A 277,107-nucleotide genomic window follows, 5' to 3' on the forward strand; every position below is an offset into this window, starting at 1 on the left:
CCAAACTAACCAAAAGGCAGAGAAAGAATATTCAAATTAACAAAATCAGGAATAAAAGGGGGACATAACAACAGACACAGAGGAAATTCAGAGAATCATCAGGTCATATTTCGAAAACCTGTACTCCACAAAATTGGAAAACTTAAAGGAAATGGACAACTTTCTTGATAAATATCACTTACCAAAATTAAATCTAGACAAGAAAAACAAATTAAATAGATCTATAACTGCTGAAGAAATAGAAACAGTCATAAAAAGTCTCCCAACCAAAAAAAAAAAAAAAAAAAAGCCCAGGACCAGATGCTTTCAGCTCAGAATTCTACAGGATTTTCAAAGAAGAACTAATACCAATACTCCTCAAATTATTCCATACAATAGAAACAGAAGGAACATTACCAAACTCTTTTTATGAGGCTACAATTATCCTGATACCCAAGCCACAGAAAGACATTACTAAGAAAGAGAATTACAATTTTACTCATAAACATTGATGCAAAAATATTCAATAAAATACTGACAAATCGAATCCAAGGAAATATCAAAAAAAGTCATCCACCATGATCAAGTTGGCTTCATCCTAGAGATGCAGGGATGGTTCAACATATGAAAATCTGTCAGTGTAATCCAGCATGTAAGCAAACTGAAAAATAAAAATCACATGATCATCTCATTAAATGCTAAAAAAGCCTTCAACAAAATACAACATCTCTTCATGATAAAGGTCTTGGAAACAGCAGAAATACAAGGAACATACCTAAACATAATAAAGGCAATATACAGCAAACCAACAGCCAACATCAAAGTAAATGGAGAGAAACTCAAAGGGATCCTACTGAAATCAGGAACAAGACAAGGTTGTCCACTCTCTACATATCTATCTATTCAACATAGTTCTTGAGGTCCTAGCTAGAGCCATAAGATAACAAAAGGAGATCAAAGGGATGTAAATTGGAAAAGAAGTCAAAGTCTCACTATTTGCTGATTGATGTGGGAGGGTCTTCTGTTTTGTATTGATTTCATTGGTTAATAAAGAAACTGCCTTGGCCATTTGATAGGCCAGCCCTTAGGTGAGTGGAGTAGACAGAACAGAATGCTGAGAGGAAGAGGGAAGTGAGGTAATCGCCATGCCTCTCCTCTCTGGGTCAGACGCAATGGAGGCAGCCGCCAGGTCAGACATGCTGAATCTTTCCCGGTAAGCCGCCACCTCATGGTGCTACACAGATTATTAGAAGTGGGTTAGTCAAGATGTGACAGTTAGCCAAGAAGATGCTGGAACTAATGGGCCAGGCAGTGTTTAAAAGAATACAGTTTCCGTGTAGTTATTTTGGGTAAAGCTAGCCCATGGCAGGGAGCTGGGAGGTGGGAAGCGGCCTGCAGCTCCTTTCTACAGCTGATGATATTATAGTTTACATAAGCGTCCCCAAAAATTCTACCAAGGAACTTCTACAGCTCATAAACACTTTCAGTAATGCAGCAGGATACAACATTAACTCAAATAATAATAATAATTTTACACAGATGGGCTGAGAAAGAAATCAGAGAATCAACACCCTTCACAATAGACTCAAATAGCACAAAGTATTTCAGAGTAACTCTAACCAAAGAAGTAGAAGACTTGTGTGACAAGAACTTTAAATCTTTGAAGAAAGAAATTGAAGAAGACACCAGAAAATGGAAAGATCTCCCATGCGCTTGGGTAGGTGGAATTAGCATAGTAAAAAATGGCAACCTTACCAAAAGCAATCTACAGATTCAATGCAATGCCCAGCAGAATTCTTCACAGACCTCAAAAGAATAGTACTCAACTTCATATGGAAAAGCAAAAAACCAGGATAGCCAAAACAATCCTGTACAATAAAGGAACTTTTGGAGGCATCACAATCCGTGACTTCAAACTCTATTATAGAGCTATAGTACTGCAAACAGCCCGGTATTGGCATAAAAACAGACAGGAGGACCAATGGAACCAAATCCAAGACCCAGATATTAATCCACACTCCTACAAACACCTGATCTTTGACAAAAAAGCAAAAAATATAAAATAGAAAAAAAGAAAGTATATTTAACAAATGATGCTGGCATAACTGAATATCAACATGTAGAAAAATGAAATGTATTTATATCTATCACCATGCACAAAACTCAAGTCCAAATGGATTAAAGACCTCAAACATAAAGCCAACCACACTGAACCTCATAGAAGATAAAGCAGGAAATACACTTGAACACATTGGCACAGGGAACCACTTCCTAAATATAACCCCAGCAGCACAGACACTGAGAGAAACAATTAATAAATGGGACCTCCTGAAACTGAAAAGCTTCTCTAAAGCAAAGGACACGGTCAACAAGACAGCCTACAGAATGGGAAAAGATCTTCACTAACCCCACATCAGACAGAGGTCTGATCTCCAAAATATACATAGAACTCAAAAATTTGGTCATCAAAAGAACAAATAATCCAATAAAAAAAAATGGGGCACACACCTAAACAGAGAACTCTCAACAGAGGAATCTAAAATGGCTGAAAGACACTTCAGGAAATGTTCAACATCCTTAGTCATCAGAGAAATGCAAATCAAAACAACTCTGAGATTCCATCTTACACCTGTAAGAATGGCCAAGATAAAAAACACTGATGATAGCCGGGCGGTGGTGGCGCACGCCTTTAATCCCAGCACTCGGGAGGCAGAGGCAGGCGGATCTCTGTGAGTTCGAGACCAGCCTGGTCTACAAGAGCTAGTTCCAGGACAGGCTCCAAAACCACAGAGAAACCCTGTCTCGAAAAACCAAAAAAAAAAAAAAAAAAAAAAAAAAAAAAAAAAAAAACACTGATGACAACTTATGCTGCAGAGGTTGTGGGGAAAAGGGAACACTTCTCCATTGCTGGTGGGAGGGCAAACTGGTACAGCCCCTTTGGATATCAGTATGGCGATTTCTCAGAAAATTAGGAAACAACCTTCCTCAAGACCCAGCAATACCACTTTTGGGCATATATCCAAAGGATGCTCAATTGTGCCACAAGGACATGTGTTCAACTATGTTCATAGCAGCATTGTTTGTCATAGTCAGAATCTGGAAACAACCTAAATGCCCCTTGCTTGAAGAATGGATAAGGAAAATGTGGTACATTTACACGATGGAGTACTACAGAGCAAAAAAAATAATGACATCTTGAACTTTTCAGGCAAATGGATGGATCTAGAAAACATCATATTGAGTGAGGTAACACAGACCCAGAAAGACAAATATATGTGCTCACTCACAAGTGGCTTTTAGACATAAAGCAAAGAAAACCAGCCTACAAATCACAATCCCAGAGAGTCTAGATAACAGTGAGGACCCTAAGAGAGACATACATGGATCTAATCTACATGGGCAGTAGAAAAAGACAAGATCTCCTGAGTAAATTGGGAGCATAGGGACCATGGGAGAGGGTTGAAGAGGAGGAGAGAGGAAAGGAAGGGAGCCGAGAAAAATATATAGCTCGATAAAACCAATAAAAAACCAAACCAAACAAACAAGAAACACTCTGATGGGCCAGCAAGATGTCTCAGTAGGGGGAGGTGCTTGCCACTGAAACTCCCAACTTGAGTTGAATCCCCAGGGCCTTGAAGGTGAAAGGAGAGAACCAATTCCCCAAAGTTGTCCTGGGACCTCCACATGTGTGTTATGGGAAGCTTTTAAGAATCCATATGGGTGGGCTGGAGAGACTGTCAGTCAATAAGACCGTTGCTGTGCCAGGTGACAGCCTTAGTTCAGAAGTCCAGGAACCCAATGAACACCTGTAACCCCAGTGTTTGGGCTAGGGACAGAAGGAACCCTGGGGCTGGCCAGTCACCAAGCCTCCCCCCAGGAGCTGCCCCTAAGAAAGAACTGCCCTCCATTGACAACATTTCCTGGCCCAGGACAGGAAAGATTAGAGGCTCCCACACCGGAACGCGGGCTGTCACAAAGCAGATTTGTAAGGTGAACTGAAGGCTGGGCTGACAGCGGTTCAGAGAACTTAGGAGCCCTGTACTAAAAGACACCATTGGTAACTGTGTCAAAGTCCCTTCAACCCAAGGCTCAGAGAGGGCGAGTAAGATTCCGGTGGCCACACAGTAACAGCAGGCGATGCAGGCCTCAGCCAAGGCCTGCTAGATACCAGGCTGTTCAGAGCCTCCATTTCAGACCAGACCATGGCTCTCCAAGTACTACCCTGCCTGAGTAAGCCTGTGAAGAAGAGGCCATTGCCTGGGATGGCCTGCCCTGTGTACCTCAGGAGGGGTGTGTTCTTCCTGCTATTCAAGGTCAGGACCTGGAGGGAGAGATGGCCTCAGAGTAGGGTGCCCAAGCCACAGCTGCCACAGAAGGACTGGGGCAGACCTTGAGGTGCCCAGGAAGTGTCACCCTCCTAGAACACGTTGTGAACATGCTTTAGGGTAGAGATGAAGATGTGCCACACGCAGATGCCCCCCAAAGCCGCCCCAGTTCCTAGTCCGGATGTTCAAGCTGCATGCCCTTAGGTAAGTTGCCTCACTATTTTGGACCTTGGTTTCCTTATTTATGAAACTATACAATAAAATGGACTGGGGGTAAGGGGTAAGGCTGGAGATAGTCCCAGCTGGTATAGGGCTTGCCTGACATGCTCAAAGCCATGGATTCGATCCCCAGCACAGCGTAAATCAGACCTGGTGGTCCCAGCACTTGGGGATGGAGGCAGGAGGATCAAGAGTTCAGGGCGGTCCTTTGCTAGAAGAGTTCCAGGCCAACTAGGGATACTTGAGATCATGCCTTAAACCACCCAAGGGCTGGCGATGGGGCTCAGAGGTTATTCTAGAAGATTCAAGTTAGGTTCCCAGCACAGATGCAACTCTTGTTGGTACGGGAGACTTGTCTGTATTCTGTCAATCATGTTATAAATAAATGCTAATTGGCCAGGCAGGAAATATAGGTGGAAAAACTAGACAGGAAGTAGAAATGATGTAAATGAGAACAGGAGAATTCTGGGAAGGAGGAAGTTGATTCCTCTGACTCCTGGCCCAGACCATCGAAGTAGCAGGATGTGATCTGCCCCACTGAAAAAAGGTACTGAGCCACATGGCTAACATAGATGAGAAAAATGGGTTAATCAAGATGTGAGATTTAGCCAGTGAGAAGCTAGAGCTAATGGGCCAATCAGTTTATAATTTATGGAGACCTATGTGTGATTTTCTTTGGGGCTAAACAGTTGCGGGGGACCTGGTGAGAGGACAGAAACCCCCAACAAGCAGGCCTGGCCCCCTTCATGTTACAGAATGACACCCAAACAAACAAGCTGGCTTGGTCATGTTACACCCTGTTACTGCAGCCTCAGGGAATACACCATTCTCTTCTGGCCTCCAGGGACATATGTAGCACACACACACAAAGAGAGAGAGGAGAGAGAGAGAGAGAGAGAGAGAGAGAGAGAGAGAGAGAGAGAGAGAGAGAGAGAGAGAGAGAGCGCAGTGATGCATGGCTTCAACCCCAGCACTCCAGATGCAGAGCCAGGTGATCTCTGTGAGTTCAAGGCTGGCCTGGTCTACAGAATGAGTTTGAGGACAGCCATAGCTACACAGGGACACCCTGTCTCGGGGGGAGGGGGGGAGTAAGATTCATCCTTTTTTGAATGTCCTGTGTCAAAGCTTTGCAGTCGGGTCACCAAATCCTCACAAATTCTGTGTGAGACGATGTCCTGGCTAGTTTTATGTTGACTTGATATGAGCTAGAGTCATCTGAAAGGAGCAACCCACAGCTGAAAAATATGTCTCCATAAGATGCAGCTGTAGAGCATTTTCTTAATTAGTAATTATTGTGGGAGGGCCCAGTCCATGTGGGCGGTGCCATCCCTGGGCTGGTGCTTCTGGGTTCTAGAAGAAGGCAGGCTGCCGGGCGGTGGTGGCGCACGCCTTTAATCCCAGCACTTGGAAGTCAGAGGCAGGGGGATCTCTGTGAGTTCGAGGCCAGATTGGTCTATAAAGTCAGGTCCAGGACAGCTAGGACTGTTACACAGAGAAACCCTGCCTCCAAAAACAAAAACAAACAAACAAAAAAAAAAACCAAAAACCCAAAAAACTTGAAGAAAAATAAAAAAGAGAGAAAGAAAAGAAAGTGAAATCTGAGCAAGCCATGAGGAGCAAGCCAGAAAGCAGCTGCCTTCATGGCCTCTGCCTCCAGGTTCCTGCGCTGCTCACGTTCCTGTCCTGACTTCTTTTAGTGTTGGGCTAAAATGTGGAAATGTAAGCACAATCAGCGCTCCCTCCTCAGCTCACTGCTGGTCATGGTGCTCCACGGCGGCCATAGTGACCCTGTGTAGGACAGGAAGGTGCTGTTCACTTCCTCATTTTATAGATAAGGAGATTGCGGCTTACAGAGGTCACGGACCCCAAGCTGCTTTCACAAGCCTGGGCTTTAGGGTCACCAGCTTCCAATGCTGACCTGTGTGTTCATGGCTGCTATAACGGTTTGTTCCTGCAGTGCTGAGGGTGAACCCAAGGCCCTGTTCTTACAAGGGGAGCACTGTAGTACTGGGCTGTACCCCGAGGCCTCAACACCAGGGGGGTACACAGTGGAATGGCGTGTGACACATGCTACAGCATGGGTGATCTCTGAAGAGAATGCAAATGGGCACGCAGAGGCTACGTGTGCCTCCGCGCCAAGTACCAGCCTCGTCCTGGGAACCTGAGGACTCAGAGAGAGAGAACACCAGCAAGTGAAGGGGTCCTGCATAAGAGACAAGGTGACCCTCCGTCAGGGAAAGCCACACCGCCAGGGAGCTAGGGCCATCTTGGGGGGGGCGGGGTATTGAAGGGTGTATAGGAGTTTACTGAGCAGAAGAAAGGGAGAGGGAACGGAAAGGATGGCAAAAAGTCTGGAAGAACGAGACAGGAGAAAAGTCCCTTGGCCAGGTCATGGGTGTTTTGTGGTTCCTGATGAAAGATGAGGTTGCTAAGGCTGAAGAAATAGGGAGCTATGGAAGGGTTTAGGGCATGTTCGGGGAGCACACCTGATTGTTGCCAAATAATTGATAATAACAATATAATAGCTGGGGGCTGGAGAGATGGCTCAGAGGTTAAGAGCATTGCCTGTTCTTCCAAAGGTCCTGAGTTCAATTCCCAGCAACCACATGGTGGCTCACAACCATCTGTTATGAGGTCTGGTGCTCTCTTCTGGCCTGCAGGCATACACACAGACAGAATATTGTATACATAATAAATAAATAAATATTTTTCAAAAAATATAATAGCCGCTATTGAGCACTTCCTGTGCAACAGACTTCCACATGAAATCTTTGGCTCAGTTGTCACTACAGCCCAATCAAGTACAGTTATTTACACATCTGTGCTTTTGCTCTGCTTTGGCAGGGTCTCACTGGGCTGTGCTGGGCTCACTGTGTAGACCAGGCTGGCCTCAAACTCACAGAGATCCACCTCCCTCTACCTTCTGAGTGCAGTGCAGGGATTAAAGTTGTACACCATCATGCTCAGTTTAGAGTTATTTTATTTTTCTTGGTTTTTCGAGATAGGGTTTCTCTGTGTAGTATTGGTTCCTGTCCTGGAACTCATTCTTGTAGACCAGGCTGGCATCGAACTCACGGAGATCCACCTGCCTCTGCCTAGTGCTGGGATTAAAGGCGTGTGCCATCACCGAATGGCTTATTATTTATTTGTTTGTTTGTTTATTTATTTATTTTAAATTAGAAAATGAAGGATAGAAGATCCTAAGTCGCTGGAGGCATGGCCCAGTGGTAGACTGCTTGCCTAGCCCATGCGAGACCCTGGAATCTATCCCTTCACTTTCCCCTCCAAAAAAATAAATAAAAGATAGGAGGGTACCAAATGATTGATTTTTTAAAAAACATCCCCCTAAGGGAGAAAGGCCAGCTTGAAACCCCTCGTCCTCCTCCTTGGTGGCGCTGCCGCCCCGAGGGGACCAAGTCTCTGGGCCTCAGGCTGCAGCTGCGCGGCCGCCCATGACCAGCAGGGGGCGCGTGAGCTTCGTGTCCGCTACTATCGCCAGACTCCAGCCCAGGAAGCGCGCGTGGATCCGGGAGGCAACCCGAGTCTCAGTCTCGGAGCTGTGGAGCAATTAGGGCCTTTAATTATCAGGGATTGGAAGTGGATGAGCCTCGCGGGGCCTCAGGGCACTGAGTCACTTCCCCAGTAACCAGATTCCCAGGGCTGGCGGAAGAGGGGGCGGCTGCGCTTCCCTGCGACCGGGCCGGGTGCTGGCCAAGACTGGGCAGAAGCCAAGACCAGAACCTTTTGGGACCAGTGAGGAGTAGGTTCCTGCTGGCCATTCCACCGCTCTGTGGGTCGTGGCCAGGACACCTGCGTCTCCGTGCCTCAGTTTCCTCCTCTGCCAAGTGGAACGAGGTAGCCCCTTTCTCCTACGTGGTTGTTGGCCAAGCAAATTGTGTTTGTGGAAAACCCTTAAAAATCGTTTCCACATGAACCAGACGAGATGCTCCATACTTGAAAACCCAGAAACTCAGACAGGAGGCTGCAAGTTCACAGCCAGCCTAGGCTAGTGAGTTGCAGGACAGCCTAGGCTACAGTCTCAAAACAAACAAAAACACATCATTTTTTCTCCTGTAACTGTCTTTATTTCCGGTGCTGGGTACAGTAGATGAGGGAGCCCTGGGCTCTGAAGTCACACACTGGTCAAGAGTCCAGACTGGCTGCTTCTGTCCCTCAGCTGTTATGACCTTTGTCCCAGCACTCGGGCTCCAGTTTCCCTCCTCATCCACACAGGGCAAATGAAGAAACGGCCCCTCCCTCATGGCAGGCATGGCCTTGGCTGGGCACACCGAATTCTGAGCACAAGGCCTGACTATACTTGTCTTGAGCAAGGACTGGTGGCAGTTTTTCACATGGAAGGGGCACAGAAAAGGGAACCCTAGCCCCAAAGAGGAAACAGAGGGAAAAGATAGTGCCAGGCCCCTGAGCTCAGCAGATCGGACCTACAGCTCAGAAATCCAGTTTGGGGGGATCCGAGTGCCTGGTAGATAGAGCCCCAGCTTTGCTGAATCCTTTGTATGGGGAACAGTTTAGATGAATACTCTGGGACCTTTTTTTTTTTTTCAAAAAAAAAAGATTTATTTATTTATTATATATACAATATTCTGCCTGCATGTATCTCTGTGGAACAGAAGAGGGCACCAGACCTCATTACAGATGGTTATGAGTAACCACGTGGTTGCTGGGAATTGAACTCAAGACCTCTGGAAGAGTAACCAGTGCTCTTATCCTCTGAGCCATCTCATCAGCGCCTCTGGGACATTCTTAAGCTAGCAACTGCTGGGTAACAACAACCCCACCCCACCCCCTGTGGTTCGCTAGATAACACTCCTTCACTGTCTCAAAGTTTTGATAATTCAGGTCCAGTTTGGTCAGCTGTGACTCAAGATCACGAAAGAGGTTGAAGTCTAAAAATAGAAACTGGACGTTGCCCATTACACTAGCATCTGGGGAGACTGACACAGGAGGACCAAGAGTTTTAAGTCAGCTTGGCTCCAGTTACACTCTGTCACAAAAAAACATTTAAATTTTACTTAAAAAAAATCTAACCCAGTGCAGTGGCACAAGCCTTTAATCCCAACACTCAGGAGGCAGGTGGATCTCTGTGAGTTTGAGGCCAGCCTGGTCTACGAAGTGAGTTTCAGGACAACCAAGGCTACATAGAGAAACCCTGTCTCAAACACACACACACACACACACAATGTTTACATTTATTTAGTATGTATGTGGAGTAACGGTGTCACGGCACTGTGTGGAGGTCAGAGAACAACATATGAGAGCCAATTGCTCCTTCCACTGTGAGTCTCAGAGATAGAACTCAGCTCATCAGCCTTGACAGCAAACACCCGCCCTGTTAAGCTTTCTTGCCAGCCCAAAATAAATATTTTTCAAGAGATTTTTATTTCATGTATACTAGTGTTTTACTTTCAGTAAGTTCATCACGTGTGTGTAGTGCCTGCAGAAGCCCGAAGGGTGTTGGATCCTCTGCAATTGGAGTTACAGGTTATGAGTGGCAATGTGGATGCTAGGTGCTGAACCCAGGTCTTCTACAAGAGTATCCAGTGCTCTTAATTGCTGAGTCATCTTCTCCAATCCCCATAAACATTTTCTTAATATTTAAAATGTTTTCTTTGAAAATATCATACATATATAATTTCTTTTCATTTTTTCTCTTTATAAATACTAATTTTTTAAAGATTTATTTATTATGTATACAACATTCTGCCTCCATGTATGACTGCACGCCAGAGGAGGGCACCAGATCTCATTACAGATGGTTGTGAGCCACCATGTGGTTGCTGGGAATTGATCTCAGGACCCCTGGAAGAGCAGCCAGTGTTCTTAATCTCTGAGCCAACTCCATCCCATAAATAGTAATTTTTAAAAGGGCTAGAAGTCAGGCATGGTAGCCTACACCTATAAAAACTAATATTTGGGGGGTTGAGGCAAGAGGATTATCACAAGCTTGAGGACAGCCTGGGCAACACAGCAAGACAACTTGAGAAAACAAAAACAAAAAAACAAAAGTAGGGGGCTGGAGAGATGGCTCAGAGGTTAAGAGCATTGCCTGCTCTTCCAAAGGTCCTGAGTTCAATTCCCAGCAACCACATGGTGGCTCACAACCATCTGTAATGGGATCTGGTGCCCTCTTCTGGCCTGCAGACATACATACATAAAGAATATTGTATACATAATAAATAAGTAAATATTAAAAAAAAAAGTAGGGGTTGTTGGCACAGCCTTTGGTGGGTCCTCTTACAGGGTCCGAGATGGCACCCTCCTGTCATTGCTACAGGCTATGGCCTCTTCATGAAGCAGCTGGACTGCCCACACTGAAGTGCTGTCTCTGCCCGCCTACTACTGGCATTGTAAGTGTGTGCCACCACACCAGCTGTATCAGAGTCTCACTGTGTAGCTATGACTGGCCTAGACCTCAGGGTGGTCCTCCTGCCTCTGCCTGCAGAGTGCTGAGCCATCAAGCTAGGTTGAGCTACATATTTTAATTAACATTAAAAATTATCAGTATCCCTGGAGGCATCACAATCCCTGACTTCAAACTCTACTACAGGGCTATAGTACTGAAAACAGCCTGGTATTGGCATAAGAACAGACAGGAGGACCAATGGAACCGAATAGAAGACCCGGATATCAATCCACACACCTTCGAACATCTGATCTTTGATAAAGAAGCAAAAAATATCAAATGGAAAAAAGAAAGCATATTTAACAAGTGGTGCTGGCATAACTGGATATCAACATGTAGAAGAATGAAAATAGACCCATATCTATCACCATGCATAAAACTCAAGTCCAAATGGATCAAAGACCTCAACATAAAGCCAGCCACACTGAACCTTATAGAAGAGAAAGTGGGAAGTACACTTGAACACATTGGCACAGGGAACCACTTCCTAAATATAACCCCAGCAGCACAGACACTGAGAGAAACAATTAATAAATGGGACCTCCTGAAACTGAAAAGCTTCTCTAAAGCAAAGGACATGGTCAACAAGAAAAAACGACAGCCTACAGAATGAAAAAGATCTTCACTAACCCCACATCAGACAGAGGTCTAATCTCCAAAATATACATAGAACTCAAGAAATTGTTCATCAAAAGGTCACATAATCTAATAAAAAAAAATGGAGTACAGACCTAAACAGAGAACTCTCAACAGAAGAATCTAAAATGGCTGAAAGACACTTCAGGAAATATTCAACATCCTTAGTCATCAGAGAAATGCAAATCAAAACAACTCTGAGATTCCATCTTACACCTGTAAGAATGGCCAAGATCAAAAACACTGATGACAACTTATGCTGCAGAGGTTGTGGGGAAAAGGGAACACTTCTGCATTGCTGGTGGGAATACAAGCTGGTACAACCCCTTTGGATAGCAGTGTGGCAATTTCTCAGAAAATTAGGAAACAACCTTCCTCAAGACCCAGCAATACCACTTTTGGGCATATATCCAAAGGATGCTCAATCGTGCCACAAGGACATGTGCTCAACTATGTTCATAGCAGCATTGTTTGTCATAGTCAGATCCTGGAAACAACCTAAATGCCCCTCGATCGAAGGATAAGAAAAATGTGGTACATTTACACAATGGAGTATTATACAGCAGAAAAAATAACAACAGCTTGAATTTTGCAGAAAAAATGGATAGAGCTAGAAAACATTATTTTGAGAGAGGTAACCCAGACACAGAAAGACAATTATCACATGTACTCACTCATAGGTGGTTTTAAACATAAAGCAAAGAAAGCCAGCCTACAAACCATAATCCCAGAGAACTTAGACAACAATGCGGACACTAAGAGAGACTTACATAGATATAATCTACATGGGAAGTAGAAAGTATAAAAAGACAAGATCTCCTGAGTAAATTGGGAGCATGGGGACCTTGGGGGAAGATTGAAGAGGGGAGGGGAGAGGCAGGGAGGGGAGCAGAGAAAAATGTTAGAGCTCTGTAAATATCAATAAAAAAATGGTATCAGGTGTGTTTGGAGGGTCACACTTATTAACCCTTAGTTCTGGAGAGGCGGAGGCTGGAGAATCACACGTTTGAGGCCACCTGGGCGATATGTCAAAACTCTGTCTTAAAACCCAAAAACAAAGCCAACCCTGGCAGTACAGCTAGCTACTCAGCTACTCAAGAGGGTGAGGCAGGAGGATTAAACATTCAAGGCTTTCCTGGGCTAAGTCTAAGGCTAGCCCAGGCAAATCAATGAATGAGAACTTGCCTCAGAATAAGTGAAAAGCAGGGTAGGGCTGCAGGACCCCGGTGGAAGCCCTGGGCCTGTGACCAGCGGGCGGGTGTCACTTCATTTTTCTTGATACAAGATCTCACTGTGTGGCTTTGGCTAGCCTGGAATTCACTATGTAGACCAGGCTGGCCTCAAATTCAGAGTTCTGCCTCTACGACCCACGTGCTGGGAGTAAAGGCACTGAACATACATGATGCTTTTCTTGTTTTTGTTCACTTTACTCATTTTTTTTGGGGGGGGGGAAAGAGTATCTCAGTAGACTAACCAGTTTGATGGGGTTACACTGGCTGACCTACAAGCTCCAGTGGTCCTTGCCTGGGTGCCGGGCCTTGAACTCAGGTCCTCATGCTTGCACACCAAGCACTTTACCTGTCGTGCCAACCCCCAGGTCTTATCTGGTCAATGTTTGCTGGTATTCATATTAACGATATGAACGGCTTGGATCGTTAACTTCCATTGGTATTGTTGGGTTTGATTTGAGAAGGTATCTCATGAAGCCCAGAAAGGCCTCCAACTCACTAGGTAGCCGAGACTGGCCTTGAACAGATCCTCCGGTCCCAGGCTCTAAAAGCTGTTCTGTCACACACCGCACCTGGCTGACGTTAAGGCGACTATTGTGTCACTGACCTAGTTGACTTAGAGAACCTGCTACACCAGGTTTGGACTCCTTCTGACCTGGTCATTTGGGTCCCTGGCAGGTGGACCTAGTGCTGCTGCCTGCCCTCAGCAGGAAGGAAGGGCGGATGGCCCGGCCCCTGGGAGTGGTCAGTCAGCTTCCGGCAGTCCCCCGCCAGCTGTGGGAACTGGCTTGTCGTGTCCGTCCCCCCCCCCACACACACACACTGGGTGGGAGGATCCGGGTCCCCAGGGGCGCAGAACCCAGAGTCGCTGCTGTCCCCGCAGGGTCTCATCGTGGGCGCAGCAGCAATGGCCTGGGAGCCCTTTGCTCTTCGAAGGAAAACTGTAAATAAATAGAAGACAGACAGCGCAGGGCTCCCAGGGAACCCGGACTAGGGCGGGCCCGCGGGGCGAGAAGAGACTGAGCGAGGAAGGAAACGGGTTTGGGCCTCGGAGAAATCTGGCAGGCAGGCTGGCCTGTGATTAAAAAGAGGAAGAACCACAAGTCCCCATTTAACTCAGCAGGGCTGCAGTCGGCTGCGAGAGGGAAAGTGCTTGCGGCTGGCAGATTGCAGCCACCATTTGGCAAAGGCTGCCAGTACCTGAAGATACACGCGCGCCTCCTGGCCACAGCGAGGCTGCAGTTACTGGGCATTTGCCCCAGGTGTTGTAAGGAGTGTGTTCCGGGCCAATCAGGCTAGACTTCACCGAAGCGCCCTCCTTCCTCCTCGGATGCTGCGTCCTTCAGTGGGACACTTCCGATCGGGGACACCAATCTGTGGCAGAACACAGCTGGGCCTTCTCTTCCTCAAAGTTCTTCATGGCTCACCGGTGCCCTCATAAGACAAACAAGCAAACAAAAATCCTCCCAAAAGCGGACTCCGCACCAAGACCTCAAGACACCACGTGTAAGCCAGCGTGTTCCTTCTTTTGTGGGTGGGGCCATTTCCACTTTCTACCAAGGCACCTCAGGGACTTTTGCATTGACCGGTCCTTTGGCGTGGAATGCCTTGGCTTCAAACCTCATCATGCCCAGACTCTTCTAGATCTCAACTTAAATATTACTCAACTATTTCTCTCCCCGAGTTCAAAGACAGCCACCCCACATCCACAAGAGGGCTGTCACCGGTGCTGTTTCCTAAGCAGCATGCCGCCTCCGCGAGGACACCAATTGGTGTCCATAAACACCTTACACAATGCCCATCACGTAGTGGGTACCGCCTTCGCACGTTTTTGTGGCTTTTCCCAAACCATTCTGCCCCCTGCTCCCACCCCCTACTCGCTGCCCTCCGACTGTCGTGGAAATCCCCACCTGTGGGGGAGTCCCTTCCTGGGGCTCCAACGGCAGGCCTGGGGACTGAAGCCGGTTAAGGTTAAACTGCTCCAATACGGTAACTCAGTCCTTCCAGTCCCCGAGTGGGTTGGGGACACGTGTTATTTCCATTTCATAGATGAAGAAACTGAGCTGCAGAGGCCAAGCACTTGGTCCCAGGCAGCAAGGGGGAGGTAGTGGGCTCTAGGGAGCCAGTGGCTCGTGGGAGCCTGTCGTCTGGGAAGGCTTGCAGTGGCCCCTCCAAACTGGGGGCGTGGGCGGTCTGTTTCCTGTTGGGGGAGGGGAAGGGGACAGGCATTCCTCTTGAGCCTCCCTCCCTAGTGTCGCGGGGAAGACTGGCGTGCAGTGACTCCACTTCAGAACAGGGGCACCCCACTGTTAGCCGCACCCCCATGAGGAGATAGAGAAGGTAAAGGGCTGAAGGGCGCGCAGACGTGGAAACCCAAAGGGCTCCGCTGCCTGGGGTGAGGAGTTCTTAGAGAAAGCTGCATCAAGTTAAAGAGCGGTCGGGCGGCCAGGTAGAAAATAGCCTCCTCGGCCCGTTCCGGGACTAGGCGGACCTTAGTCGGGGAGCGGAACCCGAATCGATGGAGCGGCTGAGGCAGGTCGGCTCTGAGCCGCCGATAGTGGGCCCAGTGCTGGGCTGGGCCCCCTCCTCCGGAGGTGATGAAAGCCGCGGTCGCAGTAGTTGGACGCGGCCGGGCGAACACAGATAAGGCCGGGCTTGAGGAGTCCGCTGGGGCGCGCCCCCACGAGGTCCAGAAGGTCGGGCGGCCCAGCCCAACCGTGCGCCAGGCCCCGCCCACCCCTTCCAGGGGCCCCGCCCCGCTGAGGTACGCGGCGATTGGCTGGCGCGAGAGGGTGGGGTCAAGCACCACTCCTCCCCTTGGCATTCCCTTTCCTTTAGGGGGCGCGGCACGACTTGGAGGTGGGGAGCGCGCCTTTGGGGGAGGGAACCGGAGGCGACTGCTCGGGAGGGCGGGGCCGAGATAGGCTCCGCCCCGGAGTAGCGGCTGGCTGTAGGAGGGGCGTGGCTCGTCATGGCTCCGCCCCCAAGCCGCCCTCCGCTGCCGCGCGCTGCTCGCGACCGGTTCCTCTTTACATAACGGCGCGGGGCGGCATGGGCTCGGGCCGTCGTCTCCTCCCAGCCGCCCGCCCGCCTAGACTGTCACGGGCCACGGGGTCCACAGGGGCGACAGCAGCAGCGTCCCGGGGGCGGCCCGGGGCCGCGTCCCTCCGCTGCTGTCAGGCGCTGGCGGCGGAAATGAGGCGCTGGCCGTTTTCCGAGCCGGGGTTTCCTGCCTGAGCGCCGAGAGGCCGTGCGACGCCATGGGCCGGCCGGGCCCCGACCCGCAGCTTGCGCGGTAAGCGCGGCCCGCCGAGCGCGTTGGAGGAACCGGGCGGCTGCCCGCGTCCCGCTTCTGTTTTCTGGCGTTTCCTCATTCTGTTTCTCTTCCCCAATCCCAGACCGCAGTGATGTGGGCGCGGAGGTCAGTGCTTGCAGCTGGGGCCTCCGGAGAGGGGCCTGGCGGGGCGCCGCGGGAGGAACCGAGAGCCGCCCCGGGGACACAGCGTGCTTGGTCCCTGCCGGGGGTGTGGGGGTATGGGGGGTGGACACATGTGTCACTGACCTGACAGGAGGAGCAAAAACGGCCCTGGTGATCTACAGGGGTGGCATACGGATGCCTCAAGGCGAAAGCAGTCAGAGGTCGTGGCGGGGCAGGCCCATGACAGGCCAGGGCCCACTGGGGAAGTTGCAAGGGTTTTAGATGCTTAGGACACTTTCTGAGCCTTCTCCCACAGGCCCCTCTGGGAGGGGCCTCCGTCTGGGCTGAGGGGTGAATACATTCTGGAACTTGTGCAGCCCCTGTGAGCCACGGCCCAGCTGGGAAGGGGCTGGCCCGAAGCAGCAGCAGCTGTGGTCCGGGGCCCTCAAGGGCTGGTCAGTGGCAGGGGAAGAAACAGAGGGTCCTAGAAAGCAGAACTTCTTCCTCCTCTGCTTTGTAAGCTACAGCCTCTGTTTCCCCGTTAAGTGAGTAAGAAGAGATTTGCGGTGCAGTTTTAATGAGGACTTGGTGTGTGGAAGGCACCTGCGCCTGGCCTGGCAGAAGATCTCATTTACAGGCTGTTTCACACTGCCCTGTTTTATGGACCCCTGCTGTGGGACCTTCCTTAGCTCTCCTGAGCACTGGCTGCTCTGGGGTTTCCTAAATCTTTGGGCAGGGAACTCTGAAGGACATGGGCAGAGTCAGATGTCAGCCCCTTCATGGTCAGGTTTCTTCAGTTGACACCTACTTGTGATGACCACCAGTGCACAGAATGGCTTGAGTCTGTTTTGTTGAGGTCATTTCTGTTCCTGTTCCTTCCTGACTCGGTGGCACCCAAGTCTGTCACCCAGTGCCTGGTCTTTCCTGTTCAAGAGACAATTGAGGTGCATTGAGCAGCTGGACTGTGCAGTCAGTTTGTGTACCTCAGGATATCTCATCCAGCTGGGCCATACCCAGGTTTCTTCCTCCTCTGGAATGGAGCTGGAGGTACTTTGGTACCTTTTTGGCTTCCAGAGTGTGCCTCTCTAGCATGAGTGATTGATAGAGAACTCCGGTGACCTCGCAGGGAACTAACTGCCTCCAGCCTGGACTTAAATGCTTTGTAGGGCAGGCCTTTGGGGTCTAGCCTACCTCTGAGGCTAGTTGGCTTCTGAATCTCCCATTGCTGTGACTCTTTGGGTGGTCACTTAACCTCTCTGAGGCAAAGAAGTCATCAGGAGTGGGAAGGGTTTTAACTGCTGTGGAGTTTGGCACACACAGAGATGGAGCAGATGGTATTATTGGAATAAGAGGCCTTTCTTTGGAGCAGCACACGTGAAGAGACTCAGGCCTTAGGCAAGGTACCTGACATCCCTCGAGACCTGCCCATTGTGAACCAAGTCTCTGCCCCCCTAGGGTGATTGTGTGCCATGTAGGAGCCTTTCAAGGGGAAGGCATTTGAACTAGATTGGCTGTAGTCATGCTGGCTCTGAGGTATTGGGCTTGTGTTTTACCATCTCTGAGCTCTGAAGTGGGGGTGCTGAAGGATAGAGTTCTGAAATCGGTATGAGGTTAGTGCTCAATATGTTCAAACTACTGCTATTAATCCAGGGATAGGGTGGCTGGCACTTAATTGCCAGGCTTCCTGGGAAAACGGTCCCTAGGGCCCCTGGTGTTGAGCATCTCTGGTTGGGTGGGGCAGGGCAGGAAGCAGCTTCCATATGGAGTGTCTGGAGGGGCTGCTTGCTCCTGCCAGGCCTGTTTCCAGCCACCACCCTCCCCAAGGAAACTGAGGCTGGCAGGCTGCCTAGAGGAAATGACTCAGTGGGGGTCACTGGCTGAGTCATGCCTAATTGGACCCAGGAGTCTGCACCCCAGCTCCCAACTTCCGGGGGCTTGAGGTCCCTCAGGGACTGGGTAGGTCTCAGGCCTGGCTGCATGTCCTTGGCCACTGTTCAGTACCACCTGCTTGAGCCCCACAATTTAGACAACCAGTGTCCCTTGGTCAGTATTTTGGGGTCCCACTGACCACCACTAGGCTGTCTAGCCCAGTGTCCCTCTTCTCGCTGGGACAAGAAACAGGTCCCTAAGGGACCTGATGGCCTGCCTGCCTGCCCCACCCTGGCCAGCCGCCGGAAACTCAGCAGCTGAGCAGATGGCTGAAAGATTTTTTCCTCCCACACAACCCTGTCAAGGGTCAGCAGGGGGGCCAGTTCTTGGTCTTCCTTGTGAGCCAGGCCTGGAGCCCCTTGGGGCCTGTCCGGATGTGCCCCCCAGCCGCTGTGGGGGTGTAGCTTGGTCCCCAGGGAAGCCTGGAGGAAGGAAGTGTGTGCCCTGCTTGTGGGGCTGACTCACGGCAGCTGATTGGGGGTGGGGCTAGACTTTGGGGTGAGGGCTCAGCGTGGCCTCTTGATGTAGGAGGTAGACCTACCTTTCAGACCCCCCACTGGTGGCATCTCCATAGAGTCCTAAGGACTCATGTGGGTGGGAAGGGGCACACAAAGGCCAGAGGCTGTCAGTGCATTCTCCTTAAAGTCCTAGACAGTTCAGGGGAGGCTCTCTCTGATAGTGGGGTGCTTCTTTTGCCACCACCTCTGCCACTGCCCGCTCTGAGGTTGGTGAAGGAAGCCTTGTCTGGTAAAGAGAGGTACACTTCTCTTGGGGGCTAGTCCCTTGCTCTCCCCACCTCTTGGAGCCTACTTGGGGTAGTGGCTGTCTGGAGTGTCAAGTTGCCAGGGGCAGGGTGCAAATGGTAGTTAGGGTATGTGCACTGGGTCTTTTCAGCTCTGCAGCATTGAGTCAGTTTGGAGACCTCCTTGGAGGAGGCCACCTTTAGAGGGTGGTATGGGGCTTCCTGTCCCAGCATCTAGGGGTGGGGTAGTCACAAATCTTGGGTACACACACACTGAGCAGCTCTCCCTGGCCTGGCAGGTGGAGTGCTCCAGGTTTCCTCTGCACCCGTGAGATGGGAGTGGTGGCCAAGCTGAGAGGCTGCTGAGCCATCTTTTCAGTCATAGGCTGGGTGGTCCCAGAGTCCCTTCCAGCAACCTTCCATCTTGCTGACTGGACAGGCCCTCTGTATCCTTGGGGTGGTTGTGCCTGAGCAAGAGCACCAGCCTGGCTGCAGCTTCTAGGGATCAGCACTGCCTGGCTGGGCTGCCTGTGGCTGTCTGGGATCAATGAGGGTGTTGAGATGCCACCTTGCTGACTGCAGGGAGCTAGCTGCCCTCTTGTTTGCCATGGAAACTGGGGATGGGGGTACTATCTCCCTAGGACACAGTCCTTCTCGTCATTGTGGCTGAGTCCAGGTGGAGGCTGTATCTTCTCTGTGGAGAAGGGCAGGAGAGGAGAGCCGTACTTACAGAGCCCATCATCCTGAGGCTGAGCTCTGCTCCTTCCTTCTCCCAGTTCTCCATCCTGTCCCAGGGTTGTCACAGTTGAGCAGCTGTGTTTCATCTCTTAGCACATGGAAAGTGTTCAGTTAGTCACTGGAGGGGACCATCTTCCTGCTGCCTTGCCCCCCTGCCATCTAGACTGGAGTCACCTTGGCCTGGGAGAGCCTGTGTCCCACAGTCATGCTACCCATGCTGTCTGACCCAGAACTGGGTTCCTCCTGAGGCTTGGGCTTTGCAAGTGGGTGGCCTGACTCACCTCCACTGCTCTTCTCAGTGTCAGGGACAAGCAACAGTTATTTTCTCCACCCTGTGCCCACCTACCACAGTTTTTAGAGTACCACTGGCAGGTACCTGTTAACACCTGTCTTCCTGTCCTGCTGCCTCCGGGTAGGGTGGGGTGGAGGTATCCCCAAGGGCTATGGGAGTAGAGCCCCAGGAGGTGCTCTTCTCCCCCCAGGAGGTGCTCTTCTCCCCCCAGGGGTGTTCTCAGTGTCCCATGTTGGAGCTGGGGTGGACAGGATGTGACCTGAGACTGGAGCACCAGCCTGCCTTGCTCAACTGCAGAGGTACCTGGGGCATTTGTTCTGAGTGGGCCATGGTGGTGGCAGGAGTACCTCAGCCTAGTAGAGATGGATGGTACAGTATTCCTGGCTCCAGCCTGTGCTTGTGAGCCGGCCGGATGGGTCTGTCCCCTCCAGTGCCTTAACCTGGGCCTAAGGACAGGACACCCAGCTAATGAAGATCCAGGGAGCCTAGAGTAGAGCCATACATTTTAATGCAAGTGGATATACTTTCTTTGTACACAGTTGGTAGGTTTGGGTAGTGATATAGATATGAATAATTTGCATTGGTATGGATTTTGCTTTATTAACACAAATTTAAGGTTAATTATGTTATATGTATATGTATTTCTGATCTTGATTAAGGTATTGTGTAGTTCATTTAAAAATGTAATGTATAATTAGGAAATATAGGTTGTTAATGGATAATCATCAATAATAGTCAAGCTTGTAGTCATGTTAGATTTTCTAGATATATAGAGATATATTTCAGTTAGATAGGCATTCTTCATATCTTTCAAAGACTACAGAATATGGCATTTAAAATATTTTAATAACTTAGGGTTTTTCATGACAATGAGACATGTCTGCTCCTGGCAGCACCAATCTACTTCAAGAGGAAGATGGGCATCGAAGAGGCTCCTTATGGAGTTGGTTAGCCATTTGGGCAAGAAACTGCTCTTGCCTGGACTGTTGCATAAACTGGACACAAAGAACCCACAGAGAGAGGACTGCTGAACTTGCCTAAAGGTGAGATGATCCTTCAGGGTTCCTGCTCCATAAAAGAGTCTGCGAGACATTCTACAGGACACACAAAAAGTGACTAAACTGTCTTTAAATTTTCCTGCTTCCTGGAAAAGTCTGCTGGATACTATGGGCCCGAAGTCTGAAGATGGATGCCCCAATGGTACAGAAAAATTTGGGTGACTGTCCAGGCAGTGAGATGTCTCTGTCATTTCTAGAGTTTTGGAAATTGTTTACTTCTTGTTTACTTAGGTAATATTATATCCTTCTGGAGTCTTTGATGGAGTTGAAGAATAGTTAGATAGTTATAGTTTTCCTTTGTTATTATAAAAGATAAAGTAGATATAAATATTGTAACTGTAATTCTTGCTTGATAACTGTTTTGTTATATGTAATTTTACTATGGTAAAGTGAAAGCCTTTCTTTTTGTTTAAACAGAAAAGGGAAAATGGTGTAGGAGGTCCTTCTGTATTTGTGTTGCTTTCGTTGGTTATTAAAGAAACTGCCTTGGCCTATTTGATAGGGAGGAACTCAGGTAGGTGGGGAAGACAGAACAGAAAGCTGGGAAGAAGAACAGGGTCAGGCAGGCGCCATGGTTCTCCTGCCCAAGATGGACGCTGGTTAGACTCATGCCAGTAAGTCACAGTCAAGTGGTGATACACGTTAATGGAGATAGGTTAAACTAATATGTGAGACTTAGCCAATAAGAGGCTAGAAATAATGGGCCAGGCAGTAATTTAATTAATACTATTCTGTGTGGCTATTTTGGGGGCTAAGCTAGCCAGGTGGCAGGACACAGCCAGCCCGCTCCTCCTGCTACAGGGTAGTGGCAGGGCTGCTGGTCACTTTCCACTTGCGCAGAGCTGAAACAGTCCTTCACGTTTCTACTCCATGGGACGAGGGAAGCACATTAGTTCTTGGGGCACATTTGGGCTCTTTGGAGTTCCCTCTGTGAGTGCTGTACTGGTCATCCTGTGGTTTCACTCCTGCACCCTAGGGATTCTGTGATGCCTAGAGTTTATCTTTGACCACCAAAGTGGTCAGAGCAGTGCTTAAGGGTGTTGGGTGCATAGCCAGTGTCACCTTTGTGAGGGGGCATTGGAGTGAGCGTACAGCTGGACCTGGCTAGCAAGAAGTGTGGAAGGTCCTGCCAGGGTTTGGCTCTGTAGTTGTGTTTCTAGATCCTGATATACACAGAGTGAATAGGCACAAGTTCCAGATGAAGGGACAGGTATGGACAGAGACTTGGGTACCCGAAAGGTAGGCTAGGCAATATGATGGCTAGTGGGTGATGCTGGTCACTAGGCATCTGTGTACCTGTGTTTATCCTTAGACTGGGGTGTAGATCAGTTGGTAGTGCCACTTTACATAGCATGTGGGAAGCCTGGGTTCCATCCCTAGGACCACAGAAACTTAGTATATTCTTGTAAACCCAGTTCTCAGAAAGTAGAGGCAGGAGGAGGCCAGCCTGAGCTACATGAGGCCATAAAGAAAGAATTCTTAGCCAGGCGATGGTGGTGCACACCTTTAATCCCAGCACTCGGGAGGCAGAGGCAGGCGGATCCCTGTGAGTTCGAGACCAGCCTGGTCTACAGAGCTAGTTCCAGGACAGGCTCCAAAGCCACAGAGAAACCCTGTCTCGAAAAAAAACAAAAAAAAAAACAAAAAAAAAAGAAAGAATTCTTTATTCATGCCAGGCCTGCAGAAGGATGATATTCACAAATCCAGTTTGGGCTGCATACTTGGATTTAAGTTTTTGTGTGTTTCATCAAACCCCTGCTGTGGTAGGAAGTGGAGGAAAGCAGGTGTGCCCTGGTCCAAGGGCCATAGTCTGGATGGCCACTGACAAATCCCCATTGCTGAGGACAGATTCAGGACTTGGTACTATTCTTCTTGTGGTGTTATGAAAACAGACAGGCCTAGGGAATTGATGCAAGACTGCAGCCCAGTGGCCCTTGCAGTCTGTGGATGGGGCCAGAGCTATGATGTGTGCACTCAACTTGTGGGTCATCCAGGCTATGAAGGCTGCGACTATCTCTCCTGTGTCAAAGTCTGGTGTGTGTGTGTGGGGGGGGGGGGATAGCTCTGATCAAGGCTCAAATCCCCCAGGCAAAAGGTGCTCCCTATGAGGAGGTGGGCAGAGTGAGATGGGCTTGGTCATATGTGGTCTATTCCTTTCTTCCTCCTGGCCTTTACTGCTTACGATGTGCATGGCATGCAAAGTGCTGACAGAGCAGAGTGCACCCCAGTGAGTGCAGAGTGTACCCCACTGAGTGCAGAGTGCACCCCAGTGAGTGCAGAGTGTACCCCACTGAGTGCAGAGTGCACCCCAGTGAGCGCACAGGAACTGAAGTGTCCCGTCAGGTGCTGGGATTGGCTGGCCACCCTTACTTATCTGTTCTGGGTCTTGCAGTACACAGGCCACAGCAGTAGGGATAGTAGAAAGAGCCCCATTTCTGGGCCAAGCTGTTCCCCTCTAGTCCTGGCAAACATTATTTGTTTATTTATTTTGGTTTTTTGAGACTTTTTTTTTCTGTTTTTTTGAGACAGTGTTTCTCAGTGAAACAGTTCAGTCCTGGCTGTCTTGGAACTTACTCTGTAGACCAGGCTGACCTTGAACACACAGAGATCCGCCTGCCTCTGCCTCCCAAATGCTGAGATTAAAGGTGTGCACCACCGCCGCCCAGATGGCAAACATTTTAAAAAATGATTTACTAATTTTATTTTATACACATTGGTGTTTTGCCTGCATTTATGTCTGTATGCGGGTGTCACATCACTTTGAGCTGATTACAGACAGTTGTGAGCTGCCATGTAGGTGCTGGGAATTGAAGCCAGGTCCTCTGGAAGAGTAGGCAGTGCTCTTTCTGCTAGGCCATCTCTCCAGCTTCCTAACAAACATTTAATGAGCTTGAAATTGGGGTTCAGAGAGATGCAGTCTGGTGTCAGTGGCCACACAGCCAGTGCCTGTTCCTCTTTGCATTGAGCTCTGGGGAAACAGGTTGGTTTGTTGTTTGGAGACTGGTCTAATGAAACCCAGGATGGCCTGGAGTTCACTGTGCAGCCAAGGATAATCTTGAATTTTTTTTTTTGTTGTTGCTTTTTTTGTTTTGTTTTTTTTTTTTTGGTTTTTCGAGACAGGGTTTCTCTGTGGTTTTGGAGCCTATCCTGGAACTAGCTCTTGTAGACCAGGCTGGTCTCGAACTCACAGAGATCCGCCTGCCTCTGCCTTCCGAGTGCTGGGATTAAAGGCGTGCGCCACCACCGCCCGGCTTTTGTTTTGTTTTTTTAAGACAGGGTTTTTCTGTAGCTTTGGAGCCTGTCCTGGGACTAGCTCTCGAGTGCTGGGATTAAAGGCGTGTGCCACCACCGCCGGGCCGATCTTGAACTCTTGATCTTCCCTGGTTGGGATTACAGGCACATGCCACCACACCAGCTAAGGTTTAAATATCTTGTCTGTTCCCTGGTGTATTCCTGGGGCCGACTGCAGTGCCAGGTACACAGTAGGCCCTCAGTATATTGTGTGGAATGACTGAGGGGGTGATGAATGATGGAGGTGAGTCTTGTAAACAGGTCCTTGCAGCTCGCCTATGACAGGCAAGCTAGGTGTTCACTCAGGCTGTGCTTCAGGGATGCGCCTGTGCCTGGCTCCTCCATGCTGATGTTGTTCAGGCACCAAGGACAGTACAGTGGTGATCCACTTGGACATCTTGATTGTCTTGTACCTGTGTCTGCCTAAATGACTCCTGCATCGGGCCTAGAGAAGCCTACATCACTGTGAGTCTGGCCAGTACAGGCTGCATTTCATCTTTAGTGTGGCCGTCATCATGCTTGCTGCAGCATTTAAATGAAGACTGCAGCCAACCACACTGAACTTTCCAGATTCTAGGCCATTCTCTTTTTTTTTTTTTTTTTTTTTTTTTTTGGTTTTTCGAGACAGGGTTTCTCTGTGGTTTTGGAGCCTGTCCTGGAACTAGCTCTTGTAGACCAGGCTGGTCTCGAACTCACAGAGATCCGCCTGCCTCTACCTCCCAAGTGCTGGGATTAAAGGCGTGTGCCACCACCGCCCGGCTCTAGGCCATTCTGAACTGAGTCTTTGTAATACTCTGAGGATGACTTCCCCTTTGACAGGGAAAGCTGAGGTGGAGAATCACTTGAGGTCACTCAGGATCAGATATAACTAGTAAAAGATGGGACTGGATTTTAGATGCAAGATTGAATCCATGTTCCCAACCATGCTTTCTAGAGATGGTAACTTATCTGGACTCCAAACCTGCCCCCACAGTCTGCTATTTCAGGATAGATCCGCTGGCTAGCCTTTCTTGACCACCATTAAATGTGTTACTGTGCCCATAAAAACTAGCTGGAGAGAGACATGTGAGCCTTGATTTGTGTACTGCATAAATAGGGTCAACAGGGTGGACTGTTAGGTTTGATTTTGGGGTGACCTTGGGGCTATAGGGCAGGCCTAGTGCCCTAGCCACCCCCCAGTTTTGCCTGTTTAGTCAGGGTTGCCAGCAACAGCAGGGAGCTGTAGTTAGGGCTCTACTTTGAAAACCTTTAGCTGTGGGGAAGGGGTCTGAAATTACTCTTGTCAAATTGCCCCTAAAGAAGTTGTATTGCTTCACAGAACCCACCACAGGTAATGAAGCGCCTGGGTTTTAGTCTTTAGCAGTCCTGGTATCACTGGTCAGTTTTTACTTTGGGTGTGCTGTAGTAGCTTGTTTTCTGGTGGGCAGTTCACTCCCCATGGTCAGCGAAGGCTTAAAAATACTAAATGGAAAATTCCGGAAAACCCCACGCAAGGCTCTGAGTGGTGCTGAGCTCTGGGAGCCCCTCTGGAGGAGGCAGCACCTCCCTAGTGCATCTCGCCGACCTACTGTCTCCACTTTGTATGCACCGCCCGCCTGCCCGCCTTCTGGTTTGCCGGTTTCCACGTGCGGGGTTCCCTGGGTGGCCGCGGGGGCGGGACGTTCCCTGGCTCACTGCCCTCTGTCCTGTTTTGCAGCTCGGCCGTCCCGCCTCGCTCTCCGCCATGAACGGGCCCACCGTGCAGCCGTCCCGCACGTCCTCTGCACCCGCGTCGCCGGCGTCCCCGCGCGGCTGGAGCGACTTCTGCGAGCGGCACGCAGCGGCGGCGGCGCGGGAGCTGGCCCGCCAGTACTGGCTGTTCGCGCGCGCGCATCCACAGCCGCTGCGCGCCGACCTGGTGTCGCTGCAGTTCGCCGAGCTTTTCCAGCGCCACTTTTGCCGCGAGGTGCGCGAGGGCCTCGCGGGTCCACCAGGCCGCGACTACCGCGCCACTGCCCCGCACCACCGCGCCGCGCTGCCCAAGGCACGCAGCTCTGAGGACCTGGGCCCGCGACCCTCCTGCGCCCTGCAGCACCTGCGCCGCGGCCTGCGCCAGCTATTCCGCCGTCGCTCGGCTGGGGAGCTGCCAGGGCCTGCCAGCGACACCAATGATACCGATAACGACAACTCCGCCACCAGCAGGCCAGGACCAGCCCGCAAGCTGCTACCCTGGAACCTGCGGGAGCCAGCAGCGGAGGCGCTCAAGGAGGCGGCGCTGCGTTACAGCCTGGCGGATGAGGCGGCCATGGACAGTGGTGCACGCTGGCAGCGGGGTCGCCTGGTGCTGCGGGCCCCGGGTCCAGGCCATGGCCGCCTGCTGCAGCTCTTCGACCCTCCCAAGGTGAGCGCCCTGTACTGTTTGCCCGTAGTTCGGCAGGCCTCTGTAACCCCGACTTATCCAGGGTAGTGAGTCAGCGACCATGGAGAGTTAAAGGCCGCCTTGGGCTCTGTTCACTCTGTCGGTAGGTTAGAGCAGATAGGTAAAAGTCTTTGAAAGTCCAGATCCAAATGACACTGACATAGGAGGTTTTAGGAAGTCCTTTTAGGCTGACCGGTACCCCTGCTGTGTCCACCTGTTGTCTCTTTTCTGAGAAGTTTGTTCTGTCTTGGCTGGTGGCCTGGGCTTTACTCTTACTCTGCCGGCAGGCAGGCAAGGCCCAGGGTATTAGTGCTGTGCTGCGGTGGTAGCCATCCCTTCTGCGTGGGTGTGCGAGGCCTGGCTGTCTGCCTTGATTTCCTCTCTGTTCTGTGATCCCATTCAGCATGACAGCCTGGCTATAGGGTGACAGTGATATGAGCCCAACCCCGAGGCACTGATGGTCATGTGGTGCAGACCAGTGGTCACTGGACAGATACTTATTAGCACCTACTGTATGCTAGGCACACATTAGGGACTGGGAAGGTGCCCTTTTAATGGGAGCTGTGGAAGGAGCGAGCAGGTCCCCAGTGAGCATACACTGGCATTGTGGCACAGGAAAGGCAGTTGAAGGGCCTTGAAAGACAATCTTCCCTACCAATGGCTGTCTGTGGTGCTGCTCTGAAGCTCTGAGTTCCATGTGTGCCTCTTAGTGACCAGAAGGACCTGCATTTCCCCACTCTCTGCCTTCTCTCTCCAGTGCAGAGTCTGGTTTTGTTTTTGAGATAGGGTCTTATCTAGCCTAGCCTAGTCTTGAAATAGCTATGTAGAGGATGATCTTGAAGTATGAGCCTCTTGTCGCCTACCTCCTGGATGCTGGGATTATAGGCATGCCCACTGGGTCTATTCCGTGTGGTGCTAGGGACTGAACCTGGGCGTTGTGCATGGTCAGCAGGACTCTACTCACTAAGCCATGGTCTCAGCCCCTATGTATTTGCTTATTTTTTAAGATTCACTCTTTTGAGTACATTGGGTTTCGCCTATATGTATGTCTATATGAGGACGCCAAATCCCCTGGAACTGTAGTTACAGACAGTTGTAAACGGCTATGTGGGTGCTGGGAATTGAATCCCGGTCCTTTAGAAGAGCAACCAGTGATCTTAACTGCTGAGCCACCTCTCCAGTCCCCTATAGTGAACTTTTGTGTTCTTTTCAGTGCAAGCACTAGCCCATAACTGGTTTAGCGATCACCTGTTGCTGAGTGGTTTGGTGGTTTCTACCTCAGTGCCTTCCCCACCCCTCATTTACTCCCCCCCCCCCCCCCCCCGGAGAGAAGGTCTTGCTGAGATCCTCTTGCATCAGCCTCCCAAGTGCTGGGACTACAAATATATGCTCCTATACTTGGCTTTTTGGGGATTTTTCTGAATAATGTCATAGTGACATTTGGATATAAGTTCTGCAGGGCATGTGTTTTTATTTCTGTTGGGTGTATTCCTGGAAATATTGCTTCCAGCACCATGGCTTTTTCCAAGTGGCTGTGCCAGGTGGTGGTGACTGAGGGACCCCTGCCTTTACAGCCTCACTTACTCTTGAACCTGGTCAGTTCCAGTGGACATGTCCTAGTGTCTCCTGATGACTGTAATTTATTCTTTTGTGAAGAGCCTGTTTTCTTTCTTTGTTTTAAATTTTGTCCTTTGTGTGTCTGCATCTGTATGTTTGGGTATGCATGTGTGCATGTATACATGCATGTGGAGGGCGGAGAATGACCTTGGGTGTCTTTGTTCTCCACCTTATTTTTATTTTTTTATTTTTATTTATTTTTTTATTTTTTTTTTTTTGGCTTTTCGAGACAGGGTTTCTCTGTAGCTTTGGTGCCTGTCCCAGAACTAGCTCTTGTAGACCAGGCTGGCCTCGAACTCCCAGAGATCCACCTGCCTCTGTCTCCCCAGTGCTGGGATTAAAGGCGTGCGCCACCGCCCGGCATCCACCTTATTTTTAAAGACAAGATGTTTGGACCTGGAGCTCATCAATTCAGCTAGCCCACCTGGCCAGGGAGTCCCAGGGATCTGTCTGTCTCTTTCCTCTGCTGGGCTGTGCCCAGCTATTTCCAGGATTGTTGGGAGTTCTCGTGTTTGTGGGTCATGCTTTTCCAGCTGAGCCATTCCCTTGGCCTGGGCTCCCTTTCTTAGGACTTCCCAGGCTTCAGTGTGGAGTGGCCCCTTCTGCTGCAGATGTCACGTCTCACAGTGAGGACTGCCTCTCTACCAACACACGTTCTCGCCTTTGATGTTGATCAGTCACTGTAATTTAGCCTGTGCAGGGATAGGAGTGTCGAGGTCAGGGAATAACTGGCAGGAGTCAGTTCTCTCCTTCCACCACCTGGGTCTCAGGGAATGGCTTAGTGGCAAGCACCTTCCTTTACTTGCTGAGTCATTTTGACAGATTATTTTTTTGAGACACCATCTCCCTATGTAGCTGAGGTTGGCCTTCAACTCTTCAATCTCCTGCCAAGCGTCCTAAGTGCTGGAATTAAAGGTGTGCACCACCACACTGGTTAAGAAGCTCCTCATTTCGTTGCTTTCTGTATCCTGCTGAAGAAATCTTGACCCACCCCAGGCTTTGTGGGCACTTTGTCTTTATTCCTGGAACTTTGCTGGAGGCCTTCACAATATGGCCATGGGCGGGGCTGAGTTTGTATATGGACTGAGGCGGGCTACCACATTCTGCCAATGGATATGCGGCTGTGTGCTGGGGAGACTTTCCTGTTAGTCCAAGGCCACTTGATGCTGAAGCGCCCATCTGTAGGGATGTGTTTCTGGAAGTCTTCTGTCCTGATGGCCAATATTCTGGCTTATGCCAACACCACTGTTTAATTTGCCAAAGTTTCCTTGCCTTTTCCCCCTCACCCTAGACAGGGCCTCACTTGGTGGCCTGGGTAGATCTGGAAATCATCATATAGCACAGGCTGGCCTTCAAATGAAGGCAGTTTTCCTTCTCTAGCTCCCTAAGTGACTCCTTGTGAATCTGGAGGGGAACCTGCTGACTGGCAGCAGAGGACAGCTGGCTAAAGGCCCCAAGGTGGAAGGTGTGGAGCATATTTGAAGGAAGAGTCGGGAAAGCTGCCAGGTTGGGTGGAGGCACCCTGAGGACTTAGTGCTGTGCTCCTAACAAGCACACGGGTGAGTGAACACTTTTCCTTATTCATAAGGAGCCCTGGAAGGGGAGAAAGCCTAGGTTTACCGTAATCTCCATCGATGGGAAACGAAGGTATTAGATCAAGGTCAGTCTTAGTCACATATCAAAATGGGGTAGGCCTGGGCCTCAACAACAGACAAAAACCTAAGGCTGGGCGTGATGGACACCCCCTCTCAAATTATCCCAGTACTCTGGAAGCTGGGGCAGGAGGATTAACTGTCCAAGTTGAGCCTAGGATACAAAGTAAGCCCATCTAAAAAAATAGAATCAGACATCTTGAGACTGTGACATAGGAGGGTCCCTGTACCTGGTCTTAACCTGTGTGGTCTAGTAGAGACCAGAGGACATCACTGGTTGAGTGGCCCTCTGTGCCGTCTCAGGGCAGTGGCTGGAGATGCTGTGTGGGTGTGGTAGACAGTCATATTTCAACAGTGCCCCAGCTGGAGGTGCCATTGTGGTACCATAGGGAGCCCCAGCCTTTGCACCTCGAAGGGGCTACCCCGAAGGTCCCTACCGCTTGGCCCAGTTGGTAGGGGTGGTTTCCGGGCCTGGTAACTTCCATGGCACCTGTGCTGTCCCTCTTAGCCCCTTAGAGCAACAGGTTAGACCAGGCTCATTCTCACTTTGAGACTGAAGGTCTAGTGTCACCACTCCCTGTGGCTTCTGTGGTGTCAGGAACAGGAGTGACTTCAGAGTTTGCCCTGGTCGGGCCTGCAGGAGCTGTTGCTTAGAAAGGTTTCACAGCTGGTGGTGGAGTGAGGTTTGGAGTACTGTAGGAAGGGAACGGGTGTAAGACATCCAATGCCAGGGGTCTCTTAAGTGTGGCTGTGTGGCCCGAAATAGGTGCTTCAGAAGAAGCTAGAGTGGTGATGATCAGGAGAGCCATGCACTTGCTGGGCACAAGGACAGGAGGCTAAGAGGCCTGAGGAGCCCAGGGTATACAGGGACCTTGCCTCCCTTCCTCCCTGCTGTGTGGGAAAGAGGAAGCAGAAAGAAAGGGCTGGCCACTGCCGGCCTGGCGGTTTCCTCTGGGCTGGGGAGGAGGTGGTGGGGAGGTGGCAGGAAGCCCTATTCTGTACCCACCAGCTCTGCTGGGTTCCAGGCTCTGTGGTCCCACAAGCCCCACCCCCACCTCCGCCCAGCCATGGGAAAGGCACTTGACCCTTGCAAGACAGGCCTGGCTTTGGACCTTTGCAGCTGCTGTCCCTGGTGCAGTGACTTTCCCCGTGACAAGCACTATAGCTGACCCAGCCATGGAGTCCTCCCAAAATCCCTTTGGGGGCCCATCATGACGTCAACTCCCATAGAAGAAGACTGGTCTAAGTCTAGAGGTGGAAGAGGCAGAAATGGGGTATTGTGTGAGCATATGGCAGGGGACATTAGGGTTGGGATTGTGTTTGAACCCCTAAATGTGCAGATGGCTTTCACGGCCACCACCTTCATGGAAGTTGGCCCTGTTGCTTTGTGGAAAGCCATCAAGGAGTCAAGAGCTATGGGCTCAGTGTTGGGATCATGGCTAAAGGCAGTGTGATGGACACTGGGGAAGGGGCACATCTGAGCTCATATTTTGGCTTATGTCTTTGGTGTGTAGCTCTGGGCTGACTTTCTGAGTCTCAGTTTTCTTGTATGGTAGACAGAGTGCATTGGTATATTACCATCTTGAGGTGCAGAAAAGACTCCTTGCATGAAAAACTCCAGACCCCAGAACTGGGTTTCCCAGGTGCCCTCCCCAGTTAGTAGCCTGATGGCCGCCACACTGGGAAAATCCCCAGCCCAGTGCTTTGTGAATGGAAAAGGAAGCAAAAGCTCCAGAAGGGGGCTCCAGCATGACTTCATGGGCAGAGGGACTTCTAGCCCTCCTTCTTCTCTCTCTTCTGGCTAAGGCTGGGATGAATGGACAGAGACCCTCCTGGAAGAGACAGGACTCCTGGCCCTGGCACCAACACAGCAAAACTCTTGCCTCTAGGCAGTTGTCTGGAAGGGGCCACATGGTCTCAGAATGCTGCCACCATTTAGGAACTGACAAGGATTGTCCAAAGAGACCAAATCACAGATGGATTCCCTAGACTCCCTCTGTCCCTGACATCTCAGTAAATGGCTTTATCTAACCATGTCTCCACCTGGCTTCCTCCAAGAGACTATCTCCTACTCTGCAGTGTGCTAGGTCCTGAAGCTGGCAGCTGGAGGCTTCCAAAATAGGGGACTTCAGCCCATGTGGTCCAGTGTCCATCACAAAGTGTCAGTATGGCAGGCATGTTCCAGCCCTGCGTCATGTGCACCCAGTTCAGGCACCTGTGATGTCTCCCCAGTGCAGTTGATTCTGCACTGAGCATTGCTTATCTGAGTGTCTCCTTGGATGGAGTTACCAGAGAGAGCAGTCTTGGGCCAATCTCCTCACCCCCAGGGTTCAGGGTCCATTGGAAAATGATCTGGCTACCAAGACATTCACTAGTTCAGAGTGGTGTGGTCATCACCACCCTCTCCTAGAATATTAGCCAAAGGACTCAAGCTGGAAATAGCCTTTGTATATCTGTATTGTATCCCTTAGGTTTCCAAGTTACATCCATAATCTTATTTCGTTTAATGGCCAAGTAATAAATATTCCCTTGTATGGTTTCCCTACCCCCAAATCATGAGTAAGTGGAAATTAGGCTGTTTCTACTTGGGGAGTTTTGGCAAATAATGCTTTGAACACCTGTTTGATGTGTCTAGTAGATTGTTCACTTCACAGTTAGCATTCTGATGAGCTGCAAAATTACAACATAATGTGGCGTCACAGACAGGCATCCTCACTTGCCTGGTCACCCCACATCTCCATATTAGCTTCAGCTGTCGGGGCCTGAACCAGACTGGACTTGGTTCTATAGCTAGCTAAGGGTGTCTCTCCCATGCTCAGTGACCATTCCAGTGTTTGCTGTATCCTTTACCCAGCGGCACCAGCACTATGCGTCACCTTGTCACCTCCTCCCCCCCTTTACACTATGTATCTCAAGCTAGCCTGGAACTTGTAATCATTTTGTCCCAGCTTATGGCTTTTATTATGTGTCTGTGCACATGTGTGCTCTGGTGCCTATAAAGATCAGAAAAAGGTGTTGGAGCCTTTGGCCATCAGGTAGGTGCCACAAATTGGACTTGGGTACTATAGACGAGAACAAAGTGCTTTTTTATTTATTTTTATTTTATGTGTATTGGTGTTTGACCTGTATGTCTTTGTGGAGCTGGAGTTACAGTTGTGAGCTGCCATGTGGATGTTGGGAATTGAACCCAGGTCCTTTGGGAGAGCAGCCACTGTGCTATCTCTAACTTCAATATAAAGTGCTCTTAACTGCAGAACTGTCTCTTCAGTCTCCAGCCTATTTCTTTTTGGTTATCTATTTTTATTTTCAAGACCTGGCTTCTCTGTGTAGACCAGGCCGGCCTCCAACACAGACCTTGCCTCTGCTTCCCAAGTGCTGGGATTAAAAAGGTGTGTGCCATCATGTCCAGCTGCCTTTCTCTTTGCAAAGTTTTATTCCTATACCATAAAATTTTCCTGCTTAAAGTGAACAATGCATTGTTGGTTTTTTTTAGCATATTTACACAATTGTACAGCTAATTGCAGAATATCTCACCTGAGAGGACTGTGCCTCTTTTAGCAGTCTATTCCCTATGGGCTATTCTGTGGATTCTGTTTCCCTGTTTTTTGGTCATTGGAGCTTCGGCCTGATGACGCATGCTGGGCAAGGATCTGTCACTGAGCTACACCCTAAACCTTCCCACTGCTTTAGGTCTCAGCAGGCCTTGACTTTGTTTCTCTGTTCCTGGTTTTTGTGGTGCTGGGGACTGAACTAGGGCTTTGTGCATGTGCGGCAACACTGCCAACCAAGCTACACGTTCAGCCTGTATCATGTCTGTGCTGCTGGTTTATATGTCATGGCCCTGGTCCTGTCACATGACAGCTCTCTGTCATGAGGTTCTTTAGGTCTCAGGGTTATTACTTCCTGTCCAGCCTAAATTTTTACCCCACAAAGGTTTCTTCTGAGGACTCCAACATCCACCTTGCCTTGACAGGCAGAGTTCTGGGCCTCCCTTATGCTTATGAAGCATTCCTGTGGATTCCCTATGCTGGAAGCAGTTTCTTGAGGGGCTCTTTTTAATAGGGGGATTCTCTCTACCACATATAAATATAGCCTTACATGATATCAAGGTGTGTGTGTGGGGGTCACTCTGGAACTTTCTTGCTCCTTGGTCCCACTGGGTCTTTCACTTCCACCATGACTTAAAAGTTTTGTTGTATTGCTAGCCTGCAAGTCCATTCCTTGGAAGCACTGTGCTGGGCAGCCTGTGTTCCAGTTCTGAGGCTGTCTTCTCTAGCCATAGCTGCTCTGGCTATTACGTGACCATTGCTTTTTGGCCTCTGGGGCTACTCTGGACCAGGCTGCCCACCCAGGGACTGCAGAGCTTTTGCCAAGGGGCCTTGGTGCTCAATCTTTGACCTGTAGGAAACCCTGGGGGGGGGGGGGAGGCTAGCAGGGCCAGTCTAAGCCCGACTGGCAGGTGCCATGAATCTGGAATTTGCAGACTTTCTTACTTGACCCTAAGTAGCCTAGAATGGGAATAAAGTCCAAGAAAGAGGATAGAGTCAGGAAGATGAATGGGTTTAACAGACTGCTGCTGGACTTGTCAGAGTCCCTCTTTGGACTGACTTCTTGTCTGCTTGGCTCCTAGATGTCTCTGTAATCTGACTGGAATCTGTTTGGAACAAAGTGGGGTATTTGTGTTTTTGTTTAGAAAAACAAGGCTTCTTATTATCTGGGGGTTAGCCTCTGTCTCCCTAGTGCAGTACCTGATGCAGGCTGGATTTTGATAGGATTGTCCCAACACTGGAGTGGGTGTTTTCCATCACACCGGGCTCTAGGATGGCATTGGGGGTAGGAGAAGGGAGTCACGAATGGCAGGACTCAGTTAGCCCAAAGCCTTCTCAGCTCTCTCCTAGACTAGTGAGTCCCTCCTCCTGTCCTCAGGTCAGAGGGTGGTAGGAGCCGGGCTCTAAACTGGGTGACTGCAGTGAGGCTGTGTCCTGTTATGACACTGGAGAGGTTCATTAGGCACTGTTTTGGAGGAAGGCTATTGTCATGGTCCCCCTGGCTCCCCTTTCCCTCAGGCTTCTACCTGTGTAGAAGTTCGTGGCTTTCTGAGGATTTCAAAGCAGCCACAGTCTCCTTTCTTGGGTAGGTGTGGCTTCCCTGGGCTATGTGCCTTCAGGTGCCCAAGGGGAAGCAGCAGTCTGCTGAAGATACTGTTGTGTACCAAGAAAGATCCTTGCTGTCCCTTGACGCATGAAACTGTGGCTTTAAGAGTGGCCAGGAATCATCAGTTCAAGGACCCAAGAGGAGGCTAGTGAGTCAGCCTCTCATTTCCCAGCAGGCTGGAGGTGCAGTGGCTGGTGGCAGGACTCCTGACCTCTGGCTCCTTCCTGTTGTATGATTGCTGGGGCTATAGACGGGCAACTGCAGTGTGCCATGGCCCATGCAGAGCTGCCATCCTGGAAACATCTCAGGCCTTTTCTCCCACCATCAGATCTACATTAGCGGTCAGGAATAGTTCGGAAAGGGCAGCTTGGGGATGTAGAGTAAGGGGCAGAGCAAAGTAGAAGGCCAAGATTCACTGTGGAAATGCAATTATCAGATTTGACTGAGTTCTTGGCTTGGAAGTAGACGGTATGGAACATAGTAGTTGGTGCCACTCTACTTCCACTGAGAAATCTCAGTGGGCTTGGTCACTTCAGTCCCACCCACAGCTATTCTGAGATGGGTCTGGGGAGAGCTGCTTATTGGGCAGGCTTGACCAGTGAAGCACATTGGTAAGGAAGACTCCAAGGCCTCCAAATGGCTTTTGGCTAGAGACTCACACCACCCCCGTCCCCTTAGTAGTCCAACCAGATGGGCCATAGGCCAGTACCTGTGTGCCCTGTCCCTGGCCTAGTACAGGTTCAGATACCCCACCCAGCAGGTAACTCACAATAGGCACTGTGGTGCTGATCCTATTAAAGCTTGCACTGGGAATTGGGAAGAACCCCAAGTCTGGTCGGCAGACAGCAATTGTGGACAGGTGTAGGAATCATGTCTTCCCCATTTGGCCCATCTCCAGCAGCTCCCCGTCACTCTTGTAACAGGCAGGTGACCAAGCTGATGGCACTGGGGTGGACTTTGTTTTAAGCTGGGGCAGGGCAAGAAGCAGAGTAAAAACCCAGGCTCTGATGTACTTGACCTGGTACTCTCTCCTGTCCTGGGACAAAAGCCATAAAGGGAGGGGAAGAGGCCTGTCAAGTCCTTTGTCCTTCCTTCTCTGGCTCTCCCAGTAGCTTATCTTAGATTCTGCTGGAAGCTGGTCCTCAGCCATCTCAGCAAGTAAGAACAATCTTATCACCAGAGGAAATAAGAACTAGAGGGCAGGCAAGGGGAGGGCTTCCCTCCTAGAAACAACTACCTGGTCTGGGTCCTAAGGTACCCTGGTCCTGAGCTTTGCCCTGGAAACTGGCATCTGTGCTGCCAGACAAACACATTAAGGTGGCATCTCCCAGGCATGTCGTGCAGCCAATTGCATTGACTCCTTCAACTGACTGTTCTGGGCTAGGCTGAATCTACTGGGCAGTAGGGTAGGGGAGGACAGGAGCTTCCTGATTGGAGAGAGCTAAGCTGTAGAAGGGTGTTCTGTGCCTCCTCCTTCTAGTAGTGAGAGACTGCAGACAACAACTTGAGAGGCCTGAGGTAGGGGAAAGCCTCCATGGGTTAACACTGAGTGACACCCCCCCCCCCCCCCCCCCGTTTTCCTAGAGCTCAAAGCCCAAGCTCCAAGAGGCCTGCTCCAAGATCCGGGAGGTCCGGCCATGTACACGCCTGGAGATGCCCGACAACCTCTATACCTTTGTGCTGAAGGTGAGTGCTGGGGCTATGGCTCCCTGGGAGATGCTGCTCTCTCCCCAGATGCAGAACTGTATGCTGCCTCTCTGCAGGTGCAGGACCAGACAGACATCATCTTCGAGGTGGGAGATGAACAGCAGCTGAACTCATGGCTAGCAGAGCTCAGAACTAGCACAGGCCAAGGGTGAGGCCTGCCCCTGCCCAGCCTAGCTAAGGTCCTCCCTGCTGGCTCCCTCCTCACCCAGCCTCTTCCCCTACAGGTCGGAGTGCACGAACACAGAGTTACCCCTTTCCTTTGTGGCAGAGCCTGGTCCAGCCAGCTCTCCAAGAGGAAGCACAGACTCCCTGGACCAAGGTATGTGCCAGACCCTTGGCCTCAGTTGTCTTGGACATGTGGCCCCGACACGTTACCACCACCATCTTTCTGCTAGGTGCTTCACCTGGAGCAGTGTTAGACCCAGCCTGCCAGAAAACAGATCACTTCCTGTCCTGCTACCCTTGGTTCCACGGCCCTATCTCCAGGGTGAAGGCTGCACAGCTGGTTCAGCTACAGGGCCCTGATGCCCATGGTGTGTTCCTGGTGCGGCAGAGTGAGTCCCGGAGAGGGGAGTATGTGCTCACATTCAACTTACAGGGCAGAGCCAAGGTAGGGTCAGGAACGTGGTGGGCTGGGATGGGAGGAATGCAGCCTGGGCAGCAGGCTGACCTCCACCTCTTTTCGTAGCACCTCCGCCTGGTGCTCACAGAACGTGGACAGTGCCGTGTGCAGCACCTGCACTTTCCCTCGGTGGTGGACATGCTCCGTCACTTCCAGCGGTCCCCCATCCCACTTGAGTGTGGAGCAGCTTGTGATGTCCGGCTCTCCAGCTATGTGGTAGTTGTCTCCCAAGCACCAGGTAGGAACCCCAAAGTTTTTGTCAAGGGGTGGTATCACAGAAGTACGCAAAGCTTGTCTGGTGCATTTTCTTCACTGTTGAGACTCATCCATGTCACCTCTCCAGGTTCCTCCAACACAGTCCTCTTCCCTTTTTCCCTTCCTCACTGGGACTCGGAGCTGGGTCTTTCCCACCTCAACTCTTCTGGCATCCCCCCAAGCCTTGGCGCAGAGGCTCTACCCGGCCGAGTGACACCCCCAGAGCAAATCTTCCACTTGGTGCCTTCTCCTGAGGAACTGGCCAACAGTCTGCGGCACCTGGAACTGGAGCCTGTGAGCAGTGCCCGGGACTCAGACTATGGGATGGACTCCTCTTCACGGAGCCACCTTCGGGCCATTGATAACCAGTACACCCCTCTCTCACAGCTGTGCAGGGACGCAAACTTGTGAATGTAACCATCGTCCTCTCCTCCAGAGAGCTACAGGCTGTCATCAGCCTTCCCCAGCTCAGATGTGCTCTCTACCAGGCTGCCGCAGGCTTTCTGTCAGCCACAGCTAGCCCCTGGCTTTCTCCCACTGTTTACAGATGTAGTTCTTGTGCACAAGTGCCACTAGCTGATACCCTAGGCCCAGAGCTGGCAATGGAAACTGGTAGTCAGAGCTTATGACAGACTTCCTACCAAGTAGGCTCACTGGGAAGCACAAAACACTAACAAGTCCTGTCTCTTTCCCCATAGCTTCAGTTCCACAGCTGATGGATGCTTCTTAATCCCGCTTCTACTCTTAGCTTTAGACAGAAGCTCTGCCAGAGGGACAGGCTTAAAAGTCAAAAATGATTTTAAACATTTTACCTCAGATTACTTTTTTTTTTTTTTTTTTTTTAAGGATTCAGGTTTCCATATGAAATCACAGCTTACTGCCCTGCCCTGCCCTACTGTGCTATTGTGAAGTCAGGGGCAGCTAAGCACACCTGCTCCACCCATCCAAGCTAAGCCAGCATGCTAGTGTCCTTGTCTGTTCCTCCTCAGGAAGGTTGCCTGCTACAGGGTAGCCACTGTCCTCCTTAATGTAGAGAATGAAGTGTGTTACCCTTTCAGGGAAATCCAGGCAGCTTGCAGAGAGAGGAGGGTGGCAAGGGACATTCTACCCCAGTGCCTTATGCATAAAAAGCAGGACTCTGGTTTACAGCAGCTTTACAGAGGATGGGAAGAACAGGTGGGGGAGAGACAAGCACAAATGAAAGCCTCCTATCTAGGCCTGTGTTGTGAACCCAAATTATAGCTTGCCCCTGACCTCCCCAACAAGCATCTAATGGCTTATTGAGTATGGCTCCATCCTGAGCCAAACAGGAAGCTGGCACCATGAAGAAATTCCTATAACAGCTCACAGTAAGTGTTCTGTCCCAGGTGGCAGCAGGGTCACTGGTGGAAGACTATGCTCCTGCACACACAATCTCTTCATCTAGATAGGGGCTAGAGTGGGCTGCTCTTGAGCACAAAGATGCTAGTGAGTGCAGCCTTTGGGCTCACAGCTGTGGCTTTAGGGGATCACACGTAATTCCTGGACATGTTTGTCAGAGGCAAACATGCTGATACCCTTCTCATCTGGTTACCCTCTATACTGTGCAAGCTTATGTGGCTCTTAGTGGATGGGGGAAGCAGCCGACTGTGCTTCACCTTGGAACAGCCCCCATTGTGTTCACAGAGCAAGGCACATCCCACATAGGTGCAGATGTGTGTTTTGTCTTTAAAAGAATTAGCTTTCCATCATTTTCCACAAAAAGTATGAACCAAAGATATAAGCAATATTCAGTCACTGGTCCAGACTCCTCTCTCAACTGTATAGGAGGAGGGGGCAGCTGCCTCTGCCCCTGGCCAGAAGTTCAACCAACTTCAACCAGGGACACCCATTTCTGCTGTTAGACACACAGCTCTCAGTAGAGGAGAGGTTGGCCATACACTGTAAACCAGCACCTCAGCCCCACAGCACTGGGACTTGCCCACTGTGGACAGCTTCCTTTCAAAAGGTATATATTATGACAAAGTCGTCTCATGGCCAACACCTTTTTTTCTGCTAGAGTTAGGTCCAGTTGGCTGAAGGGGAACAGGTGGCTTAGCGAGGCCCCAAGCCAGATACCAGGCACTATCCCCACCCCCAGTAGTCCTGACAGACCACCATGGGCACAGTGTGAGCTGGCCCTATAGCGATCATAAGTGTAGCTCAACAGCCCCTGCACCATTACTTCCTTATCCTTACTACAACTTCACACTAACAGCCACCAGCACCAAAGAATTAGGTCAGCTAACCTGCCTTGAATTTAGACCAGCAGTTCATATGGCTTTAACTCTTCTGCCTTTGATCATTTCTGGATCGTAGGAAAAAGGAATAGTGATCATTACAATTTTGGGCCAGACAACACTATTTTTACATAAGTTTCTTAACCTAAAAGAAGGCTTCATTTCTTCCTTGAGGGCTCTTGTTCAAATGTTACCTTAGTGCAAACATCGAGTGATAAGACTGTCATCCACTGCCTCCTAATGAAGATGCATCGAACAGCCAATGTGTGGCTGGAATAAACATTGTGACGACAGGAAGACGGGATTTCATCTTCTATCATAGGCAGAAGGTATTTGGCAAATCTGTTTTATGTACTGTATGAGTAACTTATTCTTGAATAATGCAAATTTTGCTACAGTGTACAAATTGCTATATGTGAATTAAAAAGGTTTTCAGAATTACGACCATGTTCTCTGCAACACCAATTCCCTCTCCACTTCCCTTTCCCTTTGAGCAAAAGGCTTTGTTCTCCTGGCTGTCCTATTCTTTGGACCCCTCCCACCCCTAGCTGCACTAGGGAAGGAATCAGGGCTCTGTGCTACTAGCATGAGCACAGCCACAAAGGACACACCTCCAGACTGGTGAAGAAATATCTCCTGCCCCCTGCTGGTAACACAGGTCTGAACTGGGACACTGCATCAACAGTGGTTTGGTTCTGTAGATAGGAAAAAGGAAGCTTACATATCTGCTGGCAGAGATGGACTTTTTCTGAAGGCTCCCACCTCTGGCCAGCCTTCCTCCTACTGAAGCCAACCACTAATCCACCCAAGGGAAATCTCAGTCTTGACTTTTTCTAGATACCTTGAGTCAGAACAAAGGTAAAGAAGAAAAGTTATTAGAGACTCGAACAGCACACCCAGCCAGGTCTACCCCGGGTCTGCCCCCCACAACAGCAGGAGTCGCCACAAACACACACTAACTGGGTATCAGTTTTTAAAACTTTTTTTATTTTTTAATTTTTTTTTAGTTTTTATTTTATATTATCTACAAAGTAAAAGTTTTCCCTTAACTTAAAAGTTGAACCACTGTAGACAGTGATTGCCTCATCAAACTTGATTTATAAATAATAATCCGTCAGTTTGGCGGTAAGAATTTACTGAACTTCGGTCAAGTTTAGTAAAAGGGCGTTCCAAGTCTTGATTTTTTTTTTTTTTAAGCAGTAATAGCAGCAAGAATCACTCTTGTTACTTCTTTTGCTAGCTGATGTGTTCATGACTCTCAAGGGCCATTAAAAAATAAATAACTTCCAGTTTCAGCAAGCAGAGCTGGGTACTTGCGGGACCCTGCAACAGCACATGGAATTATGGAACAGCCACAGTCCCTACATGCCTCCTACTCAGTCCAAAACATCCTCCACTGCAAGTGAACTGTTAGGATTCCTATCGGATGTTAAATCAGTGTATCTTTTTAAAAAACAAAATAAATGAAGTTCTAGTTTTCTGTGCTTCCAGTTGGCAGAAGCAGTAGAAGGGAGGAAGGAATTTGGCCTTTCGGTTCCTCCAGGGCAGCCTTACAACTGCTGTTGGTGGTGGGCTTGTACTGTAAAAAAGAAAAGTGGCTATTTAAACAGAACACAGGCACCACTGCCCACCAGCCTAGTGTCTGCAGCACATGACTGCCAACTGCTCTTGTACTAGCTTGAGTAAGACTGGAGGTTTAATGCTGGTGTCCCCCTCCCCACAGCTGCAGCCAAGGTGTGATTGGGGAGGGAAGGGGGGTGAGGAGAAACAAACCAGTCAGACGTAAAAACCACTTCAGATACAAGTCCTGGACTTGCTGCTTGTGGGGCAGGAGCACAGGCCTTCACACCCCCTCCCACTAATGCTAAGCCAAGCACCAATACTTTCCAAGTCACAGGGGCGACAGGTGTTGCTACAGCAGCCATCCAGTACAAGACATCATGGGTGTCCTGTGTCCTGGGCACAGGTTGGGGCTAAAGCTACACTCAAACCAGTCCACACACAGCTCATCAGTGTTCTCCAAGCTACAATCAAACTCGGCCATGGGCATAAACCCCCCACGTCAGCCTATAGGGACTCAGGAAGGAACACGCTTGCCCTGTCCAGCCTGTCATACATAACCAGGAAGGCCAACTGAGTCCTCGGCATGCATCAGCTACCCAGAATGAGGCTGCTGCTTTTCAAGCCAACCCTGATACCAGCAGAACACACACAGACTCAGCTCCGGAGGCCCTGAGACCTGATGCTCCCTGACCATCACAATCCCTCCTGAGCACACTTGGACGGGCCTTGCTAGTCAGGTTTGGAGCCTGAAGCACTGGTCCTGCCTGCCATTCTACCTGTGCGAGCAGAATGCTTGGGGTGCCCCGGCGGCCCCTGCACACACACGCCTCACCTGAAGGGTGCGTCATATAGGGGAAATGCGCTGTTGTCGAGACTGGAATGGGCTGTAGTGCACTTTGAGCGAGGGCGGCCTGGGGACCGCCGGGTGGCTGTGTCGTCATTAGCATCATTGGCGCATGGGCAGTTGGATGAGAAGGAACCATTCCTGACTGTACATGAGCCTGAAACAGAGAGCTCTTTTACGCATACAGGCAACATCTCCGTCTTAAACAACAAGTCAACTGTTCCTTTCATTGGACTGGGACTCAAGAAAGGGCAAGATGTAGTCCTTGAGGCAGATCCTGTAGGGTTGGGACAGGGAAATTGGCCACAGCCTTCTAGTCCCCAGTATCTGCTCACAGATTATCACACAGGGCAAGATCTTCACCAAGAGCAAGCCTCTATCGGGACAGGAGGGGCACTTTCTTAACTTGCTATGGCACAGGGCCAAAGAAAGACATCAATGCCCTTTTCAAGTCAGAAAGCAACTAACAAGGAAGGGCCTGTGAGGAGACTGCCTCCCCAGCACCCTAAGCAGCTTCCTGACTCTCTCCTCTTCCGCCCTCCCCCAGTTGTTATGGGTTCCCCAGAAATAGGGTGAAGCAGCACCCAGGCCCCTTACTATAAAAGCTTAACTGATGGAGCAAAGTTAATGGCTCCAATGAGATGATAGTGATCTGAGTTGGGTCAGTCTGGTGCTCTGTACCAAGTGGCAACAACTTTGTTAGAAAAATGATGTTGGCTGACCGGCTGGTGAGCTCAACCTCGGCTCTGCAGGGAGTGGGTGGGCAGAGCAGGAAGAGGCTGCTTCCTGCCTCCCATCCTGTGCATTGCTCTAGACCATCACCCCAGCGAAGCACTGGTTCACACCTCCAAACAGGCCCATGGCTCTCTGCTTTCCCTATGTTAGCCTCTTACTCTTTCTTCAAACAGACAAGCAAGGTTTGGGGTGAGCCCATCTTACACGTAACTTCACAGCCTCTGCTAGACACTTACAGGACCCTGACTCTCTTAATCTCACTCCACCAAAACACACTGACCAAACTGACTCCCCTCCCCACTGCCACCAGCCAATCAACAGGAGTATTTCCTACTACACACCCTTAGCTCTTAGGGGAAGGACACCTAGTAACAAACTAGCCTTCTGCAAGAAACCCAACAACTGCACAGCATCTCTAGTTCACACCTTGCCAAAGCCTCAGTGGCGCACTGTGACAGGAAATGGAGTCATTCAGTAACCCTAAGTGAGACCTGCCTCAGGGAGCTGCAATCAAAGTAGCAGAGAGACACCTGATGCAGCCACCTCACACTAAGAGTCATAGAGGCATCCCCTGGCCTTGGGCTGCCCTGGAGCTTCAGTTACACTACACCACAGACCAAGGCCAAGCGCTCATGAAGCACAACACAGAATTACAGCAGATAGAGGGTAACCAGGCAAACAACTGAGACACGTCTCGGAATTCGTGTGACTAACATTCAAGCTAACAGGCCCAGTGCAGTCATCGCAGAGAGCTGAGAACCATTAAAAGGCTGCCTGCCATCCCTGCCAAGCTCCCATGTGTGCGTGTGTAGAGGTGTCTGTACGTGTACACATATACACATAGTGGTTAAGCTAGAAAGACGTAGCAAAGCAGACACAGAAAGGAAAGGACTGGGGTGCATTCCAGACTCAGTTTTAAGGTCTCAGCTGGGAAATGCTAAATCACAATTTCACTGATCCCATCACAAAACCATAGCAACATTCACTGAGGGCCAGAAGATCACGTACTAAGCAGGGAGGGGAGACAAGCAGATGGCACCACACACAGGGTTTCCTGGCTCGGGGAGCATCTGGCTCCTTGCTGCTTATCTGACAACCACCATACCCTACGTGGTCTTCACAGAAACTTGGCTAGTGCTGGTTTACCTGAGGTACGTGGGCCATGTGCGGAGGGGTGGTATATGCCGGCTGAACATGAGAAGGATGGATGGTGAAGACTGTTTGTTGTGCTGCTGGGAAACTGCTCTGTGGAGACTGTGTATTAGAGGCAGGTGTCATGGAAGGTGGGGTTGGTGCCAGCCCAGCGTGGTAAATGGCTGACTGCTGCTGTGGACTGGCCAGATGAAGCGCTTGGGCGGCCTGGTGCTGATGGTGCTGCAAAGCAACGGGAAACTTCTTTATTGAGAAGCCATTAGGATCAGAGCTTCACACATTGAAAGCAGCATTAGCCCCACCCCCACCCCAGCAATGCCCAGGGAGGTGCAAGAGAAGAGCGAGGGCATCTCCTGTCCAGATGGCCTTTTCTGGGTTCTCAAGCCCAAGTCTCAGCCTGGCAGTTACAGGTCCATCCAAACAGGTAGAGGTGGAGCAACTGATAAGATTATCAGACCATCAACTGCCCCACTAGCAAATGCAACTAAAGAAACCAAGAGGTAGCTGGGCAAAGGCTGAGTTCATGGCCAGCCTAGTCTATAAGAGCTAGTTCCAGGACAGACTGCAAAAGGTACAGAGTTCTAGCCTGGACTGTAACACAGAGAAATTCTGTCTCAACCTCCCCCCGCCCCCCACAAAGACAAACAGGAAGACAGCATTATTGAGTGACTTCAGGAATAAAATCCCAGACAGAATTTTAAGACTTAAAGAACTTTAAGCAAAAGGCTTTTCCACACTCCTGTTTCTGGTATTTACCCTTAGGGTATGGCTTACTTGACATTTTCAAAGCCTCCCCTGTACCCTCAACTACTTGCAGCTGCCTTTTATATCCTGATCAGATAGAGACTTAGGGAGCAGGGACAAGGAAGCAGCTGTGCATACACAGGTCACATCTCTCCTTACCTGAACAGGACTGGGTGCAGGATGACTTCCACCATGCTGGCTTTGTTGCTGTCCAGTGGGAGTGGCCGAAGGCTGAGGGTGGGGCGTATGTGGATGCAGGGTGGCACTAGGATGCGCATACTGCTGAGCAAGGGAGCCCGTGGAAACTGAGGCAAAAGGAATGTGTACAATTGATACATATTGATGACCAATGCCAGCCCGCTATGCCTCACTGAATGCTTTCAAGACCACTACAATCTAACCCATGCCACTGGCATTCTCTGCAGCCATTTATAACAGGCACAGCCTGGAAAATAGATTTAAGGGCTCTGTTTAACAAGGCTAGCATTTAATTCACATATTACATCAACACCGAGTTAATTTGAATTTACTCAAAATAGTACATTTCTCTTGGAGGCAGAAACAATTTCAAAAATCACTCTGGCTAACACGAAGAGAGATGCTGCCTCTCAATGCCATCATCTGGCTACCCTCACCATGCTGCTGTCCTGTGTTCTCAGTGCCCACATCGGTGACGCTAGGGACAAGGACAAGGTCATTGCCATCTCAGTCACAGCATCCATTCCACTCCTGCTTCCTACTGACTAGCTCTTAATAAACCCGAGATAAAACTGCCACCCCATACTGTTTGCTAGAGTAATTATCAAAGGAAACATGATGAGCCCATTAATCACAAAGACCAAGACTAAAAGGCAGCTCTTTATCCACCTAGTACAGGCCCACCTTGGTACCAAACAAGATCAAGTACCATGCCTTTCACAACAGTAGGCTGAGCAGGAAAAGCCTGGGAAGGCCTCACTGCTCCTGTGACTCTGGACAACTCATGAGTTCAATCTTGAACAGTGGGCAGAAGATGGATGGAGTGCTCTGAAGGCATAGGTCTACCAGCATCAGACCTTAGCCTTCCACAACCACGCTGTCACACACAGATGCTTGTCACGCCATGTTCATGGTCTTCAGATATGATGTCAGCAAACACGGAGTGTGGCAGAAAAGCAAAAACAGGGTCAGCAAAGCTGCTAACAATGGCCAGCATGGAGTACTCTACTCCGGCTGTGTACCACCTCAGTGATAACAAACAGTCCTGAGATGTGTGACATACTCTATTCCCAACAATAAATGGCATCTTAGAGGGCAAAGCAGAATGCCAGAGCTGGGATGACCTCTACATCAAACCACCAAGGTCACAGCTGTCACCAATGTTCCTTAGTATCCAGGTGAGACTGATGGAGGTGGTTTTGTTTAGATCCCAGTCAAGCTTCCTAGACTGTAAGAGCCAACAGACATGGTAACAAGAAAACCACGGCACCCTAATCTCAAGTGTTTTCAACGTGATGGTTTTCTGTAAAGTAGGAAGTCTCCATTTTCTAACTCACTGGATTGTTAAAAAGCCACCTATAACCAGGACAGTACTTAAAAAGCTACTTTTCTTCTTGTAGACAGGATCGCCTAATGTAGCTCAGGCAGCTGGATGATGAAGACTGATCCACATACATTAAACCCCATCCACTGTTTATTGTTTCCTTAATAGCAATGCTAAATCTAACCAAGGGAAAGAAATCCTCAAATTCTATTTATGGAGTTTCATAAAGATAGTTGGTATAGAAGCTGAAGAATTCTGAAATTTCATTAGCCATTAATTCCTAAGTATTCAGAACACAAAAAGGTAAAGGGAAAGGCAGAGCTTTGCCCAGAAGGTCCTGAATTCCAGCTCTAGAATAGAAAGGAAAACAATAACTCTGAAGGAAACTAGCAAAATGCTCACTACCTTCACCATGGAAACACAGCCACTGCAGTAACAGTGATGGGGTCCATCAAGTTTCAAAACTAAATCTGTCAAGTGGAAAAATGTAAAAGTCTTGATATTGCCATTTGGAAAGAGAATTTTTATTTCTTTCTTTTTCTTTCATACCCCACAATGGCCTGGTACCCATCATCCCCTGACTGCATCAAACTACATCTCAGCCAGGACGAAATAGCTTTACTACCAACTCACGTTATGTTGAGGATCGAAGCCAGAGCATCCTGCATACTAAGTGTACAGTCTACCATGGAGTTAACACCCTTAGCCACATTCGTAGAAGTTAGTAATTAATTAGAAAGAGGGCCTAATGAAGCCTGAACTCTCATTATGTAGCTCAGGAAGACCTTGAACTTGTAGGAGACCCTCTTGCTCAGCTTCTCACATGATGGGATTATGATTTTATTACCACATCCAGTTTTTATTTTTATATACAAGATAGGCCTTGCTACATTGTCTGGCTAGTCCCAAACTCTTAGGCTCAACTAAACCTCCTGCTTTAGTTTCTTGAATAGGCTAAACATATGCCATGCCCAACTTTAACTATGCACTTATACTAATCTTAAAATTATTACTACTGCTGTGTGTGTATGTCAGGAGGTGAGAGTGGAGGAATGTGGCAGGTTCTCTACCTTTATGCGGATTATGGAGCTTGAACTCCAGTTGCCAGGCTTGCATGCACTTTTTTTTTAAGCCACTGAGCCATCTTGCTGGCCCTATACATACATCTTTTTAAAAGATTTATTTTTATTGTATGCATGTATTTTGCCTGTATGTAAGTTAGTCTGTGTAACACATGTGTGCAGTGCCCACAGAGACCATTGGATCCCCTGGAACTATAGTTACAGATGGTTGTGAGGGGCCATGTGGGTGCTGGGAACCAAACCTGGGTCCTTAGTTGTTTTTTTTTCTTTTCAGTGGCTGAAAAGACAGCCGTGGGTACTGGGAACCGAACTCTTATATTTTTTTGTTATGAGCCTAGCCTTTACTGGCTGAGCCATCTCTCCAGCACAGGTCCTTAGTTCTTAACATTAAGTGATCTCTCTAGGCCCACAATTAAGCATTTTAACAAAGTGTCTCTGTAGTGTGAGTGTTCTAATTTGGACAACCTACATGCATAGCTCCAATGCTGTGAGGAACCCACACAGGCTTTGTCTATAAAAACTCCAAACTGGCCGGGCAGTGGTGGCACACGCCTTTAATCCCAGCACCCGGGAGGCCAGAAACAGACGGATCTCTGTGAGTTTGAGGCCAGCCTGGTCTACAAGAGCTAGTTCCAGGACAGACTCCAAAACCACAGAGACACCCTGTCTTGAAAAACAAACAAACAAAACAAAACCAAAAACAAACAAACAAAAAAACCCAACAAAACCCCTCCAAACTGAAACAGAGCTCCCCTTCCTCCTAAACACCAAGTAACACGTCCTTAGAAGTAAAAGCCAGAGCTGGGAGAAGCACAACAAAGCTACAAGCAGCACCTTTAGAAGGAGCACTAGAAATGTTTTCATCTGCTTATTTTCTGACTCAGAGTCTATAACAAGCACCTTCCAAAGTAATTTTTTTCCCCTTGCATACAAAGTGAGAAACTGGGAAAACAGGAACCTCATATAGGCACTCCACACTAACAGCAAAGTTAAAGCAAGGAGAGGGGAATTATAAAAATACGGGAAAAACAGTTAAAAAGGGCACAGATGGGTGCAAGAAGCAGAATATGGTAAACAAGAGCAGAATTTGAGGAGGGTGAAGAGAAGGAAAGGATTAAATGGTTTCTGCTATACCAAGTTAATTTAACTACCTGGGAAGTTAAAAAGACTGAATCCTCTTAGAAGTTCTGAAATGGCTATCACCAGCTAACCCACTACTTACAAAGCTTGAACAGACTCATGAGAGCTGGGTGAGATGAGGACAAAGTGTTTCTTGACATAAGTATTTAACATTCTAAACATGCCATTAGTCAAAAAATTTTAACATTAACCACATTCCAAAACCAGTCTCCTAAAATTAAGATGTTAAGAGAAGCAAGTTCAGTCCATATGGCCACATGTTTAACCTGTGAACAGATTCTGTCATTTTGCCCTTGGATGCACAAGTCATTGGTGATCACCAGCACTGGAAAACAACACTGAGAACAAGTAGAGCGCGATCCTCCAACTTCAACACTAGTTCCAAAAGGGGGATAAGAGACAACTAACTAAACCAAGGCAAAATGGAAGTGGAATAGGTGGAGAACGCTGTGGCACCTAAAATCCCCACTAACAGCTGTTGGTTTTAGTGCTGATTCCTTTCAGGAGGAAGTTATGCTCAGGCTGTTAGTGCTAAGGGATGATGATTAAGGCCCTCTCAGCCATTTACAGGAAAACGGCTGCAACAGAGAGAGCAGGATGGCGAGGGTTACTGCACGCGAGACCTCAAACTGTCCTAAAGCCCTCCTCACGGTACAGCCAAGACTACTTTCCCAAGAGCATAAAGGACTCCATTTGCTAACTTATCCCAGGCACCAAAAACATGGCAGCTAATTTTGGATACCAAGGCTTGGTACAATTAATGAAAATTTTAGGTCAAAATGTTTCCAAAACCCAGTATCTGATGATTAGTAGTCATTCCAAAATAACTCAGAATTTAGTCCTTAGTATAACAAGCTAAATCTCAGTGTTCTCTGGAACTCAGGTTTCATATGAAGTGACACCAGCAGCATACATTTCTCAAGGCCTCTACTACCAAAGTCCATGATCTGCTTTATTTTAAAACACTGCCCCCAATAGGGAAAATCCATTGACCAAGTTTATGTATGGAAAAAGGCGGTCTAGACCTCATACTGAAGGAAGTTCTAGACACCCCTACCATATCTGCTCCAAGCACTCTAAGCCTCTAGGTATGCAAAGAGGGACAAGACAGGCCTGTCTCTCCAAGTACCTCATCCACTCTTTGCTATGCCCAGTGAGGACACTTCTCGGTCTTGCCAGGACACTACAAATTAGTGCTTTAAGCTTTAAACTAGGCTTGTAGCTTGGTATAAAATAGCATTAGTTGTTCAGAAAATTTCCTTGAATGAGGTGTCTCCCGCACAGTTACATTCTTACTTTGTATATAAAAACTGTTTCCCGAAACAAATCAGCCTTTGTACCCAACCTTATTACGATGGGTCAGTTCATCTGTCAATCTCTGAATTATACAAAAACAGCCACAATTCTTTTTGTTTTTATACTAGGGAATGAATTCAGGGTCTAGTGCATGCTAGGGCAAGTATTCTACCACTGGATCACATCCCCAGCCCCGACATGCATACTTTGATTCTGTCTAGCAGAAGGAAAATATTCTCCAACAAGTTAGCTACTTTAACATGTATCCCTTAGTGTTTACTGTGTAATTAAAATTAGTATAAAAAACCCAACTCACTGGCAAAGTAGAAAGAAGGGCTTGTCTCCTTGTTGTATGGTAATTTGGGACATGCTGAATTTGGGAAATAGAAAGGTAAATTAGCCTCTTGAGGTGTGCATTCCTGATGTTCTGGAAAGGCCGACATATTCAGTGATCTTTTGTATTCACGCACGGTTCACTCTGACAGGGGGTGACCAGCACTGTAAATAAGCATTGCTGCAGAGATTTACAAGCGAACAGGACTGAACCGGAAGGCTTTCCTTCTGTACTGAGGGAGCAAGTCCACACGCTGACTTGCTTAAATAAAAAGAATAAGATTATTATCTGATATAGAATCATTAACTGATAAAAAAAGACGAACATGGCATCCATCAAACAGCCTTGATATAAGCAATGTACTGAGATAATACAATATTTAAGCTAATTCATAACACGTAATTTTCCACAGCAACACAAATGTCATCACAGGCCCCTGATAGTGAATCTCAAGGTTCATGATATAAAAATATAAACACAAGTATTAACACCATTTATTATTAAAACGTGCCAGTATAAAAAGGGCATAATTAAAGCACCTGAGAGAATACCAACATTAAGAATTGGTTGTCAGGCAGACAGATTATGAGAAACTTTGTTTATTACACTTAAAATTTATCTGCTTTAAACCACATGTCAAAAGTATTTAGCTTGGTTTAGCTGTGCACACCTCTAATCTCAGCCTGGTCTACATAGCAAGTTCCAGGCTAGCCAGGGCTACATAAAAGACCGTCTTTTTGGTGAAGTGGAGGTGGAGAGAGGAAGAGCACATTCACTTCTTCTGGCTGCCTTTGCACTGTTTCTGAAAATGAACCCATTGCTTAAATACCAACTCAGATGAGCAGGAGCCTGAATGTGAGGAGGTCAGAAATTAAAGTCACTTATTAGGAGGCAGAGGCAGCAAGATGAGGTGTTAACAGAAGTCCTTTCTTAAAAAGAGTACAAGGTTAGCTGGGGGGTGGTGGCACACGCCTTTAATCTCAGCATTCAGGAAGCAGACAGGTGAATGGATCTCTTGAGTTCAAGACCAGCCTGGTCTACAAAGTGAGTATCAGGATAGGCTTCAAAATTACACAGAGAAACTCTGTGTCAAGAAACCAAGAGTACATGGTCACACATGATGTAATCTCCTTATCATAAAGGTCCTTGACTTGACTACACCAGTAACCACCAACGAAAAGGAGATGTGAGATTAGCATCGACAACTGGGGCAAAGCACCACTACATCACAATCTTGAGTTAGCCAGAAGTCAACCTAATTCAAGTATTTGATTTCTTGAGTTATATAAAATACATACTTTTCAAAAGAAATAAACATAAAATTAGCATTCCCATACAGCAGTTTTCAAACAGTATTTTGGTATAACTGACCAGAGGAAGAGCCAAACTAACTGAAATTACTGGCAAGGTATTGACAAACTTGTATGAACAGATTGAAAAATCACATTATTGCCCAAAAGAAAAAAAAATGAAAGAGAGAGAAAAAAACCAAACAATTAATTGCCTAGTGTTTTTTAGGAGCTGCACGATAAAGGCAAATCCAGATGAGCAGTCCCACCCGCCTACAAGCAGGCAGCTTCTGCAGCCCCACACTGGCCGCGACAATGGCTGTTCCTAAAATGGAAACTTCAGCTCAAGAGTTTCCTCTTAATCCAAAGGGGAGGGGGCATGCCAGAAAAAAGGAGGGCCTCTTCTGAATCTGTGGTAACCACAATTGTCCACAATCTAACCATCTTGTCAATCAAGCCTTTAACAAGCTGAAAAATTTCAGGAAAGCATGCCAGCTGCAGGAATGCCAGCAAGAGGATCACCAGAACCTTTCCATACAAGGGCTGATATAGTCCCAGGGATCACACACTGAACACACACAGAAGGATATATCATGATGAAACAGAAACCAGGCCAGTGTGTCACTTTATAAATCAAATAACCAGGGGGCTTTTAAGACAGGTTATTCTATGCCACCCAGGGTCTCTGAACTTCTAATCCTCCTTTTTTCCTGGTGTCCACAGGACTGAGATTTACACGTTCACCATGCCAGGAAAACAGATGGACTTCTTGAAAGCACAGCAATTACCCTATCTGTTATTCTAAACACCTAGTGCATGATACAATAATAATTAAAAACCTGTAATTATTTTGAACAAGCAGACTTCAGACTTTTATAAAGGCAAATGTTTTCCATAGCATATATCTTAACTACTAATGAACCCTGGTGGCAGGAGTGCAATAGCTCAAATGCATGCTTCGGATTACAAATACAGGGAGAGCACTCAGGCTGCCCAACCCTAGTCTTAATCAGCCACAATAATGTTGCAACCATCAAGAAGGATAGAACCTATAGACCTAACAGTCCTGTATATGCTCAGTTAAGGCATCAAAACTAAAAAGACTAGAAACACAATGTCTGTACAGCTCCACACATTTATAATCATATTCCTATAAGGTATACTTCTCAACTGTATAAATAAGCGATACTCATCTAATACTCAAATACACTGAAATGTCACTATAAAACTAATTATGTGCTAAGTTTGTTATAGTGTCATCTAAAGCTAGAGTATTCAAGGTATATCGTAAGAAGCATGCAAGCATACTGTAAGGTGGTCTGAAAACTATGTGATGATGTGGAAGTAGGAATGACAGCACATCCTTTCCTGCAAGGCTTAGGCAGGGTACATGGAATGACCAGGGTAGAAAGGCAGGCACCTCTCTTCTACAAAGATATTCTCTTATTACATTATTACCCTCCCCCCACCCCCTTTCCGGAACAGGGTCTCACTATGTAGCCCTGGCTGTTCTGGAACTCACTCTGTGGACCAGGATGGCCTCAAATTCAGAGAATTTGCCTGCCTCTACCTTGTGTTAGGTGCTGGGATTAAAGGCTTGTGCCACCATACTCTTGGCTCACGTTACTTTAAAAAAAAGATTTATTTACTTATTATAGTGTTCTGCCTGAATGTATGCCTGCAGGCCAGAAGAGGGCACCAGATCTCATTACAGATGGTTTTGAGTCACCACGTGGTGCTGGGAATTGAACACAGGACCTCTGGAAGAGCAGGCAATGCTCTTAATCACTGAGCCATCTCTCTAGCCTGGCTCATGTCATTTTTTAAAGGAGAAACATGTCAAGACAGAGAAATTGCATGTACAAAGTAGAAATAGACTGCTGATATTATGAGTCATTTGTTACTTCTCCTTCTTGTTTCTGTGGTAGGGTCTATGTTGCCCAGGCTTGTCTCTACCCACCCACTCCAGTAGGCAGGATACAGAATCACAGCCCCATATCTATCTCAGGGTATTCCTAAACAGAGTATCTTTACAGAGCTTCAAAACAAATACAGTCATATACACACAAAAGACAATAAAATGTTTCCTACCATACATGGCATGCGTCTGCTCATGGGCCCCGAACTGAGTTGCCGAGGAAGATACTAAACCAGGCTGTGCATGTGCTGGTGGTGCCATCATTCTGGCATTACCCTGTATGACAGGGCTGTACACATGAGGATGCTGTGTTTAGAAAAAAAAAAAAAAGGAAAAGAACATTATACCAAAACAAACCATGTAGATTTTTAGTTAATATTCTTTTTCTAATGATTCCTTTTGTGTTGGGGTGTGTGTGTGTGTGTGTGCGCGCGCGCGCGTTGTCTGTCTTGATGCTTGAAGAGGCCAGAATAAGGCTTCAGATCCCCTAGACCTGGAGTTCCAGGAGACTGTGAACTGCCATGTGGGAACAAACCTGGGTCCTCTCAAGAGCAGAAAGTGCTCCTCACAACTGAGCCACAACTCCAGCACAGTTAGTTCCAATGCCTACGTTCACGGTTTCCAGAAACACTTCAGAGTTCTAAAGTCTTCTCTGGGTGCTTCCTTTTGAAATTCTTCTTCTTCTTTTTTTTTTTTTTAAATTTATGATCTATGTATGTGCCTACTTATCTGTTTGTGCAGGTGCCCATGGAGACCAAAAGAGGGTATCAGATCTCTGAAATGTTCACAGGTGATTATGAGCCAACCAGAAACGGCTGTTGGACACTGAACCCCTTGTTCTCTCCAAGAGCAGCACAAGCCATCTCCCCACCCGGGTTTCCAGTGCACCAGGCATGATGTGGTTCACATATGTATATGGCATGCAAAACAATCACACATAAAATAAAACATAAATATAGAAAAAGTTATCATAATTCTTTTTTTTTTTTTTTCAAGACAGGGTTTCTCTGTAGCTTTTGGAGCCTGTCCTGGAACTAGCTCTTGTAGACCAGGTTGACCTCGAACTCACAGAGATCCACCTGCCTCTGCCTCCCAAGTGCCGGGATTAAAGGCGTGCGCCACCACCGCCTGGCAAGTTATTATAATTCTTTTTTTTCCTTTTTTTAAAGATTTATTTTATTATGTATACAATGTTCTGCCTGCATGTGTCCCTGCAGGCCAGAAGCTGGCACCAGATTTTATTACAGATGGTTGTGAGCCACCACATGGTTGCAGGGAATTGAACTCAGGACCTCTGGAAGAACAATCAGTGTTCTTAACCACTGAGTCATCTCTCCAGCCCAAGTTATTATAATTCTAACTTGCAGAGATACATACTTAAAAGCCCCCGACACCTTAACTATCTGATATTATAACCACATAAATACATGAACAGTTGAAGTGAGAAGTTTTTCTAATAAGTGAAAATCAGAGAGGCCCTTCTGGCCTTACCTGAGACTGATAATGCGGCACATGCTGAACTAGAGGCTGACTGGGAAACTGCTGAGGGCTGTAGGCAACATACTGAGTGGAGTAAGCGGGAGGGGTGGCTACAATGGGTGGGCCTGCTGCTGAGGCAGGATGCATCATGGTGCTTTGATGATGCTGGTCTTGTCGCTGTTGGGGCATATTTGGTACTGCAGGGAAAAGAAAAAGAAACACATTACTAGGAAATGAAACCTCCTCAGCACTCAGTATGCACTTGTGTGGTCTACAAGGCTCTGTATGATTTGACTTTGATCCTGCCTCTTAAAAGCCATCTCACACAGCTCCCATCCATCCTCTCGCCACTCGAGACTGTTACCTTAGTCTAGGTCTCAGCAATGTGACTCACCCTTCAGAGTTTAGCTGGTCAAGTGATCTTCCCCTCACCTGGCTTTCATCTCTAACATAAGGCAAACTATCAAGATCGGGGAGGGAAGGAACCACAGGGAATGTCTGATACTCCATATTTTAACATGGGTTTTAAGAGGGGCATGGAAGGTTCATTTCAGAAGAAAAACAATAATGACAAAATACAAATCCTAAGCCTACCACTCAATCCTTTCTTCACTTGCTATCCTGTTTTATTCTGTCAGAGCCATAATACTTAGGACCTCGGGAATGCTAAACAAGGGCCCCACCACTGAGCTACACCCCTAGACCAGTCCTCCTTGTTTCCCCCAACATCATACACCACCAAATATACCAAGTAGCAGATTTCTAATAATATCCCTTTCCCTCAACGTGTCTTCCATATTCCTACAATGGTTCCTTTTCCAGATTAATGTCAGATAAGAGATGGGAACACCTTCAACCCAATACCCAGGAAGAGGCAAGAGGGCAGTGCTCACAAACCCCCACTGCATCACCTGTGCCTTTCTTCCCACAAACGCCTACTGGCTACACTGTCACATCTGTTTCTGACATCATGCTAAATGAGGGGAGGAGCTGTGTGCCTCATGAGGGGTATGTCACCAAGAACATATAACACGGCATATCTCCAAGTCAACAAAATTGAAGAAACTGTGTCTATGTAGTTCTTATTTTAAATATTTAAAAAGGCTGGCTAAACATTTAATGACTACTGATATTTATTTTCTCTATTTAGAAAGTATACTTGAAAACAGAAGAAAGCAATATAACAAAATTTTCCCCAACACAATACCAACAGAACCCATGTTAAAGGTGCTTAAAAAATGAATAAATAAAGGTGCTTAAGTACTGCTTAGCTAATGGGATGCTTGTTAGCAGCACAGTCTATCCTCAGTGCCACACAAACCAGCAGAGGTGGCGCACACCCATACTGTGGCACAAGAAAGGTAGAGGCAAGAAGAACATAAATTCAAGGTCCTCAACTTCTGAGGTTGGTTTGGGATACATAACCCCTGCAAAATAAATACATTTAAAGAAAAAAAAAGGAAGGAAGGAATAAAGAGAAAGAAAGAAAAGTAGTAAAGCAGGCAGGCAGGCAGGCCAAAACCAGAGCTAGTCATGCATACCCGACCACTACAAAATTGAATGTATATGTATAAAGGTTATACTTTACATGGACCACACTTAACATTATTTCATATGTCAGTGGCTCTTAATTAGGAGCAACTTTGTCCAACAGAGACCATGTGGCAGTACCTGGAGACCTTTTCGTCATCACAATCAAGCTAAGGGAAGTGATACTACTAGGGTCTAGTGACAGCCAGCAGGCACCCCCAGTCCACAAGGGATTTCTCCCCACTGCAGAAAAAAATACCAGTCACAAATGGCAATGCTGCCGACGGTGAGAAAAGTCTACTTTAAGCCTGACATGGTGGTGCAGGCATAAAGTTCAGAACCTGAGTCCAGAAGACAAGATCAGTAATTCAATGCCACACAGCTACAAAGAGAATGGGAGGCCAGAGACTTGATGACTTTGTCTTAAAACAGAGGTATATGAGCCAGGTGGTGGTGGCGCACAGCTTTAACCCCAGCACTTGGGAGGCAGAGGCAGGCGGATCTCTGAGTTCGAGGCCAACCTGGTCTACAAGAGCTAGTTCCAGGACAGGGCTCCAAAGCTACAGAGAAACCCTGTCTTGAAGCCCCCCCGCGCCCCCCCACAAAAAAACCCAGAGGTATATGCATATGTCTGTGATCTAATGTTAATTCTGACTGGCATGTTTTTAAATACAAATCCACCAGTCTCACAGGATGCATAAAAGGTAAATGTAATTTATGGCAAGGGGAAATTGAGGTGGTTTTATGCAAAGATTCCACTGCCGTGCAAGAAAAAATCTTTTGTATGGTCTATGGAACTTTACAAGCTAGCACTTGACTTTGTATATTTGAAATACATTAGTAATACCTTTGTCTAGCACAGTAACCACACAGGCAGAGCTAGATGCATTTGCAGGACTTTCTAAGTTATGGCTTAGAAGATACAAACTCGGATATTTCCACAATAATTTAGGAGGCAGAAACTGAGGAAATGCATGAGATCCTTCAGTTCTACAAATAACAAGTTTATATTTATTTATCTATCTATTTATAAATTTATTTATTTTTGGTAAGGAGTTTACTTAATGGGTATTGGGAAGGGTATAAAGGTAAGGGGTTATGGGGGGAAGAGAGAAAGAGACAGGGGGGCAGAGAAAAAGAAGAAAGAGAATAGGGGAAGGGAGAGGCAGAGGCTGCCTCTTCAGAAGAATGGACAGAGAGAGCAGAACAAGTTTGTTCTTAGATTTCCAACTCCACGAAGGGAAACAATCTCCTCTAGATTAATCTCTCTCTCTCTCTCTCTCTCTCTCTCTCTCTCTCTCTCTCTCTCTCTCTCTCTCTCCCTCCCTCCCTCCCTCCCTCCCTCCCTCCCTCCCTCTCCTTCCTTTCTTTCTTGGAGGGTAGGGTTCAAGACAGGGTTTCTCTGTAGCTTTGGAGCCTGTCCTGGAACTAGCTCTTGAAGCCCAGGCTGGCCTCGAACTCAGAGATCGGCCTGCCTCTGCCTCCCGCGTGCTGGGATGCTGCTTTAGGTTAATTTCTAACTTAACTGAGAGTCTAGTAAACAATATTAGTTGGAGGGGCTAGAGAGATGGCTCAGTAGTTAAGAGCACTGCCTTAACCAGAGTTCAATTCCCAGCAACCACATGGTGGTTCACAACCATCTGTAATGAGGTCTGGTGCCCTCTTCTGGCCTGCAGACATACACACAGACAGAATATTGTACACATAATAAATAAACAAATAAATATTAAAAGAAATATTTGTTGGAGTCGGGTGGTGGTGGCACACGCCTTTAATCCCAGCACTCAGGAGGATCTCTGAGTTCTACACCAGCCTGGGCTACTGAGTGAGTTCTAGAACAGGCTCCAAAGCTCCAGAAAAACCCTGTCTTGAAACACACCCCCCCCCAAAAGTTAGTATGAAATTCCTTAAGCTGATGATGCCGAAAGCATACAACACACTGGTTTTTTTTCCCCCTTATCTATGGAGACAGCTTACAAAGGAGACTGTCAAGTATGTTTGTACTTTTTCAGTTCATGTAAGCTCTACCTCAGGATAATCCATAAGTCTAATGAACTTCAGTTAGAAATTCAAGATGGATGACAGAAGTATCATTAACTCACAAGCCCTAGTGAATGGCTGGATCTGGGACTACAAATGGCAGCTACAACACACAAGGAAGGAGCTATAAGATGCATATGGTATGCAAATAATGAGGGGGGTAGATACAGATGACCTTGAGTTTCTGATCCTTCTGCCTCAGTTTACCAAGTGTTGGAATTAAAGGTGTGTGCCATAAACAGCTAACGCTCAACACAATCAGAGGTGACATGACGCCATCTTCACTGAAAGAACATACACCATTCACAACACAGCACAGAATGGGGGTGGGGGGACCTTATAGTCTGTGACTATAGCAATTTGAGAAACTGAGGAAGGGTGACTGTGATAGTTCCAGGCTTCCTGGAACTCTCACGGCAGAATTTTAAAAATGTGACTAACAAAAGACACAAAAAGAAATAAACATAAGGCAAAAAGACAAAAGCAGCCAGCCAGGTAGGAGGCAGAGGCAGGCAGATCTCTGTGAGTTCAAAGGCCAACCTGGTCTACAAGAGCTAGTTCCAGGACAGGCACCAAAAGCTCCAGAGAAACCCTGTCTTGAAAAACAAAACAAAACAAAACAAACAAACAAACAAAAAAGGTAGAAGCAGTAATAACAGCTATGACCAGGAGCAGGGAGATAACTCAGAGTTAGCAGCATGCTGCTTCTACACAGTAACAACATGGCAGCTCAGTCACCTAGAACACAGTTCCAGGAGGTTCAACACCCTCTTCAGTCCTTGGTGTACACACATATGAACAGGGAAACAAATACATGAAAATGAATTTTTAAAAAGTAAAATAAATAAATGGGGGTGGGAGAGATGGAAAAGTCTATTGTTAAGAGTGCTTGCTATGAGACTATCTAAAAAACAAAGCAGAATTAAAAGTAGTGCACAAATTTAAAATCTCTCCATTCAAGGCCAGTGTAGCACACAAAGTGAGTTCCAAGATAGCCAAGGCTATACAGAGAAACACTGTCACGGGGGTGGGGGTGGGGAATCAAAACAAAAATCCTCCAGCTCCATGGAATCCGACACCCTTTTTTTGGTCTCTTCAAGCAACTGCGAGGATGCACCCATCCACCCTACACAATTTTGGGATCTGAAGAAATGGCTCAGAAGTTAGAGCGTTTTACTGCTCTTTTGAAAAGACCCAAGTTCAGTCCAGTCCTCCTCAGCACCCATGTTGGGCAGCTTATTATGAATGGGCAAATAAACATAAAAAAAAACCCAAACCAACCAAAAGCCCCTAAAAGAAAAACATCCGAGTAATCCCCTGCCTTGTATAATTTCATTACAGAGAAAATCTAAACTGGGCCCAGTGCTGACCAAATGTAATTCTAGGACTTGGAAAGTAGAAACAGAAGGGACATAAGTTCAAAGTCATCTTAAACTTCAATGTTAGTTCAAAGCCAGTGTGGACTTCATGAGACTATCTCAAAAATTAAAAAGAAGAGTGTAGGAAAGTGGCTCCGTCTATAAAATACCTGTTATACAAACATTAGGACCTGATATCAGATCTATAGCACCATGGAAAAGGCTGTCTATAATCCTAGAAATAGAGCCAGGAGAATCTTTCGGGCTTGCTGGCTAGCCAGTGTAGCCAAATCAAGAATTCTAGATTCAATTAGAGACAGTCTCAAAAATATGGTGGTCATACACTTTGATTACATAATAAAGAAATCAAGTTCTGATTTAGCCAGATGTTTCCTCCCTTGTAGTTAGTGTAGAAGTTTGATTGAGAATGGTCCCATATGCTCATGTACCAGTTGGTATTCAGTTTGGGAGAATTGGGAGGTAAGTCCTTATTGGAGAAATCTCTTTGAGGGTTCAAAAGCCCAGCCTCAGAGTCAGTCTCTCTCTCTCTCTCTCTCTCTCTCTCTCTCTCTCTCTCTCTCTCTCTCCCTCCCTCCCTCCCTCCCTCCCTCCCTCCCTCCCTCCCTCCTTCCCTCCCTCCCTCCCTCCCTCTCTCTGTGGCAGCCTACATAAAGGACCTGGAGGAAGGAAGTTTTTGCTTTCTGCCTGCTCGCCATCACTCTTGATAGCAAATTTTATCTGTCCTCTAGCTGAGGCATTCCCTGTCTAGTGTAAGAATCTACTTCTGGATTCCAACAGACTGAAGATCAGCTGCTCCAGGAGTCCTCTGGGTCTGCAAAGCCATCTGGTCTTGGGGATTAAACAACTAGCCTTTACTCGGGAGACAGCCTTGTTGGACTACCTGGACCATAGTCTGTAAGTCACTCTAATGTCCCCTGTGTGTGTGTCCTTTGCAAACAACCTAAGGTCAACAGCTAGTGTCAGTGATCAAAATAAAATATAAAATAATAAACATGTGGATGTAGGCAGACAAGCACTTATTGTTACACTAGATCAACATTTAATACCTTTTAGCATTCAAAATCTCAGTTAAGAAACTAAGAGGGGGTAATGAGATGGCTCAGAGGGAAAAGCACTTGCTGTGCCAAGTGTGCAGGGCTTAGTAAACACTTAAGTTCACATAATTGGATGGGAAGCACAAGTATCTAGAATTACATCTAGCACAGCAGAAAAACAAAGAAGATGCCCTGCCAAACCAAGTTTGACCTTTATTAAGGCATGTGGCATGTGCGTGTACACGTACGTATGTACACACACACACACACACTCACTCACTCACTCACTCACTCACTCACTCACTCACTCACTCACACACGTCTCAGTAAACATTTTAAAGTGGTGGCTGGAGAGCTGGTTCAGTGGTTATGAGAATGGTTACCCTTCCAGAGGACCTGGGTTAGATCCCCAGCACCCACATGACAGCTCATAACTATCTCAACTCCAGTCCCAAGAGGATCTGATGCCTTCTTCTGGCCTCTGCAGGTACTACATACACATAAGCACAAAGACATACATGTAGACAAAACACTCATACACATAAAATAAAAACAAAGGTTAAAATTTTAAAAGTAAAAGGTTATTCTTTGGTGGCGCACGCCTTTAATCCTAGCACTCGGGAGGCAGAGGCAGGTGGATTTCTGTGAGTTCGAGACCAGCCTGGTCTACAAGAGCTAGTTCCAGGACAGGCTCCAAAACCACAGAGAAACCCTGTCTCAAAAAACAAAAAAACAAACAAAAAAAGTAAAAGGTTATTCTTAATTGGAAACTTATATTAATTCCTTTTGGGGGGGGGGTGTATTTTTCAAGACAGGGCTTCTCTGTGTATCCCTGGCTCTCTAGGAATTCACTCTGTGGACCAGACCTGCCTGTCTCTTCCTCCCAAGTGCTGGAATTAAAGGTGTGCACCATCACTGCCTATTTTCAGTATTAGTTCCCTAATCTAGTTTTTGTGGTATTTTATTCACTAAAAAGAGCAACAGGCAGTGACTTACTAGTGAACATACCTAATGACTAGGAATCAGGCCTGCTGAGTGATGGTGGCATGCACCTTAAATGCCAGCACTTACGAGGTAGAGGAAAGTGGATTTCTGTGAGTTGGAGGACAGCCTGATCTACAGAGTGAGATCCAGGATGGCCGGGGCTAAATGGTGAGACCCTGTCTTAGAAAAAAAGATAAGCCAGAGTTCCGTGAATTTCAGCTGCTGGGAGGCAATTGAGCATTTTAACCCTATAATGGGGTTGCACTGGCTGAAGGGTCCCTCAGTCAACAAAAAAGTAACTGATATAAATCCTTTTTTTTTTTTTTTTTTTTTTTTGGGAGACAGGGTTTCTCTGTGTAACAGACTTGGCTGTTCTGGAACTTGCTCTCTAGTCCAGGCTGACCTTGAACTCACAGAGATCCACCTGCCTCTGCCTTCAGAGTGCTGGGATTAAAGGTGTGCGCCAATGGTAGCAGAATATTTTTTAAATGAAAAAACAAAAACAGAAAAAGGACAGTTAGTCCAATAATAGGACTACCAAAGGAGAATGAGTTACATGAGAAACAGCAGTGAAGCTGCAAGGAGCACAGTGGAAAGCAGAACTGAGTGTGCCAATTCTTCTTTTTTTTTTGAAAAACAGAGGGAAAAGTTTTTCTGCATCCCTGTACCAAGTATCTGAGGCTAAAGACTTTACTGCCCAGGTTCGCAGAGAATGAGTCCATCTAATAAGGAACAAGAATCCATATGCATTCAGAAGGTCCTATTCTGCACAACACCGATGGCTTCCTGGGAACTGGTTTTTACTTTGCACTACAAGTGGCAATCCAAGGTCATGCTGCAAACTACTGTATAGAAACTGCACGCAGGTCAGAGCACTGGCATTTCTGCTAAGCAGCTCTCTCCTACATGCTTCAGATACACACTGAACCTTGAGAGCTAAGACTAGACTGAGTGATGTAAAGGACCAATCCACAGCTAATTAGAACAAGTGGAAATGCTTACAATGAGATGGGGTAGAGGGGATGGGGGGCTGAGTGTCAGACACTGACATGAAACATCTGGTTCCTCCTTAAGGAAAGCACTGATTTTGCCAGTGACCAGAGAACTGGCACACTAAATTACTAGCAGTTTCAAATAAAAGCAGCAAGAAGAGAAGGGCAGGGAACTACAGAGATATAACATGCAGTAACCTGATGATATTATGATCCATTTCCAAAACAATTCAGCTGCAGAAGTGCATGCCTGACTCAACCAGGACCAGCTGGATTACATATGTTAACAGGGAGCTATTATTTACAAATACATAAATTAAGGAAAGACAAGGGTGCCCTGGCTGCTTAAGGAAGTTGAATAAGCTTTAGAGTGCACAACACCTGAGTGATGGGGTGCCATGATGATGGCATTTATTTTTAATCTTCAGCAACAACAACAAAAAACTACGTGTTTATGACAAAATTCTGTTACCAACAGGAAGTGAACGAAGGATAAACACTAGTCCCTAATGACTCCCACCTCCATGACAGCTCTGTTCATCTGTCATCCTACCGGCTAGAGATGACCTTAACTTGGCTTCCTGGGCTATTCTGAAATTCAAGATCCTGCCTCAGCCCTGTGAGTGCCACATGTAACATCATGATACCACAAACACAATAATCCACACAAAGTAATAACCCACTAACAAAATAATCTCTTCTAAAACTTCAATTATACTTCGGGTTCAAATTTTCAAAAAATACCAAACAGGCTCATCAGTTCGGAGCGTCTGATGCCCATACAGAGGATCAGGGTTCAGTTCCTAGTGTGCAAATGGCAGTTCGCAACTGTCTGTGACGACTGTTCTAGGAGTTCCGTTGCCCTCTCTGGCTTCCATGCACCCATACGGTGCAAGTACAAACACACAGTCAAAACATTCATATACATAAAACAAAAAAATATATAAATATTTTGATGCACATGAGTGTTTTGCCTGATGTATGTCTGTGTACTTTGTGTATACCTGGTATGCATGGAAGCCAGAAGAGGGCATTAGATCCCTTGAGATCTAATTACAGATAGTTTGTGAGGCAACATGTCAGTGCTGAGTATCAAACATGAGTTCACTGCAAGAGCAACAAGCAAGCACTCTTAACCAATGATTCAACTCTCCAGGCCTCAAAATATGTCTTTTAAAAAAAGGCCAGGTATGGCAGTGCATACCTTTAATCCTAACACTTGGGAGGCAGGTGGATTAATATATGTCCAAGATACTGTGACCAAACCTGATGACCCAAGTTTGATCCTCAGAACCCATAGGGTGGAATTCCTACAGGGTTCTTTTAACCTACAGACAGACAGACACACACGGGGGGGGGGGGGGGGGGGGGAGCGAGGGACAGAGGGAGAAGGAGAGGGAGGAGAGAGAGATTTTGCACATGATTATTATCGAATTCCTGCTCATCAAGACCTGAATGCTCATGTTGGCCACCAAAAGTGAATACACACCCTATGAGTTTCAGGCAGAAACTCAGAGAAGCCAACTATTAGCCAGGCAATGATGGCATAAGTCTTTAATCCCAGCACTTGGGAGGCAAAGGCAGTACATCTCTGTGAGTCTGAGGCCAGGCTGATCTATATAAAGCTACTTCCAGGACAGGAGAGTAAGGGCAGAGAAAACCTGTCTCAAACCACCACTACCCCCAAAAAAGAAAAAAGAAGCCAACTATTCTTTGACACTGGTGCTTAATACATGCAGCATGCAGACTATAAGCAAACACAGGCAGGGTTATTCTCACCTTTACCTGCTCTATATGTCTTGGCTTGGTTCACTGGCATGGGCGTCATAGGTATTGGGTATAAAGGCTTGAACAGATTGAAAACACAGCATTAGATTCATAATAACAATGTATTTTATCACCGTCTTTTAATGTGATCTTGCCTATATTTTCCTGACTCCTTATGAGTTATCCAAAATTAAAATAATACAACTAAAAAGAGTAATTCTAGTATAATAGCAAATTAATCCTAAGACTCAGATTCACATGCTAATGATACACCAAATTCCTACCCACCCCTCTGTAGCCCTATCTGCCAACAGGTGTCCACTTAGTGCAGATCTAGGATACTCATGTGAAACACAAACTATGGTGACCCAGCAAATTCTAACCCATGGGACTTACCTGCACGCCTGGGCTCACTGGGACTGGATACATCATATTTGGTGCAAAACAAACAGGCTGTGTATACACTGGAGCTGGCTGCTGATGACCCACCATTGATGGGCTCGGCTGTGCTTGTGGCCGAGGCGACGTTGGGGTAGTAGAAGGTTTTGGCTACCAAAACAGAAATAAAATTCAACTATTTCACAGTGAAAAGTAACTAGGAATGCAATCTTTAGAACAATTTCCCCAATCTTTCTATTGATTTGTTTCTAACCAGTACCTTTTATTCAAAAGACAAAACAAAACAACCCGGAGTCTAGCATGTAAGAAGTTGATTCAATATCCAGGGAGTAGGCCACAGACATTGCTCAGAAGTAGAGGACTGGCATAAGCATAGGCGTGGTATATTTCCCAATAACATCACTATCACCTATCTCTCTCTCTCTCTTTCTCTCCCACTTCTCCTCCCCAAAATCTCTATATAAAGAGTATGTGTGTGTGAGACAAATTTTTATTTTCATTCTTTGAGACAGAGTTTCTCTGTGTAACTCTGACTGTTCTGGGATTCATTATTTAGGCCAGACTGGACTTGAACTCAGATATCCACTCACATCTCTCCTTCCCAAATGCTGGAGTTAATGGTGTGCGCTATCATGGCTCGACACACACACACACACACACACACACACACACACACGCGGGGAGGGAGGGAGGGAGGGAGGGAGGGAGGGAGGGAGGGAGGGAGGGAGGGAGGGAGGGAGGGAGGGAGATGTAATTTTACAAGGAACCAGAAAAGGTCTATCCATTTTTCAGTCTTCTTTTCATTTTTGTGTTTTTGGACAGGACCTCACTGCGTGGCCCACACTGGCCACACTCATGATCTTTCAGCTCCAGTCTCCTGACAGTTGGGATTGGCAGGCATGCTTTACCACACCTCCCTAAGGAAATGAGTGGAACAACAGGCATCTTTGAGTCTGGCAGCCTCACTCATCATCAACCTTACATTCTCAGCTGGTCTTTACATTCACCATTCTAATGGCTGCACAATACAGTGACAACCCACAAGGAAAACAATTTGTCTTTGGTATCCCACAGCTGGATTTAGTTAAATGGGAGCACAGGAGAAAAACCATGTCTGATCACAATGAAATCTCTTCAGAAATAATCTACAAATGGCCATAAATTTACCTGAGAAAAAGAACGCGGGTTGAACTCCTTTGCATTGGGATTCAATGTTGATTTCCTAACTTGCCTAAACGAGGAAAGAGAAAAACAGCCAGTGAAGCCTGCATTGAATCTATGTTTTCTTCAACTCTACCACACTGGTCAGGTTTCCCAGGAGTAAAGATAAAGATAAAGGACTCTGTGCAGCGCTGTGGGTCTCCCTCACTGACACTCCTCTGCTCTTCAGTCTGACAGACACTAGTGGAACAAGAACAAACAATCAACGAAACCACACCCTCAAAGGCAATTAGGAATATTTCAACTACAAAGACAGTAACCCCATAGAAAACACCCTTTAAAAAGGTGTCTAACAGGGCTACTCTTCCACAGGACTGGGGTTCAATCCACCCATCTGTAACTACAATTCCAGAACATCTGACACCATCTTCTGGCATATGAAGGTACCGTGTGCATGTAGTGTTCAGACGGACATGCAAGCAAAACACTCACACACATAAAATAAAAAACCCAATGCTTAATACATGAATCCACAGCATTTCTAACTCCTGTTTTTAAAGATAGGGCTTTCAATGCAGCCCAGGTTGGCCTCAAACTTGGGACCCACTGCCTCGGCATCCCAACTGCTGTGCTAAGAAAGCCTGTGCCACCATGTGCCACACATCAATAACTTTTAGCTGTGTCGAGATTTTTGTTTGTTTTTGTGGGACAGGTTTCTCTGTAGCTTTGGAGCCTGTTCTGGAATTTCTTCTGTAGATCAGGCTAGCCTCAAACTCAGAGATCCCTGTCTCTACCTTCTGAGTGCTGGGATTAAAGGTATGCACCATCACTGCCCAGCAAAGGATTTCTTTTTCCTTTTGGTTTTTCAAGACAGGGTTTCTCGGGGGCTGGAGAGATGGCTCAGAGGTTAAGAGCACTGGCTGTTCTTCCAGAGGTCCTGCGTTCAATTCCCAGCAACCACATGGTGGCTCACAACCATCTATAGTGAGATCTGGTGCCCTCTTCTGGTATGCAGGTAGAATACTGTACACATAAACAAACAAACAAACAAATAAATAAAAGGGGGGGAAGAAAGACGGGGTTTCTTTGTGTAACAGTTCCAGCTATCGCCGGGCGATGGTGGCGCACGCCTTTAATCCCAGCACTTGGGAGGCAGAGGCAGGCGGATCTCTGTGAGTTCGAGACCAGCCTGGTCTACAGAGCTAGTTCCAGGACAGGCTCCAAAGCCACAGAGAAACCCTGTCTCGAAAAACCAAAAAAAAAAAAAAAAAAAAAAAAACAGTTCCAGATATCCTGGAACTAGCTCTGTAGACCACGGTGGCCTTGAACTCACAGAAATCTGACACCTCTGCCTCCCCCCCATGATGAAACTAAAGGTGTGTGCCACCATCGCCCAACTTGTGTCAATATTTTTTAATTACACACCTTGGGAAAAGCCACTGCTCTAATAATTTATTTTAACTGCATATCAAACATGAACAGTTAATCAACAACCTGTCATTCTAAAAGTTCAAATACTATTAGGTTGTTTGCTATCCAGAACACAAAAAGCCCACTAGGTCTATTAAATTGCTTTAATATGCCAGATGCAGAGAATTAAGTTTTATAAAGAAATGTATACTAAATAAACATTTGTTTCTGACAGAAAGTGCCTTGCAAGCATGGATACCAGTGCTGTACTCCCTTTCTCACCTAGGGCAGCAAACAGTTCTTGCAGACAGCAGAGTTAGGCACAACTAGAGTCCCAAGATAGGGCTTTCCAACTTTAACTTTGAATTTCTATGTCTCTACAGAAGTAGCTTTTCTCACCCCACACAATTGGGTGAAAATTAGAATGCTAAGAATTCAATGATGAGATTCAGTGAGGATTTACTAAACCAGCTCTTAGTAACAGCTACTTTGAAAGTTCTCTGTCAGCTTGCAGACAATTATAAGTGGAAGGAGAAATCCCTTAAGTCAAGATTTACTTGGAGAGAGGATGTGCTATATCCCAGGTTACTCACTCAGTTGCGTCTTTTTTCTCTTCTCGGTCATCCTTCTCTTGTTTGCAGGCTGGACTAGAAGTCTGCACCCCTTGGGATGTGACCTCAGGCCCCCTCTTATGCTCTGTGTTACTAAGTACAGAAGGGGAGATGCTAGGGCTGTTGGTCTTGCTGCTGCCACTGGTACAGTTGCTGCTGCTGTTGTCAATGAAAGCATCCTTAGCACTTGCTTCAATTTTGTCTTTAATCAAATCTCGTGACTTTTCTCCCTCTCTATTTTTGCTTAGAAGTTGATCCATAGATTCAGATGTAGAACTTGGCTGTAACTAAATAAAAGAAATAATTTCCTGTGAGTATAAGCAAAGCAGTATTGAAGAAGAGAATGAAATGCTTTGAATAAGGCTTTTTGTTCTTATTTTCAGAAGATGGCCTTTTGCCTTTTGAGACCAGGTCTTTGTACATAGCCCTAGTTGTTCTGGAACTCACTCTGTAGATCAGGCTTGCTTCATACTCAATGAGATCTGCTTTCCTGCCTTCTGAGTGTTGGAAGTAAAGGCCACCAAGCCTGGTTCAGAATACAGCTTTTTAAAAGCATCAATAACAGAATGATATAACACAACTTTAGTAATCAGAACCCAAAACTTAAGAGTTAATTATAAGCTGGGCTGAGCATAGTGACATAAACCTTTTGTTTGTTTGTTTTGTTTTTCGAGACAGGGTTTCTCTGTAGCTTTGGAGCCTGTCCTGGAACTAGCTCTTGTAGACCAGGCTGGTCTTGAACTCACAGAGATCAGCCCGCCTCTGCCTCCCGAGTGCTGGGATTAAAGGTGTGCGCCACCACTGCCCGTCAGTGACATAGCACTCAGGAAGCAGAAGCAGGTTTGGGAATTTTAGGCTTACACAGTGAGTTCTTAGTGTACATAGTAAACTCCAGGACAGCAAGGCTATGTAGAGAGAACATATCCTTACCCTCCACACATATTAGCTGAGTATGGTGGCTCATGCCTATAATTTCAGAACTTGGGAGGCAGAGACAAGCAGATCTCTGAATTTGAGGTCAGGCTGGTGTATAGAGCGAGATCCAAGACAGTCAGGGTTATTCTGAGAAAACCATGTTTTTAAAAATAAACAAAAAGATTAATTTACTTATTTAATGTAGGGGGAGTTGTCAGAGGACAACTTCTAGAAGTCAGTTCCCTCCTCCCATCATGTGGATCCTAGAAATTGAACTGAGATCACCAGACTTGGTGGAAGGTTCCTTAATTCCATAAGGCTACTCTAAAGTTTTAAAGTTCGGTCAAGGATATGAACAAACAGCAATGTAAACAAGAAAAACAAAAACAAAATCAAAAAAAGGAGGATAGTCAACATCATTAGCCATAAAAGCTCTGAATAGCAAAACTACAGTGAGACACCACTCCATATCCACAGATGACATAGACCACAATCAAAAACATGAACTCCAGCACCTTAAAGAGGAGAAACAGCTGCCCCACACATGGCCAGGTAACACACACCTGTGATACTGGCACTTGAAAGGCTGAGGCAGGAGACTGAGTATTTGGGGGAGCTGGTTCCTGTCTCAAAACCAAACCCAAAATAAAAATAAAAGGTATTTGCTGGCTGCTGCTAATGGAGTGTACAATAGTGACTATGCCATGGTAAAATGACTGGTAACTCTATTCACTACCTCAGGACACAGAGTTCTCAATCCTAGAAAAATGATAACATATGTTCACAAGAAACCATACTTTAATGTTCACGGTAGCATTTCTCATCCTTGTAAGAAAGTAAGAAAAACCCATAGCCACTGAGCATTAATCATAACAAAGCAGTGCTGTACATGCCAACATGCATTGTGTGTCTCAAACAACCAAATCATTAAATAGACTAATAAAACAGGCTGTTCTCAAAAGATTTAATACAAATGTTTAAGATCACTAGCTATGAAAGAAATCTGAATTAAAACCCCATTGAGGAAATTAAGAAAGACAGATGAGTCATTCAAAGTGTGAAGTCATCCTAAAGAGCACCCGGTTAGTTGCATGCTGCACATAACACCTGTGACTTCAGTACCGAGGGACCTAAAGCCTCTGACCTCCCCAGTTACACACAATTAAGTTAAATTTAAAGAAAAAGATTTTTGTTTGTCTAGAGTCTCAATATGCAGTTCTGGTTGTTCTAGATCTCACTTTTAGACCAGGATAGCTTAAAATTCAGAGATCTGCCTCAGAGTGCTGAGATTAAGACATGTGCCACTAGGTCCAACTAAAAACAAAACAAAACAACATGAAAATTTAAATATACACACTCTATCTTAACCCAGTCAGAATGGCAGAAACAAATAGCAAATGCTGGTGAGGTTGTGGGAAAAGGAGAACCCTTACACTATGCTGGTGGGAACATAAACTAGTCCAATCTCCAAGACTGAAATATAGTGGGGCTGGAGGGCTGGCTCAGTGGTTAAGAGCATCTCTGAATTTGAGGCCATCCTGTTCTAAAAGTGAGATTCAGGACACCCAGAGCTGTATGGACCCCAGAACCCATACCAGGAAGCTCCCAACCAGCTCTAGAAGATTATCACACTCTTGGACTTTAGGGGCACCTGCACTCGTGAGTTCCAGCACACAGACAGATACACATACACAATTAAAAATAATAAACACCAACTGTATAGAACTGTCAAAGGTTAAAGGTTACATTTTAAATGTAACTTGGTTTCTATAAGTTTTGTGTGGGAGAATGAAAAAGTCACAAAAGGCTCTGGATACACCAGGAAAGCTTGACTTAGGATAAGAAGGAATTACATTACAGGAAGACTCTCGCCATTGGGGCTGGGTGTGGAGCACAGTGGTTACAGCCCTGGGTTCAAATCTCAGCACCAGCAATATGAATGAACAAGTGAATGAATTTTACACAATTACTATACTTGTTCACAAAGTAGATCTGAACCAGCTCAGAACATCAGGAGCATTATACCTTCCATGCACACCAGAAGTATTGACATGCCCTTACTCTCAACTACAAACCTACTGAGGCAGCCACTCAGACAGACACCAAAGCTTTAGTGTGTTGTTTTGCACTGTAAGATAATATTCTTTCATTTGTTACCTGTAGCCTTAAAACAAAACAAACAAAAAAACCTTGTGATTTAAGTTACTGCACTTAGAACAAAGACATCTTTAAGAGTAATTGTCAAGGGACTAGTGAGATGGCTCAGTGGTTAACAATGCTTACTGCTCTTTCACAGGATCCAAGTTCAACTTCTAACACCCACATCAGGCATCTCACCATCACCTTAACCCAAGTTCCAAGTGCAGACCTCTTCTGGTCTCATAGGACTTCTAAACTTACCCACCTACAGACAGACAGACACTTGCTCTCTTTCTCTTAAAATAAATCCGGTGGAGCTGGGCGGTGGTGGCGCACGCCTTTAATCCCAGCACTTGGGAGGCAGAGGCAGGAAGATCTTTGTGAGTTCGGGGCCAGCTTGGTCTACAAGAGCTAGTTCCAGGACAAAGAATCCCTGTCTTGAAAAATAAAAAAAACAAACAAAATCCAGTGGGCTGGAAAAATACATTAGCAGTTAAGAGTTCAGTTCCCAGCACCTATATGATGGCTTATGGTCACCTGCAACTCTATCTCTAGGCAATCTGTTGCTTATTCTGGTCTCCAAGGACAATGAAAATGCTCATGATCCACATACATAATGCAAACACTCATATGCATAAAAATCTTTACAAAAAAGTTTAATTTTCTGCACATGTGACTGTGTGTATGTGTGTGTGTGTATGTTAAAACTGTATTTTGTGAACTGGTCATATAAAAATTACTATTTTCTTTTTTAATTCTAACCAATCAGTTGATAGGGAACTTACCCTAAAATCATTCTTAAACTTCTTTAAATCATCAATCTGTTTTCTATGTTCAGAAACAACTGGTGACATACCTGTAAAACCAAAACCTGTTAGATTCCAATTTACTTCTGACCTTAAACTTAAAATTCTGTTAGTATGAGATATTAGAAATGAGTACAGAGGCTAGATGTGGCGGCACACTCCTTTAATGCCTTTATTCCCATGTGGGGTAAGGGAGATAAATAAAAAATGAGAACAGCTCTATCACCTGAAGACTAACGGATATTTAAAATACCCATTCCACTTGGTATCTAATAGCACGTACATTACATATAAACAAATTTTAGAAGGAAGGCACTCAGTATGGAGTACGAAATTAGTTAGAGAAACACTGTTCTATCTCTGTAATTACACCTAAAAAATTTAACAAATTCTAACCTTTGTTTTCAACTTTTGAAAAGCTAGATGATGTTTCATTTGCTTTAATAGTTTCCTTATTCCCTGCAGGAGAGTTCTGCCTCTGATCTTGAAGCCTGGACTCTTTAGCTAGAAAACAAGTTAAAAAAGAAAACATCATCAGATAGACGTTAGGAAAATATCACGAGAAAACGCCAAATACTTCCAATTTTTTGGTTTGGGGAAAAAGTTTCATTTAAACAAAGGGTTTTCCCTGTTAATCATCACACCAAAACTCGGTAAGCATGTTCATACAACAGACATGTCACACCAGAGCAATTCAGAACCTCTGATACCAGACATTAAATAATATAAATGGGACAGTAGTAACATAGATAGCTATCTTGCTTCCAAAAAACACCACTCTATGTTCAGAAGCTCTTGATCATACGGTGTTAGAATAGGAAAAGACCTTTATTTCATACCCTCAATAGATGGGGTCAGAGCTCTGTTGGATGCAGGGCTGGCAGGAGTAGGAGATGCAGCTGGAACAGGCATGGAAACTGCTTCAGTAGGGATGATACCAGCTTGGGGAGAAGCAAGCACAGGCCCACTGGGAGTGTTTCCAATACTGTTCTGCCTGGGAGACCTGGGTCTGTGAGTTTTTGGAGATAACCTTGGAACTAAAAGCAAAGAGATATTCATTAAATTCTCAGAAACCACTAATACCTAAGTACAGATGTGCTTTGAGTGCAGCTCAACACCAGAGTTCAGTGGCAAGCCAAATTACACCAAGGGAAAAAAATAGTAATAAGTTACTTGTTAAGGTGAGAGAGAGAGAGAGACAGAGACAGAGAGAGACAGAGAGAGACAGAGAGACCCCTATTTCTAACTGCCTCTTCCCATCAACACAGTAAGTAAAATCCCTTTGGTAGATGTTGCCCAGACTACGTGCTTTTTCCTACAACATCAAGTTCCAGTGCCAGTGCTGAGGGAAATTAGGACACAAAGCATAAAGGGTATCTAACACAGAAACAATGAATGACTTAAACATAACTGCTTATTTACAGAGTTCAGACTCAAGAGATTAATGAAAATGGTTCAGTTTGCATTACTTTGGTGACTTCTTTGTGAAGTCACAAGCATCACAGAAGTGTTCACTACTCTGATTCTCAGTGTATCCCTTGCAGCTGTCACTCCTCTCTTACTTCAAATTAGGTTGATACTCTCAAATTCAATTCCAGATCATCCAATTAACGCCAAAGGAGCAGAACAGCTCAAGAGTCTTCTCTCACCTACTATTTTCTTTTCAGTTTTCAGTTAAGGTCAAGGGGAACAGCAATAAGGAATTTATAGGGCAATTACTACGACTGCAGACTATACAAGGCTGTAGCAAAAAACAAACAAGCAAACAAAAATATCAAACCAAACAAACAAAAAAACCAGACACTTAACAGTACTGGGCTTTTGTTTAATCTTAAAACCCTCCTTCTGGCAAAGGTCTATGGGCTAATTAAGAAAAGGACAAAGAGAAGAGCCGGCAAAGGCTCTGGCTCTGCAGTCCTGGGAGAAAACACTAGGGACTGACCAACACAAGAGTCGAAGCAGTCTGGGCCTAACTACATCTGCTGCTCAAATGACCCTGATCATTACAGCTACTGACAGTCAGTCTCTTCTCAGGCTACTCATAAAAGATGAACTTCCTGCTGTGTAGACTAGTCCTTGAAGGTCACCAGGTGAGTATCTGCTTATTCCACATGCAGATGCCATGGAAACATGCTGAAAACTGAATATAGGGACAGCTGCAGAATGATGGGACAGTTCCTTCAACTAGTGCCATGAACACCTGTGATATTTTATAACCGGCAACTCCTACTTATGGCACCATATTTAATGTGACTCTGTACTTACTTTCAAATCTTCCGCTCAGCTCTACTGTACATAGACTATAATGACAGAACTCATCACTGTCACATATCATATTGACAGTGTCATACCTACCCCCACTGACAACTGAGGACCACGTTCCCCCTGCAGGACTGGTCCTTGCCACTGGAGGAGCAGCTGCTTCACTTGGGGGATTGTGGGATACAAATTCTAGGCCGCTAGACATGGAGCCTCTCCCAGCAGAGACTCTGTGATTCCGAGGGTGCCGCTGAGCCTTTGGAGACATCCTTGGAGGGCCTGAGAAAGACATGATGGACATCGTGTAAGTCCTGCAGTATTCACCTTACTGTTTTTTGGCTAAATACAGACATATACTCTTACTTCCCTAACAGATTTTCATTGTTTAAAAAAATGAAAATATGAAATAAAATAAACCACAATGTTCTGATTTTTGGCCACACTAAAAATTATTTTGTGGGATGTCAGTTATCTAAGTACATTTTATTTCCCCTTTTAAGGTTTATTTTTACTTTTAACTATGCTGTGTATGTGTCTATGTGAGGGTATGTGTACACTGAGTTCAGGTGTTGAGCCACCTGACAAGGGTGCTGGGAACTGAACTTAGGGTCTCTGGAAAAGCAGAAGCTCTCTAACAGCTGACCCATCTTTCCAGCCTTATTTCCCTTTGTTTTTAAAGCAAGGGGGAGATAAATCAAACAATACAGCATACTTGTATAACTACACTTTGCATATAAAAATAAGTTATACTAAAGTTTTAATAGGAATTACAGCTGCATGGTAAGATATTCTTACTTTACCTTTCTACATGATTTTACTACATCCAAAATGAGACAAAAAATTGGTTTTATAGTGTTAGGGACCCCATCCTTGTTAGGCCAGCATTCTATCTCTGAGTTCTTTAGGGCCCTGGGGTGGCGGTAGTTCTAAAAACAGAAACCTCAGTTCTACCCTCTTTTGTCATGGTCATCAAGTTTATGAATCGTGGCTGCCATGTGAGGCCTGAAGAACGACATCTAGCAGAAATCTGCACTGTGTGCATTGTTGACAAACCATTACTGATTCTGCCAGTCATCAGGGACGGGGTGTCTACAGCCATCAGCAATGCAGTACTAAGCCACTGAGTAAAAACACAATCCCAGAACTACCTTTCTCATAGCCTTAAGTGCAGCTAACACATGCTCTCTTTGTGTTCTTAGTGGGAACATAGTCAGGCATGATCTCTGAGAAAATGCTAACTAATGCCAGGACTTTATTTTTTAAACTTTATTACTATTTTATATGTATGGTATGGGAAGGGGCTTGTACGCCATGGCGTGTGTAAAAAGTCAACTTTGTGGAGTGAGTTCTCTGTTTCCAGCTTTACATGAGTTCCAGAGACCAAATTTAGGTCATCAGGCTTGCATGGCAAGGACTTTTAGCCAGAGCCTCCTCACCAGTCTACTGTTAGGGCTTTCAACTGGAGGTACCAGCACCCCAGAACAATGTAGAGCATTTTTTGTGGGCAATCTAGGAGCAGCCCTCCCATCTGATTACAATGTGCTGCTCAAGGTTCACTTGGACTCGTGTTCTCATGAAATAAATTGAACACCTTTACCCCAATGGTCTGCAATAGAGCTCTATGCTGCTGCTAGGAACCACTATGAGAAGCACACATTAAAAGTCATTGAAATTTGTCTTTGCAACATTACAATCTTCAGTCATAAAGATCCATTCTGCCTAGGTGAATACAGTTTACCCTAAACAGCTTCTTCAGGAAACTTTATCAGTCTTAATCAGCTATATTTATCATGACTTTATCAAGATAATCTGATTAAAACATTAACAGAAATATTTTGAACAAAGGACATTGTCATTTAGAACAAAGGATTTTTTTAACTTACAAACAGAATGCTACCTTTTGGGGGCAGGATATGGGGGTGGCTGGGACAGGGTCTCACCATATATATAGTCCTGACTGGCTCAGAACTAATTAAAAGCCAAACTGGCAATCCTCTTGCCTATGTCCCAGGCACTGGGATTATAGGCATGTGCCACCATTCAAAGTATATGAATTCAGCATCAAATACAAATAATTTTGACAAGAGCAAAGAAGACAAAAAAAAGTCTCAAATTTATACCTGTCTTTTAATTGATAAATTTTAAAGGCCTCCCCCTAGATTAAAGTAGCCTTTCACTATAAGACTAATTTAAAAATAAATATTCAATTAAATTTACAGTTCCTCAGGCACCCTAAAAACTACTGTTACCTGAGGATAGACATGCAAAGTCACTATAAGGGATATCATGGATCACAAAGGACCCCAAAATAGCACTCCTGCCTTTGGCCAACAGGAAGGTTCACTGGCACCATGGCCAAAGAGCTGGAATGTGGCAGGGTTCTATCCACCCATGCCCGGAAGCAGCAAGTAAATCACAGCCTCTTTTTATCATTGTTACTGTCTGGGGCTGTGATCTTCTTGGGCTGCAAAGGAGCATCATTTACAGACAGGTCAGACCTCATCTTTACAGAGCTTTACACACAGCACGTATCAAGGTTTACTCTACTGAACAAAAGGTTAATAGAAATAGTTTTAATAAACTAAAGTTAAAACACAGAAATTATAGGTTAATAAATAATGAAGAGGAAACTATTTTGTAATCATAAACTCACGAAGGATTTAAACAAAGACAAACAAAAAACATGAACAAATCGTGGTATTGTACCTTCTGAAGACATGCGTTTAGGCACAGTAGAGACAGGAGCTGGAGAACCATGAGCAGAGGGGTGAGACGGGGGTCTGGATGGCCTCGAGGGGGGCCTGGAGGGCGGCCTTGTAGGGGTGGCTGCCCGAGGTGGAAGAGAGTTGGGACCTGACTGGTAGCGAGAAGGTGGGCGAGAGGAAGGAGATGGGCAAGGCGATGGCCAGGGAACACCTGACAGAACAAATGATATGAAGGAAAGTATAAAAACTAAAGAAAAAAATGAGGGAAAAAGTAAACAGAAAAAAAAAGTAAAATGACAAAAATGATTTCTTGTACATTTTAACCCTTTGAGGACAGTCATTTGATTTGTGATAAGTTTTAGCATAACTTAACTCACACAAATTCACATTTTACTTTAACCTCCTTAAAATTAAGTCTGTTTAAATGAATCCACGTTCCCAAAGGGTTAATTAGGATCTACACATACTACTGAAGAAGACAGTTAAGACTCTGCCTAGTAGCCCCACTTCTTCAGCCACTGTCAGCCATCACTTGTGAAGAGAATGTCACACACACATCATTTCCCTCAATAAACACATTAACTCCTGCTCAGGAAGGCCATCTACTTTACTGGTTTTAGCTCTGAACAATAAAAAGAAATAGCAGATACTGAATCTAATGTAAAAAGCCGTTTTCTTATGTTCACCTGAGATTTTCATAAGTTCTACATTTGAACAGTTTCAGTTTCAAAGCTTATTAATCAAGTCCCATTTAGGTAGAATAAAACCTTCTACTGTTTTCTAGAATGCTGGAGTAATAGCACTGGGTACTTTTGTAAAACAAATCTTATTTCAACACACTAGAAAGGGCCCCATGTATTTACAGCCTGCTATACCAATGCAAAGAACTGCAAACTGCAGGGCACAGGCCAGGCACTGTGTGGTCCTTTCCCTGGTGCTTAGCTTTAGGGGGCTACACACACTTGTATATCACACATTTTTCAGCTCCCTTCAAATTTTTAACTTGAAAAATCTATTCATAAACAACTGAAAATCTTTACTCGGTAAGCAAAGAAATTTCCACCATTACTAGGTAGAGAAAATACTCAAGAGGGTTTACTTGGAAAGGAATTCTGGAGATAAAATTAGAAAGTTACCGTGCCTTGTTTTCATACATCTGAAATTCCTCTCCTCCTTTCCTTTCTTTACGATGAGGTCACACATGACCCAGACTGGCCTCAAACTCCCTCTGTAGCCTAGACTGGCTTGACTGCTCATCCCTCTGCCTCAGGTGTGAGCCTCCTTATCCAGCCTGCACTGTTCTAACATTCAACACCTGAAACCGGCTGTACATTCTTTTCCCTGAGTAACAACACACTACTGCTGTCAATTACCATATTTCCATATAATTCATCTATGCTACTCAGTCTACCAGATGTCTATTAACACCTATAATCTGTACTCACCCGACAGAAGACACTACAGAAAGTGCCTTCCTACTAAAGGTCCAAACTGCTGCACTCTAACACCTTCCCTCAGAAACCAAAGGTTCTGTGCTGTATTTTCCCCAATTCTCACATGATTTTATTCATTTGACTCTTGCTCATGTCTGATATTATAAACTACCCTAAGTTCTCCCTTGAAGTAAACAGAATGGTAATCTATCACAGTTAATAAAAATGAATCTGCATTTACTAGGATGCCTTCCACATGAACTATGCCTACAGCTTTATTAACCACAGTTTTTAAAATAGAGAACCTCCTCAAGAACTTTCAATTTGTATGTGGAGTGTTTTTAGACCAAATGAGTATGAGAGAGATGCAACAGCTCAGGACCGTGTTGTCCCTCTAAATGTGCCAAAGACATATATGATGTTATACTATCTGATAGCCACAAAACAAAACTAAGTTATACATTAATACTACTCCACAAAATCCAAATACGGCATGCACATTCCTATCCACTATGTAAACTCTTAAAATATTTAGATATCTCTATATTTGATCAATAATATTAACAAATCTGGTCAAAATACTTGCCTCCATTAACTACTCTTTGGTCTGAACCAGAGTTCGGGTTGAAATCTGAAGCATGAGAAGCAGCTCTTGATGGCATGGAGCCTGGTCCAGGTTGGCCCATCCGTGGTGAGCTCTGTCTCCCGCTGCCCCAGGATATGACTTCTCTGTTTCTTTGTCCAGGAGGAATATATTTATTTTCCCTGGAAATAAGAGATCCTATAAGTCATTTATGCTAAAAAGTACGGGGTTAACAAAATACACTTAAGTTACAAAGCTAAAGAGAAACCCTGTCTTTAAAAACCAAAAAAGAAACAAAACAAAAAATACATTTACAGGTACATTAGGGAGAGGAGCAGCCACCACACTGCCTCGTGGCTCTGGGTTGCCTCCCGCCAGCAGCTTAAGCTGTGCTAACTTTCACCTCCCTGACACTCCATGATGATTAGAAAAGTCACAAACCTCAGCTGTAAAACCTTGAAGACAGGATGGAGCTCCTGTTTTACCCACAATGTGGCAGATGTTCAACAACATGTTTATGAATAAGTGAGAGACACACAAGCCCCGCAAATGCACAAAACCACTGAGTCATCATTTCTCCAAGTTTACTTCACACTGTTTCTAGCTCACGTGCTCTCAGAACAACCATCAGAAAAGCTGAATTTCCAAGTAAGGCTCAAGCCTCCCTGGTTTCCAGCCTTCTCACAGTCAGTCAGTCTAGCAGTTAACCACTTTCTCTCAGCTGCATACTGTCACACAGAAAGGGCTCTCTGACTCAGAGTGTGTTTTTTCCTTACTGTTACCTACAAGTCACTCTTCAAATATGGCATACAAGTACTTCTGCCACCTGTACCATGGCATCCAAAATACTGTTCCTGGGTTCTTAGCTTCCACCTGAAGAGGCCAGACTCTCTTACAGGCTCATGTTTCTGCAGAGGTGAAAAATAAATTCCCACACTGCAGGTGGCAAACAGGCCCCATTATCTTATCAAAAATGTCACCTCCTGGTGAGGCTCTTGAACTACACAGGAATTCTAGTGCATTCCCACTCCAGATGTCCCTAGTACTCTGAAAAGACTTTTACCCTGCAAACCAGAGTGTAGGGCCAAGTCACTGGGTCCCTCTGACCCTTATTTTAAGGAGCTCCTCAGTGTCTGGGCTGGGTCCTCTTATATTTGACACTTGACTCCAGAGAGCTGCATCCCCAAAAATAATATCAAGATGATCATGACCTTTTCTCTAAAAGAATCTTACGACAAACCCATCAGCATTTTCTACCTAAGCTTCATGAAAGAGGAAACAGTTGGACTACATCTTCTCACACAGTCGGTGAATGTGTCTGAAACACTGCATTGGAGTTTTCTTTAAATACCTAGTGTTTGTGCCATGCCCCTCGCGCTCACTGCAGTTTCTCTGGACCGCTGTGTATTTTTCTTCCTCGCTTCTGTCATCATTCTCAAGGGCCACACGAGCTTTGTACTGAGCACTGGATTCAATTTCCTCTGCTAACTGGTTTGCCCTTGCCTCCCGTTTTAGAAACTCTTCTGAGTTATCCCTTTCTAAGGGAACCCTAAACAAAGAAAAGAAGACATGAGTGCTCGTTTCAATGCCATACTTCTGTTATGGATCACATACAACTATTAAGAAAGTTTAGAGAATGGGGTCACCAGAGACATTGTTAAAGTAAGGGGGCTTGTTATCATAAATCAAAATATGCATTTTTTATTACATAGAACATTTACTATTTCAAGAAATGGTTCGTGCAAACCCTATCCCTGTAAATTTAACTTTTTAAAAATATTTATTTATTATGTATACAATATTCTATTTGCGTGTATGTCTGCAGGCCAGTAGAGGGCACTAGACCTCATTACAAATGGTTGTGAGTCACCATGTGGTTGCTGGGAATTGAACTCAGGACCTTTGGAAGAGCAGGCAATGCTCTTAACCTCTGAACCATCTCTCCAGCCCCTAAATTTAACTTTTTTACAAATTAAAAAGACAAAATGTATTTTGACCAGAAAACAAAAAAACTTATCCCTTGTTTTAATGTGAGTTTGTAAGTCTAAATAGTTAACAAAAACAAATGTCACATTTTTTACTTATTCATTCATTTGGTTTTTTTGGGACAGGGTTTCTCTGTGTAGCCCTGGCCAAGCTGGAACTCACTCTGTAGACCAGGATGGCCTCGAACTCAGAGATCCGCCTGCCTTTCTCCTGAGTGCTGGGACTAAAGGTGTGTGCCACCAGCAACAGCTTTGATTTTGTTTTGATGTGTAATGTAAAAATAAAACAGAAACATTTATTCAATAATGTAATTTAAGCCAATGAAGACAAATTAGCTAGAATAAAAGAGAACTTTGTGAACTTACGTATATGAAGATAAACTGCTATCATATGTGGACACTACACCGTAATTCTCTTCATTATATCGAAACATATCATTGGGATCCCATCCATTAGACTAGAAGGAAAATGAAGATCATTTGTCAAAATGTAACTTTTTAATTCAGCTACAACCAATTTTTGCAAAAACATATAACAAACTGTACTGGCTGGACCTAACACCACCCCTTTCTTCCACAAACACCAAACTTGCCTTTAGAAATCTTTTAAAGAAAGCTAGACATAGCTCATACCTGCCACATCAGCTCTTAGAAGACTGTGACAGGAGGGTGTTTTGAGTTCAAGGACAGCCTGGGCTACGGTTAAAAAAAAAAAAAAGCCCTATTTCAAAAAACAAAAGCAAACAACTCTTTAGAAAAAAACTCTTCTTACACCGATTGTCCTCGTAGATTAGTAGGTGATTACATAAGTTATCTGAGAGGATATGAGAAAAACTTAGACCATCATGAATCCAGGGCCTCTGGGTCAAAGTTTTCCCCTTCAGTTGTGCTAACAGCCTTCCCCACTTCCATCGCTAAACTGGGCCTTAGAAGAACAAGAGGTGCACTGTGATAGCCAAAACATGTGGGAAAGAAAAAGCAGCCAAAATCTTTCCTACTGGATTTCCATGCCAGAACAATACTGTGCCCTTCCACTGTCCCTTCCCCTAGACAAGTAAGGAAGGGCAGCATAAAGGAATGGGAAAGCAAATGGGGTAATGCCACACAAGCTATGTTTTAAAACTCTTTGCCATGAACAGTTGCAGGAGGGATCTCAGCAATAGCTATGGGTTCCACACACCTAACTTCCAACCTCAACACCGTTACCCTTCATCAGTGAAAGAGGAAACTGCCACTCTCAAAACATGGGCTGTATTCTTCTGGAAGAACTGGGCAAATACAGAAGAATCTCCAGAGACAGGTATCAATAGATGACTTGCCACACACTTTTCCCATGTCCAATTGTACTTTGAAATCCTGATAGGCTAAAGCTGGAGAGGTGGCTCTGTGGTCAAGAACACACATTACTTTTCCAGAGGATGTGGTGAAGGAAGACAGCTAACTCCCACAAGCTGTCTTTAGGACTCCACATGCACGCCACGGTACACATGTGTTCTCTCTCTCTCTCTCTCTCTCTCTCTCTCTCTCTCTCTCTCTCTCTCTCTCTCTTTCTCTCAAATTGGAAGACTATGACTTCTATAATCTCAATGATACACCATACTAAACAGAAAAATATCCACCAAAACTAAACATGTTCAAATTTCAAGGCACGTAAGTAACAACTATTAGGAATTTCTCAGGCTTAAGACAAAGGTTTTAAGATTAAGAGCTCTTACTGCTAAGCCAGGTGTGGTGGGACAAGCCTTTAATCCTAGCACTCAGGAGGTAGAGGTAGATGGATCTGATTTCAAGAACAGCCAAGTTTACAGAGCAAGTCGGTGCTACAGAGAGAAACTTAGTCTAAAACAAACAAAAAAATCCTAACAACCAAGAAACTTTGAAGAAAAGTAATATGCATTGCTAGCGGGAATGCAAGGTGGTAAACCCCATTGGATATCAGTGTGGGAATTTCTCAGAAAATTAGAAAACAACCTTCCTCAAGACCCAATAATACCACTTTTGGGAATATATCCAAAGGATACTCAATCGTGCCACAAGGACATGTGCTCAACTATGTTCACAGCAGCTTTGTTTGTCATAGCCAGATCCTGGAAACAACCTAAATGCCCCTCGATCGAAAAATGGAGAAGGAAAATGTGGTACATTTACACAATGGAGTACTACACAGCAGAAAAAAATAACAACAGCTTGAATTTTGCAGAAAAATGGATGGAGCTAGAAAACATCATTTTGAGTGAGGTAACCCAGACACAGAAAGACAATTATCACATGTACTCACTCATAGGTGGTTTTTAAACATAAAGCAAAGAAAGCCAGCCTACAAACCACAATCCCAGAGAACTTAGACAACAATGCGGACACTAAGAGAGACTTACATGGGAAGTAGAAAGTAGAAAAAGACAAGATCTCCTGAGTAAATTGGGAACATGGGGACCTTGGGGGAGGGGTGAAGGCGGGAGGGGAGAGACAGGGAGGGGAGCAGGGAAAAATGTAGAGCTCAATAAATATCTATAAAAAATGTATTAAGAAAAAGAAAATCATCTTGTCAAGACTGGCAGAAGCCTAGCGCAGCTTCAAAACCCTCTGCATGTCTAGTGATAACTATGACATTTAATCAGAATAAATTCTTTGGTTAGTCCTCACAGCAAAAAAAATAAATAAATAAAAATAAATAAATAAAAATAGGGTAATAATAATAAAATAAAATAAAACGTAACAACAAAAGAGATCCAGTACTCATGCAGAGGAATGAGGTTGGATTTGCAGCACCTGCATGGCAGCTCTCAACACCCTACAATTCCAGCTCCAGGGAATCTGATGACCTCTTCTAGTCTTTACGTGTATATAAACTCATTTGTACACACACACAATATGTATTTTTTTAATTTAAATACAGTATTGCGGGGCTGGAGAGATGGCTCAGAGGTTAAGAGCATTGCCTGCTCTTCCAAAGGTCCTGAGTTCAATTCCCAGCAACCACATGGTAGCTCACAACCATCTGTAACGGGGTCTGGTGCCCTCTTCTGGCCATCAGGCATACACACAGACAGAATATTGTATACATAATAAATATTTTTTAAAAAAATACAGTATTGCTACTCTGAAACTTGGTTTTTCTGTGAGTAAGTATATTAGGTATTTTTCCCATTTGAATACTAATTTTTGGTAGTAATGCATTTCTATTAAGAAATTCATGATTTCATAATGGGTACCTACTTACAGAAATAATAAAAATAGCCTGAAACACAATTATTTGCATGTATTATAGATATATTAGGACCAAGGTAAATGTTCTATTTTTAATTTATATATTTTCTTTTTCTTAAAAAGACAGGGTCTCACAGTGCAACCCAAGCAGGCCTTGAACTTAAGAATCCAACTGCCTCTGCCTCCTAAGTGTTGAGACTAAGGGGTATGCACCACCACAATCATCTAAGTCAATTCTTAGTAGTAGTAGTAGTGATAGAATAAACCACAGCTTATTTTAATATTTTTTAATTTTAAATTTTAATTTTTAATAAACAGTGTTACTCTCTCCACAAAACCTCAAGGAACTTATCACCTAACAGAGTAAAAAGTGTACCAGCTTCCCATCACAAAGGGCAGTGATACACATTTGAAAACCATTATAGTAAGTTTAGGTGAATCTTGAAAATTTGAAGATTAACCATGCTAGCCATCCGGGGCAGTTCTGTTCTATTAGCCAGCTAAGCTCTTAGAGAAGATACTATTTACTACATTACTATGCCTTAGATACTAAATTCGGGTTCTCTGTTCACAATACAAGGTTCTTTGCTTACTTAACCTTATTCATGGCTCAGCTTAACATTAAATCTCTATGCTCTAATGTAGAGATGGCTCAGTGTTTATAAGTACTGACTGCTTTTCCAGAGGACCCAGGTTCAATCCCCAGCATCCACATGGAAACTCACGATTATCTGTAACTCCAATTCTAGGGGATCTGATACCCTATTCTGGCCTCTAAGGCATATGTGCACAGATATACATGCAATACACCCATATACCTAAAATAAAATAAAATTGAAAAAGTTCTATGTTCTATCATAACGCCTAGATGACATGTAGATGGCATGTCAGAAGAAAACCAAAAACAATTCAAGATGTACACACATTTCAGAAACAAGTTTCTGTAGAGAACGATACTAATTTAAGTTCAAGGAATTTAGGCAATGCTTTAATTTTAATGTAACATAATTATTTTTTTGTGGTTGCTATTTTTTCACCCCAAGGCAGGACCTCACTGGCTAGCTCTGGCTAGCCTCAAACTTGCCATGTAGACAGACAAACTTGTCTGTCTCTACCTCCTCAGATTAAAGACGGTAACAGCACAAGTAGCTGTTTATTTTGTTTGTTTGTTTCTGTGAGTTCAGGCTTCCCTCAACCTTCTCTGTAGTGGAGGTTGTTCCTAACCCTCCTAACTCTTCTACTTCTACCTCCTGAGTGCTGACACCATAGATGCCACAACCAATCTAAAATTTTATCTTAATAATTTTCTTTTTCTCAGACAAAAAGGCCAACTTGACTTCATCTCTAGAAAAGCCAACACACAGTTAAACAGTACCTGCCTTAGGCTGCCTATATTATAGGCATTCAAAAGAAAACAGGCTGTTATCTCTTAACTTCTTCTAGTTTCCAGTAGTAAATTGCTTATCACTATTTTATCACAAACAAGTAATTTTATGAGTGCTGAGCTCTCAATTCAAGAAGAAACGCCTTTTAAAGTCGGGCAGTGGTGACACATGCCTTTAATCCCAGCACTCAGGAGGCAGAGGCAGGTGGATCTCTGTGAGTGTGAGGTCAGCCTGGTCCACAGAGTAAGTTCCAGGACAGGCTCCAAAGCTACAGCAAAACACTGTCTTGAGCACTCGGGAGGCAGAGGCAGGCGGATCTCTGTGAGTTCGAGACCAGCCTGGTCTACAGAGCTAGTTCCAGGACAGGCACCAAAGCCACAGAGAAACCCTGTCTCGAAAAACCAAAAAAAAAAAAACACTGTCTTGAAAAACAAAAGAGAAAAAAAAAAAAAAAAGAAGACAACAATGACAAAAGAAATGCTTTTTTTATTCTTATTCTTTGCTCTTCATGCGCTCCCTAGGACACAGACCTGTTGATAGTTGGGGTCTACCAAGCACGCTGGGCCATCACAGATGGCACTCACCACATCATTCTCCAGGGCTTCCAGCTCCTCACTGGCTGTGAGCTCCCCTGCATCCCAGGGCTCCAGGTCCCTCTCCTTGTGCTCGCCATTCACTTTGGCACTGACAGCAGAGTCGGTAAAAGCATCTGTAAAGATGACAACAGACAGGTAATACTAAGATAAAGACCAGTAATCATGAGAAAATGACTTTGGGCTATTTAAATAACTAACAATAATCCAGTCAACAACAGCACAGGTGACTAGTGAAAGCTTTTCCTCTCATTACTCCAATTGTGAAGCACGGAGTGCATTCAAGCTAGCAGTGGGCTCAAGTTCTCTTTCATGAAATAGATCCACAATTAAGACACATCTTTGACAGCATATTGGGAGTGTGGGGGGCAGGGTGGAGGGTGGAATGGAAGAAGGGAGGAAGGAAAGGGAGCAAGGAGGTGGCGGACAGGCCTTTAATCCCAGAACTGGGGAGGCAGAGGCAGGTGGATCTCTGTGAGTTCGAGACCAGCCTGGTCTACAAGAGCTAGTTCCAGGGCAGGCTCCAAAAGCTACAGAGAAACCCTGTCTCGAAAAAAACAAAAACAAAAAAATTTAGGAATGAACCAAAAGCTCCACTCCAAGTACCACTTGGGGGGGGGGGTGTCAGTCACAAAACCAACCCACACACACATTGTATGTGTGTCCCAATCCTGAGCAGCATCAGACAGAAGCCTACTCAGAAACAGCACAGGAGTGACCAGGCCTGTGGAGGTTCCCAGAACCAGACTCCCACTGCTATTCATGGATGCAGGTTATACTAAGAGGACATTTTTGCCTAGCCTGCTTCATGTTCACTACTGCGTACTATAAAAAGAATGAGTTAGTAACTTAGCAGTATGCTAACTTAGCAGTATGCTTTTATTTCAAGGCGAAAATGAGAGCAAGAAAGACACAAAAGACCACAAGGAATGGCACTCCGTCATAAAGCAAGCAGTTTTCTAAAGCCAGTTTGAAGAAAGGCTTCAGCCCCAAGTACCAGACTTCAGGACAACATACTCTCATGATCTAAAGTGAAGCAAGAGCTGAGTGCTCTGTTCCACACTCTGAGCATCAGTCAGCATGGCAGAGTGAACGGTCCCACCTGTACAATCAATGTACAGTGTTTCTTTCATAGCAGTGTGAACTTTAAAAGCATCACTGCTGGTGCCCAGGAATCCCAGTCACATTCTAGTCACAAGCAGAACAAGTCCCTGCCACAACTGAAAGTCTATCAATTTTCTATTGTGGTTTACAGCAAGACCTAAGTGTTATAAAAGCAAGATGCAGTATCATAGTCAGTGACAGACACATGGTAGCTAGTTCTGAGGAAGTTAAGGCCACAGAAAGTAAATGGAAAGTTATTAGACAAGGAAAAAAGAGTTATTTCTGTGTCCCACCCACTGCCTTATAAAACACACAACTTATAAAGGCCTCCATATTAGAGGGAGGGAAGGTCTATACTTAACCCCCACTTTCATGTATTGCCCACAAACCAGCATCTGTGGGTTGGAACACTGATGCCACCTGGTGGTGGTTGGAAGGAAACCCTTTTCTTCTGCCCCATTTATATTCTGCTCCTCAAACTCAAGTGAACTTTTTTTCTTGGAGAAAATGTTCAACTTCACCAGACTTTTTGGCTCATGCAAGTGACTGAGTCAGCATGAAATACATTGTGAGTTTCAAGCTGCCTCAAAGAAGGGGAGGAAATAAAACAAAACAACAGTCAAACTTGTTCAAGAATTGTTTTTTATTGTTATTATAAAATTGAGACTTGGCACTAAATGGCTAAAGCAGAGATAGTCCTCTGAAGCAGGACCTCAAAGAACACAGTATGGAATCTTTGCCAGGCTTCGTAGCCACATCTATAATCTAAACTCAGAAAATGAAAGTTCACCTCATGTTTGAGTCTAGTCTAGGCTACAGAATAAGTTCTTTTAAAAAAAAAAAGATTTATTTATTAATTATGTATACAGGGTTCTTCCTGCGTGTATCCCTGCAAGCCAGCAGAGGACCCTAGATCTTATTACAGATGGTTGTAAACAACTATATGGTTGCTGGAAATTAACTCAGGAAGATCAATTAGTTCTTTTAACCTCTGAGCCATCTCTCCAGGCCCTACAGAGTGAGTTCTAATCATAAAAATGAGCCAATTAACTAAAAATTGTGATGATGTCTGCTGAGCAGTGGTAGTACAAGTCTTTAGTCCCAGCTCTCTCGGAGACAGAAGCAGATGGATCTCTGTGAGTTCAAGGCCAGCCTGGTCTACAGTGAGTTCCAGGACGGCCAAGGCTATGCAGAGAAACTCTATCTTGAAAAACGAAAGTAAATAATTTGGATTGGTATGTATAACGAAAAAAAGACTGTTTTCTTTTTTAAAAATAAATAAATAAATAGAAAAAAAGAAAAACCAAAAAATACACATACACATAAATCATTAAAAAAAAAAAAATCCAGGTTCAATTCCCAGCACCCACATGGCAGCTTACAACTGTCTGTGACTCCAGTTCCAGAAGAATTTAACACAAACGCACTTAAAATACAGTTGTTTAAAAAAAAAAAAAAAGACAACCAAGATGGTGGTTCACACTTAACAAGCTGAGTTCAATACCTAGAGCCCACAATGAGGAGGAACCAACTCCAAAAAGTTGCCCTCTTAACTCTACGGAGGGGAGATGTAGGCTTCGTCACTCCTTCCACAAAGCCAGAGAAAAGAGAATCAAATTTGTAGGTGGAGTAAGTGGTAGCTGTAGTTACTCTAAAGCTGCTTGCTCACAGATTCAACACAATGCCCATCAAAATCCCAGCAAAATCTTCAAAAACCTTGAAAGAACTGTACTCAACTTCAAATGGAAGAGCCCAGGATAGCCAAAACAATCCTGTACAATAAAGGAACTTCTGGAGGGGGCTGGAGAGATGGCTCAGCGATTAAGGGCGTTGCCTGCTCTTCCCAGGGTCCTGAGTTCAGTTCGCAGCAACCACGGCCATCTGTGAATAGGTCTGGTGCCCTCTTCTGGCCTTCAGGCATACACACGAACAGAATATTGTATACATAATAAATAAATAAAAATTTTTTTAAAAAAGGAACTTCTGGAGGCATCACAATCCCTGACTTCAAACTCTACTACAGAGCTACAGTACTGAAAACAGCTTAGTACTGGCATAAGAACAGACAGGAGGACCAATGGAACCAAACAGAAGACCCGGATATCAATCCACACATCTTCGAACACCTGATCTTTGATAAAGAAGCAAAAAGTATCAAATGGAAAAAAGAAAGCATATTTAACAAGTGGTGCTGGCATAACTGGGTATCAACATGTAGAAGAATGAAAATAGACCCAATCTAACACCATGCATAAAACTCAAGTCCAAATGGATCAAAGACCTCAACATAAAGCCAGCCACACTAAACCTCATAGAAGAGAAAGTGGGAAGTACATTTGAACGCATTGGCACAGGGAACCACTTCCTAAATATAACCCCAGCAGCACAGACACTGAGAGAAACAATAAATGGGACCTCCTGAAACTGAAAAGCTTCTCTAAAGCAAAGGACACGGTCAACAAGACAAAACGACAGCCTACAGAATGGAAAACATCTTCACTATACTACATCAGACAGAGGTCTGATCTCCAAAATATACAAAGAACTCAAGAAATTGGACACCAAAAGAACAAATAATTAAAAAAAAAAAAAAGGAGTACAGACCTAAACAGAGAACTCTCAACAGAGGAATCTAAAATGGCTGAAAGACACTTAAAGAAATATTCAACATCCTTAGACATCAGAGAAGTGCAAATCAAAACAACTCTGAGATTCCATCTTACACCTGTAAGAATGGCCAAGATCAAAAACACTGATGACAATTTATGCTGGAGAGGTTGTGGGGAAAAGGGAACACTTCTGCATTGCTGGTGGGAATACAAGCTGGTACAACCGCTTTGGATGTCAGTGTGGCAATTTCTCAGAAAATTAGAAAACAACCTTCCTCAAGAGCCAATAATACCACTTTTGGGTATATATCCAAAGGATGCTCAATCGTGCCACAAAGACGTGTGCTCAACCATGTTCACAGCAGCTTTGTCTGTCATAGCCAGAACCTGGAAACAACCTAAATGCCCCTCGATCGAAGATGGGTAAGAAAAATGTGGTACATTTACACAATGGAGTACTACACAACAGAAAAAATATAACAACAGCTTGAATTTTGCAGGAAAATGGATGGAGCTAGAAAACATCATTTTGAGTGAGGTAACCCAGACACAGAAAGACAATTATCACATGTACTCACTCATAGGTGGTTTTAAACATAAAGCAAAGAAAGCCAGCCTACAAACCACAATCTCAGAGAATTTAAACAACAATACGGACACTAAGAGAGACTTACATAGATCTAATCTACATGGGAAGTAGAAAGTAGAAAAAGACAAGATCTCCCGAGTAAACTGGGAGCATGGGAACCTTTGGGGAGGGTTGAAGGAGAGAGGGGAGAGGCAGGGAAGGGACAGAGAAAAATGGAGAGCTCAATAAATATCAATTTAAAAAAAAGCTACTTCCTCATTACCTCTTACTGAATGTGGTGGTTCATAAGCACAAGTGATTTTTTTTTTTTGTCTGCTTCTAATGGGAGTGGTTAGCAATCAGAAACTGAATGAGATGAGACACATAATACTAGTGTGAGCATCAGAGCTGAGCATGACATTAGATATAAACAATGTTCTGCTACAGTACCAAATCCAGAATGACATGTAGCTCTTTTAAAACATCAGTTCTGAAAAACTCCACTGCAGAAGGAAAAATGATTTAGGCTAAGTGTCAGCAAGCTTTCCTGTGAAAGGCCAGAGGAGGTAGATATCTGTGCAAAGCCTGCCTCCTGATAAGACTAACCTTTAGCTATACAGGACAGCAGTTGCAACCAACACATGAATGAAGAAACACAACACTGTTACAATCAAAATTTGTACACTACTGTCCAATAATCTGCTGACCCATTATCCTAGTAAATCACAACTACACAAAGGCACAGAAAAGTAAAGCAGCAGCATGAAAGACAAGCAAGCCACATAATCCTAAAACACAGGGAGGTCATCAAAACAAAGAACAGGCCGGGCGGTGGTGGCGCATGCCTTTAATCCCAGCACTTGGGAGGCAGAGGCAGGTGGATCTCTGTGAGTTCGAGACCAGCCTGGTCTACAAGAGCTAGTTCCAGGACAGGCTCCAAAACCACAGAGAAACCCTGTCTCGAAAAAAAAAAACCAACAAAACAAAGAACACAATACAAATGTAAGATCACTAATCACTAGAGACTGGCGGACAGGCAGTGGCAGCTGATGGTTAGCCTGTATGACGACCTCGGTGGAGTTGGGGGCGGGGGAGGAACAATACGAAGATCAGGAAAACAAAAATGAAAAATGCAGATCAGACGGGGACACTGGAAAGAGTAGAGAAAGAAACAGAAGTCGGATTCCAAGTCAAACAGCAACAGAAGAATGAACAAGGAACAAAAACAAATGGCAAAAAGAGGAAAAGCGAAGGGAGGGGCAGACACAGTTGGTAAAATGCTTGCAGAGCAAGCTTAAGACCTAAGCTCAAACGTGAGAACTGAGGTCTCATATGAAAGGCGTGTTGACACAGTTTCCATCTGCTGCCTGTGGATCAAGATGTACTCCGGCAGGGCGGTGGTGGCGCACGCCTTTAATCCCAGCACTTGGGAGGCAAAGGCAGGCGGATCTCTGTGAGTTCAAGACCAGCCTGGTCTACAAGAGCTAGTTCAGGACAGACTCCAAAGCTACAGAGAAACCCTGTCTCGAAAAACCAAAAAAAAAAAAAAAAAAAGATGTAGAACTCCCAGCTCCTTCTCCAGCACTATGTCTGCCTATATGCCACCGTGTACGGCCATGATGATAATAGACTGAACCTCTTAATTGTAAGCCACCACAATTAAATGTTTTCCTCTTTAAGAGTTTCCACGGTCATAGTGTTTCTTTTTTCAAGACAGGGCTTCGCTGTAGCTTTGGGGCCTATCCTGGACCTAGATCTTGTAGATCAGGCTGGTCTCGAACTCCCAGAGATTCACCTGCCTCTCCCTCCCGAGTGCTGGGATTAAAGGCATGTGCCAACACTGTCCAGCCATTGTGTTTCTTCACAGCAATATAAACCCTAATTAAGAACACTCCATGATTTTAAAAGGTTGAGATAAAAGGATCAAGCCCAGGCCAGGCGGTGGTGGCGCATGCCTTTAATCCCAGCACTCTGGGGAGTAGAGGCATGAAACTTTATCAGGGAAAGAGGCAGGTAAATCTCTGGGAGTTCATGACCAGCCTGGTCTACATAGTGAGTTCCAGGACAGCCAGGGCTACACAGTGAGACCCTGTGGGGATGGGGTGGGGGAGAGACGACAACTAAGCAAACAACAAAACAAACATCAGAACTTCAGAGTTAGGATTGGGCTCAGTAGTAGGGTTTGCCTACCCAATATAAGGCCATAGGGCCTGGTTGAGTAAAGCAATGATTACATGTTCACCTTGCATCCAGTGTCCTATACTTAGTTCACAGCACATCCCAAATAAGCATACTGCAAACACATTAGAACAACCAGTGACTGCTGTTTCTGTTACAACCAAGAATCTTCTCAGAGTGTTGTTTTGGTTTTCCCCTTTGTCCTTTGACCAAGGTTAGTTTTCAAATTTAAAAACATTAAATTTTTCAAAAATATAAATACAAATTATTTGGTATTCCAAAGTATAAGTAAAACTGACTCTAAAGCAGCAACAAAGAAAGCATTTGTCTCCTTCATGGGTAACTGAAGGCGCTTTGAAGATTACAAATCATAGTCCCTATCGCTGCTGGCTTCTGCAACAGGAAAGATGACGAGTAAGGGAGAACTGTGTTGAGAAAGGCTGTAGCTTCCTGTGTCGAGTATCAGAAACAGCTGTTAGCACCAACTGAAGCATAAAAATCAAATTATAGTTAATAACAATCTACCATTCAAGAATTTTTGAATTGGGGGCTGGAGAGATGGCTCAGAGGTTAAGAGCACTGGCTGCTCTTCCAGAGGTCCTGAGTTCAATTCCCGGTAACCACACGGTGGCTCACAACCATTTTTTTTTGTTGTTGTTTTTTTTTTTTTTGGTTTTTCGAGACAGGGTTTCTCTGTGGTTTTGGAGCCTGTCCTGGAACTAGCTCTTGTAGACCAGGCTGGTCTCGAACTCACAGAGATTCACCTGCCTCTGCCTCCCGAGTGCTGGGATTAAAGGCGTGTGCCACCACCGCCCGGCACTCACAACCATTTGTAATGAGATCTGGTGCCCTCTTCTGGCCTGCAGGAATACATGCAGACAGAACATTGTATACATAATAAAGAATTTTTGAATTGCAAAGATCCTTTCCCAATGCTACTAAGTGCCTACCAAGAAGAAGGGCCAGCTGGGAGGTGGTGGCGCACACCTTTAATTCCAGTACTCAGGAGGCAGAAGCAGACAGATCTCTGTGAGTTCAAGGCCAGCAAGTTAGCAAGTTACAGGACAGCCAGGACTATTTCACAGAAAAACCCCGTTGAAAAGAAAAGAACCACAAACAAACAAAACAAAAACACAAGATGAAGGGCCAGTTCCCACATGCCCCTCTTCAAAAAACACTTGCCACAATCTATCACCTTCTTCTGATCTCTGAGATACCACGTATGCACATGGCATACATAAATACATTCAGGCAAAACATCCACTAAATAAATCTAAAAACTAAAAAATGCATACTACAATTACTTATGCTTCTAAAAGCACCAATTTATTTTCTTTTTAAATTTTAAATATTTTCCAACAAAATGCATTAAAACTCTCATTTTCTGAATTAAAAAAAAATCCTAGCACTCAGGAGGAAGAGGCAGGCAGATCTCTGAGTTTACCAGTCAGATTTACAGAGCAAATTCCAGGATAGCTAGGGCTACAAAGAGGAAGAAAAAAAAAGGAAGGAAGGAAGGAAGGAAGGAAGGAAGGAAGGAAGGAAGGAAGGAAGGAAGGAAGTTACCCTATTTAAAAAAGATCATCTCATTCCCTGGCCTGAAGGCAAAGACCTACAACCTCAGCACCAGGAAAGCAAAAGTAGGAGGAACAAGAGGACAAGGTCAGTTTGAGCCACAAAGCAAGATCCTGTCTTAAGGGAGGGAAAAGCAAGTCTGTGTAATTGCTGGAGTGAGTCTATTACACCAGGAGGGCTAGGGTGACTTGGAAACAAAAGCCTACCTCTTCGTGCGTAATTGGAGTCTGTATCTTTAAATTGTACTACAACGAAGTCTGAGCATTTGAACAAAATACTCTCCATTATTTCTTCACGTTTTGGCCCCGAACTGGATTCTGTACTTTTTTCATGTGCAGCATCAAGTACCAAATCACACTAAATAAAAAAAATTAATAAATATTAAAAACATTATTAAATAATATTTACTGTGATATTTAGCTTATCAATGCAAAAGTAAACATCATGAGAAAACCTGACCATCATGTCCTGTTTAGAAATGTAATCTGTCATGCAACCAAATTCTAGAAATCCTCAGAACTAAAAGCTATTCTTGTTATAGTGTATCTGAAGCACACTAGTGTTAACAGAGAGAAGTAACCCAGCACACACCTCTGGTAGCTGACAAAGCTGAAAATGGTTGCATATCATCAACACATACAGTATTTTCAGATATACAAATCAGTTATTAAATAATAAGAATTTGTTATGAGAGAGAAAAATTCAAGTGGTTTTTAAAACTGGATAGATTGGGTGGTGAGCAGGAAAACACTCATGAGCTCAACTGTCAGATAGATCCACAGCAAGCTCAGACCTATTGAAGTGGCATGACCATACATAGATGACCAAATAGTAAAAATTACCTTAGGACTGTATGTTTTAAAAACTCCTTCATATACACCTCCATTTTTCACTTGTACTTCACATTTCGATCCCTAGAAAACACAATTTTTTTAAAAATAGTGTGCTACCTCACTATCACAAGTGTTTTCATTTCACTTTATATTAAGACCTCATTCAGTATTGGATATTGACAAACAATGATAAAGTTTCAACACATTAACATTACACTGAATTCTCTATATGGTACAGACCTGGCAACTCCAAAATATGAACTGAATACTAAAGCTACATATTTTTCTGTCCACACTACCATCAGATAACAAAATATTATACAAAAGAGAATCAGCTATAAACACTATCATATATAAAGCAGGGTTAGCAAGAATATTTTTACCGAGTTATAATAAATTAAAAATTATTCTAATGTATTTAAAAAATCATCTTCATTAAGTATGACCTAAAAATATTAGGCTGAGACTCGCTCTCTACATTTTAACTCTATGAAATATTCCACCCCAAAGGAGTTTATCCCCCAATAATATGGTTAACTTACAACCACTGATGTAAGTATATGAACCATCCTCACGTTTGCATAAATTCCATCAAAAGAAATCTGGAAAGTTTGAAAAATAAACACGATTACCAGTCTGTATTGTAAAGCTATCACTTTTCTAGCTGTAAGATGTGTGGATTATAATAAATTAAGGAAGAATTGGTTACAATCATATTTTATTTCCTTAGAGAACAGAAAGGTAAAAGTTTTAAACAATGAAATCAAACTATTCTAATTAATAATTAATATGATATAAAACAAACAAAAATAGCAGACGTACACCTCCAAATATGAGAAAATAAAAACCTCTGGAGAAGACAAACCAGTAGGGGACAGAATTTGCACAGCTGCCAGGGAGAGAAATGTCATGCTGTCTTGAGTGCAGTACTGGCTGCAGAATTATAAACTTTAAAAACTCTAGTCACATCTAGGCATGCTTGCGCACACCTTTAATCCCAGCATTCTGGAGGCAGAGGCAGGTGGATCTTTGTGAATTTTAGGCCATCCTGGTCTACACAGTGAATTTCCAGGCTAGCCAGCCTCTATATTAAAACCTTGTCTCAAAAATACACACACAAGGGGCTGGAGAGATGGCTCAGAGGTTAAGAGCACTGGCTGCTCTTCCAGAGGTCCTGAGTTCAATTCCCAGCAACCACATGGTGGTTCACAACCATCTGTAATGGAATCTGGTGCCCTCTTCTGACAGAACACTGCATACTTAATAAATAAATAAAATCTTTAAAAAGGGGGGGGCAACATTTTAAAAGAATACACAAATAAAAAACTCAGAGAGGAACTGGTGAGACGGTTCAGTAGGTAAAGACACAATGAGTCTGACGTTCTAAGTTCAATGCCCACAAAGTGGCCCTTCGACTACCACACCTACATCAAGGTTCACCCACTATCCCCACACTAAAAAAATATACACTATAAGAGTCAACTTTCAGCTAGACTAGAGAGTACCTGGATGGAAGAGTGCTTGTCTAGCACATTAAAGAGCCTACGCTCCAATTCCAGCACCAAGGGCAACTGGGTAGTGAGGAAAGACCTCACAATCTATGTCCTGAAAGGGATGCAGTACATCTTAATAAAGTAGGAGTGCTGAGCAGGACACACTGCATTACCAGCTTCTCTCAGCATGTTTGAATCGAGGCAACAGAACTATTCCTGGCAGAAACTACACAATGGTGTGTTCTCCTGACTCTCAGGAAGACAATCTGACCAATAAAGATCTTATTTGAAAACTCAGTGGTGCTGGATATGGTCATGCACACCTTTAATTCTAGGAATTGGGAGGCAGAGGCAGGCACATCTCAGTGAGTTGGAGGCCAGCCTGGTCTACAAAGAGAGTTCCAGGACAGAGAAACCTGTCTTGAAAAAAAAAAGGTGGGGGGAGGGGGAATAAAGGAAACAAAACCCTTCAGTGGCCACCAGATCGTTGTGCGTTTAAAACTAGCCTGGTTAGCCGGGCGGCGGTGGTTGCACACGCCTTTAGTCCCCGCACTCGGGAGGCAGAGGCAGGCAGATCTCTGTGAGTTCGAGGCCAGCCTGATCTACAGTGAGTTCCAGGTCAGACAGGACTGTTACACAGAAAAACCCTATCTTGTAACCCTAGTTACAAGAGCTAATTCCAGGACAGGAACCAAAGCTACAGAGAAACCTTGTCTCAAAAAACAAACAAACAAAACCCCCCAAAAAACTAGCCTGGTCTATATAAGTTCCAGACCAGCCAAGGCTACATAGTGGATCCTGTCTCAAGAAACACCAACCAGTGGCAGTTTCTCATACGGAATTTTATGGTCTTTGTGTTCATTTTAACTTCACTGATAAAGGTGGAAAATCAGAAGGTGTTTCCCAAGTGAGAAAAATGAAAGGAGTTTAAACAGACAGCACATTAATTCAAACAAAAAGCCCAAAGAACTTTACAAACTCTGGTCCAAAACATCAGAACACTTAACTTGGTATCAGTATTATACACAACACAAACACTATTAATAGAAAATTGTACATTTCATAGCGTCCTCACTGAAAAGCAATATAGAATCAATAACTTTATATTAAACTGGTACATCTGTAGCAAAATTCAAGAGATTTTATTCTTAGCTTTATTATTGGAGCTATGGTTAGAAATCACACTTTATGTTTTATAAATAACACGGAATTTACTCACCGTAGGCTGAGGCAGTCCTTTGCTACTGTTCCGACCTCTGTAAAGATTAAATATGTTTTTATTAAATTCAAAAGGCTACAAATTTTTAAATTTAAACTATAATCTTATAATTTAAACTATAATTCTACTCAAATACAGGCCAAGCTGTCTGTGAAAGGAGCCATCTAACCCTCAGTGACAGGAAATCTAAGTGGCTGTGTGTTGTGCTACCTACCAGGCCAGGGAGAAATCACCACAGACAGGGAAGAAAGACAAGGCTGGTGTTTTATCAAAACAAATGGATAAATTAGAATAGTGGTGCTCAGCTGGAGAGATGGCTCAGTGGTTAAGAATACTGACTGCTCTCCCAGAGGTCCAGAGTACAATTCCCAGCATGGTGGCTCACAACCATCTGTAATGAAATTTGGCGCCCTCTTCTGGCCTACAGGCCTACATGCAGACAGAATACTGTATACATAACAAGTAAATATCTTTAAGAAAAAAGAAGATCCAATTTGTGCCGGGTGGTGGTGGCACATGCTTTTAATCCCAGGACTTGGGAGGCAGAGGCTGGCAGATCTCTGTGAGTTCGAGACCAGCCTGGTCTAGAAGGCCTAGTTCCAGGACAGGCTCTAAAACCACAGAGAAACCCGGTCTCGAAAAATCAAAGAGAAAAAAAAGGTGGCGCTCACCTTAATACCAGCAATAGGGAGGCAGAGACAGGCAGATTGAAGGATAGAAGGATAGCCTAGTCTACACTGTGAATTTTCAGGGAAGCCAGGGCTACTAGGTGAGACCATCTCTAAAACAAACAAACAAAACCCAAAATGTATGAAAGAAGAATAAAGAAGCCTAACTGTGTGTGGCAGTGCATGCCTGTATCCCACACTTCAGAGACTGAGGCAGTGACATGCTGTGGGGCTTGAGGTCAGCCAGGGCTACAAATTAAGACCTCATCTCCCCACCCCAAACAAGTACACTGAAAGAAAAAAAATGACATTAAACACAAAACAATAGCATTCTTAAATGTCAGGTATAATAGCACAATTGTAATCAACATATTTGACTTGATACCCCAATCATCTCTCATTTTTCCTTGTCTCTAAAAAGTAATATGCCTATAACTGTAGAAAAGTTATTTAAAAATAAGTTAAAACAGGGCTTTTCAGAAAGCTCAGCAGGTAAAATCACTTGCTACCAAGCCTAATAACCTGAATTCAATTCCTAGAGCCCATACATGACCAGACAGAATCAACTCCTATAAACTGTCCTCTGATCACTACATGTGTGCTGTGACAGAGTAAATAAATGTTTAAGCACTAAATAATTCTGACAGAATTGGCATTGTGATATGGAGACTTGAGGCAGTAGGATCTTGACTTTTAGGCTAACCTGGGCTACACTGTCAAAATCAGGAATTGTCCAACAAAGTGCTTTTCTTTGCCAACCCTCTCCCTTGGAAAAGATACAGTACACAAAACTCAGGCACCAGGCTGGGAATAGAGCTCAGTGGTAGAAAAGGCTTGCTTAATGTGTCTTGAGCCCTAAACTCAGTTTCCAGCACTGTAGAAACAAACAAAACCTACACAAGCCCTGGCTATCAAATGGTGCCTTGTAATATGGACTATTTTCAAGTGAACTGAATCATAATAAACAGTACCATGGTTCCTTTGTACTCTGGGGGATTGATCCAAGACCCCATCAGAACCAAAATTCAAGAATGTTTAATCCCTTATATGGTACTTGCATGACTCATATACCTTGCTTATTATTTTAAATATCCACTCAAATGTAAATGCCATATAAATATGATTGTACTATTTAGAGAATGACAAGGGGGAAAAACAGGTCATACGTTTAGTATTGGTACAGTCAGTCCACCAACCCTTTCCATCCTCAGTCAGTTCAACCTACAAGTCTGGAATAGAACCCCATGCAGAGGCTGGCTTTAATCCCCGCACTCGGGAGGCAGAGGCAGGCGGATCTCTGAGTTCGAGACCAGCCTGGTCTACAAGAGCTAGTTCCAGGACAGACTCCAAAGCTACAGAGAAACCCTGTCTTGAAAACAAACAAACAAAAATACATATTGGGTCTCATGCTTGTGAGTTGATGAAGACGACTGACCAGGTCTCTTCCTTGAGAGGGCACCAGATCTCTCTCATTACAGACGGTTGTGAGCCACCATGTGGTTGCTGGGAATTCAACTCAGGACCTTTGGAAGAGCAGGCAGTGCTCTTAACCGTTGAGCCATCTCTCCACACAGACTTAAACATGAATCTTTTTTTTTTTTTTTTTTTTTTTTTTTTGGTTTTTCGAGACAGGGTTTCTCTATGGCTTTGGAGCCTGTCCTGGAACTAGCTCTTGTAGACCAGGCTGGTCTCGAACTCACAGAGATTCACCTGCCTCTGCCTCCCAAGTGCTGGGATTAAAGGCGTGCGCCACCACCGCCCGGCTTAAACATGAATCTTAAAAACAGAAGCAAGTCAAGACCAGCCTCACACAGGAGCTGGATCCCAGCCTAAACTATATGAGAACCTGTTTTTAAAAGAGCCACTTCCACCAGGCAGTGGTGGCACATGCCTTTAATCGCAGCACTTGGGAGGCAGAAGCAGGAGAACCTCTGTGAGTTCCATCGAGGCCAGCCTGGTCAACAGAGTGAGTTCCAGGACAGGTTCCATAGCTACTGAGAAACTCTGCCTCAAAAAACAAAAAACAAACAAAACAAAAAAGAGTGCCACCTCCTCCTCAAGGGTCTAGCTTGGTTAATGGTTAATGGACAGAACCAGAAAAGATCTTACTGAGTAAGGAAACCCAGATCCATAAAGGCAAATGTCACATGGCCTCTCTTATCTTAGGTGCCTGTTTCCCAGATATGAATAAATATCCTGAAGTAACTACAGAAACAAGGAAAGTAAAAAGGGACCACTGAGATGAGTAGAAGGCTGGAGGATCTCTGTGAGTTGAAGGCCAGTCCGATCAGCACAGAGAGTTTGAGTACTTGAGTACAGCCAGGACTACACAGAGACCCTTTCTCGATCGATCGATCGATAGACAGACAGAGAGACAGAGAGAGAGAGAGAGAGAGAGAGAGAGAGAGAGAGAGAGAGAGAGAGAGAGAGAGAGAGAGAGAGAGAAAAGAGGAAAAAAGTACCACTTAGTACCACTTATGGCACTTATGGGTTGGGGAGTACGAGAGGGGCATAGAAGGCTACAAGCGATCTGATCAGGGAAACAGAAATGGGAGGGTTGGGGAGTGCCTCTTTAGGGAGGTAAATACAGAAGGAGGAAAGTGGGTAACAGTAAGGCTGAGAAAGTCTTAAGGAATCATACTACTGACAAAAAAAAAACCCTACAAACATGTTACATGTAATTCTGTATATAAATATACATACATAGTTTAAATGAACTTTTCTCAGGTTGCCAATGCTTTCTCCAACAGCCAAAGGCAACCTAACAAAATCCCCAACACCCAGACATGAGAAGCCTTCTGAGTTGTTGGTCAGGGATGTCCAAAAGACTCCTAAAACATACAGCCTATTGCTATTGCCCTGGGGCGACCCCCAGAGGTGCAAGGTAAGTCTCTTTTGCTGAAAACACTATACACTTCAGAAACAGGACCCAGAAAGCTTTTGAGCTCAAACTGACCTGAATGCCTCTTCCCTGAAGACTAACTTTCCTGGTACCAAAAGGTATCATGTAAGCTTACAAAGAAGGCAAACAACTAATAGTCCTACTCAGCTACGAAGCCTAGGAACCACAAAGACACTCTAAGGATGCAGTGGTGGCATGCATACCTTGGCTGTAACCCAAACGTCTCTAATTGGACTTAAGACACACTCAGTAAGAAAAAAACAAACATGTCTAGTACTGGAAACCTAGCCAACTTACTCAGTGCTAGTAAAGTTGTGACTCGGTGTACCTATGGTTCTGTACTAAAACAGGGTAGGCACTAACAACTCTATGTCTTTGTCCTTATGCCCACAGATAAGTGTAGTAGTCCTCATCCCTCACCCAGGAAAAGTTCTTTGCAACAGACAGAGACCATTACAGACACTCACAACCAATCAAAATGCAGCATTGTAGAGTCTAGTCCAAATGGATACATCTGTAAAACATTCCTGTACCTAATGCTCAAGGAATTGCTGTAGACAAGGTAGCAAGATTGCAAGAGCCAGAGAACCAGGGAGTTTGCTGTAAGATTGTGTTTCCTAGGAATGTCACAAGCTATACCCATAAAGTTTCCCCAACTTGACTGTCTAAACATGAGCTAAACGTGGACAACACTGACAGACATGCCAAAGTGGATGGGAGACAGCCCATTAGGCCTCAACCTTACACAAAGAACTACAGGCAACTTGGACTGATGTGAGTGGGAGAAACAGTTTTTCTTCCAGGAAAGTGCACACCAACTGATTATCAATACCAAATGGTCCCCTGACAACATACATAGGAGAAGCATAGAGACTGATCAGTTTATACTTAAGAATATATTCATAAACAACTATGTACTCAATAACAATGAGAAAAAACAGACCATGAATTTGAAAAAAGCAAGGAGTAATTGGTAGGTTCAGAGGAATAAAACAAAATTATTATCATATCAAAAACAAAAGAAATAAAAATATCCACTGGGTATGGTGCCTTTAATCCCAGGAAGCAAAAGCAGGAGGATCTTTTTGAATTCAAGGTAAGGATGTCTTCCTAAGCAAATTCTCAGCCAGTCAAGGCTATATAGGGAGACTTTGTCTCAAAATCAAAAACAAACAAGAAAGAAATGGGGGGGGGGCACCCTCAGGCTCAGTGGTTGGTTGGTGGTTGGAGCAAAGTTCCAGGATAGCCAAGGACGCACAGAGAAATCTTGTCTTGAAAAACTTTTTAAAAAAATATCCAATTTTATAACTATGTCTCACTGATTTCCTCCACCTTTTTTTTTTTTTTTTGGTTTTTCGAGACAGGGTTTCTCTGTGGTTTTGGAGCCTGTCCTGGAACTAGCTCTTGTAGACCACGCTGGTCTCGAACTCACAGAGATCCGCCTGCCTCTGCCTCCCGAGTGCTGGGATTAAAGGCGTGCGCCACCACCGCCCGGCTTCCTCCACCTTTTCTTTCTTTTTTTTTTTTTTAAATTTCAGGGGGCGGGACGGCCAGGAGTAGCACGTCACCCCTGCCCACTCTTTTTTTTTTTTTTAAAGATTTATTTATTTATTATGTATACAACATTCTGCCTCTATGTATGCCCGCACACCTGAGGAGGGCGCCAAATCTCAGCACAGATGGTTGTGAGCCACCATGTGGTTGCTGGGAATTGAACTCAGGACCTCTGGAAGAGCAGCCAGTGCTCTTAACCTCTGAGCCATCTCTCCAGCCCCTTCCTCCACCTTTTCAATCATTAACTCAGCTCTAATTTCCATTTACTCATAAGATGTTCCCAAAAATCAAAATGGAAGCCAAGCATAGTGGTGCATGCCTTTAATCAAGCCAAGCAGAGGCCAACCTGGTCTACATTATGAGTTCCAGGAGAATGTGAACTACTGCATAATGAGACCTTGTCTTGAAAAATCAGAAACAAAAAAGATCAAAACAGCTGTGCCTTACTATGAGTTTTCTTTTCCTGGTTGCTGAGATACCACTAAGTGTCCTTGAACCTGTGCAGCTTCTCCACAAAGAGCCATGAAAAACTAAAGCAAAACAGCCTCTGACAGAAGACACACTTTACTGGGTATATAGTCACACCTTTGAGTATTACACAGCAATTGTTTGGCAACCCTGTTTACTCAGAAAACAAACAGCTCAAAAGGGTAAACAACCCCCCCATGATGTACAACAACAGTGTCAAAACACTGACACCCACCCACTAACCATCACCAACCCACACGAGACCAGGTATCTGAGGACAACTACTGCAGTGCAGCAAAGAAACTCTCTGAAAACCAAAGATTATATTCTCTGTCTCACACACCCCTTAGAGCAGTGGTTCTCAACCTTACTAATGCTGCGACCTCAACCATAAAATTATTTTCCTTGCTACTTCATAACTGTAATTTTGCTACTGTTATGAATTGTAATGTAAACTGTGTCTTCCAACGGTCTAAGGTGACCCTGTGAAAGGGACATTCAAAGTTTCAACCCACAGGCTGAGAACCACTGATCTAGATTCCTAGATTATGCTTTACCTTTAGGTTCTCTATTTGACTTTTAGAGACTTGAATCTCATGTACCTCATGCTGGCCCTGAACTCGTATGGCACAGGGCAACCCTGGACTCTGGATCCTCCTGCTTCTACCACCCAAGTGCTGGGATTACAGGAAGTGTGTGCTACCACACCAGCCTAGGCATATGTGGAGATTTGCCCCCAGGTCTTCACACACCTAAGCAAGCATCTACTCACTCAGTTGCATTCCCAGCTCTCGATTTCTTCACTAGCACCTTAGACCAAAGGCTTTGGATTTTGGATCCCAAATTTCTTTGGACTTTAGACTAAGAAGGTGTCTTGGGATGGGATCCAAGTTTAATGTTTCCTATGTATCTTGTGCACATAAGCTGAAGGTGTCTGTATGCAGAACCTTAAGTGGCCATACATTCTGACCACATTGCCATGTGGCAACATGCTGGGACTAAAGACATTCAGATTTTGGAACATGTGGAATTTCTCAATTTTTAACTAAGGAGGCTCGACCTGAAACAAATACTCCCAAACAGTAAAGGACCAGCAAAATGTCTCAGGAGGTAAAAGGTACTTGTAGACCTCTGTTCAATCCCCAGAAGCCTACACTGTAGAAGGAGAGAACGGACATCCTCAAGTTCCAGGCCAAGAGGGGTGGTGGTGGCACAAACCTTTAATCCCCGCACTTGGGAAGCAGAGGCAGGCAGATCTCTGTGAGTTCGAGGCCAGCTTGGTCTACAAAGTGAGTTCCATGACAGGATTATTACACAGAGAAACCCTGTCTCAAAAAATAAAATAAAATAAAGCAAAAACAAAACAAAAAACACCCAGTTCCGGGCCAACCAGGGTAATTTTTTGACCCTATCTCAAACTAGGGGCTGTAGAAACAGTTCAGCAGTTAAGAGCACTTACTCTTCCTGAGGAAGATAAAGTTCAGTGTCTCGCACCTACGTCATCACAACCATCTGCAACTCCAGCTCCTCTGGCTTTCTAAGGCACCTGGAATCATGTGCACACAGTCTCATGCAGATACACACAACACACATAAAACAATAAAAATAAACCTTAGAAATAAAAGTAATATAAAGCAGTAGTTGCATTAATACAAAGAAACCTGCACACAAAATAACACAGTTTCTATACTGCTTGAGAACAACAGGAAGGAGGAAGCAGATGGGGTATGAAGCAAGACCGGCTAAGTGCTGAAGGTAAGTGACAGTGTACAAGGGTCATCATACCAGTCTGCCTACTTTCCTACACTATCCCTTAAAAACACCAAGTGCTACAACAGAAGCTCAGCCCAAGCACCCACATCTACCAGGATAGGGAAAACAAGCACAAAAGCATGTATCAACCACTGGGAGGTTACATTTGTCAGTTAAATCCAGAATGTGGTCAATTCAACATGAAGATTGCACAGCAATCAAGAGCATTGTTCTTGCAGAGGACTCAGGTTCAGCTCCCAAAACCCAGGTGGCAGCTCCCAACCTTTGGAAACTCTGCTCCCAGGGGATCCAACACCTTCTTCTAGCCTCTATGGGTGTGGGCACATGTGCACACACACTTTAAAAAAGAAAAGGCTGGATGGATACACAATTTAAACCCTAGTACTTGGGAAGCAGAGGAAGCTCTGAGTTTAAGGACAGCCTGGTCTACAGGGTGAGTCCTGGGCCAGCCAGAGCTACACAGTGAGACCTCATCCAAAGAAAAAAAAATCTAAAATCATAAAACTCCTACAAAAACATCACCATGACCATAAATTCTTAAATATGACCTCAAAAGCACCACAACTGGAAAGTTAGCCTTGGTGCAGTTCACATGATGTGGTAGTCTCTGCCACTTGGGAGGCTGAAGGAGGAAGAGCTCTGGAATTTAGCATCAACTTCAACAACATGGCACTATGTCTCTTCAAGTCAACACTCTACTGAAGATGAATTATCTTGTTAGTAATTCACTAACAAGAATATAACCAATAGAGCTGGAGAGATGGCTCAGAGGTTAAGAGCACTGGCTGCTCTTCCAGAGGTCCTGAGTTCAATTCCCAGCAACCACATGGTGGCTCACAACCATCTGTACTGAGATCTGGCACCCTCCTCTGGCGTGCGGGCATACATCGAGGCAGAATGTTGTATACATAATAAAAAAATAAATCTTTAAAAAAAAAGAATATAACGAAGAACCTACTGTAAAATCAGCAATACACATTTCTCCCAGAAAATTATACAGATAACAAATAATCAACAACAACTTTATGCTCAAGGGTCAACTGAGAACACTTGATGCTCTTCCAAACAGCCAAACTGAGATCCCAGCACCCATATAAGATAGCTCACAACTCCAGTTCCAGGGGATCCTTCAGGCTTCTGCAGATACCCATACATATAACACATAAAGAAATAATGAAATTAATCTAAAAACAAAAAGACTTTCAAACTGCACATGGTAACAAATACCTGTAACCCCAGCATTCAGGAGGTAGAGGAAAGAGAATCAGGAATTGAGTGGCATCCCTGCTACACAGTGAGTTTAAGAACAGCCTGAGTTGCATGATATCCTGCCTTGAACAAAAATAAAATATCCTCAGTATCACTAGTTTTCAGGAAATTACAGTTCACATCCATTATGGCAGCTCAGGGATAGCATATTTACCACGCATGAGGCCGTGGCTTTCATTTCCAGCACCATTTCTAACAAATACCAGAAATTAACAAGTAGACAAAAACAGTGGAAAAATTGGAAGCCTTGTGCACCGCTTCTGGGAAAGGAAGATGGTGTGCCACATTTGTTAACATGATGCCTCCTTAAATCATTGAGATGGCTCATTGAGTAAAGGAATCCCTGGAATCCATGGAAAAAAGTGCAAGGAGGCTCCACAAAGGTCCTCTGGCCTACCCACACACACTGACAAACACACACGTGCTTGCACATGCGCATACACACACACACACAGTAAACATAGTCTTTTTGGTCTGGTTCTTGCCATTGCTCTTGATTGTCACTAGAACTAGAACTCGATAGTAAAACTTTTACTAATGAAGACACCACACTCTTTGGATGCAGAACAAAGAAATCAGGCTGTAACAGGGCCAAGAGTTTCCCTGCTGGCTGGCTTTCCTAGTGCCTGAAGGTGCTCACAAGCTGCCTGGAAAAACAGAGTCTTAACTCTTAGGTGAACCCTACCAGCCACAACACCAACCTACAAGTTGAGGTGTGCCCACTGATACAGTAACAGCACTATTTGTGGGGGAGAGGATAAGTAACCACTTTCTATTTGGATCTAAGGCCTATTCCACAAGAGAAAATTCATGCCTATCTGAAACCATAAAGCTGGTCAAAAGTCCATGGTTAAGAAAACTGCAGGCCAGAGGGGACAATCTACACTGTTTTTCTAAGTGGACATGGTGTTAAGTTACTTTCTAAATATTTTCCTTCATCCCTATAGATTAGAGTTGCTCTCGGACTTGTCAGAGAGTAATACCTAGACAAAGTGCAGAGTGAGTGACTGCTGAGTGCTAGATCTACGAGGCCAGCCTGGTCTACAAGAGCTAGTTCCAGGACAGGCACCAAAGCTACAGAGAAACCCTGTCTTGAAAAACCAAAAAAAAAAAAAGACATCCATCTACATCCACTACCACCCCCTCCAGGGTTCAGAGAATATCAAACAAAGGAGGGCACCAACAAAGAGTTTACAAGCCAGAGTATGGACATGACATGCATTCATGAACTTACAGCAGTTGAGATAACCTGCACAAGACTGGGCCCACCCATAATCCAGCACAGACAGGACATGTGATCCTAGGGCCCCACCCTTCATTGGTAATTAATAATGACCAGAGAAGAGAATTTTTCTTTAGTAGTGTACTGCCCTCATCATTACAATAAATAACTCCCAACCCATTATTTGTGTAAGCAACTCTTAATTAAAATGATCACAAAAAAATTAAAAAAAAAAAACAGCAATAAAAGGACACAAAAATAGGAGGAGGTTTAGCAGGAATGGAAGCAGGTAAAGGGATTATGGGAGTGGGGAACAACCAAAGGACATTATGTACATCAATAAAATTACTAAAAAACTTGTGAGTATGCCGGGCGGTGGTGGCGCACACCTTTAATCCCAGCACTCGGGAGGCAGAGGCAGGCGGATCTCTGTGAGTTCGAGACCAGCCTGGTCTACAAGAGCTAGTTCCAGGACAGGCTCCAAAACCACAGAGAAACCCTGTCTCGAAAAACAAAAAAAAAAAAAAAAACAAAAACAAAAACAAAAACAAAAAACTTGTGAGTACTTGGAAGAAATTTAAATACAATGACCACAAGATCCAGCAGTTTAACTTCCAGGCATATATCCAAAATAACTGACTGAAGCAGTGAGTCAAAAGATGATGACACACCCATGTTTGTTCACAGCAGTGTCACTCAAGTGCACGTTGATGGGTGAGTGAAGGGGTGATGAAATGGAGCCCAGCCTACAATGAAATGGTGTTCAATCATAAACAAATAGTTTTCCAGAGTAGTTAAGAGCACTTACTGCTCTTGTACAGGATCTAAGTTCGGTTCCCAGCTCACAACTGCCTGTAACTCCAGATCCAAGGAATACAATGCTCTCTTCTGGCCTCCATGGGCCCTGCACTGAAATGCATATACCCATAGACAAATACACATGTATATACTTAACTTTAATGCTAATAAAATTTAAATTTAAAACTATATAAATTTCTGGCCGGGCGGTGGTGGCGCACGCCTTTAATCCCAGCACTTGGGAGGCAGAGGCAGGTGGATCTCTGTGAGTTCGAGACCAGCCTGGTCTACAAGAGCTAGTTCCAGGACAGGCTCCAAAACCACAGAGAAACCCTGTCTTGAAAAAAAAACAAAAAAAAAAACAAAAAAAAAAAAGAAAGAAAAAACTATATAAATTTCTGGTATGTTACAACACAACTGAATATTGAAGACATGTTAAACTAAATAAACAGGAAATACAAGCATTACACACCTGTACTCAGACCTTATATTCAAAATTATGGAGACAAGCCGGGCGGTGGTGGCGCACGCCTTTAATCCCAGCACTTGGGAGGCAGAGACAGGCGGATCTCTGTGAGTTCGAGACCAGCCTGGTCTACAAGAGCTAGTTCCAGGACAGGCTCCAAACCCACAGAGAAACCCTGTCTCGAAAAAACAAAAACAAAACAAAAAAAAAAAACAATACTGCCAGCAACAACAGATGGAAATACAGACCATTTAATGATACTGCTACAGCTGGCTGAAGTGTATAGAAGGTTCTTTCAATTGATCTATTTCTACAAATGAAGGACATTTTTCCATCATAAAAACTCAGGAGCAAAGGGTAGTGGTATATGTCTTTAATCCCAGTACTTGGGAGGCAGAGGCAGGAGGATTGCTGAGTTCGAGACAGTCTGGTCTACAGAGGGAATTTTAGTACAGCCAAAACTACACAGTGAGACCATACCTGGGGGGTGGGGAGACTTACTCAGTTTGGGTGTGTTGCTACATGCTTTACATTCCAGCATTTGGGAGGCGGAGGCAAGAGGATCTCCAAGTTTGAGCCTAGCCTGGTCTACACGATGTTCCCCAGGACAGCCAGAGCTAACATAGTGAGACCCTATCTAAAGAGAAGTCATTACGATCTACCACAGGTCTAACAGTTCACAACGTATGTGTGCCCACCTCTTTCTTGCGGCACTGGGGAACCTGCAAAGGGAGAGAGAAGTTTCATTCATCTTTTTTTTAAGAGTCCTGGTCTAGCAGATACAAACCTTTTACTACATGATAAAGGTACAAAATGAGGGCTGGAGAGGTGGCTCAGCGGTTAAGAGCACTGACTGCCCTTCCAGAGGACCCAGGTTCAATTCCCAGCACCCACATGGCAGCTCACAACTGTCTGAAAATCCAGTTCCAGGGGATCTGACACCTTCAAACCAATGCACATAAAATAAATCATAAGAAAATTAAAAATATTAAAAAAAACTTCCTGAAATAAAACCTGGCTTTGCATTTAAAAAAAAGGTACAAAATGAACATATGCTTGGTGGTAGTATACAACTATAATCTAATTGTGAATTCAAGGCCAGCCTGGAAAAAATGGCCAACAAAAAAAATTATATATATATGAACATTTAATACATATCAGATATTAACTTAAACACTTAAAGATATAATTTACAGAGGAAAAGGCACATGCTAGTGAAGCAACTTGCCGTGCACTGCCACCAGGAAAGAAGCCTGGCATTAAGTACCAATGATCTGGTCTTGACGGATCATAAGTATATTCTGACCAGACGTTTTTGAGCAACTTTAAATGGGACTGTTTCCCTGATTCTTCATCATGTTTGTCACTGGTATAGAGGATACAGATTTTTATGTTAATTTTATATTCTGCCACTTTGCTGAAAATATTCATGAGTGACCAGAGTTTTTGCATAGAATCCTTTAGATCTTTTAGAAGCATATCTGTAAATGAGGGTACTTTGACTTTTTCCTTTATTTTTTTTAACATTTTAAAGGAACTTTTTCAAAGAACTTTTTAAAAAATACATTTGTTTATTTATGTGTATGGGTGTTTTGTCTGTATGTATGTCTGTGAACAATATATGTATATTGCCCAGAGGCTAGAAGAGGGTATCAGATCCTCTGGAACTGTGAGCTACCATGTGGTTACCAGAAACCAAACCTGGGTCCTCTGGAAGATCAGCCAGTGCTCTTAACTCTCCAGGACAAATATATTTTATTACATTTATTTATTGGGGGAAAATGTACATGCCACAGAATGTGCATGGTGTTCAGAAGTCAACTTGCAGGAACTGGTTCACTCCTACCACCATCTGGCTTATAGATTCAACTCAGATGACCCAAAAGCAAATGCCTACCTTAGCCAACTTGCTAGCCCCTTCTTAGGGGGTTAAGACAGTGCCCCACTATGTACCCTATAATGTTCAAGTCGGGCAGTGGTGGCACACACCTTTAATCTCAACACTGAGGAGGCAAAGGCAGGCAGATCTCTGTGAGCTCAAGGCTAGCCTAGTCTACAGAGCAAATTCCAGGACAGCCTGGGCTGTTACACAGGGAAACTCTGACTTGGAAAAAAAAAACAACAAGAACAAAACAAAAGGGCAGCAAGACAAAGCACAAGCTCACCTGCCTTAGTTATCATAGGTGAGATTTTTAACTACTTTCTGCTATCTACACTAGCATGGGAGCTCCAAGAAAAGATCTTATCTCACCTGTCCACGACAGTGTCCTCAAACCTGGTAAACAGAAATTACTGCAAAAGGGGGACTTCAATACATTATTTCCACAGTGAAACTACTTCCACAGTCAATAACCAACTACAGAGAAGATAAACTTAATGGGACCATTTGTATTGTATCCCTTCTCTATATCTAGAAGACAATGCAAGCTGATCCCAACCAGAGATGATACAAAGCCGGGCGGTGGTGGCGCACGCCTTTAATCCCAGCACTCGGGAGGCAGAGGCAGGCGGATCTCTGTGAGTTCGAGACCAGCCTGGTCTACAAGAGCTAGTTCCAGGACAGGCTCCAAAGCTACAGAGAAACCCTGTCTCGGAAAAAAAAAAGAAAAGAAAAAAAACAGAGATGATACAAGAAAAGCTTAAAAATGGAGCCCAGGTGTAGATCACTGAGGTCCTGGGCTGGATGGATGGAGCTACTGCTCAAAATAAATAAACAGAAATTTAAAATAAAAAAAAAAAAACTTTTTTAAAGTGGATCTCCTACTACCAGCTATGCAGTCAAAGATGAATGACTTGGCAAATATCACTGGCCTCAGTTTCTTCATCTGTAAATAGAAAATAGAACTGAATAACTGAATACTAAGAATCACCAGAACCAAGCTGGGCATGGTGATGTATGCCTTTAATCCCAGCACTCAGAAAAGAGGCAGGTTGATCTCTGTGAGTTCAAGGCCAGCCAGGTCTACAGAGAGAATTCCAGGGCAGTCAGGGTTATTACACACAGAAACACTGTCTTGAAAAGCCAAGAAACAAAAAACCCACCAGAACCTTCTAGCTTCAAAGCAGTATGGTTTTAAGTGGAGAGCCATGAAGGGAACTGACAAGAATGGAAGGTAGAGAGAATTTAGTCTCACTTTTTTATGATGTGTGGTGCCAGGGTTCCCTACTTGTAGTTCTTACTAAAGCTGGTCTTTGCCGGGCGGTGGTGGCGCACGCCTTTAATCCCAGCACTAGGGAGGCAGAGACAGGCAGATCTCTGTGAGTTCGAGGCCAGCCTGGTCTACAAAGGGAGTTCCAGGACAGGCTTCAAAGCTACAGAGAAACTCTGTCTCGAAAAAACAAAACAAAAAAATAATAAATAAAGCTGGTCTTTATTACACAAAGAAACTGAGCCCTCACTCAAACAGCAATCACCTTCTCTGGGCCAAGAGATATAATGAAACAGAGTTCCCTAACTCAGACAGCCTGAGTTAGGAGGTGAAACAAGCCCCTAGGTTCAACTAATACAACCAGAAAACAACTCACACTCCGATGCTGTAAACCTGGTCAAACCCACTGGCTCAGGAGAACACAGTCATACAGAAGATATTGTGTTAGTCTGCATGTAGTCCAACTGCCTTCTAAATACTTTAGATAAGTTTATACCCAAAGATTAGGGCTGCTAATTCAGCAGAAGTTTCTTTCTGCAGTGGGCAATCTTTTATTTATTTATTTATTTATTTATTTATTTATTTTTTTTTTTTTTTTTTTTTTTTTGGTTTTTCAAGACAGGGTTTCTCTGTGGTTTTGGAGCCTGTCCTGGAACTAGCTCTTGTAGACCAGGCTGGTCTCGAACTCACAGAGATCCGCCTGCCTCTGCCTCCCAAGTGCTGGGATTAAAGGCGTGCGCCACCACCGCCCGGCCCTGCAGTGGGCAATAATTAATGCAGACACTCATACTGGTCAAAATGCTGCGAACAAGTGAGAGTTAAGTGCTTAGGCAGGGCACCTACATCAACACACCTTGCCCCAGACTCAAGCAATAACATGAAATAAGGAGCAGAAAGATTTTAAGAATAAGGGGGTTAGCATGTATGGTCACTGCATGAACTCATGCAGTTATGATAACCTGCACAAGAACTATACAAGAGCCGGGAGGTGGTGGCGCACGCCTTTAATCCCAGCACTTGGGAGGCAGAGGCAGGCGGATCTCTGCGAGTTCGAGACCAGCCTGGTCTACAAGAGCTAGTTCCAGGACAGGCTCCAAACCCACAGAGAAACCCTGTCTCGAAAAACCAAAAAAGAAAAAATATATATGGCCAGATACAATGGTGCATACCTTTAATTCTAGCACAAGGGAGACAGACAGAGGCAGACATCTTTGCCAGAGGCCAGCCTGGTCTACATAGCAAATCCCAATCTAACCAGAGCTAAATAGTGAGGCATATTCTCCAGAGGAGGTAGGGGAACAACTTTTAACCAAAAGTGATTTCATAATCCAATCAGAGTCATGACCTGTAGTTTGAAAAATACTTGTTTGAAATATATTAAAAATAACTGAATCTTATGAGTCACCACTGTGAGCATGTTAATTACAGTGTGCTATAAAGGCATAGTAATGGCCCTGGGGCCTAAAGCTCAGGGTCATCAACTTAGTCAAAACACCCAGCAAGGTATGTTTTTTGGGGTCTCATGATGGACTGTAACTCTCCAGTTTCTTAACCTCTTATCACACTGTTCTTTCTCATTGTTGTCAGTCACATTTGCTTCTGAAGGTTTTCCTTTTTAACACACTCACAATTTAAAAGCGTAAGTAATTTTGGCCAAGGAGTGGCATACACCTTTAATCCCAGCACTCAGGAGGCAGAGGCAGAGGCAGGTGGATCTCAATTGAGTTCAATGTCAGACTAGTCTACAGAGTTAGTTCCAGGATAGCTAAGACTACACAGAGAAACCCTGTCTCACAAAACAAAACAAAAAAAGCATATGTAATTTTGTTTTTCATTAAACTAAGCGGAAGGCCAGATAGGGAGTACAGTGCTTGCCTGGTATGCACAAGGCATTGGGTTCAATGCACAGTACTGAATAAAAACCTTTCCTTGGCTACGTACCAAGGTTAAGCCCAACCTGGGCTATGGTCAAAAAAAAAAAAAAAAGTAAAAATAAAAATATTGTTTAAACAGATGTCACATTACACTTACACAGAATTATGTAAATTAAAAACAATTAGGGAACAAGACCTATTTAGTGAGCCAAACTCAAGGTTATAAAAGAAATCCTGGGGGCTGGAGAAACAGCTTAAGAGATAAGAACAGTGTCTATATCTCTAACTCAAGTCCCCATCTGTAATTGCCTCCTGCACTGCCTACTTGTGGTGCACAAGCATGTGTGCAAGCAAAACACCTAAACACAAATAAAATAAAATAAAATAAAATAAAGCATATGGCAATCACACACAGATATGTACACATTAAAAAAAAACCACTGGGAAGTGGTGATGCACACCTTTAATCCCAGCACTAGGGAGGAAGAGGCAGTGGAATCTCTCTGAGTTTGAGGCCAGCCTGAACTACAGAGTGAGTTCCAGGACAGGCTCCAAAACTACACAGAGAAATCCTGTCTCAAAAAAGCCAAATAATAATAATATAAAATAAAAATAAAAAGTCTGCCAGGCAACCTTTAATCCCAACACTTGGGAGGCAGAGGTAGAGGCAGATGGATCCCTTGAGTTCAAGACCAACCTGGTCTACATAGAGAGTTTCAGGACAGCCAAGGCTACACAAAGAAACGTTGCCTCAGTGGGGTGAGAAGTGAGAGAAATCTATATACCATATCTCTGTTCATATCATATACAAAAATGTAATGGTGGGTATCTTTTAAAAAGGATCATTTTGGTATTTGAAACACTTCGCTTCCCAGTGAGATTTTATTTATTTATTGAGAGTCTCATTGTGTACCTCTGGTCTAGAACTCAGGCTGGCCTCAAACTAAGGGAAATGCTTGTCTGTCTCTCAAGTGCTAGAATTAAAAGTATGCACTAACATGCCTACCAGTATTTTATTATTCTGAAAACAACATAAAACTTTTTCCAATTATAAGAAAAAATAAAAAAACAATCTATGAGTAAGTAAATACTCTGATCTCTGCTTACTAATTTCACAAGTAAATTTGTTCTGCACTCCAGGCCAGCACTCATCTCTATCACTGACCACATCCTGATGTGGGAGGGTCTTCTGTCTATGAGTTACTTTCATTGGTTAATAAAGAAACTGCCTTGGCCCTTTGATAGGAGAGCAGCTTAGATAGGTGGAGTAGACAGAACGGAATGCTGGGAGAAAGAAAGCATAGTTGGTCAGATGCCATGGAGCCAGCCACCAGGTCAGACATGCTGAATCTTTCCCGGTAAGCCACCACTTCGTGGTGCTACACAGATTATTAGAAATGGGTTAAGCAATATGTAAGAATTAGCCAATAAGAGGCTGAAACTAATGGGCCAAGGCAATTTAAATGAATACAATTTGTGTGTTGTTATTTCGGGTGTAAAGCTAAACATGCGGGAGCCAGGCAGGACGAAAAGCAGGCCTGCTGCCTCATCACTACAACATCTTGTATATATCCCTATTATATACCATATTTCACATGTCTGTTTTGTCAAACATTGGACAAACATAGCATACATATAAATTACAAGATCCCAACTGTATTAAACAGGAAGGTAGCTTATGGCACAACCACCTATAGAACTGTAATATGTGTTTCAAATGCCCTCATGGAAGTACATCACATTCTATAGAGATACTCATCTTCAAAGGTATAAGGCATTCTTTCTGGATAAAAAAAAAAAAACAAAAACAAAAAACAAACAAACAAAAAAAAACACTACCTTAAGAACATTTAGAAAAAAAAAAAATAGGCAGGCGGATCTCTGTGAGTTCGAGACCAGCCTGGTCTACAAGAGCTAGTTCCAGGACAGGCTCCAAAACCACAGAGAAACCCTGTCTGGGGGGGGGGGGGGACACGGGGGACATTTAGGTGTTGATGGCACCTGCCTACAATCCCAGCAGTTGAGAAGCTGAGATAGAAAAATCATAAATTCATGGCAAGCCTAGGAAAAGTAAGGTCCTATCCCTAAATAAACATTTTCCATCTTAAGTGACATTAGTTTTAAGGTACAAATTGAAAATTGTCTTAACAATTCTAGACTTAACCACCAATTCAAAGCTTCCTACCCAGCAACAGGCAGTTTCCTGAGAAGCATGCTTTGTGTCTGCCAACTAAGGAAGCAGACAGGTGAAGTTAGCACTGTGCTCGCATTTAAGTGGCACATTCCTCAACAGGCAACTGCACCCTTTCCACATACTTCAAACACCCCCAAGACTTTTGCTTTATTCACTCACTCAGCCCCATCTTTGTGGGACACAGTCTAGCTATGTAGCTATAGCTGGCTTGGAATTCACTATGTACACCAGGCTGTCCTCAAACTCACTCATCCATGTATTTTTAGTTTTTTTTCAAGGCAACTTAAATCAATGTTTTTCTTTGACAGGGCCTAAGATTCAATCTAGGGCCTCTTGAATACTAAGTGAACCCTCTACTACTGAACTGCATCCCTCCCCCAAACATTTTCAATTCAAAAACCCCAGCAGTAGGTTAGCCTAACAAATTCCATTTACATCTCCACCGAAGCTGTCACCATCACTTCAAATAACTGTAAAAATAGACTTTTGTACCCGCTCTACACTATATAATACTAAAAGCAATTTCTACCTAGCCAAAATAGAACATTATAATTCAAGGAAAGTCTCTAAAGAGAATGTGTGTGCACGCACAGTGCTACAGTAGAATAAAGTTCTAGCAAGGCTGAAGCTATTTAGGACAAAAAGAATGTGATGGTTCTTTAAGGTGCATTGTGTGGCTATTAAACAGGATGATGAGTTCCCATCCCCTATGTAAAACTGCAATGTCCAATTAGAGAAACAAAAACATTAAGCCTGAGCCCATAAAGGTCTCCTCTGCCAGACTTCAGCACACACAACTCTAAGCAGCTCCATCATTGCTTTTTCTTTCAAACACAGAAAAGCAATCTCCACATATTTGGACCAAACAAATCAGGTAAAATATGTTAAGTACAAAAGAACAGCAAAAAGATGTCTTTCTTTTTTATTAACAGACTTTAGTAGTTTATCTCTAATGACCTAAATATCAATTAATCTTTCTGCTAGCTTAATAATCAAAGAGCTATCAATACCCTTTCAAAAGATGACAAAATGAGCCAGCCTTAATTTATGAATTGCAACTAACTTCAATTCATAAATTAAGACCAGTTACTGTTAACTATTTAGGGAGGCTCCTCTAATCCACTTAAATTTGCAGCCATCCCCTCCCTCAAACTCTCTATGCCATTAATCTGCTTCCTCTAATCCCAGCCCTGTCTAATGCTATCCACAGGTGTGTTGTTTAAGACTGCCTGCCTCTCACAATATATGGCGAGTTAGGTGCAATCCCAAAAAACCAGAGCTGACACAGGACAGCCTGGGCCACACAGGGAGCTAGTTTCAAGGCTCAAAAAAGGAATGTGAGCTGTAGGAGAGCAATTACCTTTGTTTTAATCGTAAGTACATCCCAAGAACGCAGCACTGCCTTACAGATGCTCAAGAATTTGTGCTGAATGCAGAGTTCTAGGCATCTCAAAAGATATAAACTTATGGAATGTCTCTGACATTTAAACAGAAGCATGATGAAGAATTTCTAAGATGCAATCAATGCCTTAAGGGTATGAAGCAATAGAAAACAAAAAGCTGGAAAATCAGAGAAAATCTTCAAAAAGTGAGAGGTCTGGTAACTGGCTCAATAAGTAAATAAATACACTTGCCCCCAGGTCTGGCAGCCTGATTTCTACCTCCCTGGCCCACAGGGTAGGAAGAGACCCAACTCCTCCAAGTTATCCTGACTTCCACCCACACACTGTGAAATATGCCAAAACAGACAGACACACACAAACAAACACACACACTCTGAAATTCCAAATGTACTTTTGAGACTGAAGCCTAGACTACATTCTTATAAAGGTGGGTGTAGGAGCCTACCATAGTGTCGATCAGTAATCCCAGAACTACCAAAGCAGAAAGAAGTAGGATGCACTCTGCAGATTCATGCTAAGTAGCAAGTTCCAGGCCAACATAATAATGGACCAGGCATTATAGTGCACACCTTTAATCCCAGCACTCAGGAGGCAGAGCTCTGAGAATAGAGGCCAGCCTAGTCTACAGAGCAAGTTCCAGGACAGTGCTACATAATAGAGAACCCATCTGAAAAAAAAAAAAAAAATCAAAGCTAAAAATTGGGCTTGCGAGTTGGCTCCTTAATTAAGAGTGCTTACTGCTTTCCCAGAAGACCAAGGTTCAGTTCACAGTACCCACATAGCAGCTCATGACTGCTTCCATCTCCAACTCCAGGAGATCTAGTGCCCTCTTCTGGCTTCCTCAGGCTCTTGCACACGTGGTACACAAGTACACAGACTCACATACATACACATAATTTTTTTTTTTTTTTTTGGCTTTTCGAGACAGGGTTTCTCTGTGGGTTTGGAGCCTGTCCTGGAACTAGCTCTTGTAGACCAGGCTGGTCTCGAACTCACAGAGATCCACCTGCCTCTGCCTCCCGAGTGCTGGGATTAAAGGCGCCACCACCGCCCGGCCATACACATAAATTTTTAAAAATAAACTGAAAAAAGAAAGATGTCTAGGTCATCAAACCAGTAGCCCAAGGCTACTTAGACCTAGTCTCAAACAAACAAACAAACAAAAACAACAACAAATATGAAGGGCAGCCTGGTCTACAAAGATACTGCCCCACCCACCCCTAACCCCAATAAAGAGGAAAGGAAAGAATATGAATTAACAAGTGCTCGTTCGGGCCGGGCGTTGGTGGCGCACGCCTTTAATCCCAGCACTCGGGAGGCAGAGGCAGGCGGATCTCTGTGAGTTCGAGACCAGCCTGGTCTACAAGAGCTAGTTCCAGGACAGGCTCCAAAACCACAGAGAAACCCTGTCTCGAAAAACCAAAAAAAAAAAAAAAAAAAAAAACCAAGTGCTCGTTCCCAGTAGAGTCACTAAATAAGAGCTGAGAATGTACAATGTTTGCCTAAAATGCAGATAAACCCTGAATTAACATGCCCAACACTGCATAAACCGGGTATACACCTACAATTCCAACACTCAGGAGAAGGCATGAGGAGGGCCATAAGTTCAACATCATCCTCCCCAGTAATTCAAGATCAACCTACAAAAGATCTGATCTCAAAGACGCGGGTTCAGTTCCCAGCACCCACATGGTAGCTCACAACCATCTGTAATGAGGTCTGGTGCCCTCTTCTAGCCTGCAGGCATATACACAGACAGAATATTGTATACATAATAAATAAATAAATAAATATTTTTTTAAAAAATCATAAACTAACAGCTAATAACATAAATAAGATTAATTTAAGAAAAATTCCCAAAGTTTTTAAACAGTTCCTTCAGAAATCATGGATCTGCATCTGTAGTATATACTACAGGCTCCAAAATATCATTACATATAGTCCAGTAAAAGCTCAAATGAAGCCGGACAGTGGTGGCGCACGCCTTTAATCCCAGCACTTGGGAGGCAGAGGCAGGTGGATCTCTGTGAGTTCGAGTCCAGCCTGGTCTACAGAGGGAGTTCCAGGATAGGCTCCAAAACCACAGAGAAACCCTGTCTCGAAAAACCAAAAAAAAAAAAAAAAAAAAAAAAAAAAAAAAAAGCTCAAATGAAACTCAAACACAAGGGCTGAAGTGGTTAAGAGTACTTGCTGCTCTTGTAAGTCTATTTCCTATGTGGACCAGGCTAGCCTCAAACTCAAAAGATCCACTTGTGCTGGGATTATAGGCACCAACCCTGGCATTTATTGCTATAGCTGAGGACCCTAGTTCAGTTACCAGCACCTACCTGGCAGCTAACAATGGTTCGCACCTCTAGCTCCAGTGGATACAAAGCCCTCTTCTGGCCTCTGGGCATCAGACAAGCATGTAGGGTACTTACAAACATGCACACAAAATACTCCTACACATAAAAATGTTTTTAAAACGCAAAAAGAAATAACCAAGAGGGATTGGATGGATGGCTCAGGAATTAATAGCACTGTTTGCTCCTGTGGAGAACCCAGGTTGGTTCCCAGACCCACAAGATGGTTCACAGATGTTGCTAACTCCAGTTCCAGAAAATACAGGGCCCTCGTCTGGTCTCTGTGGACACTGGGCATTCATGCAGTGTACTTAGCATACAAGCAAACAAAACAGTCATCCATATGAAATTTTAAAAAAGATCTTTAAAATACAGAAACTAGGAAGAATACACAGGAAACCACCTGCTTGTAATGCTTGTACATGACCCTGACACAGAAGGCTACGGCCCCTGACCCCAAAAGCAGCTGACAACTACAAAGAAACATTTCCACAGTAGAGCTGCCTCTTTGGCTCTAGAGCCCACTAAGCCATCTGAGAAATAACACGGCACAACCTGTGAGAGCCGTAAAATCTTAGAGTCCTTGACCTAGTGAAACCACTTTTCGGCACTTTCTCTAGGGAAAAATAAAACTGAAACAAAAAGATTCCAGTATGAAGATTTTACTGTACCACCTCTACCAAAAAAAAAAAAAAAAAAAAAAAGATTATGAAGACTAAACTCCCAAAAGTTAGGTAGAAACTTAGCTTAGTAGGTAAGTTACTATTTAAGAATTTTAAAAAATCCACCAGGTTAAGGGGGAACAAGGTTGATCACACATAAGCACAGCCTCACAAGGAAAAGGTCAAAGTCTAGAACAAGCAGTGGGTTCAGGTGCAGCTGTGCGGTAAGATTTTTAAAAAGTGATCACACAGTTCTTTTCTAAGGAAAAAGTTCTCAATTCTTTTCACACAAAACCCAAGTCTGATTCAGGCTGGCTGAGTAGCTAAGTCCTAGTCCAGCAAAAGTAAGGCCCTGGGTTAGAGTTCCAGGCTGGGGAAGGTCCAGAAATAAAATGGTGCTTCAACAACAGTGAACTTCTAGGCTGGGAAGAATATTTTGCTACCATAAACATAACATTATCAATGCCACTTTTTCTTGTTAATTCTTCTTTTAAGTTTATTTATTGTGGGGGAGGGGCAAAATGCCCCTGGCAGGTGTGTGGAGGTCAGAGGACAACTGGCAGTAGTCAGTTGCTTGCTGCAACCATGGTGGTGGGATGGGACTCCTGGTTGACAGGCCTAGCAGCTAGCACCTTTACCCACTAACCCATCTCAGCAGCCCCCAATGCTACATCCCCCCTTCCTCAGCCACGTTGACAGTCTTATTTTTAGTGACACATACAAACCCAAGCAAAATTCTAGAGGTTGTAACGGATTTACAAAGAACCCGGAGAAGACTGAGAACTTAAAAGCTATTCTACCATGTTAACATTAACCAAGGCTCTGTACAGAACAAAACTGCATATTCTGAGTCTGGTATTGGACTAAAAACTTCGTCAAAAGAGTGAGTGCTAACATGTATACTTCAAGTGACAGAACTCAAAGCAAGGAAAACTCTAAATGCCTTTAACTTCTGAGGACCCTCAGGAGCAGAAAGATGAGTGGTACTCTTGCCTTGCTCATCGGAGATGCTCACCTCCCTGTAGAATAATTCCACTACAACCTAATCTTTATGCCTAAGGAGATAGTGAAGTTTAGAAACTTTAGTTTTAGTTGGTATTTGAACAAGTTAAATACATCTGCCACTCTCTGATAACTAAAGGGAAAACATGGAAAAGCAAAGAAAATGGGATGCATTCATAAATTTAAATATTTTTCTTTTTTTCACTAAAAGGACAAAACAAAAGAAACTCAAATCACAAAACCTTAACTTCACTGAGTTGGGGGAAAAATGGTTTAATTTGAACTAAACAGGCTGAGGAGGTTTGAAATGTCTCACGCTAGGGAAAATTGGAAGTGTGGGGGAATAAAGTAAAAAACAGACTGTTCCCAGCAGGATTCCTTAAAAACCTGCTCTGATTCACCCCACGGCTTAACTTCTGCTGTAAAGGAACGCTCTCTAGAGATGGCCGACTGGAAACTGCGGCTAAAAAGAAAACTCAGTACACGAAAAATCCCCATAGCCCACCTCCTAAGTTCTGGATGTCTATTTAAGGAGGAGGCTGGTCAAGGCTCTGCCAACCAGGCCTAGGCCAGAGGGAGGCACAGCAGTGTCTGTAACACGGATGAACTCGGGGCACAGGGGAAATGGACTTGCATGCCCTTGGTAAGCTCTGGCGGCGCTTCCCAAGTTAAGGACACCGGCCACAATGGAATGGAGTCTATTGGCATTTGCCTCCCCGTTTTAACACTAAGCGTTTTCTTAGTTCGTGAAATACGAACTGACAATCGCCTCCACCCCTCCCCACCCCCGCGCGCGCACACCCTCCAGAGTCAAGCCCAGTCACACAGGACAGCACCCGGCTTCCAGCTTCTACCAACAAAACCGGGCCCAGGGGAGAGGAGAGAGAAGGGGGACGCAGGCGCAAGCCAACACCCGCGATGTTGCCATCAGAACCCGCACCAAAAAACTCCTCTGTTGCGGTTCCTCATCTCTAGAAATTTCAGGAATTGGGACGGGGGCTGCGGGGAAAATGCGCTGCGTGTCCGATGCCCGCCGCCAACCCACCTCGCAAGTCGGGCCCTCGCCCACCTCTATTCAAAGACGTCTTCTGCTCGGCGGACGAGGACCAGCAATGCGGATCGGCCACCACCCGCGCGCAGGGGACCTTGCGGGGAAGGAGGGAGGCCGGCCCGAAGGGAGCCGGGCACTCCCACCCCTTCCCCAGCTGGGGGAGGGCAGCCCGCCGCGGGAACCCCGCCGCCCCAGATCTAAAGCGGGGGATGGGTGCGGGAGGCCGCTAACCACCCACCTCGCCTCGGATGACCACCGTCCTAGGGGCTGCGGGGCGGGAGTTAGATATGCAGGACAACTGGCTGACCCTACTTGGGGCGGCCGGGCCTCAACTTCCCCTCCTCCCTCCAGGCTCCCCCACCTGGCAAAGTGGCTCAGTTCAGGACAGGGACCCCTGCGACGTGCACCCAGGCCCAGCCGCCCTTCCATCACGGGTAGGGGACGCTGCAAGGGGGTGGGGCGGGGATGCCAATCGCCTCTCTAACACACACGAGGGGCAGAGGGCCGCCCCGGCCGTCCATCTTGACCATCTGGGGGAGGGGACGGGATGGTGCAGGAGGCTGGACACGGCCTGAGAAGCCCGAAGAATCGTCCGGCGCCTCCCGCCCCTCCGCGGGCCCCCAGCCCACCGCGATGCGGGCCGGTCACGGGGCGAGGCGGGGGAGGGGACGAGCGGCGCGGGATCGGCCCGGCGGGCGCGGAGGGGGCTGGGGAGCCGACACCCACCTGCCCAGACCGGGGCGCCCGACGCCCGCGGCCGCCGAGGAAGACGCCACCGACGCAGCCGGGGCCGGCACCGCGGAAGACGAAGACGACGCGGCCGAGGCCGGCGCGGCGCCGGGCGACGAGAGCAGGCCACCGCCGGGCTTGCGGCCACTGGCGGGCGCGGGCGGCTGCGGCTTCAGCGACATGGTGAGCGGCCCATACACCGGCTCGCACGCCGGGCGGGGACAGCCGGGAGCCGGGCGCGCAGAAGAGACGCCGGAGCGCGGCGGGGACGCGCGGACGCCAAGCGGGCAGGCGCGGACTGGCGCGGTCGCGGGAGCCAGGGGCAGCAGGACAACGACGAAGGGGCGGGGAGGCCCGCAGACACCGAACAGCCGCCGGGAGCCGGGCCGGGACGCGCCGTTGCCGTTGCTACCAAAACAGTCTGAGGCACAGGGCGGCGAGCGCGGCCCGCGGGGAGGGGCGCCGGGGCCGCGCGGGGGAGGGCCGGCGGAGGGATACGTCGCCGCGCCGCCCCGCCCGCCGCGCCGCGCCGTCCGCGGGAGCGAGCGCCGCGCGGCCCAGCCCGGCAGGCGGCGCGGCTCCGGGCCCGGCGCGGGCCGCTGAGCGGCGGCGGTCGACGGGCGCATGGGAACCCGGCTCGCGGGCGCGCACGGGGCGACGCGGCCGGGAGGGCGCGGAGATGCGAAACGGAGCTGGGGGTGGGGGACTCTTTACCGGAAGTCGGAAGGGTCAGGCGGAAGTCGAACGTGAGACGGCTTGGGGGGCCGGCCGGGACACGTGAGGAGCGGGCGCAGCCGCGTTCGCTCTCGGGGGTCGGGCGAGGGCCGCGGGGATCCGCCCTCGCTGAGGCGGGTCTGCCCTTCGGGGCGGGAGTGCTGATCTTCGCCTGCGGGGCGCCCGGAGCTGCTCCGCTGCCTACAGCCTAGAGGATGGCCCTCGGGCGCCTTCGGGGCGGAGACCCGCGGTTTCTTCCGCGAACCCCGAGCCTGGCACACAGTAGACCCCCAGGTGCCACTGCGTGTTTGGTTTCCCTGCCAGCATGGGAAGCTTGCCACCAGTGAAGCCACCGCCAGCTGCTTCACTTTGCCCCATTTTATCCACCCCAGCTAACTGTTGGGTATCTGACCTTCATCTGAACCCGTTTTCCCTCACCCGAACTTTATATTCCTCCTTCGGGAGACTCGAAAGGAAATGGACGTGATTGGTAGAGCTGGATAATGGGGTCTTGCCATGGATAATGGGGTCTCCCTCAGTGGAGACAAAACAGACCTTACAAAAATGTGAACTTTAGACCTTGACCCTTTTAGAAGTTTTACTTTAACTCGGAGAGGCCGCCAAACACTGTAGTCCGTTTTTTAACATGTTGTAATTAAATTGGAAGCAAGTAGGTAACTTTTTTTTTGCAATGAGTTTAAGTTTTTTTGTTTTTCTTTTTTAAGTGAAATTGCTTAAGAAAATGATGGGCCGCAGAACAGCAAAGTCCCCCTCATTCTACTAAGATCATCCACATAAAGTCAGGCATGGTGTTCATACCTGTAATATGAGCACTTGGGAAGTGGAGGCAGGATTAGAACTTCAAGGTCATCTTCACCTTCAGAAGGATATTCTAGGCGAGACTAAAATACAAGAGACCCAGTCTTTTTTTTTTGTTTTGTTTTTTTGTTTTGTTTTTCGAGACAGGGTTTCTCTGTAGCTTTAGAGCCTGCACTGGAACTAGCTCTTGTAGACTAGGCTGGCCCCGAACCCACAGAGATCCTCCTGCCTCTGCCTCCCGAGTGCTGGGATTAAAGGCGTGTGCCACCACCGGCCCGGTTTGTTGAAGAGACCCAGTCTTAAGTAGTGACGCCTGGTTATGGCACAATCCTTTAATCCCAGCACTCAAGGCAAATGGATGGCAAATGGATCTCTCAGTTCAAGACTAGCTTAGTCTACACAGATTAAAATTTGGAACATATTAAAGAGTCACTAGTAGTCCAATTGAAAATAATTTAACCTCCTGGCTGATATGTAGTGGCCCAGGACCTTAATCCCAGTCCTTGGGAGGCAGAAGCAGGTGGATCTCTTGGATCTCTGAGTTCCAGGTCAGCCTGGCCTACACAGTGAATTCCAGGACAGCCCGGGCTACAAAAAGATACCATTTATTAAAAAAAAACCTTAACCGGAAGAAGCCTCGCTTGGATGCAAAGCCTTGAATCTTACTGCTTGGGAGGTAGAGGTCAACCCTAGCTACACAGCGGTAGAATACCGTTAATGTGAGACATTGTTTCCAAAAAGAAACCAAAAATAACAAATCTAAGATTTAAAATAGTACCTGATTCCTAAATTGAAAATGAATTAGTAAAATATATACAAATATCAGTAATTTCATGTTAAAGATTTTTTAAACATTTTATTTTATGTGCATTGGTATTTGGCCTGCACATATGCCTGTGTAAGGGAGTCAGACCCACTGGACCTGGAGTTATGGACAGTTGTGAGCTATGGTGTGGGTGCTGGAAATTGAACCCTAGTTCTCTGGAGGAGCAACCAGTGCTCTTAAGTCATCTCTCCAGTCCTGTTTTTTGTTTTTTTATACTTAGTTTAACTCTGTGTTGTCTGCATCTGTTTGTGTTAACATATGTATATCTGGCATCTGGAGACCAGAAGAGGGCATCAGATCCCCAGAACTGGAATTGATGTTTGTGAGGCACCATGTGGGTGCTTGGAATTGAACCTGAGTCCTCTAGAAAAACAAGCAGTGCTCTAGCTTAGCTGAGTGAGCGCTCCAAACCCAAGATATGCTTTAAATTAACCTAAAGGATATCAAAACCGAAAAAAGCAAATGACTAAGAAAAAAGGCCCCACACAAAGAGCATCTTCATTCTCTGATGTAATGATTTAACTGCCAGAACTGGAGCCAAGCTCTCAGAATTCAATGGGAAGGTCAAGTTCCAAGCACACTTTGAAGGAAAGAGAATTTGAACAAGAGTGCCTGAACTTGGTAGCTACATATGACTTCATTTATGCTAAATAAATGGGTTTGGGTTTTAAATAACATTTATGTATTTACTTATTTTGTGTATATGTATGTGTGCGAGATCAAACAGTTCAGACTCAGTGACAAGCACTTTACCCTCTAATCTATCTGGCTGACCTGGTTTTAGGTGTTTGTATCTGAGACAGGGTCTCACTCTGTAGCCCTGGTTGTTCTGGAACTTGCAGAGATCCCCCTACCTCTGCTCCCCAGGTTCTGGGGTCAGTGTACCATTATGCCTGGTGTATAGTTGCTTTTGCTTTATAGGAAGACCTGACAAGAACTATGAAATGGGCATTGCTGTGGAGCTGCTCTTGGAGACTTCTGAGCACATCTTTGGCATCTGAGAGACTTTATAGCCTGAAACCCTGAGGCTGAGCTCAGGGTGTGGCTTAGTGCTATAAAGTGTGCTTAGCATTTGAGGCCTGGGGTTCAATGCCTAGCACTGAAAAATAATGAAGAGTGTCAGGATAATGCCCTTTCAGAGCAGTGATCTGGGAAGCCGTTTCTACAGTGGCTCAGAATGACCTTTGTCCTAGTGTCTGACCTTATGAAAATCTGCCCACTGTAATATAAACTATGCCTCATGACTCCTTCCTAAGTAAAAACTGGGGAAAGAAACTAAGGCATTTCACTTAAAAGATTAGGTCACAATAAGACCTTTATTTCAACTGAATCGAGTTACTCGAAAGACCTTGCTCAAAAAACAAAAACAGTAGGGCATAATCATGTGTGCCTTTAATCCTGGCACTCCAGCAGCAGAGGCAGGTCTAGTATACATAGCAGGTTCAAACCACCAACCTTATTTCCAAAAGGAGAAAAGGTTAAATAAATAAATAAATAAACAAATAAATAAATAAATAAATAAATAAATAAATAAATAAATAAATAAGGATGTAGTTCAGTTGGCAAAGTGCTTGCCTACAGTGCTTGAAGGCCTGAGTTCAGTCCTCAGCACTGCATAAACAAGGAATGGTAGGAATACCTGTAATTCCAGCACTTGGAAAAAGTTCAAGGGCATCTTCAGCTACATTGCAAGTATTTTTTGTTTGGTTGGTGTGATGATGTTTTGTGCTCTTACAAATAAAGCCTGCCTGGAGATCAGAGGGCAGAGCTAGCCACTAGTTAACCATAGAGACCAGGCATTGGTAGCACACATCTTTAATTCCATCACTTGGGAGAAGGAATCAGGAAGATCAGGAGTTCAAGGTCACCCTGGGCTACAGAGAAGCTCCATCTAAAAGAGAAACAGAGCCAGACAGAGTTGTTGAGGTAAGAACTATCTAGAAGCTTGCTGCTCTGCTTCTCTGATATTGGCCTGACCACAGGAGAGAGAATCTTTTGCAGTCATGTCCACTGTGATTGCAGATATAGCTGCTTATGGTTTCGGTTCAGGGTTCAAATCAGACTAACAGTGAGGGCAGCTGGTGTCTGCTGCTAGCTGCTGACGCTTTCACGCATCCAGCCACGCCTTCTCTGACAGTGGCGGTGGACTTGACTCCAGAGGTAGCATTTAAGGAAGATTTGGAAACTGGAATTTTCCTGCTTTCTGGATATGCAGAGCCAGCACATATCAGTGACTTCATGTTTGAACAGCAATCTGGTCAGAAGAAAACTATAAGAGAAAAAAGTTCAAAGAAGGCCGGGCGATGGTGGCGCACGCCTTTAATCCCAGCACTCAGGAGGCAGAGGCAGGCGGATCTCTGTGAGTTCGAGACCAGCCTGGTCTACAGAGCTAGTTCCAGGACAGGCTCCAAAGCCACAGAGAAACCCTGTCTCGAAAAACCAAAAAAAAAAAAAAAAGTTCAAAGAAAATAATACATCTAATATTAATGGTTTCTTGGGACTATGAACAGAATATAAGTATGAAAAAGATGTCACCAAACCTTCAGAGGAAGAACAAAAGGAGTTGGATGAAATCACAGCAAAGAAGCAGAGAAAAAGGCAAATAGGAAGAGAAGAGACCGGGAGAGAAGACAATCTTACACGTTGAAGAAATGTATGACTATCAAGGCAGGTCCTACCTTCACATACCTCGGGATGTTGGTGTTAATGTTAATCTACGGTCATCTGTGCCACCTGAAAAATGTTATCTTCCCAAAAAACAAATTCATTTGTGGTCTGGACACACAGAGGGTGTCAGTGTGGTCAGGCTGTTTCCTCTTTCTGGACATTTGTTGCTCTCTTGGTCCGTGGACTGTAAAATTAAGCTATGGAAAGTTTATGGAGACTGGCGCTATCTGAGAACATTTATTGGTCACAGTAAAGCTGTAAGGGACATCTGCTTCAACACTGCAGAAACACAGTTCCTCAGTGCGGCCTATGACAGGTAGCTGAAACCCTGGGACACAGAGACAGGACAGTGTATATCAAGATTTACAAACCAAAAAAGTCCCTCTTGTGTTGTAGGAAGGCCTCTTGTTGGTTCCTGGCTGCTCAACCCCAAAAGAACCACACAAAAGCTGTATTAATTAAATCACTGCTTGGACTATTAGCTCTAGCTTTTACATCTTTTTTTTTTTTTTTTTTTTTTTTTTTTTGGTTTTTTCGAGACAGGGTTTCTCTGTAGCTTTGGAGCCTGTCCTAGAACTCCCTTTGTAGACCAGGCTGGCCTCGAACTCACCGAGATCCACCTGCCTCTACCTCCCGAGTGCTGGGATTAAAGGCGTGCACCACCACCGCCTGGCTAGCTTTTACATCTTAATTTAACCCATTTACATTATTTTATATCGTGGCCTACCGGCAAGGTTCCAACATGTCTGTCTCCGGCAGCAGCTCCACAGCTTCTCCCTGACTCCACCTCCTTTCTTCCAGCATTCAGTTTAGTTTTCCCCCGCCTAGCTCTACTCTACCCTATCACAGGCCTAGGACAGTTTCACAGCACCCAGAGGGGAATCCCACATCACTGTTGTGTCAAGTTCAATCCTGATGAAGACAAGCAAACTCTCTTTGTGGCTTGGATGTCTGACAAAAAGCTCATGCAGTGGGACATTTGCAGTGGAGAGATTGTTCAGGAATATGATCAGCTTTGGGAGTTGTCAACACAATTGTTTTTGTTGATGAGAATCAAAGATTTGTGAGTATGTCTGACGATCAGAGCCTAAGAATTTGGGATGGGATATCCCTGTGGATTCTAAGTACATAGCAGAGCCCACTATGCACTCAGTGTCTGCCGTGACTTTGTCTCCAAATGGAAAATGGCTAGCATGCCAGTCAATGGATAACCAAATCTTAATTTTTGCAGCACAGAATAGATTCAGATTAAATAAGAAGAAAAATTTTAAGGACCATATGCTTGCAGGCTGTGCTTGTTAGGTAGACTTCTCATCAGATATGAGCTATGTGATTTCAGGAAATGGAAATGGCAAATTAAACATTTTGGGACTAGAGGACCACAGAACTCTACAGTCAGTTTAAAGCCCATGATAAAGTGTGCACAGGTGCAGTGTGGCATCCCCATGAAATGACCAAGGTCATCACATGTGGTTGAGATGGCCTCATTAAACTATGGGATTAATGGGATTAAGCTTTTCACAGTCTGAAATTCATCTTTGGTCCAGTGTCATATTTAATTATTAAAATGTGTTGGATGACTGTAAATAGAGACTGTGCTTTTGTTTCCTGGCCACCCAGACCCAAATAATCACACAGAGACTGTATGAATTACAACACTGTTTGGCCAATGGCTCAGGTGTATTCCTAGCTAGCTCTTACATCTTAAATTAACCCATTTCTTTTAATTTATGTATTGCCATGAGGCTGTGGCTTACCAGGAATGCTCTGGCATCTTTCTCCTTCAGTTGCTACATGGTGTCTCTTTGACTCCACTCTCTCTCTCTCTCTCTCTCTCTCTCTCTCTCTCTCTCTCTCTTTCTCTCTATTTGGATTTCTCTGATAAGGCACTGGCCAAAACAACTTTATTCATCAACCAATAAAGTAACACATATATAGAAGGATATCCAACATCAGATGACAATTTGATTTATAGGTAATATTTTCTATTTATAAAATATTTCTTTATTATGTATACAGTATTCTGCCTGCATGTATGCCTGCAGGCCAGAAGAGGGCACCAGATCTCCTTACAGATGGTTGTGAGTCACCATGTGGTTGCTGGGAATTGCACTCAAGATTTTGGAAGAACAGCCAGTGCTCTTCACTGAGCCATCTCTCCAGCACCCATATAGGTAATCTTTTCATACACAGTCTTATGAAGTTGACTTATGGTTTTTGGCTGCTCTGCTTCACTGATCTTTCAGTATTTACCCTGATATCTGACTCTGGGTTCTTATTATTAAGATCAATTAGATCAATTAGAATTCGAGCTATAGGTTGGTTGGGGTTTTGTTGTTTTATGTTTTTTGTTTTTTCCAAGATATGGTTTCTCTGTGTAGCTGTGGCTATCCTGGAACTCACTCTGTAGACCAGGCTGGCCTTGAACTCAACAGAGATCTGCCTGCCTCTGCCTCCCAAATGCTGGGGATAAAAGTGTTGTTTGTTTATTCTAGTTTTTTTTCTTGTTTGTTTGGGTTTAATAAAGGTTTTTTTAAACTAAAAAAAAAAATTTAGAGTTATATTTTATGGCCAGGTGGTGGAGCTGCACACCTTTAATCCCAGCACTCTGGAGACATAGGTAAGCAGATCTGTTTATAGAGCAAGTTCCAGGACACCAGGATGGCACAAAGAAACCCTGTCTCCAAAAACAACAACAAAAAAATTATGGGTGTTTTGTCTATCATCTATATATTTATTTATTTACTTGATTTCATGTTTGTTTGCTTACACGTACCTCTGTGCACCTGTTGCTCTCAGAGGTCAAAAGAGGACATTGAAATTGGAGTTATAGACGGTACAGGCACTAGAACCTGGCCCTCTACAAGAACAGTAAGTGCTTTTGACAGCTGAGCCATCTCTCCAGCCCTGTCTATATGTCTTTTATACAACTTGCTGCTTGGTTCCCACAGAGGCCAGAAGAGGGCATTGGATCTCCTGGGGCCAGAGTTACAGATGGTTGTGAGTTTCCATACGTGCTGGAAGTCAAACCCCGGGTCTGTAAGCCATCTTTCTAACCCCAAATAATAGAGATACTTTTTTTAAAAAAAATATTTATTTATTTATTATGTATACAATATTCTGACTGTGTGTATGTCTGCAGGCCAGAAGAGGGCACCAGACCTCATTACAGATGGTTGTGAGCCACCATGTGGTTGCCGGGAATTGAACTCAGGACCTTTGGAAGAGCAGGCAATGCTCTTAACCACTGAGCCATCTCTCCAGCCCCTAATAGAGATACTTTAATGTAGGCTTAAGCACTAGGGTTAAGAGAAAGAGGTATGCTCAGATGAAAGTAAGACTTACATAAGACCATGGGTCTGGGCTTCTCAAATAGTCAGGAAATGTAAGACGTACCCAAGTGTGAAGACAGGCTTTTCAAAGGGAGTCACCTGCATAGCAAGTCTAAGGCTAGCCTGAACTACATCAGACCATCTCCTAAATAAGACAGAAGAAGGCTATGTTTTAGACTACCATATCTCACCAGCTTTAAAAAAAAGAGAAAAAAACTAACTTATAGTTGTTAAGATGGCTCAGCAGGTAAAGAAGGCATTAGGCACCAAGCCTGAGGACCTGAATTATTCAATCTCCAGGACCCATATGGTAGGAGAGAACCAACTCTCACTAGCTGTCCCCCAGTCCCATATGGCTACCATATGTGCATACCCACACACATGCAACACACAAAATAAATATATATGTAAAATTAAAGGTGTAGAATTTTCTTTTTTTTTTTTTTTTTGGTTTTTCGAGACAGACTTTCTCTGTGACTTTGGAGCCTGTCCTGGAACTAGCTCTTGTAGACCAGGCTGGCCTCTGCCTCCCGAGTGCTGGGATTAAAGGCGTGCACCACCACCGCCCGGCTATGTAGGATGTTTTTAAAAAGAGAAGAAAATCTATCAGTCAAGTTGTAAATTAAATTTTGCAGGTACTTGACAAGGATCTGAGGCCTCAACCAACAGCAGGGACTGGATGGCTACCCCAGGCATGTGGGTAAGCTTGGTATCAGGTCATACCTTAGTCAGGCTTCTACATGACTGCTAGATACCTGGAGCTCAGGTCACCCAGCTAAACTGTACCTGGACTCTTCATTTTTGTCAATATGTTCATTTCTGTGTGTGTGTGTGTGTGTGTGTGTGTGTAGAAGTGTGTATATATGTGTCGGGATGCAGGGGTGTAGGCGTGTAGGAGTGGGGGGTTCTGTAGAGGCCAGAGGTGAACAGTAGGTGTCTTCCTGAACCCTTCTCCGTGAGCTGGCCTGGAGCTCACAGAGCTCTGCCTTCTGAGTGCTGGGATTAACAGTATATGCCATCACACCTGGTCTATCACACTCTGGGGATCAAACTAAAAGTCCTCACATTTCCTTACTTTACCAGCTAAGTCATCTCTCTAGGACTGGACTGCAGCTGGACTCTTAATCTTCTGTTGCTTCTGTTGCTAAACCCAGGGTTATTTGCACATGTGAAATTTACTGGTGTTGCAAACCATTCTCTGAGCTTTCAGGGTTATAGCATCATCAGGAGGTAATGTGACATCATTATTCACAATGTAATCTATTCTTCATCAATGGGCCACTGACGTACATAACCCAAATGTGCTTCCTGCAAGTTTCTTGTGTCTCCTGACAAATTAAAATCTGAGCTAATATCACCCTATATTATTAGCACCTTTTTGCTTTGACTTGTGTATGGGGAGGTGGAAGCACACCGAGATTCATGTGTGAAAGCCAGAGGACAACTTGCGGGAATCAATTTTCTCCGCTGTGTGGGACCTGGAAAGAGAGCTTAGGTCCTGAGGCTTGGCAGCAAGCACCTTACTTGCTGAGCTGCCTTGCGGGACTCTCAGTTAATGTAATCCCAGCACGTGAGAGGTGGGGCAGGAGGAACTGGGAGGGGTTCAGGGTCGTCCTCTGTTAGTTGGTGATTCAGCCTGGGCTACGTGAAACCAGGCCTCAAAGCACACACACAAAAAAGACATCATAAAAATGAAGAGGGGCTTGAGCAACCACGTTGTGCAGTTCACAATCTGTAATTCAACCTGCAGGAGATCCAGTGCCTCTTCTGACCTCCAGGTACTGCTCTCATGTGCAAACAAACACACGAGTTTTAAGTGCTTTTTATTTCTGTTTTATTTTTTAAATAGATTCTCACTATGTAGACCAAAATGGCCTTGAACTCATAGACAAAATGGCCCTCCTCTGCCACCTGAGTACTAGAAGTAAAGGCATGTGCCACCATGACTATTCTTTAAAAAAAGGACAATGGCCCATCAAAATCCCAGCAAAATTCTTCAAAGACCTCGAAAGAACAGTACTCAACTTCATATGGAAAAGCAAAAATCCCAGGATAGCCCAAACAATCCTGTACAATAAAAAAACTTCTGGAGGCATCACAATCCCTGACTTCAAACTTTACTACAGAGCTACAGTACTGAAAACAGCCTAGTACTGGTATAAAAACAGATAGGAGGACCAATGGAAATTAATAGAAGACCCGGATATCAATCCACACATCTTCGAACACCTGATCTTTGATAAAGAAGCAAAAAATATCAAATGGGGGCTGGAGAGATGACTCAGTGGTTAAGAGCATTGACTGTTCTTCCAGAGGACCTGAGTTCAATTCCCAGCAACCACATGGTGGCTCACAACCATCTGTAATGAGGTCTGGCGCCCTCTTCTGGCCTACAGGCATACATGCAGGCAGAATATTGTATACATAATAAATAAATAAAATCTTTTAAAAAAAATATCAAATGGAAAAAAAGCATATTTAGCAAGTGGTGCTGGCATAACTGGATATCAACATGTAGAAGAATGAAAATAGACCCATATCAATCACCATGCACAAAACTCAAGTCCAAATGGATCAAAGACCTCAACATAAAGCCAGCCACACTGAACCTCATAGAAGAGAAAGTGGGAAGTGCATTTGAACACATTGGCACAGGGAACCACTAAATATAACCCCAGCAGCACAGACACTGAGAGAAACAATTAATAAATGGGACCTCCGGGGCTGGAGAGATGGCTCAGTGGTTAAGAGCACTGCCTGCTCTTCCAAAGGTCCTGAGTTCAATTCCCAGCAACCACATGGTGGCTCACAACCATCTGTAATGAGGTCTGGTGCCTCCTTCTGGCCTTCAGGCATACACACGGACAGAACATTGTACACATAATAAACAAATAAATATAAAAAAATAAATAAATAAATGGGACCTCCTGAAACTGAAAAGCTTCTCTAAAGCAAAGGACACAGTCAACAAGACAAAATGACAGCCTACAGAATGGGAAAAGATCTTCAGTAACCCCACATCAGACAGAGGTCTGATCTCCAAAATATACAAAAAACTTAAGAAAATTGGACACCAAAAGATCACATAATCCAATAAAAAAAAATGGAGTACAGACCTAAACAGAGAACTCTCAACAGAGGAATCTAAAATGGCTGAAAGACACTTAAGGAGATGTTCAACATCCTTAGTCATCAGAGAAATGCAAATCAAAACAACTCTGAGATTCCATCTTACACCTGTAAGAATGGCCAAGATCAAAACCACTGATGACAACTTATGCTGGAGAGGTTTCGGGGCAAAGGGAACACTTCTGCATTGCTGGTGGGAATGCAAGCTGGTACAACCCCTTTGGATGTCAGTGTGGCAATTCCTTAGAAAATTAGGAAATAACCTTCCTCAAGACCCAATAATACCACTTTTGGGTATATATCCAAAGGATGCTCAACCGTGCCACAAGAACATGTGCTCAACCATGTTCATAGCAGCTTTGTCTATCATAGCCAGAACCTGGAAACAACCTAAATGTCCCTCGATTGAAGAATGGATAAGAAAAATGTGGAGCCGGGCGGTGGTGGTGCACGCCTTTAATCCCAGCACTCGAGGCAGAGGCAGGCGGATCTCTGTGAGTTCGAGACCAGCCTGGTCTACAAGAACTAGCTCCAGAACAGACTCCAAAACCACAGAGAAACCCTGTCTCGAAAAAAACAAAAACAAACAAACAAACAAAAAAAAGTGGTACATTTGCACAATGGAGTTACACAGCAGAAAAAAATAACGACATCTTGAATTTTGCAGGAAAATGGATGGAGCTAGAAAACATCGTTTTGAGTGAGGTAACCCAGACACAGAAAGACAATTATCACATGTACTCATTCATAGGTGGTTTTTAAACATAAAGCAAAGAAAGCCAGCCTACAAACCACAATCCCAGAGCACTTAGACAACAATGCAGACACTAAGAGAGACTTACATAGATCTAATCTACATGGGAAGTAGAAAGTAGAAAAAGACAAGATCTCCTGAGTAAATTGGGAGCATGGGGACCTTGGGGGAGGATTGAAGACGGGAGGGGAGAGGCAGGGAAGGGATCAGAGAAAAATGTAGAACTCAATAAATATCAATAAAAAATATATTAAAAAAGGACAATGAAAAGGCCTGGAGTGGTGGTATAGACCTTTAATCTCAGCACTGGAAATGCATAGGAAGGTGGATGGATCTCTGTGATTTCAAAGCTAGCCTGGTCTATATAGCAAATTGCAGGATAGCCAGACCCTAACTCTCAAAAACAAAACAAAAAAGGACACTGAAGAATATCATTCTGCTACTGAAAACTGAAACATGTCTACTGCCAGAGATGCTTGGCAGTAGAAAGAGTTCAGTTCCCAGCACCTATATGAGGCAGCTTACAACTATTCCAGGGGATCCAGTGACCTCTGACCTCAGTGGATACCTGCATGCAATTCTACACATAAACTCATGCAGGCACACACACATACATAAGTATCTTTATTATTAAGTAATTTTATTTTGTGGGAGGATGGGAGTTTATTTTTTTCATTTTTTCGAAACAGGATTTCTCTGTGTCGTCCTGGCTGAAGAAAATTCTTGCCCTCTTCTGGCCTATACGCATACATTCCTTGCCTGGCAGTGGTGACACACACCTTTAATCCCGGCACTAAGGCAGAAGCAGGAAGATCTCTGTGAGTTCGAGGCCAAGCTAGTCTACAAGAACTAGTTCCAGGACAGGCTCCAAAGCTGCAGGGAAACCTCGAAAAACCAAAAAGTAAAAAAAAGAAAAAAAAGCATACATTCAGGAGGCAGATGGAACATGGAACATTATAAACATAATAAGTAATATCTTTTTAAAAAATAGATATGATCAAGCCAGGCAAAGATCAGGCAAAGGTTCTGGCTCCCAAGCTTGAGGACCCGAGTTAGACCCTGGGGAAAACCAACGGAAAGGAAACACTCTCCTCTCGCTCTCTCTCACCATACATGTAATCTTTAAAATTATATAAATAGAACTATTTTTTTTAAACTGGCAACATAATACAGAACTATAATTCCAGCACTTGGGAGGTGGAGGCAGGAGGATCAGGACTTCAAAGTTAGCCAAGCATGGTGGCCCATCCCTTTAATTTCAACACTTGGAAGGCAGATGCAAGTGGATATCTGTGAGGTCCTGGACAGCCAGGGGGTACATAATGAGACCTTGTCTCAAAACAAACAGAAAAGCTAAAAGTAAAAAAAGTGTATTTCAACAATGAGCGAACACCTTTTAGATTCGGTGACTGGGTGTTGAGAGATGGCTTAGTGGTTAAGATCACTGGGCTGCTCTTCCAGAGGTACTGGGTTCAATTCCCAGCATTCACATGGTGCCTCGCAGCTGTCTATAACTGTGGCCCTATGGGATCTGTTGACTTCTTCAGGTGTGTTGATGTATATGCAGACAAAACCCCATGTAAAATCAATAAATTAGCCAGACAGTGGTGGCACACCCCTTTAATTCCAGCACTCAGGAGACAGAGGTGAGCAAATCTCTGTGAGTTCAAGGCCAGCCTGGTCTACAGAGCTAGGTCTAAAAACAAAACAAAACAAACAAACAAACAAACAAACAAACAAAAAAAGAGCTAGTTCTAGAACACGCTCCAAAACTACAGAGAAACTCTGTCTCAAAATAAACAATCAATCAATTATAGTAGTTAAAATAAGTAAATAGTAGTTAAAAGATTTGATGACTGAGGGACTGGAGAGATTGCTCAGTAGTTAAAAGCACTTGATACTTCACAACTGTCTTTAGCTCCCGCTACAGGGGATTCAACACCCTCTTACATAATATATGCAGGCAAAACACAAATGCACATAAAATGAAAATAAATAATAAATCATTTTTATTTTTATTTTTTATTTTTTGGTTTTTCGAGACAGGGTTTCTCTGTGGTTTTGGAGCCTGTCCTGGAACTAGCTCTTGTAGACCAGGCTGGTCTCGAACTCACAGAGATCCACCTGCCTCTGCCTCCCAAGTGCTGGGATTAAATCATTTTTAAAAAGAAGAAAAATTTGGTGACTGAGTCCTGTGAACTCTACACTTGCTATGTGATTTCAGCAACCCCTCACACAGCCCTTATATTAATCTGTTGGTTTTGATCCCTTCATGATTAATCAGGTCTCAGGCTCTGAGGTGACAAACGGAGCCCTGCAAGGCAGGGATGCCGAGTGATTTGCTGTTGCCAACCACAACAATGCTTGTCACATGACCCATATGCCCAGCGATTCATTTTCTTGCAATCATTTCTCTTCAGCTCCCGTCGTCTGAGTGTGTTTAACGTGTGATGGCACATTCTTCCCTCAATGCTCTTGATTTCCCTTTCAGAAGCATGAGAATTCCAATCAGTGCCAATCTGCCCCCCCATCCATCCTCTTCAAGGTTCTGCAGATGTAATTTCAAAAATAGGACCATGGCTAATTACAGCAAGAATTTTTTTCCCTAACCACCGTTATTCAGAATTCTTAGAGGCTAATGTATTTGTGGACGCTCCAGGAATCCCAAAAGACTAAAAGTTAGGGGGAAAAAAAGACATTGAACAGGGCAAAGACTTGCAGGAAGGTGGCAGTCAAACACTGAGTCCAGAGTAACAACTTGCCTGTCACTCTGAGCATCTGAGGGCCTTGCACCAACATAGCCAGGAACATAGTGACCTTACAGCAAAGCATTTCAAAGTGCAGACACCCACAAAGCTCTCTTCTGGTATGAGGGTGCTTTTTTTTCTTTTTCTTTTTTTTTTTTTTTTTTTTAACCTTGTCGGATACAATAATGATGCTGTGACATTGTTCCCACAGAAGAAGCTGGGTACCTGTTGACATAGATGGAGAAAAGAACTTTTTGGCTTTCAGTAGAAATGTTTAATGGAAATTTTGGTGCCCCTCACCACAGCCTAGAACTCTGGTTGTAGACCAGACTGACCTTAATTTACAGAGATCCATCTGCCTTCGCCTTTCTCCCCATTGCTGGGATAGAAGGTGTGTGCCGCCATGTTGGGCCCTTTTTGTTTTTATTTGCCCCTCTTCTCCCTGGGGAATTTTGTGGGCAGCCTGTGGTTTCAGAGCCATAAATTAATGGAAAGCCAGAGGTTTGGTATATTCTCTGTTGGGCGAATGTAGGAGGGGATTTGAGATTGGATGTATCAGCATCAGTGACAGCTGGCCTAGCCACTTGCAGTGGAACCAACCAAGGGTCAAACTAAATACTGACATGGCTGATCTGTGGGGACTTGGAGTCTTGTCTAAGTAGACCTGTGTACTGCCCAGAAGGTAGGTAGGCCACAGCTAGAGAATAGCAACTTTTTTTGTATATGTGGTTCTGCAGGAGATTGACTCCAGGATCTTATACGTGCTAATCAAGCAATCTACCACTGAGCTACATCCATGATAGGAATTACAATAAGTTGTTGACATATATTAGTCTTCATTCCATGCCAGCTATATCATCATCTTTTTTCTTTCTTTCTTTTTTTTTTTTTTTTTTTTGATTTTCGAGACAGGGTTTCTCCGTAGCTTTTTGGTTCCTGTCCTGGAACTAGCTCTTGTAGACCAGGCTGGCCTCAAACTCACAGAGATCCGCCTGCCTCTGCCTCCCAAGTGCTGGGATTAAAGGCGTGCACCACCACTGCCCGGCGTCATCATCATTATTTATTAATTATTTTTGTTTGTTTGTTTGAGACAGGATCTCTCTACACAGTCCTAGTTCTCCTGGAACTCACAGAGATCCTCTTTCTGCCTTCTGAGTGTTAGGGATTAAAGGCATGTACCACCACACCCTGCCAACTCTATCTTTATTGTATTCTGCACAGTAACTGGACACTAGCTGGGCTTGGTGGCCCATGCTTGTGATCCCAGCACCCGGAGGCTTTGGCAGCCAGGAAGCCTGCACAGTGAGTTCAAGGTCAACTGAAGCGGCTAGCTAAGAGACTAGGGAGGGGGTGTGTTTATACAACAACCTGGGGCTGGAGAGACAGCTCAGCAGTTCAGAGCCCTGATTCTAGCAAAGGACACATCTGAGTTCAATTCCTAGCAACTCCAAGCTGGCTCACAGCTTCTATAACTCCAGTTCCAGAGGATCCAATGCCCTCTCCTGCCCTCTGGAGTGGAAACTGCAGCTTCATGATCTTGGGATAGTCCTGGTCGTCTAACAATAATGGAGAGATGGTAGATGTTCTCAAAGGGCATCAAAACAGGCAAAGACCGTGAGACCTGGGGTGGGCATCCCATCCTGCCTGGAGAGATGAGGTGCAGAAAAGCCAACTGGGATGTCTCAAGAATAGAGCACGTATGTAGCCTAAGCGACTCCCTGAATTTGATCTAGTCCAACAGCCCTTTGACCTCATCTTATTGAGCAGCATTGCTGTGCACTTTTCAAACATACCGTGTATTCTAGGTCGGCCTTACAAGTCTCCTTTCTCCCATGTTCTTGAAGGGCATTCGCGCTGGGAAAGGGGTCACACGGAGGGAAGTCCAGAAGAGCGAAGCGAGAGGGTGGGGCTGTGTGAGTCACAAACCTGCCAACAAGGGGCAGCAGCTAAGCATGTCTGCCTCAGCTTTTTGGTTTTTGGTTTTGATAGTGCTGGGAATTGACCTCCGGGCGAATGCAGGTTAAGCACACGCTCTACTGCTAAGCCACACATATATCGTTGATTTTTTTTTTTTTTTTTATATAAGAATTTATTTAGGTTCTTGTTCAGTTAAGACATCCGCAGCTGGGGCATTGGTGCGAATTGTCTCTTGCTGTGTGAACATGGTGCGGACCAAAGCAAACTACGTCCCAGGAGCCTACAGAAAAGTGATGGCTTCTCGAGCCCCCAGGAAGGTGCTTGGCTCCTCCACCTTTGTCACCAGTTCTTCATCGTGTTCGTCGAGAAAAGCTGAAAATAAGTATGCAGGAGGGAATCCAGTTTGTGTGCGCCCAACTCCAAAGTGGCAAAAAGGCATTGGAGAATTCTTCAGGCTCTCTCCTAAAGATCCTGAAAAAGAGAACCAGGTTCCCGAGGAAGCAGGATGCAGTGGCTTAGGAACATCGAAAGAAAAGCATGCCCTTTGCAACCTGATCACCCGGATGACGAAAATGAATAGAACTTACTCATCTGAATAATGTCTTCAGTTTACTTAGGTATTCTGGGATGTAAATTTGGGTAGATGTGTTTGTTTATTTGACTTGTTGACTACACATTCATGTAGCCATTCAAAACAACTGGCTGTAAAAAGGGAGGATTTTTATAATTTGTAAATTATAATTGCATACTCGAATTTATAATGTAATAAGATGCTTCTTTTACCTGTTAAGTTTCTTGCTAAAATCAACATTGTATGATGTTTAATTATTAATCTACCATATTTGATATTTGCTTAGATCTATGTACTAATACCATATTATGGACACTTCATTATTGAAATAGTGCCAAATTGTTACGGCTTGTTTGCTTTAAAAACTCAACTTAGTATTTTTCACATTAAAAAATCAGTATTAACTGAATTTAATCTCTTGCCATTTCTTAAAATGGGGGGGCAAAGATAAAATGTCAGCTGGGTGTGGTGGTGCACACCTTTGATCCCAGCACTCGGGAGGCAGAGGCAGGTGAATCTCTTTGAATTGGAGGTAATCCTGATCTACAAATGGAGCTACGGGACAGCCAGTGCAGTTGTACAGAGAAACCCTGTCTCAAAAAACCAAAAATAATACCAATAGAATCAGGAACAAAGATTTCTTAGATATATTAAAAGAAGAATTTTTCTTGGATATACATTCAGTTCAGTATCATAAAATATTACCTTTTTTGCATATGTATTTTTTCTTTTTCTCCCCCAAGACAGAGTTTCTCTATGTAGTCCTGGCTGTCCTGGAACTTGCTCTATAGATCAGGCTGATCTTGAACTCGGCGATCCACCTGCCTCTGCCTCCTGAATGCTGTGATTAAAGACTTTGCCACCATGCCCGGTTTTTGCCAATATTTTTAAAGTCGGGAGTAAAAAATTTGACAAATCATGCTATAAATCAAGTTTTATGCCTCAAGTCCTTAGAATTTCCCCTTCATTTCTCTCTCCTCCCCCACACCCCTTTGGTTTTTTCAAGACAGAGTTTCTCTGTGTAGCCCTGGCTGTCCTAGAACTCAGTCTAGACCAGGCTGGCCTCGAACTCACAGAGATCCACCTGCCTCTGGAGTACAGGGATTAAAGGCGTGTGCCACTACTGCCCTCTCCTTCATTTCTCAAGATGATTTGATCATTGAAGAGATAGGTATACTAATTATTTTGAGGCAGCATCTCATTATGTAGCCTCTAAGTGGCCTGAACTCAATATGTAGAGCAAGCTAGCTTTGAACTCACAGATTTGTCTGTTTCGTAAATGCTGGGATCAAAAGTATGTGCCACTATGTTAACTGATATACTTGATTTTCTCCTTGTGTTTTGTTTAATGACAGGCTATCAATTTTCAAAATTATCCATGTTCTTAGCAGCCATGTTTTTGTGTAATGTTTAAAATAAATGCACAGTTTTACAATACAGTATCCATTTGTGTTTCCTACCATCTATACTATTTTATTTCCAAATACAAATAAATGTATTGGTGTTATTTTTAAGTCAATTTACAAATCATTTGAGATCAGCTGATTATAGACTTTTTTTTTTTTTTTTTTTGGGATTTTTCGAGACAGGGTTTCTCTGTAGCTTTTGGGGCCTGTCCTGGAACTAGCTCTTGTAGACCAGGCTGGTCTTGAACTCACAGAGATCCGCCTGCCTCTGCCTCCCGAGTGCTGGGATTAAAGGCGTGCGCCACCACGCCCTGCGTGTTTTACACTTTAGACACTAAGCAGAACCTCTTAATCCAATTACTTTGAAAATTATGTTTCTTGTTTCCTTTTTTGTTTGTGGTTTTAGCATTTTAAATAAAGGTTTATTTTTATTTAAAAAAAAAGAATTTATTTATAACGTGTATAGGTGCCATATGCTTACTTACGTAAAGGTGCCCACAGAGGCCAGAAGAGACTGTCAGAGTCCCTGGAGCTGAAGTTACAAGGGTTATGAGCTACCCCATGTGGGGTGCTGGGAATAGAACTTAGATTCTCTGTAAGAGCACTAAGTGCTCTTAACACTGAGCCATCTCTCCAGTTCCGTTCTTTTCTTTTTTGAAATGGGTCTCATGTAGTCCAGGTTGGCTTCAAACCCACTCTGTAGCAGAAGCTGCCCTTGAACTCCTGATTCCCCTGCTTTTAGTTCCCAAGCACTGGGATTACAGACCTGTGCCACCAGGCCTGGCTTCATGTTGTTTTGCTTTGTTTTGTTTGTGATAGGGTCTATTATGTAGCCTGAGCTGACCATGGACTGGAGATCCTACTGCCTCAGCCTAACCAAGTGTTGGAATTACAAGCATGCACCACAATGCCTAGCTACCAATGTTTTTTTTTAAACAACTGTGTTGAAATAATATTCACACTATGCAGAAAGGACTCTTTCAAAAACAACAAACAACAGCAGCAGAAAGGAAAGTAACATTCTAGACTTCATTTTATAATACGCAGCTCATGGGCCAGTGGGATGGCTCGGCTAGAAAAGGTGCTTGTCTCCAAGTCTGATTTGAGTTCATTCCGTGGGCCCCATGTGGTGGACGAACTAGCTCCAAAAGACTGTCCTCTGACCTCCACACGTGTAGATAAACAAATGCTACCTTCAGAGAATTTTTTATTTTGTTCAGAGATATGTATCTGTTGCCAGAGAATAATTTTCCTCATTCCAAGAAGAACCCTACACGCCATCTACTCCCTGCTGCGTGGACATTTCCCAGAACACAGACTGACCGAGTGTACAGATACCGTCATCTTGCGCAACACCCTCGCCTCCTCCAAAACTTACCCTCATCTTCCCGAGCCAAAGCTTTCATTCCCCAGCCCCTTCCCCAGGGCCAGGTAACCACCATTTACTTTCTGGTTTTTCTTTTCTTTCTTTCTTTCTTTCTTTCTTTCTTTCTTTCTTTCTTTCTTTCTTTCTTTCTTTCTTTCTTTCTTTCATTGTTGTTGCTGGGGTTTTTTTGTTTGTTTTTCGAGACAGGGTTTCTCTGTTGTTGTTTTTTTTAAAAAAACATTTATTTACTTATTATGTATACAATATTCTGTCTGCATGTATGTCTGCAGGCCAGAAGAGGGCACCAGATCTCATTACAGATGGTTGTGAGCCACCATGTGGTTGCTGGGAATTAAACTCAGGACCTTTGGAAGAGCAGGCAATGCTCTTAACCTCTGAGCCATCTCTCCAGCCCCTCTCTGTGGTTTTTTTGGAGCCTGTCCTGGAACTAGCTCTTGTAGACCAGGCTGGCCTTGAACTCACAGAGATCTGCCTGCCTCTGCCTCCTGAGTGCTGGGATTAAAGGCGTGCGCCACCACCGCCCGGCTAAAGACAGAGTTTCTTTGTGTAGTCCTGACTGTCCTGGAACTCACTCTGTAGAGCAGGCTGGCCTCGAACTCACAGAGATCCACCTTCCTCTACCTTCCTAGTGCTGGGATTACCACCACTGCCCAATGATTTTTCCTTTCTTATTACATCTTAATTTTATGTTTAGCTGTGTATGTCGGGCAGGGAGATGTGTGTGCCACAGAGAGTGAGTACAGGTCAAAGGGCAGCTTGTGAAAGTCCCTTTGACTCTCTGCCATGTGGGTCCTGGGGATTCAACTTGTCAGGTTTGGCAGCGAGCACCTTTACCTACTGAGTCACCTGGCAGGCCCTTGTTTTCCTTCTTTCAAGACAGGGTCTTGCTAATTGGTCCTGACTAGCCTAATGGTTGCTATATAGTTGGGGATGACTGCAAATTAATGGGATCGCAGCATGAATCCCTGTTTCTAGGAGCTGTTCAGTCTGTCTCTGGCTTCAACTCATCATAGAGATTCACCAGAAAGCTGAATGTGGGCTAGAGCAATGGCACAACTCTTAACAACACTAGGCTTCTAGCAAAGCATCCAAGTACTGTTCCCAGCACCCACATGGGTGGCTCACAACCGTCTGTGTCCCTAGTTCCAGGGGTCCAGTGCCTCTGACCTTCATAGGCCCACAAACTTATGCATACATACATACATAAATACATATGCATAATTAAAAATAAATATAAAAAGTAACTGACTGTGTACCTATAATGCCAGCACTCAGGAGGCAGAGGCAGATTGATCTCTATGAATGAGTTCAAAGCCAGCTTGGCCTACACAGCAAGTTTCAGGACAGCCAAATAAATAAAAATACTTATTATTAAGTATAAATAAAAATTAAAAATACTATACAAAATAATAAATAAACAAAAATAGGAGAAGCTGCCGGGCAGTAGTGGCGCACGCCTTTAATCCCAGCACTTGGGAGGCAGAGGCAGGCGGATCTCTGTGAGTTTGAGACCAGCCTGGTCTACAAGAGCTAGTCCCAGGACAGGCTCCAAAAACCACAGAGAAACCCTGTCTCGAAAAAAACAAAAACAAAACAAAACAAAAAAAAAAAATAGGAGAAGCTCATGAATGTGAAGCTCATTGCTCTGAGCCCTATTCTACTCCAGTCAAATCAAATCATAACTGTCTTTTCCCCTGGATTTCTGAGGAGAACTTAAGGTTACAGAAGTGGGGGGTGGAGCATGGTTTTCCCACCCGAGTCAGCCTACTGGATCTGGAGGTGTTCAGTTTCAGATCTGGAACCTTCTCAAACACATACATGTAGAGGCAGTCTCACCAAGTCCATCCCTGCAATGTCAGAAAAGGCAGAGTCGTGACCCCACCCCAGTGTGGGGACAGTGTGCAGGAGGTGCCAAGGTCGCCTGTGTAAGGTCAGCGGAGGTGGTGGTGCCAAGTAGTGATTAGGGTGTGACAAGAAGTTATTTGTCCCTATTTTTTTATTTTGGTTGTTGTTTTTCTTTTAATTTGTTTTTGATTTTTTTTTTTTTTTTTTTTTTTTTTTTGGTTTTTCAAGACAGGGTTTCTCTGTGGCTTTGGAGCCTGTCCTGGAACTAGCTCTGTAGACCAGGCTGGTCTCGAACTCACAGAGATCCGCCTGCCTCTGCCTCCCAAGTGCTGGGATTAAAGGCGTGCGCCACCACATCGCCCGGCTTTGTTTTTGATTTTTGAGACAGGATTTCTCTGTGTAACAGTCCTGGCCATCCTGGAACTTGCTGGCCTTAAACTTAGAGGTCCACCTGCCTCTGCCTCCCAAGTGCTGGGGTAAAGACTGCATTACCACACCGAGTATTTAATTTGCTCTTTGTCATGGTAATTCTAAATTTAACTCCTAGATACTATCATTCCTGTCCCAAGTTGACAGTGGATGTGCAGCGTAACCCACACGTGTGCTTGTTCACAGGGCTCGCACATGCCCGTTAGCAGGTGAGGCAGAAACAAACTACCCAACCAACCAAACAAAACACACATATACCTGTCCTGAGTGGGATTCAGAATGGGGTGGACACCACAAATCATGTGTTCCGGAAGTTCATTTAAATGCCATGCCCAGAAGGAGAGGCTCACAGGGACACAGAGGCTGTGTTTGATCCTAGGTTTGGAGAGAATGGGAAGTGCTGGCTTCCACTTGGGAGAGGACGTTCTGAAAGCAGAGGACAGTGGTTACACGGTGAAGTATACTGAATGCCACAAAATAGTCACTCTGATGTGGTTAGGATGTGGCTGAGGTTGTGGCTCATTTGGTAAAGCCCTGGGGTCTACCTAAAGTACCACATCAATCAGGTTTGGTAGTGAGTGTTCAAAGGCCAGTCTGGGCTACATACAGAGTTTGAGGCCAGCCTGAGCTCAAGAGGTGGTGAATGCCTGTGATCCCAACACTCAGAGAGGAATGCCTTGAATTCAAAGCCATTTGGCTACACAGCAAGACTCTATCTGTAAAATAAAATAAAATGATTATTTATATACTCTGTGCATTTGACTTTAATTTTGAAAACAAGACCCTTCTGTTTAATAGCTTGACTTTCATTATGGAATAGTCAACCTTTCTGCTAAGACTGGGTGACAAAAAGAGGCACAATGTTACAAAATTTCCAGGGCAGAGAGAGCACAACAGGGCTCTGAGTCAGAAATGAATCCCCATTCATCTTCTCCCTCGACTTCTGGTAAACATACACTCGGAATGAAGCTGGGGTTTAACCGAGAGTTAAATTTAGCATGCCTTCCTCTGAAGCTGTTTCCCTGCCTGTCGCAGCTCCTCGCCCCCAGCTCCTGGAGCCTCCATGCGTCGCCAGTCTTCGCTTTTCCTGCCTCCTTCATTCAGGCATTCCCCTGCTCCCACGCGGAAGTCGCTTGCGCTCAGCCTCAGCCCCAGCCCTAGCAGTGACTAAGCCTGGAACAGAGCCTTTCTCTCTGCCAGAGCTCCATGTGGGTCCTGAACGTCAGGGAGGGTGGCTGGGAGGCTCACGAAAATGGCTGTAGTAGCCCCAGGTGTTCACACTGACCAGCAAATCCATGAGGACTCCTGTGGCGAGCACACAGGCAACATGCCTGTGGTCTCAGCATCCTTGGCAGGACAATCACATGGACCCAGGATTTGGAGACCAGTTCTGGGCAAGAGAACAGAGCCTAGCGGTGGTGGTGCACACCTTTAATCTCAGGACTCCAGAGGGAGAGGCATGTGGATCTTTGCGAGTTCGAGGCTAGCCTGGTCTGTGGCCTGAGTTTCAGGACAGCCAGAGCCACATAGTGAGGACCCTGTCTCAAAGCAACCACAAACAGCACTAGCAGGCAGAGGGTTTAGATAAAGGTAAAGATGCTTGTCAGCAAGTCCGATACTTGGCTTTGATCCCCAGAACCATAGTGGGGGAACTAAAATGCTGTTCTCTGACTTCTGCAGCACACAGTGGGATTTGCACACACACCGAATAAATGCAACTAAAAACAAACACTAGGTTGGGGTGGCAAAGGTCCCCAGCATTTGCAGGTGGAGACAGCAGGTTGAGGAGTTCAAGGTCATCCTCAACTATTTATAGGATCCTCTCCGGCTCCAACAGAGGGATGGTGGAGGTGGCTCTGGGGTTACGAGCACACTTACTGCTCCTAGCAGCAAAGTGACCTGAGTTCCACCATAGCATCCACAGCAGGCGGCTTCCACCCAGTCAGTCCAGCTCCAGGGATCTGCCAGCCCCTTCCGCACTCACAGATGAACAGACCCCCCCACACACACACACAGACTCATGAATAAAGATAAAATACCTCTTGTAAAGAGCCACACCAAAGCAAGTAAACAGACACCACTCTGGTGCTCCTGTTAACCCAAAGGATTCAGTCAGCAAGTCACACGTGCTCAGCAGACGCCACTGGCACCCTGGTCACAACAGCTACCAGAGGAACGGGTCAAAGAGAAATGTGACACACGCACATTTGCCATAGAGAACAAAACTGTCCCAGAAAGACAAATACTGCACTTTTCTAGAATCTTACATAGATACATAAAATAATGTGTGCTATATGACCTGGAAATCGAAGTGACAGTGTATAGGGGACAAAGTGTGATAGTGATGGTGGAGAATTTGGGAAGAGGGTTAGAGAACACACTGAGTGCATTATGTACTAATTAGTGTGGAGATTTCTTTATGTAACCTGGTTCCAGATATACTAGTGGAAATGGAAGGTGTGTGTGTGTGTGTGTGTGTGTGTGTGTGTGTGTGTGTACTTGTGGACTGCTCCCCTTAAGCAATGGCAAAAATAGCTCCAGGCTTCCGTTCTGACCGATGTGGCAGTCACTGGGCAGGACTTTGTCTTTCATGAGACTTTGTGTCAGGGATTAGAACATGCTGATTACTCTCGATAGATATGGCTTACTAGCTGCATATAATCCCTTTCTTATAGTGATATTTTGTTGATGTTTTAATAAATAAAGCTTGCCTGAAGATCAGAGGACAAAACTAAGCCATTATAGGCCAGGCAGTGGTGGCACACACTTTAATCCCAAGATTTGGGAGACAGAGGCAGAAGGATCTCTATGAGTTCAAAGCTACCCTGGCTACACAAGATCAACGCAGAAACAGATCCAAGTGGTGGTAGCTCACACCTTTAATTCTAGTCCTAGGGAGTCACGTGCCTTTAATCCTAGCACTAGAGGTGAATATAAGATGGGAGGAGACAGAAGCTCAAGGCTCAGTCTGCAGGTGACCCACTAGGTAAGTGGCTTCACCTTTCTGTGCCTCAGTTTCCTTGTCTATGGATATGGCAGTAGTACCTGCCGGGTAGAGTTGGCCAGGATGCTATCTGGCACTGGACATGATGTATTCATAGAGCTTAGGGTCAGGCAGAAAGGTGGAACCAAGTAACAATTGGAGAGTAGCTCCTGTACTGGGAAACTGGTATTGCCACATCAATCAAGTTCAAACAAACAAAAAAGGGGCATTAAATAAAAAGCACTTTGTCTTAGGGCTTCTATTGCGGCAACAAAACACCATGACCAAAGAGCAAGCTGGGGAGGAAAGGGTTTACTAGGCTCACACTTCAGCATTGCCGTTCATCCCTGAAGGAAGTCAGGACAGGAACTCAAACAGGGCAGGAACCTGGAGGCAGGAGCTGATGCAGAGGCCATGGAGGGCTGCTGTTGTTTCTGTGGCCATGAGAAGCAAACCACAGAGCTTCACAAACCCACATAGGAGTTTATTAGGGAAAGGCGGGATAAGGGGAAGTTCAACCAGCAGTCACTGAGGCTCCTCACTCCTGCCCCTGGGCCAGGAGTTGGCCAGGGCCACCTCCTGAGAGCTCAGGCAGTTCTCTTCAGTGGGCACAGATCTGTAGAGGTGGGACACTTCACTGACTGATCTGCTCCGGGGACTGTGCTCTGTGTCTCCCTGGGGAGCAGCGATGGAGGAGGAACTGGGTATGCATCTTGCCACTGTGCTGTTGGTGTGCGTCTCGCTACTGTGCCACTACTATACCGCCGCTGGTGTGCATCTCACTTCTGTGCCACTGGTGGTGACTCTGAGCAAGGGGTGGCCCAAAGCACAGCTTCAACCGTTTAGGAGGTGGTTCGGGTGGAGGCAACAGGGGAGGAGAGGAGACAGGCGGCAGGAACACACAAGCTGTGGCAGAGGCTGTGGCCCCAGCGGGGCAGGGCTATTAGAATGCGGGAATCCTAACAGGTACTCCTTACTGCTTGCTTCACATGGCTTGCTCAGCCTAGTTTCTTATAGTTAGTACCCAGGATCACCAGCCCGGGGATGGCCCCACCCACAATGGGCTGGGTCCTCCCCCATTGATCACTAAATGAGAAAATACTTTACAACTGGATCTCAGGAGGCATTTCCTCAGCTGAGGCTCCTTCCTCTGATGACTCTAGATTGTGTCAAATTGGCACATACAAAACCACACAGTACATACCTACAGTCCCAGCATTCAGAGGTAGGAGTTTTTGAGTTATAGGCCAACCTGGGCTCCATGTATACTCTACTATGTAGAGTGAGTTCAGTGCTGACTTGGGCCAAGTATCAAGATCCTGCCTTACCAACAATGGGATGGGGGTGTGTTGAAGGGAGCTGCCGGCTGCGTTTCTGTCACCCAGCTCCCGGCCGCCTGGCTAGCTTATGCCCCGAAATAATAACACACAAACTGTATTCTTTTAAACACTGCCTGGCCCATTATATCTAGCCTCTTCTAGGCTAATTCTCACGTATTAATTTAGCCCATTTCTAATAATCTGCGTAGCACCATTAGGTGTGCTTACCAGGAAAGATTCAGCATGTCTGACCTGGTGGCTGGCTGCATCGCATCTGGCTCTGAGAGGAGTTGACCTGCATATGAGCTCACTTCCTCTTCCTCCCAGCATTCTGTTCTGTTTACTCCACCCACCTAAAGGTTGGCCAATCAAATGGGCCAAGGCAGTTTCTTTATTAGCCAATGACCTTCCTCCATCTGGGGTGGGCTGCACACACTGGCAGCTTTCAGGTATCTCCTCCTCCCTCAGAGCCCCAGCTCCAGCCCCTTACCGGACCCCCTAGCCTTGGCCTCAGGAACTTGGGAACAATGTAGCTATTTGTCTCTACCTCCTCCTCTAGACATGGAGCCACAATCTTTCCCTGGTTTTGTGGGGGAAGAATGAAAGGTGGGATGTGTGCAGTCCATGTCAATAGAGACAGCCCTGTGCCATGGAAGGCCTAGGCTAAAGGGAGGAGCCAGGAGCTGACAGCATCGAACTGGTGTTTAATCACAGTGGAGCAGGCATGGTAGAGTACAACTATAATCCTAGCACTTGGGAAGCCAACAGGACAATCAGGAGTTTAAAGGCAGTCTCGGCTATGATGCAAGACCCTGTCTGGAAGCAGAGGGAGGAAAAAGTCACAGTGGGGAGTGGAGGGCACAACCCAGTACAACCAGAGTGATGGCAGCAGGCCTGTCTTTCAACAGTCTGCAAGAGGCTGGTGACAGCCCAGGAGACAATGGATTGCAGGACTCATGAGGAGGTTGGCATCTTTGTCCATGAATGATGGTGAAGGGGCAGCAAGATGGCTTAGTGGGTTAAAGGTGCTTGCTGCCAAGCCTGATGACATGAGTTCGATCCCCGGGACTCATATAGTTGGAAAAAGAATCAATTCTGCAAGTTGTCTTCTGGCCTCTACATGTATGTATGTGTGCACACACAAACAAATGAAATGACAGCAAAGGACAAGACCTTCAGTGTCTCTTTATTTTCTTTCTCTCTCTTTCTTTCCTTTTTTCCTCTCTTCTTCCCCTCTTTTCTTCCTCCTTTCCTTTCTCCTTCTTTTTTCTGGAGACAGGGTTTCTGTGTAACAGCCCTGGCTGTTCTGGAACTCACTCTGTAGACCAGGCTGGCCTTGATCTCATAGAGATCCACTTGCCTCTGTCTCCCGAATGCTGGGATTAAAGGTGCGCCACCACCATCCAGCTAAAAATTTTTTGGGGGGGGGTTTTTCGAGACAGGGTTTCTCCGTAGCTTTTGGTTCCTGTCCTGAAACTAGCTCTTGTAGACCAGGCTGGTCTCGAACTCACAGAGATCCGCCTGGCTCTGCCTCCCGAGTGCTGGGATTAAAGGCATGCGCCAGGCTTCATCTAAAATTTTTAAGATAAAAAAATAGGCGTTTGTTGCCAGTGGTGGTGCACACCTTAGCCCCAGTGCCATTTTTGGCCATGCCATAGGAGCAGCAAGGTGCAATTGAAGTTCCAGGTGTCAGCCCCCCAGAAAGGAATCCTCTGATGGACCAATCTTGATTAGGCAAGGCAACGGGACTGCAGACCCCAGAACGTCTTTTGCTTCTGCTGTGCCTTTACATGTTTGCTGCAGTTCTCTTTCTCTGGTGTCTAGCATGGTGTGAGTGGACATGGGGAGATCTCCACTGCCTGTAATATAGTGTGTTTATCTCTTGGAAATATCCCGTTCTACTGGGCATTTTTACCTGTGGATGTCAAGAAGATGACCCTTCCCTAAGCTGTACTGTCTAATTTGATAATAATAATAATGAATGCCTATACAGAGTTTTGATGAATAAAAATAAATACAAGGATATGTTTCGCAGACAGGGCCTGTGAGTCTTGCCTAGAGAAATGCATGGATTGTAGCTCAAGTTAATTACTAAAAATTGAGCCCCAGGTCGGGCTGTGGTGGCGCACGCCTTTTATCCCAGCACTTGGGAGGCAGAGGCAGGCGGATCTCTGTGAGTTCGAGGCTAGCCTGGCCTGCAGAGCTAGTTCCAGAGTAGTCAGGGCCCACAGAGAAACCCTGTCTTAAAAACAAACAAACAAACAAACAAACAGGAGTTTGTGTGTGGCTATGTTCACATGCAGGCAGGTGCCCATAGAGGCCAGAAGGGAATGTTGGCTCCCCAGGAACTGGAGGTAAGGGCAGTTGTAAGCCACTGGATATAAGTGCTGGGAACCAAACCCAGTTATCTGCACACACAGCAAACATTCCTAACCCCTGAGCCTTGTCTCCAGCCACACAGAAACATGATAAAAAGATGGAAATGGCTCCCTGATGTCCATCGCTGGGAGCAGGTGGGGAGGTGAAAAGGAGGGCAGTCTGTCTATAAGGGCTGCCAAGATCCCAAGAGCTTCTCCATTTCCTACCTGGACTCTCAAAGTCCAAAGAGCAAAGGACACCAGAGTCTGATTCCTGGGATCAAACACAGTAGGAGAGAATCCACTCTGGTGAGTTGCCTCTGACCGCTATACACGGGCCCTGGCATGAACATATATTGGCCCCACACAATAAATACAAATATAGATATATATATACACACACACATATAGATATACACATATGTGTATATGTTTACTCTTTTGAGACACGATTTCTCTGTGTAACAGCCCTGGCTGTCCTGGAACTCGCTCTGTAGACCAGGCTGGCCTCAAAATAAAGGAGATCTGCATGCCTCTGCCTTCTGAGTGCTGAAATTAAAGGCATGTGCCACCACAGCCCAGCATTGCTGTTGAGACAGCGTCTCTCTAAGTAGCCTTGGCTGTCCTGGAATGTTGGGGGCTGCAGACCTCTGGCCCCTTGACTTTCTTTGCCTGCATCAGACCCTTTGCCTGCTGGAGTGAACTGAGCAAAACAACTTGTTTTCCTGTGTCTGCAGCTGCTCTGAGCAAAAGGCCCTCATGAGTTCCTGTTGGCAGGGGAGTGAATTCTGGTGGGTTTTACAGCTGGAAATCCCAAGAGCTGGGACATGGTTATCAGTTAAGGGTCCCTATATAAGCTTCCCTGGAGCACAATAAAGTTGGCATTCTTGTATCAAGGATGACCCGTGTCCCCGTGTCTCTGTCTCTGTATGTGTGTGTGTTTAAATCTCCAGCCTGGTTCTCAGCTCACGGACCGAACCATAGAGCACAGAGCGCATGTGGCATTTTACACTGGTGCTCACTATGTAGACCATGCTGGCTTCACACAAAGATCCACCTTCTTCTGCCTCTGCCATTCTGGGATTAAAGCCATGTGCCATCACGCCAGGCCCCTAAACTATTAAAAGTCCACAGGAGAGAAAGAAGGCATTCCTGAGGGGTGCTGTCAAACTGTAAGTGATTGACAGGCACATTTGGATTAACTCATGAGGGAGGTGTGGTGTATCTCTTTGTTCTTTACCAGCTGGTAATTTTGCAGACAGTTGGGGACAGCCCACTTCCACCCAGGCCAGAGCTGTTCCTCAGTTGCTTTTCCGACCAGTACTCAGTCCTTGTTTTCCCTGGCTGCTGAGGAGCAGGAAGGCGCCCAGCCCCAACAGCCTAGAAGCCTTTGAGCATCTGCACAGCCACCCAATGGCTTGAGTCCAGATTTAGGATTCCTGGGAGGCTGATCATTGCCTGGTCATTTCCCAGCCTAGTGACAGGAGCCCAGGCTGGCCAAGTCTCTTCCTGTTCCCAATGTTTGTAATGGGGCTGTGGTGCTGACCTGACGGGGTGGCCAGGGGCAGTTTGGCACCCAAAGAGGTCAGGAATAGCTTCCAATCAAGACTTCGGGCAAACACAAGGTCGGAAGGCAGGATTGATTTGGTCTGTCTGCTGGATTGTCTAACAAGGTGATCAGCTGGAAGATGGGCTGGCCTAGGGATGTTCTAGACTTTTCTGTGTCACACACACTAATGGGAACCCATTGTAGGTCCCTTCGCATCAACTATGTCCCTTCCTTGAACATTATCAGTGAGGACATCATTTTCTAGAAGTCACACAAAGGTGATGGGAAGGGGGAACTTGGTGTCTGTCCTTTCTTTTTCTAACTGATTTTTATTGAGTTATACATTTTTCCCTACTCCCCTTCCTGCTTCTCCCCTCCCCTTCAACCTTCTCCCATGGTCCCCAATTTATTCTGGAGATCTTATCTTTTTCTGCTTCCCATCTAGATCCATGTATGTTCTTTGTCTGTTCTTTAATAGTAGTAATAAAACAATAGGGACAGTGAGATGGCTCACTGGGAAAGGGGCTTGCTACCAACTCTGACCACCTGAGTTGGATGCCTGTGCCCCACATGATGAAAGGAGGGAACCAACTCAAGGTTGCTCTCTGACCTTCACAAAGGAGCCATGGCACCACATGGACACATACATGCACACACACACATATGTATGCACACACATTTATGGCAGACTTATGGAGTTAGACAATAATCTGCAGGAATCAATTCTCTCTTTCCATCATAAAGGTTCAAGAATTGAACTCAGGTTGCCAGGCTTGGCAGCAAGTACCCTATTCTGCTAAGCCATCTTACTTGCCCTGGGTTTCTTTTTTCATCTTTTGTTGTTTTTGTTTGTTTGTTTTTTGATACAGGATTTCTCTGTGTTTATCCTGGAGCTCACTCTGTAGACCAGACTGACCATGAACTCAGAGAGATCCACCTGCCTCTGCCTCCCAATTTCTGGAATTAAAGGCGTTACCAAGCAGATTTCTTTTTTGCTTTATGTGTATTTGGTGTTCTGCCTGCATGTATGTCTGTGTGAGGGTGTTAGATTCCTTGCAAATGGAGTTACAGACAGTTGTGAGCTGCCATGTAGGTGCTGGGAATTGAACCCTGTCCTCCAGAAGAGTAGCCAATGTTCTTAACCAGTGAGCCATCTCTCCAGCCTCTCTTTTCTTTTTTTTTTCTTTTTCTTCTCTCTTTCTTTCTTTCTCTCTCTCTCTTTCTCTCTCTCTCTTTCTTTCACCTTTTGAAATTGTTTTTGAAAGCCACAGAACTGGGACTTATATAAAAAGCCAGATGCAGTGGTTACATCTGTAGCCCCAGCCTCCTATAGGAAGGGAGGCACAGACAGTAAACACAACTAGATATGTTCTGCAGGCTAGCTAGTCTTGAGCACACAGCTCAGCAGGAGAAAGACACACTACCTCAGAACTGATTCTTGCAAGTTGTCCTCCTCATGTCACATGGCACTGTGGCCTGCGTACTTGTTCTCTCTCATATGCACACATCAATGTTTGAAACATTTTTTAAAATCCTAGAATATTCTACTTTATAACTCTAAGAGGCAGATATCAACAGAGGGTGGATAGCTAGAGGGGAGCAGCCAGCTTCCAGAGGAAGAAAAAAGAACAAACTTTAGCATTTCTGCAGCCACACAGGACCCGGAATACTGCCAAAGAGAAAGTGCAGGGCTGGGAGCAGGCATGGTCTGGCATGGGCACTCTGGAGAGGTTCTAGGCTTCAGTGTGGAGCCTCCACTTCTGCAGCAGCTCCAGTCCTGGCAGCCCCCAGTCCAGGCAGGTTCCCACTTAATTGTAGACCAATGTGTTGGAGGAGGGGAAGACCGAGGCCTTTGGGCCTTCCTGTAGAGTCCTGTGTCCTGCACTTGGCCCTGGGATCCAAGCCAGTTAGTGTTGATTCTTAGCGGCCTGGGAAAGAAACTTTTCTGGAGGCCTGCGCTTAGAAGGGGATTTTAGATTTTTTTTTTCTTTTTTTCTCCCCCACCAAGAACAGGTGGGGTGGGGAGGTGGGGGAGTGTGGCGTGGTGTTGCAGGAGCCTGGGAGACTGTTTCAGGCAGGGTGCTTCTGCCTGAGTGGAAAGGAATCAGAAAATGAATGGGCCGGGCTTGTGTGTCTCGCCACAGCTGACTCTAAGGGACACTTCTGGTGGCTCCAGCTGAGAGGCTGAACCTCTGCCCAAAGGAGGTCAATCAGTTTGGTTGCTCTCCATTGGAGCATTTCCTTTCTTTCTTTCTTTTTTTCAGATGACGAGGAAGCCTTGTTCTATAGATCTAACCAGTATTATCTGATGGGCCAGGGGTGGTGAACACCTTTAATCCCAGCACTCAAGAGGCAGGGGCAGGCAGATCTCTGAGTTTGAGGCCAGCCTGCTCTACAGAGCGAGTTCCAGGACAGCCAGGGCTACATACACCTGGGTGGTACAGGGAGACTGACAGACCACGGCACTGGTGCTTCAGTACGGGATCCCTGCTGCTAGAGGGTGTCTCTGCCTCCTGAGGGCTGGGATTAAAGGTATGCACTACCACTGCCTGGCCCGACCTTTTATATTTTAAAAAAGATTTCCTGCACGGTGGTGGCATATTCTGGGTTTCCAGCCTTCGTATGGAGGATATAGAAGGTGAACTCACTCTTCTCCAGGCAGCATTGAGTCGGATCTGAAGGAGTCTCAGATCGGGACTCTAGAACAATACCTGGACAGAAGCAAAGCTGCTTAGTTCGTGCAATGAGCGTGGTAGCTGGCCTGGAGTAACAAATGCTATCTGCAGAGAGCAGCTCTGTGCCAAGGACCAAGGTCACATTTTCCTAGATAATTCCAGGGAGGAATTTCTGACCTTGGCCGTTCAGCATTAGTCCCCAAAGACTGTAGTCATCTTGTGTGAAACGAGATTGTTTGACTCTTTAATGCAGGAGGAATGCACAAGCCTGAGAAGCCACTGCAGAACTCCACTGATCCACCCCAGCCCAAGCTGGCGATTCTCAAAGAGTTGGGCCAGCAATGTAGCTCTCAGTAATAAAGCTTGAGGTCTGTTAGAGTCATGTCCTGAGACTTGAGGAGTATCATTACAATATGAAGGCCAGGTACATGCACTTAATCCCAGCACAGAGGGGCATAGTGGAGCAGAGGCAGGTGGATCTCATAGTCAATTCCAGGAAAGCAAGAGCTATGTAGAGAGACCCTGTCTCAAAAAACTAAACTAACAAGACATATCTGTAACTGTGGCTCTTGGGAGGCTGAGGCAGGAGGATTGCCATGAGCTCAAGGCCAGCCTTTTCTATAGTGAAACTCAGTATCAAAAAGCGGTGGCAGCAGTTAGGGTGATGACTCAGTGGGTATCTGCTGCACAAGCATGATGACCCAAGTCTGAATCCCCAGCGCTTTTGGGTACAGAGACAGGAGGATCACTGGGGCTTGCTGCTTGCTAGCCTAACTCCAGGTTCAGTGAGAGATGCTACTTCCAGAGGACATGGCGGTGACAGAGCAGGACACCCGGCAGCCTTCTCCGGCTTCTGCAAACACAAACACACAGAGGATCTAGCATGACTAAGACAGTGCTTGTCAGCATACAGGGACCACAACCTCTCTTCAGGAGTGCAAACTGTCCTTGTAAATGCCTTAAGGGGAAAGGTCAAGTTCACAGCACAGAAGGGAAAGAAGACAGGGCTCTGACACTGAGGAAACTCAGGGTTCCTGAAGGGGAAGGTTTTTTTCCTTATTATTGGTTTTTTGAGACAGGGTTTCTCTATGTAGCCATAGCTGTCCTGAAACTTGCTTTATTGACCAGGCTGGCCTCGAATTCAGAGAGATCCTCCTGCATCTCTGCCTCCCAAGTGCTGGAATTAAAGGTACACATCACCACGTCTGGCTTTCATTATTTAAAAATGTTTTGATGGGGCTGGAGAGATGGCACAGAGATTAAGAGCACTGGCTGCCCTTCACCGGGGTCCAATTCCCAGCACTCACATGGCAGTTCACAACTGTCTGTAACTTCAGTTCCAGGGGACCTGACACCCTCACGCAGACATGCATGCACACTAAACACCAATGCACATAAAATAAAAATAATTCTTAAAAAAGTTTTCATTTACTGGGCACAGTGGTGCATGCCTTTAATCCTAGCACTTGGAGGCAGCAGCAAGCTGGCGAATCTTTGAGTTGGAGGCCAGCCTGTTTTTTTCTACAGAGTGAGTTCCAGGGTAGCCAGGGCTATACAGAGAAAAATGAACAAAAAAAGCAGGCCATTGACACTCTTAGATATGGGCTCCCAAGCAATATCAGAGATGCAAATTTCACACAGGGAAGAATAATCTCTGGTTATTTTAGTAAGAGTTCATCGGTCAATGGAGCGTGGGAAAGCAAAGTGCTTCACCTGTTATGAAGAACATACCAACAGCTTCCATCCCATACAATGTCAGATTGAAGCACAACTCTTTGACCTTTTAAAATAACATTTTATTTACACATCTTGATTTTTGTTTTCCTGGAACATTTTTAAAAGACCTTCAAGTAGTTTGGAAACCTCTGCCTATCTGCTGCTTCCCCTGGCCACAGCCTTCCTGGGCATTTTCCCAGACCTGTGCTGCGAAGTGCGGCAGGGCTGCTTGGTGGATTGTAATGGAATAAGGAGCCAGCTTTGGAACTACCTCCAGTTCTCTTCATTAGCATGCTACCACCCACCAGTTTCTGCAAGGTCAGATGTGCAAGACAAGTGGGGCTGAGACCAGGGCTGTAACAGTGTAAAATGCGCTCTAGATCAAGGGGAAGCCCCGTGAGAGGCTGATCTGCTCCTGCCCTGGCTCCAGGAGCCTGTGAGGCTCAGGCCCGCCCTCAGGAAGAGCCGTGTAGGTCTGAGTACACTCATTCTGCAGTTACCGGTGGGATTTTGGGAAATGCCGCAGCACGTTCCACAGAACTGGACACAAGCAATGTTGTGACAACACGCTGATTCAGGTCAAAGGACAAGGTCCAATCAGAAAAAAAAAAACAGCCCTAAAGTGTGACATTTCAAACCTCTGGCTGATGATGAAGTAGAAGATCAAACCGCACTACACACTGCTGTCCTAACTGCTCAAGCTCTTCTACAAGTCAGGTCAACCCCACAAGGTGTCCCTTCACTTCTGCTCAGTCACTGTGCTACTAGTTATCTGATGTTCTGGCTCTAGAGAGAGGCACACAATCCCCCTGTTGGTCACAGTAAGTATCATACAGCTGTTTGAAAGGGACTCTGCTGCAGGCAGGTTCTGGAGCGAGAAGCAGCCCTTGCTTAAATCCTAAAAGCGAAACTGAAAATCTGCCCATGTTCTTTCTAGTTGCGACCTGAACATGAGCCCGGCCTGTAAACAGTCAGTGTACACCGACCCCAGCAATGCACACAGCTTGTCAGGACCTCTCTCCAGGCATGCCCCTGGCTGACTTTTGCTAGATGGAGCCAGTAAGGCTTTTCCTATTTGACAGGCGCATTTTGTATGGAGTCATCAAAAAGAGAACTGTCACCATCTTCCCTACACTGGGTCTACTCCATCTGCCCCAGTTCCTTGTATTTCCGGCCTTCGAGCCAGGCATGATGGCTGCTGAGGACAAGCCTGTGCCTGCTTTACATCCTAGCCCCTTCTCTGTGACATTCAAGCAGCTCTTGAGCTCCACAGGGGAAGAGAGGGATGGCAGGAGATGATTGCTCTGCAGTGGGCAGCAGGCTCCTCTTTTGAAGGCAGCTGGAGCCTCTGGGAGGCGCTGTGCTTTAGTGCTAGGTAATGCGGCTCTAAGGTCACATCATGTAATAAACCTACCCCAGAATTCAACTGCAAGTGCTCCAACTGAATAAATACAAGGGAAGAACACGTAAGACTGGGGTCCCCCCCAGCTGGAAGGCAGAGTGGCCATGAGGGGTCTAAGGTCTAGACTCACCACTTTGCAAAGCACTGCCAATGCCACCCTCTTGCAGTCTCCTCAGATCACACGCCATAAATGAAGGAGCCACACTGCAGTTCATCCTCAGGCATACTTATTAGGGCCCACCCTCCCGCTCAGCAAAGGTCCCAGCACACCCTGCGGTGCCCAGGAAGTCTTAGGAACAAGTCTCTGAAGGTCACTTGCCCCTCTTGCCGCGGCCCTTTCTGGACGGCAGCTTGCCACCAGCCCCAGAAGAGGGTGGGTTGGGGGCCGAGGGGATGTTGATCTGCCCTTCTTGGATCTCCTGCCGTGTCTCTGCAGGCAGGTGGCTGATCTGCTGCTGTGTCTCCAGGTAGAACATGACATCACGCAGCTGCTCCTGGATCTCGGTAATCTGCAGGTCCTTCTGGTCACAGGTCTCCTTCAGCCGCCTCTCCTCTTCCTTTAGCTTGTTCTGCAGCAGCAGCTGGTTGGCACGCAGACACTTGTTTAGCTCCTGCTCCTCCTGCAGCTCTGTGCTGAGCTTGGCCACTCTGGTGTTCAGCTGAGTGCACCTCGAGCAAAACAAAGACAGAGCTAGCTTCACCTGCTCTAAGTCCGTTTCTGCTCTGGGAGAACCATTAGGGCAGGCCCTTCCCGCTAAGCTCAGCAGTAGCAGCAGCAGCAGCAGCAGCAGCAACTCTGTCAGACATGACCATGATAAGGAACCCACCAAAGTGGCATCTTCTGAGATAAGTGCTCTAACATCATGAATTGTTTTTTTTTCCTAAATATTTATTTATTTATTATGTATACAATATTCTGTCTGTGTGTATGCCAGAAGAGGGCACCAGATCCCATTACAGATGGTTGTGAGCCACCATGTGGTTGCTGGGAATTGAACTCAGGACCTTTGGAAGAGCAGGCAATGCTCTTAACCGCTGAGCCATCTCTCCAGCCCTAACATCATGAATTGTTAAAGGAGGGAAAGGGGTCAAGAGTGGGGGTGCTCCTTTTTCAAGGCTCACTTCTAAGTGAAGAATTACAAATCAAGACACTAGGGCTGGAGAGATGGCTCAGGTTAAAAGCACTGGCTGCTCTTCCAGAGTTCCTGAGTTCAATTCCCAGCAACCACATGGTGGCTCACAGCCATCTGTACTGAGATCCAGGGTCCTCTCCTGGCAAGTGTATGTATAACAAATAAATTAATTTAAAAAATATCCCATTCAAGACACTATAGCAGGTATATGTATCAAAATGACAAAGTAGTCAGGTAGGGTGGCTCCAGCCTGTAATCCTAGAACTCAGGAAGCTGAGGTAGGAGCAATGTTTGAATTCAGAGCTATATTGATTGAATGGTTTAAAAGCACTGGCTGCTCTTCCAGAGGAACCTGGGTTCAATTCTCAGCATGCACATAGCAGCTTACAACTGTCTGTAACCCAACTCCAGGGGATCTGACACTCTTGCACAGAATACATGCAGACAAAACACCAATAAATATAAAATAAAAATAAATTAAAAAAATAATTCAGGGCTACAGCACAAGAGTCTATCCCAAAAGACCAAACCAAAGTTTGGGGTTGTGGCACCCATCTTTAAAACAGCACACAGGAGGCAGTGGCAGGTAGATCTCTGTGATTCCAGGCCAGCCTGGTCTACATAGTAAGTTTCAGGGCAGTCTACATAGTGAGATCCTGTCTTAAAACAAAACAAAACAACTGAGATAAGGAATGATAAAGGAAGATGTCCAATGCTGACCTCTGGTCCACAGGCTCACCCTGGAACACATGCACACACGGATATACATAGACACAGACAGACACATATCCCTGCTCACAAATGGCAAGTTTTGTATTATACAATTCAAAACTAAACATTAGGTCAGTACTCGGGGGATCTTTGTGAGTTGGAGGTCAGCCTGGTCTACAGAGTGAGAGACCCTAGCTTGAAAACAAACATACACATACTGGAAACTCACGTCATATGGGAAAACTGGATGGAGAAAATGGAAGAAGATCTTTAGAACTATCTTTGAAACTTTCCTATGAATCTCAATCTATTTCAAAGAAAAGGTTAAGCCGGGTGGTGGTGGCGCATGCCTTTAATCCCAGCACTTGGGAGGCAGAGGCAGGCGGATCTCTGTAGTTCGAGACCAGCCTGGTCTACAAGAGCTAGTTCCAGGACAGGCTCCAAAACCACAGAGAAACCCTGTCTCGAAAAACCAAAACAAAACAAAAAAAAAACCAAACAAACAAAAAAAAAAAAAGAAAGAAAAAGAAAAAGAAAAGGTTATTTTAAGAGAAGCAACACTAAGGAGCAAACATCCCTCTTAAAAGTACTTTGATGTACTATACTGTATGGTCGCAGCAACAGTTCAGCCACTTCTACAGTGTAATTAAAATCTACCCTGTTCAGTGCTTGGGATCAAACACAGGTCCTTGTGAATGCTGGGAATATACTCGCCCACTGACTTACGGGCTAGGCTAGCCACTGCCACCAGTAACAACCATCCCCCGTCCCCCACTGTAGTTCTTGTCATGCTGGTCATGGTTTTTTGCTCAATGCTTGGCATCATTTGCCCTTAGTCCTGTTCAAGGGATAATCTATGACATGGATTTAGATAAAACTTCTTTCCTAACTCCAGCTCCCAGTAAAGATGGCTCTTAGAAACTGCAGGCAGAAACGGAAGCCATCTGCACACACAGCAAGCACTCAGATGCAGGAGAATTCAGTGCTCCACCTGGCACCCACCTCAGGGGGAACACAAATTGTACTTTTTTGTTTTTACGTTTATTTCCTGAATGTGTGTGTACACATGTGACAAGGTGCACATGTGGCCGTCTGAGGATCATGTATATGGGAATCAGTTCTTTCCTTTAACCACATGAGTCCTGGCATCAAATATAGTTTGTCAGGGTTGGCAGTTGAGCCATCTTACTAGCCCCTAATTGCACAATGAGAAGTCACTGTAACTCTGCTCTAACTTATAGAGAGCCAGAAAACCTACATGATGTACATGTTGAATATGGGGTGTTGCCAAGGAGGCAAAGGTCCTTCTTGTGAGAGCCTGCTGGCATGGGGCCAACAGCTGAGGGATACCTACTTTCTTTCCACAGACTGCTTCTCCTTCAGAAGGTCACTGAGCCTGAGCTCCAGGCTGTCACACTTCTCAATGGTCTCTTTAAATTTGGTCTTCATGTTGTTAATCTAAAAGTGCAAATGGAAGTCAGGCAGAATCATGTGGATCTTGCGACTCCCCCCACCCCGCCCACCACTATAACCAGGACAACCCAAACTTAGAAAGTCAAAGTGAGCCACTTGGAAGGAATTGTGTGACAAAAAATAAATAAATAAAAAAAAAATTGTGGAAAACTTTCTTCTAGGATAAACAAGGACCGGGAGCTACCGGATGCGCAGGAAAGCTACTGAAAGAATCAAACAGGGTAATCCAGGCTTTGGAAGAAAGGGAAGGTTTGCCCAAGGTCAGAGCAGAGCTCTCATTATTAACTAACAGCCCCTTGTTCCTCCCAGAGCACATTCCTGAAGTTATCTCCAACAACTAGTGAAGAACTGGAGACCCACCTCCCACCTGCAATTGAAGCACTTAGGCTAAGACAGGAGGACTGTCAAGAGTACACTGGGGTACACAGTGAGTCTCAGGTCATCCTCAGCTATAGAGATTCTGTCTCAATAAACCAAAAAACTCAAAAACAAAAGAAAACCATGAGACTGGATTCTACTAGCTTGGTTTTGTTTTGTCCTCCAACTCACTGCTTTTCTGATGTGCCATGAAGCCATACAAATTGAATGTTTGTCTTGGGTCAGTCTATAAGGCAATATACCTGCAGAACCAATTCATACTTCAGAGAATTAGAAAGAACCAAGTTATGTAGGTCAGGCGAAAGTAGTGCTACTAAGAGTCCTTCGGAGTGAAAAGCTGCAGAGCTGGGAGTCCTTCGGAGTCTAGCTAGAGGAACATGTGAAAAGCTGCAGAGCTGGGAATCCTTTGGAGTCTAGCTAGAGGAACATGTGAAAAGCTGCAGAGCTGGGAGCTGCCTCAACTCCATCTAAGTCTTAGAAACTGAGAGAAGATGAAGGGAGCACAGGAAAATTGAGGAGGCTGGGCTGCTAAGCAACAGCATCCAGGAGCCTTTATTCCCACACCTCTCAATAAGCGATGCCACAGGTCAACAAGTTTCTAAGGAAATAGGCTCAGCAAAAGACAAGGCAACGGTCCAAGGTCACTCAGTTGCAGGGTGGGGGATCCTGCCTAAGACAAAGCCTGGCCAAAGTCAAGCCCTCTAAAACTGAAGGCCAAAGTTTTATGTCCTCTTCTAGGGGCAAGGTGATAGCCACCACACTAGGGTCACACTTTAGCCTTTCTTTTTTGCCTTGTCTGATTTATCTATCTACCTATTTATTTCTTTTGGTTTTTCTTTTCTTTTTTTCTTTTTTTTTTTCATTTTTTCGAGACAGGGTTTCTCCGTAGCTTTTGGTTCCTGTCCTGGAACTAGCTCTTGTAGACCAGGCTGGCCTCGAACTCACAGAGATCCGCCTGCCTCTGCCTCCCGAGTGCTGGGATTAAAGGCATGCGCCACCACCGCCCGGCTTCTTTTGGTTTTTCAAGACAGAGTTTCTCTGTATCATGTTGGCTGTCTTGGAACTAGCTCTGGAGACCCGGCTGGCTTCCAACTCAGAGATCTGCCTGCTTCTGCCTCCCGAGTGCTGGGATTCAAGGCATGTGCTACGAGTGGCCCTTGTTTTATTTTTTTGAGACAAAGTCTTACTCTGCAGCCTAGGGTGGCTTTTAACTTAACAAGCTTCCTGCCAAAGCCTGCCAAATGCTGGATTTCAGGTGTGAGCCACCAGGCCCAGCTACTTCAACACTGTTTAGGGTAAGAGATCACTCAACTCTCCTGCTGCTTCTGTTCTCCCTGCCTTCCTCTGTAGAGCGGTAGGTAAGATAGAAATTAATATCAGAAGGATTCAAATACATTTTGGTTCATGAAAAATATTAAGCCAACCATCTTAAAATCAAGATGAAAACTTTTTTTTTGAGAGGTCTTATGTAGCCCAGGCTATCTTTAAACTCATGATGAAGTCCAGGATGGCCATGATCTTCTGATTCTCCTGCTTCTTCTCCCCAGGTGCTAAGATTATAGGTGTGCACTATGGCCATCTCTGGAAAAGGTCTTGGTGCTGCCACAGACAGATGCTATACTAAGGTTAATGTTTAAGAAACATCCCAAAGATGAGCAGTGGTGGCGCACACTTTTAATCACAACGTTCAGGAGGCAGAGGCAGATGGATCTCTGTGAGTTCGAGGCCAGACTGGTCTACAGAGAGAGTTCCGGGACAGCTAGGATGGTTACACAGAGAAACCCTGTCTTGAAAAACAAAACAACACCCCAAAGGACTAATGAGATGGCTCAGCAGGTATAGGTGACTGCTGCACAATGCTGATAGTCTGAGTCAACACTCAGAATCCACTTAAAGGTGGAAGGAGAAAACTGAGTCCACAAAGTTGTCATCTGACCTCTGCACTAGCATACTTGTGTGCACACACACGAGATACACATGCACACACAAAAGAAACAAGCTTCACAAAACAGTAGATGTAGTATAATTTACTCCTACATCTACCATATTCTATGTAATAAAAACACCACTTGTGATCTATCAAACTGATTTTTACAGTTTACAACTGAGAGAAGTATGGATTTCAATGGAGCTAGAGGTCTGAAAAGATCTATCTTCAGAGGTCCCACTTATGTCTACTGCCTAACTGTGTGTTAGGAATAGGTCTTTATAATCAGCCCCATGAAAACCAAGAGCTGGAGAGATGGCTCAGTGGTTAAGAGCACTGCTGCTCTTCCAGAGGACCTGGGTTCAATTCCCAGCACCCCCATAGCAGCTCACAACTGTCTGTAACTCCAGGAGACTTGATGTCTTCTTCTGACTTCTCTGGATACTAGTTAGTACACGGTGCACATATATACATGCAGTTAAAACATTCATACACAAAACCTATTTTTTTTCCCTTTTCTTTTTGTTTGTTTTTTTGAAACAGGGTTTCTCTGTGTAGCACTGGCTGTCCCTGAACTCACTCTGTAGACCAGGCTGGTCTTGAATTCAGAGATTCACCTGCCTCTGTCTCCTGAGTCCTGGGATTAAAGGTGTGGGCCACTATTGCCTGGGTAAAATAAATTTAATTTTTTTTTTGGGGGGGGGGAGGGGTTTCGAGACAGGGTTTCTCTGTGGTTTTGGAGCCTGTCCTGGAACTAGCTCTTGTACACCAGGCTGGTCTCGAACTCACAGAGATCCGCCAGCCTCTGCCTCCCAAGGCTGGGATTAAAGGCGTGCGCCACCACCGCCCAGCTAAAATAAATTTTAAAAAAGAGAAAGAAAACCAAGAGCTTTCACTGGTTCTGAGTGGCTGCTCCTATATCCTTGACAGGCTGGAATAAATTACACTCCCTCAAGTCTACAAGTTTCCTGCAAGTTTCGGGCTTGGCTTATTGCCCCCTCCCCAAGTCCCACCAACTCCAAGAATGTTATGAGGCCCATGACTAAGAATCTGTCATTATCCCCCTTCATGCTCTATTGCTTGGGGTACAAATGGACAGAATACCAGTCACAAAAGGACACGGCAGGACAAAAGGCTTGCATCAGCCCTGAACTTATGGACAAATGGCATCTGTCATTAGAAAACAAAGGCATCATTTTCAAACGCTGTAAGCTTTCATCGGATGCTGCCCTGGTTCCAGCTCACTCCAACATGAAAGCGAATTCCTTGGGGCTTCTCTTCCCGGTCCTAACTTGCTTTTGCTGGCATGTCTTAGATTGGGTGGTCATGATGGTAGAGCCACAAAAAAGCCATTAGTGAAGCTGCAACAGCACACCCTCCCGGGGAGTCCATAGTGCAATTCCTGTACGGCAATCACATCCTACTCAGGATGGAAAGGCTAGTGTCCTCTAGGGCCTCTGCACTGGCACTTCTACTGTCTGGAAGCTACTGCAAGGATTTCACTGATTAAAAAGAAAAAAAAAATTGATTGCTTTTAACTAAAGATCATTTCAAAGCCCGAGTCAAACACTGGCTGTTTGAAAAGCCAATTTCTACTGTTGTTAGGGCTCAGGGAGTTGGGAACTAAGTCACCAGTTGGGCCATTTAGAAAATTAAAAAACAGCCTTTAATTCCAGCACTTGGGAGGCAGAGGCAGGCGGATCTCTGTGAGTCTGAGGCCATCCTGGTCTACAAAGTGAACACTACAAAGTGTTCCAGGACAGCCAGAGCTGCTACGGAGAAACTTTTTAGTTAAAAGCAATCAGTTACCAGGTCAGACACTTACCTCCTCTGCCGTGTCCTTCTCTATGCGAACAATCTTGTTTTCCCAGTATATCCGCTGCGATTCCAGCTGGCTTGTTAGTAAGTACGAATACTAGAAATGAAACAAACAGTCAAATGTGAGCCATCACCAGTACTGAAACCCAGTGAACACTGACCCCATGATAACCAGTACAACTGCATCCAGAATCAAGGTCTCCACAGGCATAGTGGTGCTCCCATACTCACAGCAAAACCAAATGAAATTAGACAATTAAAACAAACAAAACAAAACAAAAACCAGCTGCTGGGCCATGGTGGTTCACACCTTTAAAACCAACACTCCAGGCTAGCCAGGGCTACATAGACAGTCATTATTCCAAGAACCAGAGAAAGAGAGAGAGAGATAGACAGAGACAGAGAGAAAGGGAGAGGGAGAGAGTACGGGAGAGAGAGAGAATGGAGACACAGTTTTGCTTATTGCCTCACCCCTGAGGCACTGGCCACTTTCCAACCTTATCCACGGGGGACCTGAGGCTTATACTCCCTTATCAGGCTCATCAGAATCTATGTTACACTTGGGTTCAACCCAGGTCAACAGGCACTGGGCCAGAGGTACAGAAGAGCTTGCAATCTAGCTGGGAAAAATCCAAGAATCAAAATTTATACACACACACACACACACATACACACATACACACACACACACACACACACACACAGAGTCATTTTTTGTTTTACTTTGGTTTTTGAGACACGATTTCTCTGCATAACAGCCCTGGCTGTCCTGGAACTTAGAGATTCACTTGCCTCTCCTCCCGAGCACTGGGATTAAAGGCGTGCGTCACCATGCCCAGCTTCCTTTTATGTTTTTATAACACTGGATATGTGTTCTATTCATGTGTATGTATGGGGAGGGCAGAATTAGCATCGGCTATCATTCCTCAGGCACTGTCTAGTTTTGAGACAGGGTCTCATGGGCCTAAATTCACCAAGTAGGCTAAGCTGGCTGGTCAGTGTCCCAGGGATCTATCTTTATCCATCCTCAGTACTGGGGTCACAAACTTGTACACCAATTACATTTATTTATTTATTTTTAATTAATTAATTTTTGTTTTTTGCTTTTTCGAGACAGGGTTTCTCTGTGGTTTTGGAGCCTGTCCTGGAACTATCTCTTGTAGATCAGGCTGGTCTCGAACTCACAGAGATCCGCCTGCCTCTGCCTCCCAAGTGCTGAGATTAAAGGCGTGTGCCACCACCACCCGGCCCATTTTTTTTTTTTTAAACTTCAGGTTCTGGGGACTCAACTCAGGTCCTCATGCTTGCAAGGCAAGCACTTGACTGACTGAGCTATCTTTCTAGCCTTTTGTGTTTTGTTTTAATTTTTATTTTATGTGTATTGGTGTTTTGCCTGCATTTCTTCCTGTGTGAGGGTGTTGATCTGGAACTGTAGTTACAGATGATTGTGAGCTGCCATGTAGGTGCTGGAAATTGAATCTGGGTCCTCTGGGAGAACAGCCAGGGCTCTAACGGCTGCGCCATCTCTCCAGCCTACCTGTCCTAGTTAGGGTTTCTATTGCTATGAAGAAACACTATGACCACAGCAACTCTTTTTTTTTTTTAAAATTTATTTATTATGTATATAGTGTTCTGGGCACCAGATTTTATTATAGATGGTTGTGAGTCATCATGTGGCTGCTGGGAATTGAACTCAGGACCTCTGGAACAGCAGTCAGTTCTCTTAACCTCTGAACCATCTCTCCAGCCCCACAGCAACTCTTATAAGGAAAACAATTGAGGTGGTGGCTTATAGTTCAGAGGTTTAGTCCATTATCATCACAGCAGAGAACATGGCAGTGTACAGGCAGACATGGTACTGGCTACATCTTAATCAGAAGGCAATAGAAAGTATACTGTCACTGAGAATGATTTGAGCATATAGGAGACCTCAAAGCCTGCCTCCACAGTGACATACTTCCTCCAACAAGGCCAAACCTCCTAATGTGCCACTCCCTTTGGGGGTCATTTCTTTTAAACCACCACACTGCCTTTTTGTCCTTTTGATATACAGGGTCTCATAATACCCCAGAATGGCCTCAAATGTCTAGGATGGCCTTGAGTTCTTGATCTTCCTACCTCTACCTCTTCAGTGTGTAAGAAGGTGAACCATTTCAGCTGACCAAGTTTGAATCATTTAGAGCAGCTGGTACCCAAAACCAATCTTAAAGTAGTGCTATCAGCATCACGACATCACAGCAGCCAGGTGGAATTGTTGTTATGGGGCCCCATTTTCTTCCTGGAAACTTCAAAGATTACTGAAGGAAAATTTACTGTTTACTTGTGGAAAGCTTAAAAATTATTCATATAGACATATATCCAATGAAAGGTATGTGTTTCCAGCTTCTGTGGAGCCACTGACAGGAACATCCTATCTTCTGGCTTTATTGCTGCTATGGAAGATGACCTAAATTGCCTTAACTAATGAACTGGAACTAAAGACAACCAGAAACATCACACTGAAAACAATAAGGCACGGGAAGCTTAGACTTTCAAAAAAGAAACATTTTGGGCTGGAGAGATGGCTCAGTGGTTAAGAGCATTGCCTGCTCTTCCAAAGGTCCTGAGTTCAATTCCCAGCAACCACATGGTGGCTCACAACCATCTATAATGAAGTCATTTGTATACATAATAAATAAATATTTAAAAAAAAAAAAAAAAAAAGAAACATTTTACAAATTCTCACAGTGGGACTAGAGAGACGGTTCAAAGACTAAGAGCACTGGTTACTCTTCCCAGGGTCCTGAGTTCAATTCCCAGTACCCACATGGTGTCTCACAACCATCTGTAATGAGATCTGGTGCCCTCTTCTGGCATGGAGGCAGACATGCGGGCAGGACACTGTATACATAATAAATGAATACATCTTTAAAAAAAGGAAAAGAAATTCTTCGCAGCAGTGACAGAACTTAAAGAAAGTTTCCACACAGGGCAAATGACTACATTAAAAGGTCAAAGCACCTTTCTCTGGAGAATGGAAAAAAGGCAGCAATAGCAGTTGCTAAGCAACAGCTCACAGTATCTCACCTCTAACTGTAAGGCATCTATCTTCTCTTCCTGGCAGGTGTCACCCTCACACTCGTACTGAACGATCTTTCCATCTGTCTTGCTTGCAACCAGTCGATGGACATAATTATCTAAGGAAAGAGGAGTTGGCCAGAAGCAGCTTCTTAGGAATGAAAAGTTCTCCCCTCTTAACTCTGAAACATTTTTATTTTTAGAAATATAAACTAAATGATATATGATTTTTATTTAAAAATTGGTCAAATTATTTCAACTTTAGAGAATGAGAGAAGGTGAGAACAGACATCTAAACTCTCTCTGTAACTCTCCATCCCTAAGCGTGGCACCCTCAGAGGTGACCGTGCAATCTGTTTGCCTAGCTGCCAGGAGGATGACATTTCACACTGAGGGAGTTCCCACAGCAAAGAATCCGAATCAGATTCCCTTACCTCCAGCATAATCCCAGACCCGATGGTTGGTAAGCTGCATGGCATACGTGTGCTGAGTTTCCTCAAAGTGCTTGTAAGCATGCCGACTTACATACCGTCCACATCCTATGTGGCCACATATTAAGCAAATCCAGAGGTTCTGCCAAGAGAGGAGATCTGAATTAATGATGGGCAGCAGAGGCATGTGCCCTCTTCTGGTGTGAAGGACACTGTACACATAGTAAGCAAGTAAATCTTTATTTTATTTTATTTTAAAGAATAATAGCAAATCAAAGCATGAAGAATTTGTGTACTGGACTGGAGAGATGAATCAGCACTGGCTGTTCTTCTAGAGGACCTGGTTTCAATTCCCAGCACCCACATGGCAGCTCACAACTGTCTGCAACTCCAGTTCCAGGGGCTACAACACCCTCACACAACATGCAGGCAAAACAGCAATGCACAAAAATAGAGTAAATTATTTTAAAAAAAAGAATCTGTGTGTTCACACATTTGACTATAGACAAAAAGGAATTACTCTCACGAAGAATTTAAGCTGCACTGGGCAAACCAATAAAGCTGCTCATTATCACTCTTCACCAGCAATACTTACCTCCTGGACACCACACTCGAAACACTTGTTTTCTTCCACTGGCTCTGGTGTTTGACAGTATCGGCAAACAGGACACCTGACCAGAACATGGAAGATAAGGGTGAGATTATATACAGATGTTGAAATCTGGACTATACACCCTGCCCTCTATGCCTTTTCTCTTGTTTTCTTTCTTAAAATTTATTTACTTAACTGAGAGAGGATCGTTGTGTGATATTTTGATCATGTTCTGACAATAAAGTTTGCTTTGACAAAGAGGGCAGAGCTAGCCACTAGCTGACCAAATTAACCATAGAGGTTTTGGAGGACTGAAGACAGAGACAGAAAGTAGTAAGGCAGAGCTAAGAGAGGCTCTCAGTTTTTCTGGATGGGTGAATAGAAGAAATAGGTCACTGGTTGGTTCCCTGCCGATTGTCTGACCGGTCAGGTTCTTAGCCCAGTATCAGACTTCTGAGTTTTTATTCATAATTAGATAAATGTATCATAGGATCTCACTACATAGTCCTGGCTGGTCTGGAGCTTGCTATATAGACCAGGTTAATGCTGAACTCATAGACATTTTGCCTCTGATCCCAGGTGCTGAGACTCAATATGTGAGCTACCACACCCAGCCAATTATTATTATTATAATTATTATTGAGACAGGGTCTCATTAGCCCTGGCTGACCTTGGACTTGCTATGAGACCAAGTGGTCTGGAACTTAGAGATCTCTGATTCTGCTTCTTAACTGCTGGGGTTAAATGCATTTGCAACCATACCCTGATCCCAGCCAGTTTTTAAAAAGGTTTATTTTTATTTGTATGTGTATGCCCATTGAGGCCAAGAGAGGGCATCAGACCCCTGGAGATGGCATTATAAGTGGCTATGAATAGCCCAGCGTGGGTACTGGGAACCTAACCTGAGTCTCCTGCAGGAGCAACCAGTGTACTTAACTGCTGAGCCACTCTTCAGACAAACATGGCACTCCTTACCCCAGGTAGTTCAGTCTAAAGATGACCTTTAACAGGGCTGGAGAGATGGCTCAGAGGTTAAGAGCATTGCCTGCTCTTCCAAAGGTCCTGAGTTCAATTCCCAGCAACCACATGGTGGCTCACAACCATCTGTAATGAGGTCTGGTGCCCTCTTCTGGCCTTCAGGCATACACGCAGACAGAATATTGTATACATAATAAATAAAATAAAAAAAAAAAAAATTTAAGAAAAAAAAAAAAAAAAAGATGACCTTTAACTCCCGACCCTCCGGCCTCCACCTCCCAAGTGTTAGTATTACAGGTTTGTGCCACCATGTTCAACTGGGGTAAACCTTTTCTATTATACTCAAAATGAAGTAATATTCAATACTGGTCATCAATATATTTTGTTCGATGGGTCAATGTGACAGTTGTAGCTGACTGAACTGCCAGTAAGAAGGCAAGCTCACGGTGTAGCAAGCAAGCATTCATTCATCTTTGGCCAGGTCATGAAGAGCAAGGAAAAGGCACAAGCAGGCAGAAGGCCAAGTTCCTACACTAGCATGGAGGACACTGAAGGGCCATCTGACTTCCTTTAGCATTGAAGATGGGCAGGTGCAGTGCTGCAGGCCTATAGGGCCAGGACTCTGGAGAGAGGCAGGAGAACTGCATGAGCTCAAGGCTAGCCTCAGCTACAAATGACAAGCTGGACTTACATGGCAAAGGCTTGTTTTTGCTTTTAAAGATTTAATTTATGTGCATGTGTGTGCATTCACGCTTGAGCATATTATATGCGTCGTGTGAAACAGTGATGGAGGAGAGCAGAAGATATTGAATTCCCCAGAACTGAATTTACAGCCAGTTGTGAGCTATTCCACATGGATGCTGGGAACCAAACCTGGGTCCCTGCAAGAGCAGCAAGTGCTCTTAACTGTTCAGCATCTCTCTAGTTTCCTTGTCTGCTTTTCAAATAGGTCTCATATAGCCTAGGCTAGCCTGAAACTTTCTTTCTTCCTTTTTTTTTTTTTTTTTTTTTTTGGATTTTCGAGACAGGGTTTCTCCGTAGCTTTTTGGTTCCTGTCCTGGAACTAGCTCTTGTAGACCAGGCTGGCCTCGAACTCACAGAGATCCGCCTGCCTCTGCCTCCCGAGTGCTGGGATTAAAGGCGTGCGCCACCACCGCCCGGCAGGACATCACTTCTTAAATGGCCCTGCTGGGCCAGGACCTACAATGTCCAGTCACAAGACTGCACACTGTTCCTTCATACCTGTTGAGGCTGTCACCTCAGGTATAATCACACGTCCTGGGTGAATTATCACGTGACATACTGTCTTCCAGCGGATACACTGAATTCCACAGTATAGTTTTTGAGTGCATGCACGTGTGTGTGCATGTGTGCATGTGCGCATGCATATGAAGACTTTGAGCCAGGCGGTGGTTAAGAATACTGGCTGCTCTTCTAGAGGACCTGGAATTGATTCCAAGCACTCACAACTGTCTGTAACTCAGTTCCACTTCTCTGCTCAATAGGATCCTGCATGCAATGTGAAGCACATAAAGGCACACGAGCAGGTGTGTGCACACACAAATAAGGAGAAATAAAAATTTTTAAAAAGGTCTTGGTATTTAAAGAACAACTTTGAACTGGAGAGATGGCCTGGTGGTTAAGAGTCCTTTCTGTTTTGTAGAGAACCTTGGTTCCATTTCCAGCATCCACATGGTAGCTCAAAACCACCCACTAACTCCAGTTCCAGGGGATCTGATGCCCTGGCATCCTTGGGTACCTGCATGTATATACACACACACACACACACAAAAGAATAAACAAATGACAGTTTCCGCAAGAACTGCAAGAAGGCAAGGAGAAACATCAAGGTCTTGTCCCTGATGCAATCCCGGCTTTGCAGAGATGAGGAGTGTCTGCTGAAGGCTATTTTGGACTCTGGGAAGAGATCATAAGGTCCCACATGTGGGGACAGGCCCTGCACTCACGTGGTATCATCCCACCGCTGCAGACACTGGCTGTGGAAGCTGTGGTTGCACAGGGTGGTGAGGATGCCATTCACAGACTCATCCATTCGCTCCAGACAGACAGTGCACTTGGGGAGCTCCGTCAGGTCCATCACAGGGAGGCTGGCGCCCTACAGGAAACATCTGGTTAAGTCCCACCCCTCATCCTATGTCATCTTCTTTAAACAAGAGACTTCCTGTTGGTTTTACTGTTCATTTTGAAGACAGAGTCCCACTCTAGACCAGGCTTACCTAGAACTCTTTTTTTAAAAAAAAATATTTATTTATTATGTATACAATATTCTGTCTGCGTGTATGCCTGAAGGCCAGAAGAGGGCACCAAGCCTCATTACAGATGGTTGTGAGCCACCATGTGGTTGCTGGGAATTGAACTCAGGACCTTTGGAAGAGCAGGCAATGCTCTTAACCACTGAGCCATTTCTCCAGCCCTAGAACACTTTTTTTTTTTTTTTTAAAAAAAAAGACACATGGTTGGGCATGATGGCACAAACTTTTAATCCCAGCACTTGGGAGGGAGAGGCAGGAGAATCTCTGAGAGTTCGAGGCTAGCCTGGTCTACAAAGTGAATTCTAGCCAAAGATACACAGAGAAACCTTGTCTCAAAAAACAAAAACAAAAAAAGATTTATTTATTTATTATGCATACAACCTGCACAGGCCAGAAGAGACACTAGATCTCATTACAGATGGCTGTGAGCTACCATGTGGTTGCTGGGAATTGAACCAGGGTTCTCTAAAAGAACAGCTGTGCTCTCAACCACTGAGCCATCTCTCCAGTCCCTCACCTGGAACTCTTAGCAAGCCTCCTGACTCAGCTTTGCAAGGACTAAGATTAGAGATATGAACCATATCTGGCGTCTGCTTTTTTTTTCTTTCTTTTTTTTTTTTTTGACTTTTAGAAACAGGGTTTTTTTGTGTAACAGTCCTGGTTGTCCTGGAACTCACCGATATCCACCTGCCTCTGCCTCCCAAGTGCTGAAATTAAAGGCATGCAGCACCATTAAGTCTTGTTTCTTTTCTTTTTAAAAGATTTTTTTTTTAAACTGGACAGTGATGATGCATGCCCTCAATCCCAGCATGCAGGAGATGCAGAGGCAGAAGGATCTCTATGAGTTCAAGAATACCCTGGTCAACATAGTGAGTTCTAGGAGAGCCAGGGCTAGCTAGCTACACAGTGAGGCCCTGCCTCAACAAACAAAACAATAGGGTGTACATGGTGGCACATGCCTTAAATCCCAGTACTTAGTAGGCAGAGGCAGGTGAATTTCTTTGAGTTCAAGGCTTGCATGGTCTACACAGCTAGTTTTAGGACAGGAGAATATATATATTCCTGCCCGTATATATTTTTGTTTGTGTGTGTGTGTGTATATATATATACACACACACACACAAACAAAAAAAACTCAAAAAACCCCAAACCCAAACAAACAACCCAAACCCAAACAAACAACCCAAACCCAAAAAATTAGGAAGGAGATCAGGGTTAATATTTTAAACGAAAATGCTTCTTTCTGCTCCAAACAGTGTCCCACTATTCTGGGATAATCTCAACAGTGCAGATTCTTCTACTAAACTTTGAGTTAGGGACAGGTTTTGTTACATATCTGATGGAGGTGGGTCTTGTATTAATCTGTTGCTTTCATTGGTTAATAAAGAAACTGCCTAGGCCCATTTGATAGGCCAACCCTTAGGTGGGTAGAGTAAACAGAACAGAATGTTGGGAGAAAGAAGCCGAGTCAGTGAGTCGCCATGATTCTCCCACTCCAGACTGACGCAGGTTAAGATCTTTCCTGGTAAGCCAGCTCATGGTGCTACACAGAATATTAAAAATGGGTTAGATCAATATGTAAGAACTAGCCAATAAGAGGCTGGAACTAATGGGCCAGGCAGTGATTAAAAGAATACAGTTTCCGTGTAATTATTTTGGGTAAAGCCATGCAGGCAGCCGGGTGCTGGGGACTCAGCCTGCCGCTCATATTACAACACATATCCTAGGCTGGCTTCCAATTCACCAGTCCCTTGCCTCTGTTTCCTGAGACAACATGCATGTGTCATCACACCTATTTCCTACATTTTAAAAATGAGCTATAACTCTCCATTTTGTTTCTTGGAGCTGGGCCTTGCAATATAGCACATTAGCTTTGAACTTGCCATACTACCTGTGAACTCATGTGAACTCATGTGCCCCTGCCCCCACCTCAGTCTGAATGCTAGGATTCTCCATTTTAAACCCAGCAGCTTTAGAAATGCCACACCAAATGTGTTAGTGTGTACCAAGCACTATCATCTAATTTGTCAACAACTCAGCCCAAAAGACCCACCACAGTTGTCATCTGGTCCCTCCACATTCCGCTTTTCTCCCCAACCCGTCTCTCCTCTCAGTCTTCACAGAAAGGCCTTTCTGGATGTTTCTTCAAACATCTTAATATTCAATCTTATACCAACTGGCAACATTTCTCCTCAGACCCAAGAAGTCTTCATACTTACATCCTCAGATTTCAGCACTTCAGCCCTTTCCACATAGACCAGCTGACAAACGTCATCTTCAATGGAGTTGAACTGGCGGCCATTGCATGCCATGTAGAAGCTATCTGCGTCAGCCTGTGCACACCGATGGGGAGAGGCAAAAATAAAAACTGGTTACAGCCGGGTGGTAGTGATGCACACCTTTATTCCTACACTTGGGGTAGGCAGAGGCAGGTGGATCTCTGTGAGATCAAGGCCAGCCTGGTCTACAAGAGCGAGTTCCTGGACAGGCTCCAAACTACAGAAAAACCCTGTCTTGAAAAACAAAAAGCAAATAATAAATAGTTAGGGCCAGTTACAGAAGATACTCTCTCCACTCACACATGCTCCTACGTTTAGTCAGAAAAGAAGGCAAAGCTACAAGAGGCATGTGCTAGAGCCACCGAGTCTACAGAGCTCTGCATCTCTGCCTGTGCATTGTGAATATTAAACCGGCCAAAGACAACACATTTCTGGGCACTTCTTTCCCTATGAGTGAACATTTTTGTGGCAGTTGAGAAAAGAGGCTTCTTAAAATTGGAACTAAATCATAACTGATGACAGTCACAGAAGAATGCTTAAAAACAAACAAACAAACAAACAAAAAAACCCAGCCAGGTGGTGGCGGCACACCTTTGATCCCAGCACATGAGGCAGGGGCAGGTGGATCTCTTTGAGTTCGAGGCCAGCCTGGTCTACAGAGTGAGTTACTGGACGGCCAGGGCTATATAGAGAAACCATGTCTCGAAAAACTAAAAAGAGGTCCAAGACTAACCAGCCTTTAACATACTGAGCTGTGTTCTCTTGTGATGGAGTAAGGTAAAGGCAAACCAAACCCAACTCAGGTGTGGTAGTAAGCAACAAGACAACTCCACTGATTTTTGGTTTTCTTTTGTTTGTTTTTTCAAGACCGGCTTTTTCTCTTTGCTCCAGCCCCACATTTTGGATTTTTGGTTATTTTTCCTTTCTTCATATAAGTCAGTGAGCTAAGCCCTGAAAAAGGATGGTCAATTATGATGTAGTTTTTCAGAGCAGGCAGTGCATTTTAAGTTCAGTTGTGTAATGCTGGCTGTGGGACAACTCTCTTTCACACTAAGAGACCTCACCTGGAGACTTTTCCTGAAGACACTTGGATGAGGAGGTGGATCTCATAGGCTGAGGTACTTCCTAAAGGGGCAGCCAGGCTAGGAGGAGGCTTAGCTCAACTTCTATAGTACAAGGCACTAACTAGCTGTGGATCACGAGCTCTCTAAGTCTCACCAAATGACAGGACTTCTCACAGAAGGGTCGAGCATAAGACTAAAGTCAATGCACACGATACACATTATTGTATTTTTGAGGGCATTATTCATCTATATCAAAGAAATATACTTCGAGGCCAGCAAGATAACTCAGCAGGTGAAAGTGGCCAACATCAGGCCTGACAATATGAGTTCAATCCCTGCAACCCATATGGTAGAACAATTCCTGCAAGCTATAATCTTACCTGCACATGTATACTGTAGCATGATTTCAAGCATGTGTACATGCTTGCACACACACCAATGCAATTAAAACTATAAGGAGATATACAGAAGCTAAAGAGATGGCTCTGCAGTTAACAGCACATACTGCTCTGCTGGAAGACCTGGGTTCATTCTCCAGCACTATTTCCAGATGGCCCACAACCAGCTGTAACTCTGCCTCCAGGAAACTCAATACCCTCTTCTGGTCTTTGTAGGTACTGCATACACATGGCAAACAAAAAAATTAAACCTAGTCTACAAAGTAAACTCCAGGACATTCAGGGATATTACACAGAGAAAACCTGTCTTGAAAAACCAAAACAATAATAATAAATGTACTTTTGGTTTGTTGCTATATGAAAGACATCACTACTGTACCCCTGGTCTGGTCTTGAACTCAAGACCATGTAACCTTACCCTCTTGAGTTCGGAGATGGCAAGTGTGCACTACCACACCAAGAAAAACAGGCTTTGCTGTTGTTTTAAGGGTATTCAGGCTACACTGGCATCAAATTCTGAGTCATTTTGCCTCTGCTACGATGAGGTTATGAGCACGTACCACCATGTACCATCACGCCCAGCCAAAATGTACCTCTTTCTGAAATGATACTGTCAGCACCTGAAATCTCCAATGTGAACACATTGGCATCCTCTTTACAATGTAGGTACTAAAAATGCAGGCTGGAGACCCTTTATTAAACTAAACAGAATAAAAAACTACACTGTTAAAATGCCACGTGGGACTAGGTAAAATACTAGCACAGGGGAAGCTGAGGAAGTCGGACAGACTCTGAAGGCAGCTGGACAGTGGCGGTACACCCCTTTAACCCCAGCACTCAGGAGGCAAAGGCAGGCAGATCTCTGAGTTTGAGGCCAGCCTAGTTTAAAAGAGTGAGTTCCAGGACAGCCAAGGCTATACAAAGAAACCCTGTCTTGAAAAACCAAAATAAATAAATAAATCTGAGAAGCCCAGTGGTGGTGGCGCATGCCTTTAATCCTGGCACTCTGGGACTTGGAGGCAGGCGGATCTCCGTGAGTTTGAGGTCAGTTTGGTCTACAGAGCGAGTTCCAGGACAGTCAGAGATACACAGAGAAATGCTGTCTGAAAACAAACAAACAAACAAAAAAAGGATCTGAGGGCAGCTTGGAGTGGTGGCACACACAACTGGTAGATTTCTGCTAGTTCAAAGGCAGACTGGAGTCCCAGGAGAGTTAAGACAGAGTTTTGAAACCCTGTCTCAAAAAGACAAACAATAGAAAAAAAAAAGATTGTGAGGGCAGAAACTAGAGTCACGGATCGGGGTGAAGAGCACTTGCTCTTTCAGACGCGATCAGGCAGGTTCAGGGTGGCATGGCCGTACACCACTTGCTCTTTCAGAGGATCCAAATTTGATTCCCTGGCACCCAAGTGGTGGTACAACCATCCTTACTCCAGTTCCTGGGAGCTGATGGCTTCTTCTGAGCTCCAAGGACACAGATGGTGCACATCATACATGCAGGCAAAACATTCATACACAGAAAATTAAATAAATCTGAAAATTTTTTTCCAAGTTTGAGGAAGTTTTCCAAGTTTCATGATACTGGGAGACCTTATCTCAGAACAAGACAAAAGGTTAGAATTATATACAACCAAACACAAGAATTCTAATTTCTACTTTTTAGCTTTTTTTTTTTTTACTGTGAAATGAACTCAGGAAAAGGTTAATCCATTATGATCAGGGCTTTCTTGCTAACACAGTCATCAGCTGCAGGGCAGAGAGTGTTTTTTGACTTTTTAAAAGGACCAGAGTGCTAGGCATTTCTGACTGAGCACACCAGGGAGAAAGCGTTGCCACACTGTGGAACAGTTCCACCCATTTCTGCTTCCATGCACTGATGATTTACAAATTCTTCATGAAAGACTGAATTTCCTAAAGGTCACACTACTGATTTCTAAATTTTCACGAACCTCCAATGAGAGCTAAGACAACAAGGGCCAGCGAGATGATGCAGAGGGTAAAAGCACTTGCTACCAAGTCTCGGTTTGATCCCCAAGACCCACATAGTAGGAGAGAACTGACTGCCAACACACACACACACACACACACACACACACACAGTAAATAGTTAGGGACAACAGAAATTACAAACTATTAGCCGGGCGGTGGTGGCGCACGCCTTTAATCCCAGCACTTGGGAGGCAGAGGCAGGCGGATCTCTGTGAGTTCGAGACCAGGCTGGTCTACAAGAGCTAGTTCCAGGACAGGCTCCAAAAACCACAGAGAAACCCTGTCTCAAAAAACCAAAAAAAAAAAAAAAAAAAAAAAAGAAATTACAAACTATTCAGAAGATTTTTTCGTTCTCATGAAAAAAGAGGGGAGCAAGAACACAGACAGCTGCCTGTATATGCACTCCAGCTGCAATCTTCACATGACACTTCTGATCTAACTCTGGGAAGTGACTAGTTGGATCTTATTTGCACCTGTTCTGTGGGCCCCTTCAGTACAGAGTTCTAAGTATATGAGCACACAGTTGTTAATTTGACTTTACAAATACCCCACCACCAGGGTTATTAAAAATGTGTTTGGAAGGCTGGAGAGATGGCTCAGTCAGTGGTTAACAACACTGGCTGCTCTTCAGAGGAAGCAGGTTTGGTTCAACAACACATTGTTCACAACCATTTTTAACTCATTTCAGGGGAATGTGATGCCCTCTTCTGGCCTCCACAGACACTGCACACAAGTGGGGCACAGATGTATATATGAGCAAAATACCCATACTTTGAGGCACTCTGGAGATAGTGGGTCAGTGGCTCCCTAAGCTGTTAGACTTGGTAGCATGTGTAGTATTAAGAACAGTGATAACATCACAGGTCCCTGTACTGACAGCTTTGTTCTCACTGTTCTGCATTCTAGGCAGGCAGTGTCTTCGCTGGTATCCCCTAGAGGCATGAAAATCCTGTATTTTGTTTAAAAGGTGAGGAAATTGCTTGCAGAGAGGCTAGTAATTAGAGTTACACCACTAGCTATCAATAACCAAGATGGATGAGGCCACTTTCAATCCCTGGGAATAGGACACATGTGTGTGGGTAAGGGGACAGTTACTGCTTGCAAGTCAGTAATAGCAGCAATACTTTACAGTGTCTACAACTATGATTACCAGATACTACAAAGGAAAAGGTACAGAACTAAATTAAAAAATGTCCTAAGGGGCTGGAGAGATGGCTTAGAGGGTAAGAGCATTGCCTGCTCTTCCAAAGGTCCTGAGTTCAATTCCCAGCAACCACATGGTGGTTCACAACCATCTATAATGAGGTCTGGTGCCCTCTTCTGGCCTTCAGGCATACACACAGACAGAATATTGTATACATAATAAATAAATAAATATTTAAAAAAAAAAAGAAAAAGAAAATGTCCTAAGCCCAAATTTGACATTTAAGTTCATGCTTATAAAAACCCAGGACAGGAGGCTGAGGCCAGGTGTGTGTCTGAAAGTACAAGGCTAGCCTAGGCTAAATAGTGATTTTCAGGAGAGCCTGTCTCAAAATAAAAGAGTATTTTTTTAAAAAATCATATATGGGGCCCAGTGTGGTAGTACACATCTTTAAGCCCAACACTTTGGGGGCAGAGGCAAGTAGATCTCTGTGAGTTTGAAGTCATTCTGGTATACAAAGTTAATTCCAATCCAGTCTGGACAACTCTGCCTTTAAAATTACAAAAAACAAGCCGGGAGGTGGTGGCACCTTTAATCCCAGTACTTGGGAGACAGAGGCAGGCAGATCTCTGTGAGTTCAAGGACAGCCTGGTCTACAAGAACTAGTTCCAGGAGAGGCACCAAAGCTACAGAGAAATTCTGTCTCAAAAAACAAACAAAACAAAACAAATTAGTCCAGTAGTGGTGGCAAACACCTTTAATCCCAGGACTCAGGAGACAGAGACAGGCAGATCTCTGTGAGTTTAAGGACAGTATGGTCTACAAAGTGGGTTCCAGATAGCCAAAGCTACACAGTGAAACTCTTCTCGAAAAACCAAAAAAAAAAAAAACACCCCAACAAAGAAAAAACAACCTCCCTGTAAAAAAAAAAAACCAACAGAACCACACACACACACACACACACACACACATACACACACACACGTATATATATGGTTATAGACATATGCACACACACATACATATATACGTATATATATGTAGGCCAGGGAGATGGCTCAGCAGGTAAAGGCATCAGATGCCATGCCTCACAATCCCTGGAAGCCACATGGTAGAGGAAAACCAACTCACGCAAGTTGTCTTCTGATCTCCACATGTGTCCAAACAAGCAAATACATACTCATAAAAAATAAAATGTAATTTGTGAAGGTTGTATAAAGGGGCCGGTGAGATGGCACAATGGGTAAAGGCGCTTGCCTCCAAGCCTAACAACCTGAGTTCTCTTCCTGTAATCTCACTCCGAATTCTCGAACAAGGAAGCCTGTGTCATGAGTTCCCTTTTACTCACAAACCTCAATGACCCATTAGAGTGGCACGCGCACATTTGTAAACTCGCAGGATGGGATAGTTTATCTGGAGGAAACCTTTGACCATGGAGGGATGAGAAGTTAATTTTCCACAGACAGACTTGGTCAAACTTCAGTGGACAAATATCACAGGATATAAAAACACAACAAAGCTGGGACAGCTCCTTAGGAACTCAACCACAGACACACACACTCTTACGAACCAGCATGCTTATGGCAGTTCATGAAGGGAAGATGTGATAAACCTTCCTAGTTCAAACTGCACAAGTGCTTTCAGATCTGGGGACATCATTGTTCTTTCACTGGTTTGCCTCTCTGTACTGTCGACCACTCAACACTACAACTGGGAAGTGGAGAGATGGCTCAGTAGTAGAGAGATGCTTTGGCAGAGGACCAGGGTTTAGTTTCCAGCACCCATGTCGGGAGGTCTGTAACTCCAGCTCTGGGGGATATGACATACTCTTCTGGCTTCCACGGTCACTGCACTCACACACATGGGCACATAATAAAAAATTAAACAGAAGCTGGGTGGTCGCGGCGCATGCCTTTAATCCCACACTCGGGAGGCAGAGGCAGGCGGATCTCTGTGAGTTCGAGGCCAGCCTGGTCTACAAGAGCTAGTTCCAGGACAGGCTCCAAAGCAACAGAGAAACCTTGTCTTGGGAAAAAAAAAAAAAAAAAAAAAAAACCTAATAAAAAATTTTTTTTAAAAATCTTAAAAAAATGATTTTATTTTCTAAAATGTCTAAAGAGCATCTTGTGAACAGAATGAAAATGGGACAATGACAAATAGAACAATGACACCAACTACAGACATGTGTGGGCTTCCATGTCACCAAGGACTAATAACCACAGGATAAGCAAACACAATGCTGATGTGTAGAAACCATGAGTCAGGTGTGGGGCAAGTCTGTCATCAAGTGACACGGAAGACTGAGGCACGAGATCGCAAGCCTATCTGAGCTACAGAGTGAGTACAAGGGCAGCCTGGGCAACTTAGTAAGATCCTGTCTTAAAACATAGAAAAGGAAAAAGAGCTGGAGATAAATTCAGGGGCAGACCATCTACCTAGCATGTGTGAGGTGATGGGGCAAATCAAAGGGCCACAAAAGTTAACAATAAATATTTTTTTATTTTTAAAAATAATGGCACTGCAGACTAGAGGAACAGTGGATAATGCCTCTAACTACTATCAGAAGATCCTAGCTTCAACGCATGGCTGGTTGGTCATCTTAGGCTTTGTTGTTGGGTATGGTGGTGCACACCTTTAGCCTCAACACTGGGAAGCAAAGGCAAACAGATCTCTGTGAGTTCCAGGCCAGCCTGGTCTTCAAAGCAAGTACCAGCCAGTCAGGGCTAGACATTAAGACCCTGTAAAATGAAAGAACCACTGCAACTGCATTTCTAATAGCTATGGGGCCACAACCAGTTGCCCACTCCCTAAAGGAAACACAACCATATTCGAGGCCTGAAACACACACAGCTGGCATCACAGTAACAACAGCATGTCTGCAACAGAGCGACATCTAGCATCTTAACTTTTACCTGTGCACTGAACTTGATCAGCACCATATACTGATTCGGAGTAGAATCTCTGATGATTTTCATCTGTTCAATCACATCATTGAATGGGGCGACAAACTTCATAAGGTCGTGACTGGTCATGGTGGCAGGGACAGTGAGAACACACAGCATGGCGCTACGCCGCACATCTTCCTTTAAGGAGGTCATCTTACTAAGAGGATGATAATGAGATTGTTTTGAAAAATTTGGAGAACACTAACCAAACAACTCTTTGTCCAAGAAAATATGAAAAAACAAAACAGCTAATATTTCACCATCAACCTAAACAACTTGTGAGTTTGCTGAATCTTCCCACGTCTGCAGTGTACTTTAAGGCAAGCTCTAAGTTCCATATTACCTTCCATCAGAGTTTTTCAATCTTTTTAAAAAATATTTTATTAAATCCTTGAGAATTTCACACAATGTATTTTGAGTATATTCATCCCACCAAACTCTTCTCCAGAATTTTCCTTTTTTCCTTCTGGTTTTTAAAGACAGGGTTTCTCTGTGTACAGTTCTGGCTGTTCTGGAACTCATTTTGTAGACCAGGTGAGCTTTGAACTCACAGAGATCTGCCTGCCTCTGCCACCACACCCAACCCTCTCCAGAATTTTCAATCATGACTTAAAGGGTCCTTATTCTATATTAGCCAGACTCAGTGTTTTATTTTCTTTTCAAAAAAGGTTTACTTTTACGCATATGAGTGTTTGCCTATAGATATGTCTATGCACCACATGTAGGCCTGGTGCCCAGAAAAGGCATGGGATTCCCTAGTACTAGTGTTAAAGATGGCTGTGAGTTACCTTACGGGTGCTGGGAACTGAACCCAGGTCTCTGCAAAAGCAGCAAGTGTTCTTAACCTCTGAGTCATCTCTCCAGCACCGCGTTTTATTCTTTTAACATATTAATTTTTGAATAGTAATATATTGTCTAATAACTGAAGCACAGTGCTACTGTGAATTTCTCTTAAGAGAGCTCTAGGGGAAGAAAGACCTGTAAAGCTACATAAGAATTGTAAATGCAAGGATGTGACTGAAGATTACAAAAAGTGCTGCCGAGCTAAACTTTTGGGAGGGAGGAAAAGGAACCTTCAACAATGCAATTGAAAACTGCTGGGTTCCAAACTGGCTACCTGATGACTGGCTGTTTTCCCAGGAGGGATCTGGGAAACAAGTTCAGGCAAGGACAGTCATTGAGACATAACCAATTATCCTAGCCAGGCAGCCTAAGGCCCAAGTATTTATCTATTCAAGTGCTTCCTTTCCTTGGGCTTCCACAAGCAAGCTTAAAAAAACAAAAACAAACCAAAAAGAAACAAACCAAAAAGAGAGAAAGAGGGGGAGAGAGAGAGAGAGAGAGAGAGAGAGAGAGAGAGAGAGAGAGAGAGGAAAAGGTGTAAAAAGTCAAGTCTAGTAACATACATTTACAGGCTGATCTCTATGAAGTTCTAAGCCAGTCACGGCTACACAGTGAGACCTTGTCTCACAAACAAAATAAAGATAAAAACAACAACAACAAAAACCCTCAAAAACAAAATAAAAACCAAAGTCATAGAAGAGGTATTCCAATGAAAATGAGTTAGCTGGCTTCTTAGCTAAGGAACAGTTGCGTAAGGACAAGGATGTGTGGTACTTTACCTCATTTGATTTTCAATTCCCCAATCAATACCCATGCCTAACAGCTAACAGAATATTTCCAAACAGTTCTTGTTGTTTTTGTCTTTTTCTGAGACAGGATTTCTCTGTATTACAGCCCTGACTTTCCTGGAACTCAATTTTAGACCAGGTTGGCCTCAAACTCACAGAGATCCCCCTGCCTCTGCCTGAGTGCTGGGATTAAAGGTGTGCACCACCAGGCGCAGCTCCACAGCATTCTTTAAGTGCACCTACATTATTTACTTTTAAGTATGGAAAGTTTTGGCCCAATCTACACTGTCGAACAAGCATTTCAGAACTCTAATACACAGTCCTAAAGGTAGGCTGTCGCACAGACTTCTTTCCCTACTCAAAGCATAATCAGAGCTTGTCTTACTTCGTCTTATACAGGTGCATGATGCCATGGACTATCTCAACGGAAGGGTTGCCGCTGAAGAAGGAAATCTGGTCTGGGAGCTGCTTGGACGGGGAGTCTGGGGCTGTGTTCACCGACTCGTTTTGCTTTCTGCTTCTCTGTGCAGACAGGGAGGCTGCTGAAGACTTCTTTTCTTCCATTGTATCTCTCAACTCATCTTACAAAAGCAAAGTTAGCAGATAACAAACAGCTGAAAATAAGCTTAAGGAGCCTAATAAACTTAGAATTTCAAGCTGGAAAATGAACTGTGATGGAGACACTATACTGTATTGCATTAAGCACACTGGAGGCTGAAGCAAGAGGACTGTAGACCCGGGCTATCATAAAAATCTTGTCATAAACACAAACAAACCATACTGACAGAAATGCTGAGCTCGGGAACATCTCAACTTTAAAGCTTTCCCTGCCTAAAAACATTTCCTCACATCCTTGTAAAAATATGTTAGCACCCTAAAAAAAACCCAGGAAGGGCTCATCCCATATCCAGCAGTAACCCAACACAGTACTAGGGCACCTCACAATCCAGCAAAACCCGAACAAAACAGGCAACATTTATCACCTGCTCCTCATTGAGACCAAAATCAGAGCACTCTGAAAACCAAACCTTCCGGTTCTAACCACACCTATGCTGGAGATGCAGATAGCATCCACTCCCTCAGCTGAGGACTGCAGGGAAGTGAGGGCTTGGCAAGCTGACCCAGATGTACTGCTCCCCGGGAGCACTCCCCATCACAGTTAAGAATCCACTTCATTACACTCCACAATTTGTTTTCTTTACCATTCCTTTGAAATAGGCTCTTCTTATGTTAGCTGTTTGTAAGCTCCAGGGTTTAAATAACCATTTTGCCTCTGCCCTGAGTGGCTGACTAAAGGCATGTAACTCTGCACCCAATCTTAGTACTATTTAGGGGGGAAAATTTAAAAAGAAAATGAAACATGACTTCACAAAATCACACAAAGCACAGAAGTGATAAAAAAATAAAAGCATGCTGGAGGAAGTTGGTAGAGTCCTTGCCTACATGTGCAAGGCCTTGGGTCTGAGCCACAGCACCAGATAAACTGGCTATAGTGGTATGTACACACAATCCCCCAACATTCAAAGGATAAGAATTAGAAGTTTAAGGTCATCCTCAGCTTCACACACTGTAGAAGGTCAGTGTGGGCTAAATAAGATCTTCTGTTGAAAATAAAATATGATCCCAGCGGTGAGCCTCATGGGCTCACAATACAAAAGCAAGGCCAGGTTCCTGAGGGCGTACCTGGGCTGGCCTTCATGGTCTCGATAATCACATCAGTCATTTCCCGCCGGCCAAGGTGCTGGTGGATGATTGCTGCTTTCTCCCCTGGTGACTTCCCTTCTAGACAGGCGGCAGCTGAAGCCAGTGTCTTCTTTTTGATCTCCTCATCGGACATCTCCCCAGCTGAAGAACACATGAATGATTAATACCTGATGACAGAACAAATTCCCCTCCCTTCTCGGCACTCCAATCAATAGGGTTCCTCCTTGTCTGCTGCGCTTCCCCAGATGGGTGAGACTGAGTTTGCAGTATGTGCCTCTGTCCCTTCAGGACCCCCTACAGCACACCCCCACCCCCCTGGTAACCATCAGTGGTGTCTATCACAATACTCTCAGAAACATGGCGCTGTTCTACTGAAATCATGTCCTTAAACCCACAGGAATAAGGAAGGGCCTTTCAGAACGATCCTCGATGATTATACCCAGATGAACTACCATGAGTAGCACCCAGTAAAGTGAGAGCCTATGTTGTGGCCAAATGCAAGTCTCACGAATAAACGGCTTTTCAGAGACACTGAGGCATGACTGAAATATCCTTACCATCAGCTCTGAGGCGAGGTGGACCCCAGGCTTGTCCAGACCAGCTCATCCCACACAACCCAGCATGCGGTAGAAACGCTCACTGTCTTTGTTGCATAAATGACTCCATGATTGGCCCATGAGGATACCTGTAAGTGACTAGTTGACTTCCAGAACTAGGGGTCACTTTGAGCCCTTGAAAAATGTTTGTAATCTCGAAATAAATCATACTCGTTTGAGTAAAAAAATGCACAACACGGTAAGACCACAATCTTCCACTGTAGTTCCAAACGCTGGACTCATGGAGTGTCCAGTGATGCCACTTCCCTTGAAAAAGCGGCACCCCCCCCTCCAAGCTAAAGACGTGTTGTTTCCCCTTTCCATCAATTTATCACATTTATTCCGTACGCCACAGATTAGAGACCACATCTGATTCTCCGCACGACGAAGCTCTGACACATACCAAGCAATCACCCTCCCACACACACCTTTTTTTCTGTTTGTTGGGACAGGCTTTCCTGGAACCCCGACTGGCTTGTGTTTCACCTGTCCTCCTGCCTCCACCTCGGGAGCCTCTAATCTCCTGAACCAATGTCACCAGGTAATGTTTTGACGACAAAGCTAAATGGCCCACTAAGGAAGTCTGCGGCAGCTGGGGAAGACGTCAGATTCTAGGGCCCAGCTGGGTTCGAATCCCTGTTTCCACCCACTCATACCTAACTTTAGGCAGATCATTTCCCCACCGGCCTGTTTGCCAGTTTGGAAAAGGCGCAGAGCATCCCCCAGGCCGCGCGTCCCGCAGCGAAAGCGTCGAGGGGGACGCCGAGCAGAAGAACCTGGCAGCCCCCAGGCGGCCGACCCGCCGGCCCTGCGCGAGGCCGCGGACTCACCGGCGGCGCTGAAGCCGAAGTCGGCGGGGACCGGCGAGTGACCCGCGAGCTCCAGTCGGATGACCACCAGTGACACACTCATAGGGCAGGCGCTGGTCGGCGTGGGCCCCGGCGGGATGAGGGGAGGCTGCGGGCCGAGCCCAGAGGCCGAGCGGCCCGCGGTCGGCAGCGCCGCCACCGCCTCAGAGCCGCGGCTGCCGCCTCGGCAGCGGTAGCCTTCTCGCGCAGCCGGCCGAGCCACAACAACCTCCACTTCCGCCTCCCGGCCGCCGTCTCTGACCCGCGGGGTCGCGCACGCGCCTGCGCCAGCAGGAAGGAGGCGTGGCCCTCCGGCGCGCGTGCGCCCTCGGTCGCACAGGCTCAACCTTGCCTGAGCTACTCCGAGGTCGTCCCGGGAGAGAGCTTGGATTGTGCAGCAGAGCGTTGCGGCCTCTTTTGCCTTCGAACCCTCGCTCCTATCGTTCCGCCCACTCTCCGGCCAGGTTATTCCAGGATTTTTGGTTTCCTGGGTCTTCGACCTTAGGTCTTAACTTTATGCAGGTATGGCGATGGGCTGGTTAGGAGCGCAGGGGCTTCATAGATGACCCCTGAGAGCCTGACACTGCGGGCTCTGTGGGATAGTTTTGCAGATGTGGAAAACAGTCCCTACGGAGACTACCTTTAAACACTTGTGCCATCTGAACTAGTCGATCCATAACACCACACGATCGTGTGAAATGAAACGCCGTGTGGAGACAGGGAGAAGCCTGTATGTTATAGTTAAATTTGGGTTTGTTGTTTGATTGTTTTGAGATGGGGTCTGGTGTAGCGCAGGCTGATCGAACTCTTTAAGTTGCAGAGGATGTCCTTGAACTTCTGCTCCTCCTGCCTCTTCCACCTCCCCAGTGATTAGGGGCCCCTGCTGAAGGCTTTGTGCTTGACATGGTGGCAGGATAAAACTAACGCAAGAATTGTCTGCCATGCATTTGCCATAGTGAGCACACACACTGGAATGTACTTCAGTGGTAGAATGCTTGGGGTACCGGCTCTGAGTTCAGTGTCCAGTAAACACACACACACTCACACTGGGTTCAATGTCCAGCGCACACACACACACACACAGAAAAGGAAAAGAAAAAGAAAAGCCAGCTAAAATCAATGCATATGTGGAAAAAACATGACAGGTTACTTTTCTGTGTATATGCTATAATGTATGAAATGTGTGAAAAAGGACTTGTCCCCAAACTGTATCCGTTACAGGAACACACGATACATAGAAGAGCTTATATCCTATGTTCTATGTCTCACACTCTGTTAATGCCAGGGTTTCCCAACTTCTGTCTTGCTCACATTTTGGGTTCTGATAACCCTTTTGGGGTGCATGTCTGTCTGTGGACCACAGATGTCAGTAGTACTCTCTCCTCCTGGTGATCAACAAAAACGTGCCAGATACTGCTAAATGTCCCCTCTCTGGAGAGCTCCTGGCTTATATGAAAGTGCACTAGCCATCCACTCAGCGCATCATGTGACCATGTGTCAGTAGTAGACATACCTTTTTTTGTTGTTTTGAGACCGGGTTTCTCTGTGCATCTCTGACTGCCTTGGAACTCGCTCTGTAGACCAGGCTGGCCTCGAACTCACAGAGATCCTCCTGCCTGTGCCTCCTGAGTGCTGGGATTAAAGGTGTGCGCCACCACTGCCCAGTCAGTAGTAGACATACCTTTGTGGTGCTGAGGATTGACCTACCTTTGGCACAGTAAACACATGCCATGGTGCTGAGGCACACCCCTAGCTCAAGTGGTGGGTAAGTAGTGTGCCAGGTACTTACTCGATAGTTTTCCATTCTTTACCTCAGGTGATGGTGACCCTGAAGATGAAGACTTTTCTCCATCTAGCCGGGTCCCACTGGACCGGTTTCTCTTGGCCCACTGGGTCCCTTCAGCTGCTTATTAAATAACCACTCTGAGGCTTAATATCAGTTACAGTTGTTTGGCCAATGGCTTAAGCTTCTTACTAACTAGCCCTAACTATAAATTAACCCATTTCTACTTGTTTATATTTTACCATGAGGCCTTCTTCCCCAGTGGCTACATGGCGTCTCCTTGACTCTGCCTACTCTTTCTCTCTATATCTGTTCGGATTTCCTGCCTGTCTTTACTCTGCTAAGTCAATGGCCAAAACAGTTCTATTCATCAGCCAATAAAAGCAACACATATTTGTAGCATACAGAGGACATCCCACATAATAAGGTGCTGGGGCACATCCCCAGCTCAAGTGGCAAGTGGCAGATAAAGGTGTCAGGTACTAACTCGATAGCTTAACATTCTTTTTTTTTTTTTTTTTTTTTTTTTGCTTTTTCAAGACAGGGTTTCTCTGTGGTTTTGGAGCCTGTCCTGGAACTAGCTCTTGTAGACCATGCTGGTCTCGAACTCACAGAGATCCGCCTGCCTCTGCCTCCCAAGTGCTGGGATTAAAGGCATGCGCCACCACAGCCCGGCAGCTTAACATTCTTTACTGCAGGTAATGGTGACACCTTTTGGCAGTAGGTGCTGTAACTGCCCCATTTTACGTAGGAGAAACCTAAGGCACAGATAGGATATTGTCCCCAAGATTTTACTTCCAGTAGGTAGCAGAGTCAGAATTTGAAATTAGAACATCACCCCGTATCAGTTATGTCTTTGCTAAGCCATCTCTGTTATGTATAACAATGCACTGTGTGGCTATTTATGAAATTATAATTCAGGCAGTAAGTCTACATTATTCTAACCTCATCCTTCTGATTGACAGGGAGACAATAAATCTTCTTTTTGGTATAAAAGATTACAGTTCCAGAGAACTAGTATCATTAACCGGGAATGGACAAGCTGTCAGAGCTCTTTGTGGCTGTCAGTCCTGTGGTGTGTCCCTACTCTTCCCTCCCTGTATCCTCCAGCGCTCTCCCTCTTCTTGCTGTGTAGCCTTGACTAAGGTGGCTTTCAAGGCTGTCCTGCCTCTGCCTCCCTGTGCTAGGAGCACAGCCGCGCATCACCACTCCCTGCTGTTTTCTGGTCCATCCAGTTGATTCATCCTTCAGCTCACTTCGCCTGAGGAACTGCTGTGACTCTAGATGGATGTCTAAAAGATAATTAAGACAGTCCTTGCCTTATGGAGCTTGCTACAGGAGCAGATAGAACAGTTACCATGTGATAGGGTAAATACTGCACTAAGGTACGGAACAATGAAGGTGAAGGTGGGGGAAACCCCACCCCAAAACTGCTATAGCCAGCATGGGAAAAGAAATAAAATCTCCAGGAAAGAAGGCAAGGCTGAGGTGTAAAAAGAGTGGAAATTCCCCAGGCAGATGAAGCAGGGGAAAGGGCTCTGCTCTACAGCAGGTGCCAAGGCCTGGAGGCATGAGAGAGCTTGCCTAGTGTGTACAAAGGCCAGAGTCGATCCAGCAATACACAACCAGAGGTGGTAACAGAAGCCTGTAGTCTCAGCCTGCACAGCAGCCTGGGTCCTTCCTAGGCTTTGGCCCTGGCATGGAGAGAAGTGACACTGAGAGGAAGCTCATCAGCCTTCAAGTTTGGGTGCGTTTGTTGCTTGGTTGGTTTTCACAACAGAGATTCTCTGTGTAATAGCCTTGACTGTCTTGGAACTATGCAGATCAGGTTGACCTGGTCAAATATCCACCTGCCTTTGCCTCCCAAGTGCTGGGATCAAAGGTGTGTACCACCATGCCAAGCAAGCTTGTTTTTTTTTTTTCTTTTCTACCTAATGCCCCTATTTTTTGTTTGTTCGTTTCTTTAGTTTTTGTTTTGTTTTTTGAAACAGGGTTCCAATGTGTAGCCTTGGCTGTCCTGGAACTCACATTATAGACTAGGCTCTCCTCGAACTTCCTGAGATCTGTCTGCCTCTGCCTCCCAAATGCTGGGATTAAAGGTTTGTGTCACCATGCCCAGCTAAGTAAATTAATTTTAAAAAAGATTATTTTTGATTATGTGTCTGTGTGTGTTGTGTGTTGTATGTTTTCACCACAGTGCAGATGCCTGGCAGATCCAATTTTTTTTAAAGATTTATTTATTTATTTATTATGTATACAGTGTTCTGTCTGTATGTGTACCTACAGACCAGAAGAGGGCACCAGATCTCATTATAGATGGTTTTGAGGCACCATGTGGTTGCTGGGAATTGAACTCAGGACCTCTGGAAGAATAGTCAGTGCTCTTAACCTCTGAGCCATTTCTCCAGCCCCAGATCCAATTTTTGATGAAAAAGTACATCATGTCATTTTCAATATTTGCCACTTTAGAATCTTATGTTAGTTGAGTAGAGAGGTCCATATGTGCCAGCCATACCAGATTCTTGGGGAGGCTGAGGCATGAGGATTGCTTGATTCCAGGAACTGGAAATCATCTTGCATAGCAGATAATAAAAGAGAATAAGTAAATAAATAAAGCAAAAATAAAAGAGAAAAAAAAAGAAAAATTGCTTTTTATGTTTGTGTGTGTGTGTGTGTGTGTGTGTGAGAGAGAGAGTTCTTTTATTTTTATCTGGGGTGTGTGTGTTTGCTTGTTTAGATAGGATCTCATTAGGTAGCTCTGGCTGGCCTGGAACTCACAGAGATCCTTTGCCTCTGTCTCCTCAGTGCTAGGATAAAAGGTGTGCACCAGCAAACCCCAATAAGTGCCTAATGTCTTTTTTAATTAATTAATTAATTTATTTATTTATTAAAGATTTCTGCCTTCTCCCCGCCACCGCCTCCCATTCCCCCCCTCCCCCATCAAGTCCCAAGTGCCTAATGTCTTATGCTTGATTAAGAAGGCCTCCAAAGTTAGGGAAGCAGGCCTCTTGGCATTCTGGTGAAGGAAGGGGTCCAGAGACAGTTTGCTTCTGAGGGCTCGGACCCAATCAGTGGATCGATCCCATGATGGATTGATAACGTGATGTCTTTGTTGGAAGCTGATTAATCCAGAGAGGTGGGGCCCAGCCTGAGGAAACAAGTCGCTGGTGTCTGTCCTGGCATCTTGCCCTGGCCATTTCCTATATTCCCTCTCTCTGCTTCTTGCTTGGCTGTGAAGTACATATCTCTTTACTGTCTTGCTTCCTGCCACCATGATGTTCTTTCTGGCCAAGTTCGTGGAGCCGCGCAGCCACGGACTGAGCTCTCTGAAACCATGTGCCAGAACAAATCGTTCCCTTGTGCTGCTTCTGTCAGGGAGTGGGTCACCGCAGTGGAAAAGGTTATTAATGCACAGGTTGCCTAGGCTAGCGTGAACTCACCAGTCCTGCCTCAGCAGCTCCAATGAAGGTTTTAAAATGGGTTAAACTGGGCATGGTGATGCCAGTTTTTAATCCCAGCACTCCAGAGCAGAGGCAGGCAGAGGTCAGCCTGGTCTACAGAGCTAGTTCCAGGACAGCCGGGGCTACACAGAGAAACCCTGTCTCTAAAAAACAAGAAAAAAAATGAGGTTACGATGTGATCACATCTGCAGTTCTGATGGGTTACTCTGGCTGATGAAGGAGGAAGGTTGGAAGGAGGATTGAGAAGAGGTAGAGGGGCTTTCGAGGTCCCTGAAGAAAAGGTGGGAGACGGAGGTGCTCTGGAGGAAGAGGCAGCTGAGTTGGGATTGAGGAGCGTCAGGGCTCAATATCCCTTCCTATGGATGTAGACATTGAGGGGTAAAGGCCCCCTTGGTGGAGTTATCGAGTCCAGCTGTGTGGGGTTCCAGTGCTTGTTGGGCATCAGCTGAGGCATGTGGGTGACACCTCTAGCTCAGGAACAGGATCAAGCTGCTCTATACCTTCTTCCCACACAGCCTGTGCCCCCGCCATGAGCGTAAGGTGGCTTTTCCAGCCGTCTGCTCTCCACTGGGCATGGAGGACCGCTGCCTTGAGAAGTACCCTGGGCAGGCAGCGGGGAGTCCTGCGCTGGACACATTCTGGAGGCCACAGCTACAGAGCAGTCATTTTTGACATGGGCGGAGTTCTCATTCCTTCTCCTGGAACCGTGGCTGCTGGTGAGTTCAGTACTCTCACTTTGGGGGTTGGTGTGGGGAAAGGGGAGGGTAGGGGGACAGACAGGCCCTGGGTTCCAATTCTAAGCTCCAGTTAATAGCAGTGTTTGATGCAACGGCTTTGAGTTGGGGTTGTCTTGTCATTAAATTAGGGTTAGTCCCTTGTGGGCATTTTATTTCAAACTACCACACCCACAGAACCATTTGATGGAGGCGTTTTTGTAATGGAGGTTCATGCTTCCCTGATGACCCTGGCTTGTGTTAATGTGACAATAAACTAACCCAGCACAAAGTCCATAGTTTATAATTTCTAATCCTTAGAGATTAACTAATTTAAGATGAGCTGAATGAAGAAAGAAGCAAATCCAGCCATGCGGTGGTGGTTCACCCCTTTAATCCTAGCATTTGGAAGGCAGAGGCAGGCGGATCTCTGAGTTCGAGTCCAGCCTGGTCTACAGAGCGAGTTCTAGGAAAGTCAGGACTCTCACCCAGGTCATATACCTTGTACTGCTAAGGGAGGGGCATGCGCCCCCATGTTTGTCACTGTGTTCTTCTAATATCCCATATTCTCCAATTGCCTGTTTTTAATATGTTAATAGGTCACAGAGTTCTTTTTCTGTAAGTTCCTAGTGTTTAATGTATATATATATATATATATATATGATTTATTTTATTTTATGTACATTGGTGCTTTTTGCCTACATGTATGCCTTTATGAGGGTGTCAAATCCCATGGACCAGGAGTTACAGACAGTTGTAAGCTTCCATGTGGGTGCTGGGAATTGAACCCAGGTCCAGTGGAAGAGCAGTCAGTGCTCTTAACAGCTGAGCCCTCGCTCCAGCCCAAGGTCCTGATATTTCTCTATGAACCTTAGTAAGAGCCTTTTGTTATATTGAGGAGCAGCTTTTAATGTTTTTGAAGAATTATTCATCAATTTTATTTTATATGCATTTGTGTGTGCCTGCCTAAGTTTATATATGTACAGGTATCTATCTATGGAAGCTGAGTTCTCTTCAAGAGCAGTAAACACTCTTTTTTTTTTTTCTTTTTTTTTTTTGGTTTTTCTCTGTAGCTTTGGTGCCCGTCCCGGAACTAGCTCTTGTAGACCAGGCTGGCCTCGAACTCCCAGAGATCCGCCTGCCTCTGCCTCCCGAGTGCTGGGATTAAAGGCGTGCGCCACCACCGCCCGGCGCAGTAAACACTCTTAACTCTGAATCATCTCTCTGCCCTCTCATCTTTTGATTTATTTATAATATTTTTGAGATTTTTTTCTTTCTTTTCTTTTGAGAAAGGATCAATACTAAAATTTCATTAAAAATACCATTAAAACCATCTGTGTTTTGTTTCCTTTATAGTTGTAGGCTTTCAAGTCTTAGTTAGGAAATTCTTTTCTACTCAGGAGGCAGAGGCAAGTAGATCTCTGTGAGTTTGAGGCCAGCCTGGTCTGCAAAACAAGTTGCAGGTCAGCCAGGGCTACAAAGAGAAACCCTGTCTCAAATAACAAAAACAACACCAGCAAAAGGAAATTCTTTTTTAATCAGATAGGGTGGTTCACACCTGTAATTCTAACACTTGGTAGAGTGAGACATGAGGATCACTGAGCGTTCAGAGCTAGCCTGGGCTACACAGTGAGTTGAATGTCAGCCTGGGCTATAGACCCATCTGTACCAACATCATTTATGGACTACTCAGGCTACAAGAATATGAAAGGATGGCTGGAGAGAGAGACCAGTAGACGCTCCTTTCAGAAGCATGAGGCTCTGGGCTGTGTCCTTGGAATCCATGTGAAAATGCTGAGTGTGGTGGCCTGTGCTGCTGATACCAGTGCTGGGTAGCTGGAGGCCACAGATCCCAGATGGCGAGCCAGGTTAGCCTGATTAGTGAGCTCCAGTCAGGACAAGGAAGATGGATGTCATTCCTGAGGATGACATCGGAGGCTGTCATCCTGTCTTCACACGTGTGTACACACATGTACACACATATAAATAAGGAAAGCAAAGGACAGTTGCTGCTGTGCCCTCCATTCTCAATAGGTTTCAGAATTCTGTGAGTAGACACCATTGAGAAAAGTTTCTTGTTTTCCCAGCAAACACTTGTATCTGTGAACATAGCTGTGGGTGCCTGAGGGTGCAGTCGAAAATATGTACATGCACACGTGCAGTAGAGAATATGTACATGCACACGTGCAGTAGAGAATATGTACATGCACACGTGCAGTAGAGAATATGTACATGCACACATGCAGTAGAGCACCCTGTAGAGACAGACTGCTCTCTACTTTTTTTCTTACTTGGTAGACTATTTTGCCAACTTTTCTTTTTCATGGTGGTAGGATCTAGGCAGGTCTTGTACATACTAAGCACACACTCTACATGGTAACCTCCCTCCAACCCCCTCCTTTCGTATGCTTTCATGTCAGTAGCCCTAGGTTTATTCCAGGGGTTAGCAAGCTTTTCCTTTGAGGACTCTGTCAGTTAATTTTATGAGCTGTACTATCTCTGCCACAGGTAAGTTTCTGAGCTAGTCACCTGTGCAATGTCGTGAGCATAGGTGTGACTGCATTCCAGGAAGACTCAGCAGGTAGGAGGCTAGGGTGCACCCCTCGTAGGATGCTCGCCTTGTGTTCAAGCCAAGTAAAGAAACAAAACCTGAGAATTCAGAGACGGATGTGGTCCCTGAGCCATGATCATAACTGACTTGACAAGCCTTTATCCATATACATTTACCTTGCAAACTCTTTTCTCTACCTGCGATTCCATATGCTTGTGCATAGCCGTCATTTGCTTTGTAAATATATCTGGAAGAAATTCCTGAAGTGAAATTATAGCACCAAACATACATTGAGGAATCTTGAGAGAAACTGCCAAATTGCTTTCCACAGAGGCTGTACTTGTTTACATCCAAGAACAGTCCATGAGAGTGCCAGATTCCTGACATGCTTGCCAACTCCAGGACGAACAGAAAGGCTGTGCCTTTCAGAGTGCTTGGAGGCTAAGGGAGCCTTGCCGTAAAGCTTTGCTGTTCCCTGCATGTGTGTGCTGCTGTGACAGCAGTTGTTCTGAAGAATGTCGTTCCTTCTCTCCTTATACCTTTCCATACTGCCACTCTCGAGGCCCAGGCTCCACTTTTTCAGAAAAGGTGCTTCCAAACAGAAGCTATGGGCTGGAGAAATGGCTGGATGGTAGAGTGTGCCTACCACTCCTGCAGAGGACTTGAGTTCGGTTCCCAACCTTATGGCTCACAACTACCTGTCACTCCAAATACAGAGGACCTGATGTCCTTTGCTGGCCTCTGCAGGAAACTCAAGTGAGAGTGGGAATGGGCCCTGAGAAGCTGTGCCCCGTCTGTGAGTCTCTCCTCTTGATGTCAGAGCGACAGTGCAGCCTTCCCAGGAGCCCCTGCAACCGCCAGTGATGCCACAGGATCTGGGCAGTCACTCCCGAGATCCTCAGCCATTTGTTGTTGTTCCTTGTTTGGTGTGTGTGTTGTGTCCTACAGAGTGGGAGGTGCAGAACCATATTCCTTCCGGAACTATACTGAAGGCCTTGATCAGAGATGGCGACAGTGGACCCTGGATGAGGTTTATGAGAGGAGAGATGACGACAGAGGCCTTTTTGGAAGAATTTGGGAGATTATGCTCTGAAATCGTGAGTGACACACATTTCTTTCCATTCTCGTGTTTCAGGGGAGGGTTGCTGAGACAAGGTATGTAGCCCACAGCAGCCTTGACCTCAGTCTGCAGCCCAAGATGACTTTGAACTCCTGATCCTCCTGCCTCCACTTTCTAGGTACTTGGGTCACAGGCATGAGTTTTCATGTCTAACTTTTTATATTGTTCTTTTTGCCTTGAAGGTACTAGCATTCAGCCATAAATTGATTTAAATGAACTAAAATGAAAACCTAGTAGCCAGTCTTTCTATTTTTAAGCTAGCTTTCATGGTGAGGCAATTCAGCTTTGAGTTTGTGTATGAAAAAATAGCTGTGCTCAGCCGGGCGGTGGTGGCGCACGCCTTTAATCCCAGCACTTGGGAGGCAGAGGCAGGTGGATCTCTGTGAGTTCGAGACCAGCCTGGTCTACAAGAGCTAGTTCCAGGACAGGCTCCAAAACCACAGAGAAACCCTGTCTCGAAAAACAAAACAAAAACAAACAAACAAACAAACAAAAAAAAACAGTAGCAAAAATAGCTGTGCTCTTTACTGTAAGATACAGCAGATACTGAAACACCAGCACCTCAGCACAATGACTTTGAGCCAAAAGCTTATTAAATCAATAAACATTGACCATTTCCTCTGCATTGTACACTCTTTTAAGCTTTTCATTTACAGTAACATCTATAACCTTCATAGCTCCACTGAAATACAATTTAAAATATAGTGGTAGGTTCCATGGAAGGACAGTGTGCTGGTGAGCACCCGTGAAAGTGTGTCTAATGCTGCTGACTTATATGCTTAAAAATATTTATAGTGGGGGCTGGAGAGATGGCTCAGTGGTTAAGAGCATTGCCTGCTCTTCCAAAGGTCCTGAGTTCAATTCCCAACAACCACATGGCAGCTCACAACCATCTGTAATGGGGTCTGGTGCCCTCTTCTGGCCTGCAGGCTACACACAGACAGAATATTGTATACATAATATATATATATATATATATATATATATATGTATATATATAGTGGGCCAGCAAGAAGGCTCAGCCTGTGAAAGTGCTTGCCACCAAGCCTGATGACCTGAGATCACTTGCCAGAATCAAAATGATGAAGGGAGGGACCTGACTCTTGAAAGCTGTGCTCTGACATCCACAGTGTGAGATGCCACTTGAGCACCCACATATAAGTAAATGTACTTTTTAAAAAAGATTTGTTTATTTAGTATGTGTATGTATATGTGTGTATATATATGCCAGTGTTCTGGCATGTAGGGCACCAATTCTTGTTATAGGTGGTTGTGAGCCACCATGTGGTTGCTGGGAATTAAACTCAGGACCTCTGAAAAAGCAGCCAGTGTGAACTTCTGAGCCATCTCTCCAGCCCTCATAAATGTACTTTTAAAAATACTAAAAATAACAGTAAACCTCAGAATTATGCTAGCAGGTCAAAGGTCAAAGGGTGACAACTGAGTTCCTGCTGTGAGATGCCATGTCGCTTCAGCTGCAGGTACAAGAAGCACAATTAGGTTTCTAGGAAGAGAAAATGGAGAAACTGCTCATGACTGGTTTCTCTTCAGGGTGCTAAGTTCTCATTCACTGGTGATGGCTGCATGACTCTGTGAGGACTGAAACCATCACATGGGTGTGCTGGCCCATGCCTCTATTCCTAACACGCAGGAGGCCGAGGCAGGAGAACTGAGCAAAACAAAAGAGCTGAGCATGGTGGTGCACACCTTTAGCCTCAACTCCAGGGAGGCAAGGGCAGAGGAATCTCTGTGAGCGCCAGGCCAGCCATGGCCTCATAGTGAGACCCTGTCTCAAAAACACAAAAATAAAATGAAGGAGCCGTTGACCTGTACACCTTAACTGAGCACACTGGCTGTGTTAGTTACATTTCAGTATGGCTATTATAAAATGTACCTGAGCCCACAAGCCTTGGCATTTTCAGATTTTGAAACCTGTTGTTTACAAAACCCACACATACCGGAATTTAAAACAAAGAAAAATAGAGCTGGAGAGATGGCTCTGCAGTCAAGAGCACCTGCTGCTCCTGCAGGGGACCAGGCTTCAATCCTCAGCACCCACATGGTCACAATCAACTACAACTCCACTTCTGAGCTTCCAACACCCTCTTCTGGACCCTGAGGGCTCCAGGCAAGCACATGGTGCAGGTGAAACACCCATACACATATAATAATAGACTTAAATAAAATATTTAAAGACCCTAAAATTACTCAGAAACTAAAATGTATAAAGCTGACACAAGGTACAGCACAAAGTCATCCAGTGCTGTAGATTACTAACAATAGATGACATCTGAATATGCTTTAAAGCTTAATTTTTCCTCCTCCTCCTCCTCCTCCTCCTCCTCCTCCTCCTCCTCCTCCTCCTCCTCCTCCTCCTTCTTCTTCTTTTTCTTCTTCTTCTCCTCCTCCTCTTCCTGTTCCTCCCTTCCTCCTCTTCTTCCTCCCCCTTCTTCTTCCTCCTCCTCCTCCTTCTTTTTTTTTTTTTTGTTTGGTTTTTTGAGACAGGGTTTCTCTGTAACTTTGGAGCCTGTCCTGAAATTAGCTCTTGTAGACCAGGCTGACCTCGAACTCACAGAGATCCGCCTGCCTCTGCCTCCTCCTGAGTGCTGGGATTAAAGGCGTGCGCCACCACTGCCCGGCTTCTTCCTTTTTTTTTTTTTTTTTTTTTTTGAGACAGGTTTTCTCTGTACAGCCCAGGCTGTCCTGGAATTCACACTATAGACCAGACGGGCCTCTGCCTCTCAAGTGCTGTGATTAAAGCTTGCACCACCTCTGCCAGGCTTATGTGTCCTCTTTTGTTGGTCTGACATTTTGGACTGTTAATCTAAGAGTGGAATGAAGAACTCTTGAGACCAGAGTGGGAACACATCCCTGGCTACGTTAGTTATTCTAACTCTAGCTCCAAGTGCAGGGGCTTGCTTTTCTGTTATTGTTTTTTTGGCAGGGATTGAGAAGGGGTCTCCCTGCCACCCTGGCTAACATCAAAGCTGAGATCCCCCTCCTTAACTCCCCAGGGTTGAATTAAACCCCAGTTTCTTTTTTATATTTATTTATTGTGTATACAATATTTTGTCTGCGTGTATGCCTGTAGACCCGAAGAAGGCACCAGACCTCATTACAGATGGTTGTGAGCCACCATGTGGTTGCTGGGAATTGAACTCAGGACCTTTGGAAGAGCAGGCAATTCTCTTAACCACTGAGCCATCTCTCCAGCCCCCTAAAACCCAGTTTCTAGATGAACTTCTAAAGACTGACATATAGCACGGCCAGTGATATCTACATGTTGCCTGGTTACTAGGAGGAAGGAAGATACTTGAATCCAGGGAGTTGAGGCTTGTCTGGCCAATATTCTGAGAACTCCTATGAAAATACAAACGAACCCCCTAAAGTCATGGGCAGCAAGCCTATGCAGTAAGATGCCAGGAATGAATTCTTGCTGGTGGTCCATGAGGGACCACACTCTAATGCCTGCCAATTCTCTTGTCTCCTCTCCTGTTCACAGGCAAAGACTTCTGTGCCCGTGAACTCATTTTTCTCTCTGCTGACCAGTGAGCAAGTGGCAAAGCAGTTCCCAGTGATGACACAGGCCATCTCTCAGATCAGAGCAGGAGGCCTTCAGACTGCAGTCTTGACCAATAATTTTTATCTCTCCAATGGGAAAAGTTTTTTGCCCCTGGACCGGAAACAGTTTGATGTGGTAAGTACAAGGTGATGGATGTGATGGAGACAGTCTGGGTACAGTCTTAAATATTGCCTGCTAGCAGTCACACAGCTGCCCAAGTTAGGTTTACACATAAAACGTTTGAAATGATCTTTATTTTTATTTTTTGCCTCTTTTTTGTTTGATTGCTTTTTGGGTTTTTGTTTGGTTTTTTGTTTGTTTTTGTTTTTTGAGACAGGATTTCTCTGTATAGCATTGACTGTCCTGGAACTCATCTCACTCACAGAGATTGGCCTGCTTTGTGTGTGTTAATGAGAGAGAGAGAGAGAGAGAGAGAGAGAGAGAGAGAGAGAGAGAGAGAGAGAGAGAGAGAGAGAGAGAGAGAGAAGAAGAAACAAAAAAGAAACAGGGTCCTGACATAGAGACCAGGCAGCCTGGGCCTGAAACTCACACAGATCTTCCTGCCTCTGCCTTCCAAGTGCCGAGACTAAAGGCGTTCATGACCATATCTAGCAAAACAGGGCTCTTGCAGTGCTCAGAGCCAAGTACTGATGAGGTGGAGACATCCCACATCGAGACCCTTACCTGCGCTTACATGCCATCGTCCCTCACATGTCATGTGGATTCTGACTCTCTCTTCACCTCCTGCCTGATGCTGACTTCCAGACTGGGGCCATCCCATAATCCCTCACTGCTGTCTGTGAGATGACTCTGTGGGTAAAGGTGCTTGCCATAGAGCTTGAGAACCTGAGTCCTTCCTGCCTTTCGTACAGCATGATGGGCGTTTATGAGGTTCGTGGCTCCTTTCCTTGGGGTTGGCACTGAGTGTGGCCCCTAGGTTGTGTCCCCAGGTTTTCCAGTCCCTCACTTTAAGAAGGCAACATCATTACGTAACAACCCTTCCTGCTATAGTAAACAACCCTGCGCCATCTTCTTTCCTTCAAACCTGTGCCAGTGAGCTTGTGGAAGCTGCACCTCTAGGCCGCTCCTCTCTCCCTCAGGTGGTGGAGTCCTGCTTGGAAGGCATCTGTAAGCCAGATCCCAGGATATACCAGCTGTGCCTGCAGCGGCTGGGCCTGCAGCCCTCAGAGGCCATCTTCCTTGATGACCTGGGACAAAATCTAAAAGCAGCTGCCAGCCTGGGCATTCATACCATTAAGGTAATCCCGAAGTGTCTGGATTAGTCAGCACAAGCATGGCCCTGTGATCTTTTCCTGTTTGTGCCCGCAGCCTTCCTTGGTGACTCCCTTCAAACAGTCTTCAAGCCCTAACTATGAAGTCTGTTACTAGCTGCTCATGACCGCAGTGTGGGAAGTAGGCAGTGTGAGGAAAATGTCCTTTGACTGGCAGACTGGCTGAGCAGTGCTCCTCTAGATGGAGCCACAGCCACAAGGGTCACTTTAGGTCACAGCTGTGAGGTATGGAAGCCATGTGCGTGGGGGCTCACAGCCAGTTTAGTTCAGCTGAGTTATCACTGTTGAACTCACAGGCCACAGAGACAGCCTCCGCTCCAGCCCAGCCTTCGGCCCTCTCTACAAGTATGATACGGGCTTTTTTGTTTGTCCTTTTGATTTAGATAGTCTTTTTGTATCCCAGGACAGCCTTGAACTCCATCCAGATCCTGCTAGTGTAGCTTCCCAGATTGTAGGGTGTGTCACCATCCTGACCTCTTGAGAACCTGTGGGTGGTACTCTCCTGTGAAGGCAAGGCTCGGCATTAGATGGAAGAGGAAACTTATTGTGCTTCCTCTGAGCTGAGCAAAGGCTCCAGAGGCCATTGTCTGAGAACTGACTTCTGGGCATGTCTCTCTTAAGACAGTGGTTCTCAATCTGTGGGTCACAACCCCCTTGGTGGGCTCAAATGACCATTCCTGAAGGGTTGCGTATTAGATATTTACATTATGATTCATAACAGTAGTAGAATTACAGTTATGAAGCAGCAATGAAAATTTTATGGTTGGGGTCACCACAACATGAGGTAATGAGGGCCACAGCATTAGGGAGGTTGAGAACCACTGCTCTCTAAGGGGTGGTCCTCTTGGAGACAGGCAGGCTCTGAGGGCCAGGCTGATTGATGGGCACAAGTTATGATTTTTCCTGAAACCAGGTTGGCCAACCCGAGGCAGCAGTGAAGGAGTTGGAAGCTCTTGTGGGTCTCCCATTGTCTGGGGATATTCCCAATACTCGTCCTGTGAGGAAAACCATGGAGATTCCGGTGGATGCCTTGGAGAAGTACCTGAAGGGCTTGCTGGGGACCCATGGCACTGGTAGGGCAGCTTTCCTGTTAGGGTACTCTCTCCACACAGTGTGGTTGTCACTGCCCCACCCTGATGGACTATGCGGTGCTCTTCTGGGTGTCCCTCACCACAGGCCTCCATCTCAGAGTCTGGTGGGGCTGGCTTTGCCTCAGACTAGCCACTGAGGAGGATGGAGCTTGGAGATGCGTTGTGTTCAGGGAGTGAGTCTGACTTTTTAGACAATAGTCTGTTTTGATTTGTTTTTTGTTTTGTTTTGTTTTTTGGTTTTTTTTTGTTTGTTTGTCTTGTTTTGTTTTTTTGGTTTTTTTCTTGAGACAGGGTTTCTCTGTGGTTTTGGAGCCTGTCCTGGAACTAGCTCTTGTAGACCAGGCTGGTCTCGAAAATAGTCTGTTTTGAGATGGTGACTGTATGTTATATGATTTTAGAGACTGGGAATCTAGCCAGGCAGTGGTGGTACATGCCTTTAATCCTAGTACTCAGGAGGCAGAGGCAGGTGGCTCTCTGTGAGTTTGAGGCCGGCCTGGTCTACAAGAGACTGGGAGTCTAGATCAGTGGTAGAACACTTGCCTAGCGTAGGTGAGGTCCTGGTTTTGTTCCCAACACCACCACCAAAAAAAAAAAAAAAAGGCTGCATTATTTAAAACGTGGAAAGGCGACTCCTCTTCCCAGCTCCTCTCGCTCTCTGTTTTACCCTCTGAAGGAAAGCATCCCAGAGCTTTTGAAACTTTCCTGGTGAGTCCTTCCCCCAACTTGGTCCTCTCAAAAGCTCTTATTTATAGCCTCACAGCATGCTATTCTCTAGCCTTGGTTTCCTGGCAGCACACCCCCAGAAACGAAGGCCTCTCTAGACCATGCCAGCCAATGGCCAACTCTCCTGCCAAGCAGAACAAATCTTACTATGAAGTAGAGAGTTTTTGAGGTCTGCCTCTTCCAGGAGCCTGCAAAAGAGCTGGGAAAGTGTGTGTCCTGTAGGCAGCTTTGGCGCAACATGACTCCTGTCAGCTGTCATGTCAGTGTCAGACGTGATTTGAAAGAGCATGCATGAGGGACATACAAGAGCACTTTTGATCTCAGGCATAGGACATTCTATGGGGCCAAATGTGTGGCCATGACAGCTAGGATTGATAAACAGAACCCAAGGGCATGTTTTCACCAGGCAGGAGTTGGCAACAAGTTATACACCCATACGGAGAAAAGAGGTGACCATTGTGTTAAGGAAGTGGCCTTTGCTGTCCTGTAACAGCATGTGGCTCTGAGTGTTTAAGCCTGGGGCTCCCTTGTTGTTTCTGGGAGGGGGAGATTGGCGTCTCTTGCTGGGAACCATACAGGAGGAAATCATACCTCCCAGAGGCACACTGCATTGGGAGAAGGGATTCTCATCGGTTAGGATCTGGGTTCTGGCTCCCTTCTAAGTGTTCTGTATTGTCAAACCTGTAGGCCCCATGGAGCTCCTACAGTTTGATCATGGACAGTCGAATCCAACATATTACATCAGGCTGGCTGATCGTCAGCTGGTTCTGAGGAAGAAACCCCCAGGGACCCTCCTTCCCTCTGCCCATGCCATAGAGAGGGAGTTCAAGTAAGTTTCTGGGTGAGGGTAGCAGAAGGTGACTGGCCAGCTGGTGTCCCAGCACACAAGCTCAGTCCTAAACTGTCAAGTCAGTTTCTGTGGGACTGCTCTGAAGTCTCTCCCTCCTTTAAACATTCCATATTTGTGTGTTTGTGTGTGTGTACATGAGTGTGGGTACCCATGGAGACAAGAGGAGGGTGTTGGGTCTCTTGGAGCTGGAGTTACAGGTGGTTGTAAGCTGTTGTGTGGGTGTTGGGAGCTGACTAGATCATGCTCTTTATTTTATGTGTATGAATGCTTTGCCCGCATGTATGCATGTCCGAACACCACATGCCCATGGAAGTCAGAAGGTGGTGGCTCCCCTGGAACTGGAGTTATCGGTGCTTGTGAACTGTTTTGTAGGTGCTGTAAATTGAATTCAGGTCCTCTGGGAAAGTAACTAGTGCTCTTAAATACCACACCATCTCTCCAGCCTCACTGTGTATCCCTGACTCACTGGCTTTATAGACCAGGCTGGCCTTAAACTCATAGAGATCCACCTGCCTTTGCCTCTTACATACCCAACTGCCCTGAAGCTTTGAAAACTATAATTATCAGCCGGGCGGTGGTGGCGCACGCCTTTAATCCCAGCACTCGGGAGGCAGAGGCAGGTGGATCTCTGTGAGTTCGAGACCAGCCTGGTCTACAAGAGCTAGTTCCAGGACAGGCTCCAAAACCACAGAGAAACCCTGTCCCGAAAAACCAAAAAAAAAAAAAAAAAGAAAACTATAATTATCAATTTCCACTAGATGAGAACATGTTGCCTCCTTTCGTTCTGCCTCTGGTTTAATAAGGAGGTCTCACTGTTGCCCGGACTCGTCTCTAACTCCTGCATCCAACTGATCTTCATGCCTCAGCCTCCCGGGTACCCGATTTTTCTCTTTTTCTTTCTCTCTCTCTTCCCCTTTTTTTTTTTTTTTTTGGATTTTTTCAAGACAGGGTTTCTCCGTAGCTTTTTGGTTCCTGTCCTGGAACTAGCTGGAACTAGACCAGGCTGGCCTCGAACTCACAGAGATCCGCCTGCCTCTGCCTCCCGAGTGCTGGGATTAAAGGCGTGCGCCACCACCGCCCGGCCTCTCTTCCCTTTTTGAGAGTCTCCTATAGCCTGTGCTGGCATCAGACTTAACCCAAAGATGACCCTGAACTCCTGATTCTCTTGCCTGTGCCTCGCCAGTGGAATTGGAGTGCCCCATCACTCCCCTCTTTTTACTTTAAATTATTCTTAATTTTTTTGGCTTTGGTTTTTTGAGACAGGGTTTCTCTGTAACTTTGGATTCTGTCCTGGAACTCGCTCTGTAGACCAGATTGGACTTGAACTCACAGAGATCCTCACCTGTCTCTGCCTCCCGAGTGCTGGGATTAAAGGAGTGTGCCAGCACCGCCCAGCTAATTTTAACTTATTTCAGTTAATTATTTGTATGTGGGGTGTGCATAACTGTGTACCTGTTTTATGTGTACATGTGGAAGCTAGAGGCCAACCTTGGGTGTGGACCCTCACTGTCCATTTGATTGTTTTTTTAATATTTATTTATTATTTATACAGTATTTTGTCTGCTTGTATGCCTGCAGGCCAGAAGAGGGCACCAGACCTCATTACAGATGGTTGTAAGCCACCATGTGGTTTTGCTGGGAATTGAACTCAGGACCTTTGGAAGAGCAGGCAGTGCTCTTAACCACTGAGCCATCTCTCCAGCCCCTGTCCATTTGATTTTTGACATGATCACTGGGATCTGGGCTCATTAACTAGGACTGGCTGACTGGCTGATAAGCCCCTTGGACCACCTATCTCCCCCTCCCCACTCTGGGATTACCAGCATGCACCTTTATGCTGGACTTTATGTGTGGGTGCCAGGATTTGAACTCAGGTGCTTACGATTATGCAGCAGCCATATATCTGACTGAGCTAACTTCCCAGCCCTTTTAAACAGAAGTTTGTTTGTTTGTTTGTTTGTTTTTCCCTGGTCAGGATTTTTCTGCTGCACAAGTCTAGTGAACTGAGTTCACTCCCTGGAACCCACATAAAGGTGGAGAAGAGAGCCATCCCCACAGAGCTGTCCTCTGACTTCCGCGTTCATGCTGTGGCACATGTGCCCCACATCGTGTATGCATACATACACAATAATGGAGAAATGGTTTTAAATGTTCTTACCATGCATTCTTGCAGCCATGGTCTCTAGGTTGCTCAGGTCAGCTTCCCAAGTAGCCAGGATTACAGACCTGTGCCACCAGGACAGTTTAAACACGTAATACAGAATTCTAGCTCCAGATCTCCGAAAGAGGAGGGGCAAACCCACTAGAAGCCTAGACTGGAGTCTCTCAAGAAAGACTTCCTCCTCTTTCTCCTGCAGTGCAGAGTGCGTGAGAAAGGGCAAGTTTGGGGCCCAAGGAGAATGTGATGTCTTGGCCTCTCTTTCTTTTTCTGACTCCTGACTTTTGATGCTAGGTCACAGGCACACACCTGTGCTTGATGTGGTCTTCCTCCCTTTCTCTTTCCCTCCCTCCTTCCCTTCTTCTTTTCTTCCCTCTCTTCCTTCCGCCACAGTGGAGATGGATCCCTGGGCTTGTGTATGCCTGGTGAGCCTCCTACCACTGAGATACAGCACCACCTCCACCATACTATCTTAAATTTATTTTTATTGCATGTGTTATGTGTTCTGCATTTGTATGATATGTGCACACATGCGTTTGGTGTGCCTGTACATGTTCTTGTATATGGAGGCCCAAGGTCAAAGTCAGGTGTCTTGTCTCGGTCACTCCCCACCTTTAGTGTATGGGTGTCCTGCTAGCACACATGTCTATGCACTCCATGCATGTAGTGGCTGCAAAGAAGGTGTTGGATCCTCTGGAACTGGAGTTCTAGAAGGTTGTGAGCTGTCACGTGGGTGCTGGAAACCACATCTGAGCTTTCTGTAAGAACAGACAGTGCTCTTAACCACAGAGCCATTTGTTGTTGTTTTTTGAGACAAGGGTCTTACTATGTAGCCCTGGCTGGCTTGGAACTCACTGTGTAGACCAGGTTGGCCTCAAACTCAGAGATCTGCCTGTCTCTGCCTCCCAAGTGCTGGGACTACAGGTGTGTGCACTGCCCTGTGGCTTATCCACCTTTGACATAAAGGTCTCCCAGTAAACCTGAAGTCATGCCTGTCTGTGAGTTCAGCACTCTGCCTGTCTTCACCCCAGGCACACTGCCAGACTGGGGTTGTAGGCACATGCTGCCATGCTCAGGTTTTCACATGGGTGCTGGGGATGTTTGTGTGGCAGGCAGTTTACCAACTGAACCCACCCCAACAATGGACTGTTTTTTTTTTTTTTTTTTTTTTAATGGACTGTTTTTTAAATAAGAAAAGCAGTTGCCCACAATGATGTGTTTTTATTTGTTCTGGCAGGATAATGAAAGCCCTCGAGAATGCTGGTGTCCCTGTTCCCACTGTCCTTGACCTCTGTGAAGACTCAAGGTAAAGACCTGTGTATTTTGCCATGTGTCCTCAGACTACAAGAGAGAAAATCCCATTTACTAACTCAAGAGCCCATTCCTTAGAGCTGAGAAAATCAACTGCAGCCACCTCCCCGAGAAGTTCTAAGATCCTGTCACCCAGCCACATCCAAAATAGCTTTCTTTTTTTTTAAATTTATTTATTTATTTTGTTTATAGTGTTCTGTCTGCGTGTGTGCCTGCAGGCCAGAAGAGGGCACCAGATTTCATTACAGATGGTTGTGAGCCACCATGTGGTTGCTGGGAATTGAACTCAGGACCTCTGGAAGAACAAGCAGTGCTCTTGACCTCTGAGCCATCTCTCCAGCCCCCAAAATAGCTTTCTTAAGATTCCAAAAAACATACCCACTTAGCTGGCTGTGGTACAGTGTAATCCCGGCACTCGGGAGGCAGAGGCAGGTGGATCTCTGTGAGTTCGAGACCAGCCTGGTCTACAAGAGCTAGTTCCAGGACAGGCTCCAAAACCACAGAAGAAACCCTGTCTCGAAAAACCGAAAAAAAAAAAAAAAAAAAAAAAAAAGATTTTCAAGCATGTAGAACAATTGAAAGAAAACACAGCACTGGAAATATCTATTTATACTTCGGATTACAATGTTGTTAATATTTTCCACATGTTCTTTCCATATATATGGAGTAATTTACATGCCTGTTTATTTAGTTTTTGAGACAGGCTCTTACCGTGTAGTCTAGACACACTTCTAATTCACAATTCTTCTGCCTCAGCCCCCACAGTGTTAGGATTACCACAGCTGACTCCCAAGAATGTGTATGCATGTTCGTGAACATGAATGCATATGTATGTGCATGCATGTAGAAGCTACACTTGAGTGTGATTCCTAAAGAGCCATCTTGTTTGTTGGACAAAGGTTCTGTCACTGGACGTAAAGCTCTCTAGGCTGTCCGGAAAGCCCAGTGATCTGCCTGTCTGCCTCTCCAGAGCTGCGGCTGCTAGTGCATACCACCACCCCTGTTTGGGGTTTTTGTTTTCTGTGAGCTCTGGGGATCAGACTCAGATCCTCATGCTGTGTGCAGCAAGTATTTTACTGACTGAGCCATCTCCCTAGCTCTTCCGGGATGTGTTTGATGGAACTGTAGACGGGGCTCAGCAGTTAACGGCATTTGCCAGTCTCACAGAATACTTGGGTTCTATTCCTAGCATCCACACAGCAGCTCACAGCTCTAACCCCAGTTCCAGGGGATCCAATGTCCTCTTCTGGCCTCCACGACATGCATGTGCTGCACAGACATACATGTAGGCAAGATACCCACACACATTAAAAAACAAAAAAGAAGAATATGTTTCAAGTCAGGGTAAACACAGAATAATTTTTAGGACCGCTTTTTAGAGTAGTAAAGTACTTTCTAGTCATGACTAAAAGATGGCTAATAACGTGGCAGCAAGGGAGCTGGAGAGATGACTCAGTGGTTAAGAGCACTGGCTACTCTTCCAGAGGACCCAAGTTCAATTCCCAGCAACCACATAGCAGCTCATAACTGCCTGTAACTCCATTTTCAGAGGATCTGATACCTTCACACAGATATACATAAGACAAAACATGAATGCACATGCAATAAAAATAAATTTTAAAAAATAACATGATAACAAATTACCTGAACACCACTGTAGCACAAATAAAAAAACCCAGAAAGCCGGGCGGTGGTGGCGCACGCCTTTAATCCCAGCACTTGGGAGGCAGGGGCAGGTGGATCTCTGTGAGTTCGAGTCCAGCCTGGTCTACAAGAGCTAGTTCCAGGACAGACTCCAAAATCACAGAGAAACCCTGTCTCGAAAAACCAAAACCAAAAACAAAACAAAACAAAAAAACCCAGAGACAAATATTGGGGTTCATCCTGAAGAACAGAAAAACAAAGCCGCCAAGTCACTAGAGAGCTCTTAGCTCTATGAAATCTTCAGACTGAAAAAGAGTAAGTTCCTGTCTCGTTCTGCCTTATATTCCTCTCTAATGCTGGAATTAAAGGTGTGCACCACCACCACCTGGCCTCTATGGCTAACTAGTGTGGCTGCTTTGCTTTCTAATCTCACGTAAACTCTATTATGAAAATACAAATGAAATATCACTACACACCACAAGGTGGTACATGTGCCTTCAGGGCCTTTAAGTAAGGGTGCAGATAGAGCATCAGGAACAAGGAGGAATGCCGAATAGCGCCCCAGGTATAAGTAGATCTACACCAGGACCTCTGTGTATTTGTTCTCTTCGTTTTAAAACTGGATGAAAAAGAGAATAGGAACCACCTGTAACTCCAGTCCCAGGGAGTCCAACCACCTCTTCTGGTGGGAGGATCTGGAGTTCAGAGACAACCAGTGCTATGCAGTGAGACCCCGTCTCAAAAGATCCAAATAAAAAACATTTGCATAGGCTTCTCAGTGAGTCTCCTCGGGATACACAGCTTAGTCAAGGACAGAAGTAGTACTTAAAGCTGGTACTCCTCCTCTTTAACAATTTGGTCCTATACTTATCACATTAAAACCTCTTCAGTGGCGCTGGAGAGATATTTCAGTGGTTAAGAATACTGACTGTTCTTCCAGAGAACCCGGCCGGGTTCAATCCCAGGCACCCACATGGCAGCTTACAAATGTCCGTAACCCTCACACAGACATAGATGCAAGTAAAACACCAAAGCACATAAAATATAAATAAACTAAAAATAAATTTGAAAAACTGAATTAAAAAAACACCTCTTCAGTGGTTTCTACACAAGGGCCAAAGAGAAGCGAGAGGGTGCTGGCTGTCTGCACACCTGGGTGGGTGTGGTGGGGAGAGGTGGTGGGCACTCTCAGTTCTCTGCACCTAGAGGCAAAGGAGCTCCGCCCCCCTCCCAAATTCTCCTCACAGAAACTGAGGAGCTCCACGACTGACAGTCACTGAAATGCCCACCTCCGTCTGTGTCCCTGCCAGCATCATCGGCACCCCCTTCTACTTGATGGAGTACTGCCCGGGCGTCATCTACAAAGACCCCTCCCTGCCAGGCTTGGAGCCCAGCCAGCGGCAAGCCATATATGCTGCCATGAATCAAGTCCTGTGCAGAATTCACAGTGTGGACCTGCAGGCCACGGGCCTGGACAGCTTTGGGAAGCAAGGTGCGCAGGGGCAGCCCATCCTCCACTGGCAGTTCCTCTCACAAAGCGAAGCTCTGCTGTTGGGGGCTCAGTGGTTGGGGTGCTGATACACAGCCCTACCCACCTTCTAAACCCAGGCTAATCATAACTGGTTCTGCTTACCACTCATTTTATCCTCGGATAAGCCATGCCATGGGCTTACTTAAGGGCTTAATTAAGGATTCTGTTCTCCTTGCCACTTTTTGTTACTAAACTGTTTAATCCTTTCTTTCTTTCCAATGCTGATCATAGTATTTAAGATATACTTCCTCCTTCCAGCTCTTCCTTCTTTTATTACTTTTTTGTTTTGTTTTGTTTTTTGAGTCAGGGTTTGTCTGTAGTTTTGGAGCCTGTCCTGGAACTCGTTCTTGTGACCAGGCTGGCCTCGAACTCTCAGAGATCCGCCTGCCTCTGCCTCCCGAGTCCTAGGATTAAAGGGGTGCGCCACCATCGCCTGGCCTTTTCTTACTTTAAAAAAAAAATATTTTATTTTATTTGAGCCAGGTTGTGGTGTTACAATTCTTTAATTCCAACACTTGGGAGGAGAGGCAGGCTGATCTCTGGATAGCCTAGTCTACAGAGCAAGTTCCAGGACAACCAGGGCTATAGATAAACTCTATCTTGAAAACCAAACAAATAAAATTTTATTTGAGAAGAGTCTAATTGTACCCCCTGGTTGGCCTTGAACTAGAAATGTAGTTAAGGATGGCTTTGAACTCCTGATTTTCCTGCTTATACTTCCCAAGTGCTGGTATCACAGGGTATACCACCATACTTGGCCCCTTTTGAGGTGTGTAAGGTTGTTGGGTTTTTTTGTTTTTCTGGCTTTTTCAAGACAGTGTTTCTCTGTGTAGCCCTGGCTGTCCTAGAACTTACTCTGTAGACCAGGGTGGCCTCAAACTCACAGCAATCCTCCTGCCTTAGCCTTCTGAGTGCTGGGATTAAAAGCATTGTTACCACTGCCCAGCCTTGACCTCTTTAAAAAAGGAAAAGAGAGAGAGAGAGAGAGACAGAGAGAGAGAGAGAGAGAGAGAGGGAGGGAGAGGGAGAGAGAGGAGAGAGACAGACTTTTCTTGCTGTGTCTGGAGCCTCACTAGGTTGCCAAGCTGGCCTTGAACTTATCTGAAATATCTTCCTACCTCAATTTTATGTGCTTTAATATTATTTTATTTATTTATTTATTTGACTTTTTAAGACAGGTTTCTTTGCGTAGCCCTGGATACTCACTCTGGAGACCAGGTTAGCCTCAAACTCAGAGATCCACCTGCCTCTGTTTCCTGAGTTCTGGGATTAAAGGTGTGCGCCACCGTGCCAGGCTCAACTTTATGTGTTATATCCTTAGCTTTGGGAAGACCCGGTCATGGTGAGGAAAGTAAGGCCCAGCAGGGTTAGGTAGGGTACCTCTCATCACACAGTTGGATGGCGGCAGAATTAGAGCCCACCCCTGGTGACCTGACTCCAGATCCATGCTCTTAACCTACCACTGTTAAACTTAACCAAGAAGGGATATTCCTTGCCTGTTTGAAAGCTCACAAACCTTCAAAGAGGGTTAGGGGTTAGTGCCTAGACCATGGTGAACCAGCTGAAGCAAAGTGACTTCCACGATGACAGGAGTTTCACATAGGACTTTCCCCGTCACAGGAACAAGTTCAGACACAGGGCATTGGCACAGAGCTGCTGACGTTCTCACGGCTCTGCTGAACTTATGTATCGAGCACTGAAGGCTGCTGGAACAGCATGCCATATCCTAACCCCCTTTCCCTCAGGGGACTATATTCTTCGCCAGGTGCAAACATGGACCAAGCAGTACCGAGCAGTGGAAACCAGCAGCGTCCCTGCAATGGAGAGGCTTATCCAGTGGCTGCCACTGCACATTCCCAAGCAACAGAGAACCACAGTGGTGCATGGCGACTTCAGGTAGACACAGCTCCAGGGGGCTGGGTAACCCATGTAGGGGAAGATTAAGCCTATGGTCTTGGTCCGTATTACAGATGGGAATCAGAGAGCAGGCGGGAGACAGGAGCGGTCTAAAGGCCTCTCAGCGGGGGCCAAGCCTGAAGAAATCACCGGAAAGCTCCCCTGGTCTTAGCATGTGCTCCCCTTAGAGCTAACACTTACCATCAAAGAGTTCCACCTGCTGCTGTATGGAAGAGGGCACCTTGCAGGAGGCAGGAACAGAAACTGCTGGATTTGAAAGCTTAAAGCCAGTAAAGCAGACAAGCAAGACTGCCACAGCCATCAGTCCACCTTAGCACAGCCTGGCACCTCGAGGGAGTCTTGGCAAAGATGCCAGCCTGCTGTTGCTTGTAGCACACGATAAATCGTGTGGTTCCGTGGTGTGCTGGGATTCTGCTTAGCAGATAAAATAAACCGATTGAGGGCTGGTGAGATGGCTCAGTGGTTAAGAGCACTGTTTGTTCTTCCAGAGGTCCTGAGTTCAATTCCCAGCAACCACATGATGGCTCCAAACCATCTGTAATGAGATCTGGCGCCCTCCTCTGGCATGTGGGTATACATGGAGGCAGAAAGTTGTATACATAATAAATAAATAAATAAATAAATAAATAAATAAATAAATAAATAAATCTTTGAAAAAAAAAATAAACCGATTGACTCTACATGAGTCAACCTAAATAAGTCTCAAGGGATCATACTGAGGAGAAAAGATATTTATGCAAATTTACCAAGGATTGGGAGAATGCCACCTGTAGATTTTAAGTGTGCATAGCTAAGAGAGACAGAAAAGTGTGAGACAAATGTGGACCATGTTCAAGGAAGGCGGGGAGTGAGGGTGGAGGCCATTAGCTGAACCTGAGGTGTTTGTGTGTTAGACATTCAAGAAAAAGCAGCCAAGGGCTGTAGAGATGGCTCAGAGGTTAAGAGAACTGACTGCTATCCCGGAGGTCCTGAGTTCAATTCCCAGCAACCACATGATGGCTCACACCCATCTGTAATGAGATCTGGTGCCCAGAACATTATAGACATAATAAATAAAATTTTTTAAAAAAAGAAAAAGCAGCCAAACAGCAGGTGTGGCTTCTGTGAGGAAGCTGGCACGTGGGGTCATGTGCCATTCTCTGTATTGTTGAATGCTTGGTTGTTTTTGTGTTTTTTTTTAAAAGATTTAGTTACTTTTGATTAAGTGTCTATGTGCACAGGTGAAGAACAGGTGCCCATAGAGGCCAGAAGGGATTAGATCCTGGAACTGGTGGTTATGAGCCAAACGTCACCAGGTGCTGGGACCCAACCCGGTCTTCTGCGAGAGCAGTACGTGCTCATAAGCACTGAGCCCCCTCTCCAGCCCCTTTCATTTATTTATTTATTTATTTATTTATTTAGATTTTTCGAGACAGGGTTTCTCTGTGGCTTTGGAGCCTGTCCTGGAACTAGCTCTTGTAGACCAGGCTGGTCTCGAACTCACAGAGATTCACCTGCCTCTGCCTCCCAAGTGCTGGGATTAAAGGCGTGCGCCACCACCGCCCGGCCCTTTCATTTATTTTAAGTCAAGCCTGCATTAGTGTCCAGTCAGGAATCAAAAGGACTCAGAGGCCCCTGGAGAGTTTAAAAAGAGTGCAGTGTGGCTCAGAGGCCACTGGACAGACTGGAGCCACAGTGCCATTCCTAACCAGCTGGCTTACCTGGGCCAGCATGCGCTACTGTAACGACCGCATGACAGACTTCACCAAGGCCTCTTCGCTGACAGCCGGGACAGGACAGCACACTTCCACCAGGGTGGCTCTCTGGCTGTGGCTGGGCTCCTCAGGCCATTCTCTGAGGCTTTGTGGTTTCTTAGTATGGTGGCCCTTGGGTAACAGGATGTCCCTCGTAGCTCGAGTGTGCTAAAGAAGCTATGACCTTCACTGACCTCCACCACCCTGGAAACCCTCAGCATCACTTCCTCCACTTGACATTTATTAGAGGCCAGGTGTTTCCTAGAGTGAAGAATTGGTGGCAAGTGTGTCAAAGAATCTGCAGGCTTGCTTTAGTGCCATCACAGGGAGGGAGTGAATCTAGAAGGGGTAACTGCAGAGAGGACTCCTGGCCAGAGCAGTGGCCTTGGTAGGGGAGAACAATTAAATAAACATCCCCACTGGTGCTGCTGACGGGCTGAGGCCAGCTGGTAGTGAGGACCCCGGAGTCCTAGCGGCTGGCCAAGGCTCAGCGTACAGGCTGGTGGAGGGTGGGCCTGGGGGCAGATGGCGTCTTCTCAGCTATCTCCATTCCTTCTGTGGCTCCTCAGGCTGGATAACCTAATATTCCATCCTGAAAAGGCAGAGGTGCTCGCTGTCCTGGACTGGGAACTTTCTACCTTAGGGGATCCCTTTGCGGATGTGGCCTACAGCTGCCTGCTTCACTACCTGCCGTCCAGCTTTCCCATTCTAAAAGGTAGGAGCCAGTTAAGTGGCAAGCACTGTGGCACGCACTGGCTGGAGTGGCGGTGACTGGGCTGGGCTTGAGTGAGTTGCAAGTAGTTTGAATAACTACTACTGGAGTGTGGGGTGGGAATGGGATGTATCTCCCTTCACCCAGAGTGCATTTTTTCTTTCTTTCCTTTCCATTTCTATTTCTTTTTTTTAAGAAATGTTATTCTTTTTTAATATTTATTTATTATGTATACAATATTCTGTCTGTGTGTCTGCCTGCAGGCCAGAAGAGGGCATCAGATCTCATTTCAGATTGTTGTGAGCCACCATGTGGTTGCTGGGAATTGAACTCAGGACCTTTGGAAGAGCAGCCAATGCTCTTAACCGCTGAGCCATCTCTCCAGCCCCCTCATTTCTTCTTTTGTACTAAGGGTTGAGTCTTGGTCCTTGTGCATGCTAGCTGACACTCTAGCACTGAGCTTGCGTTTGATTGTGTGTCTGGACAGGTTCTTGCTGATATGCCCAGGCTCAACATATACCTTCCATTCTCTGTGTGTATCTATCTTTGTCTTTTATTTCTGGGTTATCTGCTCTGAGACAGTCTCTCATGGCTGACTGTCCTTAAACTCTGTGTCACTGAGGCTGGCTTCAAACTCCTGCCAGTCCTACCTCCACTTCCCCGGTGCTGGGATTAAAGGCACGTGTCATTGCACCCAGCCTGTTATTGAAACAATGCTTTTGATTCAGTGGCTAAGTGACCAAAATCAATGACCATATAATTTTATGATCTCATTTTTCCACTTAGTTGTATCTTCCCCTCCTCTAGGACTGTTTGTCATCAAATGTCTGGTTTAGGATGGCATCTCTCTGAGAGCTGTGCGCCGGGAGTGATCAGAAGCTGCATTCCTTTGTTTACTGTTAATTTGGTCTGAAACCTTGAGAGAAAAATCTGTAAAATAGGAGCTTCATGCTCGCCTCAGGTCATCGGCTAGCACAAGGAGCCACACAGCTGTAAAAGCAATTCAGGAGCATAGTGGCTTTCAGAATACATGTTTGCTGGTGAAAGGGGGGTGTAGGTGCCAACCACTTAAGAACAGTCTGTCTCTTATCTCAGGGTTCAGGGACATGGATGTGACACAGCTGGGCATTCCAACGATGGAGGAGTACTTCAGGATGTACTGTCTTCAAATGGGCATCCCGCCCATCGATAACGCTAACTTCTACATGGCTTTCTCATTTTTCCGCGTGGCTGCAATACTACAGGGAGTCTATAAGCGGTCACTCACAGGTAAGTGTTGGCCAGCCTGAGGGTCACAGAGGCTCTGAGGAGTCAGGTTTAGCCAGAATGATGTAAGGTTTAATTTTCTAAACCATCATAAAAATGTGTATGTATATAGGCAGATGTGGGGGCACACACTTGTAAGGTGGGGGTAGGAGGACAGAGACCTCAAGATCATCCTTAGCTACATGATGTTGGGGGCTCCAAGAAGCCCTGTCTGAAAGTTTAGAAAATAAAAAAGCAGAGGAAAATGCCGGTGTGCTCTGAGATCACTCTGAGAGAATGGTGCCTAGACTGGCCATGGCCTTGTCTCAGAAGGGCTACTCTAGGATCTTGTAGGACTTCTTACTGGTCTCAGGTGCTGCACAAGTAAGTGGCTTGAGGGTGTCACTAAATTTGCTTCTTGTTCTTTTTATTTTTGTTTGTTTTTGGGACAGGGTTTCTCTGTGTAGCCCTGACTGTCCTGGCTCTTGTTGTGGTTGTGTTGCAGCCTGACCTTGAACTCAGAGATTCACCTGCCTCTAACTCCTAAGTGCTGGGATAAAGGTCTGTGCCATCAAAGCTTAGTTTCTTTGGGAAAAGGAATGGCAAACAACAGGGGACATCTGACCTCTGATTTCTAGTTCTCGGGGAGCTTACCCTCCTCTCCAAACTCGGTTTCCTTGTCCTCCAAGTTCAGATTCAGACAGTGCTGCTCGGGAGTGCAGGGCCCAGGTCCCAGTATGGACGGAACAGGTGCTCAGCCAGTGACAGTGGCTGCCCTCAGAATATCGGCTGTGTCACTGGCTCACATCACTGGGAAGGCTGGTTAGGGGTCACCAGTTCTCCTTCCATTTTGCATAGGACAGGCAAGCTCGGCAATAGCCGAACAAAGCGGGAAGTTCCCTGAGTTCATGGCTGAGCTGGCATGGGACTTCGCCATCAAAGAAGGCTTCCGGGTTTTCAAGGAGATGCCAGCCTCCAAACCAGTAGTGAGAACCTATCACGCATGGGCTGGGTCACGGCCCCAGAGAACTCCAGCCGGTGTGAGGAGTTCCAGCTCTGTAGCAGCTGCTGCCCCTTCTCAGGAGACAAAGGGAGGCCTGATCATCTCTCCAGAGGGCCTCTCTCCTCGGGTCAGAAAGTTGTACGACCGGCTGTTGCAGTTTATGAAAGAGAATGTGTACCCCCTGGAGCCGGAGCTGCAGAGACACCAGGCCTCGGCCGACAGGTGGAGCCCTTCCCCTCTGATAGAAGACCTCAAGGTAAGCAAGCTTCTCAACATGGCTGACCCTCTCCAGTGAGGAAAGAAGCAGTGGGACTGAGCGGCATGGCCTTGCTTTCCCGTCCCTAAAAGAGACAGCTGCTGATTAATCAGGTCTTATTCTGTCAAGGCCAAGTATCTGTGGGGAGAAGGGAGAATGCAAGCCAAGCAAAGTGCTTCTCCTGTGATCCCAGCACTAGGGAATTGGAGTCAGGAGGATGCAAAGTTCAGGCCACCTTCAACTAGTTGAGACCCCGTCACAAAATCAAGTAATAGAGTCTGTGTTGTAGAGAGACTTGGATCAGGTGGCATCTGTCACACAGATTTGAGAAGCAAGGCACAAGGTCACAAAGTCTCTTGCTAGAGACCGTATCAGAATCTGGGAGCTGAGCAACTGTGTGGTGCCAATGCTAACCCCGCTTTAGCTGCTGCAGTGTCTCTGACTTGTCATTGCTTTGGGCGTGTGCTGTATCTCTGACTGCGCCTTCTTCTCCCCTTCCTGTTCCACTGGAGAAGGTAAGATGTGGTCACGGCTGGAGAGATGGCTCAGACCTTAAGAGAGCATACTGCTACTGCAGAGGACCCACATCAGCTCCAGTGGTTCCAACACCACACCTCTAGCCTCCACGGGCCTCTGCATTCACATGCATGCACACATATATCCTTACATTGTTTTTTTGTTTTTTGTTTTTTTTTTTTTTTTGGTTTTTCGAGACAGGGTTTCTCTGTGGTTTTGGAGCCTGTCCTGGAACTAGCTCTTGTAGACCAGGCTGGTCTCGAACTCACAGAGATCCGTCTGCCTTTGCCTCCCAAGTGCTGGGATTAAAGGCGTGCGCCACCACCGCCTGGCCCTTACATTGTTTTGTTTTGCTTTGCTGTGTTTTGTTGAGATAGGGTCTCTCTCTATGCATCTGTGACTGGCCTGGAATTCAACACATGCACCAGTTTGAGACCATCTCAAACTCAAGAGATCCACATGCCTCTGCCTCCCAAGTGCTGGGGTTAAGGATGGGTGCTACCACTCCCTGCTCAGCTTTGTTTTTTAAATAAATACTGTTTTGTTTTAAAGATAAGATTCAGTGATTATGGCTCTCCTTTTTCCCCTGCCAGGAGAAAGCCAAGGCTGAGGGGCTTTGGAACCTTTTCCTACCCTTGGAGACAGATCCTGAGAAAAAATATGGAGCAGGGCTGACTAACGTGGAGTATGCACATCTGTGTGAAGTCATGGGCATGTCCCTATATGCTCCTGAGGTACAGTCTCCAGTTCCCTCAGTGTGTGAGAACATGTCCCCACATGGCCTGTGTGGAAAGTCAGATCTAGGGGTACTGTATGACTTGAACATCACATGGGAAAGGAAGGCAAGTAACAATCGGCCCAGCAGGGGAACCCACCCAGGGATGTGGACTGTGGGGGCTTCCAGCCCCTGGCCCAGTTTTCTCTACTTCAAACAACTGATCCAAGGGGGTTTCAGGACATTTGAGATTGACTTCAGGTGTGTGTGAGCCTTCTCGGGGGAGAGAAAGGGCCTTCATGAGTTGTGAGTGGGTCAATGGAAGGAGTCCAGCCCAGCCTCTCCCAGGGGTTGAAGATGTGGGGGGCACTGACTGACGTGTTTCTTCTCTTCAGATATTTAATTGCTCTGCCCCGGATACGGGGAACATGGAGCTCCTGGTGCGGTATGGCACTGAGGAACAGAAGGCCCGGTGGCTGGTGCCCCTGCTGGAGGGCAGGATCCGCTCCTGCTTTGCCATGACAGAGCCCAAGGTACTGTCTTCATATGTCCCCTTTGGTGGGGCCCCTGGTGTCTGCTCCTGAAGAATGCAGGTCCATAGGAACTCTAACCAGAATGTGCTCCTGTGCAGGTGGCCTCCTCAGATGCCTCCAATATTGAGGCTTCCATCAGAGAGGAAGATGGCTCCTATGTCATAAATGGTCACAAGTGGTGGATCACAGGTACTTGGCCTGAAAATAGTTTTCAGTTTTTCATTCTGTGCAGATGGGCAGGGTAAGATGGGTTGTGAGCCCTCTAGGTGGCACCAGATGAGCACACCTGTGGCTATATGCCCCTGCAGGCAGTTCTGCCACACCCTGCCAGCCTCTTTCACCTGGGAGTCTTCCTGGTGGCTTCCCTTTGCTGTGAGGTCATAGGTGTTGTTTCTCAGAGGCTTCCAAGTGCCTCTCTGTCCCTCAGCTCACAGAGCTGATGACCCCATCCATCCCATTTCAACAGGAGGAAACAAGGACTCGGGGAGACCACTCATTTACCCAAGGCTGCAGCAGCTAGAGGGTAGCAAACAGGCTTCAGAATTTGCTGGATTCCAAGACCTGTGTCCAGAGCTGTCCTTCCTAGTATTAATGGGGACAGCAGGGCAGGCTGTGGGAGGAAGCAGCAGTTTGTAGATTTTTTTGTCTGTCAATGAGAAATTTACATGTGAGAGAGACAGAGACAGAGAAAGAGAGAACAGGGGTGTGGGAAAGAGAAGGTATCATGTAGTCTGTGCTGACCTCAGACTTGCTATGTAGCTGAATCTGGCCATGAACTCCCCATCCTCAGGCCCCTACTTTCCAAGTGTTTGGTTACAGGTTTGCGCCACCACACCTGACTCAAATTTATGTATTTTTCAAAAATCCACATACCTGCTAGATGTGGGGTTGCACAAATTGTAATCCCCTGGTTTTTGATGTAGAGGCAGAGGATAATACAAATGTGGGGATGTCATGCTTGATCATGTATGAGTTCAAGGCCAGCCTGGGCTACATGAGATGAGATACTGTCTTAAAAAACAAAATTAAACTACAACAAATCCAAATGCTGCATTGTCCAGAAAATTTCAACAGGTTTCTGTGTAATTCTTTTGCTCGTTCACTTGAGATAGGGACTCCCTGTAGATCTGCTGTCCTGGTATTCCTGACATAGATGAAGCTGGCCTCTGTCTCCCAAGTGCTGGAGTTAAAGGCGTGGGCCCCTACACCAACTTCATTGTGATTCGTAGGAAATGACCCACAGAGATGGGGGTTAAGGGCACTTGTTATTGCAGAGAACGTGGGTCAGTTCCCAGCACCCACATTGTGGCTCACAGTGGTTTGTAACTGCAGTTCCAAGTGATCTGACTTCCTCTGGGATCGGCACGCATGTGATGCACGTTCATACATTTAGGCAAAACGCACATGTAAAATAACTGTTTTGAATTTTATTATAATTGTTACGAAGTGAACTCTTGACACTTGTTCCCTGCAATATTCAACTTTCTCTACATCCGCACATTTGTAACTCATGGAAGCTCTGTCAGTACTCATCCTGTCCTCTGCTTGCTCAACCTCTCTTAGGTGCCGTACCTTTTGTCCATGTGCTAAGATCTAATATTCAGAAGCACCTATGACAAGAAGAAGGGATGGGAGGAGAGGGGACAGAGAAGAAGGGGAGCAGTGAGAATGAATGAAGTGTTTCCCGCACAGTAGATTTTGTTTTATTTCGTGCTCTGGTCTAGTGTTCCCTCTGAGCCTCCTCTCTCGTCCCTCCCTCCATCACGTGGACTCTGAAGCACTCACTCAGTTTATGCAGTGTGCTAGCGGGGTGTCTTTGACATGGAGAGCACACAGCAGGTTTTCTCAACAAGGACAGCCAGTCTCCCACGCCTCCCAGAAAGCACAACAGCAGCCTGCTGGAAACACAGATCTGTCTTGGAGTCTTAGGACTCCGAGTCCTGCAGCAGGCACCAGCATGGAAGCTTGATAACCGGCAGTTCAGTTGTCTTCTGGGTGTTTCCAGGAGTGCCACTGTCCTGGGCCTAACAACCACCAGGGTTCACTAGAGGGTGGGAGTGTAGACCCCAGCCCCCCAGGCCTGAGAGTTGTATTGGGGTCAGGACCACTCCCACAGAGTATTATTTAAATGAACTTCCAAAAGAGGAACACCTGGTCTCTTTTCCTTCCTCTCAGTCCCATTAAACCTGGATTTTCTTAATTTGGCTTGTTTTGGTTTGGCTTGATTGGGAATTTTGCATCGGCAGAAATGTTCCTAACAGTGTGCTCTCTTCAAAGTCTTTTGCAGCCAGTTCTATCTTTGCTGCTTCACTATGGCTAAACTTGTGAGCTGTCTGTTTTGTACCATCCATCATAGACATCTCATCACATAACCCATTTCCTCAGCTGGACCTCAGCAGGCTAGAGAAGATGCTTATAGCAGCCACCTTGGGTTTTGTTTCTATTTCTTCAAGTCTAACATGATGGCTTTTAATTTCTTTTATGGGACTGAAGAGAGGACTGAAGTAGTTATGATCACTAGCTGCTCTTGCAAGAGAACCAGGACTTGATTACCAGCACCCACATGGTGACTCACAACTGTCTATGACTCTAGTTCTATAGAGATCTGACTCCCTCTTCTGGCGTCTTTGGGCACTGCAGTCACAACATGCAGACAAAATGTACATACAGTTAAAACATTGTTCCTATGGTGCTGGGTCCCAGTCTCAGTGCAATAAGTTCTGTCTGGCCTGGAGCCTACACGGGCGCTTCTCCAATCCTGTGTATCTATCAGTGTCCTAGCTTTGCTTTAGGGCTTCCTGTGGTTAGATGCTCACTGGCCTTGGCGTGCACTGACAGAATGCTCTCTCTTCTTTCCTGGCAGGCATCCTGGATCCACGCTGCAAACTCTGTGTGTTTATGGGAAAAACAGACCCACAGGCCCCTAGGCACCAGCAGCAGTCCATAATCTTGGTTCCCATGGACACTCCAGGAATCAATATCATCCGGCCTTTGTCAGTGTATGGGTTGGAGGATCCCCCAGGTTAGACCTCCCGGGGTCAGTCACCCTGAGTGTGGCTCTAGTACATGGGCAGCAGTTTGGGGAAGTGTTTGTTCTGTTCAGAATTTTCCACATGCCAAGGATCTGATAGCGTCGGTAAGACGCGGCCCAGCCCTTTATTTCCTAAGGAGCTGGAACTGCTGCTCGGCAGACTGGGTGTTTATGCTTGCCCTTCCTCTTCTAAATCTCAGAAGATGAGAAGTCCGGCAGAGGCGCCAGGGCAGCAGTGCAGGTCACAGCCCCAGTTGAGTCTCTCGCCTGTGTGAGGAGAGAGCCTTCCCTGCTGACAGCATTCACACCCTCATGTCTGGCATCACATAGAAATTCTGGCCTGCATCATATTTTAACCACAGGGCCTGAAAGATGGCTCAGCGGGTACTTCCACCAAGCCTGATGACCTGAGTTCAGCCCTTGTCACCTACGTGGTAAAAGGAGACATCTGACTCTGCTGTTTGTCCTAAAGGTGTAAATAACTGTGGCTAGGGAGGTGGCTCAGTAGGGAAAGAGTCTTGCTGCCAAGCCTGACAAGGTGCGTTCAGTCCCCAGGACCTACATGGTAGAAGAGACCTGACTCCTGAACATTGTTTTCTGACCTCCAAATTCACTGTGCCTATGTGCAGACATATATACACACTCAGCAGTAAATTTGATAGACAAAACTTTTTAAGAAAATGGCAGAAGCTGGGCAGTGGTTTAATCCCAGCTCTCTGGAGTCAGAGGCAGGCAAATATCCGTGTTTAAGGCCAGCCTGGTGTACACAGTGAGTTCCAGGACAGCTATGGCTATGCAGAGAAACTCTGTCTTGAAAAACATAAGGAGCTGGGCTGTGGTGGTGCACACCTTTAATCCCAGTACTCGGGAGGCAGAGCAGAGGCAAGCAGATCTCTGAGTTCGAGGCCAGCCCGGTATACAGAGCATGTTCCAGGACAGACTCCAAAGCTACACAGAGAAACTCTATCTCAAAAAAGCTCCCCCACTAAAAAAAAAAAAAAAAAAAAAAAAAAAGAAAGAAAGAAGAAAGAAAAAGAAGAAAACCCATAAGGAATGGTAGAATAACTTTTTTTTTTTCTGAAAACAATTCTCTTCCCTTATTTCTGGGTCCCCTGACCCCTTCTTAGCTGTGACACAGTTAGAAGGCTAAGGTCTGGGAACACATAGCCCTAACTGAAGAGAGGAATAAACACACCCAAGAAAAATATATTTTCATCTTTCAGGGGGCCATGGCGAAGTACGGTTCAAAGACGTGCGTGTGCCAAAAGAGAACATAGTCCTAGGCCCTGGTCGAGGCTTTGAGATCGCACAGGGCAGGCTGGGGCCTGGCCGGATTCATCACTGCATGAGGCTGATCGGGTATTCAGAGAGGGCCCTGTCACTCATGAAGACACGCGTGAGTTCCCTAGTGCCCACAATAACCAACAGCCACTATTGCTGTCTGGGAACTTCAAACACTGGTGTCCTTCTGAAAACAGATTTCACAGAGTGATATTCATATTCAGAATCTGTGGTCACTACTTTGGCCACAGCTGACTTCCAGAGTGGAGTGGCCACCTCTTTGTCCAAGTAGCCAGAAGGAAAGGCCAGGCAGGCTTTATGGTAGCTGAGGGTGAGGGTCCAATGCCCACAGGATATGAGTAGCCTAGAGCTATCCATACTTCCAGCACATTGTTAAAACTCAGACCCCAGGGAGATCCTGAGTTGTCTGTCTCTGTGCCCTGGGGCCACAGCACCTGGCCCGGTGCATATCATGGCCCGGTGCATATTACTCTCCTTGTCCAGTGTGGTCAGAGATATAGAATCTGAAGCCAGCATGGTATCTTATTCCAGCACTCAGAAAACTAAGTCAGAAGGATTGTTGCAACTTCCAGAGTCGCCTAGATTCCATAACAGGATACTGTCTCAAACAGTGAAAGTCATTTGCCGTGGGCCCCTTAACAGCTAGAGGCCTACATAGTATAGGGGTCTCTGTGACTATCAGGGCAGCAGAGTGAAGATCTGCAGGAGTCAAGAAAGCAGTTCAGTTCAGTCCGACTTCAGGAGTCTGACCCCCAAATGGTTTATTTTAGGTATCTTGAAGCACAGCATAATTTGGTGAAAACTTATTCTGGTGATGATAAATGCAATCCTCTGTACACAGAAAAGCATACATAAATTTCTGAGGAACAAAGTAGGCAAAATAGAGATGGGGAGAGACTACACTGAAACTCTAAAGTCCCCATGACAAGCTTATAATCAGGATCTGGGGTAGATTCTGTCAGGATGAGGTTCTGGTGTGGTCTCCAGCCACAAAGATGGCACAAAGGTCACCAGACTTTTTGCCATATCCCCTCTCATAGCCCAGGTTCACATACAGCCCATGCTGGCCTGGATCTCTCCATGTAGGCAAGGATGACCTTGTTGGGACTCAACTGGACCACACCATGCCTGGGTGGAGAGTAGCTTCTTAGGATAGAAGCTACTTTTTAAACATATAATCTAGAGCCGGGCGGTGGTGGCACACACCTTTAGTCCCAGCACTCAGGAGGCAGAGGCAGGCAGATCTTTGTGAGTTCGAGGCTGGCCTGGTCTACAAGAGCTAGTTCCAGGACAGGCTCCAAAAGGTACATAGAAACCCTGTCTCAAAAAGACAAACAAAAAACAAAAACATATAATTAGGGCTGGGCGGTGGTGGCGCACGCCTTTAATCCCAGCACTTGGGAGGCAGAGGCAGGTGGATCTCTGTGAGTTCAAGACCAGCCTGGTCTACAGAGCTAGTTCCAGGACAGGCTCCAAAACCACAGAGAAACCCTGTCTCGAAAAACCAAAAAAAAAAAAAAAAAAAAAAAAAAAAACATATAATTAGGGACACTCACAATGCCCCTAAGTTGTATGTTTTAAAAGCAGACTATAAGGGAAAAGTGTCATGGCATATACCTTGAATCCCAGCTCTCTATAGAGAGAGACAGGCAGATCTCTGTGAGTTCAAGGCCAGTATAGTCTACATAGCAAGTTCCAGGACACTTGGGACTACCTTGGAGAGACCTGTCTCAAATGAACCAATGGAAAGAGGCTACACAACACTGTGTGGACTATGACTGTTTTTTTTTTAATGGGGGGAGGACAGTGAGTTGGCCCAGCAGGTAAAGGTATCTGCTGTCAATAATGTTGCTAACCTAAGTTTGGTCCTTGGGGTCTCTGGTACCATCTGATGACACTCTTAGCTTTTGGGTTGGTGGGAGGGAAAGTGCTTCACATTCCAACAGGATTAGTCACGGGTGTTAATTAACACTGCAGTGGGCAATAAGATCCTGGCTCTGGACCTGCAGCACTGCAAGCTCTCCGGGGTCACTGTAGCTGTAGTCGGTCCATCAGCCTTTGAGGGTGTTTTGTATAGGTGTGGCATCTGTGATGAGCATCATCGCCTGTATACAGACGCTGCCGCCAGCCAGCTCCCGCTCTGCTCTCCCCTTCTGTGTGCCCAGCTCCTCAGCCTCATCTCCCTGGTATCTGTAGGTGATGTCCCGCACCGCCTTCGGGAAGCCCCTCGTGGAGCATGGCACCATCCTGGCAGACATTGCCCGGTCACGTGTGGACATCGAGCAGGCACGGCTGCTGGTACTGAAAGCTGCGCACCTCATGGATGTGGCAGGAAACAAGGTGGGAGGCCTCCCAGGTCAGAGGTCACCCTGGGGTGACACCGCAGTGGGCCTTCTCTTCTTGCTTAGCTCGGACGCTGATGACTGCTACAGTTCTCTTGAGCTCTGGCCGTCTATCCACTCCAGAACAGGCCAGGGACAGGGAACTTCCGTTTACCAACTGGGAATCTTCCTGGTTTGAGAAAGGGAAGTCTGGTGGCTCCTGCACTCCTACAGCATGTTGGTGGGGGAGGTGGATGACGGAGGAGAGAACTGGGGACAAGGGACCTCACAGGCCTAGTCCAAATTCAGCATTAGCCAACACAGGGCCTTGTTCCCAGAACATGACCCATTGCCGGTAGCGGCTGGGCATGGTACATACTGACTGCTGTGTTATCTGGCCTTCTAAGCAGGGACCCTACACCCAGCCAAGAGCTGCAGTGACAGGGTTGTGTCAGGAGCACAGTTCCTGACTCTTTGATGCTCTAGTGGCCAGGTCATCCTCTGACTGTGGTCCACTGTTGCCTGGAGCTGGACCTGGACACAGCTGTTTGTGTACGTGGCGCTTGGAGTCAAACCCAGTGCCTTGCGATTGCCAAGGGAAGTGCAGGGAGGTGCTGTCCACAGCCAGTAGCTCAGGCTGCTGGTTCTGGCTGTGGCCCAGAATGCAGCAGCAGCCGTTCCCTTTACCCTAGTCACAGTCACTTGCAGAACCCAACTCTGTCCACCCTGACAGCTTGACTGTGTTGCCCTCCCAGCGCCTGGCCCTCCGTTCTTCTAACTCTACCTTCTCCTGCAGGCTGCAGCTTTAGAGATTGCCATGATCAAAATGGTAGCCCCATCCATGGCCTATCAAGTCATTGACCGCGCTATTCAGGTGAGCCACCCTGGACTGCCGTCCCTCTGTACCTGCGCTTTACCCTTCAAACAAAGAGTGCAGGGGCCTCCCTCCTTCCCTAGTCCAAGACAGTGAGTGTTAGCTTGTAAGTAGCTGGCCTTGGGCTCCTCTGCTGCTGCTCACACCCAATGACTCTGCAGGGTTCCTCCTTCCACATCCTGACACCTGGTCCCACACGGAGAGAAGTCCGCACTCACAGGTGTCACGGGGCATCCCCAGGTGTTCTGAGCAGGATGTCACTTTTAGAGCTCACCCAGGCCTTCTCCTCCTCCCTGCCATGTGTCTGGCAGGCCTTCGGAGCAGCGGGCCTGAGCAGCGACTACCCTCTGGCTCCTTTCTTGGCCTGGGCCCGAGCCCTGCGCTTTGCTGATGGCCCAGATGAGGTCCACCGGCTGACCGTGGCGAAGATGGAACTGAGGAATCACAGCAGGCTGCAGGAGCCAGCAGTGCCCAGAGTGTAGGTTCTGTCCTTGGGAAGGCCAGGTATGCGTGCTTCTTCTGTCGTGTCCAGCACCTCAGTGTGGGGCAGTCGTGCTGGCTACCATTTCTGGATAGCCTGTGAGTTTGTGTTTTTAAGCATGGAGGAAGAACATTTGGGTCCAGGCCTGGGGAGCTGGTCTTGTGTGCCTCAGAGTTGACGTCATGGTCCCTTTTCCAGGCTGTAGGAATCTGGACACCTGTGTGCTCTGTTCTCTCCAGAGGCGATGGGGTTCCTAGGAAGGCAGACAGCATGAACCGCAGCAGACGTTCCTTGCAACTGGAATGAAACTGTTCTGTGACAACTAGAGTGCCCACATCAGGTGCCTTATTACCAAGGGGCTTTGGGGACACAGAGTCTGTGTACTTTCTGTGTCACATGACAGACGTAGGAATAAAAGCTCCCACAGCCCTGGGACTCAGGTGTCGGTGGCTTCCTCACAACTATGCTGCTTCCCCTGCACTGGCTCTGTATGCTGGGGCCCTGTGGGACATGGATGCCATGGCTCCCGATTCTCCCCATGTCTTCTTCATATCACCTCACTGTAGGCCCATATTTCTGTATGGTGTGGCAGCCAGGCATAAAAACCCCGGTCTGAGCTGATCACGTAGCTCTGCAGACAAGCTGTCTCTGCATAACAATAGCAAGGATGTACTGCTCCTTTCTTTGTTAGAAATGTAGATCTCCTGAGGAGAGGTGTTGGCTGAAACTGGTCAGGATGTTTGGTGCTTAGTTCTTGGTAATTTGAATGAAGTCTTATAGAGATGGTAATTCATGGCCTACGTGACAATGACAGCTAGCATACAGGTAGATGCAGACGAGACAGAAGGCCATTCACCTGGTTACCTAGGAGACGAATCTAATGTGTTTTCCCGTTCAATTTATGGGATGATACATAAGCTGTTTGGAGAATAAACGAGGAGATCTTGCCCTTCCATGATGACTGTGTAAGTTGTGTCTGATTATTCCTTGTGACTCCGTACCAGTCCAGTTAGGGAAGATAATTATCTGTGTTAGACCCACATGGGCTCCGACACCTCACCATTAGTTACCCTACTCCAGAAAACTTCACCAGAGGAACCATGCCATCTGAGTGAGATCCCCATAACTGCCACACTCTGCTGCCCGTCAGCAGTCCTGTTGCGGCATGGGGGAAGACAGACAGGAACAGAGGCCCCATGAGACCAGAAAAGAAGCAGCTATTTTAGGAAGACTTGGCTAATGCATCTTAATGGATGCAGCACAGCCCATCTGCTGGCAACAAGTTTGGCCGGCACCATCACATGTTGTACTGTAAACCTGACCTCAGGGTACCTGCTTCCCTTGATGGACCTGATGCACAGCCTGGCCATGCACTACCGAGTGCACAGTCACAACAGGTTCCTGAATGGCTTTCTCAGGTGTGCTGGTCCGCACATGAGCTGGGGACACAGGTGCCACCACATCTGAGGAACAGTTACTGAAGGAAGATGGATGACGTGCCCACTGTTCAATATTAGCATAGTGCCAGCACACTGGTAGATTCCGCAACCTGAGCCCCACTTCTGTTTCATTCCAGAAATAGAGGGGTTTGTAAAAAGAAGTGTCATGACATGGCATATCATGGGCCCTAAGAATGTCTCTCGTGACTTCTGAGATTAACCTTGCTCTACTGCCATGCTAAGGCATGACCCCACATCTCTCTCAGATTCGCTGCTTCAAGGCCTGAATACACCCACATGTGCAAGCATATAGTCTTTAAAATTTTTTTTAAATATTTTTTAAAAATATTTATTTATTTTTAATATTTTATTTATTTATTATGTATACAGTATTCTGTCTGTGTGTATGCCTGCAGGCCAGAAGAGGGCACCAGACCCCATTACAGATGGTTGTGAGCCACCATGTGATTGCTGGGAATTGAACTCAGAACCTTTGGAAGAGCAGGCAATGCTCTTAACCACTGAGCCATCTCTCCAGCCCCTATTTATTTATTTATTTATTTATTTATTTATTTATTTATTATGTATACAATATTCTGTCCGTGTGTATACCTGCAGGCCAGAAGAGGGCACCAGACCCCATTTACAGATGGTTGTGAGCCACCATGTTGTTGCTGGGAATTGAACTCAGGACCTTTGGAAGAGCAGGCAATGCTCTTAACCTCTGAGCCATCTCTCCAGCCCCTAAATATTTATTAAATATACAGTGTTTAGCCTGCATGTATTCTTGAAGGACAGAAGAGGGCACCAAATCTCATTATAGGTGGTTGTGAGCCACCATGTGGTTGTTGGGAATTGAACTCAGGGCATATGGTCTTAACCACTGAGCTATCTGCACAAATCCCAATGTGGGTTTGTAAAAGACCCTGCCAGGACTGGGAAGAAAGCAGGGCTGGGAAAGAGCTGGCTGCACAAGATTAAGCTCCTGAGTTTGTGCTCCAAAGCCCACATGGAAAGCTGAGTGTGTGGTATACACTTGTGATCTCTGGGAGGGCAGTGACAGGAGGTCCCTGTGACTCACCAACCAACCAGTTCTGCCGGCTTGGTCAGTTCTAGGCCCTGTCTCAAAAATCTAGGTGGAGCCGGGCATTGGTGGCGCGCGCCTTTAATCCTAGCACTCGGGAGGCAGAGGCTGGTGGAACTCACAGAGATTCTTGTAGGCCAGCCTGGTCTATGAGAGCTAGTTCCAGGACAGGAACCAAAAGCTACGGAGAAACCCTGTCTCGAAAATCAAAAAAAAAAAAAAAAAATCTAGGTGGTCAGGTTCTGAAGAATTACACTAGACGTTGTCCTCGGCCTCCACACACATGTGGACATATGCATCTGCACATATGAAACACACACACTCAGAGAAAATGACTCTTTTTTTAAGATTTATTTATATGTACACAGAGTTCTGCCTGCAGGCCAGAAGAGGGCACTGGATCTAATTACAGCCGGTTGTGCCACCATGTGGGAGCTGGCAATTGAACTCAGGACCTCTGGAAGAGCAACCAGTGCTCTTCACTGCAGAGCCACCTCCCCAGCCCCTGTAAATGACACTTTCACTTTTCAAAGTTGTTGAGGTTTGAATTAAGGTTATGTTAGTACATAATGAATCTGTGACTTGGGCATGAAAACATGTGATGTTGATATTTCTCAAGAAAGACATCGGAATGCCAACAAGTGGAAAAGGAAAAAGGAACACAGGAATGTGTGCCACTTACCTCAGTTTCTAGGGAATCGAGTACATGATGCTCCCACTCCCAAGAGTGTTTTCTGAAGACAAACACTGCTGTGCTTTATATAACCCTGACGTGGTGCCTGTGAAGAGCTCTTCTCTGCTGAATGTAAACACCAACTACTAACAATGGAGCTGCAACAATCAAAGTGGCCTGGCCTCAACTTGCACCCACGAGCTGAGGCTACCCAGAGTCCCCTGCTTTCACCTTCAGTTCTTGCTGCATTTGTCAGGAGAGGCGACTTGGAGAAACTCTCACAAAAGTTCACCGCCGTTCGAGCCGAAGTTCCCTAACATCCATGGAATCCAGTGGAGTCTCCCGCAAGAGTAATAGATACAAAATAAAAAGGAGTAGGAGTCATGGTTTTAGACGACACAGGGAAGGATTCCAGGACCACCTGGCATGGCCTTCCCAGCCTTCCTCACCTGTCTTCCAGCTGGCTGCTCAGGCCCCAGTGGGCTTGGTTTGGTGGTGATCCAGTCTTCCCTGTAGATCCATCCCACTGTGGCCTGACCTGTCCTGGAAGAGGATCAAGGCAGAGCCATCCTGCATTCCCTTCTCTCCCCACAGCACACAACCCTCTGGGCCCCTCTGGGCACATAGCGGGAGGAATTCCTTAGGGACAGTGGGACTGGCTGACTCCAGGGTCCCAGCCACCTTTGCTCCTATGCATCCATTTCTTCCTCTTTGTATTCCATGCCAAGCCTGATTTCAGATACAGTCTGATGATTCTAGAACCAATCTGAGAGGCTGGTCTCCAGGAAATTTTAATCTGCCTGCCCAGGGCCTTCAAGGCCACGAGGAGAGTGGCTCTGAGAGCAGGCTCCAGGATACAGGGTGGTTTTCTGTCTCCTCGGGGCTTCACTCAGCCAGGACTGTGTCAGCAAGAGCCCCTAGGCAGTGTGGGCTGACTGACACATGAAGCCATGTGACCTGGGGACCAACTCTCAGTGATGAAGGATTGGACAAGTAACCGGGCCAGTCTTTCTTCTGATTACAGCAACACCATGGGTAGAAGGCTTTGTTTTTTTTTTGTTTTTTTTTTTGGTTTTTCAAGACAGGGTTTCTCTGTGGTTTTGGAGCCTTTCCTGGAACTAGCTCTTGTAGACCAGGCTGGTCTCGAACTCACAGAGATCCACCTGCCTCTGCCTCCCAAGTGCTGGGATTAAAGGCGTGCGCCACCACCTTTTGTTTTTATCAGCACCTTAGATAACTCAGTAGTTAAGGGCGGTCAGAGATAGCCCAAGCCAATCCTAGCTGAAGTGGTATGGGCTGGTTTTATCCCGTGACTGGGGAAGGGGTCAACGTGAGGTGAAAATGCTAACTTCTGCAGGAATGGGGGTTAAGCAAATGTAGGACGTGGAGTTGGCCATCTGGGCTTACAGGTTGTCCTTATGGACAGTAAGACACAAGAGAAGGGGGACTCTGCCTGTCTTCAGTGTTGTTTGCGACAAGCAGGAGCTTCCCTGGCAGCAGAACATGTCCAGGCAGAAAGCACTTTAAGGGACCTGGGTTCATCCTGATGAGGAGGACTCAAGTTGCCAGGAGCTGGCAGTGTTGACTGCAGTCTCTTTGTGTGGCATGTGCAAATACAGTGTTTCTAGGCCAGATGGAGAAGCGGGCCCAGAGAGCCTGCCTGGCCAGAGTTGGGTCAGGGAAAGCATCTTAGTTCTGAGTTCCAGTGTCCCAAATTCAACTGGGTTTGGGAAGGGATTTTCCTTCTCGTGGCCCTGGGTTTTCTTCATTTGAAAAGTGGAGAGGATAGAGCTCCTGGGGTTGAGGATCAAGTGGAGCAATGCATAGTTATGAGCTTGCACTGTGTGGGCTCAACTCCTACATGGCTATCGTCAGGAAGAGCCAGAGAGGAAGGGGCTTGACTGCAGGGTGGATTTCAGTGGCACAGTGTCTGTCTAGTGTGTCCATGAGTTCAAGCCCAAGCAGTGGCAGGAAAGAGAAGTCCCTGTGCTTTAGTGGGAAACCAGACCTGAGGGATTTTATCAGAGTGAGGATCAGCCCCCAGCTGCCTGGACCACAATACTTCTCAAGCTTAAGCCACAAAGCATCATACTGGGGTCTAGCTGAATTCTGAAGCGTGAGTTGGTATGAGGGCCTTTTAGTCACGCTTGCTCCCCTTACACCCTTTGGAGAAGCCTGAGGGAGGCGGACGCTGGATCTCCCAGGTCAGGGGCCCCAGCTGGTGGACTGTGAGTGCTGCTGGTTCCTGGAGCACAGGAGGCGGCTGGTACAGGCTCTTCTCAGCTCTGAGGACAACTGGATACTTCCCCTGGCCACACCACCACTGAGACTTAGACTTAGGAGGTCAGATAGCTTCCCAAGGCCATACAGCCAGCAGCTCAGTAGAGAAGTTTCTGGAGTGCTTCCTCCTTCATTTAAGGGCTTCCTGTGAGCATCTGGCCACTCACACGAAGGAAGGGGAAGCTGCCGTATAGCCAAGGAGTTTGCTCTCCTGATGCTTCTGTCTCAGGAGATCAATAGCCTCAGGTTGGGGCTCTGTCTACCTGAGGGGTTCAGAGCTCTGAGCACAGGCAGTGGCCGTGTGGGCTGGTTGCACACAAGAGTCAGCAGTGCATCACAAGTTTGTGTACAGACCAAGAGCGACAGGGCTGCAGAGCAAGTTTTTCCTTCTAGTGACTTTGTGTTTTGGTTTGAATGTAGCTGACTCCCCAACCTAACTTCACTAGATGTGGGGAAAATTGGTCCTTACTCTCCAGGGGGAGACTGAACAACCAATATTTTGTCTCCCTGTTCAGTGGCTGCCAGTTTTTTTGTGTATGTTTGGTCTGTGTGTCCCCCCTACCCCCCAGATAGGGTTTCTCTGTATAGACCAGGCTGCCCTGGAAACTCATTCTGTAGACCAGGCTGGTCTTGAGTTCACAGAGATCCCCCTGCCTCTGCCTCCTGGATTAAAGGCATGAGCACCGCCTTTTCGTCAAGATGGCGCCGAAAGCGAAGAAGGAAGCTCCTGCCCCTCCCAAAGCCGAAGCTAAAGCGAAGGCCTTGAAAGCCAAGAAGGCAGTGCTGAAAGGCGTCCACAGCCACAAAAAGAAGAAGATCCGCACATCGCCCACCTTTCGGCGGCCCAAGACCCTGCGGCTACGAAGGCAGCCTAAATACCCCCGGAAGAGTGCGCCCAGGAGGAACAAGCTTGACCACTATGCCATCATCAAATTCCCCCTGACCACCGAGTCAGCCATGAAGAAGATAGAAGACAACAACACGCTTGTGTTCATTGTGGATGTCAAGGCTAACAAGCACCAGATCAAACAGGCTGTGAAGAAACTCTATGACATCGATGTGGCCAAAGTCAACACCCTCATAAGGCCCGACGGAGAGAAGAAGGCATATGTTCGGTTGGCTCCTGATTATGATGCTCTGGATGTTGCCAACAAAATTGGAATCATCTAAACTGAGCCCAGCTGGCTAATTCTAAATATACACTTTTTCACCATAAAAAAAAAAAAAAAAAAAAGGCATGAGCACCACCGCCTAGCTGTTTGGTTTTGAGACGGCAGAACAGGAGTGCATTGTCTTAGAGGAAGTGTCCCCGGTGCCTGTACCAAAGTCTCAGCATGGTGGATGAGCTTGTGCCAGGGCCTTTACTAATAATTGGTCCAGAACCTACACAGAAGAAAGGATCAGAGAGGAGCAGGTTTGTTTTGTTTTTAAAATCAGATTAAGCCGGGCGGTGGTGGCGTACGCCTTTAATCCCAGCACTCGGGAGGCAGAGGCAGGCGGATCTCTGTGAGTTCGAGACCAACCTGGTCTACAAGAGCTAGTTCCAGGACAGGCTCCAAAACCACAGAGAAACCCTGTCTCGAAAAACTAAAAAAAACTAAAAAAAAAAAAAAAAAAAAGGTAAAATCAGATTAAAGACTGAAGAATGAGAAAGCAAAGGGAAAGACTCAAGGAAGAACTGGTGTGGAGCACACATTCACTGTTCCAGCGCCTGGGAGGCAGGGGCGGGAGCCTAGCAAGTTCAAGGCCAGTTTGAGCTATATAGTGAGACAATTCTCCCAATGCCAGGGGCTGGGGATGTGGCACTAACATAAGGTCCTGGGTTTGATATATAGCATCAGGCAATGAAGAGGGGAAAAGAGAACACCAGTACAGTCAGATAGAAATATAGTATGAGGGGCTGGAGAGACAGTTTAGCGGTTAAGAGCATCAGCTGCTCTTCCAGAGGTCCTGAGTTCAGTTTCCAGCAACCACATGGTGGTTCACAACCATCTATAGTTGGATCCTGATCTGGCATGCAGGTGTACATGCAGGTGTACATGCAGATATAGCACTCATATACATAAAATAAATAAATAAATCTTTAAAAAAAGAAATATAGTGTGGGTGTTACATTGTAATACATCAGACATTATCTAATGTTACATCAGAATTGTCAACATTAGATGACTGAGCCACACAAAACCTTGTTTCATTTTTGTTGCTGTGATAAACACCTTCTCCCCTCCCCATAAAAAAACCTTAGGGAAGAAAGGGGTTAATTCGGGTTACAATTCCAGGTTAGAGTCCTTCATAACAGAAATGTCACAGTGGCAGGAGCTTGAGGCAGCTAAACCACATCATGTCCACAGTCAAGAGCAGAGAGAGGAAAATGAATGTAGCATGCTGGCTAAATTTTGACGACTTGTAGGGTGTCCAGCATGCTAGGTAAGTGCTCTACTTCTGAGTTACACCCTTATCCCAGAATGAGAGCCTTTCTGTTTTGTTTGGTTCTGAAGTTTGCCTTTTTAAAACAGAATCTCTCTGTATAGCCCAGGCTAGCCTTTAAGTCACAGACCTGCCTCTCCGTGCTGGGTTAAACAGTGGGAGTTAAAGGAGGGACTTCTGCACAGTGGTGGCACCTGTGTCCCCCAGTCACCAGCCTACGCTGTTTGTCCATGCCCAGGAGCTACATGCCTTCAAGGTGCCTGGCCAGGAGACTTTTGCCCAGATCAAAGTCCATGTGATCTCACTGGAGGACATTGTCCCAGAACATCGCTTTTCTTCTGCCTGGCATGCCACCCTAGGCTGGTATTGGGGAGAGGCCCTGACCATGCTGGCAGTAACTGATCACATTCTAAAAGTAAGTCCATGGTTCCCTGGCACAAGCTTGAAGAGGCAGAAGTGACTAAACAGGCAAAGAGGCTCCACGCCAATTGGGTGCAGTGTAACCAAGCTAAGGCAATCGTGCCCTCCTTCAGCCAGGAGAAAGGCTAAATGCTTACTCCTAAATCCTATGTAATCCCGGATTTTTCTAATAAAGCCACTTTGTCCGTGTAAAAAAAAATAAAATAGGGTTGGGGGTGTGGCTCAGAGGATAGAGTTGCTTCCCTAGCATCCATGAAAGTCCAGAGTTTTACCCTCAGTACATAAACCAGTGTGGTAGTCAAAATTATAATCCCAGTTCTCCAGAGAAGGGGCAGGAGATCCGGTCTCAAAATAAATAAACAAGGAAACAAACAAAAAGGTTAAACTACTGGCAATCAACAAAAATGGTGTTACATTGGTATGTAAACAGACAAACAGGAGGTCTACTTAAGGACATTCGCCAGTAAGAAATGATAAGTGATAAAAAAGACACCACACTGATGGGCAGTGTTTACTGCCTTTACAAGTGTGTGTGAACACACACGCACGCACACACACACACAAATGCATGGCTCCAAACAAAGACATTCAATCTCACTCCTTAGAAATGCATATTAAACTAGGTGTGGTGGAGCAGGCCTTTAATCCCAGCACTTGGAAGGCAGAAAAACCAAAAAACATGCATAAAGCGATAGAGGCTGGCTATCAGAACATATACTCACAGTATTTGATAATAAACAGTCGTGGAAGAGCATAAGGGTGTGGTGGCACCAGAGATCCACCTGCCTTGCCTCTGCTCTTGAGTGTTGGGATCAAAGGTGTGTGCTTACCACTGCTGCCCAGGTTATAGACTTTTTGAACATGAATCTTTTCCCTGGCTAACTATAGGATCCTCCCTCAAGATGCTCAGCAAACTGGGCTCCCAATCAACCCAAAGTCATGAGGGCTGGACATAGACACTACATAGCACAGTCTAATAGCTAAGTTGTGATGTGTTGCAGGCGAGGTGTTTTGAACTCATTTATGTTTGTTTGTTTGAGATAGCATCTCTATAGCCCAGGATAGTCTGGAACTCTTTTATGTAGCCCAGGTTGACCTTGAACTCCTGATCCTCCTGAGATTATGGGGTGTCCACCACAAGAAAGTAAACTTTCAATGTATTCTTGATTTGTGATACTTCCAACTTAAGAGACAGTTATTGACCACACCCCCATAAGACAAGGAGCTTATATTATATATAGAAATATCTGTATTTAATTCAAAAATATCCTGTGTTTAGTGGCTCTACATCTGTGTATTTCTCAGTAGTCAAAGATACAAAGTGTGGCATTGTTTGTAATCTCACAAGATTGGAAGCCACTTAAATGTCACTCACAGAAAATTCTTTAAATGGAAGTGTACATGTGGTCAATGGAACACAGAGTAACCCCCCCCCCCCGACACACACACACACAAGTTTTCTCTGTGCACCCCTGGCTGTCCTGAAGCTCGATCTGTAGGCCAGACTGGCCTGGAACCCACAGAGATCCACCTGCCTCTGTCTCCGGAGTAAAGGCCAGTGCCACCATCACGAGGCTAGAGTCATTTTGTAAACAGTGAATGGGGACACCTTCCTGTAGGAAACGGGTCTGGAGACTCAAGATCTCCCACACAATCCAAAACATTTTTTTGCAAGGCAAAATTGTTTACTTCTGCAGAAGCAGGTTGCCTCGCCTATGCTGAACAAACGACCACATCCTGAGAGGTCCTGCTGTTTTTTTGAGGGTCTCACTCTGTAATGGCTGGCTGGAACTGTAGGCTAGACCACCAGGCTGATTCTCTCAGAGTTCTGCTTGCTTTGGCCTCCAAGGGCTGGGATTAAACGCCAGGACCCAGTTTCCTGATGGGTATTTATTCCGAAAAACAAAGGGGTCTCTGTCTCCCTCTGATTGGTCAGAACCGGCCTCACATTCTGACCTGATTGGCTAATACAGAACTGCGCAGTTTGCAGGAAGACGTGAAATTTGAGCACATCTTTGCTTTCCGTAAGTGCGCACCACCCCACGCCCGAGGAATCTCAATTTCTGCTAAGTAGCTCCTTTACAATTTCTCCTAACCGTGCTCTCAGTTTCCCAGATTCCTTTGCAACGAAGGTTGGTCATGTGACCGACCCAGCCTATATGGTCCTTAAATACTTTTCCCTCCTGTTTTGCGCTAACCATGCTAAGCCCCAGAAAAATATTAGCTGTCATAAACATTAGTAATGCTAAAATCAGAGGCCACAAGGAAACGCGCCCAGACCCCTTGTCTAGCTACTGGGATTTCTCTCTTACAGCGCCAGTGACAATATACTGCGAGTCAGCAGAGTTGAGCGAAGCTCACGTGCTGCAGTCTCCTGCCTGGTGCTTCAGAAATGGTCGGGGCCTCAGCTTCCAAGGGCTCCGCCCATTTCTTGGGCTCTTGTTTCAAAACACTTCTCATTGCACAGCCCTCATCCTCTCCTTGCCTACTGCTGCCTTCATCTGGTCGAAGGCCACACGAGTGGCCAAGCGTCCGCGTCCCTTTCTGGCCAGTGCCATCCTGCACCCCCAGTGTCCAGTCCCAAACTGTCCACAGAATATCCGCATTCGTGAAATCCGGGGACGACTTTAGGGGCTGGCAGAGCTTTCTCAGGCCGCTCCCGGGTTCTGCACGACTCCATCTCTGACTTGGCTTGCAGAGCCTGGGTCGCACCCCGCAGGTCATTGGGGGTGCTGAGGCTCTCCCGCCCCGCCCTCGTGTTGCCACCGCCTATTGGCGGGCGCCGGGGGCGAGGCAAGGAAGTCGGTTTACAGCGCTGCACTCTCCCAGGCTGATCTAGGCTCCTGTCGGCTCGACTCGGCACAGCTCGGCTCAGTTCAACTCCACTCATTTCAGCTCTGCTTAGTACAGCATGCTGCGCGCCGCACTCACCACTGCCCGCCGCGGGCCGCGCCTGAGCCGCCTGTTGTCCGCCGCCGCCACCAGCGCCGTGCCGGCCCCCAACCAGCAGCCTGAAGTCTTCTGCAACCAGGTGAGACTCGCGGTCGCCTCTGCAAACCCCTGGACGGGACTGAGCGGGCGACGCGGCCTCAGTTTCCCCTCCCAATCATCTTTGCGCATGCTCTTTCCCCGCCTATATGGCCGCACAGTGTATCCTCCTGGCCCGGGACAGTCGTGGTCCTCTACCCGCCATCGGTGCAGCCGCGGTGGGTGTTGTGGAGTCGGCTCCCGGCCCGCCTGGTCATGTGTTCACCCAGAAGGCCCAGGCGTCCCAGCTCCTCTCTAAGATTCCTCCTATTCTCCCCTACCCGTCTCCCACAGACCTGGGCCAGGGTTTTAGAAGGAAAAGCTGTGTCAGGACCGCACTGTGGCCGTTCTTGCCCAATCAGGACTTTGGAGTGTCGACTTAGTTTTTTGGAATCACATAAAAAGAAACTGGTTGTGAAGTATTCCTTTTGTTTGCGCAACAAGTGGGACTTGGCTGCCCTCTTCTGTAGAATGGGAAGGCATTCAGGGCAGATCTGATGGGTTATTTTGAGGCAGGATCTCATTTTGTAGCCCAGGCTGGTCTGGAATTCTCCATCTTCTTGCTTCAGCCACTCCCACCCACTTTGTATTCGCACGAGCCCTGCAAACCCTACCACCTAGCTACACCCTCCGCTCTTCAGCCCCGACTACATTGAGATAAGGTCTTACCAAACGGCCCAGGCTGGCCTTGAACTTGAAGGATCACAACATCAAAAAGAATCGAAATGACTACAAGAGGAGGCACCTGATCAATAGCTTCGTTCCTCATGTTCACCCAAAGCCAAAGTAGAATCTCAGGTCCTCATAAGTGCTCAGACTTGGTTCAGTTTGGAGTGTGGGTTGCAGGAGTGGCGTGAATTCTCCCTGGTGGCTGCGCTTTTCTTTACCACCATTTTGAAATCACAGGAATCACACGTTAGCTATAGGAATGCGTGCCATTGACCAGTTTACAACTGAGCAACTTACTGCACACCCATCAAGAGCACTGTTAAGGCTTGTGGCCTTGCTTGGTTCTTTGCTTTTATGAGCTTGTGTAGGAGACAGTGTGCTGGCTACCTGCCACTTTTGTCCCTAAACTCTGTCTCCTTGAACACTGTGCTTGGTTTATCTTGGACCAGTACACTCAGCTGCTTTTCAGTCTTTTTGAGAACACGAACTCTCTGCCCTGGGGCAGTACCTGGAGGGAACTCTAGAAACTGCTGAGCATTGATGTGACATTATTGCAAACTCTGTTGCCAGGGACACCAGGGCTTGGAAGCAGTAGCTCTGGGTTCTGTCTGTATTGTGCTCCTGGATATCTCTATGGCAGTTACTAGGGCCACTTGCCCCAAGGAGCAGCCAGTGTGGCCTCGAGGTTGCTTCTGCAGACACTGGGCTTGCTTCCAAGGGCACCTGCAGGGCCCAGGCATCCCAGGGGGATGCTCCTCTTCAAGCTTCTTGGGTCCCATCTGGATGGGGTCATGGCCTCACCATCTTGCCTAAGCAACACTAGTTGAGTGATTGTGGTTGGGCCCATCTTCCTGGAGCTTCCTTGCCTCTTGTCCTGGGAAGGACCATAGGGTTAACTTGTTGGGTAAGTGATGAAGACGTTAGGTGGCTTCAGCTTCCCCAGAACAGATCCATGGGCATGACTTCCAAACAAGACACATTTTACCCACACGTTAATTTCAGATTTCAGGGACTGAAATTGACACCTTTGTCAGTGAAACTAGTTTTCACATTTGTTTCCTTGTGGACTTGGAGAACAGTTAAGGTCTAGAAACGCAACTCCAGCACCAAGAGTGTGTGTATACGGCTTCACGCCTCATCCTCACCAGTTCTAAGTGCCAGTAACAGTAATGAATGAAAACCAAGTAGGATGCTGGCACCTTTAATCCCAAAACTTGAGATGTAGAGGCAGGGGGACCAGGAGTTCAAGGGGGGGGGACAGAAAAGTCTGCCTACACCTTGCCTCAGAAATAGGGAAAGAGTCTAAGACTTGGGTGGGCTCAGTTGTTAGAGGGTGAGATTGGGGGTGAGCTCAGTTGGAAGAGTGTGAGACTCGGATGGGATCAGTTGGTAGAGTTTTTGCCAACCATGCAGGAAGCCCTGGATCTGAGCCCCAGCAATATATAACCCAGAGGTAGTGGTGTAAGCTTTTGCCATCCTAGCATTCAGGAGGTGGAGGAGGAGGCTCAGAAAGTCAAGGTGACTATCCGCTGCATAGTGAAGTCAGCTGGGTCATAGAACCCGTCCCAAAAGGAAAAACAATAACGAAGGGGTGTGCGAATCCACCTCACATTTTACTGCTAGCCTTGCCTAGTGGGATTCTTCACTCATCCAACAGATGCTTCCTGAACTCTCCAGGCCCAGCTAACAACATTCTAGATCCCCTGCCTTAGGATGCGCATGAGTAGGAAGTGAAGACAGAGGCCTAAATGGAAAGCACAACATGGAACAAAGCCGGGACTTTTGTGCAGGGTCAAGTCACACCCACATCGTAGGGTTGTTGTGAGGACAAAGTGGGGTGCTCCTCAGCCCTCACCGTAGCCTTGAGCTTTATTACAGCTGTGTATGAGCTCGGACCACAGCCCTGTGTTGAGCCTACAGTGCTGATAAAGTCCCTTACAGTCTAGGGCTGTGGCTCAGTGGTAGAACACTGGCATCAGCTTTCTGTTGTGTAAGTGCTGAAAACTTGGGGTTTGTGTTTAAGGGAGTGAACTAACCCTGGCCATGGCGCACACCTTTAATCCCAGCACTCGGGAGGCAGAGACAGGCAGATCTCTGTGAGTTCGAGACCAGCCTGGTCTACAGAGTGAGTTCCAAGAGAGCCAAGACTATACAGAGAAACCCTGTTTCAAAAAACTCCCCAAAAAGAGAGAAGGAAGGAGGGAGAGAGTGAATTAGTGGGGAGACTGGAACCTTTCTGTGCATTAAATTGGGGTCTTTGTTTTTTAGCCTCTTAATCCAGTACCTAGGGATCAAGGAGAACTGACAGCCAGGAAGGGAACTAGAGAAGGCTTCTCTACATGATATTTTTCTTTAGAGTCATTGTTTATTTTACGTGTACGAGTGCTCTGCCTGCATGTGTATCTGTGTACATGCGTACACCTACTGCGTGAGGTCAGAAGAAGGCATCAGATCCACTAGAACTGGAGTGATAGACACCAAGTGGGTGCTGTGATTTGAACCTGGATCTTCAGGGAGAGCAGCCAGTGCTCTTAACTGCTGAGCCGTCTCTCCAGTCCCAGTGCTACACAGATGCACCCTCAGTATAGCATTTTAGCTGGCGGAAATTCCCTGGAAACATTCACAGGCCCTTTGCAGAAGTTGCATGTAAGAGTTCACACAGGCAGCCAGGCTGTGGTGGCGCACACCTTTAATCCCAGCACTCAGGAGGCAGAGGCAGGTGGATCTTTGTAAGTTCGAGGTCAACCTGGTCTACAAGAGCTAGTTCCAGGACAGGCATCAAAGCTACAGAGAAACCCTGTCTCAAAAAACCAAAAAAAAAAAAAAAAAAAAAAAAAAAAAAATCGCATAGGCAATACTTAAAAATGGACACCTTTGTCCCAGCTGTAGGAAGGACCAGCCCACATGTGGTAGCTGGCGGAGTGGGCTGGGTCTCTCAATCCTGGACCGTAAAGACTGCTTCAAGTGGGAAAGCGGCCTGCATTCTTTATAATACAAGATATTAAAACCTAGGGGGCTGGAGAGATGGCTCAGAGGTTAAGAGCATTGCCTGCTCTTCCAAAGGTCCTGAGTTCAATTCCCAGCAACCACATGGTGGCTCACAACCATCTGTAATGGTGTCTGGTGCCCTCTTCTGGCCTGCAGGCATACACACAGACAGAATATTGTATACATAATAAATAAATATTTAAAAAAAAAAAAGATATTAAAACCTATTAAAACTGCACTAATCAAGCCTTGCCTCTGAACAGCTCACCGTGTACAGTATGCACCAGTAGACAGGAGGGAACACCATCTAGGGCAGTGGTTCTCAACTTGTGGGTTGGGAACCCCTTGTCAAGCCTCTAGCTCTGAAAAATATTTGCATTATGATTCATAACAGTAGCAAAATTATAGTTATGAAGTAGCAATGAAATGATTTTATGTGTGGGGGGGCTGGGGTGTCACCACAACATGAACCATTAAAAGGGTCAGTCAGCGTTAGGAAGGATTGAGACTCGCTGTACGGTGAGGTGAGCCTGGTGCTTTCCTGAGCGGCTAGGGAAGGGCAGGGAACACCTGTGTGGGTAAGGGTGCAAGGAGACTTTGGCTGTATTTTATTTGTTTAAAAGTGCATTTGCTCTAAGCAGGTAGTAAAAGACAAAGAAGTGGGAGCAGTCTCGATACACGGGCTGTAAAGCAGGAGATTCATTCAAGACTTCAAGACCAGCCTGCTCTGCTGGACTCAGCCAGCCTGGGCTGGTGAGAGTAGCTCAGAAGGGGGTGGGGGCACTGGGGAGAAGAAGATGATGGTGCCAGTGATGATGATGGATCTCTGATAGGATAGACACTCTGCCCAAAAAGATCATCACTGTCCACAGAGTGAGAGCTGTGCTAACCTGGGATACAGAGTGAGACCCTGCCAAAACAAAACAAAGCACCATAGACTATATGAACTGTCTTGCCACTGAGTCTCCAGAACCTCATAGAAAGGCCAGGGTGACCCACAGAGCCTGGAGATGTCTTTGGCAACCAGTGTTTTTAAAAACTATGGACCAGAAATAGTTGCATGTAACCTGCCTGCTTGAGTCTATCGAACACACTTGAGCTGCAAGGTGGCTGGGCTGCGGTCATGTTTGTGGTGGGCAAGCTGAGTCTAGACTGTGTGGGTATGCATCTGCTGCAGTGCCTGCTCTAGTAACAACCCCAATTGCCAACCCCTACTACCTCTCTGGTCCTGGACGCAGTGCCTGCTCTAGTAACAGCCCTGATTGCTGACCGTTACTACCTCTCTGGTCCTGGACTGAGAAATGTTTCCCGAACCTTCCCATCTGCTGGTTTGCTTTTTTCTGAGACAAGGTTTCTCTGTGTAGCCCTGGCCGTCCTGGAACTCGCTCTGTAGACCAGCCTGGCCTCCAACTCACAGAGATCCGCCTGCCCCTGCCTCCTGGGTGCTGGAATTAAAGGCCGTGTGCCACCACTGCCCAGTGCATCTACTGTTCTTTAAGGCAGTCAGTCACTGTTGCTATCCCTACACCAAAGGTGAGAACTGGGGTTCAGGAGGGCCTTAGGCTGTAGGTTTGAAACCAGGCTTTGGTCTCTGCTCTGCCTATCTTGAACACATGTGTGTTACCTCATGATTAGACCCTCTGGGTCAGAAAAAAAGTAAATATTCAAGGAAACATTTGGTCAAACCTTTGAAATCAGCAGGGAGGAGCTGCACTCATACTTCTGGCATTGGCGCCGTGCTTGGCAAGGAACTACCCTTGAGTAAATATTGAACTTACAAATGGTTGTTGTTTATGAAAACAGCCATGGTTTTGTACCAAAGAAGCCGGAGACAGGATTACTTCCCGGGGACCTGATGTATCTGGGACTTGACATGCACAGAATGTGAGAACAGTCAGATGGTGGTGGCGCATGCCTCTAATCCCAGCACTCGGGAGGCAGAGGCAGGTAGATCTCTGTGAGTTCGAGGCCAGGCTGGTCTACAGAGCGATTTCCAGGGCAGACTTCAAAGCTACACAGAGAAACCCTGTCTCAAAACAAAACAAAACAAAAAGAGTGTGAGAACATTTGGGGAGGTGGTGGTGGAAATGGGCCAGGGTCAGGGGTCACGTGAGAGAATTGCCGGCTGTTGAGCACAAGGACAAATTAAAACGTTGATATCATAATGAAAGCTCCAAAATAGAACTAACTCCCTCTCCCTCGGGTGGTGACAATAAATACAGCAGTATCGAAAGCACTGGTCCTGGGGCAGGCAGAATAGGGGAGAACTGGGGTCAAGTGCCAGAACAGCTCAGGGAAGTCTGTGGCGTGGGGGTGGGCTTGGCTCCCCTTAGTCTTGACCACAAGCTAACCCTAGGAAGTTCTGGGTGTTAAGAGTGTGGATATGTGTGGTATACTGTGTTTATATGGAACTTGACTCCTTGGGATCTTGCAGTATCAAAAGGTAACATGAGGTGCCCACTGGACTGGTTCCGTAACTGCTACTTAAGAAGCAGATGAATGCTTGCCCAAGGCTCTGGGCCTTGGGTTTGATTATAGCTCAGGGGGTGAGGGAAGGGGCAGAGTACGGAAATGTGGGTGAGATTGGGCATGGCTGATATGTGCTGGGCATAGTGATACTCAAGAGGCTGAGACAAGAGGATTGTGAGTTTTGGGCCAGCCTAGGCTACATGTAGACTATCTCAAAAAAATAGAAATAAAAAAGGAAGAAGAGAGAGAAAGAGCCAGAAGAATTCTTCCAAACCAAACACTCTTTGGAATCACCCACGTGGGAAATGAGATGCTCCAGAATCATGGGCTTTCTAGGAGGCCTTATTTGAACATCAGAACCTGAAAGGGATTCCCAGTATGGTAGCTATGTGCCGCGGGAAACCGGGCCGCCATCCACCTGCAGAACTACGTACCCAGGTTTCCTTGGAACTGCGTGTCTCACCCGAGTCTCCATGTGTGAGGCAGATGCGTCGCTGTGGTAAGAAACACAAAAACTGCCGTTGGAAGTTGATGGAAGAACAGGCTAACACCCCTTCAACCCCTCTGTCCATCCTGCAGGGATCTACCTCTTGGGTCCTCCTTGCTGGGACACTCATGCTTCATTGGGAAGTCAGTCATGGGCCCTCTCCCTCTTGGGATGGTACTGATAGTGCCTGCTTCTGGAATGAAACCACCCTCGGGTGACCCATATGCCAGTGAGGCCTCCTGCTTGTCCCAGCTTGGTGTTGACTGGCCCCTAAGGGCGTGGGGCTCTTAATATCCTTTTGTGTTAGCTGTTCCATCACCAAACACCATGGTGAGGAGGAAGATCCACTGTCCTTCCTATTAAAGACAGTCAGAAAGCACCAGTATCATTTATATTGTGGAATGTGAAAATGAAATTGTTGGCTCTTTCAGTTTAAAAACAAAGCAAATTTGGAGCAGGCGAGATGGCTCAGTGAGTAAATTGCGGCTGAGCCTGATGCCCTGAATTCAGTCCTCAGAACTGACTCCCAAGAGTTGGTCCTCTGTCCGTGACTCACACACAGTTAATAAAAACAACTGACAAAACCAAAGCAAACAAACAAAACAGCCCAAAATGCTGGGTAAGACCCAGCACTTAGGAGGCAGAGGCAGGCAGATCTCTGTGTTCAAAGCCATCCTGGTCTACAGGGTGAGTTCCAGGACAGCCAGGACTACACAGAGAAACCCTGTCTCACAAAACAAAACAAAAACCACCAACTTGGAATTCTTTCTAAAAGTTCCACAGGTCACAGCTCCTGAGAAATATAATTAATTAGTCTTTTATTGGCCCCAGGGCATATGATAGCTGCTTGTATATGTGGTCCTCTGTCAGGCCTGCGATCCCAGAGTCCACTCATCTTGCTCACGGCCCTGACAAACCTAGCCACAGCTCCTGTGTCTTCCACCCCAGGCCACTACCATGGCTTCCTGGCCTCCATTTGCCAGGTGGAGAAGGCCCATGCTGTCTCTGTCAGCTGGCTTCTCAGGAACGCACCCTAACCACCCTGCCTTGGAGATGATGGGTAATGGCTGTGACAACATTGCAGTCAGGACCATGGCCGGGCCTCTTATGTAAATAAACCATCTGTACCGGGAAATGCTTAAGGTGCCTCAGCTCCCTGCCTGTGGAATGAGGCCTAGGACAGAGCAGTTACCAAATAGAAAGGCTGCTGTCCCCAGGCCTGTGGTGTGGGGTAAAGGCTCTGGCTTACTCCAGGCCTCTTGCTCCCCAGTAAGTAACTCCCAGCGATTGGAGCTTTGAACCCGCTGCCCCTACCCCCGTCCTTTGCCCCTTTAGCAATTCTGCTGCCTCACCTCAGGTCTCCCCTTCCCTCCCCGCCTTTTCCAGACAACCTCAACTCTCTCTCTCTCTTTGAGATAGGGTATCACTATGTAGAACAGGCTGGCCTCAAACTCACAGAGATCCTCCTGCCTCTGCCTCCCAAGTGCTGGGATTAAAGGCGTGCGCCACCACATCTAGCCTAGTTTTCTTTAAGATTTACTCTTTGTGTTTGCGCCGGGATTAAGGGCATGTGCTACCAACACCTAACCCATTGGGTCCCCTTTAATGGTGCCCCTGATTCCCCCTTAGTTTCACCACGGCCTGTGCTTGCTCACTGGGCCCCTCCTCCTCAGGACTTCAGCTCTGAGGGGCCAAGGCTTTGCTATTTTGCCCTATGCCTGGTACAGGTGGTGACTCTGGCTATCACTAGAGCTTACAGGATGCCAGGGGAGTGTCTGTGAAACCCCAATGACATGGGTAGACACTGTTTTGATTTTGCTTCAGATTCAGACTGTCAGCTCCCAATCTGTGTGGTCTAGAAGAGAAAGTGGGAGCTAGAAGAACCTCTCTGTCATGATGACTGGATTCAGCGTGTTATGTAAGGCAGGCCTTGGTTTGGGGCCAGGAGGGCTAGGAGCCTGGACTCTGCCCTTTTGTGGTTCTGAAGGCATTTTTCTGGAAGCAGGGCTGAGTGAGAGCGCTCTCCCCTCTTGGCTCCCAGGGTTTGCAGTGGGATGGTGGGAGGGGGTTGGCAGGGAAGAAATGGGGACCCTGAGCTCAGGAATCTCTGATTTCATCAGCCAATAAGAAAGGACACGTTGGTGACAGTCATTCTAACAGACCGGAAGAATGACACAGCATATTCCAGACCTAGCCTCAGCACAGGGACAATGCAGGGAGTGGCCTTGTGGAGCATGTATTTGGGTGTCCACTTAGTCTGACCAGCCCACCATCCTCTTCCTGTCTCTCCCCTTCTCAGCCCCCACCCCTCAATTTCCTGATGTTTATAAACTACTCATGAGAATCTTTTCAGGGTAAATTCATGGTGTATCTGTCATGCGGGGAGAGCTGAGAAGCTGGGTGATTCTTGGTCTATGGTCTTTTTTTTTTTTTTTTTTAAAAACAGTTTGTTTATTTATTTATTTTTTGGTTTTTCGAGACAGGGTTTCTCCGTAGCTTTTGGTTCCTGTCCTGGAACTAGCTCTTGTAGACCACGCTGGTCTCGAACTCACAGAGATCCGCCTGCCTCTGCCTCCCAAGTGCTGGGATTAAAGGCGTGCGCCACCACCGCCCGGCGGTCTATGGTCTTTAGTTGTAGATGGCTCTGCCCCATCTAGGATGGTAGCAAGAGACAGCCTGTGTCCAGCTGATGGCAAGGAACTGCACACCTGTTGTCTCCGTGACCCCTCATACAGCCCCCAGAGGTATTGGGTCAGACTTCTGAGAACCATTTCCCCATTTTCCAGTGCAAGGCGGGTAGACTCCAGTCCACGTCTGTCTGAGACTCATTTGCCGATTTCCCAGTGTAAGGCAGGTAGACTCCAGTCCACATCTGTCTGAGACTCATTTCCCCCTTTCCCAGTGCGAGGCGAGTAGACTCCAGTCCACATCTGTCTGAGACTCATTTCCCCGTTTCCCAGTGCGAGGCGGGTAGACTCCAGTCCACATCTGTCTGAGACTCATTTCCCCGTTTCCCAGTGTGAGGTGGATAGACTCCACTCCATATCTCTCTGAGACTCACTTGCCTGTTTCCCAGTGTGAGGCGGGCAGACTGCAGTCCATATCTCTCTGAGACTCACTTGCCCGTTTCCCAGTGTGAGGCGGGCAGACTGCAGTCCACAAGTTCTGGGTTATGCACATGAGCCTCCATGCTTAGTTCTTAAGGCGATCCTTTGGGAACAAGTGTTCCCACCTTGCAGGCAGACCTGGACTAGGACTGGACACTGTAGTTGGAAGTGGGCCGGTAATGAGGCCTTGGTGCCCTAAAGCTTGGGTTTAAGTCCCTGGCTCTGTGAATGTGAGCCCAGAGCCAAGCTTCCCCGTGCCCTGGTGGCCTCCTGTGTGTGGTAGAACAGATGGAATTCTGGTGCTGATACTGACAACTGTTTTGGGAATGCAGGCTGTGGAGTGTAGACAAGGAGCAGGGGACAGTGGGAATCAAGCGGCTTCTCCTTGCCCTCTAGCCTGGCGCTCTGGTGCCCTCCCTAGCTCCTCCCTGTACCACTGTGCCATGTAGGGATCCCTGAGTCTGTGCCACCCACACAACCCAGAGTCCTCTTCTGCATTACCTCAGATCCTCACTTCCCCTCACTTCATATTGAACCAAGAAGAAGAGGAGAGGTCACACCATGCCCAGGGGCCCAGCCTGGCTTGGCAGAGGTGACCCGGAACCCAGCTCTGAGGTATTAAAGTTTTAAGTCTGAGTCTTACACCCAAGTCCCTTACTGGGAACTATACAAGTCTAGGATTAAAGTAACAAATTACTTAAGATGGGTATCAGTGGATATGAAATGACACACACATAGCTTGACATGTTTACACATACCTGGCCAGATTCCAGCAATGATCAGCTCTGCCTTGCAGTGAGAACAAGTGAATGACACAGAAAGCTTGGCCTCCCGGGATTCCTAATCACCCACTGCAATCAGCATGGGTGCCTGCCCCATGCCAGGGTGCTGCCAGGGCTTGCCACCTGAGAGAGGGGAATTACCATGGGCTCCGCTCTGAAGGTGAGGAAGAAGGCTGGAGTCACACAAGTCCCTGACCTGGGGACAAAGCCAGAACAAATGTTTGAGTCCTCAGCCCAAATTCTGCCTCCAGCCTACGTCTTTGATCACTGACGTGGGCCACTGTCCCTCTCCGGGACAGTGCCTGGCCTGGAAATTACTCATAGTGTGTGCTGCAGAGCTGAGTGGATACGCGAAGAGTCCCTCGCTTGTGCAGTCTAGAGTGAAGATGACTAGCTGGGCCTGGTGGCGCCCGCCTTTAATCCCAGCACTCAGGAGCAGAGGCAGGCAGATCTCTGTGAGTTCGAGGCCAGCCTGGTCTACAGAGCGAGTTTTAGGACACCCAGGGATATACACAGAGAGACTGTTTCAAAACAACAACAGAAACAATAAAGAAGACAGCCACAAGTGTTTTCCTCTTCTAAGGGAAAGTGGGTGTCCCCCACCCTGGACTGGATCTGTGTCACATTCTCACCTATAGACTTCAGTACCGACTGCAATTTCTGGAGCTAGGCCCGGGGAACTCTCCTAGCCTTCTTCTGGGTTTGTGGTTTTTTCCAAGAGCCCGCAGCCCTTTGCTGCTGATCTTTGTCTCCTCGTCTCTGCCATGTTTGTGTGAGTTTTTTACTTTTCCCCTGCGGTGGTCAGTGGAGTGGAGAGCCGGCCTGAGGACGTTTTCTCACTCTCGTTGCAGATCTTCATTAACAATGAGTGGCATGACGCCGTCAGCAAGAAAACGTTCCCCACCGTCAACCCTTCCACGGGAGAGGTCATCTGCCAGGTTGCAGAAGGGAGCAAGGTGAGACCCGGTGACTTCTAGCGGTGCTTCCGGGGTAGGTTCTCATCCCGTAGCCCAGGCTGGCCTGGAACTGTGCCCGTCCTTCCGACTGTGCCTCAAGTGTGGAGATGACAGGTTATGTGCCACCACACGGCACACAGTTGTTGATCTGTGTGTTTGTATGACTGAAATATGATCACATACGTGTTTCACATCCCTAACTTAAAAACCACCAAGCAGACATTTGAAATATGAATCTGTGGCGGTCTCCATTACATTAGCGTGCTGGATGGCGGCTGGGCTGTCTTTTTTTTTCCTTCTCCCCTTGAGATAGGGTTTCTCTGTGTAGCTTTGGAGCCTGTCTTGGGAATAGCTCTGTAGACCAGGCTGTCCTTGAGCTCTCAGAGATCCTCCTGCCTCTGCCTCTCAAGTGCTGTGATTAAAGGTGTGCGCCACCACCGCCCCCCACTGAAGGTAGTGCTCTTAACCGCTGAGCCATCTCTCCAGCCCACGGGGTCCCGTCTAAGGATTGACTCATGAGGTCTCTCACTCCCAATGGCCAGGAATCTCCTTCCCAGCACACCCCCTGATGAGGCCTATGTTTGCTGCTGAGATTTGGGGCCCTAGAGGACTGTTTGGGGGTGGTTTCCTGCAGTGGCCCATAGTGACTGGACTGTGGCATGCTTGGGAAGCATTTACTGCTGAGGTCTGAGCTCCCAGGGTGGCTGTTTTACAGGAGGACGTGGACAAGGCGGTGAAGGCTGCACGGGCAGCCTTCCAGCTGGGCTCGCCATGGCGCCGCATGGATGCATCCGACAGGGGACGGCTATTGAACCGACTGGCCGATCTCATCGAGCGGGACCGAACCTACCTGGCGGTGAGTCCTGGGCCCTCTTTCCCTCACTTCCCACGGCTGAAGAGGCCCATAGCATCCCCTGATTGTTCAGAGGCCTTGCTGCCCCTAGGTCATAATGGTGTCTGATGGATGGACACTTTTGGAGTCTTCCTATTACCAAACAGAGGAATCTCAGTGTCTGTCCTGATTCGGTGGGTGTGGCCCAAATCTCAGATTTCCGAGGAGGGAGGGAAAGAAGAATGTTTCTCTCGCACAGACCTTCCCTAGTGATCTGCAGGGCCGGTCACCTCCCCTGGGCCCCTCTGCATGGTGGGCCCTCACCCTGGCCACCCTGTTGGGAGAACCCAAAGGCAGCCCCTTTCTCTGTGGTGGTAGCCAGAGTGAACTCTCCAGGTGCACCGTGGCATCAGCTCTTAGAACCTCGGAATAAAGTCCTCAACATGGCTGGGCTCCACTGCCCAAGCCAAGCCAGGCTGTGCCCCTTCACTTTTTGACAGCCAAACTCCTTGGCGCCTTGGGACCTTTGCACACACCGTCCCCCTGCTGCTAAGGCTTATCACTTCCTCTCCATGTCTCCTGCCCCCTCCCCAGCCTTCAGACTTAGCCTTGGTTGGCATTTCCCAGATGGAGCAAAAGAAATGGGTTTTCTTCGTAGCGTGAGTAGCGGATGTGACTGACAGATCCGTGTCACCACGCTCTTCCTCTGAAGGCTCTCTCTGCTGTTTCCACATCCCCTCCAGCTGGATCTGGCAGAGGCCAGAGCTTAGTGATGCCTGGGAAGTGAGTGAAGCTGGCTTTTCTCCTCTCCCTGCCTCGCGAGAAGCTGGGGCAGTGGTCCGGAAATGTCCATGACATTCAGTGGTCCAGCGGAGACTCCCACCCTGAGCTTCCATCCATCACTGGCCTCCTTGTTTCTCTTCATTCCTGAGCTAACACGTCTCTGCTGACCTTGCTTTCTCGCCAGGCCCTGGAGACCCTGGACAATGGCAAGCCTTACGTTATCTCCTACCTGGTGGATTTGGACATGGTCCTGAAATGCCTCCGGTATGGGCTCCTGTTTCCAGGTCTGGCCATTGAGAGAAGGGAGGGGGTGATGTTGGGAGGTAGACATAGAACTAGAAGGACGCAGAAGGCTCTCGGGGACCGGAACCTGTCAACTGTGTCAACCGACCACCAGAACTGGTCCTATTCGTGTTCTCGTCTGTCTTGAGAGTTGTGTTTGATAATTTTGGTGTCCTTGGAACTGGCTGTTTTTCTGAGGGATCTGATGTGTTGGTCTTTGGTTGTCCCTGGCTTCCAGTAGTCTTTTCTGTGCTCCACTTGACTTTCTGCTTTTAGTCTCTTGACCTGGCCAAAGGGCTCGCCAGTCCTTCTCCTTTGTAGTCTGATCATAGACATCTTACTGATCAAAAAGTCGGGATAATTTGTCTTGGGGTTTGCCCATTGTAGTCAGTAGCGAGAGACAGGTCCCTTTGTTCCTCCTATCTTGCTACATGTGGCTTCTTCAAGGCCAGCCTTCATGTTGTCATCCCTTAGATGAAATGGCAATGTCCTGGGGGAAGTTCTGCAATCTGCAGAACCTGCGCAGGCAGTGTGGACAGACTGTGGTGCCAACAGTGGCTGGCAGTGGACACAGTGCCCGAATGGCAGTTGCCCTCCACGGGGGGAGTGGGTCTGGTCATAACTGCCAGGGAAGGCGCTGCTAGCATCTGCTACAGAGCAGGCCCCCACAACAAAGTGTCAGACGTGCTGAGGCTGAGAAACCTGAGCTCCACCCTGGTCAGCTTTGGCAGACCCTATTCACTTCCGGAATCTTCCTTCTACAAACCGCCTCACCTCATCCTGAATTCTCCCTCTTCCTTCCTTCCCCAAGGCATGACCATTACATGCCTTGAACGCACACTGGCTGTTCCCCAGCCGTGATGCTTTTCTGTCACCTGTGTTCCTGTGATTGCGATAACGAACTTCGGGGAAGTGCTGGCCTTTGATGGGTCTGCTGTCTTCCACCAGGTCATAGCCATGATCCTCCAGTGCTGGACTGGCACAGCAGACACATGTAAATAAATCTACATGCTTAGTTAAAAGACCGCGTCCCCAGAGAGGTGGTTGAATGAGTGGGAAGTAGGCTCTGGCCATGGACCTGGTGTTTATCAGTAGCATTGCAAGTAATTCTGAGGCTCCAAAGTTTAATTATGGGGAAAGGGGTTGCCAGTCCTGGTGGTCATCCACTTCTCTCTGGGAATAAGCCAAATGCCAGGGAGGTTATCAGTGCCATCTAGGGCATCTCTCTTTCTGCCAGGTATTGCAAGCTAGACACTAACTAATGCCTGGATTTTTTTTTTTTTTTTTTTTAGTTATTATGCTGGCTGGGCTGATAAGTACCATGGGAAAACCATTCCTATCGATGGCGACTTCTTCAGCTATACCCGCCACGAACCTGTGGGCGTGTGTGGGCAGATCATTCCGGTGTGTACCAGCCCCTCTGGAAGTCAAAGTTGGAGGGGGGTGAGACTGGGGGGCAGCCATACTCATCCGCGAAGTAGGGTTCTGCAGGTGGCATTGGAAGGTGACTGGGTGTTGGCTGAGAAAACAGGCTTTGGCAAGTCTCCTGGGATGGGGTTAAGTCTGATCCAGCAAAATCATTAATCCCTTTTAAGGCTCCATTCTCCATCTGAACAGTGGCAGGCTATTGATTGTGAGGAAATAATGATTAGGAACTCACAAGGTACCAATAAGTGCGAGCCACCATCACGCACTATCAGCCACCTACCTCAACCGTCATCCAAACCCATGATTAAATAGTAGGGGCCTCAAGAGCGGCCCTTCCTACCACCTGCTGTGTCTCTCTGAGGGGGACCTGTGGTCCGTGACTGTTGTTTTGCACAGTGGAACTTCCCACTCCTGATGCAAGCGTGGAAACTGGGCCCTGCCTTGGCAACTGGAAACGTGGTCGTGATGAAGGTCGCTGAGCAGACTCCCCTCACCGCGCTCTATGTGGCCAACTTGATCAAGGAGGTATGTGGCTTGTTTCTGCTGTGACCTCTAAATATCCTAGCATGGCTTACTCCTTAACCAGAGGGGAGCTCTGCCCTCAGTACCTTAACCAGAGGAGAACTCAGTCCTCAGTACCTTAACCAGAGGAGAACTCGGTCCTCAGTACCTTAACCAGAGGAGAACTCGGTCCTCAGTACCTTAACCAGAGGAGAACTCGGTCCTCAGTACCTTAACCAGAGGAGAACTCAATCCTCAGTACCTTAACCAGAGGAGAACTCAATCCTCAGTACCTTAACCAGAGGAGAACTCGGTCCTCAGTACCTTAACCAGAGGAGAACTCGGTCCTCAGTACCTTAACCACACTGGGCCTGCGTACAGCACCCTCTGAAGGATGAAAACCACCCCTCTAGCTGTCACCTCACAGGGAGCTCCGCAGGCAGCTTCCTTGTCCTGACTCCAGGGTGGCTCGGGCCGTACAGGGTGGCTTTCATTTGCTTGTGTTCCAGGTCACTGTTGGGGAATAGGGTGTTTTCTGGGAGCAGCAGGCTGACTTTAGGTCTCCTGACTTCCTCTACAGGCAGGCTTCCCTCCTGGAGTGGTCAATATTGTTCCTGGATTCGGCCCTACTGCCGGGGCTGCCATCGCTTCCCACGAGGATGTGGACAAAGTGGCGTTCACAGGCTCGACTGAGGTGAGGTGTCTCAGACCTGCAGCATGGCGGCTCAGTCTCGCCCCTCCTCAGTGGCTGCTCCCTCCAGAAGAGTCGGGTTCTGTCCCAGAACAGGACTGTGACCTCTGTGGTCTGCTGGCCTCCCTGGGTGCTGTTAGGAAGATCAGCATCCTGTGGAATAAGGAGGCCAGGACTAGATGGCTTCAGAAAGCCCAGGTGCTGGTCCAGGCCTTGCTAGTGTATCCCTGAGACCCACAAGGTGTCCAGAGGCCCTGCTCATTTCCTTTGAGACCAGGATGGTGGCTTTAACCTCAGCACCCAGGAGGTGGGAGTAGGAAGATCCATAGCTGAAGAAAACTTTAGCTACATAGCGAGTTAAGCTACGTGAGACCTTGCCTCAAAAAAACAAAATAGGGCACACGCCTTTAGTCCCAACACTCAGGAAGCAGAAGCAGATGGAGCTCTGTGAGTTCAAGGCCAGTCTGGTCTACAGAGTGAGACTCAGGACTGTCAGAGCTACACAGTGAGATCCTATAAGAAAAAGGAAAGGAAGGGAAAGGAAAGGAATGGAAAGGAAAGGAAAGGGAAGGAAAGGAAAGGAAAGGAAAGGAAAGGAAAGGAAAGGAAAGAAATCAAAACAGCAACAGTAACCAAAACCAGGATGACAGCGTCTGTGCGTACAGTGGAGAAGGCACAGGCAGGGCCTGGGTTCTGGAATAGTGCCTCAGAGCAGCTCCGACTTGCTGTGCAGCCCTGGCGTGTTGGGCTTCCCCCCTCATTTGTTTATTTATTTATTTGTTTGCTTGCTTGCTTTGAGATAGGATCTCTACATAGCTGTGGCTATGTAGACCAGGCTGGCTTCAAACTCACAGAGATCCATCTGCCTCTGCATCCCGAATGTGGGGACTAAAGGCGCCACCACGGCTTGCGTTGGTTTTCTTTTTGTTGTGATCAAGAACTGACAAGAAGCAAGTTAAAGGAAGGACGGATTACGGCTCAGTTGGTGCCTGTTATGGGGAGGGGCATGGCAGCAGCCTAAGGGGCTTGCTCACAGCTGTGCAGAGTAGGGAAACCAGACAGGAAATGCCACTCAGCTATAACCGCCCCCTAATGACCCACACTTCCTCTATCTGGACCCAGGTTTCTAAAGGTCCCATAGCTTCCCAAAGCACTGCCACCAGCTGAGGACATTTGACAGCCACTGACACTTGGTGAGCCCACCTCCTCGAGCCTCTCCGTCCTGTGTGTGAGGTGGTGAGAACCAAGCTGCTCACAGGCTTCCAAGCAGGGCGTCCAACATGACTGCGTAGGGAGGAGGAGGAGCGAGTGAATGAATGAGGACCAGGGCTGTTACTGAGCTACTCCATGTTGGAGAGATGGAGACAAGGACCCAGAGAGCCCTCACACACACTGTCTTAGAAGCAGGAACACATTTCTTTCCAAAAGTGAGCAGGTCCAACCCGGAAATCACAGACGTCCGAGAGGGGACACCAGTAGTGTAACAAGGGCGGTTTTCAAGCCGCTGTACCTACCAGGTCCCTCCACACGCTGCCCGCCCTCAGTCTCAAGGGCCTCCCTGCAGAGATGAGTGTGGGCCAGGTTTGGGCCAGGCTCTGGGTATGTGGAGGTGAGAAGCTCCCTGTCCTGGCCCTCATAGAATACACAGCACACTCATAGAATACTCAGCTGGGAAGGAGGTCACATCTTAGTTTGACTGGGTCCTGCCTCCCCGTTGACTACCCAGGTGACTGACTGGTTGTGCGGCTTGGCCCTCATCTCTAAGCCATTCCAACCTCTGAGAGCATCGGGAGGGCTGACTCCAAGCGCCAGTACCTGGCACAGGCCCATGTGTGAGCCAGTTAGTTACTGTCACCGTTGTCTAGAGCCCAGTGGCAGCACTGGGAGGTGAACTCTTTGGGTCGCTTGGGATTTGGTGACTTCCTGTGTGGAGGAGCAGTTAGCTTTCTTCCCTGCTAACAGCAGACCGTGTGTCTATGTCCCCACAGGTTGGTCACCTAATCCAGGTTGCCGCAGGAAGCAGCAATCTCAAAAGAGTGACCCTGGAGCTTGGGGGGAAGAGCCCCAACATCATCATGTCAGATGCTGACAGTAGGTTATGGGGCTGCAGGGAAGGGCCCAGACTCCAGCATGACTGCTGTGGGGGTCCCTGTGGTCTGGCTTTGACCTCTGCCTACTCATTCCCTCAGCAGAGCCAGCCTGAGCCCTGTGCTGATCACCCACAGGCCACTAGGCCACCGTACCTCAGCACATCCTCTCCCGCCCTCTCTGGAACACTTCCTTCCTTCTGTATCTTTCCCGGTTGCCAGTCCCCACAAAGGGAAGAAGGTTCCATTTTATTCCGACCAGGCCCTAGCCCCCAGCAGGCACTAACCCTGACAGCGTGCTCGGGTTGTGTGGGTGAGCAGTGCTGGGGTTAGCGGTCTCTTCTCACGTCACCTATCTGCTGTCCCCTCTTCACAGTGGACTGGGCTGTAGAGCAGGCCCACTTCGCCCTTTTCTTTAACCAAGGCCAGTGCTGCTGCGCTGGCTCCCGGACCTTCGTGCAGGAGGATGTGTATGATGAATTCGTGGAGCGCAGCGTTGCGCGGGCCAAGTCTCGGGTGGTCGGAAACCCCTTTGACAGCCGGACCGAGCAGGGGCCGCAGGTAAGCCTGCCAGCCACGGCTGGGCCAGCAGCCCAAAGCCGGCAAGGTGAAGCCAAAGGGGCGTGGCCCAGAGTTGATGGGGCTGGGTTCATGTCTTTTCTGCTGGGTACCAGCTGTGTGTCCTCTTGGGGATAAGCATGAGCCTTCAACTGCTTTGTGAGCCCCACATTTATGCAGGGTTCATAAACCTTGGGAGGAGTGCCGATGCCAAATCTGCACAGGACACTTGCTACTGAGCCAGTCCCTAAGCCATTATTCCCTAAGCCCCTGTACTTTTGTTTCCATTTTGTTAATGTCAGATTTTTTTTTTTTTTCGTTTTTCGAGACAGGGTTTCTCTGTGGTTTTGGAGCCTGTCCTGGAACTAGCTCTTGTAGACCAGGCTGGTCTCGAACTCACAGAGATCCGCCTGCCTCTGCCTCCCAAGTGCTGGGATTAAAGGCGTGCGCCACCACCGCCCGGCTTAATGTCAGATTTTAAGAGAGAAATATTGACGTGCCTTTCTCTGGCAGTAAAAGATGCAGGGTCTCTCTTGGGTATTATATTTGCTTCTTCAAGCCCTTGGTCCCCTTCCCAGCTATGTCTGGCTTCATGTTCTCTGCCAGAGAGAGGCCTGGCTCCAGCTTCTCCATCACTTTGGTCTCTCTCACAGGTGGACGAGACTCAGTTTAAGAAGATCCTCGGCTATATCAAGTCAGGACAGCAAGAAGGGGCGAAGCTGCTGTGTGGTGGAAGTGCTGCCTCCGACCGTGGCTACTTCATCCAGCCCACCGTGTTCGGAGACGTGAAAGACGGCATGACCATTGCCAAGGAGGAGGTCAGTACCTCAGCCATGTCCTGGAGGCTGCCCTTAGCGAGAAGTGGGTGATTTGGTCTATTTGTCTTGACTGTGCCCCAAACTTTGATTTTGAATCACCTCCTGGACTAGAGTAAGTTATTTGCAGTGTGATTCTGATACATCACTCTCCCCCGCAGCTTGGGGCTTCCCAGCACAGGATGACCATTATATCCCATAGCCTTCATAGCCTAGCCCACAGGCCTTTGTATTCTGGCCCCTGGGAATCATGAATCTAGGAATGGACTCATATGGCCCTTTCCATCGTCTTGACCCATGAAAGACATTGGATGAGGTTCATGGGTGACTCCCCACTATAACTCTAATACCCTTCCCCCCACTTGTCCCAGCTGGGTTAAACCCCCAAGCCGCATGCAAGACAGCATAGTATCACCCTTTTACGTGCTAGTGAGAATGTTCTGGAGGGTCGAGAATGCCTGTGCTTGTTCTCCAGCAGCCTGTGACATGGTTTAGTCCCCATGACAACTGAGGCTCATGGGCATTCTTGTCACCCTTCTGTCCCCTGTACTCTCGGAATCAGCCATTTTATTTATTTATTTATTCATTCATTCATTCATTCATTTATTTATTTATTTATTTATTTATTTATTTATTTATTGTGGAAACCTAGTTCTTCTCAGTGGGGATTAGGACTCCATTTCCCTCCTCCCCACTCACCGTGAACTGTCCTTCCTGGCTCTCAGGCCCCTCTGTTCCGGCTCCATGTATGTGCTGGTTACATGATAGTCAGATGGTCACAATGGTCAGTTCCAGCTGGTTCTCAGTGGTCTCTGGGGCAGCAAGCTTTTCACGGAGGTCTTGGTTTCTGAATTGCATTCTCTGTCAAATAGCTGGAGCTATCTGAAGAAGTGGCCTGTTCTGGAAACTGCGGGAAGAGCAGGAGAAACCACAGGCTATTTCACAGTCGCTGCTCAGAGGCCAATCTCTGCCTGTGCCTGGGTTAAATTCTCTGTGCTAAGTTCATGTGCTAACATAGCCGCTGCGCTGTGGGACTATTTAGAAATCAGATAACTGTGCACAAAGCCCGGGCTGCCTAAAAGGTGGCCAGTCCTTAATCACTTCCCTCCCTTTGTGTTTCGTTTGTTTGTTTCTTAAAGATTTATTATATATACAGTATTCTGTCTGCATGTGTTCCTGCAGGCCCGAAGAGGGCACCAGATCTCATTACAGATGGTTGTGAGCCACCATGCCCTTGCTGGGAATTGAGCTCAGGACCTCTGGAAGAGCAGCCAGTGCTCTTAACCTCTGAGCCATCGCTCCAGCCCCCCTTTGTTTCTTGAGCTTGGATGCAGTGTAGTTCTGGACTGGTCAGGTCTCAGGTTCAACAGTATCCACTGTTCACCATCCACGAACACCTGTCAGCTTCTCTTCCCCCCACCGCCCGCCCCCCAGATCTTTGGACCAGTGATGCAGATTCTCAAATTCAAGACCATAGAGGAGGTCGTGGGGAGAGCCAATGATTCCAAGTATGGGTTGGCAGCAGCTGTCTTCACGAGGGACCTGGATAAGGCCAATTACCTGTCGCAAGCCCTCCAGGCTGGCACTGTGTGGTAAGAACCTACCAGTAGCTACTCCTCAGCCTAATAAAATATTCCCCAAAGCAGCGTCTTTTGGATTCCCTAGAACTGGGGCACTAGACGAGGAGCTGTCCAGCCATATCCTCTCCCAGAGCAGGTACCCCCAAAGCCAGAGATGGGCCACCTTTCCTAGCTGTGGGCTGAGAGCGTACACAGTTGCTCAGCAGCTGCTTTGCCATCGGTAGGACTAGAGAAAGAACAGATGTGGACTGGGCTGTGTAGAGATCAGCACCCTCAACTTACCTGATGGAGTGTGGGTAACCTTGGCAACGTGATGTCAAGTGAAAGAAGACAGGTGCTGCAGGCCATAGACTGACTCTACAGCCCCACAAGGGTGCTCCATTAGTGGAGGCTGGGCCTGGGGGGAGGAGATGGGAAGAGATCATTAATGGGGTGCAGTGATTCTTTTCAGGGTATTACAAATAATCAGGTGTTAGTGGGAAAGGTTCACCAGGGTTCTGAATGTCACACAAACCACCAAGCTGGGCCCTTCTTCAAAAAGCACTTTTTAAGCATGTGCATGTGTGTTTGTGTACACGGATACGCATGACACAGTGTGTGGGGGAGGGCTTTCTGTCATGCAGGTCCCAGGAACTGAACTTGGTTGCCAGGCTAGGTAGCAGACCCTGCACCCACATGACAAGCCATGTCACCACCCTGAGCCACATGATTTTAAATGCTGAATTTTCATTTAAATTTTAATAATTTTTTTTTATATTTTTGGTTGTGAGCCTAGCCTTTAATGGCTGAACCATCTCTCTAGCCCTAAATTTTAATAATTTTTGACTTAGAAGAGGGGGAAAGGCCTAGCTCCTATTAGCCAAGATGACCCATTCAGATTGGAAGCTGGTACGTGTGTGTTGGTGCCCCTGTGTGACCACACGTGCACGGACGAGGCTGACATGAGTGTCTCATGTGGCCTGCCCTAACCTCCTCCGTGTCCCATTCTCCGTATGATACTGTGGAGCCTGGAAGGGCCTGGAATGGCACGCAGCCCCTCATAGCGACCTGTGTTCTCATCTCCCATAACAGGATCAACTGCTATGACGTGTTTGGAGCCCAGTCCCCGTTTGGTGGCTATAAGATGTCGGGGAGCGGCAGGGAGCTGGGCGAGTACGGCCTGCAGGCCTACACTGAAGTGAAGACGGTAAGCGTGTGTGGGCACCTGCGGCCTGGCCTCTCCCGTCATGCTCACGTCTCTCACTGAAGCCAGAGCCACCACAGAAGAGCTTAGACATAGTCTCTAGAGTTTTACCCCACCAGGCCCACACGGTAATTTGCCAAGGAGTTGATTAGCCTGAGAGGAGGCAGGAACCCAGTTGGTGGAGTCAACAAGATGGCTTCCAGGAAGAGGCGTGAACAGGCACAGCCACCCTTGTCCAGTTCTCCTCAGGGATGTAGCTCAGAGGGTGTCAGTGCTGTGGACCCAGTGCCCCATGTGTCTCCAGCCACAGAGTGCACATGGGAAATGGAGGTGGAGTCAAATGTGAGAACACTTCGTACCTACAACTGAGATACAGTTGTGCGCTATTCAGGCCTTTCTCTGCTGTGACTTCTGTGGCTGTGACCTTGGCCTCTTCCCCCCAGCGTTACCCTGTGGGAGGCCCCTTGTGTGGAGGAGGGGGAGGCTGTACAGTGCTGGATGTTACAGATTCCTGTCCTCAGCACACCAGAGTCTACTAAACTGTGGTTGTTCCCAAAGTCCAAGAAAGGGCCTCCAGACACTGCCAGATGGCGGGAACCTAGGAAGGGGCCAGCCTGCTGCCAAGGAGATGTGAGGAAGAAGCCGGCTGTTGTTGCCAAGGGGACCTGCTGGCACTTGCAGAAGAAGAGTAACTGCTTCTCTGAACCCTTCACAGGTCACGGTCAAAGTGCCACAGAAGAACTCATAAGGAGCGCGCCTGCTTCCTCACCCAGCACCAAGCATAGTCGCCTCCAAAGAGAAACCCTTTCACCAAAACGTCGGCCAAGAAAGTCAGAGCTTGATAAACAGGGCGGGCTGGTGGGGCAGTTTGTGTGGAAAACCCCCTATAAACTGGGTCAGAGGATGGGGCTCACGCAGAACGCTCACCCAGCACATGCAAGACCCTAGGTTCCAACCCCACGCTGCAAATGAGCAATAAAAACCCACTGATGAAGGCTACAGGGTCGTTTCTCTAAGAAATAGATTCCGTGTCGTGACTCCATTGCCGTCTAACTTGCCCCTTTCAGCGGAGAAAAGGCCACTGTAAGAACCGCAATAGCTCTTATGGGATATTAGCACCTCGCCTCGTGTCCTGAACAAAAAGTCAAAGCAGGACCGCTCTTAGTTCCCGGATGCCTCTTCCTCCCGTCACTAACCCAGGGACATGCCCAGCACCTGGCCAGGGTCTCTCCACTGTTTGCTGGGGCATCCTTACTCCCCTCAACATTCAGGAAGTTTACACAGGCCTGTTTCACGGGAGACGGAGTGGGTAGCCGACTCCTGTTTACTCCTTTCCAGGGTGGCCCAGGTCAGCCTCTGCCAAGCACCTCATGGCTCAGCATTGCTCCTAGTGACTGCTTACCTGGGGTAGAGTCAGCAAAAGGCAGCTTCCAGAAGTTGCTTTGATTTCCCAGGCTGCTCTGCAGCCTCCTCAGGGCAAAGTGAAGGACCGTGTGTGTAAGTGCAAGGGCTGCCCTCACACACGCGGAAGTGGGAGGATGTGGAGGTGTCAGTGGCTGTGACCAGATGAAGACGGCCACTGGTGGCCAGAGGTGGCAGTTTTTCAGCCAGTGAGAAGAGGAATGGTGGTGAACATGAGCTGGGGGCCACAATGCAGACACTGTAGCTTCTAGAAGCTCCAAGTCTGTTTCTGGGAGGGGAGGATACAGTTACTGCTGATGCCAGGGGGTATGGTAAATACAATGGCATCGCTGAAGGGTAGAGGGACCCACTTAGAATAGAAGGCCAAGAAAGCTCACCCCTCCCCAAAGGCTCCATCCTCTTAGATGCCTGTGAACCTTGCCCTATGTATAAATGGGGGTGCTGTGACCATAGCTCAACCTCATCCCATCTTAAGGTATGAGTTGTAAGCCTTCAAGGGGCAATATCCCCAGCCGGTAGATTATTTCCTATGATAATTAGCATAAAAAGTTAGTAAGCAATTAGCAATGGCAATTGTGAGAAATGACACAACTCTTGGCATGGCTACGCTTGTGTTTCAGGGTGCTGAGGAAGTTGCATATAAGTGCTGCAATACTCCAGCAAGTCTGGTAGCCAAGATGGTTGCTAGCGGTATATATGCCAGCGGGCACACTGGCTGCAGGCGTGATGCTCGTCCGTGTGGAATGTGGCGGGCCGGCATGGGATTTATTCATGCAGTTCATACCACTGTGTGTATCTCAGGCTGTGCGTGACTGTTAGGTGCTTGCCACCTGCCTGAGTAGTGAAAAGCAGGTCAAAGTCCAGGATCCACTTGGGAGCCTGACCGGAAGCTCTGGGGCGAAGATCGAAGATCTTGCTCAACTTCTGAATGAACAGGTGTCAGGACATGGAAAACACGAGGAAGAGTCGAGTGAAGAGCGCTGTGATTAAGGGTGTTAGAAAGGGATGGTGAGATTTGGTTCAGAACTAGACAGTGAACTGCCGAAAGAGAGAGAGAGAGACAGACAGACAGACAGACAGAGAGAGACAGAGAGGAGAGAGAGGCTTCCTATGTGAGCCTGATGACCGCCTGGAGTTGTCCTTTGACCTCCATATGCGTGCACATGCATGCTCACGTACACACAGAAATAAATAAGTAAATAAATATAATTTTAAAAAGTTGGGTGCCTGGTGTGGATGCGCGTGCCTTTAATTCCAGCACTTGGGAGACAGAGGCAGGTGGATCTCTGTGAGTTCGAGGCCAGCCTGGTCTACAGAGTTAGTTCAGGACAGCCAGGGCTACAAAGAAGCCCTATCTCAAAAAAACAAACAACAAACAAACAAACAAAATTGTTATAATTTAGGAAAAGTGGCCTGAGAGAAAAAGATGATAGAGCTCAGGTGGAGGGTATTTTTTTTTTTTAATTGGGGGAAAGTAAATGGGAAAGGGGGAGGGGAGAGGGGGCTCTGGGGACTGGAGTGGCAGAAGAGAACCTAGTGAATGTGCACAGGAGGTGCTCTTAGTGGCTACAGCTGAGGATGTAGCCTGTCAGAACCCCAAGGTCAGGCCAGTACAGATGCCTGAATACTAACAGAGGTGGGAGAGGCCACCAGGCAGCCTCAGTCCTGTGTGAGCCCGCTTGGGGCTTACATCATGACCCTGAGGTAAACACAAAAACCTTCCCCTGGGGCTGAGGATGTGGCTCCTTGGCGAAGCACTTGCCTATCACATGGAAGGCTCTGGGCTTAGTGTCAGGAAGGAAGATGGTAACAGACCCCCAACTCAGGCTGGAGGGATGATTCAGTTGGCAGTGTGCTTGGCTTGCAACTGTGTGGATCTGAGTTCAGTCCCCAGAACACACATGAAAATCCTGGCTGGTGCGCATTTGTGACCCCAGCACTGGGTGACTCCTGGAGCCAAGGAGAGACCCTGCCTCAAAGGAAGTGGGCAGTGCTCCCATGCCCATCACGTGCTCCATCCTGCTCTTTGGACTCCTCCACAAGAGCTAGCTGCCTGACTACACTTTCGAGTCTCTCTCAAGAGGTTTCTAGGTTCTCACTTGTTTATTCTTTGTGGATTTTAATATGGGCCTAAAAGTTTCAAATGTATTAGATTCTGTTCCTAGTTTAAATTTGTCTCAATAGGTTTCCCCTTGGTTGGCAGACACAAACAAACATTAATTGCTGACTACAACCTGCTTCAAATGACTGTGGACCGTGGACTTGCTAAAAAAAAATGATGTGGACCAGTCAGTCTAGGCGATATAAATGCTCCCTGGCTTTTCAGCAAAATCCACAAACCAAATGTTCCTAAAATTTTCTCTTTTTGACTAGCATTTCACCTTTGTTAACCCTTGACAATGACATCCTAAAGTCAGCTAAAAACAGTTAAAAAAAAAATACATCGTCCAATAATCCCTGGTTAAAATGCTAAATCAAGAAAAAAACATAAAAAGACTAATTTTAAGAGACAATTTAGCCAAAGTTAGCAAAATGAGCTCATAATTGAGCTGATTCTTAGGACCAAGAGGAGTGGGGAATCTGGGACCTAGCAGAATGTTTCCCCAGGAAGATAGGTGCCTTCCCCTCTCCCACCCAGGAGATTCTGAGCACAAGGTCACTTAGCTCAGCCCAGCCAACCACCGGGTACAGGCTGATAAAGATGGCCTGACTCAGGAACAGTGGCCTTGCTCTAAGAACAAGAAAAAAGCTGACTTAACAGAATGGGAGTGAGCAAAAGTCCTTGTACCCATGCCAAAGCAGCTTCAAAGATTCTCTTTGTAGTTATGCCTTTAAAAGCTTACCCCACAGAGGAGATACAACTCCTCTCTCTACCTTGTTGTAACAGGGATGGATATGAGTTCCAAACATGTTTGTATTATGCTAATTAAACCTTGCTTATTACAGTCTGGGCCTCTCTGGTGGTCTCTCTCTGGGGGGTCGTAATCTGGGCACAACACCCTTTCATTCCCCCTCACCCCCACCCACCCACCCACCTGCAGAGAGAAAGCCCGGCATCTATCCTATCAGTACAGAAGCTGTGAAATCCCTTCCACCAAGCTAGAGCTACAGAGATGGGGCGAAGCTTAGTCAGGGTCATGTGGCCCACCCCATGACCAGGAGAGTCCCAAGAGTAAGAAAGAGTGGTGGGTCTCCAAAGACTAGAACTTTCTCCGTGGAGACAGGCCCCTGGCGGGAGGAGACCGATATCCATGCATTTGTCAACAACTAACGCTGCAGACAGTGTATGGGGCAGTGGAAGGAGAGAAATGTAATTCTGGGCTCTGGGCGTGTGAATCTAGCTCAGTATGAGATAAGCAGTTAATCCAAAGATTAACAAGGGCAAGCAGTTCTGAAGAGCTACCTGAAGCACAGGCCTCCACGGGAGGTTCTCGGATTTCGAGGATCCTGATCCCTCTGGGTACCTGGATGTGGGGTGGTCACAGGAGTATTGGGTGCAAAGCTGTTGTTTGTGGGTTTATCCTTGTCTGATCCTCAAGAGGAAATGCAGGGGAAAGTGTGCAACTAGAGGTCAGCGCCACCTTGCGGCCACTGGCGGAACCACAGCGATGTCCTCGGCGGTGCGGAGGGCAATCACAGAGAGGGCCTTTTACGTGGCTCTGCTGTAAAGGGAGTTTGCTACCAAACGGGATGACCTGAGTTCGATTCCCAGAATCCACTTGCTGGAAAAAAAAGAGATAATTGCAAGAAAAGAGGGACCCCCAACAAAAACCTGTACATGGTTCCTCACAGCAGCCAAAAGTGGAAATGCTGAATTTCAATATCCATTAACCAACAGATGAACCAAAATGTGGCCGCACGATGGAACTGTCCATCCCCAAGAGGGAAGGAGGCTGTGGTCAGGGAAAACTGAGCAGAGCCTCCTCACTAGTGTGCAGATTTGCTTTGGGTTTTTTAAAAAAATACGTTATATATTTAGTGTGTGTGTGTTCGTGCGTGTGTGCACACATACATGCCATAGTACATGTGTACAGATCAGACCAGGGATTCTCTCATCATGTAGAACCTAGGGATTGAACTCAGGTCATCAGGCTTGGCAGCAAGTAACTTTACCCACTAAGTTATCTGCTGGCCTTCTTATTATTATTCTTTTGGTTTTTGAGACAGGATTGATCTACATAGCCTTGCTGTCCTGGAACTCACTCTGTAGACCAGAGTGGGCTTGAACTCACAGAGATCCGCCTGCCTCTGCCTCCCAAGTGCTGGGATAAAAGGCGTGCGCCACCAACTGCCTGGCTTCATTCTTTAAATATTTATTTATTTATTTATTTATTTATTTATTTATTTATTTATTTATTATGTATACAATATTCTGTCTGTATGCCTGCAGGCCAGAAGAGGGCACCAGACCTCATTACAGATGGTTGTGAGCCACCATGTGGTTGCTGTGTGGTTGCTGGGAATTGAACTCAGGACCTTTGGAAGAGCAGGCAATGCTCTTAACCTCTGAGCCATCTCTCCAGCCCCCCCTGGCTTCATTCTTAACATTTCGCCCCATCTGGGCTGCGACTCCCCGCCCTCCCTGGCTCTCTTGCTGTCTTTCTCTACTTGCCCTCTTCCCTTTAGTTTACCCTGGTGGGCTGCAAGCTTCATACCTGTTCTCCGCAGTATTGTGTTTGAGTTTTGACCTAGTTTGGTCTCTTCCGTGACCACAGCGCACACGCCAAATGTGGGACAGGATACTGGTGGGCATGAGAGCAACCCCGGAGGCGTCTGTTGGAGCAGTCTTATCCTGCTCCCCTCTGTCTCCTCACAGCCTGTGAGTTTGAGGGGCCCACCTAGCCACTCCCCACTCTCTTGGGGCTCAGCTCCCTGCCCTGGCCTAGCCTACTGCACTAGGGCAGCATGGACACTTGATCAGGCTGGACCCACAGACACTGACCAGGGTGAGGCAGAGGATGTGGCCTGGAAGAACAAGGTCACCTGGCAAACAGAAATCACAGACTAGCCTAGAGCCATCATGGAGATAAGCTGGCACAGAAGAACGCTATGGGGTTGTGTCCGGGGGACAACCCAGCAGTCTTTGGGGGGCACACTTCTCCTAGCACACCACCTCTCCACTCCTTTCCTCAGCTCTTGTCAGAGCAGTGGTGGCACCAGAGCAGGTGGGTTTGGGGAGGAGGGGCCTGCTATGTGCAGCATCAGTGCTGGAGTGGGAGGTGGGCTGGGGGCTAGGGCAGGCCAGCTGTGCCTGCCAAGGGGATGTTAGAGAGTTAGGACAGCCCAACTCCCCAGACAGCAGGAGACAGTCCTGTCATAGCTGTGAGCTATGCTAGAATCTGGTCTCAGGGTCTCTATCTCTCCCTGTCTGTCTGTCTCTTTCTGGCCTCACCCTTGTCTCTCTCTCAGAATATAAAATAATAGCCGGGCGGTGGTGGTGCATGCCTTTAATCCCAGCACTTGGGAGGCAGAGGCAGGCGGATCTCTGTGAGTTCGAGACCAGCCTGGTCTACAAGAGCTAGTTCCAGGACAGGCTCCAAAACCACAGAGAAACCCTGTCTCGAAAAAAACAAAACAAAACAAAAAAGAATATAAAATAATGTCTTCACTATACTTCCATGCAAACACCATTGCACAGCCCCTCATTGCCTTGTCAGGTCTCTCTGTGTGAATCCCCAAGTGTCTCCTCCGAGGTTCAGATCGGTGGCCTCTGACCTGCTTTGGGCCTCCTTGAGCGGCTCCTCTGGCTGTTCACCCTGTAAGGGGAGACACACAGTGTTTGGCCCTCTAATTGGTTGATTTCACTGAGCGTTATTTCATCTCTTTCCTCCACCCACAACTGCAGTGAGCTCTCGCTTCCTATTTTATCTTTGTATCCTTTGGGAGTTTTGGGAACCAGTCGGTGGGCAGGGAGCATCAGCACATGGGCCGGCGAGATGGCTCAAAAGGGAAAGACACTTGCGGCCAAGCCTGACGACTTCAGTCTTTGGGACCCACATGGATGAAAGCAAGAACAGACTTGTGCAAGTGTTGCTCATGTTCTTCATCCCCGGTCTGTTCTAGAAGGAGGTTTCTGCGAGGAGGTGTATGCTGGTTCCATGTCAGCTTGAGACAAGCCAGAGTCATCTGAGAGTGGGGGTTTCTTTACTGAGAAAACCCCTCCAATAAGACTGTCGGAGCCGTGTGGTTATTCTCCAAACATCTTTTATACCCCCACCAATTGAGTGGGAACACACAAAGGCTGTTACCTAGGCAACCAGGTGCCTGGGCTCAAGTCATGTCCACATCTAGCAGTCAGGTAGGCCATGAACTAGCATCTCTATAAGACATCCTCCAAATTACAAAGGAAGGGAAGCACCGAACCTCTAAACTCTTAAGTCATCAGCTTCGGTCAACATCTCTTCTCAGGTAATCTACATTCTAACAAAAGAAAGCTAGGAGCAGCACATCCTGGCTTTTGTTAAGGCAGAGACAGTTTGTCTGCAGAGCTATGTGACCAGCTCAGACTGGGCTAATGGTTTTTGTGCCAAATCGAAATATGGGCCCACATAAAACCAGGTTATAAGGCATTTTCTTAATCAGTGATTGACATGGAAGGGCCCAGCCCACTGTGGGTGGTGCCATCCCTGGGCTGGTGGTCCTGGGTTCTGTAAGAAAGCCGGCTGAGCAAGCCATGGAGAGCAAGTCCAGTAAGCAGCACCCTCCATGGCCCCTGCATTAGTTCCTGGCTCCAGGTTCCTGCCCTGATTGAGTTCTTTTATGTATATAGGTACCTTGCTTACCTGTATGTGCATATGTACACCACAAATGTCCCTCATGCCTGAGAAGGTCAGAAGGTGTTGGATGCCCTGGAACTGAAGCTACAGATGTGAGCTGCCGTGTGAGTGCTGGGAAATGAACCTGGGTCCATTGCAAGAGCAGCAAGTGCTTCTGACCACTGAGCCATCTCTCCAGCCCTTCTAGCTGCTTTTGACGATGAACATTATATGGAATATATCTGTGTGTGTGTGTGTACACACACACACACACACACACACACACATATATATTGAAAGACCCCCGGTAGGGACCTTCCCTCAGGTGGAGACCCCCGGACCCAAAGACCAGGCCGAGACCATGGGTCGGATGCAAACTGCAAGAGGTTTATTAGGTAGACACAGGTACCTGCGGGCGGCAAAGTCTTTCGGAGGACTTGCGCGTCAGCAGACTGGGAGGAGGTCTTTTTATAGGAAAGAGGGTAGCAAAAGCAAGTTTTACAGAAGCAGAAGCGTGGTTATCGGAATGAGGCGGGGGGCATGAATGGTTTTCCTCTCCCAGCATGGATGTCTGGCAGCAGACATCCTGCTCTTATCTTATAGATATCCTACTTTGCAGTCATCCTGCTTTGTGGATGTCCTATCTTATAGATATCCTGTTTTCCTCTCACGAGAGCAGGCTAGCTGCTGATCCTGAGAATCTTTCAAGCAAACAGGACGTTCGCCGGGGAGCCTGCTAGCTGCGGGTTCTGAGGAGGGGTCTGTAGAGTCTTTCAATATTTCCTCTACAGCCTGTTTTTGGTCATGGTGTTTCATCACAGTAAAGTGACCCTCACTGAGACAGTGTTGTGGGGTATCACTGTGATAGACCTGACCATGTTATTTTGGGGAAAATTGTAGAAGGACTTTCAAACTTTGGGCTAGAAAAGCTATTGAGTGTTCAGAGCTTGGTGACCTGGTCTGCGGGAGCTTGGAAGATGTGAGTGTTCAGATCAATGCAGAAGATGGAGGCCTGGCTTATGAAGTTCCAGAGGGAAGTCTGAGTCACTTATTTTATCAAGAGTCATTGCATATTTTTTTTAAAGATTTATTTATTTATTAAGCATCCAATGTACTGCTGGCAAGGAAGCATGAGAGCCCCTGTCTTAGACTCCCCGGGATAGAGGCTCCTACCTGTCTATGGGAGGCCTTAATTCCTGTTGTAGGCGAGCTCTCTATACCAGGACAGTTGCCTGTCATAGGAATCCCTCATGACTTTTGCAGCATCTGCAGCCAGACTTGGGGTGCTTCCTGATTACCAGAAGACAGCCCGAGCAACACTTGTTGAGTGACAGTGTGTTGTACATGGGGTTGCCGCATAAAGTGGCAGAGAATCCAAAAACAGATAACCCCAATAGCAATATCAGCACAAGTGAGAGGGTTCCAGACAATTGCGGGACCCAGCCCCCAAGCTGGGCCATGCATTCCACTGACTGGATCCAGACACAACAGAGACCCGTGTGCTATTAATACTAACAATATGATGAGCTGTCTGCAGGGTCAAATTCAAAAAGGAGGAATTCCAAGGGCCATCCAAACATGCATTCAACTGTTCAAGCACATCAGAAGCACCCACAAGATCTGCAGGTGCAATGCAAGCTGCACTACAAGAATGAGGAAAAGACACCCGCCGCAGGAGCCAAAGGGAACCCACCCGCTCCTGCAAAAGCGCAGTCCCTCCATCCGAGGGAGCGGTGGACAATGCTTTTTTTTTTTTTTTTTTTTTTAATGTCCAGGGGCACCATAGTTAAAGCAGGTTTTATCCCCATTTGTCCAGGGTCCTCGCCCAGGCCTGATGGCAGCGGCAATCACCTGGCCCTGAATGAAGTGCCCGTCAATATCCTGGAAGATCCAGATGTATTCATTTAAGCTTTTTGCCATATGTGGCTGTCAGGAACCATCCCCGCCCCCCAAAATTATTATAGGGATCATCGCCCTGAGGAGTTTGCAGAGAGCTCCACTTCCCAATTGTATTGAGAATTGTTTTATTGGCAGAGCCTATCCCGCACCCAATTAACTGTCAATAGGGAGCTAGCTGTTAGTGGAACCCGCCTCACACTCTAATTATCCAGAGAACTAGGTGTGTCAACCTGTGAACTCCTGGCCAAGGAATCGTGACCTGACCAATTGTAACCTCTTGGCCTACGTGACCGGTGTGGACCACGAGGCAAGATCCCATCCCCCTGCCCCCATCCCAAGCCAAACTCCTCATCCAGAGGATATATAAGCTGTACAATGACTCTAATAAACGGAGGCTTTGACAAGAACTATGCTTGGCCTCCTTCCTCTCTCTTGCCCATGTCTTTTCAGGTAGCGCCTCTCCGGGACCCTGGAATTACTGGACCTGCCAGGTGGGTTACACCCCTAGACTAAGTAACCCGCCAAGGTGGTCAACATGTGGCCACAAGGCTTCCTTACAGTATTTATTTGCATTCTCAAATGACAGCTGCTTAACTATGGGCATAGCTGTGGTTACATCACCAAACAACTGCAATAGCCTATCCACATAGTTCTTTTTTTTTTCTCTTTTTTTTTTTTTCTTTTTTTTTGTTTTTTCGAGACAGGGTTTCTCTGTGGCTTTCGAGCCTGTCCTGGAACTAGCTCTGTAGACCAGGCTGGTCTCGAACTCACAGAGATCTGCCTGCCTACCTCTGCCTCACGAGTGCTGGGGTTAAAGGCGCGCGCCACCATCGCCTGGCTCCACATAGTTCTGAAATGGTTCTGAAGGCCCTTGTAAAACTTTTGACAGCTGATCTCCCGTGCCCTTGTTTGGCAGGGCTTTCCAAGCTTTGGTAGCTGCAGCAGTGGCCATTTGGAGATTACGGCAGGATCAAGCACAATTTGATTGGCCAAGTCAGCATACGCTCCTGTTCCAGTTAGCATGTCTAGATTGTGCTGTGCCTGTCCCGCTTGAGCATTTAAACAATTTTCCTGATATTTTCCCCTCCACAATAAATAATCTCCTCCTGGTAGTATTGCACGACATAGCTGCTGCCAATCGCCAGGTGTAAGATTCAATGCCACAAAAGATTCTACTATGGTAAGAGTAAAGGGGGCCTGAGAGCCATATGCCACCACAGCCTCTTTCAATTGCTTCATCTTAAAGTTCAAGGCCATGTGCTGCTCTGAGCATCTGTCCTGGATTGTTCGGATCAGGTACCTCTATGACCGAAGCAACTGTGTGCCGGGGCTGAAAACAGACACCTCCTCTTCTTCCTGAGCCTCTTTGGTCTCCCACTCATCTCAGTCCCCAGCGGGCCTCCCCCTTCCCCAATCCTCATTATAAGCAGGTGGGGCTGACAGCACACATAAGGAATCCTTCACCTTACAGTGCTCCTGCCTTTTCTGCAGTACCTTAATTTCCTGCTTTAGCTGTTCTTCCTCATCAGATAAACTATCCTCTGCACTAGAGCTGAGGCTGTCTTCCCCATTTCCTGACTCAGAGGTTATTGCTATCTGGTTTTGCACAGGATTGTTTTGGCTATCCTGGGTTTTTTGCTTTTCCAATTGAAGTTGAGTGCCGTCTTTTTGAGGTCTTTGAAGAATTTTGCAGGGATTTTGCTGGGCATTGCATTGAATCTGTAGATTGCTTTTGGTAAGATTGCCATTTTTACTATGTTAATTCTGCCTACCCAAGAGCATGGGAGATCTTTCCACTTTCTAGCGTCTTCTTCAATTTCTTTTTTCAAAGATTTAAAGTTCTTGTCATACAAGTCTTCCACTTGTTTGGTTAGAGTTACTCCAAGGTATTTTATGCTATTTGTGGTTAGTATGAAGGGTGTTGGTTCTCTGATTTCTTCCCCAGCCCTTTTATCATCTGTGTACAGGAGGGCTACTGATTGTTTTGAGCTCATCTTGTATCTTGCTACATTGCTGAAAGTGTTTATGAGTTGTAGAAGTTCCTTGGTAGAATTTTTGGGATCACTTATGTAAACTATCATATCATCAGCAAACATTGAGAGTTTGACTTCTTTTCCACTTTGTATCCCCTTGATCTCCCTTTGGTGTCTTATTGCTCTAGCTAGGGACCTCAAGAACTATATTGAGCTGGGAGTTGGTGGCGCACGCCTTTAATCCCAGCACTCGGGAGGCAGAGGCAGGCGAATCTCTGTGAGTTCGAGACTAGCCTGGTCTACAAGAGCTAGCTTCAGGACAGGCTCCAAAAACCACAGAGAAACCCTGTCTTGAAAAACCAAAAAAAAAAAAAAAAAAAAGAACTATATTGAATAGATATGGAAAGGGTGGACAACCTTGTCTTGTTCCTGATTTCAGCAGAATCGCTGGGAGTTTCTCTCCATTTAGTTTGATGTCGGCTGTTGGCTTGCTTTATATTGCCTTAATTATGTTTAGATATGTTCCTTGTATTCCTGCTCTCTCCAAGACCTTTATCGTGAAGGGATGTTTTATTTTGTCAAAAGCTTTTTCGGCATCTAATGAGATGATCATTTGGTTTTTATTTTTCAGTTTGTTTATAAGGTGGATTACGTTGACAGATTTTCGTATGTTGAGCCATCCCTGCATCTCTGGGATGAAGCTGACTTCATCATGGTGGATGATGGTTCTGATGTGTTCTTGTATTTGATTTGCTAGTATTTTATTTAGTATTTTTGTATCAATGTTCATGAGTGAGATTGGTCTGTAATTCTCTTTCTTAGTAATGTCTTTCTGTGGTTTGGGTATCAGGGTAATTGTAGCCTCTTAAAAAGAGTTTGGCAATGTTCCCTCTGTTTCTATTGTGTGGAATAATTTGAGGAGTATTGGTATTAGTTCTTTTTTGAAAATCTTGTAGAATTCTGAGCTGAAACAATCTGGTCCTGGCTTTTTTTGGTTGGGAGACTTTCGATGACTGTTTCTATTTTTTCAGCAGTTATAGGTCTGCTTATCTGGTCTTGATTTAATTTTGGTAAGTGATATTTATCCAGAAAGTTGTCCATTTCCTTTAAGTTTTCCAATTTTGTGAAGGACAGGTTTTCAAAATATGACCTGGTGATCCTCTGTATTTCCTCTGTGTCTGTTGTTATATCCCCCTTTTCATTTCTGATTTTGTTAATTTGGATATTCTCTCTCTGCCTTTTGGTTAGTTTGGATAAAGGTTTGTCTATTTTGTTGATTTTCTTGAAGAACCAACTCTTTGTCTCACTGATTCTATGTATTGTTTTCTTTGTTTCTATTTTATTGATTTCAGCTCTCACTTTGATTATTTCGTGTGCCGTTTAGTTCTCTTAGGTGAGTTTGCTTCTTTTTGTTCTAAAGTTTTCAAATGTTCTCTTAATTCACTTGTGTGGGATTTTTCCAGCTTCTTTATGTAGGCTCAGGCCTACTCCCTTGAAGGTCCCAGATTCACGTCTGAACCCTCAGCAGTCTCTGGCTCTGGCTCACTCGCTCAGCAGTTACTCCTCTGGACCTGTCCCGGTGGAGATGGCTGACTCCACAACTGTATTTTTACGTGTGCTTAAAGCACTGGCTCCCTCTTACAGCAAGCGGGCAGCTCATGAAGGTCAACTTAGATAGCAGGACACCGGTGGTCCCCTCTGCTGG

The 277,107-nt window shown here is 46.3% G+C and overlaps 5 protein-coding genes and 2 pseudogenes across 17 annotated transcripts; 5 read left to right on the top strand and 2 right to left on the bottom strand.

Annotated features, from left to right (window-relative positions):
* Positions 1–15,809: 15,809 nt before the first annotated feature.
* On the top strand, positions 15,810–40,384 carry Sh2b3 (SH2B adaptor protein 3). 3 transcript variants are annotated; one of them, XM_057765508.1, is made up of 8 exons: positions 15,810–16,233; positions 25,977–26,660; positions 36,686–36,787; positions 36,865–36,956; positions 37,033–37,127; positions 37,204–37,418; positions 37,497–37,668; positions 37,774–40,384. In XM_057765508.1, the coding sequence occupies exons 2-8, from the start codon at positions 26,004–26,006 to the stop codon at positions 38,094–38,096; spliced, it is 1,656 nt and encodes a 551-aa protein (XP_057621491.1). In that variant the 5' UTR covers positions 15,810–16,233; positions 25,977–26,003; the 3' UTR covers positions 38,097–40,384. The 3 variants fall into 3 exon arrangements, with proteins under 3 accessions (XP_057621491.1, XP_057621492.1, XP_057621494.1); XM_057765509.1 differs by having other exon boundaries at positions 15,810–16,107; XM_057765511.1 differs by lacking the exon at positions 15,810–16,233 and adding an exon at positions 20,840–20,974.
* A 544-nt stretch (positions 40,385–40,928) lies between these two features.
* Atxn2 (ataxin 2) lies at positions 40,929–123,940 on the bottom strand. 9 transcript variants are annotated; one of them, XM_057764167.1, is made up of 25 exons: positions 123,461–123,940; positions 97,938–97,974; positions 95,768–95,827; positions 95,235–95,306; positions 94,599–94,749; positions 86,350–86,474; positions 81,540–81,631; positions 80,540–80,737; positions 79,192–79,370; positions 77,174–77,383; positions 74,564–74,746; positions 73,048–73,245; positions 72,605–72,712; positions 72,188–72,258; positions 68,331–68,635; positions 66,334–66,397; positions 65,164–65,316; positions 64,786–64,846; positions 55,054–55,238; positions 53,736–53,868; positions 50,338–50,391; positions 45,141–45,286; positions 44,232–44,459; positions 42,339–42,507; positions 40,929–41,522 (listed from the first exon to the last, which is right to left on the bottom strand). In XM_057764167.1, the coding sequence occupies exons 1-25, from the start codon at positions 123,643–123,645 to the stop codon at positions 41,494–41,496; spliced, it is 3,396 nt and encodes a 1,131-aa protein (XP_057620150.1). In that variant the 5' UTR covers positions 123,646–123,940; the 3' UTR covers positions 40,929–41,493. The 9 variants fall into 9 exon arrangements, with proteins under 9 accessions (XP_057620150.1, XP_057620141.1, XP_057620143.1 ...); XM_057764158.1 differs by having other exon boundaries at positions 64,780–64,846; XM_057764160.1 differs by having other exon boundaries at positions 77,174–77,419; positions 123,461–123,791.
* Positions 123,941–128,271: 4,331 nt separating this feature from the next.
* Positions 128,272–129,993, top strand: LOC130872125 (pre-mRNA-processing factor 17-like; annotated as a pseudogene).
* Positions 129,994–140,565: 10,572 nt separating this feature from the next.
* Positions 140,566–141,281, top strand: LOC130872087 (PCNA-associated factor-like; annotated as a pseudogene).
* A 17,379-nt stretch (positions 141,282–158,660) lies between these two features.
* Positions 158,661–189,624, bottom strand: Brap (BRCA1 associated protein). The gene is made up of 12 exons (XM_057764397.1): positions 189,359–189,624; positions 187,912–188,073; positions 186,614–186,809; positions 184,565–184,754; positions 176,998–177,111; positions 174,473–174,621; positions 171,531–171,606; positions 170,939–171,077; positions 170,514–170,623; positions 167,455–167,544; positions 163,206–163,309; positions 158,661–160,676 (listed from the first exon to the last, which is right to left on the bottom strand). Exons 1-12 carry the CDS (start codon positions 189,438–189,440, stop codon positions 160,319–160,321), a joined length of 1,770 nt encoding a protein of 589 aa, XP_057620380.1. The 5' UTR covers positions 189,441–189,624; the 3' UTR covers positions 158,661–160,318.
* An 80-nt stretch (positions 189,625–189,704) lies between these two features.
* Positions 189,705–230,749, top strand: Acad10 (acyl-CoA dehydrogenase family member 10). 3 transcript variants are annotated; one of them, XM_057765376.1, is made up of 22 exons: positions 189,705–189,898; positions 195,136–195,336; positions 198,833–198,981; positions 202,507–202,701; positions 203,667–203,825; positions 204,772–204,931; positions 206,360–206,501; positions 209,918–209,986; positions 212,946–213,127; positions 214,912–215,062; positions 217,386–217,531; positions 218,624–218,797; positions 219,632–220,032; positions 221,142–221,282; positions 221,659–221,796; positions 221,895–221,985; positions 224,660–224,818; positions 226,051–226,223; positions 228,326–228,469; positions 229,247–229,324; positions 229,636–229,828; positions 230,004–230,749. In XM_057765376.1, exons 2-21 carry the CDS (start codon positions 195,150–195,152, stop codon positions 229,804–229,806), a joined length of 3,210 nt encoding a protein of 1,069 aa, XP_057621359.1. In that variant the 5' UTR covers positions 189,705–189,898; positions 195,136–195,149; the 3' UTR covers positions 229,807–229,828; positions 230,004–230,749. The 3 variants fall into 3 exon arrangements, with proteins under 3 accessions (XP_057621359.1, XP_057621360.1, XP_057621358.1); XM_057765377.1 differs by having other exon boundaries at positions 230,045–230,749; XM_057765375.1 differs by having other exon boundaries at positions 229,636–229,802.
* Positions 230,750–240,667: 9,918 nt separating this feature from the next.
* Aldh2 (aldehyde dehydrogenase 2 family member) lies at positions 240,668–264,352 on the top strand. Its single transcript, XM_057764334.1, has 13 exons — positions 240,668–241,159; positions 252,509–252,613; positions 253,329–253,469; positions 254,413–254,492; positions 255,803–255,914; positions 256,335–256,463; positions 257,020–257,133; positions 259,119–259,221; positions 259,594–259,778; positions 260,429–260,593; positions 262,025–262,182; positions 263,242–263,356; positions 264,069–264,352. Exons 1-13 carry the CDS (start codon positions 241,040–241,042, stop codon positions 264,099–264,101), a joined length of 1,560 nt encoding a protein of 519 aa, XP_057620317.1. The 5' UTR covers positions 240,668–241,039; the 3' UTR covers positions 264,102–264,352.
* Positions 264,353–277,107: the final 12,755 nt, after the last annotated feature.

The sequence above is a fragment of the Chionomys nivalis genome, chromosome 3, assembly GCF_950005125.1.
Source record: "Chionomys nivalis chromosome 3, mChiNiv1.1, whole genome shotgun sequence".
NCBI classification, from domain to species: Eukaryota; Metazoa; Chordata; class Mammalia; order Rodentia; family Cricetidae; genus Chionomys; species Chionomys nivalis.

What these genes read in the sequence shown, in the direction of transcription:
- Sh2b3 (XM_057765508.1), top strand. Translation starts at nt 26,004, where the DNA reads ATGAACGGGCCCACCGTGCAGCCGTCCCGCACGTCCTCTGCACCCGCG. An exon ending in AGCTCTTCGACCCTCCCAAG is followed by an intron (nt 26,661 to 36,685) that starts GTGAGCGCCCTG and finishes CCGTTTTCCTAG; the next exon opens with AGCTCAAAGCCCAAGCTCCA. An exon ending in AGAACTAGCACAGGCCAAGG is followed by an intron (nt 36,957 to 37,032) that starts GTGAGGCCTGCC and finishes CTTCCCCTACAG; the next exon opens with GTCGGAGTGCACGAACACAG.
- Atxn2 (XM_057764159.1), bottom strand. Translation starts at nt 123,645, where the DNA reads ATGTCGCTGAAGCCGCAGCCGCCCGCGCCCGCCAGTGGCCGCAAGCCC. An exon ending in AGCAGTTTATCTTCATATAC is followed by an intron (nt 80,738 to 81,539) that starts GTAAGTTCACAA and finishes TTCTTTGTTTAG; the next exon opens with GGTTCCCTTAGAAAGGGATA. An exon ending in CTATATGACGCACCCTTCAG is followed by an intron (nt 41,523 to 42,338) that starts GTGAGGCGTGTG and finishes TCTTTTTTACAG; the next exon opens with TACAAGCCCACCACCAACAG.
- Brap (XM_057764397.1), bottom strand. Translation starts at nt 189,440, where the DNA reads ATGAGTGTGTCACTGGTGGTCATCCGACTGGAGCTCGCGGGTCACTCG. An exon ending in ATGCACCTGTATAAGACGAA is followed by an intron (nt 184,755 to 186,613) that starts GTAAGACAAGCT and finishes TCATCCTCTTAG; the next exon opens with TAAGATGACCTCCTTAAAGG. An exon ending in TAGATGCCTTACAGTTAGAG is followed by an intron (nt 167,545 to 170,513) that starts GTGAGATACTGT and finishes TTTCATTTCTAG; the next exon opens with TATTCGTACTTACTAACAAG.
- Acad10 (XM_057765375.1), top strand. Translation starts at nt 195,150, where the DNA reads ATGAGCGTAAGGTGGCTTTTCCAGCCGTCTGCTCTCCACTGGGCATGG. An exon ending in ACCGGAAACAGTTTGATGTG is followed by an intron (nt 202,702 to 203,666) that starts GTAAGTACAAGG and finishes TCTCTCCCTCAG; the next exon opens with GTGGTGGAGTCCTGCTTGGA. An exon ending in CTATAAGCGGTCACTCACAG is followed by an intron (nt 218,798 to 219,631) that starts GTAAGTGTTGGC and finishes CATTTTGCATAG; the next exon opens with GACAGGCAAGCTCGGCAATA.
- Aldh2 (XM_057764334.1), top strand. Translation starts at nt 241,040, where the DNA reads ATGCTGCGCGCCGCACTCACCACTGCCCGCCGCGGGCCGCGCCTGAGC. An exon ending in ATGGTCCTGAAATGCCTCCG is followed by an intron (nt 254,493 to 255,802) that starts GTATGGGCTCCT and finishes TTTTTTTTTTAG; the next exon opens with TTATTATGCTGGCTGGGCTG. An exon ending in CGTTCACAGGCTCGACTGAG is followed by an intron (nt 257,134 to 259,118) that starts GTGAGGTGTCTC and finishes ATGTCCCCACAG; the next exon opens with GTTGGTCACCTAATCCAGGT.